The sequence below is a fragment of the Phyllostomus hastatus genome, unplaced genomic scaffold (genome assembly GCF_019186645.2).
Source record: "Phyllostomus hastatus isolate PE091 unplaced genomic scaffold, TTU_PhHast_1.1 phas_contig_34, whole genome shotgun sequence".
Classification (NCBI taxonomy): Eukaryota; Metazoa; Chordata; class Mammalia; order Chiroptera; family Phyllostomidae; genus Phyllostomus; species Phyllostomus hastatus.
This window is the reverse complement of record NW_025333857.1, coordinates 13727687-14016044: the sequence shown is the minus strand read 5'-3', so window position 1 is coordinate 14016044 and position 288358 is coordinate 13727687. Positions and strand designations below refer to the sequence as shown.

The 288358-nt window shown below is 40.5% G+C and overlaps 2 protein-coding genes and 1 pseudogene across 3 annotated transcripts; all 3 read left to right on the top strand.

Annotated features, from left to right (window-relative positions):
- Positions 1–12160: 12160 nt before the first annotated feature.
- Positions 12161–13062, top strand: LOC123820231 (annotated as a pseudogene).
- A 44414-nt stretch (positions 13063–57476) lies between these two features.
- Positions 57477–252511, top strand: SH3GL2 (SH3 domain containing GRB2 like 2, endophilin A1). Of its 2 annotated transcripts, XM_045841028.1 has the most exons (10): positions 74294–74339; positions 166114–166178; positions 204311–204379; positions 216159–216231; positions 242223–242366; positions 243226–243359; positions 245258–245416; positions 246934–247037; positions 248937–249067; positions 250930–252511. In XM_045841028.1, exons 1-10 carry the CDS (start codon positions 74309–74311, stop codon positions 251127–251129), a joined length of 1110 nt encoding a protein of 369 aa, XP_045696984.1. In that variant the 5' UTR covers positions 74294–74308; the 3' UTR covers positions 251130–252511. The 2 variants fall into 2 exon arrangements, with proteins under 2 accessions (XP_045696985.1, XP_045696984.1); XM_045841029.1 differs by lacking the exons at positions 74294–74339; positions 166114–166178 and adding an exon at positions 57477–57716.
- A 17676-nt stretch (positions 252512–270187) lies between these two features.
- LOC123820061 (40S ribosomal protein S20-like) lies at positions 270188–270924 on the top strand. The gene has a single exon (XM_045840758.1). It carries the CDS (start codon positions 270279–270281, stop codon positions 270636–270638), a length of 360 nt encoding a protein of 119 aa, XP_045696714.1. The 5' UTR covers positions 270188–270278; the 3' UTR covers positions 270639–270924.
- Positions 270925–288358: the final 17434 nt, after the last annotated feature.

Sequence of the window (288358 nt, the reverse complement as noted above, 5' to 3'; positions counted from 1 at the left end):
CTCTCTAGAATGGCTATACCCTTTCACAGTCCCACCTGCAGAGTCTGAGAGGTTGGGCTGCTCTTCACCGTCTTTGAGGAGCGGTACTCATATTTTGTATTTTAGCCATTCTAATAGGGGTGGAATGGTAATATTTGTCTAAGTTTTGTTCTTTCCTGATCACATTTATCATTTTTTGTTTCTTTTTTTTAATCTCCAAAATCTGTATGTGTGGCCTTTCAGAAAGTATGAGTATGAGCTGAGGGGAACAGGTGATTGGGGTTGTGTGAGGCACGTAACTCTTTTCTCCAAACCAATTACCTCAAAAAAGAACTCCCAGTAATTACAGGTTTTACAAGGAATTTGTTCAACACCCATGTATTTGTTATCTATTGCTCTGTTACAGATTGCCCTAAAACTTAGTGGCTTAAAACAACATTGATAGTAGCAGTGTCTGTGGGTAAGGAATATGAGCACAGCTTACAGGGGTTCTCCAACACTAGGTCTCTCAGGAGGCCGCAGTCATATCAAGGCTTAACTTGAAGGGCTCTGTGTCCTAGCTCACTCAGGTAATTGGCGGGATGCAGTTCTTTGCAGGCTGTTAGATTTTGGGCTTCAGCTCCTTGCTAGCTATTGGTAGAGGTTGCCCTTAGTTCTTTGTACCATGGGTTCTTCCTATGGCAGTCTGCTTCATCTCATGCACATGGAGGAGATTTCAGAAGAATGTGAGTAACAGGATGTGGAGATCATTAGGAACCGTTCAGGAGCTGCAAGTGTTTAGGCAATCTAGATGAAGGGGAGCCTGGAGAATTTGCCTTGAAGCCATCTTTGAAAAAGAAGCATAGATTTTACTTAGAATAATTTTTTGTTTGTGGTTGTTTGGGAAAGGAAGACAGAGTTCATGGGCTGCAAAACTGCAAATACCTCCTGGCACCACCATCATAGGACATAAATGGAAGGAACTCCTTCCACCAAGAGTGGAGTCCATCTCGTAAAGGTGCTTAACAGATGAATTTAAGGAGGTAGTTACTTCTCTAGATTTCCACAGCAAACAAAATAAAACCAGTACCCACAAATTTAGAAAACCATGTGAGTCCATTCTATAACCCTTTCTTAAGTTTGAACCTTAAGAGGGCTTAGAGATTCAAGACCAGAGTAGAACAAGCCCTTGGCTCCTCAAATACCATACCAGTGACCTTGGAAGCCTTCTAACAAAATAAAATAAAATAAAAGTTAAGGAATTCATTTCACAACATATATTTGTACAGTATGTTCATATTACTGGAGAAACACCAGAATCTAATTAAGATGAGTTTTCTCTTGTTACAGTACATCCTTGTATGCTGTTTCAGTATTTTCCCATGGACATGTATTTCTCTTTCAATTTAAAGACAGCTTTTATCAACTCTTTTTAAACCATCCCTAAAGAAAAATAAAATGGAAATGGCAAATTATCTAGAAAGTAATGAAAATGAAAACTTTGTTATTAAAAACCCTGTGAGACACAGCTGAAGCTGTATTTAAGAGAAAATGAATAACTCAAAGCATTTATTTTAAAAAATGACCTGAAAATAAGCTAAATGTACAACTTAACAAATAGAAAAGAAAAACAAAGTAAACCTAAAGAAAGTCAGAGGGCCCTGACTGGTATGGCTCGATTGGTTGAATGTTGTCCCTCAAGGTAAAAGGTCTCTGGTTCCAACCCCAGTCAGGGCACATGTCTGGGTTGGGTGTGTATGAGAGGTAACCGCCAATGTCTCTCTCTCATATTGCTGTTTTTCTCCCTGTCTTTCTCCCTCACTTCCTCTGTCTCTAAAAATAAATAAATAGCCCTGGCTGGTGTGGCTCAGTGGATTGAGTGTGGGCCTGTGATGTAAAGGGTCGCCAGTTTGATTCCCAGTCAGGGTGCGTGTTTGGGTTGCAGGCCAGGTCCCCACTGGGGGGCATGTGAGAAGCAACCACACATTGATGTTTCTCTCCCTCTCTTTCTCCCTTCCCTTCTCTAAAAATAAATAAATAAAATCTTTAAAAAATAAATTAAAATCTATTTTAGAAAAGGAAAGTAGGAGGAAAGAATTCACGAAAGTAGAATTAACTCAAAAAGAAAAACAACTTAAAAAGATGTAAAAACAAACCTGTTACTTATGATTTAGTTAACGCTGGCCAACCTTATTAAGGATAAAAGAGCGGAAGATGAAAACGTGAAATAGTAAGAACTGTAAAAGTTATGCAAGATTTTAAAAATTATAAAAATATGTACAACTATATGTCAATCTTAAGGAAATGTATGACTTTCTGGCAAAATATAAATAAACCAGGTTCACTTAACAAGTGGCAGAAAGTCAAATAAACCATTCCATATAACAAATTAGAAACACAGCTAACTGCCTTTTAGAAAAGCTGCAGGCCCTGGTGATTTTATTGCTGAAATCTATCTAGTCTCACAAAACAGATGATTCCTGTTATTTTAACTATTCACAAAAAAAAGATGAGAAGATCCCATAAGTCTTATTTATGAAGCAAAGATAGGCTAAATGGCAAAACCAGATAAATATAAGTGAAAAAGAGAACTATAAATCAATGTTATTTACTAGAAGAAATATAAATATTCTAGGTAAAAAACAGAAATTCTCGTTATTCAAATAATAGCCTTTCTGGTCAAATTATTTTCAATCCAAATGTAATGATTAGGAATATAATTCATTATACCAACAGAATAAAGGAGAAAAATACTTGATGTGGCATATGATAAAATTTAACAGGTTTTATAAAGTAAATTGTACAGACAAATGATAAGAAAAGTAGAAACTAAACAAGGCCAATAGACATTTATAATGATACTGAATCTCAAATGGAAATAAAAAAATAATTTTTACCTCTCAGAGTGAAAAAAATTCAGTGCTGGTGAGAGTGTGTGTGAGTTCTCTCATATATGGCTGAGAGAAAATGTGAGTTGTTAAATTTTTGCAAAATAACTTAAGGTATCTGCTAAAAATTGGTCAGAAATGGCCCTTTTGGGAATCTGCTTTATGGAATAAAAGCATAAACAAATAGGAATAAATATATACAAATACTTTGTAGAGACAAAAAGCAATAAACAATGTCACTGCCTTTTAGTAAATGGTTGACTGTGTAGTGAACATTTTATCTATGGTGCACTATTAAATGGAATGCATTAAGTCTACATACATTTTATCTAGTGGAGTGACCATTTGCATATATTACATGAAATTTTGTTCACCTACAAGAAAACTAACCCTTTTAAAGTATGAAATTTAGTGGTTTTTAGTATACTCACAAGTTCATGCAACCCTCCACTTCAAGAATATTTTTGTCACCCTCAGAGAAACCCCATAACCATTAGCAGCCAGAATGCTAGAAAACTAACACTCGGGAACAACCCTCAGCTAACCCTGGCAGAAGTGGTCTATAAGTACCCCTCCCCCAACCCCTTCTGAGACAAACTCTAAGGCACACATTTACATAATTTCCCCTTTGGAATTAAACTCAAGTTTTCCACAATGTTACCTTCTGTGGTAAGGCATACTGTATTGGTTCTCTTTGACTTTTAAAAGAAATTTTTACCCATTGATTTTAGGGAGAGAGGAATGGCGGGAGAGGAGGTAGAGAGAGACATCGAAACATCAACTGTTTGGCTTATTTGTGCATTCATTGGCCGTTTCTTGTACGTGCCTTGACCGGGAATCAAACCCGGATCCTTGGCATATCAGCACAACGATCTAATCAACTGAGCTACCCAGCTAGGGCCTTGTCTTCCGTTTTCCTTACTGCTGTTTCCTGGAATTATCTCCCCAGTAAACTCCTTGCATTCAAATCTTTGTTTTGAGGTCTGCTTCTGCAAGAACCCAACTAAAAAGGCATATCAGAAATGATAATAGGAAGCAGATTTTCAGGACGGAGTTCTGGAATTGTACCATTCATTGTCCAGATGATGGCAAAGCCCCCAATATTGGCAGTAATTGGGGATGATAACCCCACATGCTGTAGTATCACAATTACTGAGACTGTGGTGAGTTGGGAGGGTATACAAGTGGAAAGGGATGCACTTCCATAATATGTCTAGGATTTGAAAGATATGGAGATATAATACGGACACTAGAATTGGTGGCTTCTACTAAGTGCTACTGCTGCATTGAAGGGAGAAAATGCCAGCCTCTATCAACAAGCCAGAAAATGTATTTAGCAACATTTAAAGAGATTTCATCTCCTGCAACAACAGGACACAACAAGACTGAAAATTAGGTCCTGAATCTGTTTGTAACAATTAACAAAAAAAATGTGTTTGTGAATACGTAGTCCAGGCAGCTCTCCTGCATTTAAAAATTTGATGTCCCAGCAAGTCTCCTACACACGGTCCCCTGCACATAGTGAAAGGGAAGGGGTGGGATGCTGAGAACGAAGCAGGAGATGTCAGAGTAAATGCAGTTGAGGATTTTGAACTCTCAGGTTCCTCTGAACCCTCTGGCCTGGCAAAAGATGCCCCCTCCTCCTTTGCTGAAGGAGGGCAGCCCTCCTTTGCCTAGAGACCAAGCAAAGATGTCACGTGAGACAAGTGTCTCTCAAACTGATGCTTGCCTTCCTCAAGACCTTTCCCTTCCCCGCCACTGCTCTGAGGTCAGTAATTACTGTCAAGCTGCAGCGTGGCTCGCCCGTGGAGGTGCTGCCCAGGTTTGAGGAGTAAAGAGACATTTCACAGAAGAACCACAGAATCTAGCTAAAATAATGCCAGCAAGAACTGGGAGAGCATACCTGAAATGGGTCTTGAGGGTACTAAACAGACGATAAATCCAGATATGGAAGAATTTGTTGACAAGTGACACTCCTGTAACTCATAATTTAACAACTTGCCAAGGACACCTGAGACTGGTCTTAATGTGCTATAAAAATGACTCCTTGAAACTTGGAAAAAAGTGGTAGCCTGTGGCAAACGAAGCAGAGGTGCCAGTTATAACTGCAAAGTGTAAGGGACCAGAACACAGCTGTCCATCCTGAGCTGGCTATTGAAGACCCACCGAGTCATATGTCAGGGTAGTGTCATTTTTTGCAATAGAATCACTTGTCTATGAAGGCACATTGATTAGTTTACCTGGGCAAGTCAATTATTTTCTAGGCGTTGCAAAATAGCAAACTGCCAGTGAAGTTTCACAAACTGTGGTCTTATCACATTTAATGAACAAAAGTGTTTTGATATATTAATTGTATGCAAATAATTCCTTTAAAATAGTTTGCCCCTCCCCCATTTTTGGCCTTTCTCCAAAACCTCATTCCTACCTTAAAGTTACATATTTTTTTCAAATCCTCCTGTATTCCATCTAGGACCAGCTATATAGCTTTGCTCTATACATTAATTTGAATCTATCTTGAATTATTTCATGTGCTATGTGACATAAAGATCTATTTTTCCAAATTAATAATATCTTTTCTATCATGTAACCTTTCCTTTTTCCCGAATGTTAGGAGGTGCAGCCTTCATAATATGCTGTCTCAAATGTGCGTGGTTCTGCTTATGGATTCTCTGTTATATGTGACTGACTCCTTGTACTATAGCAGTCTGTTTAGTTCTCATTGCTTCTTGATATCTAGTAAGATATATCTCCTCCAGTAGTGTTTTATTTGTGTTTTATTTTTGGAAGCCTCTTACTGTGCAGTTTCTTTTCCAAATAAAATTTTAATTAAAAATTTTTTTGCAGTAACTGTAGATTCACATGCAGTTGTGAGAAACAACAAAGAGAACTCAGGTACACTTTACCCAGTTCCTCCCAAACAACAGTGTAACAGTATAATGTGTATAATATTAAAACTGGGATATTGATAGTGATTCAGTCCACCACTCTTACTCAGTTTCCCCAGTTTTACTTGCATGCATGGTGCATGTATATGTGTTTAGCTCTGTCTGATTTTATCACATGCTTAGATTCAGTTATTCAGAACCGCACTCAAGACAGTGGGTAGCTCCATCATTACAGTGACCCCTCATGTTGCCCTTTTATAACCACACTACCTTTCCTTTGACTCCCCTGCCTAAACCCTTGCAACTATTAACTTTCCTCTGTTCTAAAATTGGTCATTTCAAAAGTGTTTGATCAGAGGAATTTCAGTATGTAACCTTTGAAGTTAAAATTTATAACTGTTTCCATTCAGCATAATTTCCTGTAAATGCATCCAACTTGTATGCATCAATCATTTGTTGTTTGTATTGCAAAGTAACATTCCATTATATGGATGTGCCACAGTTTGTTAAACTGTTCACCTGTTTTTTGTTTGTTTTACCCTATGCCTGTAACCCTAGTGCCTAGAGCAATGCTTGGAACACAGGAGGGACTAAATAAATATGCTTTCAGCAAAGGAGTCTTCCTACCTCAAACACAGAGCCTGGACTGCAGTGGGCACTGCGAGAAAAATGTCACATACACAGAGTTGTGGAATCAGAGAGTATTGAGAATCTAATTGTGCCCCCCCCAAAGATATGTTGAAGCCCTAACCCCCCATTACCTGTGAATGAGACCTTATTTGGAAATGGGGTCTTTGCAGATGTCATCAAGTTCTGGTGAGATTATGTGGGATTAGGGTAGGCGGAATCCAGTGCACAGTGGTCTCATTGAGAGAGAGAGAGCTGGGAATACACACACACCGAGAGAAGAGGAGCACATGATGACAGAGGCAGAGATTGCAGTTACGTCGCCACAACCCAGGAAATGACAAGGATTGCCAGCTGCCAGCAGAAGCCAGGACAGACACATGGGAGGTTTTCCCCTCAGGACCTTCAGAACATGGCTCTGCTGACCTCTGGGTTTTGGGCCTCTAGCTGCTGGAGCTGTGAGACAATGAATTTCTGTTGCTTTATGTTGCCCAGTTTGTGGTAGTCTGTTACCGAAGCCCTAGGAAACTAATACAAGGATAAGAAGAACTAAGTTTTCAAGTTGAGTGATCAATTAATTAATCTACTTAAGTGCCAGGGTTAGAACACGTGCACTTCCTAATTCTCACATTCACTATGCTTTCTCCTACACCAGTACTTCTCAGCTTTATTTTCATTAACCGTGTAAGGAGCCTCCTTAGACTTTTTTCCCAATCATTCCCCTCACCAATAAGAATTTAACATAGAGTATATCTGTTCATATAATGTGGCCCTTTGGTTGGCCACAGGCCACTGTAATATCTGAGTTTTGTTGTCATCCCCCCTCCAAAGAACCAGTCCTCAGCCCCCAGGGAACATTGCACCATCGATAAGGTGTACACGCACACTAGATTATAATAAAATCTGATGATGGCAATAAATAAAATATTTATGTTTCTGGAATCTGAAAAAGAACTTAAGTTATGGCTCCTGAATACATATCCCAGTTTTCCCTCCAGACTATGATAAAATTATGATTATCTACCCACTTTGAAGTTAATCAAGACCATGTGACTTGCTTTAGGCACTGACGTGTGAATGGAAGTTCCATGTGTCACCTCCAAGCAGAAGCTTTGAGAGCAGGTGTATGAGACCCCGCCTCGCCTCCTCCTGCTCCTGTGATTCTAGAAACATGGGGTGCAATGGGGTGTCCAGTGACCAGGAGGCCAGAGAGAGAGTGAGAGGCAGAGCCTCCCTCCTGGCTCACAGTGTACCACGTTGTGAGTGAGAAATCAACTTTTGCGGTGAAAAGCCACTGAGGTTTGGGAGTTGTTTGTTACTATAGAGAAGCCTGTCCCATCCTGACTAACACAGTATTGCATGGGGAGAAAAGTCAGATGCATAAAATTAACTCTTCTCATTTAAATTTTAATTTAACCTAGTCCTCTAAAGGAAAAACTTCAATTTAGATTTAAAACATAACTATAAAATAACTTTTCTGAGTTTGGTGTTTAATAGTTAACTTCTTCCCAGTGTTATCACATATTAAAATTTAAAACATACATGAAACAAGGTTCACTACTGCAGAACTCTGAGACAGAAATTTAATTCAAACATAGATTGATGTGTGAGTGAATATATGGGACTTAGGGAGACCTGCCAGCCCTCCCTGAAAGCCAAGTGATCTTCTCCACTTTCTTTCCAAGGCATATGATACTGGATCATGGACTGCAGCACCAGTGCAAAATAAAATGATGTGTTTATTGGATTTGTGTGACCTTTTCCTCCAACAATCGTAGGGCACCGAACTTCGAGCACATCCATTCCTTAAGTAATTTTAACATGCAGAGAGGATGAGAAGGTCAGACAATTACAAGAAGTCTGCTAGCCAATGTCAGTGGAATGCATTAAATGTCAGTAGAGTTTCTATTTCAGCTATTAATAAACAGGAAATCAAGCTAAGGTATAGCTGAGGCGAGGCAAGAGGCATGCTGGGGAATATGCTAAACAACCCTTGGGAACCTGGCAATGCAGCCGGCCTTCTCGGAGAGGGCAGGAGAGCAAGCAGCGAAAAGCAATGTTTTCAAAAGTAAAAATCCAGGATTTTTATCAGAAAAGACACCTAACACAGGACCCTCACTTGCATTCAAATTTTACTTTTGCTTGTGTGAGTTCAGTCATCTGTAAAAATAGAAAACTCATCTTTCCCATTTGCTCCATTAATTAGTTTTCCCTCGTCACTAGACACATTTTTGCTGGACTTTGTGAGCTTTTCTCTTTGCCTGATCTTCTGTAACAATTATTTGTACAAGTTTTAATTGTGGAAACGGGTCCAGGCCAGAAAACAGAGCCACTGCAAGCATTACAGGAGTTAGGGCTTAGCAAAGGGCTTGGCTTACACAGATATGGCGTAGCTGGTGGAGAGAGGCTCTGAACACAGGGGGACGGTCAGAGAAATAGTTCGCCAGAGATTTCAGCGTGAAGAACTGGAGCCTGGAGGAAAGCTGGAGTTAGCACAAGTTCAAGAAGTCATCACCAATGACCACTGTGACCTCCTGAGAAGGATGGCTTAGCCATGGCATTTCCTCTAGTGACCAAAACCAAACCATAAACCATGCAGAGGGCATTCTGGCAAACATGGTGTTTTACCTTGGAATGAGAGGTGATCTTTTTGAGATGACCAGATAACCCTTTTTGAGATGACACAATGGAAAGAGAACTCCTTAACTTAAAAAAGGGTTTGTTCATTTAACTCATAATTGGGGTACAGAGTAGTGGTAAGATAAAATCAGGAATTGAATTTAGTACATGATGCTTTTGTTAAGAGAAAAAATGTCAGCTGATGTATTTTAAATTTTTCCTACAATTATTGCCACTAGATTTTAGACATGTGTTTCTAACAAAGAAAACACATATTTTAATGGTCAGGGCAGCCCCCGGGCCTGAAAGCCTTTGTAATCGAGGCTAGACAATGGCAATCTTTTGAGTGATTGATTGTGTAATAAAGAAATTAATTAAAGCTGCCCTCTTCTTCTGGTTCTAAAACATATTCAGGTCTGAACCACGAAACTTTCCATGAACTATTATTTGTACTAGAATTGAATACTGAGTTGCAATTAAAATTTGTAAAATAAATACATGACCTTTCAAACTATTTATCTGCAAATAATCTAGCTAAAGAGAGCATGAGATAATTGTCAAAATGTTCTTTTAAACAAAGAATAAAAACTGCAAGCTTTGATTAAAGATTCTATACTATTTGGGGTTTGAGAGTTCCCAGAAGGCAGAAAAGAGGTCCCTGTGGTTTAGAAAAGCCATAGAAAAGGGGCAGTGGGTGATGGGTAAAGAGAGGGAAATGGCACGTGGAGAATAGCAGGGGAGCCTCCGGGGTGGAGGGAGGCTGTAAGTGAGCCAGGAGAACGGCCCTGTGACCAGGTTCTGTAATGAAGCAGAACAGAAAAATGATTTAGCTGGTTCCTGCAAGAAGAACTAGCAAGAGACTTGCTCAATTGTAAGATTTGCCCCCAAATTCACTCTTGAGCATATCTAGGTAAATAATACTTATTTAGTTAATAACCTAGCTTTTAGACATTTTTTAAAAAAATAGAAAAGCCTGTTCTTTGAACAAAAACCAATCAGCATTTTTTGTGGCTTCCTTCATATTTAGGAGCATCCTTTCCTCTTGGATGGCATGGAACTCTGCTATCACCAGGTGGCAACTCACAACTTTGCAGGTAAGCAGAAGAGTGAAAAAAAACTCTGTTCCTTCCAAGCACCAAATAACACTGTAGTTAGGACTCTCTCTGACATTATAAGCCATAGCTTCCAGGACAAAATGTTATGTCAGATTTTGGACTGCTAAGACAAGTTCTGAAATAATAATTACTGACAGTTTCTCCCAGGTATTACTCTAAAAAGACCCCTGCAAATGCTGATTCATTGTAACTGCAGCTTCCCAAAGGCATTTTTTCCCTTCAAAATTCTTGTCAAAATTGAGAAACCTGACTACAACTCCATCCATATTAACTTTATCATACTGGGTCATAGAATCATGACCTGTTAGCTGAAAGAGGAATTAGCAACTATCTAATAAGACACCCTCCCCCATTTGGTGCATTTTCTACTCTACCTTGCTGTGATCCAATCTCAGTTCCAGTCTCTGATGACATAGAAGAAGAATATTTATCGCCCCCCGCCCCGGGACTTTGTAAGGATTAGAGGAACTAATGCATGAAAATAACTAGTGCACTTCCTGCCCCATAGTAGATGCCATTTAAACGTCAATTGCTATCCCTATATACGTACAACGTAGGTACTGTTAATAAGGATGGGCTGGCTGTTTGTTGAGCTATGAACTAGACACTGTGCTAATTGGTTTCATCCCTAAGGCAACCTTGTAAAGATAGTGAGGCCCAGATAACTAACTTGCCCGAGATCTCACAGCCAACATGCCAACATGTGGGTGAGCTGGATATTTAACCTCTGGACTTTCAAAATTTTTACCAGTGTGTCATCCTGATTTTGATTCTTCAAACCAAATAAGAAATCCTACCATAATTCATGCAGACTCTGAGTCACTTGGGGGACTGGATGTCTAGGGGAGAAGAATTCCTGTGGCTTTACCACACGTAGTTTTTGAAACTACAATACAACACTGCCAAGCCCTAGAGATGAAGACTGACTCAGAAAGGCAGCCTGGGCCGGCGTGCAGCCAAGGTGAGCCCACCTTTCTCCTAAGGCACAGAAATATCGAGGCCGTTGAGCCTTTTGTACAACACTTATGAGGATAAACAAATACAAAGAAATGCAGTGATATTTTTAAATACCCTTATTCTAAGGGTTGACACACCCACTCATATCTAACTTGCCCTTGTCTACTCTGTCTTTCCTGTCAGCTGCATGGCACACTGACAAAATCCTGTGGACCCATTTCTCCCAGTCCTATTGAATTCTGGCCCCCCTCTTCTGGGGTCTTATCTCTTTTCAACAGGCACTTCTTTCTAAATTGCCACATATATTTTGGTAGCTCAGTTTCCAAAATCATTGAGTAAAAGGTACTTACACACCCCTGGATGTGTACATGAGTTGGAAATCTTTAGAATGCCGGTGCCTAGAATCTCTTAAAGATGCTGCAACTTGATCACTCCAAGAACATCCTTATGGCCAATCTAGAAACTCCAATATGTAGAGACTGCTTTGTCTAATAAAATTTAGACAATTTTAGCTGAAAAATTGTTTCTAAAACTTGAAGAGGGGTTTTAGGTGACTTCTGATGGGCTTGTTATACACATGGGTTTCTTTAAAGTATTTTCGTACCTAAAAATCAATTTGAATATAATTTTGCCTTGACTTTTAACAACGGAAAATGAATTTGAAGATTATCTTATGGATTGTTTGCTTTTTAAAAAATCCTCCCAGGAACATAATTATTGATTTTAGAGAGACAGAAGAGAGAGAGACAGATAGGGAGAGCAACATCATTCAATTGCCTTCCTATGTGCCCTGATTGGGAAGCAAACCTGCAACCTTTGGTTTACAGGATGACGCCCCGATCAGCTGAGCCACCCAGCCGGGGCCGTCTTGTTTTTCTTTATTTAGCAGCAGAGTGTGCTGTCCGCATTCTGAATTTTTGGCCTCCACACAATTTTTTTTCTTTGCTTAGTATCTATGAGACTTCCAGAACTTCTACGTTTATATCTCAGTAAATGGTCCATGGAATATCTGGAGTCAGCTTTATCTCTTAAGAGACACCCATAAAGGGCCAGGGGCCATATCAGAAGTAAGAAGATTTTCTTTTAATCAACCTCATGTTCTATTCTGAATATGCAAAATTCGAAAGGCAAGAAGTGTAACTCCAAAAAGAAGTTGAGGCAGCCGAGGAAATAGCTTCCAAATTCCAACCAGTAAAAGCTGAAGAGGAACATCAGGCTGCTGGTGAATCAAGACCAGAAAGAACCTCAGGGAAGGAAACCAAACAGAAAAGATCTGTGAAAGATGACAAAACTTCCTTTCCACAAGAGATGGCACAAGACAGTAAGAGAGTCAGAATTCGGAAAAAGATACCAATTCCCCTGCTGTTCCTTACATTGCCACCAGTTGACCTGCTTCACTGAGACATCGTGAGGGCTTGGTGCCAGCAGTTAAAGCTGAGCACCAAAGGCTTAAAGTGGAAGCATATGAGAGGCTGTGTGAATATGCTTACCGCGATCAAAAGTGTATTCCTGTCTTCTCAAAGGAGGCCAGGGTGTTGACAGAATCGAAAAGGAAATTGAAAATGGAAAAGGAGGGAATGACTCTAGAAAGTTTCGGTCTTTCTGAAGTGACTGCGACCCCTGAGGAGAGGGTGCCTGGTCTTGGAGGGGCCGCTGCTCTCCTTGAGGGAATGGACAGTGTTGTCGTGACAACTTCCCCGCCAGAAGCTGTGTTTGCCTCCTGGAGCAGAATTGCAGCCAGTGCTGGGCAGATGGAGACAGTGCGGTCACTACAAGGGGCCTCTGCTGTCAGGTGGTGTGCGGTCCATGGGCGAAGTCTCCCTGCAGACACAGAAGGTTGGGTTAAGCTACAGTTTTATGCTGGGCAAGCCTGGGTTCCTGAAAAACGAGGGGAAGGTGTGTGCACTCTTCTTGCTACCTGCCTGCAGCCTTCCACCCTCACACCTGGAGGATGATATGTTGTGCTCCAAATTTGTTCATAGGAATAAGGTATTAATGAAAAGCCTCCAGTAAGATTATAATACCAAGGAAAAAAAGAATACAGTTATGATTACAGTTAGCAATAGAAAGGTGACTACGATGAACTCTGTGGTGCCACTGACGCGGAACTCCAGGCTGCTCAGACACCCTCCACGCCTTCTGCTCACAGGGCCCACAGACTGGCGGGAGCGGGTGTTACCTTCAGACTCCCAGCATGCCTGCCACTTCGTCTGTTGGGATATAGACATTTACATTTTAAAATGGAAAAGCACTTTACAAATTATCCTTCATCACAGTGAATAAGATGACAAAGTCACACCATCCAATGACTATCCTTCTGAATCAGAAGTGACTGCAGCAGCTCCTTCATGACGGGAACCTCAAGTGAACATTGTGCAGGGAGTGAAGACACAGGAGTGCTCCCACACTGGGTTCCTGCCGCAGAACTCTGGCTCCCCCGGGGGCTGCTGCCTTCTGGGTTTAATAACTTCAAACTGCTGACTGTCTTAGCCAAAGGAAAAACTGTTATTCTCTGTCCTCCCAAAAAAACTCATTGCTAATATACAAAACATTTTTTTACATGCCAATCTTATCTTTATTAAAATTTTGATATTTTGTACGTCATGAATTTTTTGCATTGACTTCGATCTTTTAGAATATTGCATTAAAATATTATTTATCTTGATTGCTGAATTTTGTTTTTAATTTTTTAAAAGATTTTATTCACTTATTTTTAGAGAGGGAAGGGAGGGAGAGAGAGAGAGAGAGAGAGAGAGAGAGAAACACCCATGTGCGGTTGCTGGGGGTTATGGCCTGCAACCCAGGCATGTACCCTGGCTGGGAATCGAGCCCGAGACACTTTGGTTTGCAGCCCGTGCTCAATCCACTGAGCTATGCCAGCCAGAGCTTACAAAACATTTTTAAAAGATTATATTTATTTACTTTTAGAGAGGGGAAAGAAGGGAGAAAGAGAGGAAGAGAAACATCAATATGTGGTTGCCTCTCATGTGCCCCCTACTGGGGACCTGGCCTTCAACTCAGACATGTGCCTTGATTGGGAGTCGAACCAGCAATCCTTTGGTTCACAGGTTGGCACTCAATCCACTGAGCCACACCAGTCAGCGCTTAATATACAAAATATTTTTAAAAGTTTTCTTAACCTGGTTTCCTATGGTGTATCTATGGGATAAAAACACAGGGCACTTTTTTAGTGTTCTTATCAGTTGTAACTGTTTTGTATGGTTCTGCTGTTTAAAATGTTCAAGGTTATTTCTTAGCCATAAATATATAATCTGTCTTAAATGTGTAAGTAAAAATCATATATTGTGTTTAGGAAATTTTGTTGTATACAAATTATTGTTAGTGTTCTTAACTCAGTAGGATTAAGCCATAAGGCATGATTATTAGTAGTCATTTTTTCAGTGTAATAAAAAAATGCACTTTTAAAAAAAAGAGAGAGAGTTGCCCATGGAGAAGCTCAGTTCTGCGACAGTTGGAGGAATCAGCTAAAGCTTGAATTAAGGAGCGCTCATCGGTCGAACGTGCTCCACCAGCACAGTGTGGACCCCTGTGGATCTGTAGAAACTTTTCTGTAAAGAACATTAAGAACAGCTTTCACTAAGTCCTTTGCTTTTCCCCTTTACTCCTATTTCAAGTGTGTGAAATGTTTCTTAAAATGGGAAAGGTTCAAGAAGTGGTCATTTGTAAATAGACTTTCTGTGTATAACTCATACCAGTTAGTATCAACGTGATACTCATATTAGTGAGCATTCCCCAGAGAAACAGAACCAGTAGGCTACATGTGTATATGCCTATATGTATACATATCTGTATACACACACATATTATATACACACGTGCTTTACACATAATCATATATAGATGTTTATATGATTCATTATAAGAGATAAGGAGACAGATTCTAAGTAAGTGGTTCACATCATTATGGGGGCTGAGAAGTCCCATGATCTGCAGTCAGCTGCCGGAGACCCAGGCAAGCCGATGAGCCCGAAGGCAGGGGGCTCCTGTTCCCGCCCTGAGCACAGGCAGGGGGAGTGTCCTCCTACTCAGCCTTTTTGTCCTAGTCAGGTCTTCCACAGATTGGGTGAGGCCCACCACACTGGGGAGGACAATCTGCTTTACTCAGCTGACTGGTCAAATGCTAATTTCATGCAGAAACACCCACACAGACACACTGAGAATAATGTGGGACCAGGTGTCTAGGCACCCTGTGGCCCTGTCAGGTTGACAAAGTTAACCTTTACAATATTCCATTACTGATCATTTTAATCAGATTAAACATCCATCCTTAGTTTCTGTTAAGGTTCTTAAGAACAAAGCTATTGTTACAAATTTTAAAACCTTGTTTCTTGTTGATTACGATTCAGTACCTCTATCAAAACACCCTTGGCTATATGATTTTAAGAATAAAACCTTGAGACTTCTGGTCAAAATGGCAAGGTAAGCAGACAGGGCTTATCTCATTGCACAATCACAATAAAGTTACAACTAAAATATAGAACTACCATCATTCAGAACCGACAGAAATTGAGTTAAACAGAAGTCTGACAACTACAGAATTAAAGAAACCACACCCATCCAGACTGGCAGGAGGGGTGCAGACACAGAACTGGCTGGTCCCACATCCATGTGTGCTGGATGAAAATTTGGGAGGGATATGTCAGGAGTGAGGAGTCCCAACCCCATACCAAGGCCCCCAGCCCAGGGTTCCAGGGCCCCCAGTCCAGGGTTCCAGTGCCAGGAAGATAATCCCCCACAACTTCTGGCTGCAAAAACCAGTGGGGATTGAGTCAGTGGAAAAAACTGCTGGAGCCCCAAGCACTTCCTCTTAATGAAACCACACACCTACTCAGACTCATTCCCTTTGGGCTCTGGTGCCAGGGTGGTGGCTTGAGTAGCACCAGCGGCATGCAGGGGGAGGCCGAGGTGTCTGGCATCAAGATGAGCAGAGGCCATAGTCCCTTTTCTGCCCACCCCCCCAGTGTTGGCAGGCTGGCGCTGTATCTAAGATTCCATCAACCTGGCTAACACTCTTTGGCCTGCCTTGGAGATCCCCAGAGACTCTGCCCTACACAATTTACAGGCCCACTCAAGCTGCTTTTCCATATGAATGGCTGGTCTTGGCTCATGCTTCACAAATGCCTAAATAATTTCAAACAAGTAATAGAGGACTTCAGCAAGCCCAAGGCCTGGAACTAGCAGCCTAGATTCACAGGTTGGCTTTGCTTGGGAATCTCCAAGCCCAGCACAAGTAGCAGCCATCTCAGATTGCTTTATAGCTCAGGGAGGGTGGCCCCAGAACACAGGTGGGTGCTGACCTTGGCTGGCATCACCTATGAAACCCCAAAGTCAGTGCACCAAGTGGACAGCTACAGACCACACCAGAGAACCACCACCCTGACCCTGCACAACTGATCCTCCATGGAGGGCAGAGGTTGGTGGTCAGTGGTAACAGCCAGTCCTTGCAGCTGACTGGTCTGGGTAAATCCATCCCATTGGTCTGTCAACAGCAACCAAGCCTCAACTACAAGAGCAGGGTATACTCAGCCCACACAAAAAGCACACCTCAAGTACCCAGCTTAGGTGATAGGCTGTGCCATTGGACCCTTCAGACACCTACTACGTTACACTGTGCTATTAAGACAGGGAGTCAAAGCAATTCTACTTAATACATAGAAACAAACACAGGGAGGCTGCCAAAATGAGGAGACAAAGAAACATGGCCCAAAGGAAAGAACAGTTCAAAACTCTAGAAAAAGAGCTAAACGAAATGGAGATAAGCAATCTATCAGATGCAGAGTTCAAAACACTGGTTATAAGGATGCTCAATTAACTTAGGACCTCAGCAACATAAAAAAGATCCAATCAGAAACAAAGGATCCACTAATTGAAAAAAAAGAACAATTTTTGTGGAAACAGCAACAAAGTGGTCGAAGCCAAGAATCAAATCAATGATTTGGAACATAAGGAAGCAAAAAACAACCAATCAGAACAACAATAAGAAAAGAGAATCAAAAAAAAAAACCCAAACAAACAAGGATAAGGATAGTGTAAGCAGCCTCTGGGAAAATTTTTCAACATTCTCATCATAGGGGTGCCAGGAGAAGAGAAAGAGCAAGAAACTGGAAATCTATTTGAAAAAATAATGAAAGAAAACTTCCCTAATTTGGTGAGGGAAATGGACATCCAAGTCCAAGAAGCACAGAGTCCCAAACAAGATGGATGCAAAGAGGTTGACCCCATGACACATCATAATTAAAATGCCAAAGGTAAAGATAAAGAGATGGGAGGGGTGGGGGGGAATGGGTGAAGAAGTGAGGGGATTAAGAAGTACAAGTAGGTAGTTACAGAGCAGCCATGGGGATGTAAAATACAGTATAGGAAATGCAGTAGTCAAAGAACTTACATGCATGACCCGTGGGCATGAACAAGGGTGGGGGGATTGTCTGAGGGAGTGGGGGTACAGGGTGGAGGGGGACTAGGGGGCTAATCAGGGCAACTATAATAGCATAGTCAGTAAAATCTAATTAAAAAATAATAAAACCTTGAGCTCTGGCTGGATAGCCTGGTTGGTTGAAGTGTTGTCCCCATATGCCATTGCTTTCTCTCTCTCTCAGTAAAATCAATTATTAAAAAAAGAATAAAACCTTGGCATGCACACAGACATTCATATGTGCATGCATGTTTGTGTGATTCCAAGGTTTTGGTCCTAAACATTTAAAAGAGAGAGTAAAGCCACCCCTTGACATCTGGAAGCTAGTTTGATACTGTCAGCCAGGGCTTGGTGCTAGGGTCAGAGCTGGCCTTGATAATTTCCTATTGAACATAAACAATTTCACAGAATGTCAAAATCAAACAAGATCACTCTATAACCACCATGGTTCAAGAAAACAGAAGTCCACCCTTTAGTTATGTTTGAACATAGACAAAAACAAGAGTATAGCCTACCATAAAGATGACCAAAATATCCTCCATCCTGGCTAATAGGAGGGACTGCTGTTTTCTTTACCAAGCATAGACGAAGTCTCACTGTAGTCTCCCCACTTGCTATGACATACTAAGATGCTCAGCCATAGAATCCCTCCCATGTCCTGAGAGCATTCAATCCAGAGTAAAGCCCCTGTTCCTTAAACTTTCCCTGAACGCTGTAATAAGTTCTTTCTGACACTTCTAAGTTGCCCCGTAGTTCCCATGTTGCGCATTCTCTCACTGCTCCTGCTGGTCCTTGACTGAAAGGCTTTAACAAACGAGGAACTTTGCTGAGGTTCAGCTGAAGTGGTCCTGCTTCACACCAGGACCCTCTCACATCAGTAACAGTGTGCACTTGAGACGGCTCTTCTCTGCCTGTTCTCTGCCTGCCCTTTCCTGAAAGAGAAATTCATACTGAATAAGCTCTGATACTTCATTAAAGGCTGTCAGCATTGGGCTTATCTTGTATTGCTAGGAATAAAGCTCCTAGGTTGTCTGATTGGATTTTTGTTTCTTTATGCAGTTGTTTTTCAACTATGACCTGTCTGCAGGTTTGACTGTCTGTCTACTTGTTTTGGGTGTCTTGAGTGTTATCTACAAGGGACAGTCTATTAAGTACAGGATAGATGTAGGTCTCTGATATCTCAGCTCTGTCCTTGAGCCAACCCTGGGGGCTGAGGAGTTCAGAGGGGAGTCCTAGGACCTGTATTGGTGGACAAACTTTGCCTCCCAACACCAAATCAAACCTAATAAGGGTTTTTGTTGTTTTTTTTTTGTCGGGGGTGGGTGGGCTGTGTTCTTGAGAAAGGCCTCATTTAGTTTCATCTGCCTGTTATCGGGAGGCTTTGTTAAGTCCTGAGTAGCAAATGCTGGCCTTTGGTGCGTTCCAGAGATGCAGTTACACCAGCAGCGTCTTTACAGACCAAACCCCTTAGTTCTCATGGAACCTTCTCAGTCTGAAATGACCCTACTTCCAGACTCTCCCCATCCCCTTAAAAAAACCTGGGCTTAATTATGTTTGTTAACAGTTCATACTTAAGAGAAAAGCTAAAAATGTTCAAGCAGGCTATGCTCTGAAAGACTTAAATTTATCCTTAAAATATAAGCTCTTATTGTACTCTAGTTGATAAAGTTGTTTCCCATAGGGATACATGTTAACAATTCTGATACTGCTATCTATGTACACGGGAACTGAAGAATTAAGAAAGTGGATAGCAGACGGTGAAAGCCAGGTTTCTTCCTGCTGGAGAGGGAATTTACAGGTAGCCAATGGGAGGAAGTTAGAATGATCCATTCTCCAATGAGAGGTGGTGATGGATAGAGTTGGAGACATCAGTGTGAACTATGCTCGGCTTAATATACTTACAGGTGGTTACACAGAGAAATCTCTATAGAGGAGCATATGTATGTGGTTATGTGTATACTAATGCATATATTTCCTTGCTCTGTTAGCTGAGAGAGCCCAGAAGCAATGCCATCCTAGCAGCCACAAGCACACGCAGCACCTTGATCTTGGTTTCTAGTTTATAAAAAGACCCAGGCACCGTGGAGAAATGGCTGATTTAGGACTGCAGCAGGGATTCACAAGATGAGCCTGGTGCATCTTGTAGTGCCAGTACGTGAGAAAGTGCTCAAAGAAAAACAAAGCAAAAACCCCTGTGTGGATAGAGATCATCAGAGAGACTCAGGAGCCCAATGGAAGAACTTCCAAAGACCAAACGTGGAACAATTTGATCAACAAAATAAACAGAGTAGTATTGGGTTATAACCCAAAGTATAAACTAAATCTGTTAGTCTGAACCAACGCAAACAAGTAATCGAATAAGTAAATGGGGAGAACTGACAAATCTCCTGTGCAGAGAATTCTAGGCGCTTTACGTAGATAATCTGCGTCAGGGAGGGAGTGCAGGTCCCCAGCTGAGTGTTGGCTGCGCAGAGAGCCTTCGGTTCCTGGAGCGCCCAAGGGAAGGCGGGAGGCGGCGCCTGCGCAGTGGAGGAGCCTGCAGATTACACGCGGCACGCAGGTCGGTACCCGCAGTGACAAACCGTGCTGATCGCAGGCACCCTTGGTGTGATGCTAAAGAAATAGCACTTTCTCTCTGTGGCTTTCCTCCCCCAAATTCGTCGTCCCAGTTCGATCGTGAGTTAAACATTAGACAAATGCGATGGCTGCCCATAAAATGCTCGGACAGCGCTCCGCAAGGCCGCCTAGGCCATCGGAAACCAGGGACATCGAGAAACCGCCGCACCGAGAGCAGCCGAGGAGACCCGACCACGACTAAGTGTGCCCTGGCGCCTGGACGGGGTCCTGGAGACAGGTCAAAACAAAGGACACAGGAATAAACCGTGGGTGTCGGTTAATAAAAATTCACCAAAACCGGCCGATGTAGAAATGCACTCCACAAATGTAAGCATCCAATCCAGAGCCAAGCCCGTTTTCTTAAGCCTTAAATTCTATCACAAGTCTTTCCTGACACCCCGCGTCGCGTCCCGTGCGCGGTCCCTGCCACCCCAGTAGCACCGCCGCCGCTGCGGCTCCCGCAGGCTTCTGCAGCCTCTGGCTGGAGGACGGCGGCGAAACCGGGGTTCGAGCGAACGGCGATGACTGCTCGCGTGCCGGCAGTGGAGAGCTTTGGATTTATGTTTTCTGAGAGTAATTTACGTTTTCTACTTATTCTTGCAGTTAAAAAAAAAAATCTCATCCCCAACAACTCTGCTCCTACGATAAGGAATGAATTCCTCCCCAAAGGCTAAGTATTTCTCTATTTGACCTCAAGGTGGCAGGCTTGAATAAAAAATGTTTCCAGTTTTAAACTTAGCTTCTCTGAAGTTCTCTTTGAAGGTGAAATTACAAGAGGTTTTTGTCACTTTGTATCGCTTTTTTAAAAATTTGCCTATGTTTCTTTGATTTTTATTTTCTTCATGTTTCCTCAAGGGCTGTGAGATTTTTCTTAGGTTATGAAAGTCCATCACGAGATCCTAGAAGCCTCTTAAAATGGAGATAAAAGGGACAGGTACATGTAGGTAATCATTGTACTAGGATGGGAACTAAGATACGTATAAGAGCGCTAAATTATTATCGGTGATATTTTCATTGCAAGAAACCTGAGAATATTCGTTCTAAATCACTATCATACATCTGCCATAATTTCGCACTTGAATTTTGGAGATGAATGTACCCACTGTGCTAGCATGCCACTGAAAAGGTAAGAGTAACATAGGAACTTTAACCAGTGGTTCTGTAAAACAATATCTAGAATTCTCCCAAGAGAAAAAAAACTTAATGTTTTGATTCAATTTAGTCTTTAAAAAATATATGACTTCATCCCTTCTCCTAATTTTGCTAGAAAAGGCAAGATAGCATAGTAGTTACGTACATAGGTTTTGGAGCCAGACAAACTCAAGATCTAATTTAGGTGTAGTTTAGATCTAATGCTGCCTCTTACTGGCTATATGACCATGGGCAGATTACTTAACCTCTCTGAACCTTGTCTGTAAAATAGGGATGATAAAAACACTCACAGTATTGATATGATGATCAAATCATAAATGGAAAATGCTTAGCACAGCTCAGTAAGTGACGGGCATTATTAGTAGTTTGAGGGAAGGAGGTAAGGGTGAAGTGAGTAATGCAACAAAATGTGCTATGAACTATGAGTTACAATTCCAAAAAGATGAATAAAAATATGATTTTTAAAAAAGTATGTGAGCTTCCATGAGTGGTCTGAAGACTCAACTTTTAGCAGTGATTCTCCTAAGGATTTGCTGTGAAAATTGAAGCAAATTTTCTAGTGACTTTATGACTCAGTTTCCCACCCATTCCCACAGCATATGTGTGACCACAGATGTGGATCAAAGATCACTACACATTTCCTGAATGTTCTATTCTGCATCAGACTCCTCAGGACCTCAGACATTTCTGGGGCTAGGATGGGGGTGCATTACAGGAAACCCAGGTAATAAGCTTTACTAAAATCCCCAACAGCCTAACAGAATAGGGGCTCATAAAAAATGAATGTAATTTAGAACAAATATGATTTCTATACATGTAACGATTACAAATCCCACTCATCCACGGTAGAGCTATTTCATCTACCATTTCATGGTAGAGTTATTTCATCTTTATTTGACAGCCTTGTGGGCTCCTTTCGAAGGAGTTAAGAAGGACGTGGACTCATCTGGTATAATTGGTGAGTCAGCATGGCTGATGAGGATGTGTGCGCCTTCTAACCCTAACATCGACCTTGAGCAGCGCCTGGTAACTAAAAGTTGACATAAGATTCACAGGGATCTAAGGAAATACCCAGATCTCATTTAGATCCATTTGTGATTTTTTAATGTGAAAAATCCATTTATTTTATTTTATTTTTTAAATGTTTTGCTGTGTTTTTCCCATTACCATGTAATCCCTTATAGACCCCTCCCCACTCCTGCAATCATCACACTGTTGTTTGTGTCCATGAGTTCTTTTTCCTTTTTGCTCAATCCTTCTACTCCCTTCTCCCCCACCTTAGCTGTCATCCTGCTCTCTATGAGTCTGCTCCTGTTTCGCTTGTTAGTTCAGTTTGTTAATTAGATTCCACATGAGTGAAACCATATGGTATTTGTTTTTCTCTGACTGGCTTATTTCACTTAGCATATATTCTCCAGGTCCATCCATGCTGTTGCAAAGGGTACAATTTTCTTCTTTTTATGGCTGAGTAGTATTCCATTGCATAAATGTCCTGTGGTGGTTTTATCTACTCAGCTACTGATAAACACTTGGACTGTTTCCATATCTTGATGATTGTAAATAACACTGTGATGAACATAGAGGTGCTTATGTTCTTTTGAATTAGTGTTTTGTCTTCCTTTGGATATATGAGTAATCCCAGAAGTGGAATTGCTAGGTCAAAAGGCAGGTCCATTTTTAGTTTTCTGAGGAAATTCCATACTGCTTTCCACAGTGGCTGCAGCAGTCTGAATTCCCATCAACAGTGCAAAAGAGTCCCTTTTCTCCAGCACTTGTTGTTTGTTGATTTATTGATGATAGCCATCCTAACAAGTGTGGGGCGCTACAGTATTTCATTGTGTGTTTTTAACTATTTTTTATTGATTATGCTATTACAGTTGTCCCATTTCCCCCCGCTTCACTCCCCTCCATTCTGCACACCCTCCCCCACCCACATTCCCCCCTTTAGTTCATGTCCTTGTATCATACTTATAAGTTCTTTAGCTTCTACATTTCCCATAATACTCATGCCCTCCCCCAATTTTCTATCTACCATCTATGCTACTTATTCTCTGTACCTTTCCCCCCCCCCTCCTCCCCTTCCCCTGTTGCTAACCCTCCATGCGATCTCCATTTCTGTGGTTCTATTCCTGTCCTAGTTGTTTGCTTAGTTTGTGTTTGTTTTTGTTCTTGTTTTAGGTGTGGTTGTTAATAATTGTGAGTTTTCTGTCCTTTTACTATACATGTTTTTATCTTCTTTTTCTTAGAGAAGTCCCTTTAACATTGCATATAATAAGGGCTTGGTGATGATAGACTCCTCTAACTTGACCTTATCTGAGAAGCACTTTATCTGCCCTTCCATTCTAAATGAAAGCTTTGCTGGATGGAGCAATCTGGGATGTAGGTCCTTGTCTTTCATGACTTGGAATGCTTCTTTCCAGCCCCTTCTTGCCTGTAAGGTCTCTTTTGAGAAATCAGCAGACAGTCTGATGGGAACTCCTTTGTAGATAACTGTCTCTTTATCTCTTGCTGCTTCTAGGATTCTCTCCTTTATTTTAATCTTGGGTAATGTAATTATGATGTGCCTTGGTGTGTTCCTCCTTGGGTCCAACTTCTTTGAGACTCTCTGAGCTTCCTGGACTTCCTGGAAGACTATTTCTTTTGCCAGATTGAGGAAGTTCTCCTTCATTATTATTCAAATAACTTTTCCACTTGTTGCTCTTCCTCTCCTCCTTCTGGTATCCCTATAATTCAGATGTTGGAATGTTTAAAGATGTCCTGGAGGTTCCTAAGCCTCTCCTCATTTTTTTGAATTCTTGTTTCTTCATTCTTTTCTGTTTGGTGGTTTCTTTCTTCCTTTTGTTCCACTCCATTGATTTGAGTTCCAGTTTCCTTCCCATCACTATTGGTTCCCTGTACATTTTTCTTTATTTTACTTAGCATAGCCTTCATTTTTTTTCATCTAATTTGCAACCAAATTCAACCAATTCTAAGTGAGCATCATGATCACCAGTGCTTTGAACTGTGCATCTGATAGGCTGGCTATCTCTTTGTCACTTAGTTATTTGTTCTGGAGCTTTGATCTGTTCTTTCACTTGGGCCATTTTTTTTTTTGCCTCAGCGAGCCTGTTATGTATGAGGGGTGGAGCCTTAGGTGTTCATCAGGGAGAGGCAACCCAGTTGCTGGGTTGTGATGCTGTATGTGGGGATGGGGTCCGAGAGGGAACAATGGTGCTTGTTCCGCTCTCTGCCAGATTTCAGTCACTTCTGCTGCTTCCCTCAAGCAAACTGGGCCCTTCTGGTGCTGATTCCCATGGGGGTTGGCTTGTGTACATTCTAGGACCCTTTGTCTCTCTCCAAGGAACTCTCCTATGAGGCTGGGAGTCTCTCCCAGCACCTCAACCCCCACGGGTATTTTCAATCAGTGTTTTGAGGCTTTATTTCCCTGTGATGGAGCCCTGGATTATGTGGTCTGTTTCATGCCCCAGTTTCACCTAGTTTATCTGCACATGAATGTGTGACCAATTGGTCCACCAGCTGCCCTGCATGCCACACCCCTCCACAATCTGCTGCTTCACTGGGTCCACCTGCTGCCACCCCGTTCCCCGGGGTCTGCCAGCCACCACTTTTTTTGCTGCGACTCCTCTCAACCCCGCTGCCTGACTCCGCCCCTCCTACCAGTCTGGATGAATGTGTCTACTTTAACTCCTTGGTTGTCAGACTTCCATACAGTTCAATTTTCTGTCAGTACTGTTGTTTTTTTATTTCTAAATTTTTGTTGTCCTTAGTTTGGTTGTGCAGGGAGGCACAGTGTGTCTATCTATACCTCCATCTTGGCCGGAAGTGTGTCATTGTGGTTTTAATTTGCATCTCTCTGATGATTAGTGACACTGAGCATCTTTTCATATATCTACTGGCCATCTCTATGTCCTTTGTTATTTTTAGGTGAAGTAGGTGCAGCTGGTGACTGCCACCTGCCATCTGTTAAGTGGTGAGTTACTGATGAGCTGGCGATTACCTGTCCCTGTGAAGCCTCAGGGCAGAAAATGCTAAGAAATAGCAGAAAGCAATGGAGCCAGGGGGAGGACAAGTAGGCCTTAGTTACAGAAAGTTTCCTGAGTAATTTTCACTGGGAATTAGGGGCCCTTTCCTTTAGTTCAAATACTATTCAAACCAGCCCCTTGAGTTACCCTATCCTCACTTCCAGGTTTGCTTTATTCTGTTTCTTCTCTCTCGATTTGTAGGCTCATTGTTCTAATCTATAAATTCAACCTAAGGAGACAGGGAGACTTCACTGAACATTGAACAAACCAAAACATCTATCAAAATTAATAGAAAAATCAGCGTGTCCCTGCCAGAGTGCTGTTCTTTCCAAGTCAAATACACGCGACAATAATGTCTGTGGCCACTGGGGGGCAGTATCTCATAGCACGTGCAACTTTTTTCTTCAGGCTGGTATTAAATCAATTAAATGTTGGTTTTCTTCGCCTCCACTTTGAAAATGGATTTTCCTAATAGTTTCTGTTGTTCAAGAGATACTGTACAGTTGTTCATTTGAATCTTGAGTCAATCAGATGATCTGATTCAGTTTGTGAATTCAGGTATCGACAGTTGATAGGGCTTTCCAAATGAAATTACTTGCCTTTTTACTTCTTAGACTCAAAATTAGTACAAACTTTTTAAAAACTGCTTTTCACCATTTTGTCCCACTTCATGGTAGACTCACCAAAACCTGTCTCTGCTCGTATCTGTTTGGGTTCACGAGTTGGGCGATCCCGGTGTGAGAGGAGACAAACTGGGCCTGAGGGGTGTGTTCAAACTGCTTCTCCTCGACAGGCATGGCGACAGGCGTGACTAAACGGGACTTGGAGGGGCTTCTGCTTTCTGGCTGTGGGCACCTTGAGACAGGTATGACAAAGGCAGGACAGGGAGGAGAGGGGAAGCAGCCCGTAGCCACCTGTGGTACGTGAACAGACGGAGAGCCGCTCAAGCCTGGAGCCCACCCTCCTCGGGGCTGGGGCGGTGGCGGTCCGACTGAAGTCTGTGCAGAGCGGCTGGAGTGGGACACACGACGACACCCACACTTTGGCTTTCCTGTCACTGCAAAGTCTCGGGTGCCGTGGCCACCTTCATTACTCTGCCAGCTAGCTGCTCCTGGCTTAGTTCTTTTGATTCTAGAGGCCGGGTTCAGGGAAGATCACTGAAAATCAGCCAGAAATCGGAGGATGCCGAGCCTCAAACCTTTGGAAAGCTGCCGGCCAAACTTTTGCAGAGTGCAGGAGAAAGAAATCTTCAAGCAGCTAAAATGCTGTTTGGAAATAAGTACAAACTACAATTTTATCCTGGAAAATAGTGAGTGTTTAGTTGGCTGTGGTTGCAGGGGGTCAGGCCATGTTCAAAACTCATTTAGTTCTTAGAATGACCCTACGGGGTAAAGTGCCACAATTATCTCCATTTTCTAGGTGGGGAATGGGGTGCAGAAATGGTAAATAATTCAGCCAAGTACATATTAGCTGTTAAGTATCTGAATCAGAGCTGGAATCTGAACCCAGGTAGTCTGGTACCAGAGGCTGTGCTCTTTGCCATCACACTCTAACACTCTTAAAAAGAAAAATACAGTTTCCTCTGTGACTGAAAGAAAACTGTTATTTTCAATTTCTATAATAAATCATTTGAATGCATATATTATTATCGGAACAAAAATGCTGTTTTACAGTGAACTACTTCAGTCTCATTTGAAATTTATCATGGGATTTTTATCTTTAACTGTTTTAATTTTACTTCTTGCTTACAAAAACTTTAAAGAAACTGTTATATACCTCTACTTTAAGTCAATCATCTCCTGAGAAGAATCACATCTTTTAAATTATCTTTTTAGCATTTAGAATATTTAGCCAGGGATCTGAACCAAGAAAAGGTGTCTAAGAACTGCTTATTAGCCGCTTTAATATTATTCAGCATTATCTTGCTTCAGTAAATATTCATTATGGGTGAAAGATAACTCCCTCAGAAATACTTTCTCAGAAATATTTGTACTATATGTCATAATAGGAAAAATTTTTTTATGAGCTCCCTAAAACATAGAACAATTTAAAATCTAAGTATATCTTCATTATTAATGTATTCTTAAAAAACCATTGACAGTTTCTTGACAGATTAGGTTAATGTACTTAAGAGAAAAAAGAAGCAGTAATGCAATTATCAAAATTATTGGATTATTATTAAGAATCCTATCAAAAATAGGATTCTTAAGGGGAGGGAGCTCATACTATGTGCCCGGAAATAGTCTAGGTACCCTAGTGATTACCTTATTTTAGCCTTCTGAAAACTCTAAGAGGCTACTTTATTATTCCCATTTTACAGATGAGAAAACTAAGGATTAAGGAAATCAGGTAATTTACCTTCCAGCTTGTCAGGATTTGACTATGTCTGGTTTCAAACACCACACATTACATTAATCAAAAATGCACCCTTATAGTGATGGAGTCTGTCTGTGGTGGTGTGCCACAGCGGGGTGTGTGTTTGCTCACATATGAAGGTGGTGTGAAGTCGTGTGGCTGCTGGCTTGGCCCAATGGCTCCAGGATGTCAGGGACAGCAATGCTGAGACCCTCCTGGCCTTGTCCTCATGGTTGCAGGATTCAAGGAGGGAAGAAGGAAGGGGGATAGTAGGTAGCACTTGCACCCCCAAATCTCAAAGCTTTTCTAGAGACCCCACAGCTGACTTTCATTTACATTCTATTGACCACAACAGAACTAAGGAGGAGGGTAGTAAGGGGTTGGACAAGCCAGCGTATGACATCCACACAATCGTGTTGTGTTAGGAATAGTGGATACCTGTCCAGCTGGCTCTGTAGCGTTGTGGGAGTTAAATGACCAAGGAGGTGCCCCAACCTCATCTCCAGGGGAATGCACTGAGTCAGAAAAACTGAGTTGTCAAGTACATCGGGCTGCCTGGTTGCCTTGTGCCTGCCAAGACAGCCCTGCCCAGGTGCCGCAAAGAGGACGCGGGGAAGGTGCTGCAGCCGCATTCCTGTGCCTCCTCACGAGTTCCCTGTCTTTGTGCAGTGCTGTAGGACTGCGGGCACTGGGTTTTTCCTTTTTCTGATTATCAGTTTTCAGGTGGCCATGGAAAGAACATCAGACAAGAAGTCAGAAGACTTGGATTCTACTCCAGCTTTACCCCCACTGAGAGACCTGGAATGAATCCCGTAAAAAAACCCTTCATTTCTTCATCTGTGCAGAGTGGTGATGATTTTCTTGCCTGTTTGTTAAGATTGCAGAACGTACCAGTGAGCTCTTCTGAAATCTCTCAGGTCTAACATAAAATAAGAAGCTATCACCCTTCCCAGGTGCAAAGGGGCCCTCTGGGTGCAAGGACTGCTCTTGGACCATGAGGCTATAAGAGGCCAGATGGCAGAGCTGTGGTATCCTTGTCTCTCTCTCCCCAGAATGAGAACAGTATTACACTTAGTAGGAACTCACCAAGTGCTCATTCAGTGAGTGGCTCAGTGGGTGAATGACTGGATGAGCAGAAAAGTGGATGAAGGATGATCCTACAACAATTGAATTCTGGCCTTTAGCTCTGCCTTCACTTCTGTATGTCTGATTGCTGGCAGCCACTGCCTGGGTGTCCCAAAGCACCCTGAGAGCGACCTCACCCCCAAGTGTAGTAGCCCTTATTGTCTTCACAGAACAATAGGTACTTCCTGTTCCTGCTAACAGTATCTCTGTCCTCCAGCCCTAGGCATGCTACTCCAGGTTTATATTCATATTTCCTTTCATTCTCAACATGCTATCATTTGAAAGTCTTGTATTCTACTTCTGTGATACTCAGGAAGGATGTAAACTTAAGTCCCCTCACCACCCCTGCCCCCCCTCCACCGCACACACTGCTTTGCAATGAGCTGCTTTTGATCCTGAGATGTGATATTCTTTCACAAAGTGTTGGTGATGGGCGCAGGTAGAGGGTTTAGTCAGGATCTTGCTCTGAGGCGGGGATGCGGCTGGGCGTTCTTAAATAATTCCATTCCATCTTAGCTGTCCCTGGGGCTTTGATGTTTCACAACCAAGCACGGCCAGCAGCAGACTTGATCATTCATATTTTCTGAACTAAAGAGTTAGTGGACATTTGTGGACATTAGATAGTCTTAGGGTGTGTTCAAATAAAGCACCAGAAAAATATGCACTCAGGTTGCATTGGAGATTCCATTTTCTTCCCACCAGTGGTTTGCAGCTGTATAGTTACTTTCAAAATAACATTTTAAGATGAAGTTCACATATCATTCAATTCACCCATTTAAAATGTACAATTCAGTGGCTGTTAGTATATTTATGGAATTATGCAACCATCACCACAATCAATTTTAGAACATTTTCATTACCCCTCCCTAAAAAACAATCCTATCTGTTGGCAGTCACTCCCCTTTCCTCCCTCTTCTCTCTCCAGGTCCAGCCCGAGGAAACCACTAATCTACTTTCTGCCTCAGTAGATTTGTTTATCATGGGCATTAAATATAAATGGAATCATATAACATGGTCTTTTATGACTGGCTTGTTTTACATGGCATAATGCTTTCAAGTTCATCCATGTTGCAGCATGTATTAGTAACTTATGCCTGTTTGTTGCTGAATAATATTCTACTATATGGACATAGAGCAGTTTTATTTATACATTCATAGTTTGGGAGATATTTTAGCTTTTTTTCTATTTTTGGCTATTTTGAATAATGCTGCTATGACCATTCATGTTTAAGTTTCATGTTTTCATTTCTCTTGGGTAGATAATTAAGCACAGAATTACTGCATCATATGATAATTCTACATTTAACCTTTTGATGGACTTCCAGACTGTTTCCCAAAGCAGGTGTGCCATTGTACAGTCATTTTTAACTTGGTGGTATTGCAGACTTCATGATAGAGGTGAACATTTAAGGTGAGAATGCTGATAGGCTTAATTAAGATTCATACATGTCAAAAGAAAAACAGTGTTATTTTATTTTTAACTACCATGCTTCTGTGTATTTTCAACTTGTGTCTTAGTCACTATCAGAAAATCTTCCAGGAGACAGAATTGTATTGTGCTACCTGGCTTGTTCATGGTGAGAGGCAAGATACCTGGTTAATTGTATTTGCATTCAAAGTCACCTTCACCAGAACGTGGTTTAGAGCCAGTGTCTTCTCCACACCCCTCCCCACCACATGCTCCTGGTTAGGACATCCAGGGACGAGCAGCCTCAGTCCTTGCATAGGACTCTGGCCCTGGAGCCGAGGCTCAGCACAGGCTTGTGCTCATGGGTTTTTTCCAGAGTGGTGGCTTTGGAAGAAAAGTGTGTCACAGAGACAACATTGTGACCTCTCCACAGAATAAGAGAGAGAGAGCGCGAGCAAGCGAGCAAGTGCTGTACTATGTTGGAAACAGGGCATTACCTCCAAAATAGTTAAGGTGGGAGGATAAGAAAAATCCAATTTTATAACTTTAAGATTTTAAATTGTATGTTCCATAACTAACTCTATACATGAACTATATACTACATAACATAACAAATAAACAATAAATGTCATACTCTGGGCTTAATTATGCTGGCTTGCTTTTGCAATTTAAAGACAAATGGAAAGAGAAGAAAGCAAAGGCATCGCTGTCACTGGGGGGTGCAAGTGTGGCCTTGCTTCAGCCCCTGTCTCACCACTAGGGACTCTGAGGTTGGGCAGGTTCCTAGTTTGGCAGGGGAAATGAATGCCTCCTTAGAGTGGTATTGCCAGTCACTCCCTGTTCCTTCCTATAAAGACTTGGGATTTAATGGACAGCATTTGTGGAAGCCAGTAATAATAAGTTAAAACATTCAGAATGTTAGAATGGGATCAGCCAGGGCAATGGAAGCCCAGAGAAATTAGCCACGGCGCTCACAGCCTCCCAGACAGTAATGACCCTGGGGCACTCCCGAAGACTTTGACCCTGAGACTGGTGTTCCCGCAAATGTCTCACTGCCTCAGGCTGTGCCAGCCCCCAGATCCCGGACTTCGGATGGGGGCAGCAAGGACAAGCCTGCTGGCCAGAGTGCGCACAAGCCCGGGTCCTCAGGCCTGAGCAGCATGCCGGCACCTGGTGGGCCAGTGGCTGACATTGCAGTACACAGTGGTGGGCAGGGATTTCAGACTTTCTATCCAGCCCCTCAACTTTGGGGGCCTGCTACTGGCACAGGCCATGCCTTTGTGTGAGCTTTAGAACTCATTGTTCCTCAGGGTGGGCAATGCCCTGTGGCAGGGCTGGAAAGCAAGGCCTCGGCTCAACCTCAGCCCCACTGTGCTTTGCCTGGGAGCTCCTGTGCAGGCTGGTCCCATAACCTTCCATGAAGCTTACTTTTCTCATCTGTAAAATGGGGGCAACATCACTAATAAGACTTCTGTAGTAAGTATCCATGATGACTGAGTGAGACCCTGTTGGTGAAAGTGCTTTATAAACCAGAAAGGACCAGCACAGGATAACGATTATGAATACAGGCATACCTTGTGGTTGGTTTTTTCCCTCTTCATTTCATTGTGTTTCACAGATGTTGCATGTTTTACAAAAAGGCAAGACCTGCATCAGCAAAAAAATTACAACTCACTTTATTGTGATACTTATGTTATTGTGGCAGACTGGGACCGAGCTTCGATGTCTGTAAGTTATGGCTGTGTTTGTGTGTGAGTGTGGGAGCATGTGGCCACACACACACTTGGCTTTTGCCATTTTTAAATTTCTACAATGCTGTTTTTCAAGTCTTATAGCCTAGCAGTAAATGAGCCTTTGTAACCAGCAAAATGCCCCTGGTTGTCCGTATCAGAGAGGTTCTCCACCAAAGACAAAGAACGAAATGAAATGTATCCTCTGACCTGGTGCTTCTTAAACCTGGCTACACATTATAGTAATCTGGAGAACTGAAAAATGCAGATCCCCGGCCTTACCTTCAGAGATTCTGAGTCAATTCATTTGGTGGGTGTGGGAGGTAAGTAGAAGCATCATGGGTAGTTTTCAAAGCTGTCCAGTTGACTCTAATGTGCAGCTGTGCTTGAGAAAAACTACACCAAACATACCAACAATTCACTAGTCATTTTAATTTCTGACTCCCTCCCAGGTGCTGGGAGACTGGCAGTGCTGTAGGCAACGGTAATCTCAGGCTGCCCAGCTGCTGCCTGAGGCCTGGCTGCAGACTCCGCCCCGCTGTGACCGACATACTGTCAGATACAAGCTGAGACCCACTATTAAGAAAGGGGCCAGGACCATTTGGGATTGTAGCCCTCCACATTTGAAGAGTTCATTAATGTGACTGTATTACTTTGCTAATACAAATTAGTTTGCTAATTAGCTTGAGATACTTTGGAGGAGGGGGTTTCCTTGGAGTGGGGCCTATGGGGACCCACATTCTTCCTGCAGCACAGAAACACCTGAAATCTATTTTTTTTTTCAAAAGGCTTGGAAACAAAGTTAGTATAATCAAGAATGTGTTAATAAGAAGGCTCCGGTATTGACATTGTCCTTGGTAAGCATTTTGTAGTCCATATAAAGCACCTCTTTGGTTTTCAGGACACTTCAGCTGCTAAGTGTCACTAAAATATAGCTGAGCTTGCGTTGTACCAGCAAGAATGTCAAGGAGGAAGTCAGAGAGTCAAATCTTCAGGGACTTGGCTATTTTACTTGCACGGCATTCTAAAAGTGTCAGTGGCTTGTTCTGTTGGCAGCCTGGGGAGCCATTCAGGTTTAGAAATAAAAGTGTGTGGGTTGTGGATAAGGCAGTAAATGGCTGAAGACCAACTGACTAACCCCTTACAGAAGTACCAGTGCTGATAACTGGAAGACTGGGAGCTTCTGCATGTATCCATTCCCATAGACAGCTATTGGCTAGATTTAAAAACAAACAGATTCTCTCTAGTGTTTCTCAAATGCTATTTTGTCTAAGAATTGCCTGGTGCTTATTAAAGTGAATTGCTGGGTCCTTATTAAAGTGAATTGCTGGGTCCCCTTCACAGAGACTTACATAGGACTTCCAGGGCTGTGGACCACATTTTCCGTGCACCCCAGCTGTCAAATCACTGTGAGGGGCCATAATTCAGTCTATTTTCAAAGAAAGGGGTCTGGAAGTAGTTTCTCTTTCTCCTCCCACGCTCAGTCTGTCATCTCCTTCTGCCACCCCGTTCTGACATTTTCCTTATGTTCGTACCCTCCTCTCAAGCTCCTCATCCTGTATCGTTATCTAAGCTCAAGGTATTTCCCACATGGGCCAGTGCTTCCACTGAGTCAGCCCCCTCCAGGGTGTAGAGCTGAGAGGGCACTGAGTGCTGTGGACAACAATCTTCCTTTGACCTCAATCCCTGAATAACTTCATTCGTCAGAGGTGCTGACATGATGAACAAAGACTGGGTCTTACAAAGTGTTTCTTTCTTTTTTTTATTTGAATTTTTGTCAACATTTAAAAATGGGGGAAATTCGCCATAAAAGTCCAGATATCTGGCTATTTAAAAAATATCAGAAAATCTGGCTGCTCCGGTCATGTTCCCTAAGGGTAACAGCTGGAGTTGAGGAGAGGCTGCATCCTTAAGACACTGAGCACATGTTGGGAAGACAGGAGCTCAAGCATCAGGACTTTGCTGCTCCAAGGCCCTTAACGGAATGTTGTATTTGTAATTCTGCACTTTTTTTTTTTTATAAAGAAGCTTCCACAATTGAGTTTTAGACTCCCGGAGACCTGGATCTGCCTGTGCCCCTGTGCCCTATGTACTCCCTACACTGGGAATGAGGGTTGCCTACCATTTATCATCAGACTTGCCAATACATTTTCTTAACGCAGAGAAATATTTCTCTCACCTTCTAGGTCTATAGACACAAAAATTCTGAGAGGACCTCATGCATCAGGCAGAAAGAGAGGGCGCCTGTCTTTTCATGCGTATTCTGGCCTGTGTCCCTGGAGCTTGGTTTCTTAACCTGGGCCCGCATCGAACTCTCATTCTACAATTCATAATTCCTTAAATTCCCTACAATTGAAACAACATTTTTGTACATAGTCATCAAGTTTGCTTTCTTCTCCATTTCTTCAGAGGCACATTTAAATCTTCTCAATTTGATCTTCATCTGGAGGATGGAGAATCCCATATTGGAGAACGAAAATGAAAGTGACAGAAAGAGAGTGAGCTGTACATCTTGCTCATCTTGAATGAAATGTCTGAGGGGAGAAGGACTGAGTCTTCCATGTGTTTTTTTACTGCAAGTGTTTGCAGGCATGGCTGAGTGTGCTCTGAGAACTCAATTAATATTCGCTGACACTGATGATAAGACATGTATAGTATAGATTGAAGCATCTGTTCTTCAGTTTCCTTCTAAGACACGATTTTTCTATATTGGTCAGTACTTGGAACAGATCCTTTTATCCTACAGCATTAGAGCTCTGTAGAAATTCAAATATTCTGGCTGTGACAACATGCTGTTATACTGGGAATTTGGTCATTTCATTTTCCACTTCCAAGATCCTATTTGTTTTACTTCAATATTTCTTGTGTTGATCATAAGGTTCTTTTAAAGCCTCATTTTTCACTCTTGAGACTGTGAAGGATTTGGCGATGTTATCTGTGAATATGTTTATTACTCATCAAGAGCCTGTCTCTGCTCCTCAGCAGGATGGAGGGGAAGCTGCGAGCATTATGGATCATCAGGTGGGAAGTCTCCCCAAGCTGTTTCTCTGAGGCTTATTTTAATACTCTCCATTTGCACAGACTTTTGGGCCTCTTCTTCTTCTTCTTTTTTTCCAGATAACATCTTCTTAAAGGAAGCACCTGTTTAAGATGTAAAAATAAGGCAATATAAAAAAGGGAATGTGTTGAACATGATCATTTGCCATATCTACTTTCTAATTTTTCCTGACTGAGGTGCGGTGGGGGATGTGACTTACGACTCTCAATCTGAGCCATTAACTATTTTTTTCTACAAGAGAATGGATTGAGAGCCATTACCCACCAGGCTAGTGTGGACGTTTGTGGGTCGTGACTGTGGAATTAGTCAAGGACTTGGTTATTTTCATGATATTATTAATAGTACTGGCATAATTTTTCAATAGTTTCTTATTTATATTTTGCCTACATAAATGTCAGTCTAATACTTTTCCTATTTTGGGGGGGGGATTCGATCTTTTTATTTTATTTTTTATATATATTTTTTATTTTAATCGTTGTTCAAGTGCAGTTTTCTCCCTTTTACTCCCAATCCAGCCCTAATACTTTTCCTATTAAAAAAATTCTAAATCTTCAATACTGTAGCTAAGCACTACAAACACATTTGATTCTTCTTCAGCAATGAAGAAACAGATTTCTCTCTTAGGAGAATTGTTTTATTCTAAATAAAATTATTCAATAGATGACTTAAATTCTTATTCATCCACATCACCAGTGGCATATTATATTTTTTCAAACTCTTCTTTGACTCTGCTGCCCCTGGCACCATGCTAGAGAGAGGCAGCTCTTGTGAAGTGAATTGTTTGGTGGCCACCAGCGACTCTCAGGACCTTGTTTTGTGCAATTACCAGATTAGTTAAAAGCATCTGGTTCCAGTGATGGCATACAAAGAAAGAAATTGGGTCATTCTTTTGCTAACGTCAACTAGTAGTGCTGAGCAAAGTAGTTTTGTAAATCTGCTTCAAAACGTTGAAGACATAAGGCAATGAAAAGTTACCAGACCATAACCCTGGGAAAGGATGGAAATCTAGAAGTGAACATGGTTTTTGGAGCTGCTTTTCCTTGGTGACATTTGCAAATTCTAGAAAAGACAGCTGACAAGCTGAGAACTAAGTAACACTTTTTAAAGTTTCCAGAGTTGAGGAAGACAACAATTCAGTGGTGCTGAGTAATGCTTGGGCTTGACATCGAGAGGGTCTCTCCAAGGGGAAAGGTAGGCAGGGAGTAGTCTGGTGCCCTCAGGAGCCACAGCCAGCTGAGAACCATCTCTATGCCTGAAAATGATTAAGATGATTCCAGAGTGTTTGTGCCTTCAGATGTCTGAAAGAATCAAACAAAAATCCTGAAAAGGGTGTTAAAGGAAAGGAAAGGGCCACTTACTCTTAACATAGATGCAAAAACCCTAGATAAAATATTAGCAAATTCAATCCATCAATATACAAATGTACACTTACAACATGGACAAGTTGTTTGTTTTCCAGGAATGCAAGGTTATTCACATATTTGAAAATCAATCAGTGTAATTCAACACAGAATAAAGAAAAAAATATTTCATAATGAAGCCAAAACATTTGATAGAATTTAACCATGTTTGTTACTCTTAATAAACTCTTAGCAAACTACATTTTCTTAAATTTCTCAAACAGAATAAAAGGTGTCTACAAAAACAGAGTAAACAAATACAGTAATGAAGGAAGAAATATTAAAAACTTTTACCTGAAAGCAGAGAAGAGAAAGGATGCTAGCTAGTACCACTGCTATTCAACATTTCACTGAAGGTTCTAGTCAGTACAGTTAGGTCAAGGAAAAAATTAAACATGGGAAAGGGAGAAGTAACACCATTCACACAAGACATGTTTGCATTCTTAGAAAAATCCTAAAGTATATCTAATAAACTATTACAATTAATAAATGGATTCCACAAGGTCATTAAATAAAAGCTCATTATAGAAAAAATCAACAACTAGAGTGGAAATTAGAACATAGTTAGGAAAGAAGCTGACAAAAGATAAATAAGAGGCATGGAGATAGAAGGGCAAAAACACAAAGCACAAGGTAATTGCATAAATAATGGCTAAGAAATTTACAAAGCTGATGAAAATCATCAATGGATAAATTAATAAGTCCTACAAACTCTAAATAGGATAAATAAAAAGAAATTTACACCTATGCACATCACAGTTAAACTGCCAAAAACAAATGACAAATAGAACATCTTAAAAGCAGCCATGGGTGGGGAGGCATGAAGACATTATTACCCTCATATTACAAAAATTAGGCTGAATTTGCGTGAGAAATAATGGAAGCAGAAGAAAATGGGAAAAAAAATGAAAGAAAATAACTGCTGACCTAAAATTTTACTTTCATCCTTAAAGAATGCAACTGAAATGAAAACATTTTCAAATGAACATAAACTTAAAGGATTCACCACCAGCACACCTATTCTTAAAAAAATACCATGGGCTATTTTTCAAGCAGTATAAAAATGTTCATAGATGGAAGGTGGGAGAAGCAGGAACATAGGAAGAGCAAGAGAGAGGGGTATTTATGAATAAACTGGAATGAATATTGTCTGTATAAGATAGTAGTGAAAATGTTTTGCAGATCTAGGTCAGAGGCAGGTAAATGGAGTTCAGGCATCTAGAGCCCTTGAGTTGCCCAAGAGAAGGGCAAGAGTGCCCATCAGCAATACATTATAATGAGTCACGAGCGTATGTGACAGTCTCATGTGTAGCTATTATAAAGGGCTTATATTAATAACTTTGAATCTAATAGTATCAAAAATTGGAATAACAAACACAGTGCCAATCCAAATAAGTTAAGAAGAACAGAAATGAGGAAGATAAAGCAGGTAAAACAAATAGAGAACACAGAGTAATATTATAGTTTTTAAACTTTATTTATTTACATTATATTTTTATTGCATTTTTTCCATTACCATTTATCCCCCCTACACTGTCTTCCACCCTTACCCATCACCCTGCAATCACCACCCCGTTGTCTGTATCCATGAGTCCTTTCCCTCTTTTTTTGCTCCATCTCTCCAACCCTCCCAATTTCCCTCAGAGCTGTCAGCCTGCTCTCTATCTAAAGGTCTGTCTCTATTTTGCTTGTTGGTTCAGTTTGTTCATTAGATTTCACATATGAGTGAAATCATATGGTAATTGTGTTTCTCTGGCTTATTTCACTTAGCATAACAAGTATATCAGAAATTACATTAAATGTGAGTAGATGATCAAATTAAAGGAAAAATTCAGACTAGACTGAAAATAGTATATAATGTTTATAAAATATACACCTAAAACATGAGGATACAGAAAGATTAAAATATAAAGACTAACCAAAAGAAAGCTTATGTAAAATAGTCATTGTTTATCAGTATTAATATCAGATAAAATATTTTTCATTAAAAAAGCATTTGAGGTAAAAAACATGTCTAATAGAATGAAGGGTTTTACTCACCAGAAATATGAAATGGACCTAAATTGCATTCAACTAATAATACAGCTTTAAAATAAAGTAACATTTAACAGAAATAGAATCATTCACATTCATAGTGGGTTACTTTAACACAATATTTTTAGTTACTGATAAAACATATGGACAAAAATCAATAACATAGAAGATTTCACAATATAATTATCAAACAACCGATAGGCATACATAGACTACTGTACTAGTCAATGGCAGAATGAGCATTATTTTAAAAAAAACACAGCACATTTACAAAAACTGTCTATATGTTGGGACCTGAGGCAAATCTCAACAAATTTCAAAATATTCAATTCAAGCAGACTGTGTTCTACATATACCATAGAATGAAGTTAAAGATCAAATATGAAGAGATATTTTTTAAATTTCCATATATTTGAAAATTAAGCAATATATTTCTAAATAACTCATGGGTCAAGGCCAAAATTATAATAGAAATTAGGAAATATGTTGAACAGAATAATTAAATCATTGCACATGAAAATCTGTGGGCTAAAATTAAATCTATGCTTAGTGGGAAACTGGTAACTTCGGATGTAGTCAGGACATCTGAAAATCAGCAAGCTCACCCTTCACATCAAGAAACTAGAAAAAAAATAAAAGGAAAAGGAAAGATCAATGATAATAGAAATTAATACAATAGAAAGCAAATATAAAATATAGAAAATGAATAAACCCGAAATTGCTTCCTTGAAGGAACTAATAAAACTGATAAACCCCTCTGAGACAGATTAAGAAAAAGAAAGAGAAGGCAAAAATAACCAATGTCAGGAATGAAGAAAGCAACATTATTATAGAACTTGTAGACATTAAATATATGAGAGTATAATAAACAACGTAATGCTAATATATTTAAAATTCTAATATGAAATCTATAAATTTCTTTAAAAAGAGAATAAATCTGACACAAAAAGAAATAGTTTGTCAAACAGTAAAGTTATAATTGAAAACCTCCCCAAAGAAAAACTCTGGGTTTGATGGCCTTTGTAGTTAATTTTACCAATAACTTAAGGAAGAAATAAAATATTAATATAAGCTCTTTCAGAGAATAAGAGAAAAGGAAACACACCCAACATGATTTAATAAACCAGCATAATCTTAATACCGCAACCTGACAAGGACAGTATGAAAAAGGAAAACTACAGCCAGTCTCACTCTTGAGCAGGGACTGAGAGACTATGGAACAGAGAAATGTGTCCTGTCCTGTGTCCGATAACTGAGAGATGGGTTGATCCTAGGATATACTGAGATTGTCTACAAGTCAGTAAGGAAGAGACAACATATCTGAATGGGTATTTCACAAAAGAGAATATTCAATGGCCAATGAAAATATGAATAGATGCTCTCTACTTCAGTAATAATTAGGGAAATGCAAATTACAATCCTTAGATGCTGTTATAGAACGGCTAACCTAACAGACTGATGATGATACCTAGTTCCAGTGAGGATGGGGAATGAAGAACTGTCAAACGTTGCTGGCGACTCTGTATACCAGTGTGCCCATTTGTCATCCTGTCCGGCATTCTGTAATAAAGTTGAACATACACTCTCCTGTGACAGACAGTTCTCTTCCTGGGTAAAGACTCAACAGGTATGCTTGTGCGTGTGTGCCATGGGTGGTGCATTCAAGAATGGTCTCAGCAGCCTTATTCATAACAGTCCCCAAATGAAAGCAGCCCAAGTGTTCATCGATAGGAGAAAAGAAAAATAAATTCCTACAGGAGAGCACTGAATAATAACAGGGGCTAGGGAACTTGGACGAGTAAAAGAGCAAATCTGAACGTGGTGCATCCCCTGGTGTAGACAAGCTTGGGTGGGGAGAAGTCACACCAACATGGAGAAGACGAATTACTCCACATCAGCAACTGTCTGTGATTCACACACAAAAAAACTCTATCTTGAAGAATTGTCACTTAGTGGATCCCCTAAAGGATGTAGGATTGTTCCCAACTTAATCTACCTCAAAGTCTAATCATCATGTGGGCCCACCACAAAGTGTCATTCTTGTACTTCATCTATTTAGCTCCTGAAAGAATTTCCTTTCCACATTGCATTCCACTGCCCTTCTCTCTCCAGGAAGGCAAGCCTTTGTCCTGGCAGGTGGTTCTGGGGCAGGTGATGCAGAGCTGGTGGGAGAAGAGTCCTTAGAGACACAGCTGGGTTTGAGCTCCTGCACCACTTCTTATCAAGTTGTAACTATGGGAAAATTACTTAGTTTATACAAACTGCAGTGTCCTCATCCATCTATAGGCATGAGAACCCACACATCATGAGGAAATTAAATGGGGCCATGTCTACAAAACGGCATGCACAGGAAGATGCTCAAATGGAAGCTATTAGTATTTCACATTGATGAATTCTTAACTAAGTTCTGTTAGAGTGTATGTTTCAACCTTAACTCAGATGTTGTCTTCTCTCCCCACTAACTACATTAAGAATCCCAAAAGTGACTTAAGTGCTTCAGATCAAGCCTTGCTGGACCAAGGAAGCTGGGCTCATCCCCACCTGAGCTGATCAGAGAAAGCATCTGTATCACTCATGTGCAGGCTGATTTCACCCAAATACAGGCTGAAGAGGAAGGGAGCAAAGAAGAGGACAGGAAGGAGATCAGGGCAGGAGGGCAAGATGAGTCCTCTGGACTCTTTTAAAAACTGGGCTGTGATCATGGAGACAAAAATGACTATACGTGCGTGTTTGTAGCCTTCTATACTGGACTAGCCAGAGGGGATTTTCATTGCTGGCTCTTTGTCTGCTTGAAGGGGACATGTGCCTGGGCCAGCTTAGTTCCCAGGTGTCTATTTTGTAGAATCAGAAGATGTGCATGGCAACACAAACTGGGTCCTGGAGAAGACAAAATAACAGGGGCAGATGGAAGAGAACAGTAGAGGGAGACAGCAAGCTGGGTGTTGAGGGAAGTTTCACTTGGACTTGAGAATGGGAGAAGGAAAGGAGTTTGGGGAAGCAACTGATGATTTCAGAGAACATTTTTCCAAGTGGCAGAGGTAATCATACAACCACAAAATGGCAAATTCGGGGGTTAGAACCAGTTGTGCATCCCTCACCACAGTCCCTTTACAGCTTTGTCATTTTCTGTAGGACACTGTTCTGCATGGTATGGGCCCAGCTCCCACTCAGAGATGCATAGGACCCATGCTCACAGATAGGTTCTCCTGTGGGGAATCAGGCCTGCAATGTACCTAGGCCACTTTGAGACTTGCTTTTGCTAAAACTCCCTCACCCAGAGTTCAGGCAGCAAGCCCTTGCTGCATATGTATAAAGTAACTTCCTGAAGTCTGTGCTAATTCTCCCAAGGACTGAAGTGTAACCAGACCTGTTACTCTTGTTGTTCCCTTGCATTTGCAACATTTTTCAATGGACTGAATTTACAAGTTTGGGTCCTAGCAGGCCTTGGGTGCCCCTTTGTCTTAATCCTTATTTGTGCTTTATAATGTGTGTGTGTGTATGTTATTTTCTTAATATCGCATTTGAGAACAGCAAATAGTAGGTTTCACAGGCTTAACAACTGTGATTGAATTCAAAAACAAAAAGGGGGGAGATGTTGGGAACTGCCCTGCCTGGTTTCAGAAGCTGTAACCCCGCCCCCATGACTAAGGCTGAGTGAGCGATCTTCAGACCATAAGCCACTAAAGAGACAAAGCTTATCTTCCTGGCAGGGCTGCTGTCTTTGCTCCTTTTTCTTCACCCTGCCTGGTCCCCAATTCTTGGTCGGTTAGCTAATGATGGGTAAGATTCCTCAAGGGATGAACAACCTAAGACAGGCACAATCACAGGGAGCCCCAGGGAAGGAATTGGGGGGGCTATAGCAAAAGGGGGTGATGGACCCTTGCCCCTCGGCTTTGATATAGCCTGAGTTCTCATTCCATCTGTGAGAAGTCTCCTAATCTCTTGGCTGCCTTACTTCCCCTGCCTGACTTAAGCCTGAAACAATGACAGAGGGTGGTGCAGCCCTGTGCCGGAAAGGGCGGGTTCCCCGGGTGATCAGGCATAAGAAAGAATACATAAAATCCTGTGAAACCTGCTTTGCTAAGAATGTTCTCAATTAAATAATGATAAGGGTCCGAGCAGGAAATGAGTTTGTTTCCCAAAGTTTTGCAGCCCTTTGGCTAACAGACCCTGACTCAGAATAAGCCCTTATAGTTCTTTGTATGCTCTCTATGGTTTGATCCTTACTGCCTGACAATGATTAATGAACTTTATCTGTATTCCTGTGCAAATTGAACCCAATAAAAGTCTGCCAATACAAGGGTTGCCATGCTTTCCCCTTGAGAGAGTAGCTGTGCCATCCCTTTTCCTCCTCAGGACTTGGTAGTCCATGTGAATGTCTCTCGTCTCATTCATAATGCCAAGGACACTGCAGGCCAGTGTCCGTGACAGCTGGTGCCCACAAACAGGAACCCAGGGGACTACAAGCCATTATTGTGGACAACACACAGGCACGCATCAGCCCAGGTAAGGGCCAATGACCCCAAGTGCTTTTCGGGAAGGTGTAGGGTGTGTTAGATTTCAGAGGAAAAGTGTTTTCCTCCTAGGTCGCCTTCTCTTAGGACCACTCTGCAACTGTACCTTCTTTAGTAAGCAGGAGCACTGCCCTCTCTCCCAAACTTTTGCCACAACCTCAAGAGCACAGATTGAGCAGTTAAGAGCCACAAGGGCCCTTGCCGCAATGCTGTAAAAATACCCACAAGCTGATCCCCAAGGCATAACCCCCAACTAGGTCTAGGCTTGTGAGAAAGAGCAAAGATTTTCCCTTTAATCAGCTTTAAAAACATCAACTAGTTACAGGACAGTTTATAAGTATCTCAGCAAATTTTCTTTTAAGTCACCTCTTGCGGTCCTTTTGATTTTGCCTTTTCTCTCCATCTGCTTGCATAAAGAAAAGTGGATAGTGAATGAGTGTTTTGGTTTCGACTGGACTCCGAAGATTGTTTTCCAGGATAATTTAGTGCTAGTTCCAGGTTTTGTATGAGAGCTTTTGGTATTTGTCAAGCTCGGAAGACAAAGGGCACTTCCTCCCCTTGGCTCGAGAAATCGGGTGTTCCCTCGTGACTCAGACCCTTGCAAGGGTGTCTGGTATCACTGGAGATGTGCAGGGGCCTTATAGGGACCTCCAATACCACTTAGTCTCACTTCTGGCTCATCCAGGAAAGCACGATATGAAGGTTGATCACCTAGCACTTTGAGCTCCCCATCGCAGTCTTAAACTCTTGGGGAAGGACCCGAGACCCATAAGCGGGGTTGGGTACGAGGATAGTCCGATACCCCTTCCCTGACTGTCTTCCACCAACAGCACATTTTTGACCCACCTCATTCTTTTCACTAGCAAGAAATAGGATCTGAGGGTGCAGGCAGAGTGAAAGCAAAACTGAAACTAGTTCGGTAATGGCTGTGCTTGTCGCAGGAGAAATTTCAGAAAAGGTTCTTTTATTTGTTCAGGAATTTCTTTAAAGGTTTCTAAGGATCCTCAACCATGGGGAATGAGCTCTTTAAGGAACAAGAGCAATGTTTTAGGTTTTAGTTCAGCAGCTTTTTGGGGGCTGCTGAATGTCTCCCTGATAAGGGATCTTTAGACTTAGTTATTTAGGAAAAAGTTGGGCAGAAGTTGAAATAACATCAGGTGGTGTGAGATAAGATTCTAAGGTTAGTATCTCACTCCATCCTTTAGAGGATTTAACTTGAAAATACTGGTTTGCTTGAATTTTGTTTTTGTTTTTGTTTTGAAAGGAACAGCTGAGTCTCAAAATATTTTGCTAAATCTCTGGTAAATAGAATGAGATCTCTAATGTTGTTACATCATAAGGATTCTACTCAGAAAGAATTTAAATTGATTGTTTGAAGACGGAAAAAGATCTCACTTCCCTCATACAGTAAAAAGCACAGGAAGAAAAATAATGAGAAAATGTGTCTTTTAACCACTCTGCATTCTCCTTATGGAGGCCTAGGGGCTGCTTTAGTCCTAGGAACAAGGCATGTAGAGCTTAGCATCCTCCCTCCCTCTTCTCCAGCCTCCCTCAAGTTGTCAAGGGCACTAGACAATGAGACAGCTCACTTTTGAGCACATTCAAGGAATGCAATAATCAATAAGAATTAACAACAACAACAAAAAAGTAAATGTATTTGCCAATAGAGAAAAAAACGGTTTCTGAAAGTTATGATCATAAATTTGTCAATCTAAAGCATGCTATAATTGGGATGAGGGGTGCGATGTGTTAAAAAAACATTAAGAATCCTCCTTGTTTATGCCGGAGCTGTGACCCTTTATTGTAAAAATGAAATATAGGTATACTGTCTCCTAGGGAGAACCATCCCTTCTCCATGGAAGACAAAGTACCATTTTTTAACTCAGTACGTGTAAACACTGATTCTTTCCTTCGGGAAGAACTGGCTATTCTCCTGGAGGGAATGGTTAGTCAATTGAGTCATAAAAGGCCCTTGGCGTGTAACCACTTTTGTCTAAAACATATCTAAGCAGAGCACCTCCCACTCCCAACTTTCTCACTGTCTTTGAAAACTCTGAACCTAGGAGCTACCAGGTCCTGAGAGCAACAGGGCAATTAACTTGCTGCTCAAACTCATCGCAGCTTGTAGAAACCGTAGAGGGCCTGTCTTTCCCAGCAGACACTTACTCAGGTGCTCCACAGGCCCCTCCCTTCACCAGGGAACCTGCAAAGAATGTTAGAGCTTGAATCCTTCAGCCACTTAGGCTGTCCACAAGAAACCAAGACTAATAATGGCCTGGAATATAGTGCATAAGCCACTCAGGCTTTCTTAGAACAATGAGGAATTTGTCATAAAACAGGTATCCCCCAAGAATTTAACCATGCTGGCAATATATATGTCTAATTTATTGAATTGTGATGATAATTTAAAGTCACCTTTAGACAAACACTTTGTGCAAAACAGGCCTGCAGTCCCATACCCCTTTTTCTTATACAAAGACCCATTAGGGGAAGGAAAATGGCCCAGTCGAACTATTAACTTGGGGAAGAGGGTATGCTTGTGTTTGCTCTTCAGAATGACCTTTGGAACTGCTGGCGAAGATGGTGAAGCCATATCACAGAAAAGGCTTCCTTGGCTGCATGGACCCACCTCCACCCCACTGGACCCTCCCAATCCAGACTTCTCCAAGCTATGTGTCACCACACTCCAGGGGAATTCTAGCCAGTACTCCTGGAGCCATAATTAACATCACCTAAGAGGGACTTTTCTACCAATTTAAAAGGACAAATTGATAAATTGTAGCTAGAGCTACATCAGCGGCTGCAGGACATTCAACATTTTACCAAGCAGGAGATTTTTCAGACCCTCCATGATAACTTTGGCTGGCTGAAAACCCCCAAAAATTGGTTTGATAAAATTAACCTGAGAATGTGAGTCTTTGGAGTCACCAGTTGTTTACTGATTCTAATAATGCGTTGTGTACTTTGATGCGCTTGCAAATTATTTTCCCAGGGTCGCATAAGAGACCAGCAAGTAGCAAGTTTTGTGGGATCTATAGCGGTCCTAACTAAAAACAAGGAGGGAAATGTAGGAGACCATTCTGTGTAGCGTGGGCCCAGCTCCCACTCGGAGATGCATAGAGCGTACACCCACAGATAGATTCTACCATGTGGAATCAGGCCTGCAATGTGCCTAGACTGCTTTGAGACTTGTTTTTGCTAAAACTTCCTCACCCTGAATTGAGGCAGCAAACGTTTACTGCAAAATAACTTCCTAAAACCTGTGTGAAACCTTCCATGGACAAGTGTAACCAGTTCAACTACTTTTCCCTTTTAATTTGCAAATATCCTTCTGTGATGTGATTAGCAGCATCAGCTCCTTTGTTTTTTGTAAAAGGTAACCACCTAAAGCGGACCTGTGCATAGTAAATGAGGACCATCATGTAAAGTGCCAAGAAACCCAATAAAGGCCTGTCATTGTGGAGGCTGTGGCTTTTGCTCCCCTTGACAGAAAAAGCCATGCTGTTCCTTTTCCACCACTGGACTTGGTAGTCCATGTGAATGTCTCGTGTCTCATCCACAATGTGGCGGACCCCATGAGCCGGGGTCCGCATCAATTTTCCCCCAGTGAAACCCCACTCTTCTCAGTCATCAGTCATGATCCCTCCCCACTCCCTTCAGTCCAAGGCAACCACTAATCTACGTCTTGTCTCTAGGGACTTGCCTATTTTAGGCATTTTATATAAATGAAGTTATACAATAGGTAGTCCTTTGTGGCAGGCTTATTTCATTTAGCATAATCTTTCAAGGTTCATCCGTACTGTAGCAGGTATCAGTACTTCGCTCTCCTTAGTGTGAAATAATGTTACACTGTGGGGCTGTACTGCACTTTCTCCATTTATCAGTTGATGGACATTGGATTGTATCCACCGTTGGATAATTTGAATAATACTGGTATGAACATTCATGTACAAGTTAGTATGAACACGTGTTCATTTCTCTTGGGTCTACAAGCAGGAGTGGGACTGTGAGTCACATGGTCACTATGTTTAACCATTTCAGGAATTGCCAGACTGCTTTCCACAGTGGCTGCACCACTTTATATCCCCACCAGCAATGGGGGGTTTTCTAGCTCTCCACATCCTCACCAACGCTTACTACCTATTTTTTTATTATAGCCATCCCAGTGGGTGTGAATTATTATCTCATAACTTTGATTTGCATTCCCTTGATGGCTAATTGCCTGAATTTCTATTTAATTATGGTGTTTTTTAGATATAAAATTACTGAATTAAAGGTACATTTTAAAAGTCCGTATGTAGTGCCAAACTGCTTCATTATTTATACGAATTTTACTCTGCCTGGAAGTATATAGAACACTTGTTTTGTAATACTTTCATCAAAATAAATATTATACTAAAAATCTTTGTCAATTTAGTGGAATTGGAATTATTTATTTAACCCCATTTCTAGTGATACTAAAGTTTTGCAATATATAATTATTTATATAACTTTAGTGAGGTAATATTCTTTGTATATTTTCCTATTGAGTCTTAGCTTTTGTTTTGGAAATTGTTAAAATAGTTAAAATTTGTCCTGAATACCTTATGATAGAAAAGGAAAGTTTTTGGGTAAATTATCACTACAAAATATTTTGAGAAAAATTAATATTTCAGAGTCCTCACAACAAATAAAGAGAATAAATCAGTTCACAAGCATTAAAAAAGATTTAGAAAATTTAAAGTTTATATTTGGTTGTTTACATAACGTTAAGTACTATACAAATGGAAACACAATAGGAGAGAACGCTTCGATTCCATGAGGCATCAGTGCCTCAATGAATCTAATTGAAAACTTGATGATACTTTATGTTTAATGTAATGGAGAAAGTTAGAAGAGGTAATTATTTTGGGGGTTGATCCTTTCATTTAGTTTCTTAGGCACTTTACTTGCACTCATAGAAATAACTGGAGCTTCTTCCTTCCTTCCTTCCTTCTTTCCTTCCTTCCTATCTTTTTTCTTCCTTTCTTCCTTTCATATTGCCCAGTGTAGATCTCTCAGTGTTTAATTGTATTTAAAGAAATTTCATGATAAAATCTAGGTCTGAATGCTCGATTGCTATTTGGCTAGCAGAATTCTTAAACAGAAGTCACTGAGGTGTAAAGTGCACCCCCAGCTGACAGTGCTTCCAGAAGGCAGAGTGTGAGAAGTGAGCTGGTGGATACTCAGTCACCAGCTCCAAATCTCCCCCTGGCTGTTTAATGCTTACAAGTCAGAATTACTCACAACATAAGTGGATTACAAACATCTCCAGTTTCTCTTTAGGAAGATCTGTGGGCTTAGCCAAAACTGTAGAGTAGTTCTGAATATATTACCTTCTGAACTTAAATTCTCTTTTTGTAGGCCTAATGAGTCTCTCCTACTGCCCAGAGTTGGTTGTTTTATGTGGCTAAAGCCAGAGGGAGCACAGAGACATATAAGCTCGATGATGGATAGTATGTTCTTTTCTTTAAACTGTCTTTAAATAGCTAGCTAAAGATCTAAGAAACAGGAGAAAACTATTTATGTTTACATATACCAGATACGGAATGGGGAAGAAGGGCGCCAGAAAAGATCCTACGCTCACGGGCATAAACCTCACTGGTTTGGGGACACGTGCTTTATGAAGGGCATAAGTAATGGGTCCCTCTTTGTGCCTCTCTCTGCCACCTCTTCTCTGCCAGTTCCATTTGGTGAGGGAATCTGCCAAGTGTTCCCGATGTCAGGGAGGCGACTTAAGAATGCTGAGGAATAAAAAGTGTTTTCAAAAGTACTCCTGAGTCAGGGTCCTGTCATGAGTTGAATTTTGTTCCCCAAAAAGATTTTTGGAAGTCCTAACCTCCTGGTACCTCAGAATGTGACTTTATTTGGAAATAGGTTTTTTGCAGATACAAGTAGCAAAATTTAGATGAGGTCATACTGTTACAGGGTGCAGCCAAAGAGGGGGACCCCAAATAGGCATTTGAAATGGGGTCCAGAACTTAAGGTGTCCTGGAGATTTTAAGATGTCTTCACCCCTTCCCTCACAGGTGTGGGTTGGGGGAAGGGACAAATGGAGCAGGGCCTTTGAGAGCTGTTTTGCATAGCAACAGCCTTGCAGCTAACCTCTGGTGTGGTCTTTTAACATATCTATAGCCTTTGGCTGGTCGCTTAGATGTGTTAAATAGCTGTGGCCAGTGCTCAGAGCCAGGTGAATGGAAGTAACCTCCCCCCAGATGGGACTGGGAGGCAGGTCCCCCGAGTTAACAGTGCCTGCATGGGAGCTTGGAGAAGATTGGCTCTAGGACATGGGGCCACACCTGCCCAGACTCCTGATGGCAGCCCAGTAAAGCTGGAAGGGTATGAGTTCTGTCATGTGAAGCCGAGTGTGGGAGGAGTCGGAAACGGGGCTGCAGAGGAAGACTGGCACGGGGATTTAAACCCAGATGCGACAGCCATTGAGGGAGAGAGAACCATGCGGCTTTAGCAGAGTGAGGACTCCCGCAGCCCTGGGAGAGAGAATCACCATGTGGATTTAGCAGAGAATCACCACTTGGCTTTGGCAGAGTGGCGACACCCCCCTTCCCACAGCTTTGTGGGGAGAAGCACACGGTTTTGGCTGAGTGGGGACTCCCGTGGCCCTGGGAGAGAGGACCATGTGCCTTTGCCAGAGTGGGGACCCCCGCAGCTTTAGAAGGGGGAACCACCACCTGGCTTTAGCAGAGATCCTGGCGACTCAGCTGAGGGTGCCAGGAACTGAGAGAGGTCTCCCAGTTGAGATAGAGTGCTAACTGGGAATAACCAAAGGACTGCCTGAGCCATGGACTTATATTTCCTTTCCTGAGATACGGTACTCTGGACTGGGCAAAGGGAGAAGGAAGGACTGTGTCTGTTTGTGGGTGTTTTAAGGGACTTTGGGATTTTTGATAAAGACGTTAGGTCACTACTTTAAGTTTGTATAGCATTAAATAAACATTTCCTTTCCTTTTCACGAATCTCTGGCATTGAGAGACGTCTTTCCTTGGGTGGCGGACATAACGGACCCGTGGGCTTCTTTCAATAATAGTATATCGTCCCAGGCCCCTCTTGTTTGTTCTGTAACAATACTGGAATAGAGTGGGCCCTTAGTCCAATGTGACTGGTGTCTTTATAAGAGCAAAATTTAGACACAGGCACGCACGGGCAGTAAAACACCATGCGATGACACAGGCAGAAAGTGGACTGCAGCATCCAGAAGATAAGGAACCCCATGGATTGCTGGCTGTCACCAGAAGCTGGGTGAGAGGCACAGAAGAGACTCTCCCTCGCAGCCCTCAGAAGGAACCAACCCTGCAGACACCTGGAATTTGGACTTCTCACCTCCAGAACTGTGAGAGAATGAATTTCTGTTGTTTCAAGCCACCAGGGTGGTGGTAATTTGTTACAACAGCCCTAGCAAACTGATACAGGCCCCAAATCTCTAGCCAAACTGCTTAATAATTTTGTCTCAATTTCTTTTCTTATAGAATAAAAAGCTAAATAATACCTGTCCATTGTAATGATCCAATGGGCTTCTATAAGGGAAAAGTTTAGTTGCCTGAGCCTTCTGGCCTGGGGGGAATTTCCAAGACATTCACTCCCTATTGCCCCAGCATAACCACTGCCACTTGGAGACCAGTGGTCTTGGACTTGAACATGCATCACAACCACCTGGAGGGCTTCTTAAATCACAGATGGCATGGCTCCACCCTAGAGTTGCTGTCTAGTACATCAGGGGCCAGGCCTCTATAATTCACTAATTTAGTGAAGTCCCAGGTCATGCTGCTGCTGCTGATCTGCAGACCACAGTCTGAGTGCCTCGGGTTAGTAGGCCCTTGGGGAAGGTTTAGGGGAAAAATAACAAAGTTGGCCTTGGAGGGAGTCCTGAAAGGGTGGAATTTCCAACGTGGCAAACTTCCTGTGACTTGATCTGGAGCGAAATTTGTATTCTTGAGAGGGTGGTGTTTAATGCTAATTTAAATGTTTGAAACACTGTTTGAAAATAGTGCTTTATAGGTGACCTGCTACTGAAGTCAGCTTTATACATGTGGGCCAGAGAACATGCAAGTTGTGCACATGCAATAAAACTGCCAGTAATTTCTTAAAAGGCAAAGAAAAAAAGGGTCCCAAATAATCAAAGATAAGTGATCTATTTAAAGTATATACAGTATTTATACTTTTGTTCCTTTTAAAGTGTATTTTGTCTTACTAAAAACTAGTAAATTAGAATACATTTTTTTCTATATAAATCTGATGCTGACAGAATATTGGAAGGTTGTATTCTGCAGTCTTCATATTGTTGCCCTTTTTTTTTGGCTAAACTGAATTATTTCTTTCTCACTAGGCTTTTCTGTAATTAAGAGAATGCACCCTCGATGTGACAGAGTAGAATGCATACTTGACTAAGGAATAGCTTTTCTCTGCATGGCTAACTAGATACTAAAATAGAACTTGGCCTTTTAAACACATGCTTTAACAGGCAGACTAGCCAGATCCTATGTTTGGGGTTAACAGCATGCCTTCAGAATCCCTAATGGCAGTACCCATCCAGGAATAGATTGAGTAAGCCAACGGTGAAGATGCCCTAATGATTACAGTTAAGTTTGTTCTCATTCCAGCCATGGATGCTGCTTTCTCAGAGCCCAGTTGCTTGACATTTATTTATTTGTTCAGCTGTCAATTCTGAGGGGCTTGGGAGGTTCCAGTGCTGGCAGCTTGACACATACTAATCAAATAAACGAAAGGTTTGATTTGTAAATGAGAATGTCAATGTCTTACAGGCAGAATTGACACTTACTAAAGGACTACATTCCTTGTCACTCAATCTGTCCATCTTTGTCTGAGAAGGAAGCCGAATAAAGTGCTTAGCAAGAATGGTAGTTGCCTAGATTGCTGTTTGTGAGCTGCTAGATCTGAATAAGATATAGAACTGACATTAGAATATTATTGCAGGGGTTGGGGTGAAGGGGATATATCATTTAGAGTGTGTTGATTGCAAGTAACAGAAAGCAATTTTAGCTGAACAAACAAAGGGAAATTAATGGGAAAGTCATTGGGAACTCTCAGAATTGACAGGAACCTGGAGGTGTAGGCTTGGGCGCAGTCAGGGAGCAGCAACAACGACCATTGAAATTCTGTTCTGCTCAGCTACTTCCAGGCTTTCTGGTCCCCTACTGGATATAACTTTTAAAAATATCGTCCGTCAGGCTTTTAAACTTTAGTTAGTCTATATCTAGTGGGTGTGTATATGATCTGCTAAGAGTTGTAAAAGTAAACATAAGACCCTACACTCAAAGAGCTAAGAATCGGATACTATATCTCAGTATCTACAATACACGTTAGACCAGGGTCATGGCAGAGGTGCACAATGAGGGCTGCAGGATTCCACAGTTGAAGAGAGGACATGGCGTTAGAAGGCTGGAGAAAGACTTCAGAGGAAAGGCATTGAGGATGGGCATTGGCGATGGCAGGAGTTTGCTGGGGAAGTAAGATGCATTTCAAACGGGAATGTAGATAATGAAAGAGGCCCAGATGTAAGAGTCTAAAGTGAGTCACCCACTTGAGTGAGGCCCCTCCTCCTCCTCCTGTGATTGGGTCAATAAGGTTTATCTAAATGAAGAGCAAGTTTTATCAGGAAAAGGCCTCTGCCCTTTTGGGGTTGGAGGGCTGTGTGGGAGAGAAGGAAAGGTAGGGGGAAGCAGAGAGAAAGACCTACACATTCCACCTCCAAGAGCCAAAAAAGTGTGTTTCTCTCTGTGTGTCTGTTGTAGGGTGGTGTGGTAGGTGATAAACCTGGGAAAAAAGATGATGGCCTTTCCCTTGATTTCCCATCTCTAGGAAAGAAAGGGCTTGTGAGCCCTGTCCATGTTGGGTAGGGGTCCAAGGCTACCAGTAGCATTCAAAGGCACAAAATCTCATGTTAAATGCTAGTCACACCAAAAGCACTGAGTCCTTGTACTATTGAGTCCTGGCTATTTCAAGTGAAGGCTGTTGAGCATCAGCCCAATATGGCAAGAATACAGCATCGGTGACAGTGACAAATTGTTCGATCTTCCTTTCATTCATTCCCATCTATATTTATTAACAATGACTGGAGGTTCTTTCCTGATTTGAGGCTAGAGGCAGGAGTAGAAAAAGTAACAATGAGTAAGTTACTTCCTTTCATTGCTTTGGTTTTCTTATCTGTGAAACAAAAAGTTGGGGGTTAAATGCCTTAGCTTTGCAGTGTTTCTTGTGTTTAATGAGCTTACACACAAAGTTGGGAGCATGCTGCCCTTTTGTGGGCCAGAGGGAGGTGTCAGGGACTGAAGGGCAAAAAGGTGAGAGTTGCCGCTTGTCCTCTACATCTTGGGGACAGGGGCCTTCAGAAAGTCGCCAGGGATGCAGGGACACTGTGCAAACCAGAGGTCTGGTGCTTGCCAGAAACTTTGTCACAATGCATGGAGAAATAGTGCATGAATGATGTGATGGAATTATTGCTGACCATGAATTTCCTGCCCAATTAGTGAGGTGGTGCAGTGTAGGGGTTTCATTTAATTGGAACTTTTTAAAGCAGATCTAGGTTCACCTACCACTTTACACTGACATGATCTCAGGACAGGAGAGGGCAGCGTATTGAGTTACAACCACCTCTTATTAAACAAGATGCTTCCTCGCTGACCTTAGATTTCCCTTTTCCTACATTATGCTTCTACGTGTCTCCATAGAGCCACTGTCATGGCTTCTGGGCAACCCGAGAGGGCACTCATGTTTGAAAATAACTTTTTAGTGCCCGGTGCATTCATCCCTCATCCCTCTGTAATTAAGTCACAGTAACTGTTTACAAGAAATGCTTTTTGAATTGCTGGCTTAGAAACTCCTTGGGGTTCAAGGTCCTGGCATCTCATCTTCCCATTCCCCAAAACCTCCTCCCAGGATGCCTGCTAATAAAAGGGATGCAGCAAAGTTAGAACAGGGAACAAAGACTTCTACCCTTCCCCTTCCCCTTCTCTATTTTAACTGGAATATTTCACACCCCTCCACCACTGACCACCTGTTACACAATTTCCTGTAGTTGAGACAACAACAACAACAACAAAACAACCCAGTCTCAACCAGACTCAACAGCCATACTGACCTAAAAAACCCCAACCAGGCCATTATAACATTTTATAATAAATTTGCCCTATGGCTTTGGGATCACCCCCTACCCCCAACTGGAAACATCATGACAGTGCTGGGAAAACTCAAAACTCACTATCTGGAGAGGAGGGGCAAGGACAAGCCTGCCAGGAGTCACCCCACCAGTATCAGAAGCCTAGGACCACCCTCCCCCCACTTGGCCCATGTTTAATAAGAATTTCCCACACAGACCCCATCAGGGTGTCTTGTTCTCCAAGGCTGCCTGCTCTCATTTCCTGAGTATGTCCTATCACTTTAATAAATTTCTGTGCTTTGCTTCTTGCCCGACAAGAACCTAGATCCTGGTACCAAGTAGAGGCTGCCCTTGCTGGCCAGATCAAAAGGAGCTCAACCGCTGCTCTCTTTCATAGGTAACATCTCGAAGGTCTTTATAGGTGTAAACTGTGGTCTCAGCAGAAATAGTGGATTCCCATGAGATCCAGAGGATACCTGCAAGGATTAGCCATGGTTCCCAAAGGACTTGAGGTTTCTGGGTAGTCTTTTCTCCCAAGGCAGTTCCTCTGCAAGGACAGCAGAGTACGCCTTCCAAGTTAGTGAACGAACAACCAGGGGTAGATAGAGACTTGTTTTTGTTTAATTTAGGGTTCAGCTAAGTATTCAAAGACCTAGGGGGATTCTTCAGGTCCCCAGTTTCACACCTTTCAGTTAAAGGCCAGAGCTCATGAATCTCAGACTAGTTGCCCTCTTAGCAGCTTTGATTAAAGCCCATTCTTCTGTGAAAATGTTCCACTGTTCAGATCAGGGGTCAGGTAGAAAAAATTAATTATAAAATCCTTTTTTCCTATTATGTAGGAAATGGAAAAACAGAAAAACATTTTAAAAATTTGGAGAGTCAGGGAAAAAGTTCCCTCCTAATAGCTCTGCACTGGCCCAGTGGCTTTCACAGGGTTGCTCCCTCAGGGCCTCGTTTGAAGTGCACATCCTCAGTTCTCGCCCAGACCCGGTGAGTCAGGAACTGGGGTGTGTCTGGGCCGTGGGCACTTTAACAAGCCCTCTGGGGATTTGGATGCACTGAAGTTTGAAAACTGTTCTAGCAGCACGACCATTATTAGCATTTCCAGTAGTCTTGTGTGTGTGAGTGTGTGTTGTGTGAGTGCATGTGTGTGAGTGTGTATGTGTGGACACATAGGCTTCATCAAACTGTCAGAGTACAAAAGCAGTCATTGTAACACTAACTATCCCACCAACCTCTCTAGCCTAGAGCCCCACCTATTCATGCAGTAAGTCCAGACTCTTGCAAAGATTCCTAGTGTCAGGAAGCTGGGAATCATCAAGTGGGCCTTATGGGTGAGTAGGCATGCTCTGGCCATACCACCTCACGGGGTCCCAATCAGGAGACTTTAATGGTTCGTTCTAAATTTGGATAGATCAGCAGAACCACCTATCTATGGGCAGGACATCCATCTTTCCCTGTTGACATTTCTCTGAGACACAGGTCACCCCTTGCCCTGGCATTCCTTTAGGATGGCTCACCAGAGCTGACTCTTCACCCTCTCTGGCTGGTAGGGAAATCGCAGGGTAAAAGTTCAGGGTGTGGTCAGTGCATGGGGCCACTGTTCCCTCTGACCCTCAGGCCCAGGGGCTGAGTCTCCCCACTGCCTCACTTTTTCGCTGAGGCAACAAGAGAAAAGCTCCCCCAACTTCAGCAAGGGTTTTTGTAAGAGTAAAGCAGGCAACTTCATCTAGTGACAAACAACAACAACAACAACAACTACAAAACACGTGGGCCTGACAGGAACCGGAAAATGTCCCCTCAGGCAAGTGTGTGCTCTCTGTGCAGCAGTCAGGGTACACTAACTGGTTTTGCCACAGTAACAACTCCAGACCCTGTGAATTAAAATTACTCGGGTTTGTTTATCACTCATGCTAAATGTCTGTTGAACATCAGCTGGCAACTTTGCCTGCTTGGTCCTCACTCTGGATTCTGGTTGACAGAACACAGCTATTTAGAATACTGTTGCAGAGGAAAAAGAGCTTTGCAGCGTCTCATACCAACAGCTAAATTCTCTGCCAAGAAGTGACAATCACTTTTCTTCCTAACCCACTTGTGGAAAATTGTCATGTGTGCCCATTTAACCACAAGGTGTTTGGAAAGTGCTGTTCTACTATGTATGTACAAAGAAGGTACATAGGAGGTTTACTCCTTTTCTCTTATCGTCTCTGTAGACTGGGCCACTAGTCCATGTGCTCTTACTGCTTCGTTGTCCACCACCACCCGCCTGACTGCTTTTCTGTGTTCTGTTCACACTATCTAGGGTAAGACTGCTGCACAGAGAGGATCGCTTTGAACAAATGTTCACTCTGTGCCCAAGCAGCCTGGCTAGAAGGGTGGAGGTGAGGTCTGTGGAGGTAATGAGAGGGGTTTTTAGTACTCCATCCTGCCATGCTGTGCCTGTTCACCCTTGGCAATGTCTCTCAACTTGGCTTCTCTCATTCCGTCTTCTTTTCCTTGTAACTTTGGTCCCTAGGTGGGGACGGCATTCAAGTTCTTTCCTATGTGCTCCTCAGTTGTCAAAAAACAGTAGGAAGTGTCTAATTACCAGAAATTAGAAGACATCTAGTGCTGTTCTGCTACCAATTTATCTAATTCTGAGTTTCACTTTAGTCTAGCCATATATGCATTGTTACATATGAAGTATTTGTATAACTTTGTATCATGCATTCTCACATTATATAATGCTTATTTTAGATTGAAGATCTGAAATCCACTATTGCAAGTGAAAGCTGAGTTCACACTTCAGGCTTTTTCATACATGTAAACAGAGGATTAAATACTATTTCTCTAGTAATAACCCATTTCAATTTTATTGTATTTACCTGGCTGACTATGGACTTAAGTTTTTTTTTTTGGTTCAAGTCATTAAGTTGCATCAGACCAAAATAAATTAATAATAATAATGGGCTGGTGGATTTTCCTAACGTTATGTAGGTTGAAGGGATACTGAAACCAGGACAGAGAAACGTTTTCTGTGCCCAACCAAGCGGGGTCAAGGCAGAGAAGGAGCAATAACTTATTTATTGCCCCAGATAGAACGCCACTCCTTCCTAGGCTGCGGAGAGGCCGGACTCAAAGGGCAAGCAACGTTGCTGCGGCTACCTGGAAGCCCAGCAGGTCACCTGAGTCGTGCCCAGTGCCCGCGCTATCAAGCTGCAGGGAGCGGTCCGCAGGCCACGGGGTCCCAACGAAGTCCCCGGGGTGGAAGACCGCCCCGGGCCCTCAGCCCCGGCAGCCGGCCTGCGGGTACCGCAGCGCAGGTCTGCGTGTGGGCGCTCGCGCCCAGGTAGCTCGAGCCACAACACCTGTCCGGCCCCGAACGGGGGCGGGGAGGGGCGGTGCGAGGCGGGGTTTCCCGCGTCCCCTTTAAGAGGCCGCATCACCCAGCCTTGACGTCAGGGTGTCTATCAGTCCGTAAGAGCCCGCGTCCCGCGCCGCCCGCGCCCCAGCGCCCACAGACCCGGCGGCCGCACGACTGGCGGCGGCCCCGCGAGCGCGCCGCCCGGCTCGGCCTTCCGGCTTCGCTCCTCCGCCTCCTCCTTTTCGCGCCCGCAGCTGCCCGCGCCCGCGCGTCCTGCCGCATCATGTCGGTGGCCGGGCTAAAGAAGCAATTCCATAAAGCCACTCAGGTAAGGCGCGAGACAGGTGCGCCGCGGGGCGGTCCCGGGCGGAGCTGCAAGGGGCGCGCTCGGAGCCTGCAGTCGGTAGGGAGCTTGGCGAGCCCAGTCCGCGCCGCCCGCCGTGGCATCTGGACTGGGAGCCCGCCCTCCGGTCTCCACCCCGGGCTCGGGCTCGGTGCGGCTCTCCGAGCGCCAGTGGGTGCCCAGCGTCCCGCCTCGCCGCCCCGCGCCCGCCCCCGCGCCGCCCAGTGCGGGAGCGCCAGGGAGGGGACCGCGGCTGCACGGTCACCGCGGCTCACAGGTGCCGGGGCGGCGCGGCGGAGATTATGTAAAGTCTCTTCTTTCCCCTGTGACCTTGCGGTGTCGGTGCACCCGACCATCCCGGGATGTGCTGGCACGGACGGTGGCCGCACTGTGGGTGGCTGCGGGGGTGTCCGCGGTCAGTGCTTCCCCCGTAGTCTCTGAATCACTCCTTCCTCGGTCACCCGCAGACTCAGAGGAATTGGAGGATGGGGCGTCTTTCTGGAAAGCTCATGCATTAACTTTTCCTTGGGGAACTTGCTCGTCAAACTCCTTTGAGGCCAGGGCTTGACCAGAAGTCAGCATGTCTTTAAAAATTCCCCACTGGTGTTGCAGCCTTAACATAACCAAATCATCATATATTTAACATTTTAGTTTTACTGAGCCTTTCACATCTTGGATGTGGCTGTCTTTCTCTATGAGGTTAATAAGCTGTGATAATAAAACTTATTTAGATTTTAATAGTTTAAATCTCAGTGGGATTGGTTGAAGGATTTTATGTAGGGAAAAATAAGTGAATACTTAAAATGTGACCTACATCTTACATAATGACTATGAGTACCATTTTTTTAATCCTTCTGAGACAGTTCTAGTTTAAGGGATCTTTAGCTAAGGGCTTTGCTGATTTCTTTAAATAGTTCTCATAATTTAGTCTTAATTTTTTTCATATTAGCCTTAATTAATAATGCGCTTTCTGATAATTCCTCAGAAGTAATGAGGTTTTCCCCCCAGGCTCTACAGTAACAGCCCTGTTAAAAACCACATGCAGGAAAGATGAGGGTGTGTTTTTCAGAACCTTCGTTAAGTCAGGTTGACAATTGCGGGATGAAACCCATCTCGTGTGTGCCCACGTGTCAGCTGTCACAACATGTTTGCCTTTCTAGACCTGGTTATTTTGGTCAGTTTGGGAGATCAAAGAAGCTAAGACCATTTTAGTAAAAACGCCCTTCAGTGTAATCAATTTTACTCTTCCAATTGGATCTCTCCCAGACCTGTCTGCCGGAAGTGTTTAAATATAAGTGTATTGTTGGTGTAGTTTGGAAGGCCTGTCATAACTGTACTTCACATTCCTTCAGATTTGCAGAACTAGCATTTGTGCTGCTGGCAAGTTCTCAGGCAGGTCTTCTTTGATGTCACTAACCTGTTTATTTCAGCCACTTATCACTTCTCTAAAGCAGACCTCAGCACTAAATTTACCAACATCACATCCTTTTCCTTCTGTTGATTCTGAGGACTTCCTTTGCCAATCTTGGTGCCCTAAAAGGCCATCAGGAACCGTGGCTTCAGAGTGGGAAAGGCTAAAGCTTGACACCCTCCTTTGTTGTCTATGACCTTGAGCGTTATTTAACTTCTGAATCTGTACTTGCTAAAATGCAGATAATATCCACTTCTTAGAATTGATGTGAACGTAAATGAGCTTGTAAAACACACCCACAAAGTGTTCAATAACTGCTATTAATATTAAGGATCATTTTATTGGCATAAAATACTGTCCCTTACATTGGTCAAAGTGAGCATGAGGAAATTACAGAAGGTGGGATTTTTAGCTTTTCTACCTTAACAAAAAAAACTAGAAGGCTCAGTTTCAGCTATTCTGAAGTTAGTTACATGTAGTGCTGAATGTTCTGAATACAAAACTGAAATCGTAATCTGAAGGAACTTCTGAGATCCTTGGAGAAGGTCTGCTTGTGATAACATCAGTATTTGTCTCACTGAATCCAGATGCAGAATCACTGCATCATTTGCTTCTTTTTACTGAAAAGCCTTTTATTTTGTGAAGCAACACACAATCTCTTATCCATTGCTTAAGGGAACACAACCTTAGAAAGCCGAAGGCAAATGTTATTCTTCCTGGGCATGTGTATGTATTTTGAAGGGCGTGTAAAGCCAGTACTAATGTTTGCACATGTCAGAGATATCAGGGGAAATAGCCATATTCTCTATTTCCCCCACACAGCACATGAACCTGATCTTATCTACAGAGGAAGCTTTAGGCCTAGAATTATTTCTCTTTTAAAACGTGTGCTAGGTTAGGTAGCCTATGTTTCTAAATGGCAGATCCCTCTTCAGGCAAATGTTTCTCCTGTTTTTATGAGATTGAGTTTTTGCTTATGTGAGGAAGGGATGATATTTGTATGAATAAAGCAATATACCTTTTGTGTTTGCCCATTGATGTGATATCTCTGATTATCAAATCAGATGATAATCTGTCACAACTATTTATCACAATTATTGTTGTGCTAAATGTGTCACAACTATTCTCTTGGTTTAGAACTGACTATTTCTACCTTGCTGCTGACCATTATTTTCAATATCTCAGGTATTGGCAGTGAAAAATTTTGCCAAATAAATTTTACCAGACTGGAAGAGTATATTAAAATAGCAAAAATTGATCATATTTTTCCATTAATACACTTAATTACTTTATTGCTCATAAAGATGTAATTTACCCAGAAACGTGCAAGAAAACAAAGTTTATTATACTCACAGATGCTAGAGAGACAGAGTCACTTAACACTGAGAGGGGCTGCATGGGAGGAGGGCCAAGGGAACAAGCTCAACCAAGCGGGTGGGGAGCCAAGTTCGAGTACGAAGAAGACCCTACCTAGCAAGTACCTTTATTGGAGGTGGGGGGGAGTACACAAGGTGAGGGGGGATTTCCTTGGTGCATTTGAGTGTTATTTGGTCATGGTCAGGGGCAGGGAGAGGGGGGACAGGTCAACCTTATCACATTGGTGTATTTGGCCACCTGGGTGGGTGCTCACAGCTTGTGTGGGGCATTTTAAGGCAGCAGAAGATGAATTATGAAGTTTTACAATTCTACAGTACAACTTTTCTCAGTTTGGGAGCTTAGATTTTCTTTGTTTCCCTAATCATTTCGAAGCCCAAGTGCCCAGGCGATTTATGTGGTCTGTAATGGGTCAGAAAGACTGAAACGAGTGCTTAGCTGCACCTGTCAAAACACGGTGACCTCGAGTCCCTGTCCTGTGTTTGCAGGCTGCCTGCAAAGTGAGTTCAAATGATGCTGATGTCAGATAGGTCTAACGCTTCAGGGTCAACTTTACTATTTCTGAAGGTTTTACATTTAGTGCAACTTCTAAATTCAGAGTATGATATTCCAGAATATGGATGATTTGAGCAATCAAAGTCCTTTAAAAACTTAGAACACTTCTGACCTGTTTTCTTCTCATCAGTTCCATTTTTCAGTGACCACAGTGGAAGTTCTTTTTTAGATCTGCGTTTCAATCAGTTTGGTTGGCTGTGTTAATATGAACTTTGAAAGAAGGCCGAATGCTTTGGTTTAACTGAAATGTCTTAATGGATCTGTGTTGCTCAAAGCCTGTCTCATTCTTATTTCCTATCTGCTTCAGGGATCTAGGATGACTAGAGGTCCACACGTGATTTGAGGGTCGCCAAAGGGACTGACTATATTGGAACAAAGGGGATGGGGGATTTTCATGGGCCAGGCCTGGAAGAGGATTGTTGGAGGTGGAATGTTACGACCCTCAATGACCCTCTCTCATGTGTATTCCCCTCCTTGTTGAGTGTTGGTCAGCCTGTCACTATGAAAAGATGTCACTCCCAAGATTGTTTTACTTTCTATAGCAAAAGGGGAATTTTATGGTTGGGCTTACTCTAAATACATGAATGCGTTAAAAGCAGAGCATTTTCTCTGGCTGTACTGGAAGGGCAGGTCAAAGAGACGGGAAGCAGTCGACTGGACATGCTGTGGCTGTGTAAGATGGAGGGTCCACATGGGAAGGAGAGCACTCAGCCTCTAGGGGCAGAGAATAGCTCTTGGACGACAGCCAGCTAGGATTCTGCCAACTGGATTCTGCCAACAAGCTGAATGCAAAGGAATTCTTCCCCAGCGTGGTGGCTCACACCTTGATTTTTGCCTTGTGAGATTTTGCATAGAGAACCCAGACAAGGTGTCCCCAACTTTTGACTTATTGAACTATGAGCTAATAAATGGCTATTGTTTTAAACTACTAAATTAGTGATGATCTGTAATGTAACAACAGAGAACTAATAAGGGGAACAGTCACTTCTGTTTGTGTTCAGTTGACTGGAACTCGTAACATAGTGGCCCTAAGTACAGCAGAAGGGAGGAGGCTGGCAGCTGTAGTCTAGTATTGCACCCAGGATGTGGAAGCAGGTGTTGGTAAGAAGCTCGAAGCCTTCGCCATCCCTGTGCCTATAACACGTTAGTTTATATGTGTGCTTGTGAGTGTGTATGTGTATATACCCACATCAATCCAATATAAATACCCGTGTATGAATTTTAAGTCTACTTTGCTGAGTCAATCTTTTCTTATTACATAAGGGTCAATGTTCCATACATATTTTTATGAAAATGCATTTTATATTTTACAGTTTTCCCCCCACAATGTTTAGATTTTTTGATATCTCTCCAAGAGAAGATGGGATAGATCTTTGTTTCAAAATTTAAATTGTCCAACAAGTATTTTTAATCACTAAAATACATTTATTTCTGTTAAATAAGCTCTTTCTACTACTTTTTAATGCCTCAGGATCTATACATTTAAGGCATTTTGATCCATTTTTCACTGTAACTCATTTATATGAAAGCATGAATCCTAACCAGAAAGATTATCATAAAATCTCTTTATCAGTGCATTTGTCTAAATTTGATGACTCACTCTACTTTTATGAGGCAATGAATTGTGCTGATGTCATGTGATATGTATTGGCTTGCCGTTCATAAGATCTGAATTCTTGGTGTCTGGTGTCACTGTCTGCTCGTTGCTGCCATGAATGATTCAAGTGAATTTAGGCAGTCAGCTTTAGATTCTTCCCATATGGTTGTGGTGGAATAATTTGACTGTTCCCCAGATTTGTCAGCCTTATCTTCATGACTTTTGGCATCTGCATTCATGTATAGACTACTGATTTGACTTTAATTGAAAAATGGATTTTGTCACTTTCATAAATGGAAAACCACTATCACATATCACAGGGGTACAGGGAATTACTATGCATAAAGGAATTGAGTCCTAGATACCCTTGCTGGGGTAATGCTGTGAGCTTGAAGCTTATTCTGCTTTTGTTAAAACAGGATTAACAAATGTTATACAAGCAGTAGACATCCTAAAGATACAGTGAGACTTTTTCCTTCATTAGATCAGAATGATTGAAAGAAGAATAAAGCAATTGTTATCTTCACTGAGAATACAATTCTGCACCAAATGATTGTTCAAAACTTGCCTGTCTCACAATTTAACTATATAAATGGTCAACCATTTTCTGACCATCAAGGGATTTTCTGCTCAGGACAAGGGGAGTTGATTATGCATAATAGAAGGGGTCATACACTGAGTCATCTGTTCTGTGCTTAATGTCTGGAGAAGAAGCAGAGATGTACTTCAAGAGAAGCTTTCATCATTTGGAAGATGGTGAAAGACTACTCACTATCAGTTTATGTAGAATATGATCAATAGGGTTCTGGGAGAAGCAGCTCAGATATTTCAGATGCCCTGCTAGTTTCTCATTCTGAGGACTCATAAGACCCCAGACAAGTCATGGCTCACTTGATATGAACACCCCCTTTCCTTGCAAAATCCTAAGTTTCAAAGCTGAGGTAATACGGTCGTGTGTGTGAGTTTGAGTTCTGACATTATATGCCTCTGGTCTTGTTCCTCTCTGATTCATATCCAAATGTATCTATAGTTATCTTTCTAAAAAACAGACCTAATGTTGTTCCTCTGCTTAAAACTCTTCATTGGCTCCTTATGGCTCCCAGCATAAAGCCCTTATAAATTCCACAAAGGGGTTTTATAAATATCACAAATATTAATATTTGTGATGCTATATATGTATGTGTGTGTATACATACACATACACACACATATGAATGAATTTTCTTTTCACTCCATCATCTATACTTCTTATTCCCATCCCCACATTCCTCAGGTTATAATGAAAACAAGGAATAGAAGAGTATTTCAAGCCATCACTGGGTTTAGGAACAAGCTTAGTTTGCAATATTAGGCATTTAGCTTCAGACTATTTAGAACACCTGCCTCACCCTCCATGGAACCCCAAATTGAACTGTTGCTTGGGTTTCTTCTGAACAATACATTGCTGCTTTTCTTGGTTCTCTTGTTAGATGCATCATAGATTAGTGTAGGTGCATCATAAATAAGAATGCTATTAATGACTTTGCAGGCGTTTCTTTTAAATTAAGATTTGCCCTGTGCCCCCAACCCCTGGTTCCCTAGTCTTATTCTTAGGATTCTTTATTTTGTATAAAGAGAAGGAGGGTGGCTAGGATATATGTAGCACGGAAACGCACTTCTGCAAGATGTTCTTGGTAATTTGGTGCTAAGTGTTCAGCTTCATTCTTAATCCTTATACTGAAATTCTCCTGGGTGCCTGCACCTTTTCACTTTTCCACAAAAGGCCTGGAGGCACTGCCACCCCAGCAAAGGAGAATGAGTGAGGTGGAGGTGCGCTGAGAAACCAGGAGACATTCCTGGTGGTCCCCTATGAACATGAATGCAGAGGACTGTTAATGGCCTCGGGTGGGCTTCTATTTTGAGGTCAGAAATGTGAAATTGAGGAAGCCATGGGTGGAAAAATAATACCCCCTGATGTCTACCCCAAACAAAATGGAACAAAGCAGATGAAGCACTGCCATGAGACACAGCCTCAGTAATGAGGTGCGCAGGCTGCTGTCAGCTTCCTTGCAGAGTGGACGCGTCTGGTGGGGTTGACCGGAGCACTGAGGCCACTGCTGCTACCCGGGCACAAGTGTGCCTTTATGGATGGATTGGCTTTCTCTGGGGCCTGGCGCTCTGAAATGGCTTCAGTGACAAGTGCTTCAAGTTCTGAGACAAATAAATAGGCTGTGGAGTCATTTTCTGGAATAAAGTTTGTTTTCTCAGCCTCTGCAGAATCTCTTCAAATTTCTGGAGCCAACATCAACTTATAAGTTGAGAAACACAGTGGAGATTCTGCCTCAAGAAATTCAGAGTAATAAACCATGTGGCTGTTGACTTACAAGTATGGCTGTGCAAAGGCCTTTAACCATTATATTTTGTGCTCTTGATTTAATAGCATTTATATATTCAATGTATTTAATACACAGGAGATGTCTCTTCATGTAATAAGTAATATCCCTTGGATGAGTAACATTGCTCCGAGCTGGGGCTCCTGAAACTGGAAAAGCTGTTGTTCATGCTGCCTGTCACTTACTAGACCCAGTAAGCAGAGACAGGGATTGAATCTTTATGGGTGTTTTATTCAGATGGCTGGTGATCTGAGAAGACTGTAGGTTTGTACCCTAACAGACTGTCTTCAATTCCTTTTTCAACTGACCCTTTTTATAAGGAAGAGAAAAGTGTAAGTAAGGGGTTTGGAATTCAGGGAAAAAGCTAATCAGATAGAAAGCTGCAGCATTCTTTCATCTGTGTCCTGGGCGGTGGGCATCTCTCCCTGGAGCACAATGGCTCAGATACCATCCTCATTGCGTGCAGCCCTCCTGGGGCACAAAGGTGGATCTGCTTATGGTCTCCCGGAGTCAGGGTGGGTCATACCTTCAATTCATGGAACAATAGCCTTTACATGCATTGATTACTAAGCTTATTAGCTATTACCTAAACTAAGATTTTTCCAACTTTTGAGTCCCCCATCACTCCTATGTGGGGAATAGACTTTATTTCAGTTTACTCTCCCATTTTGAACTTTTAGGTGCTCTGATTATAATGACTTCTTTTTATATTGCTCAGTCTCACATTTTGTATCGAAGTTACTAGTCAGGTACAGTTCTCTTTTTGGGTGCCAAATCTATCCCCATGAAATACTGACACTTGTCACCATGTCAGTTTTTGATATGCCATGGAAGTTCCTGAGACAACCCACTGCTCAGCAGCTCCCGCACCCCATCAGGTCCGACCTAGGAGCCTGTCTGAGGCTCATTACCTCTGTGACGTTACCTCTGTGACCTCCCGAGTGCTCTCTCAGTGTCCCCCCTCTCTTCGATCAGGTCACATTTTGGCCAGGGTGATCTTTTCAAAACCTGAATGTGTCCTTGCTACTTCTGGTGGCAAAGACCAAAATTCTAAGGAGTGAGCTGCAGGGGCCTGCGTGATCTGACCCTTGCCTCTCCACCCTGATTTGGTACGAGTTTCCCCTCACGCTGGACTCTGGTCATGCATCTCTCTTACAAACAATAGGCTCTGTGCTAAGTTCTGGATGTAGAGAAGTGAGTAAAATACTCACTCCTTGCCCTCACAGAACTGGCGGTGCAGTGTAGGAGACAGGCCAGTAATCATGCAAATATGTAATTAGACATGGTTGCAAGTGCAGCAGAGGAGTACTAGGGCGCTGTGTTGTGGAGGTCAGACCTGACATTGCGTTGTGGAGAGAGGCTACAGGCATGTGGAAAGGTTGAGGTTGTTTATCAGGTGCAGCGAGGGAAATTCTTACCAGCGAAGATAATCCCAGATGTGAGATAGGTACTGTTATTTGCATGTAAAGAAGAACAGATGATGGTTTCACAGACACTTGCCTACTTTAATTCAGAAAGGATAGCCTTGAGGATAAAGAACTACTCATGTTTTACTGAAGCTAAGACCGTGTAATACCTCCTGCTGGAAAAGTTGCTGTTGAATGAATAAGATTGTACGATATGGTTTACATCATTATCTTTGTTATCAAAAACCACATCTCTGACTTTTCAGAACTGAGTGGTCTTGGAGTCTTACTCTTAGAATGTGAATTTAAACTGAGAAGCCGAAGGTGAGAGAAACCAGCCCTTTGTGAAGTTGACAGCGCACAGGAGCACCCCCGGAACAGGCAGAGGTGGGGCTCTGCAGTCAGGCCCTGTGCCTGGATTGACTGCCCACCCCCTGTCATCCTGGGGGTACTTCACCCCTACTCACACGTTAGCCCTGAATTTGTGTTGTGTCTTAGAAGCACCTGCTTTAAAATGCTGGGATGGATGGGTTCCCCCTTAATTCACTTACTGTGGTTTGTCATTGTGCATTAATGTTGTAGCCATTTGATGAAATATGCCTGTCTCCTTCATTGTTCTCTAAATTCTTAAAACCCGGAATCAAGTCTCTTTGCTTTCTTTTGGTGTTGATGATAAGGATAAGTAACATGTGTATATACTGCTTACTGTTTAGCTTAACCCCACAAAAACGATATGAAGAAGATACCATTAATCTCATTTTACTGGAGAAGAAACCAAGGCACAGAGGGGTTCGGGGCTTTATCCAAAGTAACACAGCCAGCCATTCGCTAACTGTAGAGGCAGAATGTGACTCTGGCAATCCATCCTTTGGATGCTGGAATAGACTGTAAATTGATCACTTAATAATTCATTTATTCAGTCAATGGAGCAGAATAGAAAGTCCAGAAATAAGTAGCATGAGTATATTGCAATTTGGTATACGATAAAGGCAGCATTTCATACCAGTGAAGAAAAGAATGGAATATTTAGTAAATCATGTTTGGATAGCTATCTGTTAATTTGGAAAACAAAATAAAACGATCCTTTTATCACATGTTCTACTAAAGTAAATTCTGGGTGGCTGGAAAATATGAAGGTTGAATAGTGCAAAAGAATAAACAAAAATATGGCTTCTCTTGAGCTGTAGAAATATTGTACTTTCCAAACATGATCAATAAGTTTTAGAGACCGCAGAAGAAAGGGTTTTTGCTACATAAAAATGAAGAACTTCTGAGTAGCAAACACATCCGAAATATCTAAATAACTAATGGGATTGAGCTATGCAGCATACAGCTAAAAAACAAAATGGACAAAACCCAGTTTTGGCAAGAGTGTGGAGCTAAGGGTTACTCTCCTGGTATTCCTCTTGAGGAGCCGATTAGGCAGTACATTGATGTGCAGTCTCTGTCTGATTAAGGTACTTTTTAAATTTTATCACCAGTAGGGTAGGAAAATTGGAGATGTAAGCAAAGACCTACGTTCAAAATTCATCACTGTATTAATGGAAGTGAAATATGGTGGTACAATCATGCAATGGAGTTCTAAAAAGGAAGGTAGTCTCAATCTATTCACATGGACACCTTTCCTTGATATACCTGGGGCAGAGATCAGATTCTAGCAAGTTAAGTAAAGCATGAAACTTCATGTAAAATTGTGGGCATGGCCTGTACCTAAATGTGTGGCTGCATGGCAGTTTGAAACAAGGTACACAGTGTTAATATTATCTGTAAATGTGGGCTTTTGAAAGTTTTCTTTTTCTTATTCATATTGTTATAAGTTTTCTTTTTTTTATTCATATTGTTTTTATTGTTATCCCATTACCATTGTCCTAACTTTTCCCCCTTTCCCCTGCTCTGCCCAGCCCACTGCCCTCTCCCATAGTCAGTTTGCACCCCTTTGTGGGTGGGTCATTCATACCTGCTCTTTGACTAGTCCCTCTTCTTTCCACTATTATCCCCCTCTCTCTTCCCCTCTGGCCACTGTCAGTCTGTTCCATGTTTCCAGCCTGTGGTTCTATTTTGCTTGTTTGTTTGTTTTGTTCATTAGATTCCTCTTATACATGAGATCTTATCGTATTTATCTTTCACCAGCTGGCTTACTTTGTATAATATTCTCCAGTTCCATTCATGCTGTTGTAAAAGGTAGGAGTTCCTTTTTTCTTTCTGCTGTGTAGAGTTCCATTGTGTAAATGTACCACAGTTTTCTGATCCATTCATCTTCTGATGGGCACTTAAGTTGCTTCCAACAGTTGGCTTTTGTAAATAGAGCTGCTATGAACATTGGGGTGCCTAAGGTTTTTTGAATTGGTGTTTCAGGATCCTTAGGGTATATTCCCAGGAGTGGAATCACTGAGTCAAAAGGCAGTTCCATTTTTAATTTTTTGAAGAAATTCCATACTGTTTCCACAGTGGCTGCACCAGTTTGCATTCCCACCAACAGTGCACTAGGGTTCCTTTTTCTCCACAACCTCGTCAGCAGTGTTGTTTGTTGCTTTATTAATGATGGCCATTCTGACCGGTGTGAGGTGATAGCTAATTATGGTTTTAATATGCATCTTTCTGTTGGCTAGTGATGTTGAGTACCTTTTCTATATGTCTGTGGAGCACCTGTATGTCCTCCTTGGAGAAGTGTCCATTCAGGTCCTTTGCCCATTTTTTAATTGGATTGTTTGCCTTCCTGGTTTTGAGTCATATGAGTTCTTGTATATTTTGGAGGTTAAACCCTTATCTGATGTATCATTTGCAAATATATTTTCCCATATGGTTTGTTCCCTTTTCATTTTGATGATGGTTTATTTAGCTGTGCAGAAGGTTTTTAGTTTGATGTAGTCCCATTTGTTTATTTTTTCCTTTATTTCCCTTGCCCTAGGAGATATATCAGCAAAAATATTGCTACGTGGTATCTGAAATTTTACCGCCTTTGTTTTCACTAGGACTTTTATGGTATCAGAACTTACATTTAAGTCTTTTATCCATCTTAAGTTTATTCTGGTGTATGGTGTAAATTGGTGCTCTACTTTCTTTTTGGCATGTACCAGTCCAGTTCTCCCAACACCATTTATCGAAGGGGCTATTTTTACTCCATGGCATGCTCATGACCCTTTATCAGATATTAATTGACAATAGACACATGGGTTTATTTCTGGGCCCTCTATTCTGTTCTATTGATCTATGTGTTTGTAGTACTATGTCTTATGCTAGTACCAGGCTGTTTTGATTACAGCGGCCTTGTAGTATAGTTTTACATCAGGTATTGTGATCCCTCCAACCTTAGTTTTCTTTCTCTGGATTGCTGAGGATATTAGGGGTCTTTTTTGGTTCCATGTGAATTTTTGGAGTATTTGTTCTAGATCAGTGAAATATGCCATTGGTCTTTTAATAGGGATTGAATTGAATGTTCAATTCAAGATTGCTTTGGGTAATGTGGATATTTTAATGATAGTAATCCTTCCAATCCACAAACAGGGTTATACTTCCACTTATTTGTATCTTCCTTAATTTCCTTCTTCATTGTTCTATAATTTTCTGAGTACAGGTCTTTTACCTCCTTGGTTAAGTTTATTCCTAGGTACTTTATTTTTCTTGTTGCTTTAGTAAATGAGATTTCCTCCTAGTTTCTGTTTCTGGTATTTCATTGTTGGTTGACAAAAATGCCATTGGTTTCTGAATATTGACTTTGTATCCTGCTGCTTTGCCAAATTCACTTATTAGGTAGAGTGGGTTTTTTTTGTGGAGTCTATAGGGTTTTCTGTGTACACTATCATGTCATATGCAAATAATGTCAGTTTTACTTCCTCCTTTCCAATTTGGATGCCTTTTACTTCTTTTTCTTGTTTGATCGCTGTGGCTAGGAATTCCAGTACTATGTTGAATAGAAGTGGTGAAAGCGACATCCTTATCTTGTTCCTGATCTTAGTGAGAAAGTTTTAGTGTTTGCCCATTGAGTATGATGTTGGCTGTAGGTTTCTCATATATGGCCTTTATTACTTTGAGGTATGCTCCCTCTATTCCCACTGTGCTGAATGTTTTTTATCCTAAGTGGGTGCTGGATTTTATCAAATGCTTTTTTAGCATCTATTGATATGATCATGTGGTTTTTGTTCTTTATTTGTTTTATGTGGTGTATTAGGTTTATTGATTTGTGTATATTGTACCATCCTTGTACCCCTGGGATAAATCCCACTTGATCATGGTGTATGATCTTTTTAATGTATTGTTGGATCCGGATTGCCAATATTTTGTTGAGGATTTTAGCATCTATGTTCATCAGAGATACTGGCCTATAATTTTCTTTCTTTGTTGTGTCTTTATCTGGTTTTGGAATTAGGATGATACTGGCCTCTTAAAAAGAGTTTGGGAATCTTCCTTCTTCTTGAATTTTTTGTAATAGTTTGAGAAAGTAAAAGTTAGTTCTTTAAATATTTGGTAAAATTTGCCTGTGAAGTCATCCAGTCCAGGACTTTTGGGGGCTGGGAGTTTTTTGATTACTGCTTTGATTTTGCTAGTTGTTAATGGTCTATCCAGGCTTTCTGTTTCTTCTTGATTCCATTTTTGGAAATTGTTTGTGTCTAGAAATTTATCCATTTTGCCCAGGTTATCTAATTTCTTGGTATATAGTTGTTCATAATAATTTCTTACAATCCTTTGCATGTCTGTGGTATTTATTGGTTGTTACTTCTCTTCTGTTTCTGATTATATCTATTTGGGTCCTCTCTCTTTCTTTCTTGATGAGTCTACTTAAAGGTTTGTCAATTTTGTTTATCTTTTCAAAGAAAAAGAACCAGCCTCTGGATTCATTGATCCTTTGAATTGTTTTTAGTCTCTACGTCATTTAATTCTGCTCTCATCTTGCTTCTTTTTCTTATATCTTGTTTCTTTAAAAAATAAAATGACCATATACCTTTTGAATAAAGAAAACTGTCCAGGAAATGTCAGTAAATAGGTAAAATTGTGTATCTTTATTTTTTCAAACCTGAACAGTTTTCTAGTTCATGAATAAAAGAATTAAGGTATTTGTTATCCTTTCGTAAGTACTACTTAAAATCTTATAATGCTTATTTCGGGCTCCTATAAATGCTACACCCACTTTTGGCCTTCCCAGCCACAGAATTACGAGCTTTGAAACATTCTGGAGACTGAACAGAAGGTCAAACACAAAGAAGGAAGTGGGGTTCAGAAGCATTTTCATTAAAATTGCATGAATCCTGGAGTTTATTCTACAGCACAAAGCCTTCCTGCATGAACTAGAGCCGTTTCTCATTGAAACACAGCTTTTTAAGCGTCCCTGTTCTTAAATTCTTATGTTTTTAATTAAACAGCCTATATTCTTTGCCTTAAAAGACAGGGTAAGACAAAGGAGGAAAAACACCACCACCCGCAAGGTGTCAAAGATGGGAGTATAATGTTGAAGGGAGAATTTCAAATGAACCACCTACACACTCACCTCCCTTAGAAACAGCACAGCTGGCTCAGAATCTGATCTTTTCTCAGATCTTCAGAGCAGAGTTTAATAAAACATTAATTATGTAGCAACCCTCCACACACTGTAAACAGGGATGATCCAGCTGCATAATTTTGCTAATGATATATCCAGAGAATGCTACTTCCATCTTACTGTGAGATATCTTTGTTCTTTACTTACTAGGGTTATGCTGATTTCAGAACTATAAACAACAATTGGTAATTATCACTCCATGTGATTCGATAAATCTGTAACACTATTTTGGATTTTGTAGGGAATGGACTTTAAAGTTTGGTTTTATGATAATCCACAATTAGGTTAGATGAGGGATCGTTGGAAGACAGAGCCCAGGGAAGAAAGAGATAAGTTGTCAGTGTAGGTGAAAAATGCCATGTGAATGGGGAGTCCAGGTTTTAGCGGATGGAGATTGTAATATGTTGTTGGAGCTGCCGTAGGTAATGGATTACTACTAATTTTTTTCTGCAATTTTTTCATTATCTCTGTGGTATCCATTGTGACTTCTTTTTCTTAATCATTGTGTCCCTCAGTATGTTGAACCATTGCACACAGGCACCACCCAAGCTTTCCCCTGGTGCTTCATGTGTGTTGTTGTTTCTCCAGTCTTATTGCACCTCTTGACCTCTTCACCGAATAGCTCAGGTCCTGTTGGGGGTGGGTGTGCCTGTCACACAGAGGTTTGTTTCTTTTTAGTTGTGGAAACCCACGTTGTCTTAAGTGGTACTGTATTCTTTCATCTGAACCAATCTGTTACCAGAGGATATTTAAGAAAGTAGGTGAAAGGTGGAAAAAAATAAACACAGGGCTTAATATTTAGAGGATATTTTTAGATTCAAAGCAGCTCACTGCTTTCCATGAAATAGTTGGGTGTAATTATTGGTTCATGTTCTCACTTTTGGTGGTTTTTCTTTAAAGAATGAAATGCTGGTTTTAACTGTATGTGTATTTGGTTCTCCAGGTTTATAAGAATGTGGTTATTTTGTCTAATGGCTGTATGGATAGTATTTCCTTTTATCTCTTGTAAAGTATCATTTTTAGCCATTACAGAAGTCCTTTTTCTATATAACCTTCAGAGAAGGTGAACTTACATATTAAAATAAATTATGACAGTAACTAAATTTAAAATTATTTTAGAGTCATAGTAGGAAGCCATTGAATGGAAAATGACAGTGTTATTTTTTAGGTCCTCTGGAATGCTTAAGTAGAGCTAGAAGTAAATTTTTTAGATTGTTTTGAGTGGTGCAGTTTATTTGGTGACTTGTTGAATCCTCTCCTTGACCGCCTGCCCTGAACTTGGGGTATGGTCATTGCGGGAGAGAGTCTCATTGTGGGAAAGTCTTCATCTGTCTGTAGTGAGTGGTTTTGATTCTGTCAAATAGTTCTAACTAGTTCTATGTCTAGTATTTATACAAGAGAAATAGTCAAGCTTGGGAGTCATGAGCTCTATTTTTGGGCTGGGAATCTTACAGATAATTTCACATCAGGGAAGTAACACTGTTTTAAGGGCATTGCAGAAGGAACTTCTTGTTTGATCACCGTTTTTAAGGGCATTGCAGAAGGAACTTCTTGTTTGATTTAATGAAACCTCACTCTTCCTTCCCAGGCTATGTCTCTCACCTTTCAAAAGCCGAATTGTCATTATTTACATAGAATGCTGAAAATGAAGAGCTCTGTTTATTGGATAGTATGACTTAAAAGAGGAAAAGACAGCAGAATGGCAATCATACATCCTTGACATTCTCTGGACTCAAGGCAGGATGCTCTTGGCACCCTGGCACCCTTCCTCAGGATCAGGATAGCTAGAGACAGAAATGATCTTAATTCTTGGGACCACGACTTGAAGTGGGGCTGCTGGGTTCCAATTTTTTTAAGTTGCTGCGATAACCTTTGACTCTGTTCTCAGTGCAAGTAAAGTGGGTCTGTCCTGCCTCTGTCCGGCTCTGAGGCTCGGCTTTTCTGTACCACTGCAGCCCACTCGGCTCTGCAGCAGCCTTCCTGCATCTGGCTGTCCTGTCTCCCACACGATGCTGCGTCACATGCAGGGTCATTTCTTTTTCTTTATTTATCTCGAGAACCTAGTCAGCAGAGCATCAGTTTGATTGCTGTTATCTGAATTTTTTATTTACTTAGGGAGTCTGTGGAAGGTCATAGTTGAAATCAATTTTATGACTAGGTTATAAGGAAGCATAAAGTATACTTTTTCTGATTTGGTACATTTTGGCCAAAACATTTTTTTGGTGACTTTCGCTTCTCTCTTTTCAAGTGTTCCGTGGTGTATTCTGCTGTAGAAGCCATCAGCCACCTTATCTCTTTCTCCCTGGCCTGCAGGAGATTGACAGGCCTGATGACTCACAATGGTGCATCTTGCCTTCCAGGTGAGGCTTGAGCCCTCATAGAGGGAGTGCCATGGTCCCAGGTAGGCCAGGCAGGGAAAACAATAAACACATTGATTTGCAAGGAAGGATTATAAGCAACGGTAACAAGACAGTTGACTGTCATATTTTCTCCTTCCTTTTTTTGGTGGAGTGGGGTGGAAATGGAGTAGGGACATGTAGGAAACACCTGAACCAGAATGAAAAATTTCATGTAGGAATAACAAAGGACTTCTATTACTGACTTTTTTGGTTTGAACTAACTGCGGGGTCATTAAGAGAAATCCTGCAGCTATTCTGAAATTGATGTGCTATCAGGAAAACTCCACCTTAAATTCCCTCTAAAGTGCATTCGGCTTTGCCTCATTATGGCGCATTTTGGAAGAGTGTTTTCCTCAGGTAGCATGTGTTCATCCTCTGCGGTGACAGGCGAAGAGCTGTATTAGCGACGGGAGTCTGGGCGCTGTGAGCCAGCAGTGCTGTGTGCACTGTGTCCCATGGATGGTACTGAGTGTCCGGGCCTGTGCTTACAGAGCTTGGCCCAATTCAGGAAGGGCAAAGAGTTCTGATTTGCTTGTGAGAAGTCTCCTGATACGATAAAAAAACATTGAACATAAATTGAATCCATTTTTCCTCATCAAAACCGCAGATTTACCTGTATACCCATGTTCCTAGCAGTGTTAACCACAATAGCCAAAAAGGTGGAAGCAAACTAAGTGTCCATGACAAATGACTGCATGAACAAATGTAGTGTATCCACAGTGTGGAATATTATTCAGCTTTAAAAAGGAAGGGGTTTCTGCTACATGCTATAATGATGAACCTTACACTTTTTTACACTAAGTGAAAAAAGCCAGTTACAAAAAGGCGAGCACTCTATGCTCCTGCTTAAATGAGGCTCCTAGAGGAGTTACATTTGTGGAGACACAGCAGGATGGTGGTTGCCAGTGACCAGGGGTGGGGAGTGGGGAGTTAGCATTTCATGGTTGGGAAGTTTCAGTTGGGACAGATGAAAAGTGCTCTAGAGATGGATGGTAATTGTGGTTGTACAGCAATGTAAATATACTTAATGCCACTGAACTGTACACTTAAGCATGTGTAGTGTGGCAGATTTTATGTTATGCATACTTTATCACAATTAAAAAAAAAAAGCCTGAGCGAATCACTCTGATTTTTCTCTGGTCACAGTGCAGTGTGGCTCTCCTGGTTCTGTGATTGGTGCTGGGGATGAAACAGTGAGCAAAGCTATTGGCTGGAAGGGACCTTAGTCATTATCTGCTCTGACTCTCATTTTATAGGTGAGAAACCTGAGTCCCAGGGTGGGCGTGGTCCTCCAGTCTTCTCACTTATCTGGTTTTCCTGGAGGCAGCATGTCCAGAGATTATTAAGTGGTGGTCTGTGGCATCATAGAACCTGGGCTGCACTCTGACTCTGCTGCGTTACCCAGGGTCACACAGATGGTGAAATTCTCTAAACCTGTTTCTAAATCTATAAATGGGAATCCTGTCAGTATCCCATGAGGTTGTGAGGATCAATTGAGCTGCTTCATATTAGGCACTCAACATGGTGTTTTGGTACACAGGAACAAATAAATGTTTGCTGTTTATTATCATCATTGTTGCTGTTCCTAGCTTCTGCTGCAAGGAGGCTTTGGAGACAGGTTTGGGGATTGGAACTCACTGGTAACCACTTGTTAGCTTTCTCTCCTTATAAACCAGGGTGTGACAGAGGGTGGATGGATTGCTAGTCTCGCTGCGGGTGGTTGTGAAGGAAGGCATACTTGACGAAGCACTTGGTTCATGGTGACAAGTTCAGTTGATTTTAGCACTTAAGGGGCTGTTGCCTCAGGCAGGAGGCGTAACATCTACAAAGTCCTGGTCTTCAAGAGCAGTGCTGAGAGCAGTCATGCTCAACTCTGATTCTGGGCTGAGGGTGGGGGTGTATTCTCACGAGCCTACTTCCCACAGTCTCCTGTGGAAGGGGCCACTGACTCTTCCATGTCCCCAGAAGTTGGTCAGCCTGCATGCGGAGCTGGGCTTAGTGCAAGGCAAGGGCAGTAATGTTAGTGTTAACTCACAAGAACTTTTGTTTCTGACCCTAGATGATGAAGCATCCTTCCATTACTGACTCATCGTCTGCCCTAAAATTTCCACACGTTACTGCAATTCACTAATGCTTTTTTTTCTCCCCAACTAGTGTAATCCAGTACTTCTCAACCCTCATTGGCTGGGTTAGGGATACTGGGTGAGTTTTTAAAAAAAGTGCTCAGACCCCACTCCTCCTCAGGCCAATTAAACTGGAAGTTTCCAGGTGATAACCACATGCAGCCCGGGCTGAGAACCAGGAGCCGTTCCTTTGCTTGAACTCCATCTACTTTTCCTTTTAATTGAGGTGAACTCTGCTGGTCTGCTGGCTGTAGTGGCCTGTGGCTGTGCTCGTCAGGTTTCTTCTTGTTAGCCATGCTGAGATATTTGGTCTGGGGTTCCGGCGGGGGGGAGCTATATCAGGTTTAATCAATGCTGTCTGGTGAAGTGAAAGCTTGACATTCTCCCAAAGTCCGAACTGCTTAGCATTTTCTTTTGTCTCCAATAGGTGAGTAAAAAAAGGAATTGAGTGTTTGGAGTTCTCTGTCTCATGATGCTGAAACTACCACAGCAGATAAGTAATAGTATGAAGCTGAAGCTGTCTTGGTGAGCCTCAGTTCCCGCCTGGGCAGCTCTTTTCTGCAGTGAAATGGCTGTTTAGAAAAGGAGTTGAAAACAAGGCTTCACGGAGTTCATGAGAAAGATGGAAGCACTCTGCAAACATGTGTTTCAGAAGAGCATGTTCGCCAGCCGATGCCCCGTCTTTCCCTTCTTATCACAGGGGCTGATAGAGCGGAGGAGAGTTGTTTAAAATGATGACACTGCTCAACGATGAAGTCAAATGCATTACATTAAGACCTTGTTCAAAGCTTTTTTTTACAGGCTCACCATTCATAGCCTGTGTATATTTACATGGTATTGTAGGGTATACAATTGTATCTTCAACTTGTTTCTTCAAAATTTGAATGGCTGACACTTCCAGCAGTCTCCAAGAGCTTGTCTGGTGTGATGATGTTTGCTTCAGTCTGTAGCAGAATCGCCCCTCTTGAAATTACGTGGAAACAGTGGTGGGAGACTTGGTGCTGTCACAAACGGATCGTTCGGATTCATGCGTAAAGGCAGTTCATGTCATGATTCATGAATACTGTCTGTCCTCAGTACCTGTGCTCATTGCTGGACATACGATAACATGAAATGTTCCTTTTTTTTAAATTTTAATCATTGTTCAAGTACAGTTTTCTCTCTTTTACTCCCAGTCCAGCCCACCCACCCAACCCTCCCCCTTCCCTCCCATTACCACCCTCCCCCTAGTTTTTGTCCATGTGTCCTTTATACTTTTTCCCGTAAACCTTTCCCCTTTTCCCCTAATATTCCCTCTCCTCTCCCATTTGGTCACTGTCAGCCTGTCCTCTATTTCAGTGTCTTTGGTTATATTTTGCTTGTTTCTTTGTTTTGTTGTTTAGGTTCCTGTTAAAGGTGAGATCATATGGTATTTGTCTTTCACTGCCTGGCTTGTTTCGCTTAGCATAATGCTTTCCAGCTCCATCCAAGCTGTTGCAAAGGGTAGGAGCTCCTTCTTTCTTTCTGCTGCATGGAATTCCATTGTGTAAATGTAGCATAGTTTTTTGATCCACTCATTTACTGATGGGCACCTAGGTTACTTCCAGCACCTAGCTATTGTAAATTGTGCTGCTATGAACATTGGTGTGCATAGGTTCTTTTGGATTGGTGTTTTAGTGTTCCTAGGATATAGTCCCAGCAGTGGAATTGCTGGGTCGAAAGGCAGATCCATTTTTAGTTTTCTGAGGAAATTTCATACTGCTTTCCATAGTGGTTGTACCAGTCTGCAGTCCTACCAACAGTGCACTAGGGTTCCCTTTTCTCCACAACCTCTCCAACACTTGTTGTTTGTTGCTTTGTGTATGATGGCCATTCTGACTGGTGTGAAGTGGTATCTCCTTGTGGTTTTAATTTGCATCTCTCTGATAGCTAGCGATATTGAACATCATTTCATGAAATGTTTCTTACCCTGAAGAAATTCATGATTTTTCTTTCCCTTTAGCTCATCTGTTAAAATGTAGATGGAATTCTGTGTTTGGGAGGATGGCTTGCACTTGTATATAAACAACTGAGGAAGTTAGATATTTAGAAGTGAATCTTGTTTGAACTTGGAATTTGTAAGCAGCTCTCTTTATGGTCAAAACTTATTGTTGAAACCTGTTAAAGGAAATTTTGATGAATATGTTTGGTTCTCTCTTACTCAGATAGGTTGGAAGCAACAAGTATTTTCATTTTGACTCATACTTTCTCCAGTGAAATGACAGTGTGTTGATGGATGAAGCACAGTGATATTTTAAGCTGTTCTGACATTTCCACAGCGAAGTATTGTCAGAAACAGCCCTGAAGTTTGAAAGAGCTGCACATGCTTTCATGATTTGCCTCCGTCTCTCTTTATGTAGACATTTCAAGAAAGCAAATAAAATTATTCAGGGCTCTAAGCAAAGGAATTGTCAGCAGGATTTGAAGTTGTAATTAGGTTTGGGGAAAAACATGAATTATTTTCAGTAACATTCAAGAACAAATACAATTTAACCAAACCTTTTTAGTTCCAGTGAATGTAAGGCATTTGAAATTCCATGTAGGTGGCCACATTGCTCTTAATTCATAATAATTAAAAAATAACATTTTTCATAAAGCAGCTCTGCTTTGGTGGATGGAGGTGCAGGAGTCCAACTGATGTGTGAGGTTGATCTGTTCTTTCACTACCCTCGTCGGTAATGGGAAATGGACCCCCGAGTTTGTTACCTTTAACAGAACGTGGGGGGCGGTGGGGCTGCAGGGCCGAAGAAGACATGGTCCTTGCCCTCCAGGGGCTTCAGTCTAGTCGTGACGACGTTGGAAACCAACATTGCTGAGCACTTACTGGACAATAATTCTCAGAGCCCCGTGAAGTACTTACTAATGGCATCCCTGTTTATAGATGTGGCAGGGGGAGTGCAGCGAGGTGACAGCTTGTTCACTATCCCAGTTTATAAAAAGGAGAATTAGAGTTTGAACTCAGATGGTCAGCCCGTACAACCCAAGCACCAAGTAGGTAGTTTAGGTAAAATTTATGTCTGGGATTTAGTGAAGGAGGGTTGGAAATGAAAAGGAGCAAAGATGCTCAACCTTGTTTTTAAGCAGATGCATTGAACACTTTTTGGGTCACAGTCTCTACCTGTAAAACTCTGACAAGTACAGGGTTGCAAAGCAAATGCCTACAGAAGCCAGGCAGGAGTAGAGCTGTGAAGCCCGTCAGGGAAGGGGGTGGGGTGGGGCAGGGCAGCAGTGCACTGGAAAGCCTCTCTGCAGCTGTGACTGTGGGAAGGGGAGCCCAGTATGGCTCATCTTTAAAAGGGCAACAATTAAAGGTTTAAAAAACATCTACAGGTCATAAAAATAGATCTTTGGATCTATTGCTAGATCAAGTGTGAATCTGTAATGAACTGTCCTGGACGGTAATTGAAAGAAGTTTGGGGAGAAGGATTGAGAATGTGGGGAAAACACTTTGTTCTCTAAAAGAAAGTTGCAGATCGCATTACAGAGCTACAGCTGAGCTCCATAAGGTTGCCTCTGAAGAAGGGCACGGCCCCCCAGCTCATTCCCTCCCGCCTGGGCCGTCTGCCTGGTGGGTGCGAGGGTCTTGGAAGCTGCAGCAGATGCACACCACACCTGTGCTGCTCACAGAGTTTCGCTGCCCAAGGCACTTTCTTAATGCAAGTACACTGCTCAAGTATTTGTTCGTTAAGTTAGGTTGGAGCCCTTGCTACCACTAAATTAATTTTTCCCTAAGTTGGTGTTATTGTATCACATGTATGCAATTTGAGCTCTCTGGATCTGGATTTGATTTGAGGCCCCACCTTCTAGCTGTGCAACTATGGGCACGTTCCACCTTCTCAAAGTTCAGCTTCCATGGGGTACTGAAAGGAATAAATACCAAAGTGCACATACCGGTCTGGCATGAAGCAAATGATAGTTTCCTTCCTTTTTATCCTTTTAACTGATCACATGATTTGTGGAAGTGATAATGAAGGAGCTTTCTGAAGATCAAGGCTGTGTGTGAGCACAGGGCTTTGATTCTATTTAGACTGTGTTCTGGTTTACAGGCTCCTGCAAGGGCATTTGGGGAATTGGAGATGGGAGTTAAGGCCTGTTTCCATTCTCAAGGAGCTTATAATTTAGGATGAGAGACACATGAGAGGCGGTGTTTCACTGGTGGGTTGGCACAAGGGGGCGATATGTTTAGAATGGCGGCAATGGCTGTTCTGGGGCGGGGGGTGGTGGTGGTGAGTGCACACCACTGTGGGGACTGAGAACTTTGGGGAACCCCTTGAACTGTTAAAAACTGTTTTCAGAAAACCGAAGTGTAAGCATTGTGGTGGTTCAATAATGTCTAGATATTTTTTTCTTTTTTCTTTTAGGTGGGACTGTGGGTAGGGGGACTGTGAGGAATATAAGTGTCACACAAATTTTGTAAGCAAAGTATTCTCAAATTTTCTAAAGTTTTTATATTGTCTTCTATAAACAAGTTTGCTGACTTAAACAGATAGAATTGTAATAAAAATAGGGCAGTGCTTTTCAAAATGAGGCCTTCTCTTATGTCAGAGGAGCATGTTTTCAAGTGGATACATTATAATTAGTTCTCCCTTTCTTTAGGTTGTAGGCTCATCACCCTAAAGTTAATACACTTAAAAAATCAGTGTCTGAATAAAGAGAAGATATTAATAGTGCTAGGGTATTAAATAGGCTCTCATTTCTTTTCAGCAAAGATTTTTTAAAATTGGCAATTAACTCTTTTCCCTATTTCTCTAAGACTGTACTTAGTCATTATGACATTTTATTTCATGAAAGATGTAAGTAACTTCTTTATTTCCTGGTATTAATAGTGTAAACATTATACTTTAAATATGGCTTTTCAAATAGGAATACATCTTTTATCAATCTCTTATTTCATAAACTTAAAAAATTATTTTGCTAAAAGGAAATATACAGGTAGACAAACTTCCTCTGATATTTTAAAATCTTCACCCAAGGATATGTTTTTATTGATTTTTTATTTTCTTAGAGAGGAAGGGAAGGAAGGAGAGAGCAACATCGATCAGTTGCCATGTGCCCCAACCAAGGACCAAACCTTCAACTGAGTTGTGTGCCTTGACTGGGAATCAGACCTGAAGCCTCTTTGGTGTGTGGGTTGATGTTCCAACTAACTGAGCTACCTGACCAGGGTAACTTCTTCAGGTTTTAAAAGTGTCTTATGAAAACTAACTGGATGAATAGCTTTGTACAAGTCTTCTAAATTTTTTGAAGCAGTTTTTAGAGAAATATAAGATCTGTATTTCTTTAGTATTTTCATAATTATGAAAGTAATATCTGATATTAATATTTTTAATTTTTAAAATTTTATTGAATTCGTTGGGGTGGTTAATAAAATTATATACTGTATTTTTTCAGACTGTTAGATGCACTTCCCCCCCAAACTTGGGCCGATAAGGGGAATGCATCTTATAGTCTGAATGTAGGTTACCTGTCTAGTAAATGTATTTACATTTACATTGGTGAAATACTATGTTATTTATGTTATTAAATATTTTACCACATTTTTTGCTTTAAATTTTTTTTTACTATTTTACTCCTCTAAAACCTAGGTGCATTTTATGGTCTGGTGCATCTTATAGTCCTAAAAGTATGGTAGGTTTCAAGTGTATGATTCTGTAACACATCATCTCTGTGTTGTGTTGGGTGCTCATCATCCAAAGTCATGTCTCCTTCCATCACTATTTATCACCCTAGTACCTTTGCTTCCTCTCACCCCGCTTTCCCTCCAGTAATCACCACCCTGTTGTCTGTGTCGATGATGATTTTTTCTTAATCCCGTCACCTTATGTACCTGCATCCCAGCACTCCTCCTTCTGACAACTGTCGGTCTGTTTTCTGCATCTGGAAGCCTGTTCCTCCTTTGCTTGTTCAGTTTGTTTATTAGATTCCACATGTAAGTGAGATCATATGGTCCTTGTCTTTTTCCTACAGGCTTATTTCACTTAGTATACTGCTGTCCAGGTCCATCCATGCTGTTGCAAAGGGTAAGATTTCCTACTTTTTTCACAGCTTTGTACTATCCATTGTGTAAATGTACCATTGATGTTTTGTCCACTCATCTGCTGATGGGCACCTGGGCCGCTTCCAAATCTTGGCGATTGTAAATAACACTGCAGTGAACATAGGGATGCATATATTCTTTCAAAGTAGTGTTTTGGGGGTTCTTTGGCTATGTTTCCAGAAGTAGAAACACTGGGTCATAAGGCCGTTCTATTTTTAATATTTTGAGGAAACTCCATGCTGTTGTCCACAGTGGCGGCACAAATCTGCATTCTCACTAACGGTGCACAAGGGTTCCCTGTTCTCCATATTCTCTCCAACACTTGGTGTTTATTGATTTACTGATGATAGCTGTTCTAACAAGTGTGAGGTGATTTGTCCTTGTGGTTTTAATGTGCATTTGTCTGATGATTAGTGACACCACGGCAGGGCATGAGCTCCATAGTGTGGTTCAACAGGGAGTCCACAGGGTGGGGCTCTTGTGTTCCCCCAGGCTGGTGCCATGTGGAGGACGGTGCTCCTCCCAAGAGAGGTGGAGACAGCGCTGAGGGAGAGGGACTCAGCCCAGGAATCCTAGTGGTTGTCACTTCTGCTCTCCACCCAGAGCCACAACCCCAGTCTCTCCTCACATGACTCTAGTCCACTCCACCCTCCCTCCACCAGAGCCCAGAGTGAGTGTTTGCAAACGAGATTTTGTGTGTTGACCCTTTAAGAGGGTGCCTGTGTCTAGCAGACTCTGTTTTCTCCCTGGTGGACAGAGTCCCCGCTGACTTTCACAGCCAGATGTTCTGTGGCTGCCTCTTCCTGGCTGTGGTGCTCTGGGCTGGGAAACCCTGCAAGGGGTTGAGACCTCACACACTCCTTGCGGGGCACCTTTGCAGCTGAGATATTCTTCTGGAATTTTAGTCACCTTCAGTGGGAGTGGGGCCAGCCCTTTTTATGTCTCTGCTTTTCCTATCAGTCTTTATGTGCCTTCTTCTGTAAGTCCTTGGTTATAAGACTTCTGTTCAGCTAGTCTTCAGTTGTTTATTCAGGTTGCTTGTCCTATATTTTAGTTGTAATTCCAGTTTGGTCCTGGGAGGAGGTGAGTATACCTTCCACCCACTCCACCCCTATCTTGCACCCCCCGATGTTAATTTTTATGGGATAAGTATGGGTCCACAATAAACATATAGTACATTTTTTTTTCATTTTTTGCTTTTGCTTGAAATTGGTCATGAAAACTGAAATAAATTCTGCAGAAATATAAGTTTTGTCTTTCCCTTGGGGTGCTACAATTTAATAAAATTCAAGCTTCAGTTGCTTTTGGCCACAGCATAAGCAGAGACCCTGAATTTCATGTTATTGCAGTAGTGTTCTTGAGGTGTGTGTGAATTGAGTACAGGACCTCATGTCTGAGTCTCCATGACCGATAACTGAGCTCCTTATTATTAAGTTCATGATTTCACACTGATATTCTTGCAAGAAGCTGATGATTCTCTAAAACACAGGTGAACGCTTTTGCCACCTCTCAGAACATGTCTGGTTAACTTTGCTGAGTGTATTTGCCTAAGCAAATAACAGATTGAATAAGATATAATTCACAAACCATATATTTCACTCATTTAAAGTGACAATTAAATGGTTTTTAATATATTCACAGACTTGTGTAACCATTGACACAATCCATTTTAAACATTTTTATCATCCCAGAAACTTCATACTCCTTAGCACATACTGGCAATTTCCCTCCAATGCCCACCTCCTTCTCAGAAGCCCCTGACAATCACTAATGCACTTCTGCCGTCTTGGATTGGGTTAGCCTCTTCTGTACATTTTACATGTGAGAGAAGTACAGTGTGTGGTCCTTTGTGTCTGAATTGTCTCACTTAATGTTTTCAGGCTTTATCTCTGTTGTAACATTTGTTGATACTTAATTCCTTTTTGTTTAAACTATCATTTTACTTAAGCTTATTTTGAGCAGGAGTAGAGATGTCGCCTTTTTTTAGCCTTGCTGAGGTTGAGACAGTCTTTCTTGTACATTAAAAGTCAACAAGAGTAATTTCTTAGTGCAACTGTTGCTTTTCTAATGCCACAAAGCTCTAGGAGCTGAGAACTGTGAGACAGTGAAATACTAGGAGCATTGTTACATGCTTTCAATTGAGGAAGCAAAATGTTAGTATTTTTCACTTACTTTTCAAATGAAGTTTTCATTCTTTAATTTTTAACTTTTTTTTTAAAATAAAAGCAGTGGTATGCTTTTCCTGCTTTGCTGAAAACTGCCTGTCTTCACAAAATATCCAGCTGATGTTGGTGAAAATTAACATGACAAAATATTGTGTTCAGATAAATAACAACAATGGCTATATTTTTGGCAAGAAACCACAACCACTGTCCCTCCCCCAAACAGTCTGTTCCCTGCAGTTTGGAATGTTCAGTCATTTGAAGCTTCCAGAAGACAGCATTCTTTCCTTTGTTGTCTGTGCTAAGCTCTGAAATTTTTATTTGTCTAAAAAAGGACACATTTGTTTTCCTTTAGATATTTAATGGCCTTTTAAGAAATCCGTTATGCAGAATACCTTGCCTATCAGAGAAAATCTTTGCTTGGTTCTTGGGCTTTTCAGTGATCATTTCATAATGTACGCAGTGTGTCATGCCCAGGACAGGAACAGCAGGGAGAGGTTTTCATGCCTGTACAGAAGTTGTTTTAGTATTTCATTGTTCTGAGGATGTTACACAGTCATTTGAAAATTCCTATTTTGGTTTCAGCAATGTGAAAAGCTTTCCCTTTTCCTCTTCTCTCCTCCCCAAGCTCATCTCAGTGCCACTAAATTACCAGTGACTTACTTGGCTGGCTGCCTGGTCTATCAAATGACTGACGACAATACTGGAGACCTTGTATGGCCGCTTTCTAAAGGATTTTGTATTTCCTTTATACTCTTGTCTCCTCCCTCTCTTTGGTGGGTAGACTGGATTATTTGGCTCCATTTGAGAAGGCTCTGGGCAAAATGCCATTTATCTATCTTTTCAACATTTGGGGACATGCTTTCTTAACAGATCTCTTTGGGATACAAGTTCTTTCTTTAACCTGATGACTGCATTTCTAAGTGCTATAAAGTGCTTTATCAGAAAATGTCTCAGTGTCCTGACAAAGTTACCATTGTACGTAGGTGCATTTGTGTTTGTAATGCTGAAAACGCATGGTTTCTGAAAAGAGAACAAAACATACAAATCCTTGCCCCTTTCCAACTTGGAAATTAACATGACTGATTTAGCCAGATCCCTCTGTGGGAGGAAATGGCAAAGACTGGATTAAACCCTCATGTCAAGGAAATTGACTTGGCTGCATTTCAGGCAGCAGGCTGGGCTGGCCTATTAAGATCTGTGTCAGTATCTTTGGTGGCCCTGGGATTGGGACCGGATAGCTATTTTTTATAATAGGTCAAACTCGGTGGAAAGAGAGCAGGCAATGAACATTCATTGAGAACCCTTATGTGTCAGGGAATGTTATATAAAGTACCACAGCTACTTGATAAATGGAGAAACTGAGGCCCAGAAAGGTTATGATTCAAATTGCTTTGTATCCAATTGGCTATACAGTATCATTTCCAGGTTCAGGGATGAGCTTCCCTGGCCTCCAGGGACCCTCAGAGGATCCCAGATACCAACGAAATCACTTTATTGGGGCGGATACCCCATCTGGTCCATCTGAGAATGCCCTGCCCTCCCTGATCTGAGGGTCCTCTGTGTTTGCGGCCCCTCCCAACTACTCTGGACCATTTGGCTGTGTGCTGCCTGCTCCCAGGTGCTAAGTAGCTGGTAGCAAGCACCCCATTGTGTTTCTTGCACAATTTGGTGAGTCAAAGGTTGACTTTCTGGTGAGCACTGACAGGTTGAGGCTATGGATCTGCCCAGAGTGTATTTTACTAGAATCGTTTTCTGGGACCTTTTAGCAATTCTCAAATAAAATCATACAGTTGACCATCTCTGTTTTCTATGAATAAATTCAGCCTTAAAATGCATAACCTTTCCATCTTTGAATTTTCTTTTTATAACACCATATTTTTATTTCCATCTATTAATATATCATCATTGTGAAATATAAAATAATTTTCTTTTTTATAGAAAATATTGAACCCAGGTTTCTTGTAGAACCCAGTCAAATTATATAATCATTTTAATCAGTGGAGACATTGCCCTGGTAGCTTTGCACCATTTCACTCTCTCCTGCAGGGCAGGCTGTGCTCTCTGAGGGAGAAAGCGGAAACTGTGCTCAGCGGTGGGACCCAGAGAGGTGTTCATGGGAACGGAGGTTCTGAGGCAGTGAGCATTCTGCTTTCTTGAGGTCCTTCTTATTAATGAGGTCTTTGTTCTGTAGCAGAGTGTTACTTACCCACCATTTTATTTATCCTACATCAGCCTTAATTTATTGAGAAGAATTTGTTGACTAAGCTATTTTGTGTAAACCTGTATCACACAGTGGATGAAGCACTTTGGTTCCTGGGAAAGAGATAACCTAGGAAACTACAGTTTTTTAAAAAAGAAAATATGGTGCTAGCCAGGGGGCCTGCTGACTTTCTATGACATATGCAGTGAATCAGTGACCCATTTTTCAGGAAGGTGGCAGCTGCATTTTTGTTCCATGGTGGGTAAACATAATGTATGGGTACAACTTCAACTGCAGCTAATTGGTTGTAGTAATACTTTTTAAAAATTGGAGTCAACAAGGAGAAATCTGCCAAAATGAATTCCATATGCACTAACCTAATAAAAGAAGCTGTCGTAATTTTTGTGAAGGTGGTATTTTTATCTTTATTATTATTTTTTTGAAGTGGTGAAGGAGGGAGGAAGGAGGGTGAGGGCTTGGGAGTTGGAGGAGGCTATGAATGAGAAAGCAAAGTGAATTGCTAGATTATGAACCTTTGTGAAATGAGGAAGAGGAATAAAATATCATTGCTGCTTTATCAAAAAGTGTTTTCTCCTTTATTTATCATTTAAAAAACAAGAAGGTATCAGCCTTCTGCATCATATCATTGATTTAGTAAGTTCCTTGCTTTAACTCTTCACTATTAGAGCCTGTAATTTTAGTAGATTATTGCATCTTAACTCTAATTTCTATTCTAAGGAGACTGGTGAAGTTAATTTATATAATTATCTTTAACTTTAATTTTCTTTTTGAATAGATAATACCGTCAGCTAGTACAAAAGGTCAGACACTGATGCCTGTATTCTACCCCCCTCCCCCCGCCACTAGTCCCCTCCCCCCAAGGCAGCCAGTGTTACCATTATCGTGTGTCTCCAAAATGAGCATATGCTGGCAAATTTGTATGTTTGTTTTCATTTTTCTCCCTTCTTTTCTTACACAAATAGAGGCATACAAAATATACTATTCTGTCTGTGTTTGGTTGTTTTCACTTTATGTACTTTGTAAATTATTCTGTGTCTGTACCCTGAGTATTCTCCTTGTTTCATGTTGGGTAGTATTCTGTTGTAACTTACTTAACCAATTTGCTACTGGTAGCCATTTAAGATGTTTCCAATTTGCTCCTTTGAACAATGCTGTGGATGTGAGGGTGATCTGGCTGTGACATCTGTCACCCCATTGATTGCTAGGGTTGAACAATGCTGCAATTTATAAAATTGCACACATAGTTAATTTGTTTAGAAAGGAGTGGAAACCAGTAGTTGAAAGCTGGTTTTAGGATTGTCCATGGAAGGTAGGGTTTTGTCATTGATTCCAAGACTGGGCTTCTTGGAGTCCTCATCAGGGAAGCAGGTGTTACTGGAGAAGGAAATGGAGTTTAATGGCCAAATAAGCTTGGAAAATGTAGTATTCTCTATTTTCTCCTGGAGCTTCATGAAAGAGTTAGCATATTAAAGACTTAAAGCACTCATGTGGTTTTAACAGTTAACAGCAACAAACTGCCAGAGATCACTTTTCAGACTTATTTGAGGATCACATATTTCAAGATGCCTGTTAACATCTGTCAAGCCAGTTTCTGTAAACGTCCCCTCCCCCAGAACAAAACAAAATAAAAACAGGGAAATGATGACCTGTGCGATCTCCCATCTTCCCAGTTCCATACATACCGAAAGCTAGCTAAACATTTGGTTTTTCAGCAGACAGACTGCTTGCCTTTGGAATCATGTTTCTGGACACCTATAGCTTGATTAGTTTTCTGGTCCCTGTACTTACCGTGAAACACACCTTATTTGGAAAGCTGTGTGTCAGGACCATCTTTTGCTGGTGGATGTGAAGGTAGGTGAGATCAAACATTTTGGGTGGAGCCCAGTGTGAACTGAAGCCTGGAGTTGTGGAATCATATTGTACTTGGGGACAAAAGCAGGGAGTTCATTTTGCTAGGGTGTGGGTGTAGTAGTGGGTAAAGGAGAGTGGTAAGACTTTATAAAATAAGCAGCAGTCCAGGAGAAGCTTCAGTTTGGAGTTCTGTTGTGGAATATGGAGAGGAAAGTGCTATTTTTTTTCCTCTAGTGCACTGATTTCACCTGGGGATTATTTTCTTCCCCTTATTCCCCCGGGGATATTTGGCCTGTCTGGAGACATTTTGATTATTCACAACTGGGAAGTGCTGTTGGCAGTCGGTAGAAACAAGGGGTGCTGCTAAACCTCCTACACGGCACTGGACAAAACACAGCAAAGAATCGCCCTGTCCAAAATGTCAGCAGTAACCCATTGATAAATCTGCTCCAGTGGGACACTGCCAGGGTTGGGGACTGAGTAAATTGTCATTATTTCTCTGTCCAAGCATCTGAAATGATGTAAATCAGCTATGTGCCATTGTGCACTGCTGTGCTTTCGTGACACCAGCATTTGATAGTACAGATTCAGGACCCCTTACTCACATTTTTGCCATTTAAAAAGCTCTGAAAATATAAAGGTCCTTCTTAATTTATTTAACAGTAATACCTCATCTTCATTGACTTATGGTCAGTGTGTTTGATTGTAGACTTGTCTTCTGGTTTTCTATACGAATGCCCACTGCACTATATCATCTTTCTAAAAATCTGAAAAATGTTGTATTTGAAATACTTGAAGCCCCAAAGGATTCTGATAAGGGATTGTGAATTTATATATCAATCTAAATTTTCACCAAATTTGGTTTCTTTTAAGAAATTAGCAACCATTAGTAATGCTTATTGATTTTTTTAATTCCCCAAAAGACTTAAGGTCATTGAGAAGAATTTCATCTGTGCAGTGCTGTTTGCCAGTGACTGTTCTCAACACATTACTTGTGTTAACTAACCTTCAAAACGCTGTTTCTGCTTCCCAGTGAGGAAACTGGCACAGTAACCTACCCAACACCCCATACCTGGTAAATGGCAGGGCTGGGCTTAGATCTCTGGCACAAAGAAGGAAATCATCCACAATCTCAGCAACTAGATATAGACGGGGCTGCTGTTTCTGTTTCCTTACAGTCTACCTCTCCCAACCCCTGGGCCCCACTCTCTGTGGCTTAACATAAATATTTGTCTTAAGTATTTTTCAAAAGTCTGATTGTTAACTGACTGCTTCAACATTTAGAAGAATAGTTGAGTTAACTGTAATTTATTTAAACAGTTTTCTATTGTTGGCATTTAGGCTGTTTTCAGTTTTTCACAGTAGAACACTGGCATGAGCAAGTTTAGATCTAATATTTGTCCATATCTCTGATTACTTCTTTATTTTAAAATCATTTTATTCCTTAGTACAAGTCAAGACACCAAATTAATTGAATCAAGAATTTCTTTTCTTTCTTTTTTTTTAAAGATTTTAGTTATTTATTTTTAGAGAGGGAAGGGTGGGAGATAAAGAGAGAAACATCAATGGGCGGTTGCTGGGGGTCATGGCCTGCAACCCAGGCATGTACCCTGACTGGGAATCGAACCTGCGACACTTTTGTTCCCAGCCCGCACTCAATCCACTGATCTACACCAGCCAGGGCTTGATTAGTTCTTTAGGGAATGCTCTAAAGGGAATCGTTAGTGCGTATAACTTTTACAGACTCTTCGTCTATTCTGCAGAACATACCAGTTTATGCTCCCATCGGCAAGCACTTCACTCTCATTAGCATTGATTGTTAAAACAGTTTTTCTCTATTTCCGATTCTGAGATGCAGTAGCTGGTGTTTTCTGAGAAGATGGACAGATGACTGGACATTTAATATGATTTTTCATTTTTCAGAAAACTAGAAATAAAAATAAAAACAATTTTCACAGGAAAAAAAGCACCCAAATTAAGTAGTTGGAACAACTGATTTTTAAAACTTTAAATTTCAAAAAATTGCATTTGCAGCCATTTTATTTTCAGTTTGATTCATGATGTTAAATTGTGACTCCATTTCACATTATTATGAAGTGTTGGAGGAAATGAGTGTACACTGCATTAGGGGATACTTTGGTCAGCATAGTATTGATATGTGATCAGTAAATACCCATTTAGTAAATGTTTATGGGGCGTCTCCTACATGCCACACACTGCACTTGGTGTTGGGCATGCAGTGAGGAGTACATTTATTATACAATAATAGCAAACCCTGGTAGAGCTTCTTAGGTGTCAGGCATCATTCTAACTGCTTACATATATTGACTCATCCCTCACAACAACCCTGTAAGGTAGGTACTACTATTATTTTTATTTTATTATAATTTTTTATTGTTGAGTATAATTGTCTTTATTCCCCCCTCCCCCCGCATCCTCCCCACTCCACTCATCTCTGCCTCCCACCCTCAAACCTATCCCCAACCTTTGGCTTTGTCCATGTGTCCTTTATACATGTTCCTTGATGGCCCTTCCCTTCTTATTGGGGGAAATTAATGGGGAATAATTTTCCCCCATTATCCCTCTCCCTTCTCTTCTCTCTGCCTCCAGCACTTGGCTATTGTAAATTGTGCTGCTATGAACATTGGGGTGTATAGATTCTTTTGAATTGGTGTTTCAGGATCCTTAGTGTATAATCCCAGCAGTGGAATTGCTGGGTCAAAAGGCAGTTCCAGTTTTAGTTTTCTGAGGACATTCCATACTGCTTCCACAGTGGCTGCCCCAGTCTGCATTCCCACCAACAGTGCACTAGGGTTCCCTTTTCTCCACCACCTCACCATCACTTATTGTTTGTTGGTTTGTTTATGATGGCCATTCTGACCAGTGCGAAGTGGTATCTCACTGTGGTTTTAGTTTGCATCTCTCTGATGGCTAGTGATGCTGAACATCCTTTCATATGTCTCTGGGCGCTCTGTAAGCCCTCCTTGGGCTTATAGAAGTGGCTGTTCAGATCCTTTGTCCATTTTTTAATTGGGTTATTTGTCTTTCTGGACTAGAGTTGTGTGAGTTCTTTATGTATTTTGGAGATCAAACCCTTATCTAAAGTATCATTTGCAAATATATTTTCCCATACAGTTTTTCCTTTTTCATTTTGCTGATGTTTTCTTTAGCCATGCAGAAGCTTTTTATTTTGATGAAGTCCCATTTGTTTATTCTTTATGTCCCTTGCTCTAGGGGACATATCAGTGAAAATATTGCTGTGTGCAATATCTGAGATTTTCCTGCCTATGTTCTCCTCTAGGACTTTTATGTGTCATGACTTACACTTAAATCTTTTATCCATCTTGAGTTTATTTTTGTGTATGATGTAAATGAAATGTGGTCATTTCATTTTTTTGCATGTAGCTATTATTATTTACAGTTAACTGATGAGAGAAGCACAGGGAATGTAAGTAACATGATCATAGACAAACAGCTACTGAGCAGTTGAACTAGGATCTGAACCCAAGCAAAGCCTGACTTTGCCCATTTGAGGGGTAGCCCTAGGGGGTTAGTGCAATATTCGGGGCATGAGAAAGTGGTGGCTTTAGCTGACAGTCCAGCAGTGGGGTTGGAGAGAGATGGAAATATCATAAAAGTTTATCAAGAAGAAATTCCCAAAGTGTCACAGGTTTGATTCCCAGTCAGGGTACATGCCTAGGTTGCAGGCTGTGGCCCCCAGCAACTGCACATTGATGTTTCTCTCTCTCTCTCTCTCTTTCTCCCTCCCTTCCCTCTCTAAAAATAAATAAATAACATCTTTTTTAAAAAGTTAAAAAAAAAAAGAAATTCATCAGGCTTGGTGGTTGAATGTGAAGGAAGAGCGACAAGCCTAGGTTTTCCAGAGTGAGTGACTTGCTAGATGGTGTCAACATAAATTGGTTGGGGAAGACCAGGAGAGAAAGAGGGGAGGTGGAGATTGGTTAGATGGGAGGGACCTGAAAAATGGAGATGCTCAGAAGGCCTTTATCTCCAAATTATTGAGGAAAACTTTGGTGAGCTTTGAGGCTCACAAAATTTGCCATGGTAGTTAATTTATCAAAAAATAATTTCAATACTTACAATGTCTACTTCATAAGAAAACTTTGTAGCTTTTAAAGATGTTGACAAAATCAACACTCATTTTAATGCTTGTAGACAACTTTGTAATGTGATTGTACCATTATTTGCATAATTGGTTATCTGTGAATGGATGGGTTATTGACATTTTTTCTTTCATATAGATAATTTTACAGTTAATGTCTTTGTGCATAAAACACTTCAAGCATTCAGGAATGATTATTTCCTTGAAGGTAGATCAGAACTAAAGTTACTAGATCTGAGTGCGTATTGTGAAATTACTTTTTTTGTGCTCACTTAGCATCCGCCAAGTACATGCAGGTTTGCCTCTCAGTCGGCCTGTGTGTTGAGTGCTGTCCTGATGATCTCTGTGACTCCATCATTCATGTCCTACTTTGTATAACAAAAAATCCTATAATCACCATAATATGATGGCTTTGTATACCGTGTCTTTATTTCTTTATGATCAATACCTGATTCACACCAAATATTGCCAAGAATTCACTCAGAATATTGCCAAAATTTTTACAGATCTCATCAGATAAGAGTGTGGAGATGATGAGCATTGTTCTTTAACTCTGTCAAAGTATTGATGCTAGGATGACATTTAAAGTTATTTGAGATTAAGTTTGCCAAAGTCTGGCTGTAGGTGTGAGAGACAGCTGGAATTGACTGTAAGATGGCTATTTTTTCAGTGTACATTTTGCCTGTCTCTCTGTGATAAATGGAGAATTAAAGCTATTATGTGGATAATTCAGGAGCAAAACAAATTTTACTTTAAATTGTCTGGTTATTTATAGCAACATGACAATGATTTTTGATCAAAATTATCATCATAACTATCTTCATTTTTCTACTTTATTTTCTACTTTGCCCTCTAAAAAAATTCACTGTCCAATATTTAATTTCTATAATTTTTTCTTCTTGATTTTCCATAGCCACTGTCCCTGTTTTGTGTAATTTTATTGAAGTTACTAATTCCTGCCTCCAGAGCCATGGGACCTGGCTTTTTGGGATTATTCCCAAATGTAAATTTTGGGAAAACTAGAATCAGGGTATGCCTCTGTCTGTCATTCTGCATTCATAAACTGATCTTCTCTTTGTGACCTTTTAATGAATTTGCATTATGAGTTGTTATGAAAGTTTATTATTTATGGATTACTTATTAGCCTGGTTACTCACCAGAGTGACACATTAAAAAAAAGTTTGTCCACCCATCTGCTTCTTCCGATGCCCCCCTAAATAATCATCAGCTAGAAGAATGGTAATATGCAAATAAGCCATCTGCAATGTCCAAATGGGAGGATGGCTTCCAGTTCTTAGTCAGAGATCTGCCAGGGGCTGGGTAGTAATTTCAGTAGCTTTCTTAAGAGGGAGAGGATTTCTGAAGAAGTAGCTTGATTAAAAGTGTTTCCATAGTGAAAGGGACATTTGGAACTGGGTGCTCAGGCCACTTGTGAGTGACAAAGCTCGTTTCCAGATTCAGCCTCTACCTGTAGTATGGCCTCTGTTCCATCATACATGCCCTCAACACATTTTTTGTATCTGTCTATAAAGATTAGAAAAAAGTGATACCAACTGAAGGTGTAAAAAAGTATTAACTGAGATTGGCTAACACCTGCAGTTCTCTGATGCAGCCCTGGGCCTATTTTCTTTCCTGAGAAAGTGCGTGCCCTTGATTTCTAATTTTCAAAAGGAGGAAGGTTAGAAGCAGCCACGGTGGGTAAAGAATGATGGATCTCAAGCCTCACCTGCTGGTCCTTTATTTTGCAGGGTATGCACTTGGTATGTGAGAACAAAGACTTGAAATTGGGATATCTCCTGCTGTGGTTTTTGAGAGTGAAGACCCTACTGACTCTTGTATTGCAGACTGAAATTATACCTGCTCTTTTCTCAGTCTTCCATTTCTCTTGAGGTTTTAGGCAATCATTCTCCTTTAGCTTGTGGTTGTTTGGAAGAGTGAAACAAAGCACTAGTTCTGTTCTTTCTCCTTTCCCTTCCATCTGCAGGGGCCCCAAGTGGCAAGTAAGAGTGAGGACTAAGGGGTTGGTGTCTTGTGACATTACTTTTATCAGGTCCCAAGCTATGGCTGAATGTTCCTCAGGTCTAGACCCTGTGTCCTGGCCATGCTGGGTTGTGTTGGAGGAGCTTGTAGGAATCTAGGTGGAGAAGTGCAGTAAGGAGAGTGGTTGGAAATAAGGACTTGATGGCATCATGTTCATGTGTGGTTCAGACCTCAGATGTGAACGAGAGACTTCATAGGCCAGTATGTAGACTGAGAACAAGAGACCTACTGATTTTGGAGAGTGATTTGAAGAACCCCCATGAAGAAGTCAGTGAACTAGGGAATTTGGAATAGAATGATGTTTTGGATGATAAGACATTATAATGTTTGAAGAACAATGTACTGTAATCAGAGGATGAGAGTATGTGTGTATCTTGCTTGTTTTTTCTTTTTCTTTGGGAGTAATTTTAAATTTACAGAAGTACAAAGAATACCTGTATACCTTCAATCCAGAATCACCTGCTATTAAAATTTAACCTCACTTACTGCTTTATCATTTCATCCTACAAACCTACATATACACACACAATGTGTTTTTCTGGCCCATTTTGAGGATGTTACATACATCATACCTTCACCTCCAAATATCTAAATATTTTTTTCTAAGAATTGGGATAATCTCTCATATAATCTCAGTATAATGATCAGCTTCAGTACATTTAGCTTTAATATTTGTTACTTTTAAAAGAAAATAAATCTAACATTTATACTCTAACTTGGCTAGTTAAGTCAGTGAGGCCTTTTATAATAGTGTGCCCTCCAGCACAGGATCTAGTCTAGAGGGAGGTGTTTCTTTTCATTTCATTCATGAGCTTTCTTAGGCTGAAACACTTCAACAGTTTTGTTTTATCTTTTAGGACATTGACAGTTTTTAAGATATATATCTCTTAGCCCTAAAAAAAGGGCAGAATGGTCCTCAGTTTTTTTTTTTTTGATGTTTTCTCATGATTAGTTTCAGGTTATACAATCTCAGTTGGGATATTTAATAGGTGAGCCTGTGTCCTTCTCAGGACATCACATCTGGAGGTAAATGATGCCCATTGGTGGGGATGACTTCCGTCACTCTGTCAAGGTGTTGCCCAGTTTCCTGACTGTGTAATTACTGTCTTCTTTTCCCTCTCAATATTTAAGGAAACACTTTAACATCATGCAGGTTTTCTCCTCATCAAAATCAATGACAATGTTTAGTTTCCACTGGTGATTTTTACTGGGTCCAATCTTTCCTATAATAAGTGCAGAACCACAACCTTTCAACTCAGTACTCCTTCCATGTTTGCCAGTCAGCTTTCGGCATTGCACTGGAATCAGGAGCTCTCCCTTGGTGTCTGTCTGCCTGTCTGTACACCCGTCTCTCTCTCATCTGTTATTGGTGTGGACTCATGAATTCCTGTCTTCCAGCGGTTTCCAAGTCACTACTGAACTCAGTGTTTTTCAAAGTTTATTTATTTATTTTCAGAGAGAGGGGAAAGGAGGGAGAAGGAGAAGGAGAGAAACATTGATGAGTGGGAAACATCAGTTAATTGCCTCTCGCACACCCCCAGAGGGGAGCCTGGCCCGCACCCAGGCATGTGCAGTGACAAGAAATTGAACCAGTGACCTCTTAAGAGGTTCACAGGCTGGCTTTCAGTCCACTGAACCACACCAGCCAGGGCTGAACTCAGTTTCTCTGATGTGCAGATTGTGCCAGAGATGTCCAGTGGAAGCCCCTTCAAACCGACTCTTGTGTCTATGTATTGTTTCCCCAATATTTTTTGAGAACTTTTTTTGCATTCTGGCACAATGAGATGTTTTAGGCTTCCATTGTACCTACTCTGCCCCAACCCTGAAATCAGGCATTTCTTTGAGGAGCCCAGGTTCCCCTTGGTGGAGAAAGGGTACCGCATTTGCAGGTGCGAGGTTGAGGTTTTGGAAACTGCCAACTGCTTGGCCAATGAATTTTGGATCAAGTAGAAATGTTAGGGTAATTAAGAAGGGAAGTTTTGATTCACAATTGGTGAGTGAATAATATGTGAGTGTATTCAGAGTATGTCTGAGATGAAGATTGTTCTTGTAGTTAATTTATTCATAAGCCTTGGCTAGAGTTAGCTCAACAGATGGTGTTCCTTTCCCTCTGGCCATCTTTTGGGAGGTGTCTGGCCTGTGTTCTAATGAACATGCATGTCCTGGTCCTCTTGCATGCATGTACCTTTAGTTGTCATGCTTTCTCTCCAGGCTGTTCAGGCCCTCCTTTAACATTGGATCCTCGGGTGTGGATACACGAGGGGAGAAGTTGAGAGGAGGATGTCCTGGCTCCCAGGGTGAGGGCAGCCTATGGATGACATTTAGTTCATGTCTGTTGTTGTCTGGATCCCGGTCTGGGAGCCCCCACCTTGTACTGCTGTGTGAGTGCGCAGAATCTTAATTGTGTGGCTTTGAATGATCCATCTTTTCTTATTGTCCCCCACCTGCACCCCCACCAATTTACCTGATGGTTTCTGACATTTTCTTACTGTTTGGAGGTATTTAAAAAGTATTCCAATGCGTCTCATCATGGGGTCCTGTCAACAGTATCCTTGTGTAGTAATCAGGGAGCAATCAATTCCATTTTACAGGTGAGGAAACTAGGCAAAGAGGGTAACTTACCAAAGGGGAAACAGCTTGTGCGTGGCAGGACTTCAACCCAGCCTTTCCATCCCTCAATTTCATACTCATTCACTTTGGTCTTGGAAATTCAAAGGCTGAACATGGCAAGTAAGCCCTTCAGAAGTGGTCTAGGAATGGAACTAGCTGGGGGTAGGAGTTGGGGTAGATTTCTTCCTTCTTAATTAGCATCCTCTATGGGTGTCACGTAAAGGGGGGTATACTTTTTCAGTGTGAAAGAGGGGCTGAGGTCTCTCTCTGTCCTCATGGACAACCAGACCCAGGCAATATGTCCCAGCCCTAGGGTTACTCCCAAGGCAATTAGGGAAAACTGTTCAAATCCATCTTACTGTGGTTGCCGAAGCAAAGCAGAAAACATGTTCTTTTCTCCTTGTCTTTATTTTGAACTTCCTCACAATATCCCTTGTCTGAGTTGATGGGCTCTCTTGCAGAGGGAGGGGGTGGGGGAGAGTTATTACTCGTTTCTCTGGTTTTGGTTCACAGAGGGAGGCTCTGGCCCTAGGACACAGCAGATGGAGCCTGTGGGAGCCCATGTTTATTTGCCTCAGCAGGTGCAGGTCGGGGTTTGGTTCTGACCTCTATCCGGCATCTACCTGTTCCTTTTATTGCCTCCATATGTCGGGATCTCACCTCGTATGAATATTTCCAGATTCCCTCTGGCCCAAGGGCCGGTTTGGAAACACCAGCAGTGATATTGAGGGGGACCTTTGTGACGGGCAGTTGAGGAGATGTCCTGGGGTTAGAGAACCACACAGGGCCCCTTCTGGGAGCTTCGCTGATCCTGAAGTGTGGCTTCAGAAAGGCTGTGGTTGAGCCGTGTTCTCTTCTCTACTATTTCCTGCTTCACGTTTGTTTTTCTTATTTTGTTAAAGGCTTCCTGTGCTTGCATTTTTTCAAACAGTAGTATTTTTGTTATTGTTGTTCTTGTTTTTTAAAGTAAAACAATGGCAATCTAGTGCAGTTACATCCAGGCACACACCAGCTAACCATCACCAGTAAACTGAGGGTCATTAAATCAGGAGTTCTTAGGAAATCTGTGGACTCCCTGAAACTGAAGGCAAAATGTTATCTGTGTATATAAATATATTTTTCTGAGGAGGAGCTTCCATAGCATTCTTCAGATTCTCTCAGTATTTGACAGCCCTGCTGCAAAGCACGGCCTCCAATATGTCTTTTCCACCTTCTGTGGGAGGACTGGCTCTGCCTGTCACAGGTTCCTAAATCCTTTAATTTTCGGAAGAGTCCAAGGAGAGTGGGCCTTGAAAATGGCCTCTCCTTACTGTATAATTTCGGTCTTGTCTTCCCTTCTCACCTGCTCCCCGCTTGTGTTCCTGGCAGAGCTCTGAGCCAGGACAACCATCTTTGTCCTTGAGTCTGTGTCAAGCTCAGGACTGTGTGCTGCGTGCACCTCCTCTCATGTGATTCTCACAAGCACCCTGTAAGAGAGGCTGTAAACATTAAACGTGTTCCAGCCATTAAATAGAGGAACTGGATGACAAGTAAAATCTGCCAGATTCCAAAGCCAGTGTTCTTTCAATACACTCGAGGGACAAAAACACCAACTGTGGTTTTCTTATTAGCACCCACCAACAAGGCATCCTCCAGTTCTGCTCCTTCTTATTCGTCTTGCAGTGACAAAAGTCACCAAAAGCTTAGCTAGTACCCAGGAGCTCATCTTCTGACAGGCAGAGGACTAGCTTGCCCTTTGGGGAATAATGGCAGAGCTCTTAGGATATGCTCAATCTCCAACCACTCTGCTCGTTTCTCCATTCGTAGCCCAGCTGAGAGCTGTTCTAAAGTGAAGGCCAGAAACTGACCCTCTTGCCTACAGTGACTCAGCTGGAGAAAGAAAAGTGGCAGAGTGAAGTGAGAGCAAGCAGATCCCATCTGTTATCTGATTTTTAAAATTAGCAACAATAATTAAGTACTGTGTTTTTGGACCATAAGATGCACCTAGGTTTTAGAGGAGGAAAATAAAAAAAAAAATTTTGAAGCAAAAAATGTGGTAAAATATTTAATAACATAAATAACATAATATTTCACCAATGTAAATATAAAGCTACTTTCATACTATAAGATGCACCCCCATTTCCCCCCAAATTTGGGGGGGAAAGGTATGTCTTATAGTCTGAAAAATATGGTGAGTGTAATTACAAAGTACTTGTCCTGGCTGGTGTAGCTCAGTGAATTGAACACAGGCCTGTCACCCAAAGGGTTGTCTGTTCAATTCCCAGTCAGTGCACATGCCTGGATTGCTGGCCAGGTGCCCAGTAGGGGGTGCCTGAGAGGAAACCACACATTGATGTTTCTCTCCTTCTCTTTCTCCTTTCCTTCCCCTCTCTCTAAAAATAAATAAATAAAATCTTAAAAAAATAATTACAAGGTATTTTTAATGTGACCACATTGGTATGAAAAATATAAACTTAAAGATTAGGGATTTTTAATTCTGGTGGTGTAATTTGTATGTAATGCTGTGAATATTTTCAATTAAAAAAACAAATTGCTGTGGCTGTGTTCTGATAGCATTCTGAGATGGTAAAGGTATTTATTACCCTACCATACCCCTTCATCCTTCTGTGCTAGCCATGTAAACAGAGGATAAAACCAGGGAAACCTCCTGAGATAGAGATTCCAGATGGCCTTAGCAGAACACACCTGACATCCAGAGTGGCTCTGTGGTTATTTGCACATGAACTATTTCGTTTTGCTGTTCTAGTGACTCAGTGATACCACAGTGCTCTGGGAAGGTATGGCTTTAGCGTGTCCTCTACTGTATTTTCACTTCTTTGTACCTCACATTTCTTAATTTTTTTTCTAGCCATTGCATGGGCTGCTGTGAAGATAAGTGTGTGTAGGAGTTATAGGAGCTCTGAGTTCTGTTGGGACAGAGGAGTGCTGTCCCTCTGAGGACATGTTTCTGCAGTACAAAGCACGAGTCATTGAATATCGGAGATGTGACTTTGTTACCATGGGAACCTTAACCTCTCCTGTGTCTCAGTCTTCTCTTATGGACATGACTACATCACTCAGAGTTATGGGTTGTGGTTTAAAGGAGCCAAACTAGATCAAGCAGTTAGCACTGTCTCTGGCACATGGGCATTTAAGATGTATGTGACTCCTCTGCCTTCCCCTCACCTCCCTAAATATCCCTAACCCAAATAGAACCTTCTGACTGGCTGCAAGTGGAGTAGAATCATTAGTCTGTTTCTCAAACACGATCCTATGCATAGAAATACATCTCTAGCTCTGGAGATGGACAGGTAATTTAATCTTTGTGTGTGTGTGTGTCTTAACTTCTGTGTGTATCTTAACTTATGTGTGTAAGTATTTGGAAGTCTGAGTCCCACCTAATAAGATACACCTTCACTTGGTGACTTCAAACCTTTTGACTTTGATTTGATGATGATCTTAAGGTGAGAGAAGATAGAGTAACAACATATATTTGAAGGCAGAAACTCAGCAGCTTGTTTGGATAATTTTTTTGAGTGGGTAGCCTTAATTTCCAGCAAAAAGTTCTGGGTAGCTTTTGTACAGCTAATGGGAGAATTGCATATTGGGCACTAAGTATTAATGGGTGAAATCTTGCCAGCTACACTTCTATAGATCTTCCATGTGAAACAAGGCTTTGTACAGGTTGCCAGCTAAGAATCAATCTTGGACCCAATTCCATCAGAGAAACTTTAACATTTTTAGAAATAATGGTCACTCTCACACAGCATATGGTGATATATATAATACCAGCTGTTTATAGAAATAAATGTTTCTATAGAAATATATACATGTTTTAATTAATTTCTACAAAATTAAATTGCTTCCCCTCAATGCCTTTGGTCCAGACTGTGTGAATCTGCATCAGAGCTCAGGATGTGGCTTTCATGGAGGAGCTGGAGGCCAATTCAGATGTTGACCTTTACAGTTTGAGGATTGCTCAGCATTGGATGACTGGGAGCCAGGAGACCTGGGTTCTAGCCCTAGTTCTGTCGTTCATGAAATGTGCGACCTGGTCCTTGTCACAAGGCCATTCTGGTCCCCAGTTTGGGCAGTCACTAAATAAGGGGGTTGTATGAACTCTAAAATCTAATCATGTTTTAATTTCAATAAATTATTATTTCAGAAATCAGTGTTTGTGAGTCTTTCTCTTAAAATTGTCATATTATATCCTTTAGAACCATGCAGCCTGTGTGGTTCTAAAGAATTCTTTGGGAAGATTGAGATTTAAAGAACCAAGGCTCTGATTTCTGGCAGTCTGGCACAACACACTTGCTATGTTAAGCGGATTCCCTGGTTATATATCCAAAGGAACATTTGTAGTTTGCCTTAAACCTATTTTTCCCATTTTTCCTGTTTTCACTTTTCGTGATCACTCTAAGGCCTGCCTTCTGCATGCACCTGTGGCCAGGTTTTTCAGTCCAGTCAAGTGCTGTAGTCCTGTTCATTGGCACTGATTTGGACTTTCAGGTGCATCCTTGAAATTTCTCTCTGTGGATAGTCTGAGTTCTCTTAGACCACTGTTTAAAGGCTACTTGCAATAGAATCACCTGGAGGTGCTTGACAAAAGTGTGGGTTCCTGGTTCACATCCCATTCTTGGCAGAGCCAAGTCTCTCAGGGTAAGACAGAAAAATCCTGACTTCTAGCCAGCGTCACAAGTGACTCTCAAATTTTAATCAGCCTCAGAATCCCTGTCTTTGGAAATTGGAGCTATATATTTGTTCATGTGCTCAGGATCCAATACATACCTGGAGTTCAATGAATATTTTTTGAGAAAATGAATTGGTACATGAATGAGTGAATATGTAGCAGTTAATTGGAAAGCTATAGAATACCTTTACCCATTCAGAGCCTTCAGAACTGAAGGCTCTGAAATACCTATTGAATGAATGGGTGGTGCTGATAACAAGGTGATGGAAGTAGTTTTTCATAAATTTATAACATACTACCTTTCATTTCACAACAATCTTCCAAGAACAGTAGATCTGTGTTAGAATGTTATTGAGGACATATTGAATATTACTGGACGCTGCTCTGGTTGTGCACAGATGTTTTGAACCTGGTATTCAGAAACACGTGACTCCCTTGGTGGGAAGCTTGTAGGAAAGCATGCGCACTGGGTTTCGCTGTTAGAAGGGTCACCAGTTGGATTGACTGGGAAGGGCTGAATGTGGTGTGTGGGTGAGAAGCAAAAGGCACGTGTGCCCTGGCTCCTTGCTTATTCTTGTCGTCTTAAGAACTTCATGGTGGTTGTGTATAGAACCTAGAGACTGGGTAGGACCAAAGACACGTCGATTAAAGAAATTACTGCTAATTAGCAGTTAATCTAGAAATCAGATATTTTTTAGTTTATTGTACAATGATGATGTAGCTTCAGGGGGCTTCCACATCCCATTAGGGGGATGAGGTTGGTTCTCAGGCCTAGTCTCTGCCTGTTGTTTATGGTCAAGGCAGGGCTGGTGGGCGATTATCTTCAGTCATGCCCGTTTCTCCTCTAATGACTGTGTACCACTAGGATGCTCCAGTTGTTTAGGAACTTGGGAAGTCAGCATATAGATCAGGGGTGTCAAACTCATTTTCACTGGGGGCCACATTGCCTTGCAATTACCTTCAATGGGCTGAATGTAATTTTAGGACTGTGTAAATGTAACTACTCCTTAACAGTTAAGTGAGAGCTCAGTGCTGCAGCCAGGTAGAAACAAGGTGATGGGCCAGATAAAACAAGGTGGATTGGCCCGTGGGCCTTGTGTTTGCCACCTGTGATATAGATCCAATGAAAATGATGGGAAGGGGGGGAAGAAATTGATTAAATGTGATCTTTGATAGCATTAACAAGGGTCCAGAGCCTGTGCACGCTGTGATTGCTTGGTAGTCTAACGCTGTGGCATAGTGGTGGTGACTCTATGGAGGGGTGGGTGAGGGGGAGACTTGAACTGATCTCCAGCCTTATGAATTCTTGGAAACTGTTCTGTTAATAAAATCAGCCTAAAATGGTGAAATGTACAAATTTAATAGCCAATGATGTACACATGACAGATTCATCACTGTTGTCACATACCTTCTAAGAAATTCTGTTTTGGTAGTATATTTTGATTAAAAAAAATAAAGCTAAAATCCAGTAGTTTGTTTTTCAGAATGTGAGATAGATACTGTCCAGCTTTATCCCCCTGGAATTCACAATAATTCCCTTCAAACAGTCAGTGCTTTGATGTTCCTCATGTAAATTATTTTTCTAGTCTCCTGGGTCTCAGTTTTTTTCATGTGTAAAAATCAAGTTTTGTACCACAAATGGAACAATTCTGGGCTCATTGGCACTCAGTAGAGATTTAACTTTCAAGTCTTGATTCTGGTGCTAACTGTTGTGAGTTGGGTGGATTACCTAAATGTTCTAGGTGATTTTCTTGAAGGCTAAATACTAAGGTTAGTCTAGTTTTGTCATTCTCTCTTCTCTTAACCTTTGATTTGGTTGGTTTGGGGTTTGTTCAGTGCCCTGTTACATCCTGTGCAAAATACAGACAAGGCGTCTTTGGATACCTCAGTCAGCCAGCAGATTTCAGCACAGGCACACTTCTGGTACCGGGAATTACAGAGAGAAGCAGTGCAGACACGCTTTCTTCCTGCAGAGCTGCAGCAGGGTCCTGGAGAGGGAAGGATAAGCATGCTCATAGGGCATGCTATGGTGGAAGCTTCTGGGGGGTAGCACAGGGTCCAAGGGATATACTTGTGTGAGCACCTCTAATTACGATGAGGTGGAAAAAGAAATGGTGGTAAGACGAGCTCCTGACTGTGATTCATGAGACCTGATTAAACTGCTTCATCTTTAAGAGTTCAGTTTACTTCAGAACCACATGGGTGCCTAAAATGTGACTAGCACCTGCCTTCTGAGGGCTGGGAATGCACTGGTGCTGCCTTCACCAAGCACCCAGTCAGGCTGAGAAGGCAGGTGGTGGCTGGGCAGGGCACAGGGGCCCTGAGTGTACACAACAGAGAGATTGGTGGGTTTGTGTTAACTCCATGAAAGCTTCTGGGGCTCAGATGTAATACCCATGAGGGTTAAGGAACATGGAAGAAAAATGAGGGGTCCACTTAAGGCTTTGAAAGGGTTTCTTGGTCATTGTGGACTCCAATGCAGGAGTATTACTAGAAACTTTGGAAGGATGAAAGTTGTTCTTTCTTTCTAGAGAAGTAGCTGCCATTTGTCAATCAGTTGAAGACAGCAGGAAGCCAGGAGGTCCTGAATGCAGGGCTAAGGTACCTGTGGACACATGACTACACAGCGACACTCAGGCTTTACTTCCTTGACACACAGCTTGGTTGTCTTACTTCTTGTTTCCTTGCTGTGCTTTCCACAGGATAGTAATTGGGTTGGACCTTGCGGGGTGGGTTTGCCCGCATGTTCAGATGGTTGTGTGCAGGGTGCTAATGATGGAGTTTTAAACAATATTGATTCTTTCAAAAGAGGTATGTAGCACAAGACAGCCTTGGATTGAGAATCCTATGTTGCGCGTGGGTCACCAGCCAGCAGTGACCACGGAACGCTGTGGATGGCTCGATGATAAACATGCGAGAAAAAACAACACATGCACAGAGACAAACTAGTTTCTGTGGGGAAGTAGGGACGAAATGGCCACCCCCCCTAGTGGGGAGCGCGCCGATTTACCGTCCATACCTGCTTTTATTGGGCTCATTTTGCATAATAATTCAGGTAAAGTACAGTACTCATTAGGGGGAAGTAAGGAATCATAGAAAACAAAGAACTTTGCCGGTCTATTGAGTTGGGGGTCAAAGAGCTGTAAGACTGAGGAACAAAATAACTTCCTCCTAAGACCCTTCTCATTCAACTGAGAGCATTCTAAACAAAGAAGGTTTCACAGTAATTTACATATTCTTTCTTAGGCCTGATCACCCTGGGGAATCCGCACTTCTCAGTACAGAGCTGCACCACCCTGTCATTGTTTCAGGCTTAGGTGGAGCAAGGGAATGAGGTAACCAAGAGATAAGGAGATTTTTTCCCAGACGCTGAGAACTCAGGCTATGTCAAAACCAAGGAGCGAGGGTCCATCACCCCCTTTTGCTGCAGTCCCCCAAGTCCTTCTTTTGGGGGGGCCTCCCAAAGTGATCGTGCCTGTCTTAGGTCGTTCCCCCTGTGGGGAATCTTACCCATCTTTGGCTAACCAACCAAGCTTTTTGGGGTTCAGTCATGAATAAAGCAGCAGAAGCAGTATTCCTGCCAGGAAGACAAGCTTTTGTCTCCTTGCTGGCTCACGGTTCCAAGGGCGTTCCCTTAGCTTTAGCCTAGGCGGGGGTTTCAGCCTCTGATACCAGTCAGGGCGGTTCCCAACAATCGTGATCTACATATTGTCACTGTATTTCTAGGTTCTAGCACAGAAGTTGCCACTGTAGACAACATGGAAATATCAAAAAATGGATGGATGATCTATGTTATGAATAACCTGAGTAATATGCAATTCCCAACATTTTATGCAACACCAAAACTCCTTTTATCTTTCTAAACAAAGTTATATTTGCCTTTCACCTAAACTGTTTGTCTATGGAAACCTATGGTGCACAGTAGCACAATGTACCCCATCAGTCCTGGCCTTGCTGTTTGTTGACTTTTTGAAGATAGCCATTCTGACAGGTGTGATGATATCTCACTGTGGTTTTGATGTGCATTTCTCTGATGATTAGTGACATTGAGAATCTTTTCAGATGCCTCTTGGTCATCTGTATGTACCCTCTGGAGAAATGTCTATGTCCTCTGCCCATATTTTGACTGGATTGTTTATTTTTTTGTTATAGAATCGTATGAGTTCCTTACATATTTTGAGCATCAACCCCTTATTGAATATATCATTTACAAACATCTTCTCCCATTCAGAAGATTGTCTTTTTGTTTTGTTGATGGTTTTCCTTTGCTGTGCAGAAATGTTTTAGTTTGATGTCTCATTTATTTTTGCTTTTGTTTCCCTTTCTCCAGGGGGCATATCCGAAATGATATTCCTAAGAATGATGTCAAATAGTTTACTATCTAGGTTTTCTTCTAGGAGTTCAGTGGTTTCAGGTTATACATTTAAGTAAAAGTCCATTTTACTTAGTTTATTTTTTACATAGTATAAGAGAGTGGTCCAGTTTTTTTTTTGTTTTGTTTTTTTTTTTGCATGTATCCAGTTTTCCCATACCACTTATTGAAGAGACTCTCATTTCTCTGTTGCATATTCTTGCCTCCTTTGTTGTAGATTGATTCACCATGTAAACAAGAGTTTATTTCTGGGCTCTCTGTCAAGGGCGATGTGTGGAGGGTAGAGGCATGGTAACAAAGGTGAGGGGGAATATAGTGAATAATAGTATGGTAACTTTGCATGGTAGCATGGTGATTACATCCTAAGATATGTGAATATCCAAAAAGAAGAGCAATTCTAAATGCATCAATATCAACAAAGGGTTCTTCAAATTTTTCTTGTAGTTTTGCATTAAATTTAAAATGAAAACCTTTTAAATATTGATTCATGTTAAAAGATAGGAATGTTTACCTTTAGAAATTGCCTGAATTTATGCATAAATTTTAAGTAAAATACTGGAATTGAATTTAAAATTATTAAATTTTATTTATTTATTTATTTATTTATTAAATGGTCCTTTTGATTATAATAAAGTTGAAAGTTTGTGTTTGGTTTGTACCTGCATGTTTTCATTTTTAAAAATTATTAAGCTTTTTAAGAGAGACTTTTTTGGGGGTAGGTGCTGATTATTTTATCAATTTTACAGATAAGTGCTTGAGTAGAATATGTGCTTGAGTAGAATATTATGCCTTCTGACACCCAGGAGTGTTTCCAAGCAAATAGCTTTCCAGTCCCTCTGAAGTTAAGCTCCAGCACCATCTCCACACTGCTTGTGCTGCTTTTAGCAGCAGATGAGAGGAAGGATGCATCAGTGAGTTCAACCCATATGCATTTTGAATTTACATCTTGCTTTCTAATGATCTGAAATTTATGGGGCATAAACTGCTTTGCTAAATTGACTTGTAAAAGAAATTCATTTTAAGAAAAGATGGAGCATTTTCTAATTACTAATACATTTTTTGTTTCTCTCGTATGTGAAACACTGTGCTAGATATTGTGAGGAGAACTAAAAGGAATGGTAGCTAATACCCAGCTATTTTATGTTGTGTGCTAGATGTTATGCAGGATACTTTATGTGGGTGATTTCATTGAGTGCTTACGACAGTTCTGTGAAAGAGCTCTTGTGAGACACACACACACACACACACACACACACACACACACACACACACACACACAACATTTGAGGAAACTGCTGCTTAGGAAGATACAAGTGGTGGAGCTGGGATACAGATTTAGACCATAGAGCTGGAGTTCCTCATTCCCACAGTTAACATCCAAAGCCTCACCCTTCCTCATCTGTAGCATGGGAAACACAAACTAGCTTGTGAGAATTAAATACAATCATGCTAAAAAACACTTGGTACTGTGTAGTAAGTACTCAATGGTAGTAGCTATTATGGCTACCATTTCAAAGTGATTGTAAAGATTAAAATAAAAAATATATATCAAGCACTTAGCACAAAATGTGTCATAGTAAGCACTCACAGACTCAGAGGCATCCTTCAAATTGGACCTTGAACTTTGACAGGATTAATGCAGTGCATGGAAATCAGTGCTTGAGGGGAAGCACATGACCAAGATGAGGGGAATATCTGTTCAATGGTACTGAGATGAGATTTAGGACCATTAAACAGTTTAGCTACACTGAGGTACCCAAGAAGGGTAAGAAGCTGATAGCAAAGGTAATTTGGGCCCAAATCATTAAAGATGAAGGCAAAGCAGTTGGGCTTTATCCGTCTTTTGGAAAGCCAGCACACCAATTTAATTTGCTAAAAAATATGCAGTATTTCTTATGTTGGTAAATTAATTATTTAGACACTTGAGAAAGAGTGTTCTCTTGGAATGTTTTCTCACTGCCATTATTAAATACATTCATTTTCCAAAATGTATTGAGATAGTATCTTGATTGAATCAAAGCTGCTCAGAAAATGAGCCACTGGCTTCATTTAAATGGCTTTGTAGGGTCCTACGTCACTGTGTGGACTGATCTCAGCTGTTGTCTCACTTCTGAGTTTTGGTATATGTGGAATGCTCAAAAATGTCTCCTGTGGGAGTTTGGTTGATTCTGGACGAAGAGATGAAAAGAATGGCTGGAGAGAGCCGATGGTGTCAGTCAGAAATGCGAGCCCAGCAGCAAACTGCTGTGGACTGTGTATCACATCATCAGTCAATTTTTTTCAATTTGTTACAATGAAATCTAGATATAAAAAGCACTCTTTAATCAATGATTTTATTTTACTCTGAGTGTAATTGTGTTTCCTGTGTGAGGGGGTGTGTATTCAAATAAATCTGTCAGTATGGGCTTTTGTGCCATTTCCCCTTAATGCAAACTTTTGTCATAGGGTTCTACAGTACACATTTTTAAGGCAGAATACCAATCAGATTTTGAATTTAACAGCCCACTTTAACTGCATCACAAATACTGCATTCTGAGTTGGTCACAAAGTCTCTGTTTTCATTATGATTTATGTGAAAAAATAATAATGGCATTGTTCCAGAACACAACAAGGGGGGCCTGGAATGATATACTATTATTGAAAGAAGGCCCTGGGTCCGTTATGTCCGCTACCCTAGGAAAGATGTCTCTCAATGCCAGAGATTCGTGAAAAGGAAAGGAAATGTTTATTTAATGCTATACTAACTTAAAGTAGTGACCTAATGTCTTTATCAAAAATCCTAAAGTCCCTAAAAACACCCACAAACACACAGTCTTTCCTTCCTTCCCCCTTTGCCCAGTCCAGAGTACCATATCTCAGGAAAGGAAATAGAAGTCCATGGCTCAGGCAGTCCTCTGGTTCTTAGTTAGTCCTCCATCTCGACTGGGAGACCTCCCTGGGTTCCCGGCACCCTCGGCTGAGTCGCCAGGATCTCTGCTAAAACCAGGTGGTGGTTCCCCCTTCTAAAGCTGTGGGGGTCCCCACGCTGGCACAGGCACGTGGTCCTCTCTCCCAGGGCCACGGGAGTCTCCACTCTGTCAAGGCTGTGTGGTTCTCCTCCTCAGGGCTGTGGGAAGGGAGAGTCCCTACTCTGCCAAAGCCGCGTGGTTCCCCCTCCTCAGGGCTGTGGGAAGGGAGAGTCCCCACTCTGTCCAAAGCTGCGTGGTTCCCCCCTCCTCAATGGCTGCCGTGTCTGGGTTTAAATCGCCCGCGCCAATCTTCTTCTGCAGCCCCATTTCCGACTCCTCCTACACTTGGGCACACTTGCCCTCAATCTGCTGTCTTCTCCAGCTTTTCTGGTCACCACCCTGGGTCTGGGCAGGTGTCACCCCATGTCCTGGAGCCAATCTTCTCCCAGCTCCCACGTAGGCGCTGTAACTCAGGGGACCTGCCCCCTAGTCACATCTTGGTGGGGAGGTCCCTTTCCATGCCCCTGGCCTTGAGCATGGCCATAGCTATTTAGCATATCTAAGTGACCAGCCAAAGGCTATAGGTATGCTAAATGACTATGCCATGGATTAGCTGCAAAGCTGCCCTGCATGTTCTTGCTCTGTGTGCCCCTTCTCCCAACTCACACCTGTGGGGGAAGGGGTGAAGACACCTTAAAATCTCCTGGACACCTTGAGTTCTGGACCCCATTTCAAATGCCTATTTGGGGTCCTCCCTCTTGGCTGCACCCTGTAACAGCATGACAGATAAATATATAAGTTACCAAATGCATGATACTTAAAGGGGCAGTGGGCAGTGCCATAAAACTTACTTTTTCTACTTCAAATGAAAAATAAATTACTTTATGTGCCTATTTTACTTACACAAGTGAGTTTGCTTAATTAGACTTAGCTTAAATGAGGCAAGAGTTTTTCTTTAATAAAAACATAAGGTTCATTTCAGGCATGAGGAAATAATGAATGTTTTCAGTTATTTTGCATAAAAATGGGTGACACTGCTTTTCAGAGAACTTTCCATACTTTTTCTCCTGAGCCTAAATTTTGAACAGATGAATATTGCAGATTGATTTGTTATATATCTGAGAGAAGTGGAAAGGAAAAAAATCACAGTGAACAGTATTGACAGGCTCATACCAAAATGGTATTTAATAAATCTAGATGTTCTATCTGGAAACAATGTAGAATGATTCGTACTTGAAGTTAGTCTAAAAGAAAACCTTGCTGTTGCCCGGTGTTTATTTAGTGTCCCACATTAATTTCTCCTATGCTGACCACGACATCATCCCGAGAGAGAGCAAACTCGACTTCATACCAGCTTTGATTAGAATTTTAACTAAAAACAATAGTTGAATTGATTAATTTTCATTAAGATTATCAACTTAGTTATGGAATAAAATACCATACATACCTATTGATATGAAAGAAACAAAATGTGATTACTGCCAGCATTTTAATTAAACTAGAAATAAATGACATCTTTGTCACAATTTGAGGTACAAAAAGAGCATGAAATCTGGCCTGTGTGTTTCTCAAACTTTTAATAATCATCTAATTCTTATGGATTGACTGTAGGTATTTAAAGTGATATCCATGTGGTGTTTTTCTTTCTTTTTCAATTTTGTATTGTTGACACTATTACAGATGTCCCCAGTTTTCCTCCCTTTGCCCACTTCCACTCAGTCCCGACCCTCTCATGTGATGTTTTTCATGAACTGAAGCATATTTTTGTAAAATCATAGGTAAATGTTAATATAAGGACAAAGCAGATATGATTGTATTATAGAATCTGGTTCTCCTGGTAATGTAGCAGGTCCTCCTTGAATGCCATTTCATTATCATGTTTTTTTCTAGATTTTTATTTTTTTAATGAGTTTTATTTGAGGGAGGATTCACAAATAATTTCATGTTAACAGTAATTTTCACTCTGGACTACCTGCCTCTTTCTAAAATTTTTAAAAAATATATTTTATTGATTATATTATTATAGTTGTCTCATTTTCCCCCCTTCACCCCCCCACACCCCCTCCTACCCACATTCCCCCTTTAGTTCATGTCCTTGTGTCATACTTATAAATTCTTTATCTCCTACATTTCCCATACTATTCTTACCCTCCCCGTCTATTTTCTACCTACCATCTATGCTACTTATTCTCTGTACCTTTTCCCCCTCTCTCCTCTTCCCACTCCCCTGTTGCTAACCCTCCATGTGATCTCCATTTCTGTGGTTCTGTTCCTGTTCTAGTTGTTTGCTTAGTTTGTTTTTGTTTTAGGTGTGGTTGTTAATAATTGTGAGTTTGCTGTCATTTTACTGTACATGTTTTCTATCTTCTTTTTCTGAGATAAGTCCCTTTAACATTTCATATAATAAGGGCTTGGTGATGATAGACTCCTTTAACTTGACCTTATCTGAGAAGCACTTTATCTGCCCTTCCATTCTAAATGAAAGCTTTGCTGGATAGAGCAATCTTGGATGTAGGTCCTTGTCTTTCATGACTTCAAATACTTCTTTCTAGCCCCTTCTTGCCTGTAAGGTCTCTTTTGAGAAATCAGCTGGCAGTCTGATGGGAACTCCTTTGTAGATAACTGTCTCCTTTTCTCTTGCTGCTTTTAAGGTTCTCTCCTTATCTTTCATCTTGGGAATGTAATTATGATGTGCCTTGGTGTGTTTCTCCTCGGGTCCAACTTCTTTGGGACTCTCTGAGCTTGCTGGACTTCCTGGAAGATTATTTCCTTTGCCAGATTGGGGAAGTTCTCCTTTATTATTTGTTCAAATAACTTTTTCACTTGTTGCTCTTCCTCTTCTTCTTCTGGTATCCCTATAATTCAGATGTTGGAATGTTTAAAGATGTCCTGGAGGTTCCTAAGCTTCTCCTCATTTTTTTGAATTCTTATTTCTTCATTCTTTTCTGATTGGTTGTTTCTTTCTTCCTTCTGGTCCACTCCATTGATTTGAGTTCCAATTTCCTTCCCATCACTATTGGTCCCCTGTACATTTTCCTCTATTTCAGTTAGCATAGCCTTCATTTTTTCATCTAATTTGCAACCAAATTCAACCAATTCTGTGAGCATCCTGATCACCAGTGTTTTGAAGTGTGCATCTGATAGGTTGGCTATTTCTTTATTGCTTATTTGTATTTGTTCTGAAGCTTTGATCTGTTCTTTCATTTGGGCCATTTTTTTTTGTCTCAGCGTGCCTGTTATGTATGAGGGGTGGAGCCTTAGGTGTTCACCAGGGAGGGGCAACCCAGTTGCTGGGTTGTGATGCTTTTTGTGGGGATGGGGTCTGAGAGGGAACAGTGGTGCTTGCTCCGCTCTCTGCCAGATTTTAGTCCCTTCTGCCGCTTCCCCCAAGCAAACTGGGCCCTTCTGGTGCTGATTCTCCTGTGGGTGCGTTTGTGTATATTCTAGGACCCTGTGGGTCTCTCCAAGAAACTCTCCTGTGAGGCTGAGAGTTTCTTCCACTGCTGCCTGAACCCCACAGATGTTTTCAATCTGTGTGTTGAGGCTTTATTTCCCCAAGCTGGAACCCTGGGTTGTGCAGTCTGTCTCACTCCCCAGTTTCACCTGGTTAATCTGTGCACCAATGAGGGACAGCCAGGTCCTCCAGTCACCGCTTTGCCGGCAACCCCTCTCCACCCAGCTGCTGGACTCTGCCCCTCCTATTGGTCTAGATAAATATGTCTACTTTAACTCCTTGGTTGTTGGATTTACATACAGTTCAATTTTCTATTGGTATTAGTTGTTTTTTGTTTCTAAATTGTTGTTGTCCTTATTTTGGTTGTGTGAGGAGGCACAGTGTGTCTACCTACACCTCCATTTTGGCCGTAAGTCTCATTATCATGTTGATGAGAAGAAAAATGGATTCCTCCCTGGGTTCACCATCTGTTTGGAGTTGGCTCATTTCCCCCACATCTGCATGGGTTTTCTGCAGGGACTCTCGTTTCCTCCCACATCCCAGAGATGTACCCATGAAGTAAACTGGAGTGTCCAATTGTCCTAGTCTGAGTGTGATGTGCCCTGTGAAGGAAGGGCATCCTGCCCAGGGTAGGTTCCTGCCTGGTGCCCTGAGATACAGGGACAGGCTCCAGCCCCCATGACCCAAAACTGGGATACGTGGTTGGAAAATAATGATCTCATTTCTTTTTATTTATCATTATTCAGTGTATGTGTAGCTCACATGTATTTCAGTGTTTAATATAAGAAGTGTTTTGGGTCTTTATTTAGAAGTTTAGTGATGTTTTTTGGATTAGTAATATGCTGTGTCATTTTTCTCTTGTTTATGTCAACTAGCCTGTGGTAAAATTAGTTTCATTATACCTCATTTTGCTTAAAGTAACAGTTTCCAAGAGTCCATCAGTGATGTTAAGGGAGGATTACTAGGAATTGTATTTAAACACAGGGGATTGTTCATGATAATTCTTTGTTTTAGAACATCTTGAGTCTTTCCTCTACTGCACAGGTATGTTTCTTGTTCTGAGGAATATGTAACATGGTTTCCTCCCCTTCATCAGTGACCCTTGTGTCCTAATTATAAAGCCATGGAAATCTCCCCAAGCTTGAATTCTGACACCCTATTGCTGACTCCAGGCCTTTTCTCTGATTCTCCTCTTTTCCAGTATTTGTGGGTGTGGTGGAGTGGAGAGGGAGGAAGAAAGGAAGGAATGAAGGAAGACCAATATTTTTCTGGTTTCGGACTTTGTTTCTTGATTCTGTTTTTAACAAGATTTTGCTGTCCTCAATAACTATAATTAATTTTAATATCTGGCAGGATAAGCACCTTTAGCTTTTGTTTTATTTTCTTCCAAAAATATCTTAGCTATTTATTTTTTCCTTCATATATGTTTTTAGAATTAGTTTATCAAGCTCCTGCAAATTCTTGATGAGCTTTTGTAGGAAATGCACTGATGTTATAAATTAATTTTAGACTTCTAGTCAAGATGGCAACATAGATAAACATGGCTCACATCCTTGCACAACCACATCAAAATTACAACTAAAATATGGGACAACCATCACTCAAATCTGTCAGAAATTGAGTTGAATGGAAGTCTGACACCTACATAATTAAAGAAACCATATCCATCCAGATTGATAGGAGGGAGAGAGAAATGGAACAGGCTGGTCCCACATGCATGTGTGGTGAATAGAAACTTGGGAGGAATATCTCCAGAGTGAGAAGACCTAGTCCTACACCAGGCCCCCCAGGTCAAGGTTGCAGTGCTAGGAAGATAAGTCCCCATAACTTTTGGCTGCAAAAACCAGTGGGTATTGAATTTGTGGAGGAAACTTCTGGAGTCCCAAGCAGTACCTTTTACTCTTGATCTTAGCCAAAATGTCGAGAAGTGATTCCCAAGCAGTTCCTTTTAAAGAATCCTCAAAGAAACTTACTCAGACTCAGCTCTGACCTATAGTACCAGGATGGCAGCTTGGAGGGAACCAGTGGCATACAGGGAGAGACTGAAGTGTCTGGCATCAAGGCAAGAGCTAGTAGACAGCTTTCTCTTAGACAGAAATGTGGCAGAAGCCATTGTCCCTCTTTCTGAATACTCTCCTCACAGAGCCACAGAACTAGCTGGCTGGTACCATATCTGAGACTCTATCAACCTGGCTAACACTGTTTTCCTCACTCTGGAGATCCCCAGAGACTCTGTCCCACCCAACAAATGGGCCCACCCAAGCTGCTTTAACATATGAATGACTGGTCTTGGCTCATGTTTCACAACTTCTCAAATCCTCTCAAACAAGCAACAGCCAGCCTCAGAGAACCCCTAGCCCTGCCCTCCCTGACTACATCTTGGTAAGTGGCCCCAGGTCCTGTTCTAGCAGCAGTCAGCCTAGATTCACAACTTGGTTTCCCCTGGGAATGTCCAAGCCCAGCACAGGTAGCAGCCATTTCAGATTCTTTAGATCATTCAGGGTGGCCTAGGCTAAAACACAGGTCGGGGCTGACCTGGGTCTGCACCGCTGAGGAAACCCAAGAGCCTGCATACCCAATGAACAGCTACCACATTCTGCCCACACAGCTGATCCTCCACAGAGGGTTGGTGGACAGTGGTCATAGCTAGTCCTTGCAGCTGACTAGCCTGGTTAAATCCCTTCCATTGACCTGCCAAGAGCTGTCAAGTCTCAACTACAAGAGGAGGGTGTACTCAGCCCACACAAAGGGTGCCCCTTGAGTATCTAGCTGGGATGATAGGGGAGGCTGTGCCACTCTATAGGACACCTACTGCATTAGGCAACACTATCAAGTCATGGAGTCATAGCAGCTCTACCTAATACATAGAAATATACACAGGGAGGCTGCCAAAATGAGGAGACAGAGAAACATGGCTCAAATGAAAGAACAGATCAAAACTCCAGAAAAAGAACTAAACAAAACGGAGATGAACAATCTATCAGATGCAGAGTTCAAAATACTGGTTAGAAAGATGCTCAAGGAACTTAGTGAAGACCTCAACATGTCCATAAAAAAGGTCCAGTTGGAAATGAAAGATACGCTAAATGAAATAAAGAACAATTTACAGAAAAACAACAGTGGAGTGGATGAAGCTGAGAAACAAATCAATGATTGGGAACATAAGGAGGCAGAAAACAACCAATCAGAACAACAAGAAGAAAAAAGAATCCAAAAAAGCCAAAGGTGGTATAAGGAGCCTCTGGGACAACTTTTCAAGTGTTCCAACATTCTCATCATAGGGGTGCCAGGATATGAAGAGAAAGAGCAAGAAATTGAAAATTTATTTGAAAAAATAATGAAAGAAAACTTCCCTAATTTGGTGAATGAAATAGACATGCAAGTCCAGGAAGTATGGAGAGTCCCAAACAAGATGGTTACAAAGAGGTCCATTCCAAGACACATCATACTTAAAATGCCAAAGGTTAAAGATAAAGAGAGAATGTTGAAAACAGCAAGAGAAAAGAAGTGTTACCTACCAGGGAGTTCCCATAAGACTGTCAGCTGATTTCTCAAAAGAAACTTTGCTGGCTAGAAGGGATTGTCAAAAAAAATTCAAAGTCATGAAAAGCAGGGACCTATAGCCAAGATTGCTCTACCCAATAAAGATATTTAGAATCGAACTGCAGATGAAGAGCTTCCCAGACAAGAAAAATCTAAAGGATTTCATCATCACCAAATCATTATTAGATGAAATGTTAAAGGGACTTATATAAGAAAAAGAAGAAGATCAAAACTATGAACAATAAAATGGCAATAAATACACATTTATCAACAATTGAATCTAAAAAACAAACTAAGCTAACAAGAAGAACAGAGACGGAATCATGAATACGGAGAGGATTTTGATGGTTGCCAGATGGGAGGGGGTATGAGGGAATGGGTGAAGAGGTGAGGGGATTAAGAAGTATAAGTAGGCAGTTACAGAATAGCCATGGGGATGTAAAGTACAGTATACAGTATAGGAAATGGAGTAGCCAAAGAACCAGTATGCATGACCCATGGACATGAACTATGGTGCGGGGATTGCCTGATTGAGTGGGGGGTGCTAGGTGGAGGGGGTAGAAGGGGTAAATTGGGACAACTTTAATGGCATAATCAATAAAATATAATTTAAAATTAATTAATTAATTTTAGAGAAACTTGACATCTTTAAAATGTTAACACATCCTAAAAGGTAATGAATGCATCCTTATTTATATTCTGAAATAAGCCAGGCAGTGAAAGAAAAATAACATATGATCTCACCTATAAGTGGGACCTAATCAACAAAACAAGCAAGCAAAATTGATCCAGAGACATTGAAATAAAGAACAAACTCATGGTGACCAGAGGGGAAGGGGAGAGGGTGATAACAGGGGAAAGAAGGGGAAGGGTCATCAAGGAACATGTATAAAGGACCCATGGGCGAAGTCAGAGTGGAGAAGGATTGAGGGTAGAAGGTAGGGGTGAATGGGGTGGGGAAAGTGGTGGTGGGAAAATGGAGAAAACTACTTGAACAATAATAAAAATGTAAATATATATATAATATATATATATACTAAAAAAATAAAATTTTTTTTTCTCACATCAATGTTTCTCTCTCTCCCTTCCTCTCTCTCTAAAAGCAATGAAAGAAAATGTCCTCAGGTGAGGATGAAAAAAATAATAAAGTCTATTTCATGTACTTCCAATTGTAAACCTGCTTTGTCCCAACCAGTATTGTTTTTTTAATTAGTACATTGTTTTCCAATTCAGATTACAGTACATAGGAATATTACTCATTTTATGCATATTGGTTTTATATCTGACAATTTTGCAGAACTCTTCCATTAGTTCTTCATTACCTTATTATACCTCTGTGTTTTATTTTTAGTGATCTGTGGGTGATAAATTCTTTTGGCTTTATTTCTCTTAAAATGAAGTACAAATTGGTAGTTACAAAATAGTCATGGGGATGTAAAGTACAGATAGGGTATATGGGTTAATGATATTGTGAAAACTAGGTATGGTGTCAGATGGGTACTAGAAATATCAGGGGAAACACTTTGTAAAGTATGTGGTTGTCTAACCACTATGCTTACACCTGAAACTAATACAAAATAATATTGAAAGTAAACTGTAATTGAATAAAAAGTATTTACAAGATATTTTTTTTGCTGGGTAGAAGTGGTGGCATTTTCTTTCAGTACTCTCAAGATGTCATTTTCCTGTTTCCAGTATTTCTTTATCTTTAATATTGGCATTACTTGTTTTAAATTTGTATTCCCTCTGTTCCTTCCCTCACTATTTCAGTAATTTTTCCTCTTTTTATCCTGTTTCTAAACTCCTTGGATTTTGCTTTTTCTTCCAGTGTGAGGGAGGGAACTTTGCCATTCATTCCTTTGCTTCTTTCTCATCAGTCTTGCCTGAGGCTGTCCTAAATTATTAGCCTTTAAAAACACCACTTGGTGGTTTATTAATTGGGCCAGTTGTTTTTGTCTTCTTCCGGTTCATTGATTTCTGCCCATATTTTTATCCTCAGCCTTCTAATCTGGCTTTTCCTCTTGGCTTTGTCCTTCTTCATGAATCAAGTTATTGGCTTCTTTTTAAATCTGTATTGTTTTTATGAAAGATATTTAAAGTTCATTTAATTTTCCACTGTTACTATTTTAGATGTATCACATTAACTTTGGCCTGAGTTCTTTCCTTTCATTAGGCTTTAAGGATTTTTAGTTCTCATTATTTCTTCTTGAACTTATACATTACTTTTAGTATTATTTATATATATATATCAAATATGTCATATATTTCCTAGTTATCCTCTTATTATTTGTTTCTACCTTTATTATATTGAGGTAAGAGTATAATTTGATGAACTTTTGGTATTTTTTGAGGATTCCATTATGGCTGGAAAATAATCAAGATCTCTGGATATTCCTGAATGCATAAGAGGAACAGATCATCTGTGTTTCTAAAGTTCCATATGTTACTATTAACTAGTATGTTTGCATTTCTTCTGTTATTTCTGAGAGGGGTGTCTTGATACATGTAATATAACATCATCAATCATTTATTTAAATTTTCTGTCAGTTCCTATGGGGAGCACATTAAAGTAGCCAATGAAAATAGTTGTTGTTTGTATCTGAATAGATTTGTCACTTGTTTACGGATATATTTTGTGAACACATTTTTAGGCCCATAATACTTCTGTGATTGTTGTGTTTTTTCTGCATCATTTCTTTTATAAGTAGGCAAATTCTCTCTTTGTCCTTAATGAAGTTTTGGCTTCCAATTCTGTTCCATCTGGTAGTAAAATAGCTACACTGCCTTTCTTACATTTTATGCCTCTCTGACGTATCTTTTCCTTACTTTAATGTTAACTGTTTGAATCATGATTTTAAAAACATCCAATCTGAGAGTCTGTCTTTTGGTTGAAGTTTCATTCCTTTACTTTGTTATAATTACTGTCCTATCTGGCTTATTTTTACTATCATTTTGTGTTTTCTTTTTGCCATGCCTCTTTTCTTTGTTGCTTGTTTTTTAGCATTTTTTTTCTTTTTCTTTTTTTACCTTCCAGAGGCAAGTCTTTCAACTAAATGTCTTATGTTCTCCCCCAACCTCCAGTTCTTGGAAACTCTTGACTGGTATTTTTTCAGCTGTTTTCTCCCATGTTTTTGCTCTTATCTTTCTGAGACTCCTAATGCTTCTACTTGTAGCCTCCAAATCTCTTTTTTTGTACCTCATTCTGGAAAGTTTGTTGATTTGGTTTTCTCAGGTACAATATGGATTTGGGAGGGGGTGCTGTTGTCTTTCATAGTGCTTGTGTTTCTCAGCTGTCTTAAAATTTTGTCTGGATTCATTTTAAATTCTGGATTTATGAACTGCCTTGATAATGATGTCTACCTGAGACTAGGAAACTTTGATGGAAATAAGGGGGTGGGGAGGAAAATAGAAGAAAAGAGAATTATAGGCCAATGAACAGAGATGTAGAAAATCTACACAAGATGTTAGATAACAGAATCCCATTGTGTTATATATAGTAAAAATATGAACATATCCTGACAATGTAGCATTTCAGGGTATGTTGCTACGTGGTGTTTTCTGACTAAATGTTTTCACTGATGACATATTGAGAACGACTTACCTTTTTCTAAATGAGAAATCAAGACTTTTTCTGAAGTAGGAGTTGTGTGGCTGTATGGGAAAACTTGTTGGGCATAAGGTTTGTCCAGGAGGGAGGGAGAGGCGGAGAGGGAGAGGGAAAGGGGGAGGGGGAAAGAGAGAAAGAATACGAATGAGTGAATATGAGAGTGAATTCTCACTAATTGAGTTCTTTTCTCTGTATTAGCCTCTACGCTAGGCACCATGTCACACATTTAATTTGAAACACAATCCTCTGTGGAATAAGTAGCTACCATTCCCATTTTCACCAGCATTAGAATCCCTGGGATGACACAGTTGTGAAAAGAAGGAGCACAAAAAAGCCATAGTGCTTGAGATGATGCCTACGCTGTGTATGGCATGTGGGAGGGGCTGAGGAAAGATCAGTGCACTGTGAAAATGATTTGCTGCTCAGAGGAACCGAACTCTTCATGGAAGCCCAAAGGGTGGAAGCAGTTGGATTTGAGAGGAGAGCAGATGAATTGGGCTGGTCCTATAAGAGAAGAGGACAGATACCCTTGGTAAATGTTTATGGGGACCTTCACAAGAGGCTGACATGGAGGTTACGTGATAACCTAGCTTCAAGTATGTAGAAAACATCAAATTTACCGCAAAAGAAATGACCAGAAAAACTTTCTTAACCCTGAGAAAAGTAGTTGTTTAATGTGTTTACATAGTCAAGGTTCTGTCATTATTTATTGTACATTTTAAAGTTTGACTTTTCCTTGACTCTTAATTAGCAGCTCCTGGCTGCTAGAAGATGTCATGCAAGGAGAGAGCTGGCAGGCTGTGGGAGGACAGGACATGGAGAGTCAAAGGAAAACCCTCTTCCTGGTCAGAGGAAGAAGACCAGGGTGGAGAATCAGGACTTCTCTGGCTGCTTCCTTCTGCCACCCTGCTGCCTCTGCTGACCTGCTGAAGAAGCAATCAGTTGTCCTTTCTCTGTGTCTTTGCTCATATGTCATTCATAATCGCTCTTTATTTCTCCTATGGTTTTCTGTGCTATTTCTCTTGAATAACTGCACTGCAAGAGAGAAGGGGACTGTTGTGTTTTTTCCTCTGTGTTCAGTGAGGCTTGTTGGATGAGCAGTCACCAATAACGCAGCTGTAGATGTGAACCTTGGCTTTTGCCAGGCAATGGGGGGTTTTGGTTTTCCCATAGGAGAGCTGTGTCCCTGAGCCAGTATCCCTGTCTAGTCTGAAGCATAGATGAGGGCTCAGAATGAATAGAATTTAATGGTAAAAATGAGGTATGTCATGCCTACCAATTGCATAAAAGAAAATAAAAAAATATTTAGAAAGAAAGAATTTTGAAGATAATGTTGTAGGTAAAAGGAGTTTCATTGCCATAGACCGTATTCACCAGAAACTTGTGTGAACAAAAAAATAGCATGCTAATACACTGCAGAGTATGAGAACTCATTGTTTGTGACAAAAGTGTAATACCGTATCGTATCAGCACTCTAAGAGTATAAGTATAGAAAATGATATGAGTAAAAAAAAAAATAACTGGCTGTGGTAACATGGACGTTTTCTATCTAAATTGTTGCTTTTAATGTCAAGGCCAGGCTGCTCCAGGAGGCAATGAAAGGCGCTCTCCAGGGAGATGAAATAGGCCCTGGAAGAAACCACAGTTCAGTGTCCTGAAATGTTCGTAGATCAGTGTGTTGTCATTCTGTGAAAAATCCCTCCGCAGAAGGAGCTGATGAAGAGAGGAACTGGATCAGTGTGCATTTTCCTTTTTCCCTGGAAAGGCTTTGGTCTCTTAACAGGTGGTAGGCTGGGTCCGTGAGTGGAAAGCAGCAAAGGGAAAAAGAAAAATCACAATCCAACAGGTTAGGAGACTGTAATTTATTATAAAATTAGTAGCTAGATGATGCTTCATCGTCTCCTCTCCTGAATTTGTGGACCACTTCCTTTCTCACAGAGCGGTGGCAGGATGCGCCCAGGGAGCACACCTGCAGACTTCCCCTCCCCCACCCCACATTCAGTTCCGTAATAGGAAATCGGGTGTTTACTGTATTTTCTGTCACTGCCGTCCTGATCCACAGCTTCAGAAGTGGCGATGTGAACCAAATCCATTCTAATAAAACACATGGCAGAGCAACTGAATATTTCACAGCGTGTTTCATACAGTGGATTGATTTATGAACCGTTGTAGGCTGCGTCTGAATAGTTAATTTCCAAAAGTGATTTAAGGAGAAACTTATTTTACGTTGTACCTTAGTTACCTAAAACCATTTTAAAAACCCAGCACAGTACTTATTTAAACATATCACTTAAAATTAAATGTTTTGAAACGGTGAAGTACTTTTCCTTCATTTTTCCCATCAGCTGACTTAGTTCCCATCTCTATTCTGGATCTGCCTTCTCTGGCCTCCTGGGCCCATGCACAGGTTTTGAGCATGTTGAACATTTCCGATCCTAGGGTCAGAATCCAGTGATCTCTGAAGGTCACTATGCCATCCCTGAGCACTTACCTTTGACCAGAGCCACCTCCTCCTGATGTCATTCCCAGCCTGCTGTGTCCCAAGAAGAGTGTGTGTATGGTGTGTTCCAGGCTGCCCTTGCACAAACGGTCTGCTTTTCTTGACTGAAGAAAAGTACTGTGAAAGCTTAATCTGGCACATTTTAAGTCAGGTTTGAATTGAGGTTGGCGCACCTGTTAAGTTCTCGGTCTCAGTGCCCTGAAATCTTCTACAGAATGAAGCATGGGCTTGTGTAAGTGGTCTCTTTACCATCTCTGTCTGCTGTTTCTAGTAATATAAAGTATCTAGTAATATAAAATATCTAGTAATATCTAGTAATAAAGTGTATCTTCTGATATACTTTTGGTTTTCGATGTCACATAAAAAATACACGCACACGTTGTCCAAGGCTAAAATCGTCCATATTCAACATATAAAACTTTAAATTGGTTTGGAGTATCTGCAAATATGCTTATAGATAGTTCTAAGCTCAGCTTAATTTTAGGAGCAGTAAAAATATTAAAGCTATACTTTAAATTTCAGCAGGGGCTTTGAAGTAACATTAGCCTTAATTTCATAAGCAAATGAACTGCTCAGTACAAAGGAAACTAATTCGAATGCTAATTTTGTAGAGATCGGTTCCCTACATGAAGCATCCTTATTCTGTATCTTAATGGGGGAAAATGGATTAGAGAAAATTTGTGACCAGATTCTAGCTTCAAATAAAAAAGCTGAAAATATCTCAAAGATACATTTTAAACTCATGTTCTTTGGATGACCCATGCTTGTGATTCACCCTGATTTTTCTTCACATGACTTTTATGGTCATTAACCTAGTTTGCTTTTAAGAAGTGCTGGTGCCTGCTGGTAATACAGTGCCAACTGATCTTAAATTTGCTGGGATTTTTCTTTGTTCAAAAGTAGAATACATGATAAAACCTTAAATTGATGATATTAGAAAGAGAAAGTGTGAGGAGTTCAGCTGCAAAAGTGGGTTGCAGGTCTGGAGAGGGTGTGTGAGGAGGCGTGCGGGGACCCCCCTTCCTCTCCCGTGGCCCTTTAGACCAGCGATTGGGTGGCCGGTTTACCGAGAAGCAGGGCTTCATTTTTTTGGAGTAAAAGAGCTAGACTAATTTAGAATCCAGTCCTTAGATTGGTTTTCTAATAATTATTTACCTATTTGTTACTTAGGCACCACCAAATTTCTTTATTTTCTACATAAACTGTTTGTGGATCTGTCTACAGTATTGTCTCATTAATCATTTATATTGGAGTGCTTGAATTTCAGTTATTTTTATGGATATGTTTTCACTAAGGAAGTTGCCCATGGATAGGTATATAGAGGAAATTTCAATATTCTATAATATGTAGTATTTTTCCAGAGAATTAGCTAACTGATCAGTATTTCATAAAATTGGTAGAGTGATAGGCCTTACAAAATAGACAGTTCATCTAAAGTTGAATATTTTTTTCCTGAATCCAGATATCAAGAATTCCATAATTTAGAAAAATAAGTTTCATGCTATTGTTTTGTAGAATGCAAGTGGCATGGGTGGCCTTACCTGTAGTATGTTGGTGAAAATTATCTCTTGTATTTGTAGCATCACAAGTACTCAGTAATAAGTTAAGTATATACCTATGATTAATATTTTTAAAGTTAATTCTATTCATACTCTTCAGTATGCAAAGAAGAAGTAACTTCTCTTGGCAGCTGTTTAAATTACATGAAGGTCTCTGGAGGAACATGCTTGAATATCTTTTATGCTTATGAAAAAAAATTCTTTTCAATGGATATTCTCTTGTTTGCTTAAGACATATATGTGATTACCTAACAAGTTAAATAGTATACAGTTTAGGTTAGGAAAATTGTTTTTTTTTAAATAAAGATTTTATTTATTTATTTTTAGACAGATGGGAAGAGAGGGAGACAGAGAGGAAGAGACATATTAATGTGTGGTTGCCTGTCAAGCACCCCCTACTGGGAGTCTGGCCTGCAACACAGGCATGAGCCCTGATTGGGAATCGAACCAGCAACCCTTTGGTTCGTAGGCCAGCGGCACTCAGTCCACTGAGCCACACCAGCCAGGGCAGAAAATTGGATTTAAAAAAAAGAAGAAGAAATAGCTTTTTTGTTTACTTTTGATGAGGATTGGAAAGCTGATTTTATTTAATGACTTTCAGAAAAAAATTATTAGGTGGTACGTAATTGAAGCATGGATTCACGAAAGTACTCTCCAGTACTATAGACTCATAAAGCTTTTAAAATTTTAAATAAAATGTGACTGTACCTAGGGAATAGTTATAAAATACTCCTCAAAAGGGATTGTGATTTAATAAATTTATACATGCTGAATTAGTATCTCAGTTCCACTTTTTTTGCTACCTACTAAGTTGGCAGATACTTTATATTGAGAACTAGTATATTGGTGATAGATGACTTAATCTTGCCTCCCAGGAGCTTCTTGTCTAGTGAAAGAAAGAGGTACATGACTAGGCCATTTTAACATATCATATTAAACATTATGATAAAGGTATGTACACATGACCAGTTGTGAAATTTGGGGCAAGACAGGAGAGAGATTTTAAGGGTCAGATGGTCTCTAGGTTCCCCTATGTCACACCAGGTGAGGTGAGATCTCTGGTCTTGGCAGTAGGGATCATACAACCAACATGGGTGGGCTGGCCTGGCTGACTTGGAATCTGAGGTCAGCCCTGATAATAATGTATGACTTTAGGCAAGTTACTTACCTTTCTGTTTCTTTGTCTGTGGATTAGGGACAGAAGTAAAAGTGCCTGCCTTACAAGGCAGTAATGAGTATGAGAAGGGATAGTGTACCTGAATGAACTCTGCAAATGCAGAAACCACTGGGTGTTAACGTTCTTGGCACTTACCTTGTGACCTTGGGCTAGTTACTTAACCCCTTTATGCTCTGGATTTATAGTGTGTAAAAGGGGGAATAATGATAGTTGCTTTGACATAGAGTAATTTTAAGGATTAAATGAGTTAAAATATGTAAAGCTCTTAAAACAGTATGTAGTACACAGTAAATTGGGCTATCATTTTAATAATTATATTTACAGCATAAGAGGTTGACAGTACTTCACTGTGATTCTGGTAGAAGATTTTTAACAGTCATTTTATGGTACTCTCAATATTAGAATTCCATGTAATTTTAATGGCTTAATAAAAATTACGTGCCATTGGACGGTTGTTATAGATGAACATCCAGAACTGGATTAACGACCCAGATGTAGGAGCGTAGGGGTGAGCATGTGCTCCCTATTAGCTCACCTGTGAGGCTGAGTTGTTTGGAAATGGCACTTTCCTGGTCTTCTGATCATGTACTCTGCTCTGGCTGCAGACAGTTGGTGATTAAAATGCTGCCCTTTTGTTAGTCATTAGTACATTGTTAATTAAAAACCCCAGGCTGGAGTGTCTCCTGCCATCCCTTCAGGTGAGTGGTCGTTTCTGAGGAAAAACACTTTCTTTTTCTTATGAGGTCTCCACAGTGTTGGTGTGTTTCCTCCAGGAAGCTTTTTCCCAGGGAGGAAGTGAAATCACATCTATTTTGTTTAGATGGCTACAGCCAGCTGGGTTGCCATTTCTGATGCCTTATTAATTTTAGTAGTGAGTTATGATGCTGCTTCTTGTGACGTATTTTAATTCTTTTCCATTGGCATGCCTAACATAAAGCTTTATTTCATGTGAATTTCACTGGATCATCTAATGAACATGTGAAAGAAAATGGACTGATAATAACAATTAATAAAAACAGTAACAAAAATACTGTTTATTAAATGTTTACTATATACACTACCCACAGTGCTAGGCACTTTAATACATAATCTCATTTAAATGGTTCAAAAACACTGTGCAATAGCCCCATAGCAATTTTCTACTTAAATTTCATGTTTATTTGAAGGTGGTCTAAAGCTGTGTTTACACAGTAGTGTATTTATTGGGACGGAGCCATTGGAAATTATGGGGAGAAAACTAGTTGAAGTTTTCCTCCAAGTTCTCCTTCAAGGTCACCACACCTCCCTCACAATTTCCAAGGTACCAAAAACCTACCATGAGAAATTAGTCTTTTGAATGAAGTCTTTTCATACTTGGGAGCCCCTGCTTAAAATGCTAATGTCCCTGGAGTGGTCACTGATTAAGTAGGAATTCAGTTATGAAATGATCCCCCTCTGAGCGAAAATGGAGTGGAACGAAAGGCTCTAGTGACTTTAATGGGAGAAGGAAGAAAGGTGATGGAAGTTTTCTTGCTAGTGGTAATTCCCAGGGAGTTAACTGGAGGTAGAACTGGGGACCCAGGAAGAGAATATAGAATGGTGAGGAAGAATGGGAAAGGGGACATGGAGGCAAGCTGATATTTTTTTTTGAAATCCCAAATGATGGAGAGAAGTCCTTGTTTGGCTCTGATCCCTCCCTCAGACAATGCTTCTCTTTGGTCTCTGCCGAGTGTTCCTGGGAAAATGCCTCAGGCCCATGCATGAGCTGAGCCCTGAGCCATAGTTGCTGCTGCTCTAGGACAGGGGCCAGCAAAGCCATTTCTGAGTTGCCCTATAGGTGTGGGGGTCAGGGATGTAGAAGTTCTCCTTGGAATGCCAGCCTGTGATGTGTGTGGGGAGTGTGTGTGTTTTTCCACACCTACATATTCCCTTATATGCTTGGGCTAGAGAGACATTCATGAATGAGGGGATGTTGAGAAAATACAGTGGTTGATCTCTGGATTCTATCACTACGATTCAGGGGAGAACTTTTAGTTCTTATAATAAGAATATTATATTTATATTTCCTCTGGATTCCAAATTAGAAACTGTTGGTAAAACACAGAAATGAGTTAATTCTCAGAGTTTACTGAGTATTTCATCAAATATAGTTCAAAACTATAGTGTTATTTCTTTGATGAAAGTTGAAATTGGCTCATTTTGGAGGCACAAGAATCTTGATGATGACCTCCAAGCAATTGGGAAGTCAAGAAATATATGCTCTTCTTTTTAAGACAGCTTGAGAGTGCTTCATCCCCACTAAGACTGCAAGACAAAAATATCCTGACTTTCATAAAACTTGATATGATTTCAGGTCAGAGTCTTCTAGTCTCTGTGACTTACTCCCCAATCTGTAAATTGTGGACAACGATACCTGCCTCTGAGGGTGGTTGTAAGGGTTACATGAGGCAGCATAGTGGGTGTTACCTAAACAGGCTTGAATTACAGCTCTGCCACTGGTTAGCTATGTGGGCCACTTTATTTAATTTCTTTGAGTTATAAGTGCCTCATTCATTAAAACCCTGGCTGTGTTAAGAAGTTAATGAAAGGATATATGCAAAATGCCTGGCATACATTAAGTGGGCTTGCCATTTGGATGTAATACTTTGGCCAGGACACTGCTAAGTTGGACATATTGAATATAGTTGCCAACATTTAAATGTCAGAAGAAATCTGGGTTTCAGAAATGAGATGATCTGGCAGCCTTACACCTGCATCCCTACTGTTTGAGCTCCTCAGGTGATGTGCCTGTGGGCACGCCTGGTGGGAACGACACCCTGCTGTCCTTGACCTTGTCTGCTCATTCTCTCATGCTGTCTAGTGAATCCTGTAGGCATTTATTGTGCTGTCAATAAATGGAAGTTTTGGTTAGAAAGTGTGTAGCACTTGGTATAATACTCGACATAGACCAAATAGTAAATGTTTCCTTTTTTCTCTAGTAGGCCACTGACAGTGAAGAGAACCCAGGTTTAATCCAGGTCATTGCAGCCCTGAACTTGGTTCTGTCTCAGATGACTGGGTGACCTGAGAGAACCACTACTCTGAGTCTCAGTGTTTTCCCAGGGAGACCAGAAGGTTTGTGCTAGCTGATTCTCTGGATTTCTTGCAGTAGTGAGCTAGTCTGAAAAGGGGTATGTACCACACTTCAACTTCCACAGGGTGTTTTAAAAAATCTTATGTATTATGAAATGGTGAAGTATGGATTTCAGAAACAATAAGGTGATTATAAAGTGGCTAAAAATTATATTGCAAGTTATTAGTAACACCAGCCTTGTACACTGAATAATTAAGCCTTTTATTCCTGTGCAGTTGACATCTTCATGGTTTATTTGGATAAAGCTGTCGAAGGCAGGTGCATCAGTGCAACAGCTTATGGAAAGCTTGGAGTGGCGGTTGGATGATAGATGACAGGCTCATGTGGAAAAGATATCTTCACAGATTACCGCAGTGGCCCATATCTGAACAGGGATAAATGTACAGTGCAGTAATTTGGGTTTGAAAAATGAACTGCACAAGCAGAGATGGGGAAAGAAATACCTCAAGAGCAGATAAAAAAGAGCTAGAGTTTTAGAACGCCCCACCCCAGGGATAACCCATGGCCATCACTATGTTACATAAAGAAAACATTAGGATTCATATTTATTTAGACAAGTATCTTTTCTGAATTTCTATTTTGGTATGTTGACTTACATAGATGGATGATAACCCATGAATAAAAATGAAATGTATGAATTTGGGGTACAGTGAGTCCTCAGTTATGGTTTAATGGTGTCAGTGGGTTGTGTGACTTTAAAAGAAACCACCTATATGAAGCCATTTTTACCACTGGCTAGTTGGTATAAACAAGAGTTAAGTTCGTGTGGTATCAGTGTTATAGTATAAATAAAATGACATTGAATGAAACAATGGTATTTGAGGAACTACTGTACAGACTTCTTTTTAAACTAATGAAGGGCCCTGGCTGGTGTGGCGAGGTGGATTGAGCAATGGCCTATGAACTGGAGGGTCACTGGTTCAATTGCCAGCCAGGGCGCATGCCTGGGTTGCAGGCCAGGTTCCCAGCAACCGCACATTGATGTTTCTCTCTCCCTCTTTCTCCTTCCCTTCCCTCTCTAAAAATAAATAAATAAAATCTTTAGAAAAATAACAGTAAAATTATAAAAAAAGTTTAGAAACTAAATAAAAGCTCTGTAAGTTGAAAGGCAGCAGAGTACAGTGGAGACTGTAGACTTTGGAGTCAGATATTCCTGAATAAAATTTTTTACTTTAACACTTGCTGCTTATGCCCTCGTTGCATAGGTACCATAGCTTCTTTGAGTCATTTTTTAATGTGTTAAAATGTGTTATGTAATACTGCTCTCAAAAGTATGCTGGGATGGTTACATCATGATTTTTCTGTTGTCTATCAGCTATCTAGTTGGATACCATTATGGGCAAAGTATATACTCTGTATAATTTCAGTTCTTTTAAATTTGTTGAGGTTCGTTTGATGACCCTATATGTGATGTATCTTGATGAATATTTATTTGATTGGCCCATGATAAGAGTGCACATTATGCTGTAACTAGGTGGTGTGTTCTGTAAATATGAATTAGAGCCTGTTGGTTGATGTGGTGTTCAGTATCTCTGATGTGGTGTTCTTCTGTATCTCTGCTAAATTTTCTCTAAAAAAAAAAGTTTTTTTTATTCATTTTTAGAAAGAGGGGAAGAGAGGGAGAAAGGGTGAGGAATGTTGATGTATGAGAGAAACACCGATGGGTTGCCTCTTGCACATCCCCAACTGGGGGCCTGGCCCACAACCCAGGCCTGTGTGCTGACTGGGAATCGAGCCAGCAACCTTTCTGTTTGTAGGCTGGTGCTCAACCCACTGACCCACACCAGCTGGGGCTCTGCTAATTTTCTGTCTAGTAGACCTATCACTTGCTGAGAGGGAGATGTTGTAGTTTTCATAATGAGATGATTTTTTACCATGTGCCTGGCCTGATATGCCCAGAGTAAATAAACAGAGATAGCATAGAGGAAAAGGAGAGGAGAGGAAAGGAGAAGGAGATATTAGCTATATGTGATATTGGGTTTTCAGATATTTGCAGGCTGCTTAATGGAAAAGAGTTGGTTGCTCCTCTTCATATCAGAACAGCAAACAAAATGCAGAGATGCTGCATGGGGAGAATATTTGGCTCTGCACAAGGGAAGTGCTTTGACCCTGTGGCTTCCCATGAATTCAATATGTGAGTCTGTCACCATTAGCTCTCTGGGGTTCATAGAAGCACTATCATGCCTTTTACCCCTTGTGGTTATTGAGAGATTCTAAATGCCAAAACCTTCAATTCCTTCTTTATAAAATAAGTTGGATTGGTTAGGCTTCTAGTTTTAAATGGCTTTCATTCAGACACAGACTCAAATACTCAAATACTATGCTTTCTCTTTTTGCAGGTTAGCACATAGAATTAACATGTTTTCACATTTCATAGTAGTGCATGCAAAATTATGCTTCTTGTTCTTTGTCCAAATCCTTTCTTAATAAACCTGTCAGTGAGGTTGTATTCTAATGCAAAAGAAAGAAGTTACATGTTAAATGACAAAAAATAGCTTCAGACTTTGTGCCTTAACAAAGCAGTCATTCTTGAAAGTTACATTTTATTTCCCTATGCCTCATTTTCTGAAGAAAATTGTCAATTTATTGGGGTTCTTTTTCCCCTGGGAATAAGAGAAATTAAATCGACTAAGCAGCTATTGGTGTCAAAAAACATACATAGATGTGATGTTCATTGAACTGTCAGTATGTATTAATAGCAGGGCAGCACCACCATATTTTAGATGTGTCTCTTTTAAACAGCATATTGCTGGAATTTAAAAAATCCAACCAAGAAATGATCTTTTAGGTGGTGGTTTTGGTATAGAACAGTAATGTCGACTTTGATGACAGTTACACAGTTACATTGTGATGACAGTTACATTTGTTTCCTCCATAGATTTTTTTCCATTTTCCATTTACTTTTGCTTTTTTACTATGTGCTAATGCTTTTTCTTTGTTTTTTCTGTTTTCCCCCTACTTACGTGGATTACATTTTCTTTTCCATTATTAACTGGTTAGAACCTTGTGCATTATATTTCTTTTAGACTTAAATTTTAGCATGTATTCTTTGGTTCTTTTTATAAAAGATGAATGTGGCATGTAGCAAAGTTTTTGAATCAAAGAAGTAGGGATTTACTCTGGTATCAAAAATATGGTCACTTGGAGTTCTGAAATAATGGATTTGTTATTGTTGTTCTGTGATTGTAGTCTGACATTTCATAGCTTCTTGTAAATTATATTCTTATTAGCAGTTCTGGGGAATGATTCATCAGAGAGATGTGAAGACTGGTGTAAATCTGCTGCAGGGTAATTGAATCTGTGCCTAAGCACCTCAGACTGTTAATGGATCTGTAATTAAAATAAGATTGCCGCCAGTGGTTGAGGTTGAGTTAAAAAATGAAATAACAGTAAAAAAAAAGTCAAAACTAAAAAATATCCACTGGAATAACATGAATTAAAGACTCCTTAGTGAAATGAACTGTCCCTTCCAGGTGTGGTGAGAGGTACTCCTCCAGTTGCCCTGTCTTGGCTGTTGTCACTGCCAGCGGTCACTTCAGACGAAAGAATGCTAAGGGAGACAATGATCAAACAGAGAAATGTTGTTGGCATTAAACGAAACAAACACAAGACTGTTTGTCCTTTGGAAATGGTTTTTAGTTGTATCTTTACTGTATTCATGCTCAAAAGCTTTCACTGAGTTAGACTGAATGAGATTGGGGGCAGCTCAGGGAGCAGCTGTTGGGAGTGCTATCAGGCTTAAATTTCTGATTAAAACATTGGAATTGTTTTTCTAATCTCATTTGGGTAAAAATGAATTTCTGTGAATATATTAGCAAAATGGGCTTCCTATTACTATTTCTCTTACCACATGTAGTATCCAGAAATGTGTTGAGGCAAAACAAAATCAAATCGAGTCAGTTGTGATGTGGAAATTGGATCAGGCATCTGGAATTTTCAGTTCCTGGCTTGCTTTGTGTTAACTCTGAGATATGAGCACAATTGTGTGTCTAGCTTTAGTTTGTTGCTCTTTAAAAACAAAAATTATAGTGAGCTTGAACTTCATATGATTGTAAAACAGTCAAGAGTTTTGAAAAAAGGCAAAGTTTTGCATTTAAATACGTTGTATATGATAATATATTAGTATCAATATATGAGAAACAAACTTATTTGTCAAAGAAAGGGTAAGTAACACCAACTCTATGATTGCATAGAAAATTTAAACATACTTTTGGAAAGAGTCAGGAAACATTTTCCAACTACCTCTATGCATAGTCTTTCTCTCCTAGCCCTTCTTCTCCCTTTCTCTCTCTCAGCTGTCCTACAGAACAGTGGTGTTCCAGGGGGGAACATCATTTGAAACACAGGAGAAGACTTAACATTTTCTTTGCTTGAAAAAAGGTTCATATTTCTTTGTTTTTCTTATGTTTTAAAGAAGCTGATGCTCTTTGAGTAACTCTTTATTTTGAAATGATGTCAAAGTTACAGAAAATTCCATGGTCAGCATGAAAAACTTCCATACACTTGAACCAGATTCAGCAAGAATAACTATTTGCTCCATTGGCTTTATCATTGGCTCTTTCCTTCTTTTATATATAAAATTTTGTTCTGAATTATTTGAGAGTTAGTTGTAGACTAAACCTTAAATATTTCAATGCCTATTTCTGAAAACAACAACATTTTCTTAACCTTAGTATAGTGATAAAAATCAATATATTTTATATGTAGTCCATAGTCTGATTTTAATTTATCCCATATATTTCTATAAGAAAAAATAAGATATGCTCCGCCCCCAAATTTGGGAGGAATAGTGGTTGTTAATGCTGCTGTTGAGTTCTGTTTACATTTACTTTTACATTGGTGAAATATTATGCTATTTATGTTATTAAATGTTTTACCACATTTTTTGCTTCAAAATTTTTTTCCTATTTTCCTCCTCTAAAACCTAGGTGTGTCTTACAGTCCGAAAAATATGGTAGTCAGCTGTCTGATAATGACATCAAAGCATTCCCCCTACACTGGGCTCAGAATCCCTTTGTATGGAATGTACTTGTCCTGTCTCTTCAGTGTCTTCTCATTTGGAACCGTTTCGCATCCTAACTTGTTTTTCGTGACCTTGATGTTTTTAAAGACTACAGGCAAATCATTTTGTAGCCTGCCCCTTAACCTAGATTTGTCTGATGTTTCATCACATTGTATTCAGGTATTTGTTTCCTTCTTTATTTATTTACTTACTGTCCATTTACATTTGTTACGAGCTCATGGGTTCTTGTTCAGTGGATTATGAACTGCTACTATCACTATGTTTATTTTGATCCTCAAATTGTCTCAAATTTGGCCAGTGGGAGCTCCTTCAAGCTGACTCCTTAGCCTTTGACATCTATTCCCATCATAATTTGAGTATTTCCTTACTTTCAGGCACAACATGATCTTCCAAACTCATTTTGAATTTTCTTTGCTTCAGCCCTGGAATCAACCAAGTCACTAAGGAACCCCTCCTTGTTCCTTTTCATGGATAATGGTGTTGAGTTCTGGGTGCTAGGTGTGCTCATTATTATTGGGGTATCATAACATTTAGGCCTTCAAAGCTAGAAAGAAGAAAAATGCATATAACGTGTGTATGTGTATGTACATGATGTCTGTGTGTATATCTATGTCTGTCTATTCATCCATTAAAAACTGTGAATTCATATGGATACCTGAAATTCAGTCCAGTGTTACAGAGCTCATTCTAGCATTCCTCCTTTCCATATTTGTAACTCACTTAGCCACCTGTGAAAGACTTGGCTTTCATGGTTCTCAGTATACCTGCTCATTTGCTCAATTGTGAAAACATAGACAATGTATTTTTGGAACTTCTAACCTGTGCTACAGTGAAATAGAAACTTAATCACTAGACTTCAGTATTTGTTCATGGTTCCTTTTGTCTTTTTGTTACCAGAGAGACCCGAGTCAAGGGGCTCCCCACCATCAGATCTTGCCTTGCTCGCAAGAGAAGAATTCAGGCGAGAGACAGCACATATAGTGGACATGAGATAGCAAGTTTACTTATGAAATACACTTGAGTGTGAAATTATAGGTGGGCACCCAGCTAGTCTGAATGCCCCACATCTAGAGGAAATAAAGTTGTTAGTAAGTTTGTTCTGTACACTTGAGCACCTGGCTGCCAGTGGGCATTCAGCTGAGTTCTATGACTATTGGGGTTCAGGAGTTATATACTTTCGTCAGCTTCTAGGTTCCCCCTCCTCCTCCCCTCTAGACCTTGGCATCAATATACAGTGTTAAAAGTTTTTCTTTCCCATCTAGTGGAGATGATACATACAGAATTTCAAGGGCTCCCTTCCTCCTGCATTATCATGGTTTTGGCCATCATAGTTGTGCTTGTAATGTTCAGAATGCCTGGCAGTCTTATCAGACCAGGCTCAGGACTGCTGAGCTAATTGGTGAGGCATGGTGCCCTTTTGTTTCTATTCTCCTGTTTTAAGTTCTTTGTTAGATTGTAATGGCAGTGCCCTGCTTTATTTCCCCTCCAGATGCTCATTCCTAGCTGTTCTCTAACATTTAGACTAAGGGTATGTAGTCAAAGTACTACATTCAAGAGCAACTAGGGTAGTTCTTTCTTTCCTTTCTTCAGTGTGATTGTTGTTTATTTGAAATATAGTTGGCTTATGTTTGTTTTTTTTTCCATTTTGGGGTCACTCTACCCATGGTAGTTCATTTTATTTGTTTGAATATGTAAACTATTAATGTGGTTTCCAAAATGGAAGATGTACCCAGGAATGTCATGACTCCAGTTCTTTCCACCCTGTTCCCGTTCTAGTTCTTAGTACCTATAGGTAACCAGTGCTGTCCGTTTCTGGTTTATCCCTGCACAGTTCCTTTTTCTATTCCTTCAGACACAAAAGGTGAACTATTGCATATTTTTTAGCTTTTTTCATTTAACAGTACAGTATATTCCAGATGTTATTACACATCAGCTCATAGATTGTTCTCATTATTATTTACAGCTGCATAGTATCCTTTGAATGAATATCACATAGTTTATGCAGCTGATTTTCTAAATGTCAGCATTTAGGTTGTTTCCAGTATTTTGCAATCAGAAACAATGTTTCCATGGATAACCCAATGCATATATATTTTCATATCATTGGAGGTGAATATTTAGGGCAGATTGCTGGAACTAAGATTGATGGGCCAAAAGGTAAACACATAAATAATTTGGTTAGATATTGTCAAATTCCCCTTCATAAGGGCTATACCTGTTTTTATTCCTACCAGCAAGATATGAAAGAGCCTTTTTCACAGGCTTGGTTAATACCCTTTGTTAACTTTTCTTTTTCAGTGTTTTTCTAGCTTGGATGAGGAGAAATAATTATGTCAGTGACATGATTTTGTCTAATTTATCTTGCTTATTGAGTAGCATTTCCTCTGTTTTCCCAACTTTAACTCTTAGTTCAGTCTAATTTAGCTTAGAAAATGAAGTTATAGAATTAAGTTTTATTTTGCTCTTATCTATTAAAAAACAATGACTTTCTATAAACACCAGGGGTTCTCAAACTTTAGTGGGCTTCAGAATCACCTGGAGGGCTTGTTATAATACAGATGGGTGGGTGCTTGCCCCTAGAGATTCAGATTCAGGAGGTCTGGGGAGGGCTAGTTTATTTGCATTTCTACAATCCCAGGAGATGCTGATGCTGCTGGTTTGGTGACCACACTTCGAGAACCACTAGATATATTAATGGGATGGCTTATGGAGTATCTCAGGGAAGTTGTTAGATCTTATGATTAACACTATGTTTGAGTGATTGTGAAGGACAGATGTCATGATGCCTGTACTAATGAAGAGACAAGATAGCTAACAGACCTTTAAATCTTAGTACTGAAAGGAGATAGAATAGTCCATTCTTGTCGTTCATTTTTGAATCATTCATTTATTCATCATATTTCTTGGCTTCCAATTATATTCTCCAGGCAATGCAAGGGCTTTTATTTTACATACTGAGGAATTTTATTTTTGGAAAGTTAAATATATTTTCTAAGGTCTGACATTTAAAAAACAAAAGCCCTTGACTTAAGGATCCTGTGAATAACCTTGGCACTTTTGTGCCTCTTTTTTGCACATAATTGACTTACTGTGCTTGAGCTGAATTAAAGCTGAAACTTAATTTCACAAATAATGGCCATTATAACTGCTAATGACAATCTTCATTGTCTGAAGATAAGACCTTTGGTTGAAACACCAGTTCTTTAGGGATTTATCTTGCCTCATAACAACTGTGTTATGTCAACAAAAATTGTACTCATACCTCGACTGAAACAAAACTATACCAGTCATATTAATCCCATTTAAGTCAGTATAGACTTGACCAGGGGTACCTGCTAACTAATGTCAAGAGAGCTTAGTATTTCACAAGAGACTTAATAGGGAACTAACCTCTGCAACTTGATGTTCTATTTTGACCTAAATCTATGCTGCCCTGTGAAATAGTCATTTAAAAATGTTTAAAATGTAGATACTTAATTGCTTATTTTGCTGTTAAGGTTATACATACAGATTTCTGTTTGGCAGTTGTTAAAATTGGGAGCAGAAAAAGAAAATTTGAAAAATCTTCGTTTCCAAGCAACTTGAATGCACAATATCAGATTCATGTCTCACTTGCTTAATGTTAAGATGCCAGCATTGTAAATAATTGATTGAACAGAAACTAAAATAGACATTATAGTCAGCCGAATTCTGAGCTCCTTGACCTGAGCTCATCATGGTCAGCTTAGTGAGTAGGATGGCTAATTCTCCAAGAAAAGGAGCCCAGATACAGTTCCTGGCATGTACACAGATTGTGAAAATTAGTTGGATTTAAATAAGCATTTAGTTGTAGAATTTTGACGTGATGAATGCGGGAATCCTGAGCTATAGCGCATCTGGGGTGAATGAGCTGCAGCAGAGCCTTGGGCTCCCTCCCTTCACCTCCCCCAATACAGAGGACCTATGGAGGGATTGTTTTTCTAAAAGATGCAAAGAGTAATAAGCCTTACTTTCATTAAACCCTATAATGACTTACTTTCAGTCCTGATTTTCCCTGTCATAGCTCTCTTTTCATTCTAGAAGCTTTCCCTGGCTGCTTTCATTGATGGTCATAATTTTAATTCTTGCATTACATAGAAGACTTCTAAATGGATGCCTCTAGCTTTATTGTCTTTCTTGAGAATTCAGACTTGTGTATTTTAATACATACTTGGCATTGTAACTGCTCCATTTGTAAGTGAAACTCAAAATATCCTACAAGGAATTTACCTCTGACCGACTTCTCCTCCAGAGAACGCCATCTGCCTGCTCTGCTCTGCTCTGTCCTGTGTGGGGGTGATAACTGGGAGTATTTTTTGGCTTTTTGATTTCTCCCTATTACTTTTACATGCAGCTATTTGCCATGACCTTCCAGTCCTGTATTAATAGTCCTCTCTGATAAGTCCACCCTTTCTTGCCTTGTGGTCTCTGACTTTGACATTGACTGGTTTGCCTGTCCCTGGGTCCACATCCTCTCAAATCCACCTTCTGTGCTGCAAACATAACCTTTTATGAGCACAATTATGACCACATCTCCCCTTTAAACACTTGTAGGATGTGTGCTTACCGACAGGATAAAATCAAACTTCTTGGCTTAACCTAAAAGTCCACTGTGATCTCCTGTCTCCTCTAGCTTGATGCCCAGCCACTCTCCACACATACTTTAGAATGCAACAGTTCAGAACTGCTCTTAGTTCCCTGAATACACCATATTTCACATCTGTGAAACATCTGTGATTATCTCTCCTTGACCTTTGTGCCATTTAACTTCTTCTGCTTTCAAGACTTTGCTCTGGGTCCTGTAGGATGCCTTAATTTCTCTTGATCATCCACCCACTGCCATCCCAGATTATGTCTGTTGACCTTTTTCTCTGAGGTCTCGTAGGGCACCCTGTATATATTTCTATTACAGAATCTTGCCCTTTTTATGGAATTCACTTTTAAGTTTTGTGAGTGGAGTGTCTGTCTTATTTTTCTTTGTATCCATCTTGCATAGTATGGTTCCTGAAATCATTTGAATTAATCTATGCATTTACCTATGAAGATATGAAAAATTAATTGCATAATAGTACCAAGGAGTATCTTTGCCTTTTCTTTTTAGTGCCAATGAGAGGTGGTAACATATTCTTTGTACTTTGGATAGCTGTTGTTTCATACCAAAAAATACTCAAAAACTTAGTGGCTTAAAACAACATTTTTCTTTTGTTAAAAAATCATGGACTCATAACTGGGCTGGACCCAACTGTATATTTCTTCTTTTGGTCCTGCCTGGTGTCCTTCCCCTGTCTTCATTTATCCGGTGCCTTACCTGGGGCTAGGTGGTACTGAATATCCTCACTCACATGTCTGGAAGTTTGTTGCCGTCCACTCTGCCTCTCTCTCATCCTCAAGGGAACTGACTCAGACTTCTTTACATGGCCATCTCAGGGATGCAAGAAAATGAGGGCAGAAAATGCAGGCCCAGAAGCCACATGGTGGCAATTCTGTTACTTTTTTAGGTTAAAGCAAATTAGTAGGCCAGCCCGGATTCAAGGTATAGGGAACATCATATTGGGCTGATCACTTTGGAAGTTATATAAATATATAACCACTATGCTTATATGCTTAGGAAGTTCTATAACACCTAAAACTATAATATATAATATATATTGAATAATAGGTAATATTGACTGTCAACTGTCAATCATCAGCATAATATCTCTCACTAAAACTGATTGACTTCTACTTTTTAAGCTCTTTTTGCTCATTGTCTGTATTACTTCTGTGGTAGTCATCTTGCATGCTTTCTTTAGTATGTCTGACTTCCTTCTTTAGTTGGTCATTTTTCCCCTTGCATTTAGTAAGACATAATAAACAATTATATTCCCCATAGTGCACAGCAGATTTTTTAATTTGGCAGGTTTTCAGTAAACACAAAGTGAATTATCTTTTTTAATTAAGAAATGTTTCAAGTATACATAAAAGTAAGATGATAACAAAATAAATAGGTATCTACCTACCGCTCTGTTTGTCTTTTCTGAGACAGAAGTAGTGCTGTGAACTGGTAGCTAAAATAGCATTGCCTGTTTGGTTACACTGTGAGGTATAATAAGCTGGTGTTGGCTGACTTGAGCTTTTAACAACCCTTTATGACCTTTTTTAAAAGGGAGACTAAATTCTAAATTTCAAACACTCTGCCTTGAAAATTTAGTAGAGTTACAATCTTGTTTTTATTTTGTTTGGGACAATGTGAATATTATAAGCATCTGGGTGATTGTCAGTGTCTGGCTGAAAATAATGAGCTGATTACAGAGCTCTTTAAGTTGTATAGAGGTGTTTTTCCCCCCTAGAACTTTAAAAATCTTTGCTACAAGAGAGTGAACTGTAAATAAAGGTACATTAGGGTGTAGACATTCTCTTTCCAGTACTGTTATTTGTTGTCAACAATGCCTTGTTAAAAATCCCAAGGCCTTTACTTGCCTTTTGGATTTGCTTCATGGTTGACAAGTAAATCTGAGTAAAAATCCTAAGGCCTTTACTTGCCTATTGGATTTGCTTCCTGGCTGGCTTTTCCAGAGTGCTTAGAAGCTGCACATAGAACAAAGGCAGCTGGAGAGTGTGAGAAGCAAAAGGTTTGGTTAGAAGAAGGGAGAGAAATATACCTGGTTTGGAGTCTGTGCACACTGTTCAGTTCATTTTGCTTTGTGTTATACTGAAAAAAAACAAACCCATAAATCTCTGCTATTAATCTTAATTCCCTATTTTAATCTCTGGTATCTTGCTCTTTTTTATTCCCCCCCACAACTTTACTATAAAAACACTTATACATCTAGAAGGAGGGAATTATTTTTGCCAAAAAACTTGAAAAGTATATTACAGACCTCATTACATTTTCTTCCTTAATAACACATCTCTAAAAGTGGTGTTTACTTACACAGTTTCAATATAGTTTTCACTACTTAATTTGTCCTCTTAAAATGCGACTGAGGATACCGCCTTCCTTGAGCACTGGGTTGTGGCTGAGAAGGTCTGACACGTCACAGGTGCTTCCCAACTTACTTCCGTGCTTCTCTAGTTTCCCTTTGTCTTTTTCCCCAGGTCTTTTTGTCTGTTCAATATTTCTGCCTCCCCACTTCTCCCCTGGGTTCTCGTACTGACATTTTTACCTTGCTGTAAAATATCTTAACTCCTCTGTCTGGCTTACTTCCTGAGGGACTAATGGAAGCCGGTTCAGCACCAGGGCTGCTCAGAGGGATCACAGGCCAGAGGGATCACAGTCCCCCAGAGGGAGCACTCAGGGAGGTCCTCCTCCCTCGTCCTTCCTCATTCTCCACTGTCAGTCATTCCTGTGGACTTGGTGATTTCTGCTGGGGTGAGCACGATCGATTGTCCATAAAGAACCCATGTCTGCATTCTCTCTTTGTTCTCTGTGAAAATTTTAAACTTTTTTTTTCTGAAAATATATAGCAGTATCTATTTTGCATACAGTGGGATCTGTTCATTGTTTTCTCCTCTTTGTCCATCCCCATTGAGATTATTCACTGAATAATCTTGTTTTTGGCTTATGTTTGACCTTTATACATAGAGGATTGGTTAATTTTCCAGTGATGCAGAGCTCTGAAATTGCGAAGGTGATATTTCAATATTGATTTTCTTTTTCTGGTGAATGCTTTGAAATAGTATCAACTGGAAGCTTTTAGCAGTTTATAATATTCCACTAAACACTTCTTTTGGAGTCTACAGTGGTTCCCTTAATGTGTTAAATGTGTAGTGATTTCACAGAACTCACACCAAATCTTTTAGGCACCTGTGCTTCTATAAGCTTCTGAGGAATTTAAAAGTGACTGCATCACATGGAAGGGAAATATGAGGAAGCCTACGGTGAAAAGTACCACAAATAGCTTTTAAGAGATGTTGTATTGTTCTTAAGCACACAACCGAAGAGGAAGAGATAACTAGGAAAAATGTCTTAGCATGGTCAGTAGAGGATTGGAAGCCTTTAATACAGGAACAGTGAGTAACAGACACCCTTGTAATATTACCAGTTAATGCTTGTCTTTTTCTGTTTGCTTTTTCTTTGTTGCCCTCCCCTGACTTAACTGAAAAAATTACAAGCACCTTTCTAAACTTGCTTAAGGCTTTCTTATGACACATGCATGTGTCACCAGGAAGTCAGCTGACTCTGAATTAAGGAAACATGGTATCGAAAGGGAAATATGTCCCTTCTTTGTAAAATCCATTTGGCTTGGATAAATTTTAAGAGAGAGCATTTTAATATGAGTCCCAAGCACTTTTTGACATACTGCTAGTTAGCAAGTTTGTATGATATCTGTGTACTTTCGTAGTACAATAAAAATAAACTAATAAAAATAGCTTAGAAGCTATTAAAAGCTTAGCGTAGAAGCTTTTATTAGCGTAGAAGCTAATAAAAATAAGCAAACTCATAAGAACAGGCTTCTGCTAGGATATTAAAATTGGAAAGAGTATTGGTCTTGTGCTTACAACAGTAAAAAGCCAGATAACCTACTTGATTCCTTTAGAGAACTGAAGCTGCAGAACAACCAACTAGCCTAAAATCTAAGGAAGGTCTTGCTTCTCTGAGCTGCAGGTACAAATGAAAGACTTGAAGCTGAGGGTCAAGCAGACATTGAGGTGAACTCTCTGGCAAACCAGCTCCACTTAAGTACAAGGTCACAGTAAAGCCATATGAAGCCTGTAATGTGCAGAGGATAACCAGAGCAACAATAAAATCTCAACCCAGTCTCAATGCCTGAGAACACTGAATCAAACCCTACACGTAAGGAGGGCAGAGGAAGAGACATGTTCATTTCCGGGCTTAAATTCCAGTCTCTAGTATTCTATGCAAGATACCTAGCTTTCAGCCAGAATTTACCAAGACACACAAAGAAGCCAGGAAAAACAGCATGCACAAGAAACAAATCAGTCAATAGAACCAGAGTCAGATATGACACAGGTGTTTGAAATGTTAGATAGGATTTTAAATACCTATATGTTAAAAGTCCTAGTGGAAAAAGTGGGCAAGATGCATAAGTAGATTAGAAATTTCATTAAAGAGGTAGAAATTATAAGGAATAAAATGAAAACACTAAAAGTGTAAAGCAGTAACAGAGATAAAAAGTGCCTTGGATGGCTCACTGATAGAATTATTATAGCCAAAGAAATAACCAGTGCGCTTGGAGATAAATCAGAAGAAATTTTCCAAACTGAATCATGAAGAGAAAAGGTCAGATAAAACAAAAACAAAAAATTTAGAACCTCTAAGAGCTTTGGGACAATTTAACAGTTTCCAACATATATGTAATTAGAGTCCGAGAATGAGAAGAGAGTGAAAAAAAAATATTTGAAAACATAATAGCAAAGGATTTCCTAAAATCAATTGATAGATACTGAATAACAACCCTAAGAAACTCAATAAATAGCAAACAGGACGAATACAACACACACCAGAAATATCACATTTAAACTGCCAAAACGAAAAACAAACTTCAAAGATGGCCAGAGAGAAAAGGACACATTACATACAGAAGAACAAAGGTAAGAGTGAAAGCAGACTGTGATCAAAATTATGTGAGACAGAGTGCTGAAAGAGTGAACTGTCAACCCACAATTTTATATATATCCAACAAAAATATCTTTCAAATTAAAAGAGAAGGAAAGAAAACCTATCAATCTCATCGCCCCTTTCACTGTCAAGATATAGATGACTGTGGGAATGAAGATGAGGATGTGGTATCAGCCGCACCGAAGTGAACCAACAACTGTGGTAAATCAGCTGTGTGTCTCCATGCCTGAGTTTGCCTACGACTTTTGAATTTTGCTTGATCCTAGTACATGGTTGAAGTTTTGACAGCTTATAAGAGTAATATATTTGGTATTTGTATCAGGGTTTTCTACAAAAAAACCCAGAAACATATTATAATGTGTATATATGATCCAGAACCAATAATGTGCCGAATATTTCTTATAATTACATTTATTAAACTAGAGAGAAATAATGATATGAATCCTAACAATTTATGAGGAAAAGGTCTGGAAGACTGTTTGTTCTCTAGGGTCTGTAATTTAGAAAGCAATTTTCATATTAGAGACTTTGGCAATTACATGGGTAAAAGGGAAGATTCCTGCCTAAAGCCAGTTCTGTTATGTAAGAAAATTCACTAAAGAGATGGCTGATAATATGTTTCTATACTCCATGGTATTTAACAGAGATTGCATTGCCAAGTTCACCATGTTAGTAACAGCTTTTTTAATGTATGAAAGTTAGCCTTCTGGTACCTGTACTCACTTAAATCTATCAGTTCCTGTGTCAATTTATTTGGAAAATTCAAATACCCATGAACTTTTGGAATTTATTTGCAAATAAGATGTTCATCTGCCTAATAAAAAGTGGTACTAAGATCATCCTGTTCTGTCCACTGAGCTCAGCTTTATGAGGAGACTCAGCAGCACAACACAGCAGCATTTCTACCTAATTTTACAACCTGTGAAATTGTCTTTGGAAACTGATTTCCTGTTGTGCAATATGTGGTATTTGATTTGATTTGCTTACTTTGGTCAGCAGTTGTAAAGTACAGTTTGGGATAGAAATTGGGTGAAAGGAGAATATTAGACATAAGAAACATACTCCTCAATGAGTGAAAGATGCATTATTTATAAGCAGAAGAAAAAGGAAAATAAGATCCAGTGTTAAAATACTGCAAAGATTGTGAGTACCTCTAGTGCCCAGGTATGATTTCCAATACCATTCTTCAATGAGAGGAGCCAGGACACCTTGGAGAAATAGCTGATTCTAGGACTGGGGCAGGAGACATATCAGATGAACCTGGAGAATTTTGTGGTGCTAGAAAGTTAAGGCCATATTCTGATCCCTCCACCCCAATAAACAAACACACACATTGATAGGAATATGTCAGAGGGGTTCAGGAGTCAATTCAAAAGCTCCCACTTGCCAAAGATAGAATAATTTGAGCAAAAAAAAAAGTATGGTAGTGTTGGATCATAACCCAAATTAAATAAATATTCATGAGTCCATACTGATATAAATAGATGATTGAATAAATTCATAAATTGAGGAGAAGAGACAAATATCTCATGCAGAGGAATTTCAAATGATTTAGGTATGTGGCTCTAAAGAAGAGGGAGCATGACTCCTTACTCCTCAAGCGTAGCTGCTCAGAGACTTTCTTTCGAAGACTACAGTATGGAAAGGGGGTGTGGGCAAGAGGGTGGCTTCACAGCAGAGAGCCTGACAAACAGCATTTGAGCCTGGTGCTCAAGGTTCGCATCAAGAGTAGTAAGTCACAGTCGTAGTGTGTTTCCTCATGTGACATGATGGAAATGGCACTTCTGGTGTAATCCCTGACACTCAGTCAAATCAAGAGAAAGACGCCAGACCAATTTCAGTAGAGGGCCATCCTACATCATAGTAATCCTCAACACTGCCAAGATAATCAGAACCAAAGAAAAGTCTAGAAACTGCCACAGACAAGAGGATCCAAGGGGTCATGAAGTCTTAGTGGTGATGTGGTATCCTGGATGGGATTGTGGAGGAGGAAAAAAGGCCAGTAAGTTTGAGAAGGGAAGAACATCGGAATAAACTCTGTACTTCAAGTTAATAATCTTGGTTAATTAATTGTAACAAATGCACAATGGTGGCATGAGGTGACAGTAACAAGAGACACAAGTGTTGTGAAGCCCAGTGCATGTGGCTGTTTTGGAGGAGCCTCACCGTGGCCCATGAGCCCTCACAGGACCTGGTCCCCTCTCTCATCAGATCTGCGTCTAATGATCATCTCCCTCCTTGTGCCGCTTCAGCTACGACGAGCTTGTTGCTTTTCCTGAATATGTCAAAATTATTGTAACAGACTCTTACACTGGCCATTTTCTCTGCCTGGAATCTTTTTCTCTCTGGGTCTTCACATTTTATTCTTGTCTTCGGACACACATCTCCACCTTGGAAAGACCTTTCCTGACCATCGTACACAAAACTGTCTCTCGTGCAGTCTGTAACCACAAAGCCTGCATTTGTGTTCTTCATGGCACTCAGTCTTCTCTGAAATTATTTATTAAACTTTTATATCTGCGCCTGTAGAACTTAGGTCACATGATGTCAGGAACTTTGTAGGTCATGTCTACTTTCCACCTATAGCAACTAGACCAGTCTTGGCACCTAGTGGGTCGGCACTGAGTATGTACCAGGTGAGTAAAAGATTTCTGCCTTCTTCCTTTTCACTTAATGCATACACCACATTCTCTGTGACCCTCATAAAAATTGTTCTCTGCTGTGCATTATTGTTTGGTGTGTCTGAGATGTTGTTTCCCTTCCAGATGGCTACACGACATCAGTTATGTATCTGTGAATTATCTCTCTACCCCCACAGTATCAAGCTTCTGTGCCTGACAGGAAATTACTTCTCCATAGTCATTTATGGGGTAAATATTTGTGGCTGCTCTGCATCTGTTATGTAACTGCCTTCAACATAGCCTGATGAGGTGCCCCGGGCACTGTATAAAAAGTTGGATACATCTCCTTTGCTTAGGGACTCCTGCAGGCCTTACTGCCTGCCACCAGTCTGAACTTCTCCGATGCTTCTGCTACCTTGAACTAGACCCATTTGACTTTGGTCTTGGTTTCCCTTGCATTATATGTCCTCCTTAGAATTAGAGATATTACTTTATTTATTTATTTATTTATTTATTTATTCATTTATTTATTTAACCAAGGCCCTAGTGTAGAAATTCTGTAGGTGCTACCTCACCTTGCTCAATTAACTGTGGTTATGAGACATCCAGCTGATGCCCAGTGCAGATGTTAGGACACCTGTGTGGGGAGGAATTTCACCACTGTGAATGTATAATGTGGCTTGAATGAAGTAACCTACCTAATGCAAGGTAGACTGCTCCCCTCTCCTTCCTAGCACTTCAAGTGTATTAAGAATGACAGGCAAAGTGCCAGGTAGATGAATAAAATACAAATACTTTGGAGAATTTATCATGTAATCATAGGGTCCCCATACATTGTGAATCATTATGCCTCCCGCACACCAGGGCACTAGTTCATGAAGCTTAACCCAGGGTCCTGTCTATGTGGTAGAGCTTTGCCTAAGTGAATTGCAGGCATAAGCTAGAAGTAAACAGACTTCTGCTTTGTAGCCTTCCAAAACTTGCTTTAAAGTGGCGGCAAATATTATACTTTTAAATAAGCTCCTCCTATGAGGGAAGGGGCATGTTTTGCAGAGTGGAGACTGTTGCAGTAGTTCATGCCAGAGCCTTAGCATATGAGGTATAGTTAATGACACACCCGTCTCTGCAGGTGCCACATGCTAGCTTTTCTGCCTTTTACACATGTAACATTTGTATTTTTGTTTTCACTTTACTTTGCCAAGATGTGACTTGTTCTTTTTTAGGTTTTCTGAGTAAGTGCGACCAAATGACTAAGATTTCAATGCATTTATCTTCTCTACTTTGGGAAGATTTTCCCTAAGGACCCTCATTCCAGAGTTAACAATAACCTTAAATACTGTGGTATTTTTTGTAATCTCAGAACCCAGTAGTTTTAGAGAACAGTTCCTTGTGAGATCCTTGGAACTAGTAGAGTCTCTTGATATATAGGCATGCCTGTGTTTTAGGATTCTTTTTGGGGGGTGGCTGTTAGAGTTAAGGTTGGTTCAAAATGGTTTTGCAGTTATGAAAAGCTAGTTTCTGCTCCACTGCGTTGTGCTGTGGCAAGGCCCTGGATTCTGTTCAGCCAGTTCTCTTCCTAGATGATTTCTTTGTTGGAATAATTACCTATTACCCATTGAGGGTCTCAGTTCTTAATTTCTCATGATCTCAGGTTCTTTATATAGTGTACAGAGATGGCACATTTGCCTTTTAAAAAGCAGAAAAATTTTCCTCTTGTGTCTTTAGTAAAGAAACAAAACTCCATTCCCTTCTGTTACATTTCTTATTTCTTTTATTCTCATTTTTTAAAAGATTTTACTTATTTTGGATAGAGGGGAAGGGACACAGAGAGAGAGAGAGAGAATCATCCATGTAAGAGAGAAATATTGATTGATTGTTTCTTGCATATGCCCCGACTGGGGACTGAACCTGCCTCTTGGGCGTGTGCCCTGACCAGAAACCAAACCAGTGACCACTTTGTAGGACAACACTCAACCAACAGAGAGCCACACAGGTCAGGGCTCTTCTATTCTCATTTAATTAATAACAAAACTGTTTTCTTCTAGCAACTTATGCTGAAATAGATCTAGAGATTAAAGAGTTTATTTGTAGTCTGCCTTCTTTAAGACAAAATTGAAAGTTACTTGAGCAGGTGAATCAAAATAGGCATTTTTTATTCCCACACCCCCACAGTTTCCTCTCAGGTACCTGAAATATCAGCTGTTGGATTTTATTTTCTAGGATTTAGGAATCCTTATTTGAGTACATAGGGGCAAGACTTTGAAGTGCTAGAAGTCATTCATATTTTAGTATGAATTGCTCAGATTTATTGTGTGCATTGATTGGGCACTGATATGGTGAAGTTCTGATGATCAGGACTACGAAAGTATAGCTTGGGCTGTGGAATAATGCTTAAGGACAAAGGTCTGCAAGGTTGCATTAGTGGGTATCCTGAATGTCTTAAGAAGATTCAGTTATTCATTCAGCAATTATGTCTTGAGCACCTACTATGTGTCATGTAGTGTTCTGGATGCTGAGCACATGCAGTGAAGAAAACGAAGTCCTTTGGGCCTCACAGAACTTATACACTAGAGGAGGTGATTTTGAGAAAAAGCTAGTTCCAGAAAAATGCCTTAAAGTTTTTGACAATGTAGCCTAAGATCCATGCCATGCCCCTTTCTTCTCCAGCAGCTTTGCACTGTGCTGTGAATTGTTCTGTACGCATTCCAGTAATAGGGCTGTGGGCCATCACTCTTTGCTGGTGGAATCATATCTGGGCATTTCTTCAGTTGTTCTTTGTCCCCTGTTGTAATTGTTGTTTTATACTTTTTTTTGCCAGTTTTGATCCTTTTTTGCCACAGTTTTGACCCTTTCCTTTGAGACCTAAATTGCCTTTTTTATCCCTTCCTTACCATATAAGTCCACTTGAATTTTACCTTGCCCATCAGAAACAGTACCACCGTTATCAGTGAAAACATTAGAAAGATGTTTTATTTACCTCTTTTAAAAATTTTTGGACAGACAGGTAATATAAAATTTGTTATTAATATACTGATTAGGAAAATATGAGGACTTAGTACATGTCTTGGTAACTTTTTTGGGGGGTTAACCTACAAATGAGTCCCTATATAATTGTTTTTTGTTGGGGTTTACAACACTTTAAGCCTGTTCTTCAGTTTGTTTGTGTGTGATTCCTACATGTAAAACCAAAAACACTTACCATATTTTACTGTGTATAATGTGCACCCACATTTTTGGCCCAGACTTTCAGGAAAAAATTTTTGTTTTAATATTTTAATTTTTATTTATATGTATAAAACTGATTATTGTATTCCAGGGTATTATTTTGCATATAGATACTATATTCCTTTCTGGAGTTATACTTTTAATGCATAAGCATAAGTAAAAGAATTAAAAACATTTATGTAGATATGGAATTAGTACTATCCATGTATAATGTGCACCCTTATTTTCCCCTCAAAAATTTGAGAAAAAAAGTGAGCATTATGCACGTCAAAATGTGGTAGTTTGTAGACTACATGAAACATAATTGGATTTTTAAAAATTTACAAGTAAACTGAGTTTCTTTCTCCACAATTTGCTCTTCTTGATTTTAGATAAAAGTTGATGGAATTTGCAATGCTGAAGGTTTTACATTAACGTAGTTGGTGTTTTATTTAAAATAAATTTGTGCTAGTCTAGTAATAATAACAGTCAAGATTTCTAAATAGCAGTGAAGATTTCCTCATTTTTTAGACTGTTAGACTTTTTAAAAATTCTGGAGCATTGTTCTTTATCTTGTCAGTATTTGATTTTAACTTTAAAAATAAATGATTGTAAATGTCTTTGACAGTTATTATAAAGTACTAAATATTCCATGTGAGCTGCTTGATATTCTTTGAGGGTATGTTCTAAAGAATTGTTTATTTCAGCTATCAGAAGAAATAGCAGTTTGAAATGTCCATTAACATTACAAATATAGTCAATATCTGAGATTATTTCTGGGATAGACTTATATGTGAAATAAGTTGTTCAAAGTTACATTTTTGAAATGGCAAAGTATTTGAAACAGGCCATGTAAGAGTATATTAGTAAGGGATGGATTAGTGATGGTACATCCATAAGGAATCCTGGGCAGGTGGTTAAAAAAACAAACAGGGAAATTCTGTGTTTCCATATAGAGGAAAGCCAGGTGCAGAGCACTCATAGTATGATAGCTCTTATGTAAGAAGAGGGGTAGTGTATACTGATATCATTACTTGCTTGTTTTGCTTAAAGGAGCCTTGGGAGTATATCCAAGAAACTAATAAATGTGACGGCTTGCAAATACGAGGTGGGGGAAAGCTGGCAGTCGGAGACAGAGATGGATAGGAACACTTCACTGTGTTATTTTGTACATTTTTTCCTTTTACATGGACATTTTTAAGGGCAGTTTTAAGCTCACAAAACAAAATTGAACAGAAAGTACAGATAGTTCCCATACACCTCACGTTCCCACCTGCTCACAGCCTTTTCTCCGTCAACATCTCCCACCAAAGTAGTCCATTTGTTATAATTGGCAAACTTTTGTTGAAACACCGTAGTCAGTCAAAGTCCAGAGTTTATGTTCACTCCTGGTGCTGTACATTCTACGGGTTTAGACACATGTGTAATGACATACTGTATATCCATAATTACGGTATCATACAGAGAATTTCCACTGCCCTAAAAATCATCTGTGCTCTGCATATTCCTCCCTCCTCTCCCAGCCCAACCCCTCACAACCACTGATCTTTTCAGTGTCTCCATAGTTTTGCCTTTTCTGGAATATCATATAGTTGAAATCACACAGTATTTAGCCTTTTCCAGTGGGCTTCTGTCGCTTAGTAATATGCATTTAAGTTTCTGCCATGTCTTTTTATGGACTCATAGCTATATTCCTTCTTAGCTATGAATAATATTCTGTAGTCTGGATATACCTACTGAAGGACATGTTGGTTGCTTCCAAGTTTGAGAAATTACGAATAAAGCTGCTGTAAACATTTGAGTGCAGGTCTTTGTGTGCACATTATCAGCTCCTTTGGATCAACACCAAGACAAGTGTGATTGCTGGATTGTATGGTAAGAATATGATTATTAGTATTGTTAGAAATGACCAAGCTGTCATCTCAGGTGGCTGTACCATTTTGCATTCTCCGATGAATGACATTCCTGTCACTCTACACCTTTTCCAGCATTTGGTGGTGTCAGTGTTTTAGGTTTTGGTGGCGCTAATGGCTGTGTAGTGGAGTCCTGTTGTTTTAATTTGCATTTCCCTGATTACGTGCAGTGTAGAACTCATTTTCGCATGCTTATATGGCATCAGTATATCTTCTTTGGTGAGGTCTTTGGCCCAGTTTTTAATTGGGTGCTTTGTTTTCTTATTGATGAGTATTTAGAGTTTCTTGTAGATTTTGGACAACAGACATGTATTAATGTGTCTTTTGCAAATATTACCACCCAGTTCATGGCTTGTCTTCTCATTTTCTTGACAGTATCTTTCACAGAGAAGGAAGTTTTAATTTTAATAAACTTCAGCATATCAATTATTTCTCTCATCAGTCTTGCCTTTGGTGTTATATCTAAAAAGTCACCACCATACTCAGGGTCATCTAGATTTTCTCCTGTGTTTTCTTCCAGGAGTTTTATGGGTTTGCATCTTACATTCAGGACTCTTATTCTTTTTGAGTTAATTTTTGTAAAGGGTGTAAGGTCTCTATCTAGGTTCTTTCCTTTTTTCTGCATATGGATATACAATTGTCTTTTCATCATTTGTCGAAAGGACTGTTTTTTCCTTCATTTTATTGTCTTTGCTCCTTGGTCAAAGATAGTTACTATATTTATGTGGCTCTATTTCTACTTTCTCGGAGTTGCCATTGCTTCTGTTTGAAATGGGGACAGAGGTAATATTTTTGTTTTTATTTTGTTTGGCACAGTGTGAATGGTATAAAGACTCTTCAAAGGAACAAACAAGGATAATAATAAAGATAGCTTTTCATTGTACAATTCATACAGGAGTCTTTCCACATGCATATAAAAGGAGCGCAGAATTGCCAACTGGAAACCTATAATTTAATCACTAGATGGTATCATTTGCCAGAACTGAATTGAAGTTGCTAAGAACTTAATGAAAAAACAAAGCACTGAATGGAATGAATGGAAAAAGCATAGGTGGGAAAGAGGTGTTATTTTGTTCTAAGGAGAGCACTGAACTTCAGAATGTTTGGAAAAGTATTAACTACCTGTATATTGGTAGAAATTTGTATGGCAATCATTTAATTTCTGTTGGTAGAAGAATTTATTATTTAATATATAGTGGAAATTTAGGAAGCTTATTAATGATCTGAATTTATATGAAGTATATGCTAGATTTTATTTTACTCCTTTCTTTTATACCTACTACTTCTTAAGGTTTTTCATGATATTGTGTCTTTTTGCTAGTTGGAAACCTTCATGTTCATAAAGGAAAAATCTTGGTAGGAAAATTAGAGATGACAATAAAAAATATAAATAAAATAAAAAAAATTGGAGACAAGTGGATTTTGGAATGTACTAAGATTTTGTTGATTGCCCATTTTTAATGCTAATAAGAAAACATTATTTTTTTTCTCTGAAAGATTTCTCTGTTTAATTCTAAAAGCAACTATTTTTTTGTGTGTTTTTTTTTAGATTTTATTTATTTATTTTCAGAGGGGGAAGGGAGGGAGAAAGAGAGAGAGAGAGATAAACATCAATGTGTGGTTGCTGGGGGTCATGGCCTGCAACCCAGGCATGTACCCTGACTGGGAATCGAACCTGCGACACTTCGGTTTGCAGCTCGTGCTCAATCCACTGAGCTACGCCAGCCAGGGCGCAACTATTGTTTTTTAATACAATAATTCTGTATTTGTTATATACTAGGCATGATTTGCCTGTAGCAGCTTAATAGTATTGACTCTCATTTAGCCTTCAGAATTCAATTTATATTATAAAGTATCACTTTTTTTGTTCTGTCAACTGAAATAATAGAACAGAAGCCAGGAGAGGATAAAGCAAATATTTGAGGGGGTAAATATTATGTGAGTGATCAGTGGAAATGAAAATATCAACCTCTAGATAAAGTGGGAGTATTCTTTCTAGATTTGTGTGTGCCAGTGAAATGGGGGCAATGATTTTCTTCAGGTGTTACTCTGAGGTATTAAAATAAGTGAGTTAAATACCAAGTTCCATATTTACTGAGCCTACTAATGTTTTTGCAAATAGGGGGTTATAGACTGGATTATTTTTTTTTAAATCAGGGACAGAGCAAAGGAGGCAGCGCTTTTTTGATGTCTTTCATGATAGTCATGATGCTGAATTTTAAGAAAATACAATAAAGTCTATAAAATGATATAAAATGAATAATTAATTAGTAAAAAATAGAAAAATAGCCAGAGATTGCTACAGGGGAAAGAGACGCTGTAAAGACTACTAGAGGGAATACAGAGAAAAAAAATGAGAAAACAGAGAGTTAACAAGAAGTGTGATTGTACTGTCTCCCCTGGCTGTGTTTTATGGCTTTATTAAGTGGGTGAAAATTCTGGAATGTTCAATAGTATATCTTAGCTCAGCATCTTACTGACCTTTTTATTTTCTCAAAATGAAAGGCAATCCCTGCCTTCTTTGGATGACAGCTTGTGATAAAGGATGGGAGAGGAATTCAGAGACCTCATAAACTTGTTTTCTGCTTGATACATAGTAGATTAGACGCCTGAAGTGCTAGCAAATATTGGAGATTTTTATTTTTAAACCATTAGAAACTTTACCCAGCTTCTTCTGCACACATAAGGAGGAATTGGATTATTTTCACTGAGTCAGTAAGGTTTTTGGTGTCACATAACCTCAGTGAAACAGATGCGTGGGTCTAATATACTCCTGCAGATGGAAACTTTCTGTGACCAGGAGGTATCTGAACTCCCCGGGTGCTCACCAGGGCCCTCTGACCTTCTCTGTGAAAAGCCCATTCTGTATTGATGCTCCAGCGGTGGTGGTGGGTCGGATGGCAGTTACATAATCACAGTGTCTTTTTCAATCTGGTTGGCTTTTATGCAGAGAGCTGGGAGTGGATTTCTTCTTGGCAGAAATAAGCAAAGAAAAAGCTATTCAGATTTTTAAAAATGGAAACATGAAAAAGAAAACCTTGATGGATCTGAAATTGGAGCATGGTATTTTATCTGAAGGAATTGGTAGAGAGTATCAGGGTCATTGCTTAGATCTGACTTTAGTTAGAGGCTTTTCTGTGTTGATACTGCATTTTTAAAAGGCATCTTGACTGCATTTTTGAAAGGCATCTTGACATTGGGAAGGGAAACACCAGAGCAGAGAAGTAGGCAGACCCACTGGTTCTGGTCTGGCCTGTAGTCTGAGTAGTTCAGCAATCTGATACAAATCACAGGACTTCTTCCTGCCTTTCCTGTCTCACCTCTTCACTGTTGTCCCTCTGCAGTCCCCAGTTCCCTTTCATTTCTGAAGCTTGTTCTAATCAGGGCCAGCATGAGGATTTGGGGGAGCCTACATTACTGAAATTACGAAGATACTTTTTTTTTAAAAGAGGACATATTTTAAGCTGGCTTTATGACTCAAAGAAGGACATTTTAACTAAAAATTACTGTCACATTGTGTAATGATCATGTCACATTTATGTTTGTGCCCTGAAACAAACTAAGAAGTAAACAGTTTTTTTAAACAAAACCGAAGAGAAAGTATGCTTACATGTATTGTGGCAGAAAAGTGGTCACTTTAAGGGACATAGGTCCTCCCGTTTTTTTTCTTTTGGTCTTACTGGCCATGCACTCACACACACCTTTTATGTAGATGTTAAAACAGAATTGACCTCCACATGTCTTTGTATAGTATCTTTGTGACCGTCTTACCTACCTTCACTTCCTTAACTTGTGCTCATTTAAGGGTGATTTTGAGACACCGAACACATAGAAACCTTAGTGTCTCTTACAGATGTAAGAGTTGATTTAAAAATATATATGAGGTCTGTTCAGAAAAAGTCCAGCTATTGTTACTATAATAAGAATGGTTTGTGTGACTTTGATGTAACATGATAGCCAAAGAGAGTGGACTGGAATGCACATGCATGAACAAAGACAACTTCACTGTACTAGTCAGTGGGGGCAGTGAATGCCATTGAGTGAGCATGTGTACTGTGTGGCTGTTGCATTTAAAATGACTGAGTGATTAGAGCAATGAATCTGTATTAAGTTTTGCATAAAACTTGAACATTTCTCCATGAAAACTATTTGGATGATTCAGAAGGCCACAGCTATATGCAACTCGTGATTGGCAGCTTCATCACAACAATGCACCTGTTCATGCTTCATGTCTTGTGCAGAGTTTTTTGGTGAAACATCAAATCACCCAGGTGACTCAGCCTCCCACAGCCCAGATTTGGCACCCTGTGACTTCTGGCTTTTCCCAAAACTAAAATCACCTTTGAAAGGGAAGAGATTTCAGACCATTGATGAGATTCAGGAAAATATGATGGGGCAGCTGACGGTGACTGGGAGAACTGTGTGAGATCCCAAGGTGCCTACTTTGATAGGGACTGAGGTGTTGTTGTCCTGTGTACAATGTTTCTTGTATCTTGTTTAAAAAATGTCTCAATTTTTCATATTATGTAGTTAGATACTTTCTGGACAGACTAGATATATACGGGCGGGGGGATGTACTGTTTGGGGAATAGATTAAGTTCAGTGTTGGAACTTTGATGCCATCATAGGCTGATAGTTCCTCTTCTTTAGGGGTCAGCTACCCCAGACAGGTACTAGAGAGGTCACATGGGATATGGAAACTAGGATGTGGACACTCAGGGGTGGACAGATTTACTGCTAACAACTATACAATTTGCTTTCTTCTATTTGCGTAGCTGACCTTACACTTTCAGCTTGAGCTCACCCTCAAATAGACTTCCATATGAGCTGCAATCACAATGATAGCCAGCCACTGCTCTTGTGTTCATAATATAACTAAGAATTTAAAGCAACATTTTTAGTCATCTTATATGAACAGTTCCCCTATTAACAAATTCATAAAAAAGTGCATTATTTCTTTTAGTGACTTCATCAAGGAAACCCTGTCATTGCTTCCCAAACAGCCTTTTTGACTATTGAGCTCAGAATGGACCAAGGAGGTTTTATATGCCCCACAATGTTGTGGATACAGAAACTGCTGGGAATGTAACTCAGTTCTCCTGACTATGTGGCCTGGATTCTTTCTTTGACATTCTTCTTGACTTCTCATTTGCTCTACTGCCATGATGTTGCTTGAAAGGAAGAAGGGGTACCAGGTTGGCCTTGTTTGGAAATGGGCTGTTAGGACTTGAAAGGTGTATCCACTCTCTGTGTCCTGTCTGTGTGTTCATGTTTACTAACCCCTAATCTTGTCCAATAGATGGTCTTGTAGGATTGTATTGTCAGCTTTAAATAAAATTGACCAAATACTCCAAAGTGGTCCTGGAAGAACTTAAAGATGAGTATATGTGCTTAAATACACTCCTGAATAGGAAGACTTGGAGACCTGGGCTTAACTCCAGAGACAGCTACTCACCTCAGCCTTTGGTCAACACCTCAGCCTCTGTGGTTTCTGTTGTCTTTTGTCTAAAATGTGCTGCCTTCTGCCCTGGCTGGTGTGTGGCTCAGTTGGTTGGAGCATCATCCTGTGACTGAAAGGCTATGGGTTTTGATTCGTAGCCTAGGGCACATACCTAGGTTGCATGATTGATTCCCAGCCTGGGTATGTACAGTCCTCAGTTTGGGCACATACAGGAGTCAGCCAGCCGATGCTTCTATCTCACATCGATATCTCTCTCTGTCCCTTCCTCTGTCTCTAAAAGCAATGGGAAAAAAATGTTCTCAGTTGAGGATAAAAAATAATAAACATGCCACCTTCTGACTATAAATTTCTGACTCATAAAATGATCTAAGCCATATTGTCAGTAATAACTGCTTTTAAAATCAGCTTTAGAGGTGGAGAGCTTTTCAGACCTGCTCTAAATTCTGGAATATATAAATACATGAGCTTCTCTGTATTCAGTGGCCCAGGAAAGTGAAATGTAGCTGGTGGCATTTTAAAACTTTGTCTGAATCAGCCTCTGTTTTGGTCCATATGGAAATGCAATTGGATGGAAAGGCAGCCTCATCCCTGTGCCTTATACCCCCTTTTACCTTTTATGATGGACAGAGAAGCAAAGATCTTGTGGCCATTAACCCTTAATTTAGAACAGTGGACAATATTTACAGGGTATCATGGAGAAATTTACGTGGGAAAAACAGTGTAGTTGTTGAAGAACCTTTATGGTTTATAGTTCTGGGAGTATGATAAAAGAGAAGGCTGACAGGGGTGTGTGTGAGAGAGAGAGAATAGAAAAGAAAGATAAGTATCTGAAAGTCCCATCGGATGGGAAAGAACCAACAGAAAATTCTTGGAAGTTTTTTTTTAATCTGTGCAATTAAGTTTATATTGGAATGATTCTGAATCCCAGACTTCAGATAAAAGAAATAGGACATAGTATGAACAGATAAAGTTTCATTTTAAAATTGGTAAGTAATAAATTACAGAAGAGAAAAAGAAATATTAAACTAGATGGATAAAATGATACTGGGAAGCTCATTTAGCAAACTCTCTGGAATTGGACTAAATTCCACTTTAAGCTCCTGTTCTGTGTAGGTCACAAGTACAGTGAAAGATGTTTTTGACCTTGAAGGGAAGTTAGATGTTGTGTCATTTTTTTCTTTTTAGTTTTTATTCTTTTCCTAAAGGTATGGTATATGCAAGCTGTAAAAATACATATCAATACAGAATGGATGGGTAGAAAAAGTCAAAATTACCTGAAATATTTCCATATATATAACCATGATTGATTCACTGTCAATCATTTGGTGAAGATTTTAACTTCCGTGCAGCCAGCATGAACTGTTTGATAACATCCAAGATGAAGGAAATAAGCAGTCACATCTTATATTTTTCCAAACTAAATTAAAGCCAAATGAAACACATACTTGCAGATTGACAGGAATTTCAGCATCACCCTCCAGGGACATCCTCTCCTTTCTCTCTCAAACCCCCCCCATTCCCCTACCCCCCCCATTTACACGGTCCACAGAGGAGAGTGGCCCAGATCAGCTTTCAAGCAGGAAGAGCCTCAGTATTTATCTGTCTCCTGCTGCTGCCCCTGTCCCTTTGCCTTCCTGCTGAACTCTGGCGCCTCGTGGCTGTCCAGCAGTGCCTGCCTATGTAATTGTGTTGCCTCCTGAGCTTAAGCTCCCAGCAAAGATTATGTGGCTCTTTGAACAAGGGCAGCTCTGCTGGTCCAGTGCCTCACCTGTTTTTTTGTGTTACATAGAATTTTGTTGATGACGTGTGCCAATGTATATTTAGCCAGTTATCTAATGTTGAACATTTAGGGTTTTTTCAGTATTTGTTATCATTATGTCATGCTGAACATACTTTTCCATTGTTTCTTTAGACTCAATACCCAGGAGTCATGTTGCTGGATCAAAAGATATACCCATTAAATTTGACCCACAGAGCAACTTTGCATTGTAGAATAGATGCACCAATCTAAATTCCCAACAGGTCTGCATGAGAGTGCCCTGCACTGTCAGTCTTACTGGTGATCTCTGTGAAAGGAGAAAATAATCGGGCTCCTGCCGTCTTTGAAGGGGGACATTTAGCCACACACACAGGAAAGGTTATCTTTTTTTTTTAGATTTTTATTTATTTATTTCTAGAGAGAGAAGGGAGGGATATATCTATCTATCTATCTATCTATCTATAGATAGATAGAGAGAGAGAGAGAGAAACATCAATGGGGTCATGACCTACAACCCAGGCATGTTCCCTGACTGGGAATTGAACCTGTGACACTTTGGTTCACAGCCTGTGCTCAATCCACTGAGCTATGCCAGCCAGGGCTAGGAAAGGTTATCTTTATAGAGAACTCCTGTTCCTCTGTGCATTCAGGATACATCTGCCAGGGATTGTGTGTGTGTGTGTGTGTGTGTGTGTGTGTGTGTGTGTGTGTAAGTGTGACATGGTTGTGTCAACCCACTTAGATTTAGGGGATAGGCTGTTTATGTCATATTGTCTCACCATGTTTGAAGAAGTGGCCAGATTTCTCTCAGCCTGCTGAGTACTTATGACCTTCTATTGTTTATTTTCCATACACCTATGATTTACCTAGTAGAATAAATTTAAATTCAGAAACTTCCAAGTTAAAATTTCTTAAAGCAATATTCCAAAACCCTACCTTGGGTATAGAAAGCTTAAAAGAACTCTGAAGTTGTTGGAGCCCTCTCCCTGGACTCCCTTTTTCTGTGGTTTCCTGACAGGTAGGGTTGGGTTAGGTTGGGTCAGGTTGGGTCAGGTTGGGTTAGGTTGGCTAGACAAGTTTCTGAGTCTTTGTTGTTTTTCTGAAGATAACCAATTATTGTCTACCTTTTGTTCTGTAGCCAAATTCACTTGCTGTTCCAAATTTTTTATTTATTTTACCCTTCCTTTCTGGAAAATTTTCTATATTGTATGCTTTTGATTAATTTGAAGTGTCTCCTAAATGTTACAATGGCCCATTTTGAAGTCTTCTCAGCAGTAAGACCATATGGTTTACAACATGTTCTTCAGGCTAAAAAAAAAACAAAACACTTTTTCTGATATTTAAATCAAATTCTGAGGGCTTAAATATATGGTATAATGATGCTAGGAAAATAGTTTTCAATATCAGAAGCATATCAAGCAGAGTGGCAGATGAGCTCCTCTGAAAGGCTGGCCTTCAGAGCTGGGTGGAGCCTTCAGCTGTGTCTCGTCATCCTCATATGGGGCGTGCCTGTCCTAGGCAAGTCATTACTATTGGGCCTTGGTCCCTTATGGGTACAGTGAGCTGGAACCTTCCATCATTCCATAACCCTCCCCTTGAAGTGGGTCCACGGGAGCAGAGAGGGGGGCAGTGAAAATGGAGTCACTAATCCAGCAAGGAGTAGTCCCTCTGGGTTCTGAATGAACACAATCTGTACACAGGAGACCCTTATGCAGAATCTTCCCAGAGGAATTATCCTAGAAAACTTGAAAAAAAATCTTGATACAAAACACCTAGAAATGCTAGAGAAAATATGGCAATTACATGTTTCAGTGAATAGCAGAGAGAATCAAGATGTAAAGGAAATATCAGGGACCAGTAGTGAAGAGAAACTGAAGACCTGTGCAGTCCTGGAAGGAGTGGTGGGAGGAGAGGAGATTTGATCAGCCAGGCAGAGAAAGACAAACACCATATGATTTCGCTCATATGCAAAATCTAATGAACAAACTGAACTAACAAAGCAAAACAGAGCCAGACTCATAGATAGAGAGCAGGATGACAGCTAGTTGATGGGGGCAGGTGAGGGGGTAGAGGGACTGAGCAAAAGGAAAAAAACCTCATGGACAACAGTGTGGTGATTGCAGGGGCAAGGGGGGTATAAAGGGACTAAATGGTAATGAAAAGAATACAGTAAAGATTAAATTTAAAAAAGAAATAAAAGAGTAGGATTTGTGTTTTATCTCTTCTTTGAGGAGAAAAATTGAAAGTGAGTCACCTTTTTATAAACTCAGCATGCTCAAACAACTGCCTTATAAATTGCACTTGTACAAATCCTGACAATGCAAAGTAAAATAGACAAATGGTGAAACAAAATTTAAAGTTTAAAAACAAAATATTACCTAAAATATGACAGAATTAAGACCAAACTCATGTATATCCTGGAGCTGTTATAACAAATAGCCACAGACTAGGTCGCTTTCGACAACAAAAATGTATTCTCTCACAGTTCTGGAGCTAGAAGGCCAGCATCCAGGTGTCAGCAGGGCCTTGCTCTGTCTGAGGGTCCTATGGGGGACTCTGCTCCATGCCTCTCCTAGCTTCTGGTATGGCTGGCCATCCTCGATCCTCCTTGCCTTCTAGACACATTGCCGCAGTCTATGTCAGCGCATGGTGTTTTCCTTATGTGTCTGTTCCCTTGTCTCTTTTCTTTATAAGAACATCAGCCATATTGGGTTAAGGGCCCACTCTGATCAGTACGATTTTATCTTAAGTTGATTACATCTGCAATGGTAATACCAAGTAAAGGCAGACCAGGAAAAAAAAAAGGGTTGTGGACCTCTTGTTAGACAATATTAAAATGAGGATAGAAAGCACTAAACGAAGTAAAGAATGGCTTGTTTTACAGAAGAATGACTCCTGAATGTATAAATAATGAGAAAGTTCAAAAATCACAGTTCTGTAGCCCACAAGGGGAAAAAAATGATCCTGATGAAGGCCGCTAGACAATACTAGAGCCATTAATGTATTTATATGGTATGAGGTCATCACCCCACCCAATTCTTTCTAATTGAAATGGTGGAAATTTACCTTTATAATAGAGAAATATAGAGGTCACCACTTTAACCAAATATTCAAACTGAGCAGCAGAGATAGCGGGGCAGCCTACGTGGTGCGCCTATGGATGCAATACAATATGAAGCACATGGCATCACCTGCAAAGTCTTCAGAAAAATAGTTCACCTGAATCTAAGCAAGCCTTTGCATCTAACTTTGATGTTTCAGAAAACACAGAGATAGAGAAACATGCTAAATGACAGCAACAGAAAACAACGAGATTATTCTGTAGTGTAGAACATTCTCCAAAACAATTGGCCTGATCTGTTTAAAAAATAATCAGTGCTGTGGAGGAAAAAAGAGAAGGAGTGAAGGAAACATTTCAGAATTCAAGGACTGTAAAGATGTAACGACCAAATCTTATGCATCAACCATGATTAGGTTCTAAAAAAATTAAGAGATGTTTTGAGAACAATTAAATAAATCATATATGGATGAGATACTAGATAATATTAGGAAATTATTATTTTTTAAAGTGTAGTGTTGGCATATGGTTGAGACAATGTACCTATTGTTAGGAGGTGTTGAGTAAAGTATTTTGGAGATGAAGTGTCATGAAGTCAATTGCTTTCACCTAGTTATGTGTGTGTGCATGTACACATGTGTAGACACACCCATACATGTGCACACATGTGTAATACACACAAGAAAACATACACACACACACCACACATACAGGTATAGACATATAACCTACATGTGCACATATGTGCACAGGTGTGTGATATGTAGATACATATAAAGCAAATGTTCAGAATTATTAATTTTTAAAATTTAAGCATGTAAGACAAAGTATATATGATCATATAAGATATATAAATATATAAGTAAAATATTGGAAGAGGAATCAATCTGGGTTTATTTTAATAGATTTATAATGATGGCTTAATGTTTGGGAAACTGCTGATATATTTTACTATATTAGGTCTGAGGAGACATGTACAAATCTCGCCACAAGTGATAAAGGCATTTGGCACAATTCAGTACTCATTTGTTGCATTAATTTTTGAATCGATAGGAACAGATTAATGCTTCTTTAGTCTGCCTTGGCCCACAGACCAGCATCATGCCAAAACATTAAAATATTCCCATCAGAGTCAGGAATGAGACCATCATTTACCTTTGTTCTGGACATACTTTGTCACCGATGCAGTTCTACAGTTGGAGGAAAGTAAAATCATCACTATTATCAGATGATATGATGTATATATAGAAAGCTTTATGGGATCAAATGAAAAAAACATGACAAACAATAACTACTTTCATTTTAACATACAGAAATATTAAAATACAGAAACAGCTTATGCACATGCAAACAACCATGAGATAGAAGCTATAGTGGAAGGCCTTATTTGTAGTAACATTGATAAAAGATAAAATGATTAAGGATAAAATTTCTTATTTTAAAAGCTAAAGAAGTACAATTCTTCATAGAAGACATAAGAAATGGAAAGGCATATGGTATTTTGTTTTTTTGGATGAAAAGACTCAGTACCACAAATGCATCAATTTTACCTAGATTAAACTATAAATGTGATGTGATACTTGTAAAAATACTGTTTTAAACAAAAGAAACATCATAAATTATATGGAGAAATAATCAAGTATAGCCAGGGAAAATATAAAGAAGGATCCTAAGGAAGAGCTAGCCCTGACAAATATTAAAACAAATTTAAAAAGCTTCAGTGTTTAAAACAGTGGTTCATGAAGAAATGGATCGGTAGACTAGAACAATTAGTCCATAGACTCGATGCACTTGGGGATTGAATATGATACAGGTGGCATTTCAAATCAGTGAAGACCAGATAGTTCATTCAGAAAATGTTATTGGGACAGATGGGTAGTCCTCTTGGACAAAGGTTGGACCCATTCCTCATATTTTATACCAGGACAAATTCAAAATGGAATAAAGACTTAAATACTTACAAATGAAATCATAAAAGCACTAGAAGAAGCAATGGAAGAATTAAAAAAAATAATCTTGGTTTGGTAAAAGCCTTTTGAATTATGACTTTAAACCCAGAAGCTATAAAAAAGAGCCAACATACATATCTACATAAAAAGAAATTATGCTGCATGGCAAAAAAAAACCAAAACATTATAAGCAGGGTCATGGGGAAATTTAAACCAATGGAAAAGTAAGGACGAAGCCAGTGAACACTCATTTGCCCATCCCCTTCAACTCATGGCTAATTTATTTATTTTAAAGCTTATTTTTGCTACCATATCATCCAAAAAATAACTTTTGTGTATGTGTATGTAGAACACCTTTCTTGAAACACATTAAAATACTATTATCATAACTAAAATATTAATGATTCCTTAATATTCATGATCATTTTAACACATAGGAAAATGAACCTTCTGATAAATATCCACATGAATGTGTTTTTAAAAGCACATGATTTGACTCTAAAAGTGTTAGAAAAATTAATTATAAAAAGAGTGAATATGCTGTGGAAATTCCTGTTAAATTTAGATACTTCACTCTTGTAGTGTTTGTTCCAAATGCTCTGAATCTGTTAATGCCTTGCAGTCAGCTGATTATGTCACTTGATTATCTTCTGTTAATCCCGGATCTGGCTCTGACCTGAATGAGCTGTTGTTTTATCCTGCCCTTACAAATCGCTTAGGACTGTGGCAGATGACAACCCAGCGTCTCCAATCAAATTTCCCAGGTGTGTACATCAGAGATAGGCAGGAACCTCAAGGTCTTGCAAGAAGACTCGACGCAGGTGAAATATGTATGCCCCTCCAGAACTGCAGCCCTTCACGCAGTGAAAATCAGCTACAATCTATTAGAAGGGAAATGTTTGAAGTATTTTGTGGTTCAGGACAAAAAAAAAAAAAACCCAATGAGAATTTTTTAACAAGTAGACTTTGTGAACCTCTTTTCATGAAGATATTTAAAATGCTTGTGAGACCAACTAATTGTGAGATTGATTAAGATTGAATTTTGACAGCATAATAATAAATTTGACTTAAAAAATGAGTGTGACTATTTAGAATAACATGTGCCAGCTTCCTCCGATTTTTAAATTAAGAATAATTTAATAAAAAAGTTTTTCTGAGACCTAGAGCTAAAGTCTGATTGAAGGAATAGATTTCAGATTTTAAGTAAAACTTAGAACTGTATTATTTGAGAGTTTATCTCTTTAATTCTGGGGTAGCTAAGGAACTTGCTCAGAGCCATTCAGTAGGGCCTGGATCCCAGGCCTGCTCTTCCCAGATGGTGCCTGCCGTGGGAGCACACTTCTCTTTGTACCTTTATTTAAACCATTACCTTCGTTCTCTTAGAACGGTGTGAAGTTTTCACTAGGGCATGATAGACATGAATGTATTTTTATGCTTAAGTTTAAACTTTTTCTCCTTGTTGCTTCTGGTTCTAGCACCTTCTCGTGAACTATCGCACCTCCCCATGAAGTGTGGTCACACCCTCTAAGTGGCAGCAGCCATTTGGTTCTGACGGGTGCAGTGGGAGCAGAAACCTCGTCCCTGTAGTGTCCCGTTGTCTTTTCTTACCTGGGCAGACTTTTGTGATCACTGATGTCTGGAGTAAAGATGAATGAAGGCAGTGCGTTTACTCTTTCCTGGGTTAGAGTATGTGGTACACACTGTTTATGCCTTCATTCTAGTTCCTTTTGTGTGAAGGGAAGGTCTTGTTTATGAAGGAAGATTTGCATCTTATTTTTCCCTCCCGGCTTCAGATGTCTCACAGGTGGGCAGCTTAGTTTCCCTGAGTCTTTCTTGTTTGCCCTCTCTTCTTGACGTCTAAGGCTAATTTCAACCATTAGAGTGAATAATGACATAAATAGAATCTTGTTTTTCACTTAGGAGAGCCTTAATGAAGAGCTGGGGAAGACTAGAGAAAGCTGCTGTAGGGTTTTGCCTCAACAAAATACAAGGTGTTGAAAGGAAATGCAGTGTGCTTTGGTAAGAGCACAGATGTGCTTTTAGGCAACATCTGTGTATGGCCGCTTGATACATAAGGCCCCTACACTGTTAACCAGTGGCCAGCCCACCCCACTTGACCCAGCCTGAAGACCACTGCTGGAGTGGTGGGAAGCAGCCCTGCTTTTGAATCTGGCGGATCTCTGGATCTCAACTGCAACACACGTGACCTGTTACTTGGAGCAAGACTAACTCCTCTGATCCTCAATTTCCTTATCATAATCTATTAGGCTGTTCTGAGAATTAATGAGATAGCAGTAACTATTATTCTCAGGTAATTTATCACATTACACAACTCTGAAGCTGAACTGAATATATGAGTGGGGACCCAAAACAAACCAGAATTATCTTCTGGAGAGTAGGTCCCTTGTAATATAGGCTTACCCTGCTAGGTGAGTGTGCTAGAAACCCATCTGTATCAAGGTACCAGCTGGTGGTGTTGTGAGAGGCTGCTTTTGGCTTCAGTGAATTTTTTTTGAAGACTCTTTCAACACGTTTGCCCATTTCATGATGGGTGATTTACCAGCACACCTGCCCACACCACACTGAGCGTTCAGCAGTTTTTGACCAAAAATGGCATGACCCCCATGCCCCACCCTCCTTATTCACCTGATCTTGCCCTGAGTGACCTTTTTTGTTTTCCTGGATGAAAAAAGTCCTCAAAGGGAAATGTTTTGCCACCTGGAGGTGGTGAAACACAAAACGGCAGAAGCACTAAAAGGCACCAAAATCCACCTGTTTTGAGCCATGGAAAAAAATGTCTCAATAGGTGTTTGGCATCAAATGGAGAGTACTTTCAAGGTGACTGAAGTTTAACATGTAAGAATAAGTGCACAATTCTTTTATAAATAAATTCTGGGTTTTCGGAGTCCCCTGTCATATTTCCTAGTTCTCATTTTTAGTTCTGAGTGTCCCTCTTGGGGCTACATGGCGTGTGTTTGTGATCTCGGTAGCTGCCCTCCAGGGATATTTAATTTCAGATCTCAACTCTTTCTCTGCAGCTGTTTGTTGTCCTTTGTGTACTTGGAAGTTGTGTGATCAAAGGAAAAATGCAGATAAAACAGTGGTAAGTAAGCTGGAGGTACCTTATGGCATCCTGTATGATCTACCTATATTTTACCGTGTTATACTGAGCTTATGTTACACAGTCTCATTTGTTAATTTGGTGTGTTTATGAACAGACTCAAGTTAAAATGTTTTATTAATCATCCATGAATGTGAAAGATTCTTTACTTTCTGGATAAATATATACATATGCTACCCCAGAAGACAGTGAGAGTTATCATTGACACCAAATATTTACTTTACAGTTTTTGGAGCTTACTCCTAAATCCTTACCACTAAGACACAAAACACAGATTATACCTAAGTCTGATAATTTAAATCCTATCCTAACACCAACAAGCAGAATAATCCCGTAGGCACACACTGTCTCTCCCACACTCACGGTGTGTATTTACTCTTCACATCCTTCCCCCTCCAATACAAGGTGAGACCTGGAGAGAAATATTTTCACACTTGTCCTTGTGGAAGCTTATGGATTTTATGCATGATGTCTGCATTATAGTTGACCCTTGACCAACGGTTTGAACTGCTCAGGTCCACTAGTACGTGGACCTTTTTCAACAAATACCTGTACTTTTTTGATCCACAGTTGGGAGTCCACAGACATGGGGGGCCAGCTCTATGCACTGATCTGTGTGATTTATACTGGGGACTTGAACATCTACAGATACTGGTACCGGTGGCATCAGAAACCAATTCCCTGCAGACACCAAGGGGCAATTTCAGCTTTGGGGGGTCAGAAGTTATACTTGGATTTTCAGCTGCCAGCGTTCAAAGGTTAACTGTATGTTAAATAGAGTGTACAAAAATAATTCAGCAAATCTTTGTCTCTGGGCCCCTCCATTATGAATGTTCTGTGTCTGAGCCCCACCCTAGGGGCCTCTGAGCTCTGAGATCGGTAGGGAGTAGTCTGTGCCTACCATCCGGACTGTGCTTGTTGTATGGTTTTCTTTCTTCTCCTCAGAGTCATCTTTGCTCTCTGCAGTTGCTGTGCCTGCCTCTTAACATTCTTATCACCACCTCTACCTCTTTCTTCTTTTCTCCTGGTGTTTCTACAGTTATACCTGTACTTGAGTTTGATTTTCAGAGTTAGTAACGCTGAATTTTGCTTCAGCTTCACTGATTTTCATGTTTCATACATTTCATTTTTTTTGAGTTTGACTCTTTTTGGCCATGTTTCATGTCAGATATTTTCTTTCTGGAGAAATTGTACCTTAGTAATTTAGCAATTCTAGAGTAGAACAGTTCCAGTTTGAAAATATTCTAACATGGGCTTTTAAACATGTAAAAGTAGAAGATGGAACCATTTGATCTTGATATTAGAATTTTTTCAACAAGTGTATAGCTAGCAAATATATGTGATTATATTACATTCTACTTGTAGATTAAACATTTGTTAATGGTGGGCACATGGCCTGGTCTCTCTAGTGTCTCTAACACACCTTGTACCCTCGTGCAGCTCAGATAATGCATGCTCTTTATTGTGCCTCACATTTGCTCTCTGAAGGAGATCCAATTCTCCGGTCAGTTTTAAAAGTGCTATTTTGCCCTGGCTGGTGTGGCTCAGTTTCTTGGAGCATCATCCTGTAGACCGAAAGGTCATGGGTTCAATTCCCAGTCAGGGCATATGCTGAGGTTGCGGGTTCGGTTCCCAGTTGGGATGTGTATGGGAAGCAACCAATTGATGTTTCTCTCTGCCCCCCACCCCTTTCTCTCTAAAATCAATAAACATATCCTTGGGGGAGGACTTTTTAAAAAAGTGCTATTTAAAGGCTGTCTGAATGGCCCCATTTAAGAAATTAGGCTATGCAAATCCAACCTGATTACAAGATTCAGGTTTAAGAGATTTTGAAGTACATGTGAGGTTTGTGGTTACCATGGATCTCAGATTTTTCTGGAACTAAAAAAACTGAAATTTAGCCTTTTAATGGTTTATGTAAGAAGAATTCCACTTCTGGTATCAATCTATTTTCTTTAATTCTGGGTCCTCAGTAACCAGGCTATAATTTTCTCCATGTTTAGAAGTTGATTCCATAGCCTTGATACACATTTTGTTTACCTATCAGTTTATTTCCTGCTGCCATGATTCTGACCCCCATCAAAACCTTTTATTTGTTTGTAATGTAAGCAGTGTTTAGCCCAGAGATCCTGCTGATTGCTGGTGTTCCTGATTGTGCAGGTTGGAATGTTTCCCTGGCTTGCTCATTCAGGGCCCGTGAAGAAGGTATTTTGCCTGGAAGAAGCTTGTTTTGTTTACCTGCATCTCACTTACAAGTGAGGTCACTCCCTGCAGTTTCCTGGCCTGGACCAAGGGCATCACTCCCTTTTGGTACCAGTTCATGAACAGAAAGCCCAGGGATGTGCTCTGTGGCAGTATTTTTTCCTCTGCAGCATTGCAGTCAGGGAAGTCAGAATCTTTATGGAAAAGATGACGTTTTCCCTTACCAGGCAAGATCGAGTGAGCTAAGAAAAAATGTCCAGCAGTCATCTTGTGTGCACAGATAGAAACTGTCATTTATTTTAGTTTCAGTTGTTGCTTCGGGAAAGCCATTACCCATAATCCTTCATCAGTTTTAGCTGCATGCTGAAGTACTCTTCTAATATCTTACTATTAGACAGTGGTTATTATTAATATTTGAGTATTACTTTTGGTCTGTATATGAATATAAAATAGAAACTTATATACCTTTGATCAAGAAGTCATAGATTCCTAGTCCCAGATGCAAGAACATGATTTATTGTGTGGCGTGTTCATGAAATAAAAGGCCCAGTCCATGCACAGTTGCGTGCTGCTCCTCAGCAGAGAGAGAGGCCCCAGATACGGGCCTCTTCTGGGGCTGTGTCTGACATGCAGGTAGGCTGTGTGTAATTAGCCTCTTTCTTCCACAGGCTGAGCAGGGCCTCCAGACTGCATGGTAGGAACTTACACTGAAAATGGAAACTAATGTTTGAATGACTACATGTTACATGTAAGGAACAGAGGTGTTCTGTAAATATTAATCAGGCCAAGTTGGTTAATGGGATAAACTACACTATATGCCTGGGGATGTTCTGGCCACTTGATTAACTAATTATTTAAAAAGGGGTACTGAGATCTCTGACTTTAATTTGGGGTTTGCCTGTTTCTACTTGTTTTTTTTTTCTGTTTTTGCATCATGCATCTGAAGAGCTATAATTGGGGTATAAGTATTATACCTAGGATTTTTATATTATCTTCATTTATTGTAATGAAATAACTTTCTTTATCCCTGGTAATATTTTTGCTCTGAAATCTATGTTCTCTGATAGTAATATAATTTTGTATCACCATTGTATATCTTCTTGACTTATGTTACTGTGTGTATCTTTTTTCATCCTTTTGCTATTATTTTTCTTGGTTTGTTTTTATCATTTTAACTTATCTATTTTGTTTTATTGACCATCACTTTTTTGTTTTGTAATTTTAGTGGTTGCTTTAGATGGACTGTAGTGTTTATCTGTAACTCATCACAGTCTACATTCAACTGGTATTTAGTATTTTGCATGTTTCATAAGAACTTTATAACAGTACACTTTTGTTTATCTACCTCTTGCTTAATGTCATTATTGTTATATATTTTACTTTTATCTATGTTATCAACCCCACAGTACATAGTTATTTTTATTTAAACAGTCAATTATCTTTTAAACCCATTTTAATAATAGGAAAAAATCTCATGTATTCAACCATGTAGTATTTTCTGTGCTCTTTATTTTTGTGTAGATACAGATTTCCCTCTGGTGTCATTTTTAGTTTCCCTGAAGAGCTTCCTCTAACATTTCCTCTAGTGTGATTCTTGTGGTGATGCACCATATCAGTTTTTGTATGTCTGAAAGTATCTTTATATTGCCTTTGCTTTTGAAAGGTCACACATTGGATAGATATATTGGGTTGGCTAAAACATTCATTTGCATTTTTCTGTAAGATGGCTCTAATAGTGTTTAGCTGTCTTCATCAAAACAATTTGTTAGATTGTATTGTGATTCTCAGTCAGGGTACATGCCTGGGTAGCAGGCCACGGCCCCCAGCAACTGCACATTGATATTTCTCTCTCTCTCTCTCTCTCTCTCTCTCTCATTCTCTCTCCCTTCCCTCTCTGAAAATGAATAAAAAAAATAAAATCTTTAAAAAAAATCGTTGAATTTTTGTGTAGCCATTTTAATATTAAAGATGGAAGAAAATACATAACATTTTTAGCATATTATGCTTTATTATTTCAAGAAAGTAAAAGTACAACTAAAACGCAAAGAAGAAAAGATTTGTGCAGGATGTGGAGAAGGTGCTGTGACTGATTGAATGTGTCAAAAGTGTTTTGCAAAGCTGCGTGCTAGAGATTTCTTGCTGGATAGTACTCCACAGTCGAGTGGACCAGCTGACATTGACAGCGATCGAATTGAGACACTGACTAAGAACAGCTGGTGTTGTAACACATGGAAGATTACCAACATATTCAAACTATCCGAATCAATAAGGTTATTGGTAAAAATGGAAAATGACTTTTTGGCCAACCCAATAGAATTTTGGGTTGGCAGTGGTTTTTAGTATTTTAAACTGTTGATCCACAGTCTTTTTGTTTTGTATTGTTTATGCTGACAACCAGAAGTTTTACTTCTTAATCTGGGTGTAGCATGTCTTCTTTCCTCAGGAATGTTTTTAAGATTTTTTTCCTTTGTCACTAGTTTTGAGTGATGTGACTGTGATTTGGTTTGGTATAATTTTCTTTATATATTTGTTTTTAGGGTTTATCAAACTTCTTATGTTTATAGCTTTACAATTTTCCTTGTGTTTAGAAAATTTTTAACCATTCTTTAAATCTTTTCCCTGCTCCCTCACCAAGTCTCCTCCTCTGCCTGCCCTCCAAATATCCATGTATTAGCTCGCTTGAAGTTGTCACCCAGTTCACTAATGATCATTTATCTTTACTTTTAGATACATTTTTCTCTGTCTTTGATTTTTAGGTAGTTTCTTTTGCTACATTTTCAATTTCAATAATCTTTTTTGTATTATTTTGTGTTGTTAATGACATCCAATGTATTTTTCAGCTCAGGCAGTGTGGTTTCCATGTCTAGGAGTTTGATTTGCACCTTTTCTATATATAGTTGATCTTTGAGCAATGTGGGGGCTAATCCACATATTACTTTTGATACCCAAAATCTTAATAACTACAGTCATCCATCAGTGTCTACAGGAGATTCATTCCAGGACACCCTCCCCACCCCGAAGGGTAACAAGATCCATGGATGCTCAAGCCCCCTATATACAATGACACAGAGCAGTGCATGCTGTCAGTCCTCTGCTTCTGTGGTTGGTTAAATCCTTGGATGTGAAATCCCAAATATTGTATATTTATTGAAAAAACCTATGTATCAGTGGAACCACACAGTTCAAACCCATGTTGTTCAAGAGTAAGCTCTGTGTGTGTGTGTGTGTATTTATATATATATATGGACTTCGGTGTCTCTATTTAACTTCTTGAATGTATAGATGGTCTTCAACTTACAAGGCAGGGTGTGTGTGGGCAGGGAGGTTCCAAAGGGCTATGAAACTTTGGGAAACAAACTCATTTCCTGTTTGGACCCTTATCAGAAAATTGAGGATATTCTTAGCAAAGTAGGTTTCATACGATTTTATACATTCTTTCTTAGGCTTGATTGCCCCCGGGGAACCTGCCCTTTCCAGCACAGGACTGCACTGCCCTCTGTCATTGTTTCAGGCTTAAGTCAGGCAGGGGAAGTAAGGCAGCCAAGAGATTAGGAGACTTCTCACAGACAGAATGAGGACTCAGGCTACATCAAAACTGAGGGGCAAGGGCCCATCACCCCCTTTTTCTGTAGCTCCCCAAGTCCTTCTCTGAGGGCCCCTTTGTGACCATGCCTGTCTTAGGTAGTCCCTCCTTTGAGGAATCTTACCCATCATTGGCTAACTGGCCAGGCTTGGGGCCAAGTAGGGTGAAGTAAAGGGGGCAGAGTCAGCCCCTATGCCAGGGAGATAAGCTTTGTCTCCTTAGTGGCTTAGGGTTCCAAGGTTGCTCACTTAGCCTTAGCCATGGGGGATTACAGCTTCTGAAACCAGGCAGGGCAGTTCCTAACAAGGGAGGACCCCCCAAAATGAAATTTATTTATAAAGAACTGTGTATTTATTTGTTACATGTTTAAACTTCAGTCACCTTTAAAGTACACTCCATTTGATGCCATACATGTATCGAGATGGTTTTTCTACTGCTCAAAACAGTTTTTAAACTTGTCACTTATGATGCTTTTTAGTGCTTTTGCCGTTGTTTTGTTTCACCTCTTCCACATCTGCAGAATGTTTCCCTTTGAGGACTTTTTCATCTGGGGAAACAAAAAAAGGCTCTCAGGACAAGATTGGGTGAATAGGGAGGGTAGGGCAAAGGAGTCAGGCCATTTTTGGTCAAAAACTGCTGAACACTCCACATGGTGTGGGCAGGTGTGCTTGTAAGTCACCCATGATGAAATGGGCGAATCCGTTGTCTTCAAAAAAAATTCACTGAAGCTGAATGCAGCCTCTCACAATAATGCCAGCTGGTGCACTGATACAGATGGGTTCCTAGAACACTCTTGTAATGGGGGAAGCCTGTACTACAAGTAGCCTACCCTCCAGAAGATAATTCTGGTGTTTTTTGTATCCCCTCTCTTATGATGATTTGACTTTATGATGGTATGAAAGTGATAAATATTCAGAAGAAATCATTCTTTGAATTTTGTATTTTGACTTTTTCCTGGGCTAGTGATCACAGTACCATACTCTTATGATGCTAGGCAGTGGCAGCAAGCTACAGCTCCCAGTCAGCCACGTGATCATGAGAGTAAACAATTGATACTCTACAGTGTACTGTGTTATCAGTGTTTTTATGGATATTGTTTTCTGAACATGCTTAAGGTAGGCATGCTAGCCTATGTTCAATAGTTAGGTATATGAGTGCATTTTCAGTTTATGGATTTATTGGGATATATACTCACTGTAAGTTGAGAAATATTTTTTTATAATTCTTTTAATGTCCTCGTTAACTAATTCTATTACCTGTGTCAGTTTTGGATTAGACTTAATTGGTTAGTTTTTCTCCTTATGAATTATTTTTTGCTTAATTACATGTTTGATAATCTTTTGTTGTGTGATATTATGAATTTAATTTTATTGAGTATTTTTATTTTTCTATAAAAATTCTTGAACTTAGTTCTGGGATACATCTAAATTATTGGAAATAGTTTTAGTCTTTTGGGACTTGCTTTTAAGATTTTCTGGGAGGACCAGAGCAATGTTTACTCTGTAGCTGAAGCACCTGACTTTGCATGACTGAGGGATGAACTCTCTGAGTTCTCTGCTCAGTGCTTGGTCAGTTATGGTTTTCTGATATGCCTGGCGGGAATAGGCACTATTAGTTCCTAGTCCCATGTAATGTTGGGCTCTGTTCCCTCTAATCTTGGTGGTTCTTTCTGCAGTCTCGGTTAGTTTCTTCATAGGCTTGTGCTAATCAGTACTCACTGAATAGTCACGGGGACTCTCTCCAGACCTCCACAGGTGTATGTGCATGTGTAGCTCTCTCCACTCTGGCTCTCTGGCTTACAAAGTCTAGCTGCCTTGCTGTCCTCAGGCTCTGATCTCTGAGGCTTTACCTGTGTTTTTCCTGCTTGCATTGTGGGTGGAGAACCTCTCAAAGTTGGGCTGTGGTAGGGCCCATTTGCTTCCTGCCAGTAAGGGGTCACCATCTTTCATTTCCTTATGAAATTGTTGAAAACTGTTGTTCCTTACACACACACATGCACAGGCATACATATATATCATATGGTTGGTTGATTGGTTTCACAAAGGAGGACAAATCAGTCCTTCTTACTCCACCGTGCCCTGGGACTGAGTGAAGCCTGTTGGAATGCTTTTTGAATTGTCAGAACCTGTTAACTAACTGCTTTTCAAAGGCATCCACTGTGGTCATTGAAATGGTGATATAAGGCTGAGAGTTTCATCTCTTTCTCCCAATTATCAGCTGTGTAAGAGGTCAAAGGGCAGACTTGTGCAGTCTTCTAGTTGGATGGAACTTTATAGGTTGTGTGGTTGATTCTCCAACTGGTGACTACAACCCTTTCTGCATAGTTTTCCCTCTACTTTCACACATTGGGAAAATTTTCTCTTCAAGAGAGTACATTTCCTATTTTAGATGTTTCTCTTCGTTAGAAACTTTTTCTTATATGAGCTAAAATCTTTCTTCCACTGACTTCCATCTAAATTTGTCTAGTGAAGTCGTGTGAAATTAGTCTAACCCCTTTTCCACACAGTAGCCCTACTCATCTTTGAGAGCTGCTCACCCGCTTCCTTCCCAAGTCATCTCTCCAGGAAAAGTGCCTCCTGATCTCTCTGAGCCTCAGTTGCTTCATTTCTAGAATGTGGCATTTTTAAAAGGATTCCTCTGTCTCTTGGTGCCTTTTTTAATGCTAGATGCAGAAGAGGAAATGCTGTCTTTGCCTCCCAGAAACTCACTGGGGAAGAGATGTCAGATGATGCAGCAGAGAAATAAAAATGCCCATTAATAGAAATGTGCAAAGTGTGCAAGGCCCCTCACGGGATTTTAGAGAAGACAAATTAAGGTATCTGAAGTGTAGTTTACACACGAAAAAGGACCATTAGTAAGTGTGTTTAGTATTATTAGCAGTAGTCAAAGATGTATCAACAGCTGGACTGTCCCAGTGTTTTTCCTGAACTTTGATATGCCTCTGACCTCTTCAGTTTGAGGTTCTGTTTGAAACCTCTGGGTTCCTCACAATTAAAATGAGTTTTAATATGCGATGGTACCCAGGGGCAGGGAAGGGGGTAGAAGCGTACCAATAAGTTAATGTTTTTCTCTTGTAGGTTATTTAGACTCAACTTATATAAAAGACAACTGGAACTTTATGAATTCTTATGTGAGTTTGTAAGCTAGGGGCACTGTAAACCTCTACTGAAGCCTTTTTGCTTAACACTTTAAAACTCTAGATTGCAATGATATTAATACTTCAGCATTTACTGTTTGGGGAACTAGAAAACAACTTTCAGAAGAAAGCAGTACGAAAGGCCAGTGCCATGACTCTGTGGCACTAGGCCACGCTGTATCCCCATCACAGGTGTTAGGGCTTCTCATTATCATTTTCATTACATCTCATCACATTGCCAACATTATAGTAATTGAATAAGAGGAAGAACTACATATAGACATAAGGTGCTGTTGAAGTCAGTGTTTGGGAGAGGTACAATGTGTCAGATTTTCTTACACTTGAGGAGTGTGTTACAAATGCAGATTTTTAGACCCCACCTCCAGATATTCTGATTTAGTCATTTGGTGGGTATTAGGGAGCAGGGAGCTGCACTGTGCTTGAAATTTACTTCTGGATAACTCTAACATAGGTGTGTTCATCCCACTTTGAGAAACATTGGTGGGGGAGCGAGACTATGATGTGAGGGCAGAAATTCTTGCCCTGCCTCTGACCCTGTATTTGTTCTTGCCTCCATTAACTTCTGAGTCTGCTTCGTTTTTTTTTAAATCAGGAATTTATATCTTGAGGAATCAAAAAGGTGAGTTAGTTTCTGTTATCAAAGACTCTTCAGTCTAGCCTTAAGATACCTGTATACCATGGGTTAGTCAGGATGGCTATATGACTTTAAGTGGGTTACTTCTTTTTTTAATTGTTATTCGGGTACAATTATCTTCATTTTTACTCCACCATGGCCCCCCTTCCATCTACCCCTGCCTCCCACCCTCGAATCTACCCCCTTTGGCTTTGTCCATATGTCCTTTATACATGGACCTTCCCCTATTTTCCCCCATTATCCCTCTCCCCCCTTCCCGTTACTGTCAGTTTGTTCATTATTTCAATGTCTCTAGTTATATTTTGCTTGGTTGTGTTTTATTGATTGGATTCCACTTGTAGGTGCTGGAAGCACCCTAAATGCCCACCAGTAAATCAGTGGATAAAAAAACAATGGTACATTTATACAATGAAATACTATGCAGCAGAAAGAAAGAAGGAGCTCCTGCCCTTCACTACAGCATGGATGGAACTGGAGAGCATTATGCTAAGTGAAATAAGTGGGGTACTTCTAGCTTGCTGAGTGTAATCTGGATAATACAACCTACCTGTTCTTTAGGGGTGTTGGGAAAACTAAATGAAAATCAAGTGCCTCCCCAGTGTCAGAGCAAGTGTCACTTCGCCCTGTCTTAGCATCAAAAATGCTGAATGTTATTTCCTTTCCAAAGTGGCGAAGATTCTAAATTCTAAAATGTAAAGCATTGTACATGTGAGTTAACTATTTATTTATAGACTATAGGAACTATTTCCAGACCTATTTCCAATCACTGCTTTTGTGATCTGCCAAATTTAGGGCAAATTATAAATGTGAAAAAAAAGAACAAGATCTTACCTAGAATATTAAGCTAAGCTTTTGGAGTCACACACATCTTTCTGAGTGCATTTGAAAGTTTTAATGCCCTGTGCTTATCAATATTTAAAGTATAGTACTATGTAAATAATTTTTTCCTGCATTTTTGTTTCACCCACATATAATAAACTATAAATCTTATATTTATTGATAAGCAGAATTTTTTATTATTTCTGTTACTTATTTACAAAAACTTATGCATATTTCAAATATATTGAGTATCCTATTTGTAAAGTTGTAGTTGTCCAAAACAAACAAAATTATCATTGACAAGTAGACAGGAATTTGTAGTTTATCAGACTATAATTTTAGCAGCACCTGTTCTTACAAAGAAATTAACTTGGTAGCAAGATGTGATGCAGCAAAGAGATTAACCTGAAAATGAATTAACTGCGTGATCTGCCTCTTTATAGCAGGGAAAGGACAAAAGAAACAAGAAATTGACTTTCTAGCACTCTGTTGGTACTTTAGGTGCAGTGACATATGAGGGTTGTGAGAAATAAAAGTAAAAGACTTAATACTCCATTTTCTAAATTTAACTTTACAAAAGCCTGATAGTCTTGGGGATTCAAGACATACAGACATCTAAACTGGTAGTTCTTAATTTAGGAGCCATGGCATCCATTTGTACCGTGACTCCTTCATAGGTGAGCCGCCAAAATGTGATCAGTGTTTGCTGAAATAATTGCTTTTAGAAGGATCATTTCCATGAGATTGAATGGCAATGTGTTGACAAGAGGGTACAATGGTGGCAAATGAGAGGTGGGAAGCTATGTTGGGAGATCAGACTGGTAACAACATGAGGTCTGTAGAAGTCTGTGTTTCTGGCCATGTGCCTTGACTACTTCTTCCTGAATTCTCTAGCTCTTTGCCTTCTCAGTAACTGGCTTGGGTTCCGCACCTTTGTCTGGCAGCCTGGGATTGACAGTTTGGTTAGACTGCCGGTGTGACTTTCGGTTTGGCCTAGATACAGACCCACCTCACCCCTTATCTGACTTAGGAAATTAGTATTCAAATGGCCAAATTCAGTGGTTTCTCTAAAATTTGACTATTTCAGGGTTTCTTTTAGGGTTACAAAAATAATATATATTCACTATGAAAACTATAAATGAACAAAAGAAGAAAATTTAAACAAGCTATAATTCTTTCACCAGAAATAGTTTTGATATTTTGATAACTTAATCTTTTCCTCTAGCCCTTTTCTTTAAATTTATTTTTAAGAGTTAGGATCATGCTCTTTTATGCCTGATTCATCTTCACTTTAAAAACATAATGAATATCTTTTCCATCATTTTAAATGGTTGCTGTGTGTTCCATGAAGTGAAGTCCTATTATATTTTACTTAACTAGTCTGTTATTTGTATATTAGTTTCTTAGGAAAGATTCTTTTACATTTCCCAGTACAACTCTAGCTGAAGTAAAGAAATAAGAATATTTTCATGTGATATCACACATGTGCACTTCTATACATGTTTCTCAGTTTGTATTTGTGGCCTTGACTATTGATTGGGAAGTCAGCACAGTGAGATAGGTAGGGGGAAGCTCTACAGAGAGCCCAGGAGTGAAGTCAGTAGTGATGCATAGGCCTCCTGCCTGTGTGATCCCAGATCATCTCTTACTGGAGAGATAATCAACCCTGGAGGCTGAGTTACAGCCAGAGACTCTTCACTCTGCCTGTCTGAATTACTAATAAAATAATGATGTGATTATAATAATAATATAAAATATGTAATAATCAAATAAAATATGTAATTTCAGTGATAGCCAACTTTTAGAGCACTCACTGAGTGCCAGGTACTGTTCAAAGCACCTTCTCATACATTAGCTTAATCTTTTTTAGTTAATCTTTACAACCACCTTATGGAGGGCAGGTATCCTCAAGCACAGAAACAGAAAGGGTATTCCAAATTTCTAAACGTTATTCAAACTTACCTGGGAAATAGGCAAAACAATTTTTTATCTACTTTAAAAGTCTATAGTGTGAAAATGGAGGCTCTCTTGAACAGGGGTGGTGAGTGGCGCTCCGACAGTTAGCAGAACTTTCTGCACTGATGCGTCTCGGATGCACTGATTGTTGCTACAAGGAACCCATTGAAGGAGGAAGGCAGTAGAGGCTGAAAAAGCACGGGAAAGTATACACATTTCATTAATGGTAATTTTTAAATGCTATGCTTTAGATGGGCCAGATTTTCTGACCCTTTCAAAAGGGAGAAAACAAAATTCTTATGAACTGCTGGTCTGTGTGGTGTCCTCAGTCAGTGACAGTCTTACCTCTGCTCAAATGACATGTAGCCCAAGATGCACGTAGACTATTCATAACAACAGCTAAGGACTCACTCTTTCCCTGTTCCTGTATGTCCTTGGAGGTGCAGTGTGCAGACTACTTTTAGGTGAGGACTCTGAGGGCACTGAGGAAGCGGAGCACCTGCCTAGGATGACACAACTGGGAAGTGGGAGAGCTGGACCCCAGGCAGTGCGGCTTCTCAGGCTTTCTTTAAGTGAACCTGATCTGTAACTGCCGAAAGAAGGCAAATGTTTATGTGAAAGTCTTTCATTTAGTGAGCTTTCTTAGTCTCCACTTTAGAACAAATGATAGTTTCTAGGTTCTCACAGGCATGTGTCTGTTATCTCTCTAGGCTGGACAAAGCTTACTGAATATAGTTAACATCCATTATTCAAGAGAAAAAATTTTCTCTATGCCACCATGAACCCATGAACGTTCATTGCCTTTTGGAAATATCCTTTTTGTTTTGTTTTGTTTGATATGTGTAATTTAACTGTTTTGCTTTTTAGTGCATAGTGAAATGTTGGTTTATAAAAATTCCTTCTGTTACCAAATGGCTTATCAGGATTTATACACCTCTGGGTCATTTCCCTTCACTGTCTGGTAGGGTTGCTTATAACCACTTACTTTCCTCCTAAATCAGCCATTTTCTTCTGTCAGTAATTTATGTCTGTAGCTGATTACAGGCTTCTGGTGGGAACTGGTAGATGTGGGTGAGAGGTGGCAGCCAGGGCCCTCGCAGTGCGGCTGGCGGGTCCTCTGAGTTAGCTCATCCCTGCTGCACTGGGGCCCTTTCTGTCACACAGGTCTTTTATCTGAGTCACTGGTCTCTGATTAGGAAATTTGTTTCGACTGTAAAAGATAAACAGTACTCTACGGTAGAAGCATTTTTACAATACACAGGGAACCCAGCCTTTTCTGAGAGCCAAAGCAAGCTTATGCAGTGGTATGAATGAATGGTCTTTGTGGATTTCATTTGCATTATTTCTGTCCCAAACTTTTTGTAATGTACCTTTAAATTCTCACTTATTTATTTTTTATCTTCTTTTGTAGCATTAATAAACAGTGTTCAAGGAGCCTTCTATCATTTCTACTGAATGTGCTCACTGTTTTTACAAATTTTGAAATCTTACATTTTCAGTTAAAAAAATGAATGAGTAAATTCTGCAGTTGCCTTATGTAATTAATCTCATATTACTTTGCCTTTGAAGTCACCCACGTGGTACATGTTTACAAGCAATGAATAATAATTTAGTAACTCCTTTTTGAAAATTAGCAAATGATTCTATAGATCGTTCATACATCAGCTTAAACACAGATTGGCCTGCTGGTAGGTCTGGTGGAGAAATTTGTCACCACAGCCTGTTGACGTGAAAGATCTGGTACCTTCTCATAAACTTGCTACTCACGTACATGAGAGATTTTCTCTGTTTAGCTTTAAGGAAAAAGCAGGTTTTAGGTGGAATCTTTTAAGAACCAAGACACGTATTTTCCTTCACATTTTCTGCTAGCATTAGCTTCCTAAGGTAATTCTCCATTCTTCCTCTATTTGCCTGAGGATTCTTATTGCCTATGAAGACCCTTCTCAAATTTTTTTTTCTGGGTTTTCTCTCTCCCCCAGTCAAAACTTACTTGTCTTTTTTTTTCATTTTTTTTTCAACTCTTTGTTTTCCATTGTTTTTGATGAGAAGTCAGCTGTACCACAGTGGAACAAGTTGTTTTTCTCTTACCAATTTCAGCACTTTCTCTTTGGCTTTCAGCATTTCAGTGAGTCTGGGTGTGAATTTATCCTGCTTGGAGTCATTCAGCTTCTTAGACGTATGGATTAGTGTTCTCTGTCAGATATGAGAAGTTTTGGGCCCTTATTTCTTTGAATATATTTCTTTCTTTTTTCTTTTTTTTTAAAGATTTTATTTATTTATTTTTAGAGAGGGAAGAGAGGGAGAAAGAGAGAGAGAGAAACATCAATGTGTAGTTGCTGGGGTCCGTGGCCTGCAACCCAGGCATGTGCCCTGACTGGGCATCGAACCTGCGATGCTTTGGTTTGCAGCCCACGCTCAATTCTCTGAGCTATGCCAGCCAGGGCTCTTTGAATATATTTCTGATCCTTTCTCCCCCTCTCCTTCTGGTACTTGCATTATGTGTGTATTGGACATTTAATACCTTTCTGAGGCTTTGTTACTTTTTTCCTTCTTCTTTTCTCTCCATTCTTTGCATTGCATAGTCTTTATCCATCTGTTATTAAGGTGGTTGATTCTTCCTTCTGCCAATTCAAATCTACTCTTGAGCCACTCTAGTGAATTCTTCATTTTAGTTGCTACAGTTTTTAACTCCAGAATTTCCATGTGGTTCTATTTTGCAATTTCTGTCTTTTTATTGATATTCTCTAATTGATGGGACATTGTCATCATACCTTCCTTTATTTCTGTAAGCATTATTTCCTTTAGCTCTTTAGATATATTTATCTAAATATGGCTACTTTCAAGTCTTTGTTAAATCTAACTTCTAGGCACCTGTAACTTTCTATTGCCTTTTTTTCCTTGTGCGTGGTTTATACTTTCCTAGTTTGGGGTTTGTATTTTGTTTTCTGCATGTCTCATAATTTTTTTAAAAAATTCACTTTTGGGGTAAAATATTGCAGCACTTCTGAATGCTGACTCTTCCACCCTCTTTTTGGAGGATGTTTCCTGAAGTTATTTGGTTACTTGTTTACCTGTTTAGTAGCTTGGCTGGACTAATTCTGTGAAGTTTATTTTACTTATGTTCTCAGTGACTTTCTTGGTCAGATTTTATTTGTTGTTTTTATCTTTTAGGCTGGCTTCCTAGGGTTTTTCCTTGGGTCTAAAGAAACCAGTTATTGATGGAAGTTGTGCCTGAGCCACCTTTCCCAGCTGGATGTGTGCAGCTTGTACACTGCACTCACAGTTCAGAGAGTTTATTGCCCACCATCCCACTGTTAACCAGGGTCTGGTGGTTCAGTGGTCCAGTCTCCTAATGGGGTGCAGCCCTGGCCATGCACACAGCCTTCTAGACCATGAGGGATGAATCTGATTTTATTTTTAAGCTTGACTTTTGGACTTCGTCCTGTGTTAGAATGGCTTATTGTTTACCAAGTGTTTGGTCAAAGTGCGTGTGTACCCTTTGAGGAAGTTAGGCTTCTGCATTTTGCTGATTATCTGTGTATGCCTCGGGAAATTTCTTCATGTCTGCCCCACGTCTGGTCCCTCCTGCATGGATGCAGCCTAGGGTGTGTTCTCAACCTTCTGGACCCTCAGGCTGAGTGTGATCCCAGGAGCACTCTTCTTGGAGATTTATCACACTTGGATGTTTCTTTGTTAAATGTATGGCTGGCCCATCCTTTCACTCTTTGCTTACTTATGTCATGAAGCTACCAGCCCCCATGTAATTAATTGCTTGCCACCAAAATCTCCATTGTTTTTGATAATGTCCTTAGGCATGAACTTCTCCCTACTCTCTTCCAGACAAAGGCAGTCTCCTCAGGTGGCACAGTGGAGCTCTCTGTCATTAGGACCTGCCTCTTCTTGTGGGCATAGTTTCTCTGCTGTCACACTGAAACCTTGGTTAGGGACAGTAGCCCATGTCTTCCAGAGTGACAACCCTTCTGGTACTGAGCAGCCCCTCGTCTTCTTAGCTGGCTCCTCTCAGTGTGGAGTCTTTGCCTATGAGGGAGTTAGGATTAGGGTGGTAGGAGCCCCAGTATTTTCAGCCTTATCTTCTGGGACAGAGCCCTGCCAAGCATGTTGAAACTTGCCCAGGTTTGTGCTTCTGCAGTGCAGGATGAGGCACGGGCAGCAGCCTCTCTCAGGCAAAACTGTGGCCCTGGACTAGGGGATAAGTGGGAGTCCCCATGTTCTCGGCCATGTCTACCCATTGTAGGGTTTCCATCATGCTCTCTTTTCCTGCTTTTTAAGCCTTTGCTCCAATCTCAGTGACCTTTACCTCATTTGGAGACTAGTCTTTCCTTGTTGTTGAATGTGCTCATTGGGTTGTGACTTTTTATACTTTTATGTTTCATTGCTGTGCTATGAATGCCACTTCATTGTAAAGTATGCGGTGCATGTGTGTGAATGAATGAGTGGATGAAGGAATAGATGTATACCGTCTTTCTTAAGTGATGTGCTTATTTTCGCTCAAAGGGATTGATACATATGGGGGGATTTCTGTTACGTGGGAGCTATGCTGGGTGTGGAAATAGGTCTAGTGTCTGCTGGCCCAGCCCAATCATAGCCAGCCAGAACTTTAAAAATAAAGGGGTGTGAAAAACTATTGCGCAGCACACGTGTAAGAACAGACACCCTAATAGCAGTGTGAACATCAGTAAGAACAACACAAATGGGCACGTGACATTCAGAAGCAGCCAAAGAACAGGAATCACAGAAGATCAATTAGAGAGAAAAGATGGTCAATTTCTCTAGTAATAAGGAATATGAAAATTAAAACAATGTTATATATATTCATAACCATCAGATTTATACAAACTAAGTATTGAGGAAGATGTGGAGAAATGGGAATTTTGGTATCCCACAGGTGGGGTTATCCATTGGCATAACTACTTTGGAGAGTAGTGTGGCAATAACTAAACAAGTGAAAGATTGATATACCCACACACCTTATGCACAGTAATTTATCTTCAAGGCCTGTATCCTAGAGAAGATGCTTACTTGTTCATGCAGCAGGAGACACAGGGCAATGCTTATTGCTGCACTGCTTATAGTCATGAAAAATGTAAAAAAAAAAAAAAAAACCCCGAACAACAAATGTACCTCACTAAGAAAATGGATTAACACTTTTTGAAATGTTGCTACAGTGAAACACTATATGGTGGTTAGAATGAATAGTCTGCCTTTACATATAACAACATATAGAAGTTTCATGTAAAACAAGTTATATGGATAGTATGATACTATTTATATGTGTTAAAAACAGAAAATAAATGTTTATGTTTTTATGCACACAACAGCACAGATGTCAGCAAACTGGCCTGTGGGGCCCATGGCTTGTGAACAGTCCATAGCTAAAAGTGTTTACATTTCAAAGCATTGTAAAAACAAAGAAAGCAAGTGAGCAAGCTATGGCTTTTCTTTACAGCAGGTCAGACAGACATGTCAAGGGAAGCTTTGAAGGAAACTCTGAAGGAAAATTTACTGTAGAAGAAGGAGAGTGCTTTAACTTTTTAAAAAAGAAAGGAAAAAATATATGATATAAAACGTGTCTCATTGTCCTAGTCCATTCAGGCTGTTGCAACAAAACACCACAAACTGTGTGGCTTGTATTCAGTAGAAATTTATTTTGCACAGTTCTGGAGGCTGGAAGCCTAAGATTTGGTGTCTGAAATGACTGCTCTTCCTGTTTCATCCTCTCACTGTGTGCTCACATGGTGGAAAGGACAAAGGATCTCTCTGGTGTCTTATTTAATAAGTGTAATAACCCACTTACGAGGGCTCCACCCTCATGATGTAATCACTTCCTGAGGGCTCTGCTCTCTGATACCATCATGTCTCCTGGTTGGATTCGACATGTGAATTTGGGGGGAACACAACTTTTAGTCTATAGCATTGACCCTCAATAGCTAACCTGTTTCTCCTTGCTGCTTCAATATAAAAGTTTGCTGGCTCTGCTAACCAGATGCTTTGTGTGCCCAAGTCACATCCCTTCAGCACCTGCTTGGACAGCTGTAGCATCTCACTCACTTCCAGCCTTTCTGACCCTGGAATTTCTCCTGCATTTTGCAGTTTTAGCTTTTCCTGGATGTTCCCTGACATATCAGGATTTAAAGCTCCTGGAGGCAGCCTTCAACCAATGGAAATGCAAATAAGATGATTAGCCAAGCTTCTTTTTCATCCAAGGAACAGTGAATGCTGGGACACGTTCTACGTGGTTCTTCACAGGGACTCCCAAAGGATGGAGCCACGTTGCCTAATGCAACAACCTGCTCCTAACACATCCTTCCTGGTCTTGCCTTTCTCTGCCCCATTCTTTCCACTCTCTCTCTCTGCCTGCTGGGACCACTACCCAGTTAAGCTGCTGTTACTGCTTCCATGCCCTAAGTTCTGTTTTGGGGAACTCCAAACTAAAACAGATACACGGGCAATAAAAGAACAAAACTGCCATTGGAATAGCATTGTGGGAGTGGGGGGAGTTCAGGGAGCAGAAAAGGAATCTGAATTACTTTCTACATTTTATTTTTTTAAAGTATTCATAACAAATAGTGCAAAATGTTAGCTTTTTAAAATCTGAGTGGTGCCCAGATGAGTGTTCATGTTTCGGAGTTTAGATTAATGTGCCAGATGTCTGTGTGGAACTAGTCTTCCTCTTTGACTTTTTGTTTTTCTTCAGGAGCCTGTTTCTTGTGGTGGTTAAATCCAGTTCTTCATTGGTATGTTCATCATCCCAATGGGAATAAATTAATTCATTGTAAGCAAAAAGAAAGGGCCTGCATTTAGCTAGTCGAGGCGAAGATAAACCAGTCATGGAATTACAAGAGACTTTCCCTCCATTTTCTTTGTACTTCACAGTATAACTTTCTCTTCCAACTAGTGTGGTATCTAAAACCATCTGTTTTACTAAAGATATTCTCCTGAGTTTTCAGTGACAGGTTCAGCATACTCTTAAGTTAGGAAATATTACGTAAGAATAGATGGCAATTCACTCAAGAGAAACACAGTTAGCAGGAAACTATAAAATAATTCATTGGGAACATTTCTATCAGGTTCCAGAAAATTAAGCCCCACTGTGGGTTTTCGTGTGCTGCGTAGAGAAGGGAATCAAAACCAAAGCAAAAAGACAACAGCAATAAAGAAAATATATTGTGTTCTCTAAGCCTACTTAGGGAGCAGGATGTTTTTATTAGTGGATTTGGGACTTGGTGCATGCAGGCCTTCTTCCAGAGAGCGGCCATATGTTCTCTTGCGCGTGCCAGATTTGTGACAATCACGAATCTCTGGTCCTGCAAATAAAAGCAAATTGTCGTGCAGCCCTTACCACAGGAATGAAACCTCTTCCTAAGGCATCACCCTTTTATGAAGCCAAGCTCTCATTTTGCTGAGTAGCTTTGTACCAAGTATATCTAGCATAATATTTTAAAATGATAAATCCTCTCACGTTTCACCTGCATTGCTCTTAGTTTGAAGACTTAGTCCAAAAGGACCTGCGGGGTCTGGCTCCAGCTGGCATCTCCAGCTTCATCTTGGGTGCTTTCTCTTCCCCTCCTTAATCTTTTTCACGCAGGCCACTTGGAGGAGCCATGCCTACCCCACATATACCAGGGCCTTTGCCATCATCCTCGGGGTTGTCAGTGCCTGCCGCATAAAAGGAATTCCATAAATATTTTCCAAACGAATGAATGACAGAGATTAGATGGTGGTGGGGTTCTAATTGTGGTAGTGATGGTGAGAGAGATGCTGTGGGGCAAACAAGCATGTACAAAATGCAGTGCCTCTGACTGCCTTGTCTCGTGAGTAGTGTTTTAATGGGTGTTAATAGGCCAGCTCTCACTTTCACCCTACTTTTTCTAGCTTCATTTTTTAATCATATTCTTACTAATAGTCATGCCAGCCTATTACCTTAATTTAAAAACTTGTTTAAGATACTGTTGTTGCAGCCCTGGTTGGGTATCTCAGTTGGTTGAAGCATCATGCCATGCACCAAAAGGCCACGGGTTTGATCCCTGGTCGGGGTGTGTATGGGAAACAACCAATCAATGTTTCTCTTTTTCCCTTCCTATCTCTCTAGAATCAAGAAAAGCCATATTCTTGCATGAGGGTTAAAAAAAAGATAACTACTGTTGCAGAAAGTGCCCAGAGCTGGTGCTAATCTTCCCATTTTCTATATCAATCTTTTGTCTTCAAGCTTTGCCACTGACAGAGGAGTATTTTGTGAGAAAGAATAAAAAGCAAATGCAGTGATGGTTTGTGGGAAGGAACCATCAAATAGAATTGAATAGAAGAAAGAAGTTAAAGGAAAAGATAAGCAGAACACATTGGCACAGGGGTTGGGGTACTGTTCCTGTGCCTTAAACTTTGAGCTAGGCACCAGGAAACAGAGATGAACAAGATCAAAATCCCTGCCCTTCAGGAACTTGAAGAAGTTGGAGAGGCCTTCAGATGGATAACAGTAGTACAAAATGCAGTCTGACAGGTGCTACTAGAGTTAGACCCAGGACCTGTGGGAGCGCAGAGAGGTTTGGACATCTTCACAAGGGATGGTGCAATTGGCGTAGAGGAATTATGATTCAGTAGACATATAGGCAAAGAAGGAAGTAACGGATTTATTATTGAAGGACAGTAACAGTAAAACCTATTGATTTCAATCAGTTCTTGTTGTTTACCAAGAACATGTTTAGCAATACTTCTTAGAAATATAAAGTTACAGAAATCAAGTTAAAAATTCTAAAGAATTTTTGCACATCAAAGCATCCTCCAAAGCTACTGATTGATCTCTGTCAATCACAGCCAAGTAAACCCTTTCCTGGGAAAAAGGAAATTTATTGTGCATGAGAATTAGGAGTCCTGGGTTTCAGCCCTGTCTCTCATACAACCTGGCTGTGTAACCGTCATGCACATGTTCATCTTGCCCCACTTCCTCAGCCATTCCTGGCACTGATCCTGTCCCTAGTCTCTGGCATACATAGGCACCCATGGGGTGGTGTATCCTTATCAGAAATACAAATTTACCCTCGTAGTGATTCTCTGTTGATGGGTGGCCAGATTTCCTCTCTCTTACAATCCCCACCCAAAATCTGAATTGGAATCCCTAATTTTGCAAAAACAAACAAATAGAAAAACTACACTGCATGGGCTAATGTATGTATTCCCTTTTCTTGCTTACTGTTGCTAACTCAGTGAACTAACTCAGTGAACTAATACACCACAAAATTCTGATAGCATGAGTTGATTTGATAAGAATATTTGAGATTACTTCTGAAAAAATGCATTCTCAGTATAGCGTTTCCTTTTGAAATGTAAATTTTGAATTCATCTTTAACTAGTACCAAGTACAGACAGATACATGATTTTAGTTTTAAAGATCCTCATCTGGAATGATGTCTTACACATTAATGGATCTCAATCTTTAATCAGCCTGGATTTTAGAAAATGTTTGTGTTTCTTCCTTTTACCACAAGTTAGTCCTGGGTAGAAGCATTTTGGAAGCCTCTACCTTATAGTGACCGAGTTCGTGAATTTCCATGTTACCTTGTTACTCTTAAGTAACAGGGTCATGTGGTGGTGCTTGTAGAGTAAGGACCCTAGCTTTATGTTGAAGTACTTTATAGTTGACAAAGCACTTAGTTATCTTATATAATCTTCATAACTTCCCTGGGAGGTAGCTTTTATCAACCTCTTAAGTCAGAAAACTTAAGACAGGTGAAATGATGTGCCCAAGATTATCCAACCTAGAAAATAGCACAAAACATCCATTAACTTATGAATAGATGAGCAAAACATGCCCTATTCATACAATAGAATGTCATTCAACTGTAAGAAGGAATGAAGTAGTGATATGTGCTACAACATAGATGAATCTTGAAAATATTATGCTAAGTAAAAAAAGACAGAAACAAAAGACCATATAATTATAGGATTTCATTTATAGGAAACATCCAAAATATATAAATCCAGAGAGGCACAAGGGAGATTAGTGGTTGTCAGGGGGTGGAGCACTGAATGGAGTTGGAGGAGAGGACTGGTTATGTGTACAGTTTCTTTTTGACACAATGAAACTGTCCAAAAATTACATTATGGTTGGGACTTCCAGCCAATATGGAAGCGTAGGTAGACACACTGTGCCTCCTCGTGCAACCAAAAGAGGGACAACAACAAATTTAAAAACAAAAAACAACCAGAACTGACAGAAAATCAAACTGTATGGAACTCTGACAACCAAGGAGTTCAAGAAGAAATATTCATCCAGACCAGTAGGAGGGGTGGAGACGAGCAGCCAGGAGGAGAGGACTCTTGGCAAGGCTGAGGCTGGTGAGCAAGGAGGTGGCTGGTGGACCTGACAAGGCAGTGGATTGTGGACTGTGTGGTCCCACATTTGTACACAGATAAACTGGGAGGAACAACTGGGGAGTGAGGCAGACCACAGAACCCGGGGTTCAAGTGCAGGGAAATAAAGCCTTAAAACCTGTGACTGAAAACACCTGTGGGGGTTGAGGCAGCAGTGAGAGAAACTCCCAGCCTCACAGGAGAGTTCACTGGAGAGACCCACAGGGTCTTAGAATGTACACAAGCCCACCCACCCGGGAATCAGCACCAGAAGGGCCCAATTGATTGCGGGTAGTGGGGGAAGTGACTGAAATCTGGCAGAGAGTGGAGCAAGTGCCATTGTTCCCTCTCTGAACAAAAACAAACTAAGCAAACAACTAGAATAGGAACAGAATCACAGAAATGGAAATCGGGTGAAGGCTTATCAGTGGGGGTGAGGGTGAGGAGAGAGAGGGAAAAGGTACAGAAAGTAAGTAGCATAAATGGTAGGTAGACTATAGACAGAGGGAGGTTAAGAATAGTATAGGAAATGTAGAAGCCAAAGAACTTATATATATGACCCATGGACATGAAATAAAGGGGGGGAATGCGGGTGGGAGGGGGTGTGCAGGGCAGAGGGGAAGAAAGAAAGAAAATGGGACAACTGTAATAGCATAATCAATAAAACATATTAAAAACTCACATTAGGTTATGATCACACAGGTCTGTGAATATACTTAAAATTGTCAAATTGTTGAAATGAGTAGACTTTATGGCATGTTAATTATATCTTAATTAAATTGTTAAAATTGTTAATTCATTCTTCCCTCTATACCAGAGCTTGAGTACATGTGACTTCAAAATAATTGTCACTTCTTGGTACACATATGGCTTCATTTTTTCCCTGTCATAAGAAGAGTTACTCCTCTCTTCTTAAAAGTCTCTTTCTTCTAACTAGTCCTCCATCCCTTCCTCTTCTGTTCATCTTGGACAAACAAGAGGATGCCTCTAAGAATTCCTGTATTCACCACCTACTACTCATGAGCAGGTGCTGATATTAGCACATTAGTAAGCCTGTGCAGAATTAAAAAAGAGACTATTATTTTCTGTATCCTTTTCAAATTTTAGTTTTGACATAGTTTCATTAGAGTTTTGCAAGCAGTCAAGAGCAAGATTCCCCATGATTGAAAAGCGCTGGGCATAAACTTGAAAGCAGAGGAAACCATTAGCGGCAGGCTGGAATGCTGGAGTCGTGTTTAGAGCCTGTCCCCCATTTGATGCGTAACTTCGAGCAACTTTAAGCCTGTAGAAAAGCCAAAACTGTACCTGTTGTTTTTCAAATGCTATGTATAGTAGTGTAGAAGTGGGAAATATAACTATCATCACACAGTTCGTTGTGGCAGTAGGAAATGGAATGATAAAGGCAGAAGCATATTTCTACACCCTGAAAGCATCCTGGGAAAGAAGGAATCAAGTTAATGTTATACGGTGTGGGATGCAGCGACATTACTCGAATATATGCTCCAGCTATTGCAGCAGATTTTCCTGTTACATATATCCTGCAGGGGCTGAGGGGTCCCAACATTTTAATACCAGAGATTGTGAGTAAAAAAGCAAACAAGGAATTTGTACGTTGAGCGTGGGGGGTGGGGGGGTTGGGGGGAAGGGTGTTCTTCACCTTCTTTCCTTCTCTGACTTCAGCATGAGCCTGCAAGGTGTGAGTCTCCAGGGGAATTGCCGCAGTGCAGGCAGCAGACTTTGCAGCTTGTGGTGGAAGAGCAGCATGGTGCACCTGTCAGTGCACAGTGCCTTTGCAGAGATGAGCTGCCTAGCATTCAAAAAATTGCCTAGGATTATCAATGAAATCTGTAAAAGCACTAAGGTGCTTTTGAAATTTTTGTTCTGATAATGGAAGTTCTGCAGATATGAGTTATCAAACTTGATATCTCAAACAAGGATCCATCTTTCTGAGTTATTTTAAGATTTTATTTATTTTTTATTTTTAGAACAAGGGGAAGGGAAGGAGGGAGTGAGAGAGGGAAACATCAATCACTTGTCTCTCACATGCCCCCAACTGGGCACTTGGCCCACAACCCAGGCATGTTCCCTGACTAGGAGTCAAACCCAAGACCTCTTGGTTTTGTGGTATGATGCCTATCCCACTGAGCCACACCAGTCAGGGCTTTCTGAGTTTTCTTAGGTTATTCTTTGTTCTTAATTTAGTTATTTTGTCAGTGGGTTGATGATTTTTTTTGTATTAGATGGTGCATCTGGGATTTCTTCACTAAATGCCAACTAGTTGTCCATCTACTTTCATGACTATTTCTGGTCTCTTCATATCTCTTACTGTTTTTAAGGTAAAATTTGTGACTTATATTGTAGCTATAAGCATGGTGCTGGTTTCCTTTGGTTTGGGAAGAAAAGAGTGTATACACCTGAGGATAGAGCTTGGCTGCCACATTTGGTGACATTAAATGCTATGTGGAGAGCTGAATCTATTGATGTGTGAAATACTAAGAAGTCTCTCAAATGTCTTCATACCCATTGGCGTGCAGTTTGTCCTAGATGTGTGCTCTCTGAAGCTGAAGTACCTTCCTTGAATGGATGGAGGAAGGCTGCCCAAGCACGAGTGATGGAAATGGAGCCTGCCCCAAGCTACCTGCCAAGCAGCTTGGACCCAACAACTGTTGGTCACTTTATTTCTTATGGGTATTTCATACGGTTCTGAATCGTATTTCTATTGCAGAAAGCAAACTGAAAAAAATATGTATACTATGTACAAAAAAAGTATGATGATGTAATTCCTGTTGTTGGATTCTTAGTATCCTTTAGATCACATGTACTTTGCCTATGAACCCACTGTACTGTCCAGCATCACACACACAGCAGTTTGCATGGTCACAGAGCTGTCAGACTCTTGGAGTGACTGGCTCTAGTTGCCACCCACCACCATCTCCTCGTTTGTTTCTCTTCTAGGCTTGTTTAAGCTCCTTTGAGAAACTATTTCCTTGGCTTCTTTGATCCTTTTCTTTTTCAATTCTCCCCCTGCTTTCTGGCTGTTTTTTTGTTTTGTTTTGTTTTGTTTTTGTCGACTTTTTCCCTCTGCCTAGATCTTATTTATTGGTGATGCTTAGGGTTCCCTCTTTGATCCATAACTGTTCTCTAGATACTTGTTCTTTTTATATATTTTTAAGTATATTTTATTGTTTATACTATTACAGTTGTCCCATATTTTTCTCATCTGCATTCCCCTCTCCTCTGTACTCTCCCACATTAGCATTTCCCCTGCCTTAGTTCATGGTTGTACATACAGGTTCTTTGGCTTCTCCATTTCTCATACTATTCTTAACCTTCCCCTGTCTATTTTGTACCTATCATTTATGCTTATTCCCTGTACTTTTCTCCCATTCTCCCCTCTCCCATTCCCCCATCTCATTTCTAACCCTGAATGTGATCTTCATTTCTGTGATTCTGTTCCTGTTCTATTTGTTCACTTAATTTGTTTTTGTTTTTGTTTTTTTTTATTCAGTTGTTGATAGTTATAAGTTTGTTGTCATTTTACTGTTCATAGTTTTTATTTTCTTTTTCTTAGATAAGTCCTTTCAACATTTCATATAATAAGGGCTTGGTGATGATGAACTCCTTTAACTTGACCTTATCTGTGAAGCATTTTATCTCTCTTTCCATTCTAAATGAAAGCTTTGCTGGATAGAGTAATCTGGCCAGATACTTGTTCTCCCTGAGCAATCTCATCTGCTTTTCCAGTTTTACAAATCAAATACATAGTGCTGAGTCCATACATCTGTCTCCTGCCTTGCTCTCCCCTTAGAGCTGTAGACTCATATATATGTATATTCAGTTGCCTGTTAGACATGTTTACTTGGATTCAAACCCAGTAGTGGCTCTATACTTGACTTCTGTTTATTAGTATTCATCTGTCTGCTAAAGCCTGGAATGTAGGGGTCATCTTAGAATTCTCTGCTTCATTCCTATTTATCACATCAGTTACAAATTCCTGTTTATTTTATGTACTAAATATTTACTGAGTCCATTCTTCCTCTAAGAGTTCTTGGTTCAAGCCTTTAACTTCTACCTGGATGATTGCAGTAATATTCTAACTGGTATATTTATCTCTAATGTTGTTTTTTTCAAGTCAGTCTGCATTATGTAATCAGATGATTTAGGAATTAATTTAGATATGATATTCCTCATTTTAAACCAGTTAATGGCTCCCCATCAATCATAAGATACAGTCTATGATTTTATGGTAAGCCACTTGGGAAATGTTTGGGATATTTCTTAAAAGTTAAATATATATGCTTACCATAAGACCCAGCAATTCCACTTCTAGGTTTCTACCCCCCCCCCCAAAAAAAACCCCCACATATATACACACAGACTTGTATGCAGGTATTCATAGAAGCATTATTTAAAATACCCCAAACTGGGAGCAATCCAAATGTCTATCAACTGGTGAACAGGTAAATAAAATGTGGTATAACTATGCAAAGAAATACTGTTCTGCTGTAAGAGGGACTGAACTACGGATACATGCAACAACGTGGAGGAATCTCAGATGTTTTACTCTAAGTGAAAGAACCCAGATATTAAAATGACACATTGTATGATTCTACTTACATGGCATATCTAGAAAAGGTAAAACTATGGAGACAGAAGGCAGGCTGGTGGTTGCCTAAGGGTGAAAGCGAGCATTGACTAAAAATGGGCTCAGGGAAACTTGGGGTGATGGGAGGTTTAAAACTGCATTTTAGTAATAATTACACAATTATGTGAATTAATTAAAACTCAAAACAAAACATGAAAAACATGGCATAGAAGACTCTTACCATTTGATCTCTCCTTCAGCCTCAGTTCTTATCCTTCCCTGCCTTATGTTTTGGGCTTTGGCAGCACTGAAATATATGTACTTTACTGTAGGCGCTGTTTTTAATTGCGTTTGCTTTATGTCATAGAGTAGCTTCTATCAGAGAAATTTTTTCCTGCATCCCATGTCTATCATTCTGTCTTACTTAAACTCATTTGATTATCAGCCAGGCTCCAAGAAGCTTTCCCCAACCTTGTCTTCTGATCCAAATAGGGTAAAATTGTCCATCCTAGGATCTGATGGTTGTCTACATATTTTTTAGGTACTTACTCTATTTCAGTAAGTCCTTACTTAATGTAATCAATAGGTTTTGCAACTTTAAGCAAAATGATGTTTAACAAAACCAGTTTTGCCATACGCTTTTTGATGTAAATGAGAGTTAAATTTCTATAGCATTCCATCAACATTGTAATGAAATGACATTGAATAAAATGACTTTGTTATTTGAGGACCTGCGGTATATTGAAATGGTTTGTTTATCCATATATTCCACCAGACTCTAAGTTCCCAGGGAGCATGTGCCAAGTCCTGTGTGTGTATGGGACCTCCAGTGCTGGCAGAGTCCCTGGTGCATAATAAGCAAGCAAGTTGAGTTCTGTTGTATTCGTTCTACTTGGTGAATTTAATCTAAAGGTGATTTCTTATCTTTTTCTTTAAGAATGAGATTTGCATAAATATAACCCTAATCTGGGGGAAAGAGTACCACAGCATTTTTCATGGTATTTTCTCTTTTTCCTTCCTTTCCTAACTTATTATCCACCTTTAATGTGCTATAAATAACACTCCATCAGATAGAAATTGTATCAGTTAGTGTTCTCCAGGGAAACAGAACAAGTAGGATATGAAGACAGAATTTCTTCCTCAAGGTAACCAGGGTGTTGTTCATAATTCAATTTAGTTGATTAGATGAGGCCCACCCAGGTTATCAAAGATAACCTCCTTTGCTTACAGTCCACTGATTGTGGGTGTTGCCCACATTTGCAGAATGTTTTCAGGATACTACCTAGATAAGTGTTCTATGGAACAACTGAATATTGTACCCTAGCCAAATAGATACATAAAATTAACCATCACCAAAATAGACACCAAATTTTTAATTGCAAGAGATCTCAGAACTCCCCTGGTGATCTCACCAAATTCCACCCCTTGCCTCTTTTGTGGATTAAGAAACAGAGGCCCAAGGAAGTTTGAGGTTTCAGCCCACAAAACAGAAAGGGACTTCTAGCAGCTTATCCCAACAAATGAATGCCTAGGGCTACTCCCTCTTTGCCTTATCAACTGTGTCATTAGGCATTTCTAGGTCATTCATTAAACAGGACTAAAATCTCAAGTGAATTACTGGTACCATTTTTTCTCTTTGTGAGTTCTGTTTTTTTTTTTTCTTCTCAAGGGAATTTATAACTGAGCCTTAAATAGAATTTAAGAAATACTGCATGACATAGTTCTAGCCCTAAGTCTTAAGGGTCTATTTTTAGAAGACATTGTCTTTTTATATTTTGTTCATTTGCAAAATGCCTTATCGCAGTGGACTATGAGAATGTATAAACTTTTTCTTATTTCCAGGGATGGGAAACTTTATGGAAATAGCCTTCCCTTCGTTTGGACACTTGCTGCTAAATTAGCCCTTATCTGATGAGGAACTAGATTATTTGAGGAGTCAAAAATTAGAGAAATACTAAATTCTTTTATTCTGCACATTTTTATACTTAATTTTTTTCTAGAAGACAAGGAGAGTATATGTTGTAAATGAAACTATTGTTGATAGTATAAACTATCTTTCCAGAGAGGGACTGAAACTGAACGATAGCTCCACAAGAAACCCTACCACTCCCTTTGAGGGGCTGATGTGAGTAGCTACATAGTCTTTGGGAAATTCTCACTTTGGGTAAATGCAGTTTAGAAAGTTTTTACTTCCAACCCCTGGGAACCATACTAGAAAGAATGAGAACATCATGTAAATCAATTTCTGTATTTTCCATACAGTAGTTGACCAGAAAAAGAGGCTGGAAGCTGGGAAAAGGGCCAGGTACTTAGCTCACCCAAACTCATTTTAAGGCTTTTAAGTCCAGGTATTCAAAGCAAAATCAGCCTTAATCCTATTGAATTCTTGTTTTTTTTAATATTACATAAGAGGAACCTTTCCATTTTTCTTCAACATACAAATTCTACTGATAGTAAGAAATGGTCAGAATTAGCTTATTTTAGATAGAGAAAAATCTTTACTCATTTTCTAAGAAAATTTGAAGTTCCTGGATGGGGCATATAAATAAATGAAAAAAATGTATGTGTGTGCATATATATATATATATATATATATATATATATATATATATATATATATATGAAATTCACTTTCAAAACATCATGGCATTTAAGCATTCCAATTTAATGACAGCTGAGAAAAATGAGTGTGAAACTTATATCCCATGAAGTGAATTCACCCTGCCTTTCATGCATGGGAATATCACCATCTGGGAAAACAGGAATACTTGTGTTTAGACAGATACCGAGAAAATACTGCTGTAATTTTGATTCTCCTATTACCTTCTGAATATTTGATATGTCATCAAGTATTTTCATTATACATTTTATTTTTAGTGCCTTACAGATGAGAAATAATTAAAGAACCTTCATGAAGAGTCAGAGTATGAGCTTCTTTTATTTATTGTCATAGGTGATACCTATCCTCAAATAGTACGAAAACAGTACGACGTCCTAAAGGGGAAGTTGTTATAACTTATTTCTGAAGAGCTTGTGCAGTAAATAATGTTATTCTTTAATTAGTTAAGTTACACTTAGATTTTTTTGCCAAATGTAAGAAACCAGCTTAAAATTCTACCTTTCATGTGTAAGACCACTTGTTAAGACATAATAAATCTGTTATTTTAATAATGTTTTTTGATAGTTTATAAAGTGCTCTTACATGTATATCCTGATTTAATTCTCAAAAATCCAGTGTTTGATGATGTTGGTTTTCATTTCTTGGGTGAAGAAACTGCAGCGCTAACAGGTTATGCATTTTCTCTTTCATACAACTATTTGGTGTTGCTGTCAGAACTAGAAATCAGGTCTCTTGACTTTAAGTCCAATTAAGACAGACAAACAAACAAACAAACAAACTAACAAATACCTTACCCTGGACGTTTCTCATTTACTTGTCAATGAAGTTTCACTGTAAATATATTTAATTTTGTGGATTGTTCTATGATGCATATAGGCAGGGTAATATATGAGTTCTACTTTCTGCTCTAAACAGACTAGCTATGTTTAACTTATGGATGTAAATTAAAGTAATTCTATTTTAATATGAGTAAATACTTAGTCCAGCATTTAATATCATCATTTTTTATTATTTTTAAAAAGCACTCTGGGAAAATATGTTTACTTTCTATCATATGTGTGTGGGTATGCATACACACATAAACATGTTTGCCCACAAATGTGCATATACATACAAGCTAAAATACATATTTAGAACCATGATTAATGGGAAGAATATATATCATTACTCTTCTTTTTTAAAAATATATTTTATTGATTATGCTATTACAGTTGTCCCATTTTCCCTTCACTCCCCTCCAACCTGTACACCTTCTCCCACCCATATCCCCCCCTTTAGTCATGTCCATGTGTCATACTTATAAGTTCTTTAGCTTCTACATTTCCCATACTATTCTTACCCTCCCCCTATCTATTTTCAACCTACAATCTATGCTACCTATTTTCTGTACCTTTTCCCCCTCCCCTGTTGCTAACCTTCCATGTGATCTCCATGTCTGTGGTTCTGTTCCTGTTCTAGTTGTTTGTTTAGTATCTTTTGGTTTTGCTTTAGGTGTGGTTGTTAATAATTGTGAGTTTGCTGTCCTTTTACTATACATGTTTTTTCTTTATCTTCTTTTCTTAGAGAAGTCCCTTTAACATTTCATAAAATAAGGGCTTGATGATGATGAACTCCTTTAACTTGACCTTATCAAAGAAGCACTTTATCTGCCCTTCCATTCTAAATGAAAGCTTTGCTGGATAGAGTAATCTGGGATGTAGGTCCTTGTCTTTCATGACTTGGAATACTTCTTTCCAGCCCCTTCTTGCCTGTAAGGTCTCTTTTGAGAAATCAGCTGACTGTCTGATGGGAACTCCTTTGTAGGTTACTGTCCCCTTATTTCTTGCTGCTTCTAGGATTCTCTCCTTCATTTTTACCTTGGCTAATGTAATTATGATGTGCCTTGGTGTGTTTCTCCTTGGGTCCAACTTCTTTGGGGCTCTCCTCTCTGAGCTTCCTGGATTTCCTGGAAGTCTATTTCCTTTGCCAGATTAGGAAAGTTCTCCTTTATTATTTGTTCAAATACATGTTCAATCTGTTGCTTTTCCTCTTCCCTTTCTGGCACCCCTATAATTTGGATGTTGGAACGTTTAAAGATATCCTGGAGGTTCCTAAGCTTCTTCTCGTTTTTTTTGAATTCTTATTTCTTCATTCTTTCCTGTTTGGTTGTTTTTTTCTTCCTTCTGGTCCACTCTATTGTTTTGAGTCCCAGTTTCCTTCCCATCACTATTGGTTCTCTGTGCATCTTCCTTCATCTCTTTTATGGTAACCTGCATTTTTTCATGTAATTTGTGCCCCAAATCAACCAATTCTGTGAGCTTCCTGATCACTGGTGTTTTGAACTGTGCATCTGATAGATAGGCTAGATAGATAGATAGATAGGATAGATAGGTTGGCTATCTCTTAGTCGCTCAAAAGGATGAGCCCTGGGGCATTGATCTGTTTTTTTGAGACATGTCTCTTTTTTTTTTTTTTTTGGTCTGGTCGCTCTTGTTATGGTGAAGGGCAGAGCCTTAGATGTTCACCAGGCCCGGGGACCCCAGTCGCTAGATTGTGACGTTGTATGTGGGGGCAGGGGCGGGGGTGGGAGGGAACAATGGTGGTAGCTTCGTTCTCCCGGGATCTCAATCCCTTCTCTGGGATCCTGGGTTGTGCGCTCTGCCTTGGTTCACAATTGCAGCCTCACTGGGTCCGCCAGTTGCTGCTTTCGTACTCAGGGTCCACCCGCTGTGATCTTGCGCATCCTGGATAGCTTATGTGCTCCCAGTTGCCTTATGCGCCCAGTTCTCCGTGTAGTCCGCGTGCAGAGACCCGTGCCCAGCTGCTCGTCTCTGCCCCTCCTACCGGTCTGGATGAACGGGTGTACTTCAACTTCTTGGCTGTCCGACTTGCATTCAGATAAATTCTCTATCAGTTCTGGGTGTTATTCTGCCTCTAAATTGTTGTTGTTCTAATCTTGGTTGTGCGTGGAGGTATGGTGCATCCACCTATGCCTCCATCTTGCCGGAAGTCCGTATCATTACTCTTAATTGTAATTGTACTGAAAGTAATTGGGTGAATGAATATAAACTGATTACAGTTAAGAGAATTTTCTTTAGCTTTGGCTATAAATAAAATGTCACATATCATAGTTTATTGAATGTTTTAATATTTTTGCCAAAAAGATGATATACTTTAGAGGGGGATTAAACTCTCAGGAGACATAGAACCAGTGCCAACAAACAGTTAACGGTCTTTTTTTTAATTATGTGCAATTTTTGGTCTTAAAATAATTCACTCAGGTAATTCTTTTTCAACAGAATTAAGTATCTGCTCTGCAAGCACTATGTTCAGTAATGCATTCTCAGAAGTTTTCAAATAAAGAAGTGTGTGAGTTGATTGCCTCTGTTAACCTGTTACAATTCAAATGAACAAAGGTCCTCAGCAATTTTCGTCAGGTGGCAAGTTCCAGGTAGTCCAAAAGATGAGGTACTTCATTAAGAGTGCAAAGGAAGTCTGATAACTTCCGACACAGTGGGTGTTCAAGTGATGGAAAAGGTGAAATCTGGGTGAGCATTTTAGATAATTGGTAAGATTTGAAAAATTTAAAAAAAAGAAGAGAGAGGAAATAGGCCCAGGTCCAAGGCAGAGGGAGTAAACAGATTTGGTGGTGGTGAGGAAACCTGACTGTTCATAGAGATAAAGCTGAACAAAAACAGGGAAGCTAGGAGGTCAGTAACTTTGCAGGTGTGTGGGGTCTGAATGAATTTGGTCTTATCTGTTGAATTTTACTGATGATGTGATTTTCAAGGACACCTTTATGAAAGGCAGTTGAAGAAATGGCATTTGGCCCTTCAGTATTTAATAACTAAGATGCCATGCAGAGAAGAATCAGAGCTGTAGCTAGAGGATGGATGGTCTTTTGCCTACAGGTGACAGTAATGAGGGGGAGGCTGAGTCATTGTGGGAAAGCAGTACAGCATCTTTTGGGCGGGAACAGTGGTCATTTGTTTAAGCTATGTCTCTTCCTGCTGGCTCCCCTCATTTGGTACCGAGAGAAAAATAGTCAGTATGACACAACACTACTGCAGAATCAGAATGAAGGCTTTTAATCTGAAATATGAGTTGATTATATTATTTTTTTTTGAAAAGTTGTGCCTTTTTGAAAGGCCATCCCAGAGTGAGGTGATCAGCCTCGTTTTATGCCTCCTCTCAGTCATCTTAGCATTACTGTTTACAGAAGTACATTGTGGTTTGGTTCCACAAATCTTTACGAGTACCTGCTGTGAGGACTACAATGAAGAATAAGATAGAGGGAGATGAGATGTAGGGTTCAGTTGGAATACAGATTACATGTAGAATGTAAGAGAGGATAAGATTAGAAGCATAAGCTCTCAGTATTGTGCTAAGTGGGTAAAATTAAGGAATTTGAATAGAGGAAGTTTTTAGAGGGTATAGGGACTATGTTAGTTTATTTGTGCTTTTTCAAAAAGATTTTATTTATTTTTAGAGAGAAGGAAAGAGAGGAAGAAAGAGAGGGAGAGAAACATCAATGTGTGGTTACCTCTCACGTGCCCCTTACTGGGGACCTGGCCCACAGCTCAGGCATGTGCCCTGACTGGGAATCAAACCAATGACTCTTTGGTTCAAAGGCTGGCGCTAAATCCACTGAGCCACAGCAGCCAGGGCCATTTGTGCTTTTTAAAATTCAAATAACTTGCTTATTTTTATTTAAACAGAGGCTCAGTTTCTCAAACAATAAGCATGTTAGCCCAAGTAATACTGAACAGCAACAGAAAATTCTCAAATGGCAAGCATATTAGCCAAAATATACTGAACGGCAACAGAAAATATTCAATACTATGAAATCTTGGTTTCAGGAATCACCTCACCAGAAAATAGGGCAAAACTATTCTTAAATAAATGGTACTGAGTAGGGAAAATAAAACTCATTTTTGGCCAGGTGGGCTCAGGGAGCCTGTATGCCTTACCTTGGTTTTCATATAGAGAAGTTTTAGTAATGTTATTTAAAGAACAGGAGGGAAAACATATGTGGCATACTCTTAATGAATGAGTCAGTTGTTATTTACTCCATTGTTTAATTCAATGCTTGATATAGTTAGATCCTTTGTTACTTGAAAAAACAGTAGCCCTGAGGACAGTGTAGATGTCATGTTGAATACTCTTATTTTCTCAAGATTCTAATTAGATAAGAAATTTTTATATCAACCAACCAATTAAGTTAGTCCCTCTATCTCTCAGCCTTGTTTACTATGTTTGCTGAGCTGTTTTTCTCTCAGAGCAGCTCAAATATCATATTTTGTTAGGAAGAGAGATTTATATTTTTATTCTCTCTCACTCTGACACACACACACACACGCACAACCACTACTTAAACCAAATAGTTAAAGCCAATAGACTGATGGATTGGCCTCATTGTGAGTTACTAAGGCTAGTTCTAAATTATTAATGGACAGATTAATCCTGTTTTTTACCCTGTTTGGTACAATGAGCCAGTGACCATGATTATAATCTGTTGATGAATGAAAAAAGTGGGAAAATTACAATCACTCTCAAGTGAGCAGTATGGGATTGAAATTGTGATATAGCCCTTGTGGTTTTGCTGAGGGCAATACTTTATTCCCTAGAGATGGTCAAAACATGATTAACTCAAGGTCAACAGGATTCTCTAATGTTATTATAAATGGAGACACTTTTCAGCTCTTTGTTTTTGTGACAGTTTAGCAAATAAAAGTTAAATCTCATTCATAAGTCATAGGAGTCTATCTGTAATGGTCCTCTTTAACCAGAATGGGACCTCAGGATACAGTTCCCTGACATTGCAGCTAGTCAGGTAGATCTGAGAGAGAGTTCATTTGGGGATGTGTAATATATATTTCTTTATTGTGTGGGAGTTTGACTAGATTAGTTTCCCAGCCCAAATTTAACTAAAAAACCTCATACTTCAAGAATAAAACAGTATGAGCAGTATTGCAGTCTGAACTAAAACAGTCCTCACTGAGCAAAGTGAAAGCAAGGAATCAGTGTAAAAAGTCATAGTAAAAATTTGGTGATAGAGAAAATTTGATAAGGTTAAGGCCCCTTTCATTCCTGATTTTCTATAACTAAAACCTGTGTATATAGGCCAAGGCACTGGCACATGGACTCCCACTGCAAGGTTTTAAACTGAATTCTGTGGCCTCCCCAACCCTAATTCCATTTGGGTAAACATCTTTAAGAAAGCTGGCAAAGATGCTAACTGCTGGGCAAGATCACAGTTGGAGCAGGCCTTAGACTAGGTGGTAGTAATGTCAGATGAAGCCTGGATCTGTGCATCCTGTTGACATAGTTAGCATCACCCAGGACACAGGTTAAGTGAGAGAGCCAGTGTCAAGGACCCCAGTCAGTGTTAATGCAGTAAATTTACATCTGACCATCTAGAACTTTGGGCAGTGATGGCCAGTACCACGGACAGCTCTCCAAAGGGGCGATGCCCAGGGTTTTGCTTGGGAAAACTGCATTTAGGTGCTGGTTCCACCTCTTCGTAGCTAAAGGTCTGTGTCATGAATGGGCAATTTAATTTATGCAACTCTCAGTTTAATCATCTGAAACATAGTAACAATACTTGTTCATAGTTCTTGTGGTACACAGATGATAAATTGAAAGTGAAAGTATGTGTCAGCTATATACATTAAAAATGTTAATATTGTTTGTATTAACATTTTACTTTTAATTGTTGACCTTAATCTACTTAAGAGTGTCTTATGTTAGTGAAAATTGCTAGATTTTTTTCCAGGTATGAAATAATAGTTAAATAAATGGCTGAGAAAGACCAGGGTACTGGTAAGCACATATACACTTGATTGATGAGAGACAGGAAGTAGGATATACCTCATATCTTGTAGGTGTAGGCACAGGTTCTTACATTTATTATGCCATTTCATTTTCATAACTACTCTGTGTACTTAGCAAAGAGCAGAGAAACCAGTCCGTGCCGCAGCCTTTCATCACAGCGTATTCTCTCTGTTATTGCTGCTGGGGTGAGGTGGATGGTCTCTTGTATACAAAGCCACAGTGGTGATAGAATTTAGACTCTTGGTTTCACGAAGAGTGATTTGTTCTGAAGCCAGAAAGTAGGACTTAAAGACAGGAAAAGAGATGGTAAGGAATTCCCCCCAACCCCCATCAAGGGTGTATCAGAATTCCCATGGCCAGGACAGAGCCATGCATCCAGGGGCCCTTTTAGGAGGTGAACCAAACTTACTGGAGTACACAGGTTGTTGCTGGGGTGGCTACAGGTCTGCTTATGGTGGGAGTCTTTGCCAAAGCCCTCAACCCAGTGGCTGTTAAAGGAATGAAAAATCATACTTTGATATCTGGATGGTAATTCTAGTTCAGTAATGTCTTACTGAAAAGCATCGAAATACCTTTACAATGAGAGTATTGTAAGAGGAATGGGATTCTTGTGTCATTGGCACCTAATATCCCTGCCTTTGAGGAAACCAAAGTATTTTTCTTTTGATTCCTTCATAAATTTTTATGAGACATAACTTGAATCTTTATTTCAGAACATAATAGGGTATCAAATTTTATATGAACATGAATTCTACATGTGGAAAATGGCCAAATTGATGAATATAAAATATATGATACTGGCAATTCACATTGAGGAGCACAGAAACACCCTCAACATGTTTCCACATAGTTTATCTTACATATGTATGAATGTAGACAGCTACAGGGAGCTGTATAAGGCTACTATTGAAGTCTTTTTATCTGAAGATCAACTGAGCTGTTTTTTTTCTTACCAGTTTGCTAGATGTTTGTGATGATGTTTTCAATAGCCCTTGGGGAATTGACTGAAGAAGTGGCAATTTTCTACCTAGATAGCATTTTAGATCCATTATCAGAGGGAGATGATTATTGTGTGATGCTGTTGGCCCTCGGAACTTTCCAAAGGAAAATGTTAGTGATTAGATAGTTACATAATGATGTGCATAATAGAAAGAGCAGTGGGGCTGAAATTGGAAGATACAAGAATATTGGGATTCTTTTTTCAAAACCTACCAGGTAAGTTATTGAAACCCTCTGAGCCACAGTGAAAATGGGCCTGCCCACCTGTGTCAGAGAATGGTTGTGAGATTAGACTAGACGATGTTTGTGAAAGTGCTTAAAACTTGTGACAGATGTTTAAAAGAAACTTTATAATAATTCTTTTTGGTTATTTTTTCACAGAAAGTGAGTGAGAAGGTTGGAGGAGCTGAAGGAACCAAGCTGGATGATGACTTCAAGGAGATGGAAAGGGTAAGTATTCACCACAGAGTTTTCTTTGTCATAAAACTGCCTGTATACTGAGAGGGGAAGGGAGAAAGGAAAAAGAAAAATCCTCTCCACTGCTACCATGAGAACACATTTTGTTATTCTTAGAAGTGCTTTTTATTGTGTCTGTTTTAAAACACAAGATGTAAAGCATCCTGTCCTCTCTTCATACTGTCCCAAGAACAAAGTGCCAGGGAAGGTGAAATGCTACCATGTGCTCTTCCTTGTTGGGTGTATCATCACTTTTCCAAATAGGGACAACGAAGACTACTAATCCCTTCTTGGGGGAACGTTCATTAAGGATTAAAATAGTGTAAATCCTTTAGCATTCTGCCTAAAAGTAGGTTCTTGATAAGTGAACTTGGAGGTGGTGAATAGCATACCCCATTTCCTTTTTCTGGTGACATATGCCATTTTTTCTCTTTTTCTTTCCTTTCACTTTGATACTGTTTTAGCAAGTTATACTTAGGCTTATGGTGCAGAGTGTGTATTGCATTGTGCAAAGAATTATTTTAGGTGTTAAATTGCAGATGGGTAAAGGATCTGGAAATACAAACCCCGTACTTGAACAGAGAGGATGTCAGAACCTTATGATACCTAGAAATCATATTTTTAGTTAGTCCATTTTAGTTCCAGCAGGCTGCCTGAGTTTTGCTATTTTTACTCTTTGTGGAAAAAGTCAAACAAAGAAAATTTCTGGATATACTCTGCCCTATATTTTTTCAGTTTTTCTTCTGATGAGCTCATTGATGCATTCAACAAATTCTTGTTTTTGTGTCTCCTATGAGCCAGGCATGGAGGATATGGCAGTGAACAGGTTATACAAGGTTCCCGACTGCATGAGTTTAGTATAGTAGGGAAGGGAGACTTTGGACAAATACTGACCAGCGTGGCAAGGGGAATTAACATAGCACTGGAGAAGATTAGAAGAGAGGAAATACCCAGAAAAGGTGGTCAGGGAAGTCCTTCCTGATAGTTAAGTGAAAATGTGGAGGGTGAGTAAGAGTTAGCAGAGCCTAGTATATTTCTGGTACAGGAAACAGCAAACAAGAGAGAACAGGACACATTAGAATTCCTTAAAGAAAAAAAAAAGAAACAAACAGATGAGTTGCCAGGAGACAGTAGTCTCGTAAAATGAGACTGTGTAGTGCTTACCTAGTTGGTCATTCTAAGTTTTTGAGACGGATGTCACTGATAGGCTAGGTACCCAAGGGAGAGGAGATCATATTAGAGTCCTTGGTCCCAACCAGAGGTCTGGGAAACCAGGCTTTTACATCAAAAGCGTGGCCACCACTTGCCCCTGCTGGGCTGAAATCTCTGCATTGGTCCCCATTTCTCATTCCTGGACAGTTCTAATTACCACCTGGTCATCTACCTAAGTGGATTAGCCATGGCTATTCCAAGTTCATGAAACAGTCTTCTAGCCATTCTTCTTCTACAGCATGTGAGTCTCCAGACACTGACACACCTGTGCAGGATGACTTGCATTTGACTTCTCCCTACAGCGGTGGCGTTCCACATTCATTGTGGGCAGCCCTGTAGGTCTGCTAATTTGCACCAACCTCTGTCTACATCCGATCTTCCTTAGTCCTCCCTTATCCTTTGATGTGTCCTTCCACCTCCACCCTGGAGGGAATTTTAAGTATGCCACATGGCCAGTGCCATGTCATTAATGGCAGATTAACCAGGTATTTAGGAATTTAGAACTAAGAGGTCAGAATCTGAGTTCTGCTTTCTTCATCTGCCAGGATGAGGTAATAATCTAGGTAGTTCACTGCCTAAGCTAAAACAAACTAACTTTGTTTCTTAAATGACACTAAAAAGAATAAGAAATTTGGAGAACAGAGTAAAGCTTACAACTGAACAACTAAGGCTTTGAATCCACTCCAATCCTGCAAACTAATTGAAGTAAAAGAGGATCTTGCAAGTATTTTACTTCAGGTAAAGACCCACAGACATCCCTCTGAGTCTGAAGGTAAGGTTTATTTCTCCTGCTTCCTAGAAAATAAGTTTCTAGATGTTTTATTTCAACAACTAGACATTCCTACAATAAAGTAAATTCTTGGTAATTGTTTAAAGAACACACCTGTGGTTTTGCATTTTGGTTTATACCTAGGTAAATTGAAAAGTTTAGACTTTAGTGTGGTGTGGAAATTTGTTTTATTCCATTTTATTTCACACATCTTTTAACCTTGGCTTCATTGGAAATTTTGTACTTTTTACCCATGCTAAATTTTCAGTAAAGGTATAGATTTCTGTGGTAATTAGAAAGCACATACTTTGGATTTAGAATATCAAATATTTTCTCCCCTGTTAATAGGTTTATTACTCACAAAAGTATTTTACCTCAATATTCCCAAGCCAGAGAAGAATTACTTTTCCACAGTTAGTTTTCTGATCATCAGAGATTTGAAGTAGAGAGACCTTTATTTAGCTGTATTCTCTGAGGTACAATTAAACAACAAAATGAAATAAATGAGAGGTTTGCATCAAGCAGCACTACCCTACTCAGGAGAGAGAAGTGGGTATTCCTAGAGGCTGTTTCACTAATCAGCCACCCCAGCCCCTCCCCTGCTAAACTGTGGTGAATTTACATGTGTGTCTGTTAGTCCTTGCAGCCTACCCCTCCCAGAGCTGATTGGGGGGAGTTCCCCCTGCTGTGCTGTCTCTGCAGGAACCCTGCCCATAACCATTTTTCTCCTCTGCTTAAGTGCCTTGCATGAAATTGTGTCTGTATTCATTTTTAATGGTATCTGTTGCTTACAAGCTTCATTAAACACAAACTAAATTTCCTATCATGGTACAGACATTGTGTAGGTTTGTTCTTTGAAAAGCTGCAGATTTTTCATTAAGAGGAAGTTCTAGAGTATGAGGGACCTCTTGTTTCTTCTCAAATTTCCATCAGTTGCCACAGTGATTCTGCATTTTTGTGTGTGTAGTTATGTCTACTAATTCACGAAAATATCTGTAAATGCCTCAGAATGCCAGGCATTGTGCTGGACATCAAGAATACAAGGAAGGTTAAGGCACAGTTCCTACCTTCAAAGAGCTTCCAGTTCTGGTGGAAGAAGTCAGTGTGTAAGTCAGCAGCTTGTAGGATATAGTGCTTGGTGTCCTGGGGATGATTCCCATGGAAGAACTAGCTCAGGCCTGGTAGATCAGTGGAAGCTTCTTAGAAGAGAGATCACCTGAACTAAACCCTGAAGTTTTATCTTGTCTCTACACGTGTGGGTAATGCAGAAGTCCAAGCCAAGGGGTATAGTATCTCTCTTTACAGTCTGAAAAGTATCCTGGAAAATACTGTCTGTTGAAACCAGAGGGGTTTTAGGGTTGGAAATGTGAATATAGACCATTTTGAAAAGAAAGGAATTCTCTTTAAGGGGCAGCTTTGAGTTTCAAGAAAAGCAGGATGTTGAGAAGGAATAGAAAGAATGCCATTCCATATGAGACTGAGAAAGGGTGGGTTGCCAAGGAAAAAAACCCAAAACACTCAAAATCATGGAGATTGAATAGCATGCTATTAAACAATGAATGGGTCAAGAATGAAATTAGGAAAGAAATCAAAAAGTTTCTGGAAACAAATGAAAATGAGCTCACAACAACCCAAAATTTATGGGACACAGCAAAGGCAGTTCTGGGAGGGAAGTTCATAGCAATACAGGCCTACTCAAAAAAGATAGAAACACTTCAAACAAACAACCTAACCCTATGCCTAAAAGAATTCAAGGAACAACAACAAAGATAGCCCGGAGCAAATAGAAGGAAGGAAATAACCAAGATCAGAGCAGAATTAAATGACATAGAGACTAAAAGCACAATTCTAAGGATCAATGAATCCAGGAGCTGATTCTTTGAAAAGATAGATAAAATCAACAAGCCTTTAAGCAGACTCATCAAGAAAAAAAGAGAGAGGACCCAAATAAACACAATCAGAAATGAAACAGGAGAGATTACAACTGATACCACAGAAATACAAAGGACTGTAAGAAGTTACTATGAAGAACTGTATGCCAAGAAATTTGAAAACCTAGGTTAAATGGAAAAATTTCTAGAAAAATATAATCTTCCAAAACTCAATGAAGAAGAAGCAGAAAGACTGAACAGACCAATAACAGCAGATGAAATTGAAGCAATAATAAAAAAACTCCTGACACACAAAAGCCTTGGACCGGACTCTTTCACAGGAGAATTCTACAAAGCATTTAAGGAAGAGCTAACCCCTATTCTTCACAGACTATTCCAAAAAACCCAAATGATGAAAGACTCCCAAACTTTTTTTTATGAAGCCAGCATCATCCTAATCCAAAAACCAGATAAAGATGCAACAAAGAAAGAAAACTTCAGGCCAATATCACTGATGAACATAGATGCTAAAATCCTCAACAAAATATTGGCAAACCCCATCCAACAATATCTTAAAAAGATCATATACCATGACGAAGTGGGATTCATCCCAGGGATACAAGGGTGGTACAATATTCACAAATCAATAAATAAATATAAGCAAAAGCAAAAATATATAATCATAATCATGATTATAAATATAATCATAAACAAAAGCAAAGACAAAAATCACATGATCATATCAATAGATGCAGAAAAAGCATTTGATAAGGTACAGCACCCATTTATGATAAAAACATTCAGCAAAGTGGGAGTAGAGGGAGTAGAGGGAGTAGAGGTATTATGTTTACTCCTCAACATAATAAAGGCTATATATGAGAGACCTACAGCCAACATCATACTCAATGGGCAAAAACTAGAATATTTTCCACTAAGATCAGGAACAAGACAATGTTGTCCACTTTCACCACTTCTATTCAATATAGTATTGGAAGTTTTAGCCACAGAGATCAGACAAGAAAAGGAAATAAAAGGCATCCAAATTGGAAAGGAGGAAACAAAACTGTCACTGTTTGCAGATGACATGATAGTCTACATAGAAAATCGTATAGACTCTGCCAAAAAACTGCTCGATGTAATAAATGAATTTGGCAAAATAGTGGGATACAAAGTCAATATCCAGAAATCAAAGGCATTTTTGTATACCAACAATGAAACAGCAGAAGCAGAAATCAAGAAAAAAATCCTGTTCAATATAGCAAAAAGAAAAATAAAATACCTAGGAATAAACCTAACCAAGGAGGTAAAAGACCTGTACTCAGAAAACTACACAACACTGAAGAAAGGAATCAAGGAAGACACAAACAAATGGAAACATATACCGTGTTCGTGGATTGGAAGAATTAACATCATCAAAATGTCTATACTACCCAAAGCAATTTACACATTCAATGCAATACCTATTAAAGTACCAATGGCATATTTCACAGACATAGAACAAACACTTCAAAAATTTATATGGAACCATAAATGACCCTGCATAGCTGCTGCAATTTTGAGAAATAAGAGCAAAGTAGGAGGAATCACAATACCTGATACCAAACTGTATTGCAAGGCCACTGTAATCAAAACAGCCTGGTACTGGAATAAAAACAGGCATATAGACTAATGGAACAGAACAGAGAGCCCAGAAATAAACCCAAGTCTCTACAGTCAGTTAATATTTGACAAAGGGGGCATCAGCATAAAATGGAGTAACAATAGCCTCTTCAACAAATGGTGTTGGGAGAACTGGACAGCTACATGCAAAAAAATGAACGTTGAGTACCACCTTACACCATACACAAAAATAAATTCAAGGTGGTTAAAAGATTTAAATAGAAACTGTGACACCATTAAAGTCTTAGAGGAGAACATAGGCAGGAAAATCTCAGAAATTACACGCAGTGACATTTTCACTGATATGTCCCCTAGAGCAAGGGACATAAAGGAAAGAATAAAAAAATGGGATCTCATCAAAATAAAAAGCTTCTGTATGGCTAAAGAAAACAGTTTTAAAATAAAAAGAGAACCAACCATATGGGAAAAAATATTTGCCAATGATACCTTGGACAAGGGTTTGATCTCCAAAATTTATAAAGAACTCACATGACTCCACTCTAAGAAGACAAGCAATCCAATTAAAAAATGGGGAAAGGACTTGAACAGACACTTCTCCAAAGACAACATACAGAGAATTCAGAGATACATGAAAAGATGCTCAGCATCACTAGCTATCAGAGAGATGCAAATTAAAACCATGATGAGAGATACCACTTCACACTGGTCAGAATGGCCATCATAAACAAAGCAACAAACAAGAAGTATTGGAGAGGTTGTAGAGAAAAGGGAACCCTAGTACACTGTTGGTGGGATTGCAGACTGGTACAACCACTGTGAAAAACAGTATGGAATTTTTTCAGAAACCTAAAAAGGGATCTGCCTTTTGACCCAGCAGTTCCACTGCTAGGAACCCCAAAACACCAATCCAAAAGAACTTATGCACCCCAATGTTCATAGCAGCAAAATTTACAATAGCCAAGTGCTGGAAGCAACCTAGGTGCCCATGAGTAAATGAATGGATCAAAAAACTATGGTACATTTACACAATGGAATTCTATGCAGCATAAAGAAGGAAGGAGCTCCTACCCTTTGTGACTACATGGATGGAACTGGAAAGCATCATGCTACATGAAATAAGCCAGGTGGTGAAAGACAAATACCATATGATCTCACCTTTAACAGGAACCTAAACAACAAAACAAACAAACAAGCAAAATATAACCAAAGACACTGAAATAGAGAACAGGTTGACAGTGACCTGTCAGAGAGGAGAGGGGAGGGAATCTTAGGGGAAAAGGGGAAGGGTTTACAGGAAAAAGTATGAAGGACACATGGACAAAAACTAGGGGCAAGGGTGAAAACAGGAGGGAGGTGGGGAGGACTGGGGCATGGGCTGGGATGGGAGTAAAAGGCAGAAAACTGTACTTAAACAGCAATTGAAATTTTAAAAAATTAAAACAAAAGAAAAAAGAAAGGGTGGGTTGTTTGTAGAGTGGGGTGTGGGGAAAGGCTGGATAGAATGTTCATGGTCCTTATCATAATTCATTTAATTTGTCATTGGGTGGAAACAATCCTTCTATCCAAATTCCTCAAGGCTAATCCCTCATGGCTATGGAGGGAAGAATCAGGTCTTGGAGGAAGTCAAAAGTTATGTGTGATTTTTGACTGTGTAGGGGGTCAGCACCCCTAGCCCCTATGTTGTTCAAGGGCCAACTGTATTGACAGTTGCTAAAATGTTGGTATTGAGAAAATTGAAAAAAGACCAGGAGAATATATGCCTATGCTTTTACCTTCAGGGAAAAAATTATTCAGTGTAGGGTTTTTATTTCCTGAAAACATGCACATATTTGTATATATTTAAAGGCTTACCTCCTCTAAATAGCCTTCTTTTATGGCTTCCTACTCCTATCCAGACAAGATTAGTTAGAGAAGCTTAGGAGCTCATAAGAAAGGAAATTGTAATTTAGGACACATCAAACCTTATTTTCAATAATAGGAAACTTTGGGCATTGAGGAAAACATTAACTATGTGTTTTAAGTTCAAAGTTAAACTGTGCTACTCTCAAATGGGAAAATCTCTTCCCAGGTATAATAAATTATTTAAGTGGAAATCTTAGTTCATGTGAATTAGACCAAGCCTGTTAATAAGAGAGTATGTTCTGTATGTTGCCATATTAGGGTTATGAATAGCTTTCCCAGTAAATACCTGACAGGCACATTGAAGGCTCTTACAGGGTAATGGACCTCAGCCCGTCCCTGAATGACACAGTATAGGTTAGTTTAGCAAAAAAGTCCCAGACCTTATTAGTGAGGACAGATGAAAAGAAGTTAGGAATTGGTCAGCATCCTGCCTGCAGATGGGCATTGGACAGTTCAGTTCCTTAAGCACTATTTCTTAGAAACCTCCTCACCTATGACCTTAAGGACTCCTTTTCTTTCCATCATAGCCACACAAGTCCTGTGACCTCAGGGAGTTCTCTTGCCTTCTCTAGGTTCAGACTCACATATTTAATTAATTAAGGTTTTGGAGCAGATTCTCTATGATCTCTTCCTGCTGTGTGTGTGTGTCTTTTTTTTAAAAAAAATCATCTTCTGTCACTATATATTTGGCTCCCTTTGCTTAGTTTACCTTTTGATGTCAAACTTTCAGTTTGTTATTCTGCTTTGAACTTTGTAGCTATGTTTGTTGCTGCACCCTTTCTATGCTCCTTTTTTATATAAAAAATTAATCTTTATTGTATACTTTCCATTACCATTTAGTCCCCTTGTGTCCTCCTCCCCCCAGCGATCACCACACTGTTGCCCATGTCCATGAGTCCTTTTTCCTGCTGTATTTATGTTGATTAACTCTGTCAAGTGATTGTCAGAGAAAAATCAAAAGCAAGATCCTAGTGAATGAATTTTCTGTGAGCTGTTCCCTGTTTAGGGTGTGTCCTGATAATGCTGTGTACAAATAATTACCCTGGACAAAGTTGTGTTCAGAGGTGGATTTTAAGTGAATGTTATTTTACGCTTGGATCAAAGAGAGTTAGCCAGAGCTTGTGCTATGGTGATGTCTAGATTAGGTAACCAGGAGTCTGCCTCACTGGGCACAGAGACTGTAAAACTGTGCGTTGGTGTGGGCTCCTTCCTGGGAGATTTCCGTCAAATCACAGGGGATGCTGAAGTTGTTTTAATTCCTATTTCTGTCTGCTAAATCCTACTCTGGGGACCGAACCTAATGCTCATTATTGGTGCCTCCAGTGTGTCTGTGCCTCCCCTGAGACCAGGGGCTTTAGCCGAGGCAGTAGCTTTTCTTTTCGGAGTCTCAGTGATTTGGCTATCTGTTTACAGAGCCCAGAGGGAAGAGGGGGCTCCATACCCAAAGTGAGAACCACTTTTTATGCCTTGCTTGGCAACCTCTTCGTGGACCATTCAGGAGTCACACACTGCCGGCATCCGGCGTCTGTAGAGAAGCCTGTGTAACTGAGTGTGGGTGGGAGAGCCTCCCTTGCACAGAGCCCTGGGGTAGAATAGTTCTTGTGGGTGACATTCTCACAGGCTTTAAGGATTTTCAAAACAAAAACAGAAGAGGAGGCGACAGAGTCTTTCCTCTTGGTCATTTGTGCCGGGTCCCCAAGCTTCACCTGGAAGGCAATACCAAGAGCCTTCCAGCTCTGCCCAGTTCTCTTCAGATTGGGAGATGTTCCTGTTGCCGGTCTTTTTATGAGGAACATATGTTTTCAAGAAGTAGTGGTTAAGAACAGACTCCAGAGCCAGAACTGGGCAAGTTTCTTATCCTCTCTGTATCTATTTTATAGCAGTTTTGAGGATTAAATGTATGAAGATATTTAAAGCTTTGGGAATAATTTCTGACAACTAGAAAATGTTTTATGATGGTGGTGGTTATAATTATTTTTGAGTAGGGTGATAATGGAAAGTTAGAAATTGGTTAGCCTCCTAATATTTAATAACTTCAGGATATCAAAATAGTCATTGGCAATTCTGTCACTCTCTTAGAAATCTCGACCTTTGAAATTGCTTTTTTTCTATCATAGCCACACAGGACCTTTGGACACATTTGACATCGAGTTCCTTAACCCTTGTCATATAGTCAGCAGGATTATGCATTTGCCTCATGACACACATGTAACCTGGACTTTCAGCATGTTTGTTTTGCATACAACCTCTGAATTCATTTTCGTGACATTGAGTACATCGAGTTTGGTTGGCTTTTTGCTAGCATTTCTAGAACCTCCATGCATGACTGTGTAAGTCCTGCTTTGCACAACTCCAGGGGGACCCTGTTCATTTTCAGAACTAAATACTCTTTAATACATATGCAAATCTAAGACATCTTACAAGCTCAGTTATACCAAGATGGCATGGTACAGGGTTCATATGTAGGCAGACTCCTTTTAATTGGCAGTTTGTTTTCTTTTTAAGTATGAATGTTTTTAATGTAACTTCATACCATGATGACAGAGGAAGAAGTGTTTTCCTCTGTCAGTCACAGTAATAGCAAACTTCTTACACACAGTAAAATGACTGCCATAGAATGGGAAATTATTAAGTATTGAAAAACCAAACTAAAAGATAACATCTTATGATGTGTTATGGCTTGGTTTCTGATTATGAAAGAGAAGGAGGCTTACCACATCCCTGAAAGGATAATTTTATAAGTAAGTGCAGTAGGTTATTGAAACACTTTCTCCAACTGAGGGAAGAGCACTTGAGCTCCAATGAAAACAAAACAAAAATTCCCCATGGACTTAATTAATATATAAAATTCTACCTTCAAAATGAATTCCTTTCATTCATGCCTATGTCATATATTGTATGCACATATCTTGGAGAAAAGGGTGCATTTATTTTTACTAGTCACTTACCCTCTAGACTGCAGGGTTGTCCAACCTTTTGGTGTCTCTGGGCCACACTGGAAGAAGAGGAGTTATCTCATTAAATACACAAAAACTAATGAAAACAAAAAATTGTCATAGTGTTTTAAGTAATTTATGATTTTGTGTTGGGCTGCATTCATAGCCTTCCTGGTCGGCCTGCTGGTGGCAGGTTGGACACCCCTGCTAGAGTGAATGAGTGGACTAGACATGTTGGTGAAAAACGGATTTCATGGGGAAGTGTAGGGAGAACATAACTGCACTGAGCAGCCTCTTCAACACAGAGAGGACATGGTGACCTACTGAATGCAAATACTGACCATTCAAAATCATGCAAGGGGGACCCGAGCACCAAGACTTTTTTATTTAGAATTAACCAAAAGTTGAAAGATGGATTAGAAGTGTCTGAGTAAAATTTTTATATATTTAGGATGTTCTCAAAAGTTAAATAAAAACTTTGTCTCTTACTTCAATAAGCAGAGTTGATGCTGCATTTTTCCTGCTGTAGCACAGTGAAACTTGTCACCATATCTTGCCCACTATAGACATTCAGTAGATGCCTCCGGGGCAAAATACGATCCATTATCTCTACTTTTTAAACTTTTATTTACATTTATTTTATGCTGAATTTATTCCCGGGCCCTAGAAGAAAGTTTCTTCTAGGGTACCTTTTCTTCTGTTCAGCCTCTTCTGGTTTAGGAACAATTCGCTCTTTTTCAGTAGGATCATCTCCATGTGGCTGGGCAAGTTCACGTTAGTCTCATTATGAGCTCTGTAAATCCAGGGCCCACCTGGGGTTTTGTTTACCTGGATGTGCTCAATGACTAGAAAATCTACATCAAAAACTTTTAAGTTCAGCATTTCTCTGCATTTTTAAGCATATACAGCAAAAATCCAGCACTCTTATTGGGTCATAGAACCTACATCCAGCCCCACTGTTTGGCCTGGGCACCCCTGCTGTCTTCACTTTTGTAATGACAGAGCATGGTAATATAATATAACTTCTTCTGTAAAGTGACACCTTTCAGAGACTTAGTGGGTTTTTAGATGTGCATACTTTCACAGGTGTTCTTCAAGTGAATGTGAAGATTTGAAATTCTTGATTTGTATTATTTTGTGGGTTTTTCTGGGTCAGCTGAATATTGAACCATTTTCAGAGATCAATGCAGTTTTCTTATGGGAAGGGGAAGCCATCACCACCTTATTTTGCCAGAAGACAATGAAGTGTATTTTGAAACAAATTTTAGGAAATGGTCAGTTTCCTCTACAGATAAGTAGGCTCTCCAATCGTTGCTCCTCCCAGCTCCTCAGCTACTCACCGTGCACCTGGGACTTGTTGTCCGTCTGTTGCACAGCTGGCAGTTGTGTATCTGCTCAAGCAAAACCTGAGTTTCTAAAACTAATGATTTTTGTTATTTAGCATATTAATTTTCTCATTTCAGAAAGTGGATGTCACCAGCAGGGCTGTGATGGAAATAATGACTAAAACAATTGAATACCTTCAACCTAATCCAGGTAAGAGGTCACTCATGTCAGGGTATCTCTCCAGATAACTTGTAACTTCCTTTTTTTGAGAGATATTTTAGATTTGGTGCACTTCTGCTTCCTTAGCCCACTTTTTCGGGGGTTCAACTACTTCAGATATAACACTTTCACTTGGGATGGGGGGTACTTTTTAAGGTTCACACTGAAGTGACTGGAAGACTCTGCAGTATTTTATTTGACTATGGGGCATCCAACAAACAACATTGTGTGGACTGCTTGGGTGGCACATAATGTCGAGATAGCTGCAAGATGTTATTAATGGTACTCCAATTTTCAAAGGATGGTAGAAAATTAGAATAATATTAAGATAAGAAACAGTAATTCCTAGAAGGTGTAAAAAGATAGAAGACTGAATAATTTCTCTGAAATACAGAGGGTTTTTGTTATACAGCATCACCAAAGTCTTTGGAGGGGTGTTTTTAATTGAGTCCTCTCCATGGATACCACAGATCAGCATGTGTTAGGCTATAATGGAGATAATGGAGCTCTACTTTGAAAAGAGGACCGGGCAGAACTGGAACAAGCTCTGTAGGTATGAAGTGTGACAGAGCAAAGCAGCCAGCATGTCAGCCTCCTCCTCCCTACTCTTCCTGTATAGCCGTTTGTAACTCAGAGTATAGAAACTTGAAGTAAGGCTGAATGTTTTTAAGTGAAATGCATTAATATTTGGAAAACTGCTTACTCTTGAGATTTATTTCTTTGGGAGTTGCAAGTTGGGATCTCAGTGTCTTTGGTGGTCCTAGGGAAGATGGTCCAGGCACTGTGCCAACCTCAGTGTGCTTGGATAATGAGCACTTGTGGGCAGGAGATAAGAAAAGGGCAGGTGTTGGGCAAGAGGAAGCAGTTAAGTGTAATAGGCTGTGCTGAATAGCTCTCTACTGCCTCCTGCTGTTGGCTGCAGTTTCCTTCAACCTTTGTTTACCTAGGACAGCATAGTTGCTGTTTGGAAGATGAACAAACTATGTGGGAATAATGTTTCTATTTTTGTTTTTCTTCTTAAACTACATCAGAGATAGAATTATGTGAGGAAGGCAAATAGAAAAATAAATGCGGTGATAAGCTATAGGAACCAGGCATTTAACAGACAGTGGACCAAATGGTTAGGAAATTAGGCAAAGAATAGCAAAAGTCAAGTTTCTAACTTTTACCCAGAGCCTTATTCATGACCTTTATATTCCACAGAAATGCAAGGATCTCTTAACTGTGTATGTATTCCTTCGTATTTAAACAACTGAGATAAGTGAAGTTCTGAAAATGGAACTGCTCACCTGCCTCACCATAAGAAATCATTATACAAGGGCAAGAAGTGTTTGTCTTTATCTTTATGAAGAACTTGGAAGTGTGCTTTGTTTTCTTGGGATTTACACAGGAATTGTGCTAATAACTCTCATTGCAGGGCTATAATAAACATAGGGAGGGGAAGAAAAACATAGTATTTATTGAGCACTAATGGGTTTTCAGTACAGTGCTAGTTATTTACATGATGTCATCTCTGAGAGTAGCCATTATTTTATGATTGCAAAGATAAAACACAGTTGAACAATTCATAGTATAGAAAAGGGATTAAATGTCTACTGTAGTACAGAATCTCAGTGGGACCCTGTCTGTGTTCCTGGGCATGATGAAACGATGCTCTGCTGTAGGTAGGTATAGTGTGTTGACTAGGATGTCCCCTAAAATTCATGGCTGCCCTGAACCTCAGAATGTGACTTAATTTGGAAATAGGTTTTGATATATAATTAGTGGTCTTGAGATTAATACATCTGGAGTTGAGGTAATCCCTAAAACCAAGACCTGGTGTCCTTCTGAGAAGAGAGGACACAGAGAAACACAGGGAAGAAAGCTGCGTGAAGATGGAGGCAGAGATTGGAGTTATGCTGCCCCAGGCCACATAATGTCAGGAGCTTCCAAGTCTAGAAGACGCAAGGAAGGATTCTCCGAGAGAGCCTCTGGAAAGAGCTGGCCCTGCTGACACCTTGGTTTCAGGGTTATGGCCTCTTGGACTATGAAAGAGGAAATTTCTCTTGCTTTAATTTGTTTCTGGTAGCTTGTTATAGAAACACTAGAAAATGAATACAGGAGGCTAGCCTTGTTTTATGCAGGAAAACACAAGGGCCAGAGATTTGAAGAAACTTTCCCAAAGTTATACACCCAGGAGGGATTGGAGTCAGGATCAGAAGCCCAGTCTGACTGCTTCCTGAGCCCACGCATCTCCCATTGATGATGGTGCCTCCGATAAGGACAGATTCAACTTCATTTAGGTATAAAGCATCATGTGCTTTCAGAGTGGTGCACCAGAAATTCCGAAAGAAATCAGATTCTGGAGTCAAGACTTATTGTTGTTTTAATGAAAAGGATTTCAGAGAGAGGTAATTGGGGAAGATTTGAATTTTTAGAAATGTTGCATTTTTAGTAGAATGCTGAATGTGCTATGTAGCTGCCAACATGTTAGTTTTATGGCTCTTGGAAACTGAGTGGATATCTGCCGTCAAGGAGAGCAGTAAAAGCCATCACTAAGCAATCCCAGGCTGGTTTCAGAAAAGCAGTTCTATTGTATATGAGCAGCCCACATACATATGCAAATAAATCACCCAGAATAGTTCAGAAGAAAACAAAAGTTCATTTATTCATTCTACAGAATTTGTATAATCTGTAGTTAATTGGTTTAGAATACACATGACTTAGCTCCTCGATGAATTTCTTGCCTTGAGAGCAGACACTGGCTTCGGTGCTCTTGAAAGACACTGGCTGGTCAAGTCACTTGTTTAGAACCCAGCAGCCTTGAGAAGGGACATGGGAATCTAACAAACAGTGAGGGGCACCCAGTTTTGGGGCACAAAAGAGCACAGAGAATATTCCCAAATTCATACAGTTTGCTAAATACCTGGACTTCTCAGCCTCTCAGTGACCCCAGGAGCTGGTCAATCAATATGGATGCTGGATGCTCATCCTGAATAAACCTGTCTTGGGTCAGGACAGAGGATGACTTCGAGTAACGGCATATGTGGCCAGCCAGTACAATCAGTGGGAAGTGATGCTCTGAGGGTACTGTGAAAGTATCCTGTATTAGATGAATACTCTAGAATGCTTTCTGGTTTTCCAATATTGTGGTTGTGGATCAGGCACATCTCTTTTATTCTTGAAACTTAGAGTCTATTGAAATGACCAGAATTTGATTAATTTTCATGAATCTGTTCATAATGCTTTGTGTAGGTCCAACATCCACTTTTACCCTCCTCTAGGGCAATAGTTTTATTTTTTAAAATTATCATATCCTTATTTATTTTTTACAGAGCAATATTTTTAAAAGGCAAATCTGATCATGTCATTACCTTGCATAAAACCTTTCATTGGCTTTTCATTGCTTTTAGGATTAAGTTGAAAATTTTAAACATGGCTTAAAAGGCCCTCCTTTCATGGTCAGCCTGCCCTTTCTCCTCCACTTTGCCAGGCAAACAGTTCCCTCAGGTCCAGTGTAAAGGCTACTTGGAAGCCTTTCTTGACCCCTGGCAACAGTAGGTTCCCCAATCAACATTTCTCTTGTGATTTCCTGGTGGGGTGGGGGGTGATACAGGCCAGAAATTGTAATTGCATGATGTGTGTGCTTTGGTTTGTCTTCCCCAGCAAAGACAGGACCATGCGTGTTCTATCTGCCACTGCGTGCCCAGCCCCAGCTCAGGTCTGTCAGCCAGTGGCCCTTGTTTATTTGAATAAATAAATAATGAAGCACAGTTGACAGCCAGTGCCTAATGTACTAAAATTGCTCTAATACAAAAGATAGGAAGGGAAGTTCTTCCTTCTCCCTAAACCATCAGCTCTTCCCATATAACCAACACTTACCACACACATTCACTTTTATGTGAAGACAAACTCTAGATGCAGAGCAGATGGAAACAGGACCCAGACTGAGCCCCGCCTCTCTGGGGCCTCACAGTCTAGCAGCATAAGGTACATACACTTTGAGGAGAGTGGCCCAGGGTGCTTCACAGCCAGTCCCTCCTGGAAGTTCCCGCTGACTGGTACGGTGAAGACAGAGAGTCGGGTCACAGGTCTACAGGTGTGCACTGTGAATCAGGGCTTTAGAGAACACAGACAGAGAGCTGTAAAGTCGTTCCCTTGGGACTGTGAAATTATTCTAACAGGAACAGCATAACCCAGTACAAATTTCCAACCTGCTTAGATAAATAATTTGGATGCGAACAGCACTGTGCCCAAATTCTATCCTGTCGATTGTGCACCCCAGTTCTCATGGTGTCTAAGAGTAAAGATCATCACAGAAGATACAAATCAGTTTTGTTAGTTGAGTGTCTGATACCTTGTGGGGGAAATGTACTAAATCAGCATTCTCCAATGGAAGTATGATGTAAGCCGTGTGTGTGATTTTGAATTTCCTAGTAGCCACATTAAAAAAGTAAAAAGAAAGTTAAAATTTATTTTAATAATATATTTTATTTAACCTAACATACCCAAAAATTAACCAACATTAAAAATTATTGAGAAACTTTTTTCTTGTTGTAAGTTTTGAAATTTCGAGTAATTTTACACTTACAGCCCATCTTGGTTTGCACTGGCCACCTTTTAAATGCTCGATAGCCCCATGAGGCCAGTGGTTCCTGTAAAAAACAGCATAGGGTTAGTTTTCTCTTCAGCCTATTTATTATATTTGTTATGTGCTTGATGCTTAGCTGCTTGGTTTTTGTATATTAGTGGTTATTTTTCCAATGGAGCTATGGACTCTTGATTTTGGATCAGGATATCTTTACATTTGTTTGTCTTTTTTATCCTCCTGCCAATCTGTTTCCTGGCACTGTAGTGGAGATCTTCCCTGTAAACAGAACAATAGTCGTGACCAGACTGGGCTGTTTCCTTCCCAGCCATAGCATACTGGCCATGACTGAGGCTTTCTCAGTTTGTACGGAAGGTATTCTGACCTTTCCATCATAATCCAATACAGATTTCCAAGATGTGAAGACAGAAAGCAGTCTGACCCTGAAAAACACTGTGCAGAGTGGGGGTTTGGCTCTTCACAGAAATGCTTTCCCCTTGAATGCCTGCATGGTCCAGCTTCTCCAGCATGCCTGTGATTGGGATAGTAAGCAGGCTCTTTAGATGCCTATTCAGGATTTTTCAATAATAAATTTGAATCTCATTTGTAGAATGTTGTCTGTGAGAGTAGAAGTTTGTTGTATTAATTATATTTTTTTATTTTTAAAAAAGTCAGCTCTCCAGTCTGATCCATTTTATTTTTTAAAAAAAGATTTTATTTATTTATTCATTTTTAGAGAGAGGGGAAAGGAGGGAGAAAAACATCAATGTGTGGTCGTCTCTTGTGTGTCCCCCACTGGGGACCTGGCCCACAACCCAGGCATGTGGCCCCACTGGAAATCAAACCAGCAACTCTTTGGTTCACAGTCCACACTGAGAACCAAACCTACTGAGCCACACCAGCCAGGGCTGCTGTATTAATTTTAAAATAGCATATTAATCCTTGAAAAGATGGTATATCAAAACTATTAGACTTCTTTGCCACAGGCTTCCTTCTTAGTTCTTTCATTACAAAGATGAATAAAAATAGTCATTACAAGATATTTGGTGGTGTTAGAATTGGAAATCAATACCTATATTACTTGGTGTTGATGTATTCAAATCCTTGGCTGCACAACACACTGAATGTGCTGTGTTTTCTTGAGGGCAGAATCTGAGTTGTATTTACTCTCTTGTGTTCCGGAGCTCTTAGCTTTGCGCTTGTACATTGTTCCCTCACCGTGCCTACTGGATAGATGCATAAATGAATGTGTCTGCCCTTCACTAAAAAATAGGGGATGTGTATTGAGTCTGGTAACCAGAGCTTTTCCAAACTCTGACACTGAAAAAATAATCAAAGTACATGAAGGACAGATTTACAAAAGTAATTTTGAGGAAAATGTTTCTTTCTTAAGGGTTTGGTGTCTTTCAGGGAAGAGCATACTAAAGATGAAATTGTAAAGCAGGTGATAAGGCGTAGTATAATTCATATACTGTGTCGGCCATTCTCAACCTTTTTAATCTCTTGGCACACATAAACTAATTACTAAAATTCTGTGGCACATCAAAAATACATTTTTTTACTGATCTAACAAAAAATGGGTATAATTTTGATTCATTTACACCATGCAGCTTATTGCTGTTGGCTGTTATCATTTTTTTATAATTTGACAATCTAAGGGAAAAGAGGTCAGTGCCCCTGACTGAATAGTCAGGTCTTGCATGTTTTAAAAATCTTTGCAGCATGAATACCACTGCTATAAGTAGTGAAAATGCTGGAGGGTTTTTCTATTTTTACTACATCCTCAGGGAAAATATTTAAAGTTAATAAGTTCCCAATATATACTTCTGTTTGAGACAACAGAAGTAATCCCAGTTTTTAGTTGGCTACAATTGGCGGATTAATAAAATCCATTCACTCTGTCTCTAAAGACAGCTAAAGCCAGACCTTACTTAAGACGTAATTTAATCACAACAGAGACATTGTGGATTTAAAGATACTCACAGATACGAAAACTTAAGTTAACGGTGTCTCACTTGAATAGTCCTAAGCTCCTTACACACTGCCTGCAGGTGGTGGTCCCTGTGCCCTCCCTCCCTCCAGGTCCCCTCTTCCTCTCATTCCTGCTGCAGCCTCAAGCCTCTCAGTTTTCCTAGAGCTTCACGCCCTTTCCTGCATCAGGAACACGCACTGCCTGAGCCCTCTTCCTGGAATGCCCCATCTGCCCCTTGAGTGACATCTGTTTTCTTACTCATCCTGCCTGTCTCAGCTTAAATATCACCTCCTCTAAGGCAGTCCATGAGCCCCTGACTAAATCAGGCTTCGTCCAGTGTTGCATTCTCCTCCACAGATCTCTCCAGCCGTTCCCCATGTACCATACAATGGAAAGTTGTCATCATGTGATACAAGGTCAGATGGTCTGACTTCAGACACACAAGTGCCCTTTTGCGTCCAGACCACCTGGTCCTTCTGCCTGAATCGCTTCATCTCCAGGTCTTCATGAAGTCCTCACCAAGGTCTCTGCTCCAAAGCCGCTGTGTTTGTGCAGCTTTCCTGATCGCCTCATTTAAAACATTACCTATAACCACTCTGCTAGCCCTTTCCCCATTTTATTTTTCTTTGTGGCACTTGTTACTACTGAAATTTTTATTGTATTTTACTTGTCAAGGTGTGGCTTGCCTCTGCCACCTTAAAGCAAGTGGCCTGAGTGTAGGATTATTGTTTGCACACTACAGTCAGAGGACTCTGTTCTTATCTTTTATTGTACTTATCCCAGTATTTACTTCATGTGTCATTTTCATTTGTTCAGCATGCTGTCTTCCTCCATTCTTACTCCCATTTTACATTCTTCACATAGCAGCCAGTGCATTCCATGAGAGATGGAAATCCTATCTTGTCACTCCTCTGCTTGTTACTACTCCCCAGTGCCTCCCACTGGGCTTAGCATAGGCTCCCTGGCCACAGTGCTCTGCATGGTTCGGCTCTTGATCTGCCCTCAAGACCGTGCTGTCCTCTGTCCACTCTCAGTGGCTTCTGTAATCCGTAGTCAAGCTCAGCTTGCTCCTACTTTAAGGTCCTTTTGCACAGGAAGCTCCTCTACCCAGAATGTACTCCTCCCGGATCCCATTGTGGCTTCTCCTTCTCCTCCCTCCATTCCACCTCCCTACCTAGTCTTTCCCTGGCCACCCTACCTGAAATAGCCTCTCTCCACCACTCTATTCCCCCTTCTATTATTCTATCACCACCTGAAATTATCCTTTATTTTATCTTGTTTTAATTTATCATTTCGCATACAGAATGTAATCTCCGCAAGGGTAGGGCCTTTGTCCCAATAACTATCCCTGATATACAAATAGTGCCCTCAATAAATATTTACTGATTGAATGCTGTTTACCTCTCTCCCAGTATCATAAACTCATTGAATGAAGGACTGTGTCCATTTTGCCCATTTATATATACCCAGTACCTAGCAGTGTTTGGCACTTAGTAGGTGTTCAATTCACTGAATGAATGAATCAAATCATGTGAAGCGTATTTAAGCTCCACCTTAAAGGAGTATCTAACCTTTCAGGAGGCATCATGGTCTGCAGACCTGAACAGGCCAGGATCAGAGCTGTCATTTCTTTGTAGTATACCCGCTTGGTGTTATGCACAATTAGTACATTTCACAGTTGCTTTTAGAAAAGTGTGAAAGTGTGTACTGTCATGTTTAAGATCATTGGGCTGAAACTATTAAAAGAACATTCATATTTGCAGATGTAGATAATAGTTGTTCTTGTTTTCAGATTAAAAACCGAGGCTTCAAGAGAGATTAAATAATTTTCTCAAAATCATGCAACAAAAGAACCAGAATTCATATTCAGATATGAGTGTCTCCACTCTGTTTTGTTTTCACTATGTTATGCTACAAAATACAGACACCTTCAGTCATGGCACATGTGATGAATACACCCTAGAGTGACCTCTATTGTTCACACCTTTATATAATCCCGTCCCTTCCAGTGCAGGGGGGATTTGTGACTTGCTTCTCACTAAAAGAAATGGCAAAGGTGATGGGACTGAACACTTACCACTCCCTTGATTAGGCTTCTTGTATGGCAGAGTTGGTGGGGTGTCACTCCCGTTGTTACTACATCGTGTACAATTGTCTTAGTAGATGGAGTGAGAGAGCAACTCCTGCTGGTCTAGGACAAGCCGCCTGCCATGTTGTGGCTGAGGAGAGGGCCACATGTCAGGGCACTCAGGATGGCCTTCGGGCCTAGTGGTGACCCCTAGCTGACAGCTAGTGAGGAGCTAGGACCCTCAGTCATACCACCACAAGGAAGTGAAATTTTGTAAAAAAGAAACTGAGTCAGCTTAGAAACAGAGCCTTCTTTACTCAGGCTTTCTGAAAACAGGGCATCCTAGCTGGGACCTTGATTGTAGTCTTAAGAGACTCTGAAGAGAGGGTGCTGGTCATACCTGGATTTCTAAAGAAACTGAGATACATATGTGTTATTTGAGCCACTAAGTTTGCAGGACTTGGTAAAGCAGCATAGCAAACTCATACATTATGGCTGTTTGTTCCTCAACCAGAGCTCCTGTTTCAAGCAGAGCACTGCTGGGCCATCAGGCCATTTGCCCTTATCACCTTTGGTCCCTGGATACCTTACAGAGAAGCAGGGTAAATTGGGAAAACCTGTCACACCTTTTCAGCTTAGAGTGAAGTCTTCTGAACTCCCCAAGGAGTGGTTGGACAGGTCCAGTCTATGCTAAGATTGAAGTTATGTTTGAAACATGAGACAGTGAAAAGCACTTGGCACAGTGCCTGACACTTTGTAGGGGCTCAAGAATGTCACTCAACTTCTCTTCCCAGTAGCTTACAGCCCTACCTGAGGGCATCTCAGGTGCTCACCCAGCAGTTCCTCTTCAGGTAAGGTCTCTGGGGAAAATCACTGCAGGACTCTCCTCCAAACAGTGCCATTGTGCCAATCACCCACCCTCTCTGCTCCGAAAACCTGGAGAGCAAAGGCTCATTGTGTTAGTACACAGAGGGTATCTTTCAAGTTGTGGGAATCATTTGAATGCTCCCATGGTATAATTGCCCGCTTTTCCAGAGTGCACTGTGAAGCCTGTTTTGGTACCTTGCCAGCACCCCATGTGGAAGTGGGAGATGTTCACTGTCCCATCTCACGGGTACCATGGCTCAGTGTCTTAAAATAGCTCCCGCTGCTTCCTACTTGACAGGGGCATGAGAGTTCTGTCACCTTGGAGAGAGGTGTTATATAAATGCCATTATTTGGGTTGAGGGTAGCATGATTTAGTGCTCAAGTTACATATTTATATGTCAGTGGGCAACTCTTTCTCTTCCTTTTCCTCAGTCCCTTCTAATATTTTTCAAGAGAAACTGCAGTAATTTCAGGAAATTTACATAGGTCCTCATTATCACATAAATCTTCTGTATCCTTTAATAATTGTTAGTGTTCAAGGCCAGTGAGACATCGCCCGTAGTGCAGGGAGCAGCAGAGCATTCCTTTTAGACTGTAGATGCTCTGGCATTTCACTGGGGAAAGGCAGGCCCTTTTACACAGTCAGCATAGGTGCCTGTATGAAATACACACTAAAATGGTATTTATTGCTTGCATTTTGTTTGAAGTATTAAGCCCAAATCTAATTTAGTGTGATTTGGGGATCTATACTAACATGCTAAATATATTCTCTGTACTAAACTTGCACATTTAGTTTAAATAATGCAGAATTAATTTTTTTCTCTAACTAAAGACATCATTGAGCTTTGATAGATAATAAAGAAGTAAGGAGAATTTTAGCCGTTGGGGGCCATTTCAATGAAATGGCTATCAATAAGTTTTCTCTTGCCAAAAGGGGTCAAGAGGAGGACAGAAATAATATTTGTTTAGTGCTTGCTTTGGTTACATCCATCAGCTCATTTCACCATCCCAACAATTCTACCAGTCAGTATTGTCATCTCTCACTTACTAGCAGGCGCACTGAGGCTGAGACGGGTTAGCACCGTGTCTTTCCTGCAGAGCTGGTGAGCAGCAGAGCAGGGGTTTGAATCCTGTCCTGTGTTATGCCTTTGTTCGCAGGTGCCCTTTCTTTAATTAGTAGGAAGTGATAATACAGTCTGTCACGGGAGAATGAAGTTCTAATTTTTTATCTTCAAAAGGAGCTGCATTTACACATTTAAATGCAGCTTTGGTCTTCTGAATTTTAACCATGCCTGTTCACACTGTTTGTTGCCTTTAGTTATTAGTTATGCCTAATGAAATCTGATAATTTTCCATAGAAGTGAAAATAAACTACCTTTTATTTTCCTTGAAATATCTGTTGGGTCTTTTTTTTTTAATCTTCTTTTTGTAAAGACTCATCAACAGAAACCAGATCAGTAGGAAATGGTATGGCTGTAGTGTCCATTCCTGTAGAAATAAAAGCAAAGAAAAGGAGGGTTTAAAAATGAATAAAGTTAAATTTTTTACATTAGAGTTTTAAAGTAAGAATGGTTTTGATCTCAGAAGTGGTTTTACAAAGAATTTCATTGGTTTTGAATATTTACATTAAGGTTCAGATAGGTACCATCTACTCGTGTGCAAATGACCCAGTCCACTTACCCTACTAGATTCTAATGCATGTGTGAGAGATGTTTAGGTTTGAAAGGCATTGCAGAAATCAGGTAAGCCCGTCTTCTATGTTCAAGGTGAGGAAGCCGAGATCAAAGGAGGTTAGGCAGCTCACCCAAAGTCAGGCCAATGGAATGACCGCTGATCTCCTCGCTCAGGGTGCAGCTCTCATCCTGCTTCCTAAGTCGCAGCATCTGTCACACTCCTCCTCTGCCTTTTTAAATGCCCAAGTATGACTATAACCAAGGCTCTATACTTTCTCACTGACAATCCTAATTTGACTATTTTAATAAAGAGGTAGTGAAGCAATGAGAGCTGGAGTGGCTGTCTGAGACAAGAACAGGCTTTTGAGACACAGCTAGGATTTGAATTCTGCTCAGCTTCTTGTTTTTATGTGCCCTTGGATAAGTTACATCATTTCTCTGTGTTTCATTTTCCTTCTCTGTGAAGTGGAAAAGCCAAACCTGTCCTTTGTCATGAGAGGATTAAAGAGATGATGTATGTGAATTACATATTGTAGATACTTACTAATGATAGCTATGCAATGAAACATGATCCTGATCTTCAGTTTTTCAAAGATATCTCAGTGTTCTTTCTAAGTTTTCAAACCAAATGATAACATTTATGGAAACTAGTATGAATCATTAAGCATTTGTCTGTTAAAGGTCTCTGATCTTTTGGTCGACTAGGTGTGGTTTCTGTGAGGCAGGCAGAGATGACAAATGAAATAAGTTCCTAAAAGCAGTGAAAGGCTTCCAGAAAATTTTTCTATATTCGTGGTCTTTAGTGATAGATGCTCAGTTCATTAGGTTTTTCCTAACAGAGCACAAAGATGTGACTTTGCTGTGGTTACGTCTTCTGCCTGATTGTGTAAGCTCTCTCCCCAAACACTCCTGTTGTGATCATTTAGGGTGCAGAACAGGGCCGCAGTGGAGAAGGGAAGACTCACTGCTCATCCCTGCCCCCCTCCAGCAGTGAACACCCAATTTTACCACCTCTTTCCCCTCCACCCCCCACTCTGTACTTAGATTTTATTCTGAGCCTTATTCCACTGATCACTTAAGAGGCTGGGAAGGTTTTAGGAACTCTCTGCCGAGAAAGGAGGGAAGGCACAAAATGTGATGGAAGGAAATGCTAGTACATCAGTGCCTGTCAGAGATTCGCAGGAAACCGTGACTTGGCCATCACAGTTAGCAATGATGTATCTGAGTGGTGCATGTGTGACTGTGCTCTGCTCTTCTCCATACTTCTCCATGTTTGAAATATTTTTTAATTGAAGAAGTATAGTATTACTTAGCCACCTCAGATGAGAAATTGAGTGCAGTAAAATGCCCCACAAACTGGGGTTTAACCAGTGGCATGCTGTTCAAAGTTTAACAACTGTCTGGAGGAGAGAGGGGTGTGCTGTATACCGAGGTCGTCTGGAAAGTATCCAGTCATACACTATGAAAAGTAGAGACATTTGTTGAAGAAGATTCAAGATACAAGAAACATTGTACACAGGACAATGTCACCTCAATTCCCTTCAAAGTGGGCACCGTGGGACCTCACACAGTTCTCCCAGTTGCCATCACCTGGCCCGTTGTATTCTCCTTAATCTTATCAATGGTCTGAAATCTCTTCCCTTTCAAAGATGATTTTAGTTTGGAGAAAAGCCAGAAGTTGTGGGGCATCAAATCTGGGCTGCAGGGGGGCTAAGTCATGTTAGTGATTTGATGTTTCACGAAAAACCTCTGCATGAGATGCGATACATGAGTGGGCATGTTGTTGTGATGAAGCTGCCAGCCACTGGTTGCCTATAGCTGTGGTATTCTGAATCATCTGAATAATTTCTACAGAGAAATGTGTTCAAGCTTCATGCGAAACTTGTTGTAGATTTGTTGCTCTACTTACTCAGTCATTTTGAATGTGATGGCCACAAAGTACGTATGTCAGCCAAGGGCATCTACTGTCCCCACTGGCTAGTACAGTGAAGTCATCATTGTTCATGCATAAGCATTCCAGTCAACTCTCCTTGGCAGGTTACATTGATGCTGCACAAACCATTCTCATTATATTAACAATGGTTGGACTTTTTCTGGAAAGACCTTATATACTGAGGACATGGAGGCTCAAGGAAGCTGGGAAATCTGTCCAAGTTCTTAGAAGTTAAGGCAAAGGCAGGATTGAGACCCAGGTCCAATGCCTGTTCTCTTTCCCAACCTTTTAAGTCCCATGGGAATAAAAGTTGCAGGTGAAGACCCCCAAGTCTCCATGAGGCCCAAAGAAAAAAATTTAAAATCTTTGTCTGAAGGCCTTTACCAGTGGATGGAAAATATACCTGGTGTATATCAGAATTCCTTAGGAAACTATTTTAAAACATATATTTGAGGCCCCCTCTTATGTCTTGCCTAATTAGGATACTCTGGAGATGTGGATAAGCAAGTCTGAGCATTGGAGTCTTGCCTTTTATTGCTTTGGAACAATCAATATCCTTGAGTCAATCAGCTTAATGATTTTTAAGTTTTTCTGTGCAGCCCAGACCTTTGCACTATGTTACAGACTCATGTATTCTAGTACCTACCTGACTCCAATAGGATATTTAGCCATCTAAAACTTAACGTGTTCAAGCTAAACTCTACATTTTCACTGTCAGCTCATACCTGTCTTCCTATGGTATTCCTCATTTTAGTGAATGCAACTCCATTCATTCTTCTATTTTCTCAGGCCTGGAACCATTTGGTCATCTTTGATGCCTCTCTTTGTCCCATATCCTACATCCAGCCTGTCGGTAAATTCTGTCAGCTCTGCATTCAAAACGTATCCAAAATCAGACCACTCTGTTCTGAGCTGCCATCGTTTCTACACTGGATTATTAAAAGAGGCTCCTACTGGCCTTCCTGCTTTCATTCATACCCCCTATAGTCTATTTTGTATGTGAGTCCTTTTCAGTATAAGTGTGATCATGTCACTTTTCTCCTCAAAACCCTTTAATGTGTCCCCGTGTCATTAAAAGTAGGACCCAAAGCCTTTAAGATGATAACAAGAACCTTAACTTTTATAAAAGCTTGGACAGATTTTCCAGTCTCCCTCAAGCTCCATGTCCTCAATTTGTGTGTATAGACCATCTTTCTCTCTACAAAAGGGAATGACGACCAGAACCACAGCGTGGTGGCTGCTGTGAAGACTAAGTGTAAATTGTTCATATAAAGCTCCTGGCTTATGCCTAACACTAATTAAAGGCTAATTCCTATCACCGATGTAAAACAACCAGAAGAAAAAGAAAGCTTTTGTAGAATTTTACTTCATCTTGATTTGGGTGGGGGGATTTTCTAATGGCCTGGCCTTCAAGATTACAGATGTGCCCTGGCTGATGTAGCTCAGTGGATTGAGCTTGGGCTGCGAACCAAAGCATCACAAGTTCGATTCCCAGTCAGGGCACATGCCTGGGTTGCAGGCCATGGCCCCCAGAAACTGCACATCGATGTTTCTCTCTCTCCCTCTCTCTCTCTCTCTCTCTCTCTCTCTCTCTCTCTCTCTCTTCCCTCCCTTCCCTCTCTAAAAATAAATAAATAAAACCTTTAAAAAAAAGATTACAGATGTTTCCTTTTTTATTATGGCTGAATAATATTCCACTGTGCAAAGGGAAACCCTCCCTCAAAAACCAGAATTATCCTCTAGAGGGCGGGCCCCTTGTAGTACAGGCTTCCCCCGCTAGGTGAGTTTTCTAGGAAACGCTGTATCAGTGTACCACCTGGTGTTATGAAATTTTTTTGAAGACTCTTTTAAATGTGTTTGCCCACTTCATGGTGGGTGATTTATTAGTGTATCTGCACATACCATGCTGAGCATTCAGCAGTTTTTGACCAAAAATGGACTGACCCCCATGCCCCACCCTCCCCATTCACCCAATCTCATCCTAAGCAACATTTTTTGTTTCTCTGGATGAAAAAATGTCCTCAAAGGGAAACGTTTTGCTGATGTAGAAAAGGTGAAACAAAAAATGGCAGAAGTACTTTTAAAAGGTATAAAAATTGACAAGTTCAAAAACTGCAGCAGTGGGAAAAAATCTTGATAGGGTATTGTATCAAATGGAGAGTACTTTGAAGGCAACTGAAGTTTAAATATATGAGACTAAATCCACATTTTTTATGAATAAATTCCACTTTGGGGGGTCCCCCCTTGTGATTTTTTTGGGATAGTGCTTTTTTTGACTATTGTAAGGAATCTTTGCACACTCTACAGGTCATAAATATGTTATCCCATGTCATTTCTGAAAGTTGTACTGCATTTCCTTCCATAGTTTGAGCTGCAGTCCACCTGGAACTGATTTTGGGGTATGAGTGTGAGATGCAGTGATGAGTCAAGAGTCAGTGCTTTTCCTTATGGAATCTAGATGACACAGGACTAATTTTGAAGAAATCAATAGTTTTAAAAGCTCCTCAGGTGATTCAAATAAACAGGCCACCATTTTCCTAAAATCCTCCCAGATACCTCTCTTCTTTCTCCTCGGCCACCTGGCCCTGTTAATTCTGCCCTCCAGAGGACCCTACAGTCCCTTCCTTTTTCTTCCTCTCTTTCCTTAGAACTCATCTATTACAGTGTTCTCGTAACTGGTCTGCCTGTCCCCAGTGTCTTCATACTTTGTGAAAGCCCCTTCCCTCTTTCCCTATATTGATAATAGGAATATTTTTTCCCAAATCGAAATGTGATTTAATTTGAATTAAAACTCTTTTAAAGGTCTCCATCTTAAATAACTCTGTCCAAAACCTTTGTTGGGAATTGTCTACAAAACAGAACCTAAGCTCCTAAGGAGGCCCATGACGTTGAAGGCCCTTCACAACCTGGTCCCCACTTTGTGCCCTCTTCCCCTAAGCCACAGACAATTTGACATCTCCTAATACACCAGGCACTTCCATGTGCCTTCCTCTTAGTCTCAGGTGCGTGGAATGTCCTTTCCCATCGCCCTGCCTTTACAGCTCACTCTTGGGCACAGCTCCCATGTCACCTGCTTCATGAGCCTCGCCAGTCCTGCTCTTCTAGGCAGAATGCATTGCTCTTTCCTGGGGTGCAGATGCATTATAACCTTGTCCACGATATGGCCCGCGTGTGCCTCCCATCTCAGTGAGTGGAGTGCTTACTGACTCTTCAGCTAGATGGGAAGCTCACTGAGAACAGAGGCTGGCCCTTGCATCTCTCAGAATCTCCCTAGGATAGCCCCTTTCTCATAGTAGGTACTTAATAAATACTTGTTATGTTCATTTTATCACATAAAAAAAACTTTAAAAAGCAAATATTTGGTAGAATTCAATCAGGCAGTGCAAATTCAGAATTTTTCTGTATGGGGGGATACCTTATTGTTTCCATTGTAACTTATTTATTGATTCTTATTAGTTTGATCTTTCTTATCCCTCTATCTAGGGCTCATAATTTAGCTTAAGAACCTGTTTTTGTTGGGGAAAATGAGAGCCTATTTCCTGATTATGGGAGATTGTGTGATAAGTTTCTTGTCATTTTCACACAAAGCAGTTTCTCATGGCATCATTTGGACATGAATTGCTGCTGAAGTCAAGTCTGTGTAAGGGCTTCAGCAGGCCAGATCGCCATCAGCATGGCCTGATCGTCTTGTCAGATCACAGAGTTAGTGTGTAATTAGATTTTATCAGCAGCCTAGAGCTCCATTTCAGAGCACAAGAGGAGGTCATTGTGCTTTTAAACAGGGAAGTCTTTTTCCAAGAATTTGAAAAAATGATGTATGCAGAAGAAGTTTATAAAAAATTTAAACTTAAATGAAATTGTTCAGCCCACAATTAATAATTAAGTACCTGTTCTACGCTCGGCCCTATGCTAGAATTCAATAGGATGCATTTTCACAACTTGTAGCAGGAAACAGACATGCAGAAAAGAGAGAAATAAATTATTACGTGAGATATGATCAATGTTTGTACAGGGCACAGTGGAGACATAAAATGAGGGAAGGGTTACTTACACTTCAGTGCAGCCGAGGTAAAGGATGACTGGGAAAGACTGTAGGACAGGCGCACCTGATGTTGTGTGGGGCAGGCAGAGGGAAGGCCATTCCAAGAAGGACAGTTCTAGCAACTTCAGGAAGTTGCCAAAAGATTCCTGTGGCTGAAGGCCAGGGTATGCTTTCTTTGAGAAGTCTTGTATCTTAGAAGAATCACCCTAAACAAGAGAACATGGAAGGATTTTCAGAATTTTTGGACTGTCTCTTTGTTCTCAACTTTTTACGTATGGAGAACTTGAGACTCAGAGTTACTTAACTCATAGAAAATCACACAGCAAACTTGCTGGCATGTCTGGCACTCATAGAAATAACTAAGATTTATTGAATATTTATCACATTATGTCATTTAATCCTTATATCAACCTTACCCAGTAAGGGGGAGGTACCATTTTACAGATGAGGGGACTGAGCTCCCAAATCACTCAGCAAAAAATAGAGCCGGGGTTTGGACGCACACAGTCTGACTCCAGAGTCTATGTCTTAGTCCCATTTTGTTAAACTGGCTCTCCTTTCTGCAATTCTTTCTGCAATGAGCAGCTAACTCCTACCTACAGTTATTCTCTTTTATGTATATCCCAAATCTTAGATTTGCAGAATTAAAATATTTACACTTTATTGACTCACTTCAGGACTCTATCCAGGATAGATCATAATTTTTTTGTCAGTTAAAATATTAGACCATCAAACTATCAGTCAGGGTTTAATCAGGGCTGCAAAGCCATTATGGATATTATGAAATGAGATTTATTATAGGAATTAGAATTTGTACAGTTGTAGGAAGATCTGGGTAAACAGAGGCAAAAAAAAAAAAACCCAACAAACTGGAGCTGAAGACAGGTTGCTGACAAGTCCTGACCAGGTAAATGCACTTAGGAATCTGGGAAGCAGGCAGTTTCCACTGCTAGAACAGGACCGCAAAGGGCACTGGTGGGAATGGTGTGAAAGGTTGTCGGCTCTTCAAGGCTGCTGTCACAGAACCAGCCACTGGTGTTCTGGGATAGCTGTGGGGTTCAGTTGTCTGCCACCAAGAAATGTGACTCCCAAAGCAAGAGTTTGGTGAAAAAGGAATTCAATTAAAGGTTATACAGATTTGGAATAGTGGCAGGTTTCTGCTGTTAAGTCCCACTCCCTTTAAAAAACACCCCAAAACAAATAGCCCTGCTACCCTCTGCCTTGCCAGACCAGTTTCAGAATACACCACTGAGAAATACCATCTTACAGAAAAACAGAAGTCTGCAGCTCAACATTCCCAATCACAGTCCAGCTCCAAGCATCTCTCTCGTGTCTGTGAGAGATGCTTGTCCAGGCAGGTCCCCACAGTTGCTCCAGCTCTGTCCGCATCTTCTCCTGACCTCCAGGCAGACCTCCAAACCTCGCTGCAGCCCCCTCAGACACCATGTTACTTGGCCTGCTCTAATTTAAATGCTCCGCTCAGAACTTCCTGCATGGCCAAACATCCAGCTCTTCCATGGTGTGTTAGTGTCTGCCATTTTTGTCAGCTCCCCAGTGGGTTTGACCCTCTTTTGGCTGCTGCCTTCAATCAGGACAAGAGTTCCCAGCCACGCACAGGCATCTGGAATGGGCATCTGCCCCCACAGCTTCTGCAGACACAGTGTGAGCTCCCCGTCCCACTCCCCACCTCTACCCCCTGCTATGTCATGAGTCACTGTGCTGCTGCACACAGGTTCTCACAGTCAAGTACACCATTTGCAGCTTCTGCAGCTCCTTCTGGGCTGTTAATATGCCTTTATTATGCAGTGTGCCTTCAATGCTGTACTTTCTGCTTTTTGGTCATTCTTCCCCCAACCCCCTGTGCCTTTTTTCAGGATTTGGGGGGTTCCCCTATTTTCAGGGGACCCATGCTCTGTACCCCGTTATATTACTACCTTTGAAAGTTTGCAGCCAAAGGTCTGTGGCGGGCCTGGGATTACCATTGGTCAGCAGAATCAGCATTTGAGAACTGGACCTGGAGTAAGCCTAAGCCAGGGCAGATGAAACCCAGATGCAGATGAAACCTTTGCATCTGTCTCTCACCTCTTCTAAAATGTTGCTGCCTCACCTTTGCCTCGCACCTTTGCCTCGCACGTCTAGCACAGTCTCACTTTGGACCAACTCTAAGTGGGGGCATACAGGGAAGGGATTCTGGGAAATGTAGTTGACAGTGGTGGATTCCAGCACAGATAGCTGCTCACAGAAAAGAGAACAGGGAAGGGGAAAAAGAAGTGCCTTCTCCTACCTCCGGTGCCTATTGTGGGTGTATGTGGTAGTAACTCTTTTTGCTCTTTGTCATTGAATACCAGTAACAAACTTGTGCATGAAGTGGTTTTTTAGAGATATACAGCAAAAAAGATTTAGAGCCTGGATTTTTACCTATGTTTGTATAAGCCCAAAGCTGACATTTTTTAAAACACACTATGCTGCTTTCCATGAAAGAAAAGACAGGTTTCCTGTTTATTCATTTGGATTCAGAAATACAAATTTTAAAAACTAAGATTCAGCAGAAGTGCTGAGTTTTCAGCTTTCCCAGCTCCTTAGCACATAAGATAAGCAGCTTGAGGGGAGAGAGCAGTGACCTGCGCAGACTCCACTTCTAGGTCAGAGGGAAAGGAGTGCGGGGGCAGGGCACACAGAGCTGTTTCACTCTCAGCGGAGCGTTGACTCCCTTGGGCTGTGCCCAGAATTAGAAAGCTCATCAGGAATCATCTTCTAGCATTGGAAGATGATTCCACTTTGAGCCTTGGCTGCCCCTATGTGTCTCCCTTAAAAGATAGCATTGACTTTGAGGCCAAAAAAACTCCCCAAAATACCATTTTCAGCAGAAGAAAAAATATTGGGAGCCTGTCTTTAGAATAGATGAGCCTTTTATGATCATAGTAATTTTACTTTCTGCTCTTTAAATTACCTGGTACACTTCCTTCCAGGAATTAACTAGATGTGGACTCATCAAGTCCTTTCCTTTGATGGTGTTTTCTGATGGCATTTCACCTGTTAACCCTTATTAACTTCTCTCTTCCCAGCCAGTTCTCTTTATACCAGGGAACAGGGAACACATTTTAGGTAGAGCTTTTTGGTTGAAAGACCCTCGAGGTTAGAGCAATGCCCGGATTGATGAGTAGTATTTTTCCAGTTTAGCCACTAAGTTAGGTATACTGGGGGAAAAGAAAATGGGAAAATTTTAAATTTAGCTTTTATAATAGAAAGGATACATGTATATATTATTAAAAATCATATATTACAAAGCCTTTTATGGTAATAATAATTTTGTTTTGCATTTTTTAACTTCTTATGTATATTTCACTAGTTCTTTTCCAAATCCTCTGCTACACATATGCATTTTCTCTCAAAATACTGAAGATTGTCAGGTGTCCATTATCTTTGAGGTACCTAATGCTGCGTTCCGGATTGATTGCTGTCTTGATTTGGGTTCCTCCAGAATCAGACCATAAAGCAAGGATTTGAGCACAAGTGGTTGATTTGGGAGGTGATTCCAGGAAACCCTGCTGGAGAAGTAGGGAAGGAGAGGAGGCGACAAACGAGGTATTACAAAGCAAGGTGCAGTGGTGGATGTCTGAAGCTTGATCCCTGTGGGGACTTGGGGAGTTCATAGCTCCCCTGTAGCTCATGGCCCTGCGAGCCACACACACCTGGTTGTGTGTGGCATTTGTCCACTACTGTGGGCCTCAGTGCCTGATGCACTGACAGTCTTGAGATGTCCCTTTTCATTACGTTCACCTCTTTCCTTGCACTGGGTCCCTTTTACTAGATTCTGTGTCTGTCTCTCTTCTTGATTTACACCCTTGTTTTGGTAGAATGTCTCTTCCATTAGCTTGAGAAGAAAAATAAATTAAGACATGTCTGTGTATTTGAAAATATCATTACTCTACTTTTATACTTCATATAGTCTGAATGTAGAATTACAGATGGCTTTATCTAAGAAACATTGCTCCATTGTTTTCTGAGAAAATTTCTCATGTTCATGGCTTTCTTATATTCAATGACCTTCTAGTTCTTGATATTTTATGTGTAACCTATTTTTTTCCACTCTGGAAGTTTTCAGGAGTTTCTCTTTGTCCCCAGTCGGTTCTTAGTATAGACCCTTTTATCCGTAGTGCTAGACATTCTATATATCCTTAATCTGGTAATGCACATTCATTAGTTCTGGGAAATTTTCTTGAACTTTTAAAAAGAACTTCTATTTCTGTTTTTTCTTTCCTTTTTTGGAACTTCCATCATTCAACCTCTAGACCCGGGCCAATGCTGACGTTATGCTTGCTTTCTGACTTTTTTATGTTTCTTTTTTCTTAATTTTCCTTTTGGGATTTGCTTCAACTTTATCATCTATGCTTCCATTGATTATTAAATTATATATTTTACTTACATTCACATTTAAATTTAAATTATATTTTAATTTTTCAGTGTTCTTCACTGTCTCTTTTTTTGTTTTATGGATAAAAGTATGTTAGACACCTGACAATGTTAATGCTAGTTATTTCACCCTCCCTGAATTGTTTCCTACAATTTCCTTCTTTGTTTTGGCTCTCTCAGGTTAGGAGCTTTCTTCGAAGTCTGGCAGCCGGGCTGTCATTTCCCACTGAGGTGTAGCCAGCAAAGCTGTGTGTGGGGGAGGCGGTGGGTGATGGAACTGACTAACTGTAACGGCTTCATTCTAGGTGATGGTCCTGGAGTTGTTACCTTGGGTACTTGCCACTGTGTCCTCCGTCGTCGTTCTCTCCTCTTGGATTGGGAACAGTCCTGCAGTCCGCTGCCCAGGGGGTGCAAACCTGGCAGCCAGGTCTCTGGGGCATAAGTGGAGGAAGTGGACTCACAAGTCTTGCTATTCATATGTAGATCGGCCCCAATGCCCTGTTTTTGGTATAGAATATCACCCTCTGCAGTGTTGGGTGTCTTCTCTACTCTTAAAAAATTCAGTTTGATGGGCACATCTTTTATTCAACAAAAGAAACAAATTTTCTAGTTCTCTGTCAACTTCAAAAAGCTCTCAGCCATGTGAGCTGAAGGATTCGAAGAGAGTCTCTTATGCAAACCACTACCTTGATGAAACCAGAAAAGACACCGGCATTCGGGCTGCCTGTCACTACCAAACCCAATAAGCAATGGCAGCGATTGAATCTGTATGGGCACTTTATTCAGATGGCCAGCGATCTGAGAAGACAGCGGGTTCGCACCCAAAAGAACCCTCTTCTTTCCAAGCCAACATTTTTATAGCAGGGAATAAACAAGGTACGGTCATGGGTTTTGAAATTCAGGGAGAATTAGGTGAAAAAGACTGCAGCATTCTTGTCCGGGGCAGTTAGCTGTTCCCAGGGATGGGTGGTCATCTGTGTCTCCCTGAAACACAATGGCCCGGATGCCTCCACTTGTCCCCAGGCTATAATCTTTAGCAGTGCCCAGGAGGTCAGCTGTTTTCCTAGGAGCCAGGATGGGCCTTATCTGTCCAGTTTCTGAAACAAAAAGCTTTAAGGTATAAACCACTAACTATAGCTTCTAACTTTACCTTCAACTAAAATTTTCCAACTCTGAAGCCCCCTATCAATGATGGTATACTAGTTCCCAAGATACCCACTCATTCATTTTTTATTTTTCTTCAGCGGATGTTGTTAAACGTCTGTGTGCAGAGCTTTATGGTACTGTCTCTGGAAGATAGGCAGGGCAACAAACCAGCACCCTGCCCTCAGGGGCCAGGGGAGAGACTGCTGTCAGGAAGCTTTTCTGCAGCAAACCTGAGATGGGGGGAGGCTCAAATTAGACTGTGAGAAAGTAGAGGTGGGGGCATAGTCAGAGAGCTTGTAACAATTTGTAAGAAAGAGTGAAGCTGTGGGGGGTGGGAGGGAGAGAAAAGGAAAGAAGCCAGGCCCCTTTGGAAGAGAAGAGGAGGATCCTGGGAGGCACAACCAGCTTAGTGAAGATATCCATATTATAGGAGCTCTAGTATGTTAAATTTGTATTTTCAGGCTCTGTGCTTCCTTAAAGTATTGCTTTTAACATCATTTTAAAATGATTATGCTGATTTGTTTGTTATGATGTCACCTGTAAGTGGAACCTAATCAACAAAACAAACAAGCAAGCAAAATAAAAAGAGACATTGAAATAAAGAACAAACTGACAGTGACTGGAGCGGAGCAAATTGGGGGGGCCATTAAGGAACATGCATGAACATGTAAGGAACACATGGGCAAAGCCAAAGGGGGTGGGTTCTGGTATAGGATGGGGGTGGGGGTGGTGGGGTGAAAATGGAGACAATTGTACTTGAACAACCATAAAAAATGATTATACTAACAACTTAAAAATTGTGAATACTGAGGTCTCTTGTTTTTTTTGTTTGTTTGTTCGTTTCAGGAACACAGAAGTTTTACTAATCCAGGATTCTTAATAGATATTAATGTCTTTGTGAATGAATTTAAAAGCAGTCTCTTTAAGTGTGTATATTAGGTATTTTAGATGATTTGCAGAAATAAACTAATATAATATGGTTTCCTCCCTCTTCTTATCACACTGTAGAATATATTCAAGGTGTTCTTAAGTAATTGGTAGAAGAATAAGGCTCTCTGTAATTGATGAATTTGAAAATCAGCCATAGTATGTTAAAACCAGTATAATTACTTCTGATAATTACTTACCAGAAGACAGCTCTGAACAGAAGCAAGATACAAGTACAGGCCAACAACCAGCCTTGGTAACAGGAATCAGTCTGTGGTGCAGAGTGGGAAATGGTCAACACAAGATTTGAAGGGATTAACCATCACGTGTGGTTCATTACTTTCTTTCATCTCCACTTATCTCCTTTCCTTCTTTTTATTTGCTTCTTCTTATTGTCTGCTGTTTGTCTCTTTCACTTTTATTTGTGCTGCTGTTAGTCCCTCTCCGTGTCCCCCGGCACTGGCACCAGCACCGTGTGCCATCACTGCGTTCAAGGGCTGCTGCCACTGTTCACTCTCCTGAGGGCGCCTTAAGGGCAGGGACGGTGTCTTTCCTGGATCTCAGATGTGGCTTATTGTAGAAAAGGCTTTGGAAATACACTCTGATGATATCATCCTCTTAAAAACATGTGATCATTTTCAACTTCATGTGGCATTTTCAGTGTTTGAGGATTAACATGTATGATGCATTTTCAATGAGAAACAGTAGAGGCAACGTGAATTTTGTATTTTTGCCAGTTAACGCCAGGCTTTGCCTAATGCGTTTAACCTGACTAACTGCTGGTCACTATGTGATTCTAAGCTTAAAGATACTTCCCTCCAGAATTTTTCTTCGCAGTGCACACCTCCATGGACGAGGGTGATGCTCTACTTCTGTGACTCACTGTAATCCCCTGAATGGCACTCAGTACACACAGTTCACTCTGCTTGCTTTTGAAATAGATGCTACCCTCAGTTCACTATAAGCTTTGCAAAGGCCAGGACTGTAGCTATTTTGTTCATTGTCATAGGCCTGGTGCAAGGTTGGGAGAGGGTCTTCTCATAATAACTCTCCTTATCACCAAATCTCAACATTTGAAGCCTAAAGTTGAAATGAAATCCTATTTGAAACAGACATTCAAGATTCAGTGTCAGCCACTGGATGCTGGAATTGCTTTTAGCTGTGATTTGTCTCGGGGTTTCCATGCTGATGGGATCCTGGGCACAGTCCTGGTTAATGTACCGTGTCATTGCTAATAATTAACTTGAGAAACCTAGTAACCTAGCACCAAGTCAAGTCCTTGGCTTTACCAGTATGTTAGTAAACCAGTTTCTTCCACTAAAACTGTAATTGCTTTCTAGGCATCTTCTTTTTATAAAAATAAAAGCAGAAACAAAATTGAAATGCTGTCTTCGTGGCACAGAACTAATTTTCTGATGCAGTTATGTGCTAGAGAAGTGATTATTTTTAATGAATACAATATTTCTGTTCTTTGTTTACTGTCAGAATTTTAGTTGAGAAGTGATTTTGAAAATAGTTCTGTTTTATACATGGTGTAAGCGAAACATGGCATAAGGCCCACACTGCGAGAATTCATTAATATTCTGCTTTAGTCCATGGACTCTGAGGCTTGACATACAAAATTAGAATTCTAATACTTAAAAATCACACAATCTAGTAGTTTTCAGCATGCTGTCCATGGGGCCCCCCCAGCTCTACAGGGGCACTGCCAGGACCACCTCAGTGAAGAAAGGCTGGGAAAGGACCCGAGAGGATGGGAAGAGCATGTGAGGAGAGGATGCTTACCCAGAAGAGCTTCACCTTTTCTCAGTTCCTCTTAAGATTTTGAGAGAAAGGGAGAGTTTAGTGATTACAAAATGTATGTCTGTGTCTTATGTCTGTGTGTCTGTGTGTGTTTGTGTCTATGTGTGTATGTCTGTGTCTCTGTGTGTCTATGTCTGTGTCTATGTGTCTGTGTCTGTGTCTCTGTGTGTGTCTGTGTGCCTGTGTCTATGTCTGTATCTGTGTGTCTGTGTGTGCCTGTGTCTGTGTGTGTGTCTGTGTCTGTGTGTCTGTGTCTATGTGCCTGTGTCTGTGTGTCTGTGTCTATGTCTGTGTTTCTGTGTCTTTGTATCTGTGTCTATGTCTGTGTCTGTGTGTCTGTGTTTGTGTCTGTGTCTGTGTCCATCTATGTCTATATCTACCTGTGGACCAATCTCCTCACATTACAGATGAAGACACTGAAGCCAGGAAGGTGAACGTGTGTTTTCTGTAGCTGAGCTGGTTTATACACTGAGCTGGTTTATACACTGGTTAAAGCCTGATTCTTTATCCAGCCCTGCTTCTGCTTTATTACATCGCCTACTTTGAAAACCTGTAATTTTTTTGCCTTCAGCTTCTAGAGCTAAACTCAGCATGATCAACACCATGTCAAAAATCCGCGGCCAGGAGAAAGGCCCCGGCTATCCTCAGGCGGAAGCGCTGCTCGCAGAGGCCATGCTCAAGTTTGGAAGAGAGCTCGGAGATGATTGCAACTTTGGTAATGAGTGCTTTCTCATGTGTTAATTCTTTCATTTGACCATGGGGACTTTAGTGTCAGTAAGAAACTGTAGTAAATCATTCAAACCATTTTATATTTTGATTCTCAGTTTCAGGTCTGTACACGTGGGACACACATTTGTCTTACAGTTGTTTCACCAGTATTAGTGTGATTTGTTGTAGGAGTTTTATTTGTTTTCTGTTTCCCTGAAGAGATCCCAGTATGTACAGTGGCCGTTCGACATATCCAGGTACTTGGACACTTGCTTTTGTGTGTGCCTGGTGCTGGATATGGAGGCGGAGCAAATAGTCACAATGAGCATGAGTTAACACAGCACCCCATGAGCTTTCCCTTAGATCTCTGCTCTTTTGTTTGTGGTACCAGATTCTACCAGCTCAGGTGACACATGGGTTATTTCTTCACCCCTTTATCCTCTGACCCTCAGCTTAACACCTTCCATTTTCATTCCCTTATGATGCGAGGTCTTAGCAAATGAAGGTCCTTTTTGGATGTACCCTGCTCTTTGTTCCTGATAGTTGCTCCTGATAAATGTAGTGTCCTTAAGCAGGAAAGCTGGTAATTACAAGAGAGGGCAGAGAGTTCTCCAAATTGCTTATTAAAGGACTAGCAGAATATTATGAGAGATACCACTCCCTTGGGGGCATTGAGTCTGTTGCCAGTATGGACTGTTTTAGCAGAAAGCATGCTGGTCTGTGGAAGCTGTTAGCATTCCGTCATCTGGGTTGTCTTCAGGAGACAGGCAGTAGTCCACGGGTTTTCTTCTGTGACAGGCCCTATCAATGCAAATGCATTCTACCCCTGTTCTTAACCACCCAAGGGCTTCCCTCTCCCCTTGCAGGCCCCGCGCTGGGCGAGGTGGGCGAGGCCATGCGGGAGCTGTCAGAGGTGAAAGACTCTTTGGACATGGAAGTAAAGCAGAACTTCATTGACCCCCTTCAGAACCTTCATGACAAAGACCTGCGGGAAATTCAGGTACCTGCAGCCAGTCCTTGGGGGAGTGGGCAGTTCTAATTGTGGAAGTGCAGGCACCATTTCCTTTAGAAAATATCTTTTAAGCTTACTGTGGCATGTTGTCATCATTCGCCACATGAGCTGCAAAACCGTCCAGCAAAATATGTGGAAAGAAGCCAGAAATGCAGCACTTTTGCTCCGCTAGTGTGATTGTGTCACTCATGAAGATTACATTTGACTTTTCCACAATCAGTTTTCAAGATTTCTTAAGGTTTTTATTTTCAAAAGGATATTTTTCCTTGATAATACACGATTTTGTTATTCTGTGGTTTACTGGGCTGAATTCAGCCTCTAAAATGCTAGTTGCACTAGTTGTTAGCTTAAATACATAGTTATTCTATCACTCTATAAAGATATATTTTTATATTTTCATAACAGTTGTTAGGATTGAGAAAGAATATGCAACTCTTCCTAAAACACGTAGAACAGTTGAGCTATTCCAGACAAAGTTCAACGGGCTTTACCTCTGACTAGGTGTGTAATGTTTGTTCATTCATTCCTTCAACAAATATTTGTTGAAGCTGTCTGAAATTTAATATTCTTTATTGTGAAGTGGACTTCCATTACTTGAAGTCTCCAATATTGTTTTATTCTAGCTTGAATCTCCTTCAGCCCTACCACTTGTTCCAGGCTGCACAGTTAGTAAGGGGCAGACTCACTCTAAACCTAAAATGTAAATTCTGACTCCAGTGCACTGCCCTGTGACTGACTACAAGTTCAAATGTGTTAAAATAATTTTCCTACCCAAGGAACAAACATTCAGCATGTATCAGAGCATGGTGATTCAAAGATCCCAGCGGGACTGGAGGCAGGGTGTGCAGTGGGAGGGGAGATCTAGGATGTTGGTCTCTTTTCTTCCCATTTCTTCACGGTTCTCAGCTCTGTTTTAATCTGCTTCACTGTCTTTCTAGACACACCCAAGATCAAGGGAGTTCCAGGACTTTCTCTTCCCTATTAGTAATGGGACAGCACAGCTTTTAGGAAAAATGTACTTTGTTGCTTTGGGAAACTACTTTTTCACTTGGTCACTAAAGGTGCTGGGCAGAGGCTGGACAGACATGTGGTGGAGGTGGTGTAAGGAGGGGTTGAAGTGCACTGTGGGGCATTAGGTCTCATCTAAGGGCCCTTCCCAGTCAGGTTTTGTGACCTAGTGTCAAATGGGAGACTTAAACTAATCAATGGTTCCCTGGAGGCTGCTTCAGTCAACTAGGATAAGTGTTAAGATTTAGATTTCTAGGTCCCAGCCCTGGATATTCTAACTCAGATGATCAAGAATCCAAATTTTAAATAAGCAATTAATAATCAGTAAGGTGATTCTAACAGATTAGATTACCTCATGGATAAGTCCTTTCTACTGCTAAGGATCTATGATTCGAAATCAGGAATTCTATTCTTTCTTACTTCATTTCAAGGCAAGTGGTTTTTTTCCTGCCTTCTCAATGAGATACTGTTTCTTCTGAAGATGGGGATTTGTGGACCCTGCACTTTCCACATGTAGAGCAGGCACTCGCCTCCCACCTCCTCTCATGGAAGGAAAAGGCATGGTCCAGCTTGGCTTTGTCCCAGCAAGGGCAAAATAAATCCACTGATAGATAGATAGATAGATAGATAGCAAGCAAGCACTGGTATTTCTCACAATTTCTTTCCTGCTCTTAATTATTTTTAAAGGTGTTTCTCCACATTTAGCCTTTGGAACTATTTGTCCCACTGATGTGTGCTATTTTAGAACCGGTGATGTGATATTTTAGAAATTAGCCTGTCTCCCTTTGGAAGTCAACAGGCATGGTGGGGAAGTGAGCTCTAAACTGGCCTTTCCCATGAGTCCTTTCAAAACATATTCCTGCCTTTGACTTTTTTAGCATCATCTAAAGAAGTTAGAAGGCCGACGCCTGGACTTTGATTATAAGAAGAAACGACAAGGCAAGATTCCCGATGAAGAGCTCCGTCAAGCTCTGGAGAAATTTGACGAGTCTAAAGAAATTGCGGAGTCGAGCATGTTCAATCTGTTGGAGATGGATGTGAGTGGCTCTCCTGTGGTTTTTGGTGTGATCTTGCCATCGAGGCTCAAGATGAATGTGCTAAAGGGTGGTGTCCTTAAAAACATAAATAATATCTGATCACACCGTGTGGGGAGAACTTCAGTAGATGGTTATTTCTTTAAATAATTCGAAATTATAAAGTAGATTGCAAGAGGTAGAGTTTTTTGTTGTATTCCTATAGTTTGATTTAACTACAGTTTTGTCTACTAAAGATCTTACCAATAGTGAGGAGATAAAGAATGTTTCTGATGACCCATGTATCAGTCCAATTACTCAAAAAATGTTCTTGAAGTACGGAGCACATTGATCTCAGATTGTATGAGAATATCAGCTAAAATACATTCAAAAGAGTGTTGAACATAGGTTAAGATGTTCTGTATTTTGAAGTAAAGCTGACATTTTCTTTCAAAAGGTAATTTTAATTGGGATTGATGATCGTAGCATAGGTACCACATTGGGGGCATAGATGAGAGCTGCTTAAATGCTGCTTTCACATTTCCAGAGAACTACATTATTATTCATGGCTTTAGAAGTTACATTCTAACCACTCATGTCATGAAACCTGTTAGCCAGCTTTCCTGTCCTTGCTCACCCCTACCTCTGGCCCGATCACTTGTTGACTAACTTTTGCCAAAATGTTTACAGGGCCTTTATGTACTTACCACTGAACTGCTTTGCCCTGGCTGGTGACAGGGGAGACGTGTTGATCGTGCCCAGGCTTCCCCATCCCCCAGAGACAGCCTAGGTTTGTGTTTCTGTAAAACAGCTTGTGTCCCCCTGCCTACTGAAGTAGAGTGTTGTAGGCCTGGGGAAGGGGGTGACCTGAGTCACGGTGCTCCTCCCCTGAACCCAAGGCTGTATCCCACCCCCACACTCATGGGGCAGCATTGCCACTGTTCAGCTGGATCCCAACACGAGGTGCAAAATGAAGAGTTACCAAGTATGCTTAGAATATTACAGCTGGAGTGAAACCAGATGTCACTTGGCCCAACCCCCTTACATTACCAATGAGGCTCAGAGAGGACAAAAGACTTTCCATCATACCATCCTGTCTCCCATAGTACCCCGTGTGAGATGTCAGTCATCACATTTTTGTTGCAGCACTAGTATTGACTTAACATGAAAAGTATAAAGAGCAATGGATCCTTTGGTCAATACATTTTTTTTCTTATAGGATATCAATAAAATAAGCCAAACCTTCCTCATAAGGTTGTATCTAAGCATGAGACAATTTGATGAGAGTTATATGATCTTCAGGAAGATTGTGAATAATGTTGCTTCTCTTTATAGTACTAGAGTTCCTAAGCATAAGGAGGCTTTCTTACCCTTAATCATTTTGGAACCTGTAAAACTGTTTTTCGTAGCCTGGCTCACCGCATGGTCACGGACATCACCAAGCACAGGGCTGCGTGTCAGGGGCCACTCTGTTGTACGTGCAGTGCAGTAGTAGCTGCTTCCGGACCATAACTAAGGCATGACTCCCCCTCCCTCTGCAGATTGAACAGGTGAGCCAGCTCTCTGCGCTTGTGCAAGCCCAGCTGGAGTACCACAAGCAGGCCGTCCAGATCCTGCAGCAGGTCACTGTCAGGCTGGAAGAAAGGTATTTACAGTTCCCTGCATATTACACTTCCACTTTCTTGCTATAAAATGGAACTGTTACTTCCATTTCTTGTGTAAAGAAATGGAAGTAATCGCAAGAATACATTTGAAGAAAAACTTCTGCCAAAATTCCTGGTGATCCTATACAGGCGCCATGTGGATCCTTTGTTTTGATTTTATTTTATCTTATAGTTTGTTTTACCTTGCTGCATTGAATCCAATTTCATGCTTATGGGAGGTCAATATATTATATATTGAACTATATAAAATATCATAGGTGAGATAGTTTAAAATATAATTATATTTTGGCTGCTACTGATGGGACACAAGTATCCACCAGTGATAATGGATACAACTTAATGAGGAGCTCTTCTGTCTGGGTACTGAAGGCACATCGTCGTGAATCGTATCACAGCCCTGTAGGCTAAGGATTGTTGGCCTCGTCTAACAGATGAGCAGACAGAGGCTCAGGGAGCTGAAGTAACTAGCCGTGGGTCATACAGTGGTCCAAATGGGGTTCATGGTCAAACATAACCTATTCAAGAGCTTGTATCTTTTCACACCTTGTGCTTCTCTGAACGGTGACAAAGTCCATCAGAGAGGGCTGTTTCTCCTGCCTGCCCCACCTCCTCCAATGCTCACGCAGCAGGGCTCTGGTGGTTTTCTCTGCGAATAGGGCTCCCTGGAGCTGGAGGGCAGCCTACACCCTTCTGTGCAGTGGCCCTGAACTAGAATATGTGTTATTTTATTTAGCCAGATTAAGCAGGGTGATTTTGCTAAATGTATGTATATCAAAGGGTCACCTCAGCGGCCTTGATTCTCATCTCGTGGCCAGATTAGACACGCATAGATGCTGAGACAGGTAAATACACAATGACACCTCCAGGTGTTGTGCTGCACTGTGGGAAACCCCCTCATCTGTTCCCCCTGTTTCCATCTGCCGCCTCTTCTTGTCCTCACCTTCTTCCCTGACCAGGGCTTAGACTGGGTATGTTCCTGCAGCGCACCCTGGTGGAAATGTGTGGAGCCGTCTGAAGCTTCTAGAAAGGTTTAAAACCTTGCATGTGGACACACTAAAGAAATACATGTCTTTGGGACATCTGTTGAAAATGGTGTTCTTTCTTTTTTTCCTCTGAATTATGTGCAAAGTCACTATTCTTCTGCTCTCACCATACCCTAAACTCTCACCACCTTTGCAAATCTGTTCTACACTTTCTTTAGTGAATAACCGAAACTGGGGGGAAACACTAGGGTGTGCAGCATGCATTTACTGGCTGTACCTTTGCCCCTTCCTCCTGTTTTCCTTCATTTCGTTCCCTCTTCCTGTACTGCTCTTAAAGCACGCAGTTCCTCCCTCCCTCCCTTCTAACCTTCTCAAGCTCTGCATGAAATAACTTTCTTCTGCAAACAACTGTCCATCTAAAAATGACTCCTGCTTATATTTTGCTTTCTCCCTTAAAACCTTCTCCAACTTCCCCATGGACACGTAGACCCTCACCCCACCCTCATGTTCCCGTGGCATTTTGCACGTGTCTCTATAGCAGCACTTACTGCCATGTGTGGTAATCAGTTATGTTCTGTCTGCCCTACAGACCATAAGTTACTTGAGTGCAGAAACTGTGCCTTATTCATCTTTGTGATTTTGGCACCTAGCACAGTGCAGAGTGAGCTCTGAGGGAGGGTCTGGGAGGGAGGATGACGACAAGGGTGGCATGAGCACAGAGGGACGTCACCAAAAGCAGAGACAAACACACATGAGAAAGTTGTGGCCCCTTTCCGATTTCCCCTGCTTCACAAAGGCAGATCGGTGGGTGAGCATTTCCTAGATTTGGCTGCTTTTCTTTTTGCTTCTAAATTTGCTACATACTCTCTCTTGTCCCCCTTTTCTTTTTCAACACAGAATAAGACAAGCTTCATCTCAGCCTAGAAGGGAATATCAGCCTAAACCGCGGATGAGCCTGGAGTTTGCAACTGGAGACAGCACTCAGCCCAATGGAGGCCTCTCCCACACGAGCACTCCCAAACCTGCAGGTAAGGGATGGAGCCCACCCTGCGGACCACATTACAGGGGCCTCGGGCACATGCTTTGGCACTTTTCCAGAAATTCTAGGAGCAATCTAACCTGGCTGCGTAAGAAATATACCATCATATATTTCTTACAGGATGGTTTTGTCAGGCAGAAACTCTTTTGAAGGACTCTTCCTTCTCTCCTTGGTCATTCCTTTTCCTCTTTTCCCTCTTCTCTCCTCTATAAAACTTTTACACGCCCCCCCCCCTTTTTTTTACTCTCCATTGTTAGTTCTTAACCTAATCATCACATTTGATTTTGACTTTCCTTTGTGGTCGTGAAATCATCTTAACATGTGAGTTTGGTACTAGGGTGGCATCTTTTTCTGTTTTTCCCCTGCTGCGGTCCAGCGTGCATGAGAGGGAATGCCTGGGTGGTGCGTGTCCCCGTGCACCCACAGGCAGCAGCTCCAGGAATGCCCCGAGTTGGATTTCTTGAGTCACAGGAGCATGTGGAGAATATAGTGCTTGAGATATTTTCAACCTTAACATTTGCTAAGTTGAAGAAGTGGAAACTACCTTATACTGGATGTGGATTTTAAAGATATGCAGCTTCCTCCTGTTTTCCCTGGCTCTCCAGTGCTTGCTGTGTTACAGTAAGACATTTGTTATGAGATGCTTCCAGGAGAGTCTGCAGGGGAAAGTGAGGTCTGCGATGACAGCTGGAGCTCTGTGGCTCTTAGGAGGTGGCTGGCCCCGAGCACTGATCCTCTATGTTACATATAACTTGCTGCTTCCTGCTCAGAAACCAATCACATATTTTACTTCTCTTTCCAAGATTTGTTAATTTTCTGCTTTCTTTAAGTAACAAAATATATTACATTGTTTCCCTTCAAAGCTGTGTAGGCAGTGTGGGAGCTGCATGCAGGTGTCTGAGTTTATGTGCAGATGTGTGCTGTATCAATACACTTGGTCCCTTTTCATTAACCCTTTATTACGAGTCACACTCCTACAGAAGTATATGTGGGTTGAAGTGAAAATAATCATATTTGGTCATTTAGCCTAGGTCCTTTATAAGATCTGATTCCATCCTTTATTATTTCACTCAAAGTATAGTACATTTTTTATATACCATAGCTCTGATGCACTCCTCATATTTACATATACATTAGTTTACAAAGTGTAAATTATATAATTTTACATAATCTCATTTAATAGAAATAATAGTACTGTGAAGTGAGTGTTTATACAAAAAAAAAGAAAGAAAAAGAAGCTGAGAGTGAAGTGCCTTGTGTGAGGTCACACAGATTTAGACCTGAACCCAGTGCTTTATATTGTTGTGTTTTCACAACATTCTAGTAGTCTTGCAGAGGCTGGAGTCTTTACTTTTAAAAAGTGAGCATTGCACTGTTATTCTGAGGTTGCAAAACATCATCCATGTAATTAACTGTACTGTTCACACGTGCAGAGATTTTAAAGTGCTAATGTGGAAAGAATTCTGGCCACACGGTATTATGAATCTAAATATCACTCAAACTCCTTAAATCACTGGGTCTCCCGTCACTGGGCGTTGTCAGGAAGGAAAGCCTTGATAAATTCTGTTGCATGATCTCCAGAAGAGATGTGGCCATGTTTCATACTGGGAACGGAAACAGGAATGCCACCACCTCCAGAAATCTGAGAAAGCCCCTGAAGCCAGCAGCGGGAGGTGCCGTGCAGTGCGGTAGGCACTGGGGACTTGGGAGCAGGAGGAAGCCTCAGTGGGAAGAGCAGTGAGGGAGGAGCCAAGGGGACAGACAACAGGTGGGTGCAGCGGGCAGTAGTGTTGTCAGTTAAATTCCCCTTGTCTTTCTTTCTGTGTTTTTCTCTCCGGCCCCGACTCCCAGGTGCCCCAATGGACCAGCCCTGCTGCCGAGCTCTGTACGACTTTGAACCTGAAAATGAAGGGGAGTTGGGTTTTAAAGAGGGTGATATCATCACACTCACTAACCAGATTGACGAGAACTGGTATGAGGGGATGCTGCACGGTCAGTCAGGCTTCTTCCCCATCAACTACGTGGAGATCCTGGTTGCCCTGCCCCATTAGTATGTTATGCTGGCTGGCGCACCTCCTCTTGACCCAGATAGTTACGTTTAACCACTGCTTTGGTAATGCTGCTTACAACACATCCCAGATGCAGGCCGCAGTGGTCCAGGTCATCAAGCCCCACAGAGTAACTTTGGTTGACTTGTGTGATCCCGTGAGAGTCATGGTGATGGATGGTATCTTCTCAGCCTGGTGGGTGTGGCATGTGCTTTTTAAATACCATCTGAGGCCAGCCAGCAGCCAGAGAACTGTTGTTCATCCAGTTCTCAGGAGGCGGTGGCTTCTTAGAGCAAAGACCATGAGCCACATACCAGAAAAACCATCCTACTGAAGACATTATCTGTCACCCAGGGGCCACCTCCAGGTCTCAGGTTCTCCACTTAAACAGGAGAAAGTATTTGCTTTCACATTGCCCCTCCCAAATATGTGAGTCACAAAATTGTTGAAGAACGCCTCCCTCACCAGCAAATTGTCTTCTGGTCTGAAAGAGTTCTTTGATGCTATCAGTACAAAAGTATTGAATGTGGATTCAAAGCCTTTTCTGAAAACATTCAGTGTTGTTCCCCTGACATATGCCTATTTCTGAGGTACAGCCAGCTTTCCTCCCTCCCTGCCATTAAAGCTGGAGGGGGACTCCTGCTGTGTTTCTGAGTAAGACTGTGGGCAATCCGCATGCTGTGGGAGGGGCTGGTAAGAGGAGATTCTCCATTACTTGGGATTGGGAAGAGATATGCTTCCCAAGCTTAAATCTCCTGCTATAAAAACAACAACAACAACAACAATGTGTATATTTAGGGCATTTCTGAAGGTTCAGGGAAGGGGGAACAAATACTTTTGTTTCAGTTTTACTTATGAATTGTGTGTTTCATGAATCTATATGGCACAGAGACACAAGGAGAAAAACACTAGAAACCATTTTTCCATCAGTTCATAGACCAAGAAACAGTGCATACCTTTTCTTTCCACTTCCACCTTGTGTTCTTTGAACATCACTTGTGCATATTCTGCCCTCAGTGAGGACCAAATAAAGATGATTTTTGTGCTTAGCAGTTTAAGAGTATGTGGCTGCATATGCAAAACTCTTTGCCAATTCACTCATTACCTTTATCTGCCCTTTGTATCTCATCTTCATTTGTGTGTACAGTGCTGTGTGTAAGTTTATGAGTGTTTTCTTTTGTATCACTCGTTCAAGTCCTGTTAAGTTCTATGCAGAGTTCTATTTATCTAGCTGTACAGATTCTGTCAGAAGTTTAATGTGCTGCTTCGGATGTGCCACCTGCAGTAGTGGATCATGTGGAGTGAAAGGCAAATCTTACTGCTTAATGTATAAACTCTTACTACGGGAACCATTGCTGTTTCCAATAAATATTGCTGAAGACAAACCCAAAGGCTCGGCCCTTTATTTTGTGTCAGTTCCTTGGGTCCGACAGTGGGTGGACTGAGGCTCGTTTCACTCGGCAGTGCTTTCTGATGCAAGCAAACCAGACCTGGTTCCAACCTGAAGTCTATCCCTCTGTGAGCAGGGAGAGTTCCATCATCAACAAGCCAGCCAGCCCAGACACTTGTGACTTCTTGGTAAGCCCAGGAAGGAGGAGATTTTGAAGAAAGGATTTGAAAGTGAGTACAGGTCTTTTATCAGTTAAGTGAGTTATCATCAGTGATGATGTCAGAAAAATATAATGTTCAGAGGGACAAACAAAATATATCATTTCAACCAGTCTTTTTTTTTTTGGTCATGCTTAAAGAGAAATACACGTGGAAATGCAAATTGGCATTTTTTTTCTCATGGTATATATGAGGGGCTGAGGGTGGTAGTGGATGTGGATGGGTGGGGACAGAATGCAGTGCACACAGAATATATATTTCCAAAGCTCCTGAGAAAATAAAGATGTTCTTTATGTATCGGGTGCTCTTGTATTCTTCCATGCTGAGGCCAACAGTCCAGATGTGTAGTTTTAACTTCATTTATTAAATTTTATATGTAAACCACTCTAACATGAAAATGTTAGCTTTTTAGCTACATCAGTTAGAGTATCACAGATCAATTTTAAAAAGAAATTACCAATGGCATTATTATGAATGGAGAAAATCCAGAAGAATCACAGATGAGCTATTAGAATTAATAAGTGAGTTTAATAGGATTATTGGATTTAAGATCAATATCTAAAAAATATTCTGTATGCCAGTAACAATCAGAAAAAAAGGAATGTAAAAAATATATCATTTACAAAGGCATCAAAAATCAAGCTCATAGATCTAAATTTAATAATTATGCAAGGGATCCCCCCAAACCAGGAATTTACTTGTAAAAAATTGTGCATTCTTACATGTTTAAATTTCAGTCATCTTCAAAGTACTCTCCATGTGATGCAATACACCTATTGAGATGTTTTTTCCACTGCTCAAAATAGTTTTTGAGCTTGTTCTGAAATAGTTTTGAAGCCTTTTAGTGCTTCTGCAGTTTTTTGTTTCACCTCTTCCACATCAGGGAAAATGTTTCACTCTGAGGACTTTTGTCATCCAGGAAAACAAAAGGAAAGCCACTTGGGACGAGATTGAGTGAATATGGAAGGTGGGACATGAGGGTCAGGCTGTTTTTGTTCAAAAACTGCTGAACACTCAGAATGGTGTGGGTGGGTGTGGTCACAAATCACCCATCATGAAATGGGTGAATGCATTAAAAGAGTCTTCAAAAAAAATTCACTGGAGCTGAATGCAGCCTCTCACAACACCACCAGCTGGTCCACTGATACAGATGGGTGCCTAGAACACTCTCCTAATGGGGGAAACCTATTTTATATGTAAACCACTCTAACATGAAAATGTTAGCTTTTTAGCTACATCAGTTAGAGTATCACAGATCAATTTTAAAAAGGGAAATGACCTCTAGAAGATAATTCTGGGTGTGTTTTAGGGGAGGTCTCCCCTCATATATGATTTCTACATAGAAAATTATGAATATGTTTGAGAAAAATGAAGACTTTAATAAGGGAAGTGATATTCTGTGTTTATGGAGTAGAAAACTCATAATTTTAAACATGTTATTTCTCCACAAATTGACTTATAGATTCAGTGCCCTTTTAACCAAAATCTCAGAAAGTTTTTCAGTGTGTGAAAATTAACAAGTATGTTATAAAATGTGTGTTGAAATGCAAAGGGATATCTCTTATTGAAGAACAACAAAGTTGGAAGACTTTCTATTTCTAGATGTAAAACAAAGTTACAGTAATTCAGATAGTATGTTGCAATGGTGGGGAAAAGATCTGTACAGAAGTGCAAGCCCAGAAAGAGGCATTTGAACTGACACAGTGTCCCATTTCCTTTAATGTCACACCTTCCAATGTGACTGCACCCGTGTGACAACAGCTCTGTAACTCCACAGGGAAATGACCAGCAAGAGCCTGCCCGAAATAGAGGAATCTCATTATGAGTCAACATCAAATGAAATAGAAGTGCCATAACCACAGTTTCCAGAAAGAACTTAGTATTTAAATATTTAGTTAAAGGAGGCTTAGACACAATTAATAATACACGTACCATTTTCAGAATTGTCTGAATTCCCTATTTTTATTGAAGTATAATAGATTTATTTTTACAGAACTTTATGGAAAATAACAGGGAATGCTGGACCACCACTGGGAAAGTTGAACCTACACCCAAACAGTCATTTTTCTAAGACCGATCACAGAATGGCCTGTCTGAAGTGGAAGCAGAAACAGAACTAAACTACACTGACCTAAAATGGAAAACAAGTTCATTCAAACAGGTGTCTCATTTTAATTTTCTAATAGATCTGACAGGTCTCAAGGAGAAGACTTTCCCTTTGCTGTGAATAAGTAAGGCAATGGCGTGACTAAGAATTTAAATTTTTCTAAGACTCTGTAAAGCAGGGGTGTCAAACTCATTTTCACTGGGGGCCACATCAGCCTCGCAGTTGCCTTCAAAGGGCCGAAATAATTTTAGGACTCTATAAATTTAACTATTCTTTAACTGTTAAGGAGTTAAAATTACATTAGGCCCTTTGAAGGCAATCACGAGGATGAAGTGGCCCCCAGCGAAAATGAGTTTGAGACCCTGCTGTGTAGCATACAGCATATATCCTGGACTATGCCAAGTCCTATTCTCCATAGACTTAGCAGTGTCTTAAGAAACCAGATTTATTCCAAAGCTCTATTTTCAAGACAGCCTCTGGTGTTCAGGATGGAGCCATGCAGGTACTTTTAGGGCTCATTCCAGATTAAGAACTGCCGTTCTTCCCTTAGGGTTGGGGATGGTGACATAGAAAGGAGCTAATGCTAAGGAACAAGGAAACCCAAAGCCTCCATTTGGAATTCTGGGGGACGGTAGAGAAAGACTTTCTGGGTTGCGTGGTGGGGCAGCCATACCAGCAATTTCTAGGCCCATTGATTGAGGGCCTATTATGCACCCACATTTTAAAGGAGCTGTCAAGAATTTTTTTAAAAGCTACTTTCTGAAGGATCCAGTGATGTCACCAGGCCAACAACGCTACCCAGGCCAGTGGGCGTCACCCAGCCATCACACACATGTAAGTGACGGTGGCCTTCCACTTGGTGCAGGAAGGGCTGCGATTCTTGGTGGGAGTGAAGCAGGTTGCCATCTCTGGAGGCAAAAGAATGGAAAGCAGCATTTCAATACCATTTTCTCAGAAAGGAACCCTGGACTTTTTAGAACCACTCTGTGTGATTAGGTGCTGATACTCACCCACATGTACCAAGGTTAAGATTTTGTGAAGTCCCTTTCAACAAGAAGTAACAAAGTTGTCCACAACAGGTTGGAGAATAAAGGTCGAATATCAGAAAATGCACAGGTACTTGCATCCCTCTCGGTAACCTGGTTTCTTTATTCCCCCCCCGCCCTTCAGCAAATGTGGTCTCAGAAACAAAAGATTCATATGTACTTGTTTGTGTCATCTGAAAAATGTTTCCAGCATTCATAAATCAAGAGTTTTCTCTATATTCCAGGCAGGCAAAATGTAGATTTCTCCATCTGGCAGGGTCTATCCTGATTACAGGCTTTTAGTGGCCTTTAAGCAATAAAAAATAGATGCATGTTACAGCTGTGTTTGCATTTCCTGTGTCATGTTTTTTCACACCTGGGAGTCAACCACATCCAGCAGCTTTATAAGATGATACTTGTAATTGAAGGGCGAAAAAATGAGAGCCAGCAATATCTCCCAGCCTGTATCAAGCACTTTGTTAAGCTCATATGTGATTTTGATTGAAGACTAAAGCATTAAATCTTAAACACTCAGCTCTTTGAGGTTGATATTACTGGAAAAAAAGAAAGCTCTATAAAAGGGTTGATTACCCAGTGTCTTCTGATGTGGATTTAGAGGGAATTTACCAACATCATGGAATACCTTAGTAGCAAGACAAAGAAATGGTGACATTCTTGATGGCGAAATGAAAAGACTATAAGGTTTTATACAAGGCTGACTTTATAGAATATCAGATGTAGGTGATGAAGCAGAAGGTAAAGTAAGAAAAGTTTTAAAAGCATTTTTCGCACTTTATTTCCCTCCTAGTGCTTTGGTTTACTTAAAAATTTTCCATGTGTGGCTGGTAAAATAAATGTCACATTTCTTTATTTTTCTAAATAAATTAAGTATGGCCGCTGTCCCACTCCCATCGGAGTTGGCAGGCAGTTCCCTTGGTTCCGATCACCTCAGCCACCAGGTGTTCTCGTCCAAGCGCTGCTGCTGGTGCACCAGAAAGTGCTGCTCCAGCCCTCTGCGCAGAGCCTGGTGCTGGCTCCCTGCTGAGGACCTGGCTCTCAGCAGCAGCACCCAGTCTCCCTAGGTGCAGGGCCATACCCCTTGAAAACTTACCCGTTCTTCATGTAAGTCACTTCCTGCAGGAGAAGAGGACACGTTATGCACTGCTGTACCGCTGATCCCAGACAGTGGTTGATTAGAGTGTGGGAACATGCCAGTGAATCTGTATTTTTTAAAAGGCCCACCAGCGATTCTTACTTGCACCTCTTATCAAAACACTTCCTCCGTCAGACACATGGAGAAACCTGGGAGGTGCCTGGGAGGAGTCCCCTGAGCTTGCTCGATGTTAAGAGTCTCCAGTGGGCACTTGCACAAGTTGGATTTCCAGGTTTCCATTTCAGCTTCTCAGAACAGGATTATCCATTGAGGGACCTAGAAAGGTATATTTCCCATTAGAAAAGTTTAGGAAACAGTTTACTAAATGCTTCTAAAATTCTAAGATGCATCAAAGTGACTCAGAGCCCCACTCCCAGAGATCCTGATTCAGTAGGTGTGAGGTGGGGCCCGAGAGTCTGCATTTGTGGTCAGTCCCACAGCAATGTATTTGCTCGTCCCTGGGTCACAGCTGGGGGAGTATCACTCCATTAGATAAACTTCTTAGGGAAGAGCCAGCTGCTTCCCAATATTTAGACACTGCCTTTGGTGTTAAGAACAATCACAACACATGGATGCATTAGTCTATTATTTTTCCAATTATTGTTTGCACTCATACACTGAATAGGAATCCAAGCTTTTGTGTGGGGTTTTTGCTTGTTTTGTTTTGCCCAGCTGAGAAGTCCCACTTCAGTGTGCAGTGGAGGCTGATTAAACATGCTCTGGAGTCTGTGTCAGTGTCTTTTAGCAAGCTGCCCGAGGGATCCTCAGATTCAAGTAAGTTTGGAAAGCTCTAGTCTATATAAAAATATTTTAGATAAGCAGCCAGCTGTTGGCTGACTTATTCTGATTTTCTATTTTGCTTTGTTTTTTTTGTAAAAGACATTCACATTTATTAAGTAACATTTGATGCATGCATTTCTACCCTCACTCAGCATGATCTTACAAATCCACAGCATCCAGGTGTTTTTTCATATGTATTGGCACATAGATCTGATATTGATGATGCTGGTCTGAGCATGTGCTGACTGAGAATTTCCTCCTTTCTGGCTGTTCCTTTGTGCTTTGCTGTCCACTACCACTTTGTGAGGGAATCAGAGAGTTTTATGTCTAAAGGTAGACTCAGGTGCCTCAGATGGGGCTAGAGTGAGGTCTCTTGCTTTTCTTACCTAGATCAGTGGATCACACACTTCTGTTCAGAGTCGCAGAGGATGCATGCTAAGATGTAGATTCCTGGGTCCTGACACCAGAAATTCTGATTCAGTTGTCTGGAGTGGGGCCCAGTATCCTCAGGGTTAGCAGGCATTCTCCCCCACCCTCTAGTTCTAGGTTGGCAGTCTTCAGAACACACTCTGAGAAACCCTGCTTCAGAGTAGGGAATGCTCAGATTTGTGCCCATGGGAGCAGGCTAGTTAATAGACACAGTGGGGGGTGGGGCAACTGCGAAGGGGAAAGGAGGAACCAGCCTCTTCTCCCCTTGTAATGCCAGTGCTTCTCATGAAAAGAGAGTTACCAGTGTTGCACAACACACGAGTCAGTCCCTGACATTAGCAGTAACACAGCCTTTCTCTTGCCTTGACTTTTATTTGAGAAATATCAAAGGATTGGAATGTGTTATGTAAAAATGAGGACGGGAGGAGGAGGGCGGCAAATGGGAAGGAGGAAAATGGTTTCTGGCTGACTGAACACAGCCAGTCACCAAAATGATGGTGTTATCTGTATTATTATTATGGGTATATAATAATGTATTATTGAATACATTATTTAATAGAATGCAAGTAAATAATACAATAATAAATAATATAAGAATAAACTATGTTTTCCAAGCTCACAACTGTAGACCTACTTTTGCCTGCCCCAGTATTGTGTTTTAAATTCTTTTTTCTTTCTGTTCCTTCCACCCCCTCCACAGTAGTTTAATGAAAGTTAGGTTGCCCTCTGCTGGTGAAAAAAAGAAACCTAAAATAAAAAAAATGTAATCAGTTAAACATCTGACACATTTCCCTGGCTGTTTTATTGTCTTTGGACTGTAGAAGCAGATCTTAAGTTTTCCCTAATCTTCGAGTAGTGTTTAAAGTGAGACATTTTAGTTAAATGAGACATTATAGTGAAGTGGAAAGGAGAGTGGTTTACGTCATTGATTTTCAACTTTGTTCATCTCATGGCACACATAAACTAATTACTAAAATTTTTCAGCACACCAAAAAAATATATTATGTTTTTTGCCAATCTCACAAATAATAGGTATAATTTTGACTCATTCACATTGGATAGCTGCTGCTGTGTCGATTGTTGTCACTCAGGTAGTGCGTGTTTTAAAACTTGCAGCACAGCACTTGAAAATCACTGGTTTAAGTGATAGTGGGTACTGTCATAACTGGCCACCTATCTGGAAAAATATTCCATCTGACGTGCTCACTTCCATGAATCTGTGCACCTCTTTCTCCACAATGTGCAAACAAAGCAGCTCCAGCAGCTCCACCTGGTTTGCTGCAGGCAATCGCCTTACCCAAGCTTCAGTGACACTGGCAGGGAGGGCTCTCCAGATGTTGAATGCCGAGTCATAGGACAGTCCTCCCATACTTAGAGCTGCTCCCACAATCGGCCTCATGCTCCACACACCCATCCCCAGTTCAGCACTCTGGAGATCCGCCCCTTCCATGTCTTCTCCTAGTTCGTGCCCATGGGCATTAGCCCTCTTCTCCTGTCACATGTAGGCTGCTTCTCACAGAGCAGGAACTGCATTTCTCTGCTCTGGGTGACACTGTCAGTCAAGAGTCAGTGAAAGGCAGCAGAACAGAACCTGAGAAGCAGCAGCCTCTGGTGAGGTCTTTGCAGGGTCTTCAAGAAAGGGAGGCTGCTCTCCTCTGGAGAAATGCAGGGAAGATGAGCCTCTCTCAGAGGGGATGATTAGGGGGCTTGGGAGCTCAGGATTCTGAGCCTTGTCCAGCTCGACGGCTCCATCCCAGTATTCTTGACTGTGACATAGGGGACTTGAGACTGTGTTCAGTTTTCTTCGCAGCTTTGAGTTTGATTTTGAGACTGCCCTACTGCTGCAGATAAGGGTTTTCTAAATGCTTTTCTAGAGGCCCGCTAGTTTTAATAGTTTAAGGTTGGCTGACCTGTAGCTATCGTTTTTTCAAGATGCTCTAAACAGGTACTACAGCCAGTGACTACCATAGTCCTCATAGTTACCATTTTCCTGTACTGTTCAGGTGTTGTTCTTCATGTCCACCTGTACCTATTCCCCCACAGGTCAGAGTTCATTGTGATGCCTTGCTTCTCAATGGCCACCATAAACAGGGTCCTTGCCCTCTGACTGGGGGGTAATCACCTCCAAAATTCCATTTTGAGGGTTTGCTTCCTACAGCAATTTCTGGTACTAATGTTCTTAGCTTGATACCCGATAGGCAGAGCCTGAGACAGAGGCTTGCATGCGAGTACATTTGGGGGTAACTGGGATATCTGAAAGCAGGAAATTGAGACAGAGAAGCAGAAAAGGTCCACATAAAGGTGCATCACTGAGGTGTCCTACTGTTGGCAACTGGTGCTTGATCCCGCTGGAATTTACAAAGGAGAAATATTCACTTGGGGAATGAATGGGGGAAGCATTTATTTATTCACTCCTGTTTCCCACAGTTCTGGGTTTTGCATGGCTGAATACAAGATTCCCAGGAAGTGTGAGGTAGGCAGCCTTGGGCCAAGGCAAGCTCTGTCCACCTGCATTTGTGCAAAGCCAGTGAAAGCTTCTCTGGAGGTAGATGCTGAAGTTTTGGCTGGAGTAAATAGAGCCAAGAGGATTTTGAAATGGTGCACACTAGATCTATCCCCTCCCCAGGTAGCTTCTGCTCAGTCCATTTCTGCCCTTTTCTGCCCAGATCTTGCAACTCTTCTTATTCTCAGGGGATATTTATCCATCACATCTGTGTAAGCCCAGTACCTGGAGGAAGTAGATTCTTGCTGACATCTTTTGAGGCCCTGCACAGCTTCTTCCTAAGTAGCTTCTGCACCTGACTTGGCTACTTTGCACATTTGTTAGATTTTTTTTGAGGCTGAGGATTATATATTTCTGCTAGCTTTGCTCAGAATGGCATTATGCATGCTGCTATTGTTTCCACTTTGTATACCATCCTGGAGTAGAACTGGGAAATTTTTCTCTCTCACTACCATGTTTATACTAAATCCCTGCTCTGATTCTTTTATTCACAAGGCTATGGAACTGTCAGGTTCCTGGGTGAGAAACAGGTCAGAGGGTCTCACTCTCTCCTGCGTTCCTGTCCGTGCAGGGTCAGGCACTGTCCAGATACTAACTTCTTTGATTTCTACCCCTGCTGAAGGCAGGGCATTTCCATTGTCTTCACAATCCGGAACCCAGGCCGGCTAGGCTCCCTTGGTGAGGACTGGGATGGAGAGGGGCTTTGGATGCACACACAGCCAAGCCTCATGGGGCCACCTGCTGAGTATTCCCTGGGGGAGTGAGTATACATTCTAGCACATACACTAATTTTTCCTCAAGGCAGAAATTATAGGCCCATGGTGATATCTAATTGCAACTCTCTTACATCATTTGTGGCAGATAACTCCCTGTGCTTTTATAGAAACATAAAAATCAAGCAAGCATGATTTCCAACCAAAGGGAGAGACTTTTTAACATTTTGTTCTTTCATTGCTTCACATAAGAGGCCTGTTGCCTAGGAAAGGACTCAAATGTTGCACGTGTCTTGTTTAAAAATCTATAGGTAATAATCTGTAAGTCTCTGTTTTGCAGGGAGATTTCCTAAGGGTCTTCCATAGCTGCTGACATATATTCTCTCATTTAATCCACACAACAAGCCCAAGAGAAAGGTATTAAACAGTTTTACATATAAAGTACCTGAGGTTCAAAATTCTAACTCAAATTTTTCTGACTACAAAGCCAGAAAATTCTCTCCTTGCATCAAAGCATACAGCATTCCTAATAACTTGTATTATGTGGATGAGGAACACAAGTCTCCAAATTCAACACACATGATACCCCCCACCCCCATTTCACTAGCTTTGTTATGTTGGGTAGACTACTTAAACTCTCTATGCCTCAGTTTCTTTGTAAAATAGGGATGTAATGCCACCTACCTCATTTTTTCTGATAAGTTGTAGAGGATTAAATGAGTTGACATGAAGCGTTTAAACTGGTGTTGAGCAGAGTGGGCATGCCATATGGTTTAATCAAACCAAACCAAAGTGCACAGATTCTGGGGCTGGAAACAGTTCTTCTGACTCCTGCTCCAAAGCCGTCCTCTGTGAAACATTTCTGAAATGGTAAAGTCAGTGGGAAGATGAGTTATATTCCCCAGATGCACTAGGCACCTCTTTTCAGCAACTGTTATAGCATTAAACAGTGACAGATTATGAGTTTGGTTATTTGGAGATTGCATCCAGTATAGAATAATTCAAATACACTCACTCACAGACCATTTGTTGTTTATGCCAAGAGAGAGCAGGAGCTTGAAAGGTTAGAGCCAATGGGTATCTCAAGAATGAAGGTGGCGAATTGGGGAAACCAAGTAAATGGATGCTGAGCAGGCCGGACAAGCCATGCCCTTGAGGCTTGGAGTGAATATAGCTCATACTTGTTCTATGCATTATAGTTGGGAAACTAGACTGGAAGGGAAAGAGGGAGAGAACGATTGAGAGCCTGAGGCTGGATATCAGAGGCAGGGTGGATGTTGAATGATTTTTGTTTGTCCAGCAATTCTCTTCCAATTGGAGAACTGTTTCTTTCCTAACCCGAAACCTTGCATCCCCTACTCCACCAAGGAGGGCAATGACCAAGGCTGGGACTCTCATGGGGCCCTACTCACCTAACCACAGTGACTGAACCATAGTGACTGGTCCAAGGGTGGACACAGACCTAAGCAGGGCCAATCAGATTTCTCCCACGAGCTTTTGCTATTTGGATATTGGAGAGAAAGGGCCCCTCTTCCTGTGAGGATGGAGACATGGCTCTGTCAGCAATCACCTTCCCGTGATGTGCTGCCAACACATTAATAGTAAAAATAAGCAGAGCTATTTTTTAAAAGAGGGCTATAAGACTCAATGACAATGCTTGAGCCCCTAGATCTAGTCTTGCCTGAAGTGAGTGCCATCCTTAAAATTACTAATTACATATAATTACGTATACCAATTCATCCGTTTTTTCTTTTGTTTCCATACACCTTATTTTTTTAAGATTTTATTTATTTATTTTTAAAGAGAGGGGGAAGGGAGGGACAAAGAGAGGGAGAAAAGCATCAAAGTGTGGTTGTCTCTCGCACACCCCCAACTGGGGATCTGGCCCACAACCCAGGGATGTGCCCTGAGAATTGAACCAGTGACCCTTTGGTTCACAGGCCGACTGTCAATCCACAGAGTCATACCAGCCAAGGCTGTTTTAGTGCATTTTAGTTTACTGTCGCTTTCACCCAAGAGTTTCACTACTATAATGTATAGAACAAGTATGAGCTATATTTCTGGCTCTTGATTTTATTCACCTTTTATAATCTCACCTTATAAAATCTTATTCATCTATATATAACTATATATATAACTATATATATATATAACTATATATATAACTATATATAGGTGAATAAGAATTCACCTATATATAATTCACCTTTTATATTCACCCACCCTTAGGTTTAATGTTTACATCTGATCCCTCTGACTCCTCACTCTTGCTTGCATCTCAAGGACTTTGGCTCAGACATGCTCTGCCACTCTTTCTGCTTTGGACAAGTAACTTCAGATTTTTTCCTTTGGAAAGTCCTATGGAGCCCAGCAACTAGCACTGGTTTCATCTTTTCGATTCCAATGAGCTTCCCAGAACCAGAGACCTTGTGTGACATCAGGGTATATTTAGGGTTTATATATCTACGAATTTTTGTTTGCCTGAGTCCTTTTGACACAATCCTAAAAGTCTCCCTCAGATGCCTTGTTTTCTGGTATAGAAGCTCATCTGGTAGATTTCCTGCTTCAGAACTGAAATTGGCCATTTCTTCAAGGAGCTCCAGAATAGCAGGAAATAGAATCTCAAGACCACAGCCCGAGTGCTAGGGAGTTATTTTATCTTCTGAATTAACAAGAATGCTAAGTTATTCAATTATAATTTACGTAAGTAATACATAGGCACTGATAGTTACTAATTCCATGAAATGATGCTATAGATTTTTGGAAATTTTGAAGGGTATATTAATCATGGTTCTCCAGGGAAATAGAAACAATAGCCTGTCTGTCTGTATCTATCTATCTACCTATCTATCTATCTATCTATCTATCATCATCTATCATCTATTTATCTGTCATCTATTATCTATCTTTCTATCTATCCTTATATATAAAGGAGGTTTTTTTATGAGAAATTGCAGTTATGGAGGCTGAGAAGTTCCACAGTCTGAATCCACACACTGGAAACCCAGGAAAAACAGTGATGTAATTCAGTCCAAGTCTGAAGTCCTGAGAACCGGCGGGGCTGGTGGTGGGCATCTAAGTCTAAGGGCAGGAGAAGACTGAAGCCACAGTCTAAGCAGATAAGCAGGAAGGAAACAAATCCTCCTTCCCGTGCTTTTTGTTCTATTCAGGGCCACCACGGTTTGGATGATGCCCGCCCATACTGGGGAGGGCTATCTACTGGAACCACCCTTGCTGGCACACCCAGAAATGATGTTTCAACTGACTCTGTGGCCCAGTCAAGTTGCATAAAATTAGCATCACAGAGGTTTTAGTGACAATATGGGTATGTCTATATGGTTTTAGGGAATGCCCCCTATTTCAGGAAGGTCCTACAGTCTTCTTAAAGAAACAGGCTGGTATCCTCTAGAGGGGCTAAAGCTGAGGTGTGATGAGAGGCCAGTGGGACTGTTGTTCAGGTGAGACATGCTATAAATTAACAGAGGAATCAAACTGGTTACAAATATAAGCCTAAAATTGAAATCACTGGGCCAGATGCTTCAAATTTCAGGCACTGATTTATGTGAGCAAACTGTTTCTCACATGAGCAGCCCTGTGTATTGGGTCTCAGGAGATCTGGCAGCTAGAATTCACTTATCTAACAATGGTTAAACATTTACCCAAGCAATGTGGGATGGCATCTGGTGGAAAAACTATCACACAGCCTGAAAAGACCATGTTTTTTCCCACAGGTGAGCTGTGCACAAAGCTAAAATTTAATCTGAGTTCAGTTAGTTCTCAATCATGTTTGGCTTCACCATGCTCTAACAGCGTGATGCAATTATTTCCTCCGTGGGGCCATTCTTACTAGGAGGTCTGGAATGCACCTTTTTACCAGTCAAGTTCCCCTTCCCTGGACATTGTTGGAGACTGCTCAAGTTCTGTAAAGAGCAAAATTCCCTTTTATAAATGAATTTAACATCACCTTTACTCTTAAAACTATGGCATTGAATGTGTTTTCTGATCCAATCAGCTAAAGGATTCTGGAATCATTAGCTGAGGGAATTCTAGGCCTTGTCCTCAGCATTTGTTGAAGTGCATGAATACTCAGAGTGGCCTTTGTCCCCACATCTGAAGAGGATCATTGACTTTTCTTTCCAAATGTGATTCACTTCATTCTTCCAACCTGAAGATGAACAGTGGAATCTTCAGAGGGAACATCTGATTAACAGAGCAGATTGTCTTCTGGGTGAAAAAGTTATATTGCATTTGCCTGTTTGGGGCTATTACCAAGGCAGACTAAAAAATAGAGTGGCTAAATCCAACTGATGCTCAGACCCTAAGACCATGTGGCACCATATGTTCTAGCTAACAGTAAAGCAATGCAATTCTTAAGTGGTGCCATGCCATATTTTCAAGTCTCTCTGCTAGTACTACCATGGGAAAGACGATCCCTATTGTACTTTTATTGAGGAGGTTGGCTACAAGCTTTTACTTCTGACACACAGAACGAACGTTCACCTTCACCTCACATCAGTCAATGGAGGAGAGGTAGTGTGTTTGGGTAAAAAAAAAAAAAAGACAATTAAATGGTAGAAAAATGAATTATAAACAGCATTAATTAAGTGCATATTATATGCTAAGAATAGCGTTAAACATCTTACATGGGTGGTTTCTCAGAGTTCCTCATAAAAATCCAATTAGTTAAGAACTGTTATTGATCCCTGTCTTAATCTATTCAGGCTGCTATAACAAAGCTAACATAGACTGGGTGGCTCACACAACAAATTTTTATTTATTACAGTTCTAGAGGTTGGGAAGTCCAAGACAAAGTTGCCAGCAGATTTGCTGTCTGATGAAGCCTGCTTCCTGGTTAATAGTCATCTTCTCACCGTGTCTTCACATGGTAGAAAGGACAAGAGAGCTCTCTGGAGTCTCTTTTGTAAAGGCACTAATCCACCTAGGAACATTCCACCCCTGTGACCTAATCACTCCCAAAGACCCCACCTCCACATACATGACACTGAAAGTTGAGATTTCAACATATGAATTTTAGAAACATAAAATTTCAATCAGAGACCCAAGATGGCAGAGGAGCAAGTGGAAGCTATACACTAACCTCCTCCCAGGACCAATCTGTAATTACAACTAAATTGTACAGAAATCACCCTGAATAACCAACTGAACACTAGCTGGAGAGAAGCCTTCCAACCACAGGCAGGTAGAAGAAACCACTTCACCACAACAAGGAATGCAGAGGAGGAGTGAGAGGGCTGGCTGGGCTCCAGCAGGTGGCAGCTGAAGTTCTAGAGGGAAATTTCTGCAACTGGGGATTCCCCCTGAGAAGTGTTGGGGTCTAAATGCCAAGCTGGACTCCCCAGCCTACAATACCAGAGCTGAGAAAGGAACCTAGATAACATTCAGCTGTGAAAAGCAGTGGACTTTCTTTCTGTCTGCTAGGGAGAGACAGATGGAGATGCAGGCAGCCTCTTAAAGGGCCAACACACGAAATTTCATTTGCAGCCACTTACCCTGGGCTCTGGCAGAGAGAGGGCACAGTGGACTAGCAATGCATCAGGAGAGTCTGGGGCTAGTGGCTCAGGGGAGAGAACTGAAGGAACAGATGCCAGGATCCCTGTGCTGAGTCATTCCCAATACTCAGAGGCCATCTTTCTCAGGCAAATCACTCTTCTGCAAATGGCATCAGCTTGAGGTGAAGCAATATCCCACCCACAGGAATTATTCTGTCTACCCTGTGGAGCTTAAGCCAGGCTGCTGATTACAGCTTGAGGCTATATAATTGATTAACAACTATAATCAGTTGAGTGTCTGGGATCTCTGAAACTTTAGCTGACCCTCCTCTGGGCCTGGTGCTGGTAAAGCTGGCCTTGGTGTGCAGCCTGGTTCTTTCTGCACACTGAGGCCCAGCAAAGAGAGCCACAAGCTGTACATCACTGATAGCTCCAAACAGGTTGCCCAGGGCCAGTCACAAACAGCATCTGACAAAGATCTGAACCAGAGTCTTCGCAGATCTACCCAATACACAGAAACAAACACAAAGAGGCAGCCAAAAATGGAAGACAATGAAGTGGGCTCCAAATAAAAGAACAAAAGAATTCTCCAGAGAAGAACTAATGAAATAGAGGCAAGCCATTTATCAAATAGAGAGTTTAGAGTAATAATTATAAGGATACTCAACAGCATGAAAAAAAAGACATAGAAACCGTAAAAAAGGACCAGTCAGAAATAAAGAATACAATATCTGAAATAAATAATACACTGGAAAGAATAAACTGTAGGTTAGATGAAGCAGAAAATCAAATTAGTAAAACTCCCAGGCAGTGCAGCAAAAAGAAAAAGAGAAAGAAAAGCAGCAAAAAGAAAGAAAAACAACAAAGGCAAATAGTTTTAACAATAAAATGGCACTAAATATATATTTATCAATAATTACCTTAAATATAAATGGCTTAAATGCTCCAACCAAAAGACAGAGGGTAGCTGAATGGCTAAGAAAACAAGGCCCATGCCTATGCTGTCTCCAACAGACTGACCTCAGATCGAAAGATACACACAGATTAAAAGAAAAAGGATGGAAAAAGATCTTTCATGCAAATGGAAAGGGGAAAAAAGCTGGGGTAGCAATGCTTGTATCTAACAAAATAGACTTTAAAACAAAGGCTAAAGTAAGAAACAAAAAAGGACACTACATAATGATAAAGGGAACAATCCAACAAGAGGATATAGCCCTGGTAAACATTTACACACCCAACACAGGACACCTAAATATGTAAAGCAAATCTTTACATATTTGTATGTAAGGGGAGAGATCAACAATTATAGTCATTGTTGGGATTTTAAGACACCATTGACTTCAATGGATAGATCTTCCAGGGAGAAAATCAACAAGGAGACAGTGGCCTTAAATGACACACTAGATCAAATGGATTTAATTGATATGTTCAGAACATTTCACCCCAAAGCAGCAGGATATACATACTTTTCAAGTGCACATGGAATATTTTGTAGTACAGACCACATGTCAGGACACAAAACAAGTCTTAATAAATTTAAAGAAGATTGAAATCATATCAAGCATCCTCTCTGACCACTGAAAAACATGCAAATATATAGAAGCTAAATAACAAGTTATCAAACAATGAATGGGACAACCTTGAGACCAAGGAAGAAATCAAAAGACACCTTAAAACAAATGAAAATGAGAACACAATAATTCAAAACCTGTGGGACACTGGGAAAGCAATCCTAAGAGGGAAATTCATAGCCTTACAAGCCTATTTCAAAGAACAAGAAAAAGCTCAAATAAACACTCTAACTCTACAACTGAAGAAACTTGAAAAAGAAAAATAAACAAAGCCCAAAGTGAGTAGAAGAATGGAAATAATAAATATCAGAGCAGAAATAAATGAAATAAAGTCTAAAAAATGATACAAAAGAGCAATGAATCCAAGGTATGGTTTTTTTAAAAAGATAAACAAGATTGATAAACTTTTAACTAGACTCATCAAGAAGAAAAAGAGTGAGGATCCAAATAAATAAAATCAGAAATAAAAGAGGATAAATAACAACTGACACCAAAAAAATACAAAGGATTATAAAAAAATATTATGAACAACTATATGCCAATAAACTGGACAAACTGGACAAAATGGATAAATATTTAGAAGCATACAGTCTTCCAAAACAAAATTAGGAAGAATCAGATAATCTGAATAGGTGGATTACACTTAGTGAAATTGTAATAAGAAAAAAAAAACTACCAATAAACAAAAGCCCTGGACTGGATGGCTTCACAGGGGAATTTTACCAACAATTCTGAGAAGAACTAATAAGTCTCCTACTCAAACTATTTCATACAATTCAAAAGAAGAGAAAGCTCCTAAACTCATTTGACTAGGGCTGCATTATCCTAATTCTAAAACCAGATAAAGACAATAGAGAAAAAGAAATTCATAGGCCAGTACCCCTAATGAACATAGATGCTAAATTCCTCAACAAAATATTAGCAAACCAAATACAGCAATGCATCAGAAAGATTATATACCATGATCAATTGGGATTTATTCTGGGAATGCAAAGTTGGTATAACATTTGCAAATTAATAAATGTAATTCACCACATAAACAAAATGAAGGATAAAAACTACATGATCATATCGATAGATGCAGAAAAGGCATTTGATAAACAGTACCCATTTATGTTTAAAACTCTCAGCAAAGTGGGAATAGAGGGAACATACTGAACATAATAAAGGCCATATATGACAAACCCACTGCTAGCATCATACTCAACAGTCAAAAACTATAAGCATTCCCATTAAGACTGGGAACAAGACAGGGATGTCCACTTTCACCTCTCTCATTCAAGAGTACATAGTACTGGAAGTCCTAGCCACAGCAATCAGACAAGAAGAAGAAATAAAAGGCATCCAAACTGGAAAGGAAGAAGTAAGACTGTCATTATTTTCAGATGACATGATACTCTACATAGAGAACCCCAAAGATTCCATTAAGAAACCGCTAGAACTGATAAATGAATTAAGCAAAATAATACAATACAAAATTAATATCCAGAAATCAGTTGCATTCTTACATGCCAATGATAAACTAACAGAAAGGAAAATTAAGAAAACAATCTCATTCACAACTGCAAATTCACAATTTTATTCTTCTTCAAAAAGAATAAAATACCTAGGAATAAACATAGCCAAGGATGGCCTCTTTGAGGAAGTCACAGTTGCATTTGCACCTCGGAGCTTTTCAGCCCACTCCTGTTCCTGGCTCACTGCTGTTCGCTCTCGTTGAGGAACAAGTCAGTCAGGAAGCCGCGTCGCAGCCATGGCATTTAAAGTTACCGGAAAGACACCCGTGGAACCAGAGGTGGCGATTCACCGAATTAGAATTACTCTAACCAGCCGGAAAGTAAAGTCTTTGGAGAAGGTGTGTGCTGATTTGATCAGAGGCGCAAAGGAAAAGAATCTCAAAGTGAAAGGACCAGTTCTAATGCCTACCAAGACACTGAGAATCACTACAAGAAAAACTCCCTGCGGGGAGGGTTCTAAGACTTGGGATCGATTTCAGATGAGGATCCACAAGCGACTCATTGACTTGCACAGCCCCTCTGAGATTGTTAGGCAGATTACTTCCATCAGTATTGAGCCAGGAGTTGAGGTTGAAGTCACCATTGCAGATGCCTAAGTCATTCTTTTTAATAAATTGACAATCAGTTGTTAAACTTTGTTGACTTTTATTTGTGATACTGGCAGATTTCAGGACTGTAGAGTTGTACTGTGGATTTATTCTACTTTCCAAGTAGACTGTCAGAATTAGATGGGTGTGCTATGGTGGTCTACCCTGTTTTCATTTTCATTATTTTTCCTAGAGTCAGCTAAACCAGTTTACACTTGGAATCATGGACAGTTGAATTTTGTTTATATGAACTTTGGGACTGAAAAATATAATAAAAGTCAAACCTCTGTTGGCATAATAATAGGTGGCATTGTTTAGCTATTAGACTCTACATGCTTTATTTTCTTGAAATCCTGTTATCATTGTGTAGATCCAGAAACTGGCTTCGGTACTTAACTTGGCCAGTGTCCTAGAGCTTGATAGTAGCATAGCAGAGATTTAAATGAGTTTGTAGGACGAGAAATGATTTCTTGCTGTTCTGTTAAAAGTATTTAAAATCTTGTTAGAATTTATAATAGGGTATCTTTCTAAATATATTTTCCGTTTTCTGTATTTCTTTTTATTAGAGAAAATCTTGAGAAAGATTTCTGATAACATATATAAATGGTTTTACAAATACTCCCTTGAGAAAATGAAACAAAACAAAACAAAACATAGCCAAGGATGTAAAAGACCTGTACTCAGAAAATTATAAGACACTGAAGAAAGAAATCGAAGAAAATACAAATAAATGGAAACACTAACCATGTTTATGCATAAGAAGAATTAACATCATTAATATGTCCATAGTACCCAAAGTGATCTATAGGTTCAATGCAATTCCTATCAAGATTCCAATGACATATTTCACAGAACTAGAACAAATATTTCAAAAATTTGTATGGAACAACAAGGCTTCACCTAGTAACAGCAGTCCTAAGAAAGAAGAACAAAGTTGGAGGAATCATGCTACTTAATATCAAACTATACTATGAGGCCATAGTAATCAAAACTGCAAGGTACTGCCATAAAAACAGACATGTAGATCTATGGGACAGAATAGAGAGTCCAGAAATAAACCCATCCCTTTATAGTCAATTAATATTTGACAAAGGAAGCAAGTATATACAATGGGATAGAGATAGTTTATTCAATAAATGGTGTTGGAAAAATTGGACAGATCATGCAGGAAAATGAAATTAGACCACCTTCTTACACCACACACAAGAATAAGCTAAAAATGGATCAGAGACTTAAATTTTAGACTCCCAAACCATAAAAACCCTGGAAGAAAACATAGGCAGCAAAATCTTGGACATTGCTTGTAGCAATATTTGGTCAGATGTATCTCCCCAGGCAAGGGAAACAAAAGAAAAAATAAACAAATGGGACTACATCAAATTAAAAACTTTTTGCACAGCAAAGGAAAACATCAACAAAATAAAAAGACAACCCACAGAATGGGAGAACACATTTACCAACACATCTGATATGGGGTTAATATCCAAAATTTATAAAGAACTTAGAAAACTCAACACCAAAAAGATAAACAACTCAATTAAAAATGGGTAAAGGACCTGAAAAGACACTTTTCCAAAGAAGACATACAGATGACCAATAGGCATATGAAAAAATGCTCAACATCACTAATCATCAGAGAAATTCAAATTAAAACTGCAGTGAGATATCATCTCACACCCGTCAGAATGGCCACCATGAATAAATAAAAAAAACAAGTGCTGACGAAGATGTGGAGAAAGGGGAATGTTTTTGCACTATTGATGGGAATGCAGACTGGTGCAGCCATTGTGGAAAGCAATACCTCAAAATACCTCAAAAAATTGAAAATGGAACTGCCTTATGACCCAGTGATTCTACTTCTGGGAATATATCTGAACACTAATTCAAAAGAACATAAGCACCCCTATATTCATTGTACTATTATTTACAATCACCAAGATATGGAAGCAGCCCACTTGTCTATCAGTAGATGAGTAGATAAAACAACTATGGGGCATTTACACAATGGAATACTACATAGCCATAAAAATGAAGAAAATTTCACCCTTTGAGATAGCATTGATGGACCTGGAGAACATTGTGCTAAGTGAAATAAGCTCTTCAGAGAAAGACAAATGCCATATGCTTTTATTCATATGTGGAATCTAATGAACAAACTGAACTAATAAGCAAAATAGACTCATAGATAGAGAGCAGGCTGACAGCTAAGGTGGGGAAAGTTAAGGGGTGGAGGGATTGAGCAAAAAGGAAAAAAGACTCCTGGACAACAGTGTGGTGATTGTGGGGGGCAGGGGCAGATGGGTACAATGGGACTAAATGGTAATGGAAAAAATACAATAAAAAGCTCAGTCAAACAATCTCCACTTTACAGATGAGGAAATTGAGGCCCAGGGAGAATAATTTACATTGGGAACATTTCATGTGCCAGAAATTGTGCTTAGCATTTTCCTTGGATTATTTCACATAATTCCTTATAATGACCCATTGAGGTAAGACCTATTAGAAATCCCCATTTGAAGTATGAGGCACAGAGTCTTAATAATTTCCCTACGATCACACAACAGTGAGAAACAGCTAAAATTTGTACCTTAGTGCAGTTCTGTCAACAGGCTCTTTTGTTCTGGGCAAAGTTTCAGCCTCTGAGAATTTATCTCCAGCATAACAGTACTTAAACTGTGTTTGAGAAGAGGGAACATCATCTTTAAAAGGCCATGTAGAACAAAAATGGGCCTCAGGGCTAAAAAAGCAAAACTCAGCACCTCTCATGCCTCTGCCTCCGGCTTGGACAGAGTCCTCAGGTCCCCAGGGGCTAAGAGTTCACCGTAGAGAGGCCGGGGGGCCACGTAGGGCACCCAGCTCCGGTTCAGGCTCCACTGACAATTTCCCCTCAACAAGCCCCTTCAAAACCCACTTAACCCAAAGCCTGCATGGCTCTGGCTTCTGACAGGCTATTATTATTGGCAACAGCATTTTACACCAAGTAACTTTTTCAGAGGAATGGTGTGTTCTTTCTTGCTTAGTGTTAATGCAACTATAAAACAAGAGAGCCCAAAATGAGCACCAGGGAAGGGCTGTGGAAAGACTACCGGATGGCGGTCTGGGGAGATGAGGCCTTCATAAGGCACTTTCTTTTTCTCAGATCTCAGTTTTGTCATCTAAGATTATGGATTAGTTTGGACCAGAGTCCTATTCAGAATCTCTGGGTTGTGGTCCTAGAGTCTTTGGGCAACACCACGTGGGTGAGAGGCGATGTTGAGAACTGCTTGCTGAGAGCGGTGGGGTCAGTGCTGTCCAAGTTCCCCGCTGTTTCCAAACCAGCATTCTGCTGGCCTCCGGGACCAACCCTCCCACAGCGAGGGAGGCTCGTGATGTCTGGATGTACCATCTTTATTTTTCTCCCTGTCAGTCACCACCTACCACATTCCCTCATGACTTTGACAGGTGGCTCAGAGATGTCTTTCTACCACATTGCTGTCATCCTGCTTAACTTCAATGCATGAATGGCCAGTCCAACTGCCTGGTCTTTCAGGCCCTTAGTATTTTCACCACCACTGATTTTCCCTTGTATTCTACTACCACCACCCTTAACTGCATTTCCTCAGAGATCTTAAACTGCAGTACCTACTCTCTGCCTACATGTTTCCCTGCTCTAACCAGTCTCTAGCCCACAGGTGGCAAACACAAGGGCTGTGGGCCAAATCCAGCCCTCCACCCTGTTTTATCTGGCCTGACACCTTGTTTTTACCTGGTGGCAGCACCGAGCTCTCACTTAACTGTTACGGAGTAGTTACATTTATACAGTCCTAAAATTATGTTCGGCTCTTTGAAGGCAACTGCAAGGCTGATGTGGCTCCCAGTGAAAATGAGTTTGACATCCCTGCTTCTAGCCATTCCCCTGGTCTCCTTTGCCTGTTTGCCTTTCTGCCATGTATCTGGCAATATCTCATTCCATCACAGCCCACCCCACCGCACCCCATGCCATCCCATGAGGCAGCCAACTGTGCTCTTTCTTCTTTCCCACCCTAGGGTTGCCAAACATACTGGAGAAAATCACACAGTGATGCAGATGCATGCCATACGATGTGTGTTTTTTTAACTCCAGCCAAGGACTCACCATTGCCTAGCAATATTTCCACATTCCTTCTCCCCTTTCTCACAATAGCTATTTCACAACATGCACGCAACCCTTAGGGTACCTTGTTGGGAACTGCCCTGCCTGGTTTCAGAAGCTGTAACCCCCACAAGGCTAAGGCTGAGTGGGCTAATGTTGGACCATAAGCCACTAAGGAGACAAAGCTTATCTCCCTGGCAGGAGCACTGCTTCTGCTCCTTTTATTTCATCTATAACTGGCCCCCAATACTTGGTCGGTTAGCCAATGATGGGTAAGATTCCCCAAGGAGGAAATTATCTAAGACAGGCACAATCATGTGGGAGGCCCCCAGGGAAGGACTTGGGGGGCTATAGCAAAAGGGGGTGATGGACCCTTGCCCCTTGGCTTTGACAAAGCCTGAGTCCTCATTCTGTCTGTGAGAAGTCTCCTAATCTCTTGGCTGCCTTTCTTCCCCTGCCTGACTTAATCCTGAAACAATGACAGAGGGCAGTGCAGCCCTGTGCGGCGGGGGGTGGGGGGGGGGTGGGGGGGGGGTGGGGGGGTGGGGGGGTGGGGGGGGGGTTGGCGGGGTGGGGGGGGGGTGGCGGGGTTCCCTGGGTGATCAGGCCTAAGAAAGAATACATAAAATCCTGTGAAACCTGCTTTGCTAAGAATGTTCTTAATTAAATGATAAAGGTCCGAGCAGGAAATGAGTTTGTCTCCCAAAGTTTTGTAGCCCTTTAGCTAGTAGACCCTGACTCAGAATAGGCCCTCAGAGTTCTTTGTATGTTTTCTATTGTTTGATCCTTACTGCCTGACAATGATTAATGAGCTTTATCTGTATTCCTGTGCAAATGAACCCAATAAAAGCCCATTGAGGAAAAGGCTCTTGGCCCTTCTCCTTTGAGAGACTGGCCACCTTTCCTCCCCAAGGAGATCATGTCTTGGTAGACTTATTCTCATCTGCAGTGGGTGGGGGGCCCTGAAGGCAGAGCCCTCCACCACAGTACCGGCCCCTCCATTATGCCATCTCTATCAATTTCAGCAGACAACTTTCCTTCAAGTTGGAAAATTCTTAAATTTCTGCCCTCTCCCTACTGACAACTTAGTAACACCCAGTAGAAGAGATTTTCTCCTCTTGTGAAGGATTCACTTCTGCACCTGAATTTTGGATACTACCCCTGTGACAGCATAATTCACTGTAACACTAGTTTGTGCTTGTCTTGTGTTCCTCATGCACCCTCACTCCCATCACCCCTTGCCCCAGAGGTGCTTTGTGGAAGGGTGAAAACAGGTTCCTAGAAGTCCTGTTCTTTGTAAATACCTTAGCTTATTGAGGAGGGGCAGGTAATGAAGGGATGGCCTATAAAGGCAAGAAGATTAAAGAATGATCTCCTGAACATCAGAAGGAGCCTGGAGGTGGAGAGGAGAGGGGAACTTTCACCAGTAATGGGGACTCCATGGTGGTGACCTGGAGGATGTGGGTTGTTTTTGTGATAAATCTAAGGATGCTGACCCCCAGGCCTGTGGGCTTAGTCTCACTCAAAGGAGATGGGGCCCCACACACTCGAAAAGTGGACCCCTCTGTGCTAACTACTGTGGTTAACAACCAGTGGCCCTTCAGATGTTTTGATATTGTGCTGGGATTCTTGCATGATTCCTGGGATGTGGGAGAGCCCTAGTACTGACTGGGATTGAATTTTCCATCAAAGAGTTCATTTGTTTTAGAAGGAACTCTGTTCTAAGTTTGTTTGCAAGGTTCACACCTCCCTCTTCCTCAAACCTCAGGAACCTCAGGTTTGGGACTGACTTCCCTCCTCCTTCTTACACCTCTGCTCCACCTCCTCTGCTGCTTTTCCTCTCAATATGTAAACACATTCAAACCTCTGCATCTTGAATATTTATCCCTTCCTGGGCCCCATGCCTTCCTTACTATTCTTCCATCCCTCCCCTTCTTTCCATAGGCATCTTCTTGAAAGAAAAGTCTTCTGGGGTCATACCCATTTCCTCTCTTCAGCTTCACTAATTCTTGCTTCTTTGCATGGCACTCCATAGACCCTCTCTGTTTAAGGTCGCGGAGGGTATCCTTTCTGTCCTTATTTCATTCATTTCTTACAAAGTTGGACATTTCCTCCTGGAGCCTTTCTCTGTCTTTATCATGCGGATGGATCACTCCATTCTCTGTTTCTTTTTTTGTTGTTTCTTAGAGTCAACACGGCTTCTCTTCCTGCCTCTCTCTGAGTGTTGGTCATCAAAGGGCCCTTCCCTGACGCTCTTCTCTGCTTCCTTCACACTAAGTGTGCTCCACACTCCCCCCTGCCCCCCGCCCCCGCCACACCCAAAATGACTGAATCTACTTCTGTAGCTTCACTTTCCATGCCCATTTGGCCGTGTCAAACATCTTCATCTTAAGTCCAAATTTTCTGAGCTCATGATGTAAAATTCAACTGCTCACTGGGCTCCACTTGGCTCCTCAAACCAGAATTCATGATCAGCATCCATCTTACTGGCTCCTTACCCTAAAGTCCTCATATCAACAGTGACCTGTTCACCTACCTTATTATCCAAACTCCAAACTTGGGATTCACTCTTTTCATCTACTTTCTAGCTCCCTCAGGAATGACCCAGTCCTATTTATTTTACTCTTTAAATATTTTTATATCTGCCTTCTGTTCCATTCCTAGCAGTTCAGAAGTCAGACACTAATTTCCACCTGATTCCCTTTATCCACACTTAAAATTTTGTAAGTATTTTAATTGGCCTTCTGACCTCTCCTGTTGATCTGTTCCATTCTTATTATTAGTCTGAATTTTCTGAAATTCAAATTTCATTGTATTACAGCCCTTCTTAAAACCTTCCCTACTCTAGTGTGTTCTAGATGGCATCATTTATCCACTCTGCTGTAGTTCTGAGTTTCTGTTCCTCATAGCAATCTCCAACCCCATTGAAAACATGGATTGAGTCTTTCCCCTTATAATAGCCATAGTCCATTTTATTTGATTATTTTCATAATCTCATTTATGGATTTGAATGTAAAGCTGCTTCCTTTGTGATTCCCTGCCATAGTTTATTAGCTACCAATGGCCGGTAGAGGGCGCTCTGACCTTTGACTAATGTGCCCTTTTGAGATTGGTTACTTTACCATTACACTAGCTTTTATTTTTATTTTCTCCAAAACAGGTACTGATTGAGGTTTTTAATCAAAAGACTGAAATTATGCATTAGTTATTTAAGGTTAGATTTTGCTTGTATAATGCATTTATGGAGTAGGTTGAGGTCATTCAGAGTCATGACATACCTTTGTTTAATCGTTCAAAGTTTATTGTTAAAATGATGCACACTTTAAATTCCCCTCCTGAGGCAGAGTGGGCGCAGCTGTTGGGTTCTTGACAGAAACCGAACTGTTCTGAGAGCATAATCTGGTGTCTTGAAAATGTACGACATTTCACAGCTCCAAAGCTTGCTCCATCGCTTCACTTAGTGGGAAAGCACTTAGGCCAGGTTCGCCTAGGTTGGTTTTGATAAGTTGTAAGAATAAATTAGGTGAGTAGTTATTTCAGAACTGGTGGGGGAATAAGTCTGGGTTAGGAAGTGAGGCTAGTGTATCATTCATTCATTCAGTCAGTCGGTCAGTTAGTCATTCAGTCTTTCATGTATTTAACAAATATTTCAGAACATACTCTGTACCTGACATTATTCTAGTCACTGAAATACAGCAGTTAATGAAACATTAAATCCTTGATCTCATGGAGATTACGTTCCAGAGTGGGAAATAAATAAAGAATTGTATGATAAAATATCAGGAAATATCATACGGGAAAAAAGTTAAGCACGAAAAGGGGTGAGACAGAGGGGGAAGTGCTGTTCTGGGTACATGCCATAGACAGGATAATGTTATAGATGGCGGGTTCAGCAAGTGCAGAGATGGACAGCAGGAGAGTGTTTGGTGTGTACAAGAGACCGGAAGGAAACTGGAGGAGCTGGGCTGGGCGGGGGGCGGTGCGGTGAGGGGAAGGTGCTGAGAGATGAGGTTGCACAAGCAGCAGGGTTGGGGCCAGGAAGGACTGGGGGCCTGGTAAGGACTGGGATTTTATTCTCGGTGTGATGAGTGGCCATTTAGGGTTCTTGGGCAGGGGAGTGACTTGATCTGATTTATTCTTTAAAAGGAAAATGCTGGCTGCCTCTGGTAGGGGACAGTCAACAGTGAAGGCCGAGAGGTTAATGTAGAACCCAGGCAAGGGGGCAGAGGGCTGGGCCATGGTGGCAGCGGCAGAGTGGCATGGAGTGGTCACTTTAGACTGTATTTGAAAGAATTTATAGATAGACCTCCTGGTGTTTGGATGGCTTGATTATAGAAAGGGCGTGTAAGGGAGAGAGTTGCCAAATTCAGGGTCTCTTTTTTTCCCTTTATTTTCTGAGGATGTGATTTAAACTGAAGCCAAACTAATCATCCATGAGACATCAAACCTAGCACCAAACGATGGTTGTTTATGCCGCTGTTAACAGCGAGGACCAGAGATTTCAGATAATGGGACCACAGTGCAGGTGCTGTCTTCACCGTTTGATGCCCGACAGCAGACTGTTTGTTAGGTTTGGCTGAGCTGCGAGACGTGAGAGGAGCACCAGGGGTCTTGCCCTCACTGGCCTCAGTTTCTCCTCATCCTCTTCCTGCTCTTTTATCTAGAATGCAGCATTTCATTTTTGTTAGCTGAAATGAGCCACCTTTTAAATGTTCATTCCTATAACCCAAGAAAGAAAACACCCTAATCTCTCTGAAAAAGTGCGATGAAACTTCGGTGTGGTACTTGTCATCACTTCAAGACAGTTTGGCAAAACCTTTTGGTTCCTGGGGCCAGTAACTCAGAGAGCTGCCACCAAATGGCACCTGCAAAGTCTAACAGGCTGGTCCTCCCCAGTCAAGGCACAGAGCTGGCAAAGTCTAGTCTTGTCTTTTTTTTTTTTTCAAAGAATTTGTAGTTTACAGATATGAACATCATTGAAAACTAAACTCATTAACTTGGAAATAATGATAGCACAGTAATTGGTAATGAAAAAGCCTGTCTTTTAAATGTTCCCCATCTCTACCTTCTCTGCGGGTCGCAGGTCCCCTCCTCATCTCTGCTGCTTCCCACAACACAGCCCCCTAATGCAAGCTTGCACTTCTTGCCTCTCAGCAATCCCACCCAGTCTTTATTTTTTCCCCACCCGTGATCTTTCTAAATCATGAGTTTGATTACTTCACTCTCCATTTCGCCCCCCATTGTCTATAGAATGAATCCTGAACTTTGACGTTCTCCATAATCTGGGTCCAGTTTGCCTTTATGTTTGCATCTTATTCCATCTCATCTTGTCACTGACCCTACTTTGGGTTCCTTTAGAAAGAGTAAATTCAACCCTTCACTTTTCTCTGTGCTGTTCCTTCCACTTGGAGGCGCTTTCATTTCCCCCTGGAAGCCCCGTACCAGTGCTGGGATCAAGGACCCTCCTCTGTAGGATCCCACACATCTTCCCTATGTCAGTCCTCTTGGCACTGTGCCACCGTGGCCATTTTTAAAGCCTAGCGTGGCTCCATTATAGCTCAAAGCTAATAACCAAAGGTGCCATTTGTTAGGGGCTTTCCATGTACCTGGGACTCCTTGAGGCTCTTTCTCTTTACAGTAGTAGGAGTATCTGTTTCCCATACCAGACTACTTGAGGATCAAACTTTGTTCGCATCCTGCAACCTTTCAGGGCTTACTAATGTGCCAAAGGCATAGTAGATGCTAATGAATTTGCCCATTGATTAAAGACCCAGAGATTTTGGTTTTGACCTTGGTTCTCAAGCACTTCCTGGTGATTGGAAGAATTCCTGTATGATTCTGTAAGAGTTCATGCCAAAATTCTGAAGAGACTGGAATATGCCCCTTTGACTGGGATGAGGTTGAGGAATGCCTCACTTTATAAATGGTGGGCTGCACGGCTGTTCACCACAGAGGGCGAACCAGTCACTCTTCCCTCCTATTTAGAACATTTCCTACTTTCGGGCATTCATGGCAGATGTAACCAATTTGGGATAATAAGATCAAATGTAGTCAAGTTGCCCATTGTGTCGTGTGCTTCTGTTCTCAGTGTGCTAAATAAGTAACTCAGTTATTATCTTCTCTTCCCCTCTACCTTGTGCAATTTTAAATGTTTGAGGAGTTCTGGTATAAATATAGAGAGCAAGTAAAAGTTTTTCTCTTCACCCTGAAAAGTTGCAAGGCTTCCTAGGAGTTTCTATAGTTTGTTGGAATTAAGACTGTCACAAATATAGGGAAGTATGTGGATTCAGCTTTCTGCCCCTGCTGCTTTGGACCCAGAAGGGTGGGACATCTGCAGACACCTGCTCGCTCTTGTAACTGCTCAGGGAAGAGGCATATCTATTGCTAATCTTGGAAGCTCTGGGGTTTGAAGGAATAGTCTCTCCATGAGAGAAAGAGAAGGCACAAGAAGTATGGGGATAGTTAGGTGATAGACTGATTGATAGATGTGTAATCAGACCCTTCAATATCTGGATTAAGACAATGTACGGAGACCAAAATTAATGCCTGCCTCTGGGCTGAGTGCCCTGAATGTGCAGAGATGCCCTGCTGAGAACCACCAAGGTATGATGTAGTTCAGGGTCAGAGGGGAAAAGTAATTTTTAGTGTAAATCTAGGAAGGACCATTCAAATGTCTTCAAAACAAACCCCAGGAATCTTGGGCCTAAATTCCTGTAGACAGGAGATTGAAATACCATCAAGGATTGCTCCTGTCCTAGAGCTGAATGAGGAGCCCCAAACCCTGGTGTGAAGCGAGGACTTCCTGATCAACTCCAGGAAAGGAAAATAGTGGTGGAAGGGAATTGGCAGCAGCTACCAAAGGAAGCCCCCAGGCAGCAGACAGAGTGCCACCAATTGTGGTGGGAGAAACTCAATGACCACTTTAGGGGAGGAAAAACATGTGCCTAAACTGGGATGAGAGAAACTTTGGAGAACTTGGATCACCACTCTTTCTGGGCATCCCAGGGAAGCTGGAGTTAGGTTTCTTATTTAAGGATTAAGGGAACATAAGAAATGTAGAAAAGCACAAAATGCTGAAAAAGTTTTCTATCAGGTGTGCTGCCCGCCATGTCACCCAGACTTGGTTCATATCAACTAATGTGTGCACCTGTATTGCAGGAAGGTGCTGTATAGAAACATTTCCTTATAGCTCTTGCTATGTCGTACTATGGTTAGTTGTTAGGGAGAAAGAAGCAACCATTATTCATTCCTGTATCTCTAGAACCTAACTCAAAACCTGGACTGCTGGTCGACCAACAAATCCTGATGAATGAATGAATGAAAGAATGAATGAATTTATGAATGAATCAGTGGGTGAATGGATGAGTATAGGGTTTGGCCCTTTCCCTGCCCCTGAAGCCTGGCTCTGCATGCTCCTTTCTGAAAGGTATTAATATTTCAGTGGTTACTGAGAAAGTTGACTGCTAGCACAAACCTTTGCATTTTATTATTTTTTTTTCTTTTTTTTAAAACCTTTATATTTTAAAGGTGCATGATTGAGACCAGTTGCCTATCTATGCAGATGGGGCTGGAAATACTGACTCATGGTTGAAAGTCCCTTTCAGTGGTCACAAGACAAAGATTGTTTTTGAATTGTGGCTCCAACTGCTCTCTGCAGACAGCCCAGCATCCCACAGCTGATATTGGACCAAAGCACTACCCACCTTTAATTCAACTCTTTCATCCAACAGCTCAAATGATTTTCAGGCCATGGGGCTAGGTGGGCTGAAGAGAGCGGTGGAGGAATGTATTGACAGGGATGGTACAGCAACTTCCTGTGTGGAACCATGGACACCTGTGTGAAAGTACAAAGTAAGTAAGTTGTCATTGTATTTTTTGTTTGTTTCCTTTGCTTTATTATAAGCTCGTCATCATTATTGTCCTTGCTATCATCCTCATCATCACCATCCTCATCATCAAAAGACCTGTGAGGCCCTGTCTAGGTGACTCAGTTGGTTGCAGCATCATCCCATACACCAAAAGGCCATGGGTTTGATTCCCGGCCAGAGCACATGCCTAGGTTGCAGGCCAGATCTCCAGTCTGGGCACATCTGAGAGGCGACTGATCAATGTTTCTCTCTTGCATTGATGTTTCTCTCCTTCTCTTTTTCCCTCTATCTCTTCCTCTCTTTCTAAAATCAATAAGAATGACCTCAGGTGAGGGGAAAAAAACTGTGAGGGCAATTTAGGTTTCAAATAAGCAAACTAGAAATACTAGCAAGCACATAAGAATATTCAAGAACAGAAATTTGGTGGAAATAGTTTACCCACTTGGATGTAGTCTCTGTGTGGATGGGCATGAAAAACAGAGAGCTTGGGAAACACATCTTTTTATGATGAACATCTTTGTATTTCATGAGGAGCTTGGAGATAACATGCCCTTAAAAATGGGTGTTGGAGAACCCCTGAACAGGGTCTCTGTTAGTAAAAACAAGATGAAACAAAAACCATTCGTATTTCTATGGTAATTATGAATTAGTTGATAAGCTTTTGTGAATCCAAAATTATGAGAACATTTTATCATGCTACAGTAATTTTAGCATGTGCTAGGGTAGAATTGTTTTGGTCCACAGCTGATTTTTAGCACTTTAAAGTGACCCCACTATACTAAATTGCTTTAAAAGTAACTAGATTTGAATGATTTGATTATAGTGATTAAAATTTCTGTGAAGTTGGGGAGTCTCTAACATTTAAGTTTCTGTAAGATACTGCGGTACTCACATCTTGTGGTTAGGTGACCCAAGAAATTCAGAACCTATTGCCCCAGCCTGCAAGTCCCCTGAAACCTGAAGCAGAACAGGATGACAAACAATGAGCCTACTGGGGCCTGACCTGGTGTCTGGCCTGGCCGGTTCATGGACTCAGTGTGTCTCCTCCCTCTTGGAGGGTGGTGGCCTGATGTCCAGCTTCAGAGCAGAAAAGGAAATGTCCTGGGCTCCGTTTTTCCTAGTACACACTGGAATCTCAGGTCCCTGAAGCTTACTTTAAGGTGGAGGAAGGGCAAGACCCTGGAAAAGTATTTCAGGAAAGAGCAAGGACTGAAGGCTTCAGGAAGCTTTCTAAGCAAGAGATCCCCATTCACCCGCAGAAGCCTGCCGAGTCACTAGTCAGTCCACAGTCTAGGGCAGCCACAGGGCTGCAGGGGCCATGGGAGCTAATGGCAACAGACAGGGAGTAAAAGTTGCCACCAGAAATGAAACAAAAAAATGTGAAAATGTGTTTTCATGTAAGACCTTTTCATAAACATGGTATTGTTGCTGGGCTTCCTTTCCTGTAAGTAGAGAGATGTTCCTGTCATCTCAGCAATTCTTCCAAAATGAATGTGATATTCAAGATGGACTTTGTAATGCCTAGGCTAAAACTGCTTGATAGGAAACAAATAATTACATAGAGACAGCCAAATGTTGTTTCACAGTTATTAAGGCAGTGAACATATGTTAAACATGTTTTTTACTGTGGCTGCCCCAAACCTGGCTAACGACTGGAAACTCTGGGGACCGTTCTGGTTGTCCCTTAGCCTCTGTGATTTTCAAAGTCCTCAGGTCTTCCTCCTGGTGGCCAGGCCTGAGAACTGCACTGCACCATGCCATGCTGCTCGCCCAGGTGGGTGTGTTGTTTCAACTCAGCATCCAGTTGCCTTTCTCTATGTTCTTCTTCTAAATCCCAACTGTTGTTTAGGCCCAGTTCATGTCTCTTATCTTTGATGAGAACTCTGAATCCCTGATCAAACAAAGTACTCTTTATCATCTGAATACTTATGGAATCTATTTCTCATTCCTTATAGAATTCTATTTCTCATTCCTTATTTACTTGGTCACCTTTTGATGTATATCCATTTAATTCCTCCATACCTGGGGGCAATCAAGTGTGGAACTCTTTAAGATCTCCAAGAGATTAATGGTCACACAGACAGATGCTCAATGTACACTTGTTAATTAAAAAAAACTCCAACCCTAAATTAATCAGTATGAAATATTTCAACTTTGAGTCTACTTAGAAATGTGTCTATTGCTAAAAAGAACATGAAAATACAGTGACATTGATGGTCTGAGTGGCAGTCATGGGGATTCAGACTTTTTATAAAAGAGGCCTTCCCGAGGGATTGTAGGCTCGCTCCATGCAGAGATCTCAAAGGTGAGTAATCTCTGGGATAGCTAAATGGATTAAGGGGCTGAATGAAAATATCAAAGTTTAGATTCTTACATTTCACATAAAGTAGTGCAATACAGGCAGTCATCCCTGCACATGGTTTCAATAGGCATGAATTCCAGTCACTAAAATTTAGTTAAATAACACAAGTCCCACAAAAATATAGTTAAATGTCATTACCATTTGAACTATAAGTGCATAATATATAATTTGCTGCTACCTCTTCAGACTGCAAATCACTGTATAAGTAACATATGCATGCCCTGATCAGGAACCAATCACGTCACTTATTTCTAAGTCCACCAGTGATTGATTGATCAAACACCTTTGCCTTTTAGTTCACACAGTTAGCAAAGCATGTGGTTGTATTGCCTTCCTGTCTCCCAGTGATAAACCCACAGGACATTTTTACAAAAATGGATTATCCGAAGAGGAAATTGGCCAAAAAGATGAAAAGGCAACAAAGATACAAAAAGTGACAAACTTAGAAGTAAATTTTAACTAAAAAAATAGTCATAGAATTGTTTACTGTGGAAATGTTGACATTACTGAGTGATTCTAGATATGCAGCTGGAAGAACTTAGGAAAGGTGAAATTGTGGCTATAAATTAATGAACGCTGTTGTGATAAAGAGGAAGAAGATACCACAGAGTGCAGAAATCAGGCAAATAGGTCCTCTCAGACATATTTCATGACATTGTAAGTGAAAAGGGTAAAATATTGGAAGTAGACCCTGAAATAGAGAGCAGTATGACAACTCATTAACACACAGTCCTCACTCTGCATCATGTCATGTGATGAGGCAGGCACTGTTCCACCTACTCTTGGCAGGATTTTTATGAACAAGTAAAACATTTTAACTTTCAATGTTCCTAATATTTTCAGTTATAATGTACTAAATAAATATTAGTTTTACTATTTCTTTCCATTTCCCTATTTATAAACAACAGAATTTTTCAAATGTTTTGATCCAAAATTTTAAGGCATAGAAAGAACAACTATAATTTTTCTCATTGATTATTAAGGTTGCTTTGCACAGTTTCAGCTTACAGGGTCATTTTCATAGTCCTGTACTGCCATGCAAAGTGAGGGCTACCTGCATTAATTCAAAGTAGATTGCTACAAATTAAGAACACATATTGTAATATTTAGAGTATATACTTAAAAGTAAATAAAAGGTACATTTAAAAAGTATACCTAAAAAGAGGAATTCAAAGAGATTACTTAAAAGTATTCGATTAACTCTAAAGAAGGTAGGAAATGAGAAATGGTGAAGCAGAAACATATCTTTGGAGGGCAGAAAGATGCTAAACTTAAAGCCAGCCCTGCTAATGGATACACTAAGTGCACATGTCCTAAACACTTTAATTAAAAGTTAGAGATTGTCAGAATGGATAAGAAATCAAGTCTCAACTATATGTTGAATACAAAAAAACATAATTTAACATAAAAACACTGACAGATAAAAGAGCAAGCCTAGGAGAAAAAATATCCCATACAAACAAATGTGAGAAAAGCGATATAGCTTTTTAATGTCAAATGAAGTAGATATCAAGCAAAACAATGATCAGAGATAATGATAATATAAAAGCTCCATTTTTAGTTGTTATTTTTTACTTATTGTCTCTAGGGTTTTTGAGTGTATCACTTTATACAGGTTTCCCCCACTATCCGAATGTAGGGCATTGCTATGAAACCTTTCATAAGCTGAAATGGCATAAAGCAAAGAGTATTTACTACTTTCTGAAAGTGTGTGTTATGCTACTTGGCCTACAAAAGACCTGCATTAGTACGTTTTCACCAACTGAAAGAAATCCATAATATTTTTGCTTTTATTTAAAAAAGCCATTACTGTTTACTAATGTACTTACACATTAATGTATGTATATGGATACCTCTATTTATAGCTTTTTAACTGACTATGTCAGGCATTATATTATACAGATGTATATTGAGATCTGTCCAGAATAAGCCCAGCCATTGTTAATATAATGAGAATAGTTTGCACAACATTGATGTAACCTGGAAGCTAAGGAGAGTGGACTGAAATGTGTATTTGTGAACAATGACAACTTCACTATACTAGTCAGTGGGGGTGGTAGATGCCATTGAGTCATCATATGTACTGTGTGGCCTTCGCATTCAAAATGACTGAGTGAGCAGAGCAACAAATCTGCATCAAATTTTATGTTAAGCTTGAACATTCCTCCACGGGAACTATTTGGGTGATTCAGAAGGCCACAGTTGTGGGCAACTGGTGATTGGCAGCTTCATGCACACCTGCTCATGCATCATGTCTCGTACAGAGTTTTTTGGCGAAACATCAAATCACCCAGGTGACTCAGCTCCCCTACAGCCAAGATCTGGCACCCTGTGACTTCTGTCTTTTCCCAAAATTAAAATAATTTTTAAAAGGGTCAGACTGTTGATGAGATTCAGGAAAATATGATGAGGCAACTGATGGCAATTGGGAGAACTTTGTGAGGTCCCAAGGTGCTTACTTTGAAGGGGACTGAGGTGTCATTGTCCCATCTACAGTGTTTCCTGTATCTTATATCTTCTTCAATAAATGTCTCTATCTTTCATATTACATGGCTGGATACCTTCTGGACACACCTCATAAATGTGTGTATATACATAATATACATAGTCTATTGGTGTCAACATTTACTAGTAAGAATGAAGTATGGGAACCTTATCTTTTTTCCCTTTGCTTAAAATATTTTTTATTATTTTTAGAGAGAGGGGAAGGGAAGGAGAAAGAGATGGAGAGAAACAACAATGTGTGGTTGCCTCTCACACCCACTACTAAGGACCTGGCCTTCAACCCAGGCATGTGCCTTGACTGGGAATGGAACTGGCTCTCCTTTGGTTCACAGGCCAGTGTTCAATCCACTGAGCCACACCAGCCAGGGCTGGAAACCTTATCTTATTTTATATTCTTTTGCCCTCTTCCATTTATAATATAATTATATTAAATTAATATTAAATTTTAAAAGTTCCTCTCCATACATTGAGAACCAAATTAGAGTTTTACATTTTTTCCTTTAACAGTCAAACATGTATTTGTTCTTTGTCTTGCTAATTCTTCTATCTTTATGTTCTAGGATTTCATTTTTATTTTAATAATTCCTTTCAGTTTAGAGAAAGGAGTCATGGCTTGTTGCCAACAGGTGGGGATGAAGTCCAGGCTACCCAGTTGGCCTCCAGAGACATTCAGTGGGGGCGGGGGGTGACTTCTCTTTAGTGCTGGGCAGGTTCACAATCCCCACTAAGCCTTGGGTATCACCCCGGCACCTTGTCATTACTCTAGTGTCAGAGTCCCTAGCCTGTCTGTTATTTGTTCTCTACCTTTCAGTGTCTTCTTACATTTTTTTATATAATGTCCAAGATTTTTAGCTGTGCTTAATAGAATGAATAGGAAAAAGTA

Excerpts from the sequence above, each read along its gene's own strand:
- LOC123820061 (XM_045840758.1), top strand. The coding sequence starts at position 270,279 with ATGGCATTTAAAGTTACCGGAAAGACACCCGTGGAACCAGAGGTGGCG.
- SH3GL2 (XM_045841028.1), top strand. The coding sequence starts at position 74,309 with ATGACTCACAATGGTGCATCTTGCCTTCCAG. Across the intron at positions 204,380-216,158 it reads ACTTCAAGGAGATGGAAAGG|AAAGTGGATGTCACCAGCAG; the intron begins GTAAGTATTCAC and ends TTCTCATTTCAG. Across the intron at positions 216,232-242,222 it reads ATACCTTCAACCTAATCCAG|CTTCTAGAGCTAAACTCAGC; the intron begins GTAAGAGGTCAC and ends TTTTGCCTTCAG.